The 240,208-nt window shown below is 55.3% G+C and overlaps 14 protein-coding genes and 1 long non-coding RNA gene across 29 annotated transcripts; 8 read left to right on the forward strand and 7 right to left on the reverse strand.

Moving 5' to 3' along the window:
* The first annotated feature begins 911 nt into the window (after positions 1 to 911).
* On the forward strand, positions 912 to 8,251 carry LOC138813468 (interleukin-27 subunit beta-like). 2 transcript variants are annotated; one of them, XM_070001898.1, is made up of 6 exons: positions 912 to 1,189; positions 1,280 to 1,384; positions 2,936 to 3,068; positions 4,621 to 4,799; positions 5,723 to 5,880; positions 7,832 to 8,251. In XM_070001898.1, exons 1-6 carry the CDS (start codon positions 1,156 to 1,158, stop codon positions 7,982 to 7,984), a joined length of 762 nt encoding a protein of 253 aa, XP_069857999.1. In that variant the 5' UTR covers positions 912 to 1,155; the 3' UTR covers positions 7,985 to 8,251. The 2 variants fall into 2 exon arrangements, with proteins under 2 accessions (XP_069857999.1, XP_069858000.1); XM_070001899.1 differs by having other exon boundaries at positions 1,301 to 1,384.
* Positions 8,252 to 12,023: 3,772 nt separating this feature from the next.
* On the forward strand, positions 12,024 to 24,222 carry LOC138813469 (splicing factor YJU2-like). The gene is made up of 8 exons (XM_070001901.1): positions 12,024 to 12,143; positions 14,608 to 14,708; positions 16,369 to 16,513; positions 18,506 to 18,640; positions 20,371 to 20,552; positions 20,852 to 20,972; positions 22,432 to 22,540; positions 23,076 to 24,222. Exons 1-8 carry the CDS (start codon positions 12,120 to 12,122, stop codon positions 23,186 to 23,188), a joined length of 930 nt encoding a protein of 309 aa, XP_069858002.1. The 5' UTR covers positions 12,024 to 12,119; the 3' UTR covers positions 23,189 to 24,222.
* A 5,336-nt stretch (positions 24,223 to 29,558) lies between these two features.
* LOC138813470 (SH2 domain-containing adapter protein D) lies at positions 29,559 to 35,744 on the forward strand. Its single transcript, XM_070001902.1, has 6 exons — positions 29,559 to 30,303; positions 31,383 to 31,488; positions 31,577 to 31,765; positions 32,807 to 32,930; positions 34,232 to 34,351; positions 35,370 to 35,744. The coding sequence occupies exons 1-6, from the start codon at positions 30,025 to 30,027 to the stop codon at positions 35,554 to 35,556; spliced, it is 1,005 nt and encodes a 334-aa protein (XP_069858003.1). The 5' UTR covers positions 29,559 to 30,024; the 3' UTR covers positions 35,557 to 35,744.
* Positions 35,745 to 40,604: 4,860 nt separating this feature from the next.
* LOC138813934 (uncharacterized) lies at positions 40,605 to 46,362 on the forward strand. The gene is made up of 3 exons (XR_011367878.1): positions 40,605 to 40,816; positions 42,106 to 42,239; positions 42,993 to 46,362. It is a non-coding gene; the product is annotated as an uncharacterized lncRNA (long non-coding RNA).
* Positions 46,363 to 61,685: 15,323 nt separating this feature from the next.
* LOC138813471 (fibronectin type III and SPRY domain-containing protein 1) lies at positions 61,686 to 72,136 on the forward strand. 4 transcript variants are annotated; one of them, XM_070001903.1, is made up of 13 exons: positions 61,686 to 61,848; positions 62,761 to 62,856; positions 63,036 to 63,167; positions 63,765 to 63,866; positions 64,985 to 65,007; positions 65,133 to 65,281; positions 65,891 to 66,100; positions 68,148 to 68,246; positions 69,708 to 69,867; positions 70,709 to 70,788; positions 71,276 to 71,527; positions 71,643 to 71,731; positions 71,839 to 72,136. In XM_070001903.1, the coding sequence occupies exons 1-13, from the start codon at positions 61,834 to 61,836 to the stop codon at positions 71,947 to 71,949; spliced, it is 1,518 nt and encodes a 505-aa protein (XP_069858004.1). In that variant the 5' UTR covers positions 61,686 to 61,833; the 3' UTR covers positions 71,950 to 72,136. The 4 variants fall into 4 exon arrangements, with proteins under 4 accessions (XP_069858004.1, XP_069858005.1, XP_069858006.1 ...); XM_070001904.1 differs by having other exon boundaries at positions 65,160 to 65,281; XM_070001905.1 differs by having other exon boundaries at positions 71,276 to 71,436; positions 71,839 to 71,945.
* A 316-nt stretch (positions 72,137 to 72,452) lies between these two features.
* Positions 72,453 to 81,534, reverse strand: LOC138813472 (signal-transducing adaptor protein 2-like). Of its 2 annotated transcripts, XM_070001907.1 has the most exons (13): positions 81,321 to 81,533; positions 78,419 to 78,490; positions 78,142 to 78,268; positions 77,281 to 77,333; positions 76,158 to 76,258; positions 75,572 to 75,709; positions 74,677 to 74,746; positions 74,465 to 74,567; positions 74,271 to 74,336; positions 73,277 to 73,423; positions 73,102 to 73,194; positions 72,945 to 73,019; positions 72,453 to 72,741 (listed from the first exon to the last, which is right to left on the reverse strand). In XM_070001907.1, exons 1-13 carry the CDS (start codon positions 81,420 to 81,422, stop codon positions 72,677 to 72,679), a joined length of 1,212 nt encoding a protein of 403 aa, XP_069858008.1. In that variant the 5' UTR covers positions 81,423 to 81,533; the 3' UTR covers positions 72,453 to 72,676. The 2 variants fall into 2 exon arrangements, with proteins under 2 accessions (XP_069858008.1, XP_069858009.1); XM_070001908.1 differs by lacking the exon at positions 74,271 to 74,336 and having other exon boundaries at positions 81,321 to 81,534.
* A 3,617-nt stretch (positions 81,535 to 85,151) lies between these two features.
* On the forward strand, positions 85,152 to 92,095 carry LOC138813935 (MPN domain-containing protein). The gene is made up of 13 exons (XM_070002529.1): positions 85,152 to 85,689; positions 85,796 to 86,055; positions 86,851 to 87,087; positions 87,711 to 87,843; positions 88,505 to 88,589; positions 88,744 to 88,840; positions 89,325 to 89,397; positions 89,474 to 89,550; positions 90,090 to 90,258; positions 90,339 to 90,409; positions 90,657 to 90,746; positions 91,605 to 91,697; positions 91,952 to 92,095. The coding sequence occupies exons 1-13, from the start codon at positions 85,683 to 85,685 to the stop codon at positions 92,051 to 92,053; spliced, it is 1,494 nt and encodes a 497-aa protein (XP_069858630.1). The 5' UTR covers positions 85,152 to 85,682; the 3' UTR covers positions 92,054 to 92,095.
* A 197-nt stretch (positions 92,096 to 92,292) lies between these two features.
* Positions 92,293 to 120,961, reverse strand: LOC138813936 (endophilin-A2). The gene is made up of 10 exons (XM_070002530.1): positions 120,766 to 120,961; positions 95,950 to 96,018; positions 95,670 to 95,742; positions 95,234 to 95,377; positions 94,804 to 94,937; positions 94,551 to 94,709; positions 94,334 to 94,437; positions 93,621 to 93,742; positions 93,469 to 93,528; positions 92,293 to 93,344 (listed from the first exon to the last, which is right to left on the reverse strand). The coding sequence occupies exons 1-10, from the start codon at positions 120,808 to 120,810 to the stop codon at positions 93,148 to 93,150; spliced, it is 1,107 nt and encodes a 368-aa protein (XP_069858631.1). The 5' UTR covers positions 120,811 to 120,961; the 3' UTR covers positions 92,293 to 93,147.
* Positions 120,962 to 123,450: 2,489 nt separating this feature from the next.
* Positions 123,451 to 155,376, forward strand: LOC138813937 (chromatin assembly factor 1 subunit A-like). 2 transcript variants are annotated; one of them, XM_070002531.1, is made up of 15 exons: positions 123,451 to 123,630; positions 126,519 to 126,569; positions 128,429 to 129,291; positions 140,857 to 140,913; positions 142,768 to 142,970; positions 144,484 to 144,544; positions 144,834 to 144,902; positions 147,096 to 147,328; positions 147,682 to 147,850; positions 147,960 to 148,040; positions 148,329 to 148,421; positions 149,783 to 150,038; positions 150,617 to 151,074; positions 154,554 to 154,647; positions 154,885 to 155,376. In XM_070002531.1, exons 1-15 carry the CDS (start codon positions 123,579 to 123,581, stop codon positions 154,983 to 154,985), a joined length of 2,841 nt encoding a protein of 946 aa, XP_069858632.1. In that variant the 5' UTR covers positions 123,451 to 123,578; the 3' UTR covers positions 154,986 to 155,376. The 2 variants fall into 2 exon arrangements, with proteins under 2 accessions (XP_069858632.1, XP_069858634.1); XM_070002533.1 differs by lacking the exon at positions 123,451 to 123,630 and adding an exon at positions 125,886 to 125,991.
* Positions 155,377 to 157,943: 2,567 nt separating this feature from the next.
* On the reverse strand, positions 157,944 to 167,193 carry LOC138813938 (UBX domain-containing protein 6). Of its 6 annotated transcripts, none has more exons than XM_070002538.1 (12): positions 166,459 to 166,594; positions 165,899 to 165,967; positions 164,666 to 164,829; positions 164,387 to 164,451; positions 163,739 to 163,867; positions 161,569 to 161,666; positions 161,058 to 161,133; positions 160,522 to 160,606; positions 160,199 to 160,418; positions 159,991 to 160,121; positions 159,420 to 159,568; positions 157,944 to 158,459 (listed from the first exon to the last, which is right to left on the reverse strand). In XM_070002538.1, the coding sequence occupies exons 2-12, from the start codon at positions 165,937 to 165,939 to the stop codon at positions 158,331 to 158,333; spliced, it is 1,287 nt and encodes a 428-aa protein (XP_069858639.1). In that variant the 5' UTR covers positions 165,940 to 165,967; positions 166,459 to 166,594; the 3' UTR covers positions 157,944 to 158,330. The 6 variants fall into 6 exon arrangements, with proteins under 6 accessions (XP_069858639.1, XP_069858637.1, XP_069858635.1 ...); XM_070002536.1 differs by having other exon boundaries at positions 166,444 to 166,594; XM_070002534.1 differs by lacking the exons at positions 165,899 to 165,967; positions 166,459 to 166,594 and adding an exon at positions 166,986 to 167,193.
* Positions 167,194 to 174,103: 6,910 nt separating this feature from the next.
* Positions 174,104 to 190,342, forward strand: LOC138813940 (hepatoma-derived growth factor-related protein 2-like). Of its 3 annotated transcripts, none has more exons than XM_070002542.1 (16): positions 174,104 to 174,325; positions 176,097 to 176,173; positions 176,290 to 176,428; positions 183,207 to 183,410; positions 185,843 to 185,959; positions 186,062 to 186,133; positions 186,637 to 186,796; positions 186,869 to 186,944; positions 187,451 to 187,763; positions 188,352 to 188,455; positions 188,614 to 188,687; positions 188,855 to 188,925; positions 189,129 to 189,230; positions 189,347 to 189,542; positions 189,806 to 189,929; positions 190,094 to 190,342. In XM_070002542.1, the coding sequence occupies exons 1-16, from the start codon at positions 174,254 to 174,256 to the stop codon at positions 190,176 to 190,178; spliced, it is 1,986 nt and encodes a 661-aa protein (XP_069858643.1). In that variant the 5' UTR covers positions 174,104 to 174,253; the 3' UTR covers positions 190,179 to 190,342. The 3 variants fall into 3 exon arrangements, with proteins under 3 accessions (XP_069858643.1, XP_069858645.1, XP_069858644.1); XM_070002544.1 differs by having other exon boundaries at positions 190,097 to 190,342; XM_070002543.1 differs by having other exon boundaries at positions 186,640 to 186,796.
* Positions 190,335 to 200,164, reverse strand: LOC138813939 (perilipin-4-like). The gene is made up of 7 exons (XM_070002541.1): positions 200,001 to 200,164; positions 199,774 to 199,903; positions 199,058 to 199,119; positions 192,531 to 196,635; positions 192,238 to 192,425; positions 191,525 to 191,611; positions 190,335 to 191,386 (listed from the first exon to the last, which is right to left on the reverse strand). The coding sequence occupies exons 1-7, from the start codon at positions 200,049 to 200,051 to the stop codon at positions 191,057 to 191,059; spliced, it is 4,953 nt and encodes a 1,650-aa protein (XP_069858642.1). The 5' UTR covers positions 200,052 to 200,164; the 3' UTR covers positions 190,335 to 191,056.
* Positions 200,165 to 202,502: 2,338 nt separating this feature from the next.
* Positions 202,503 to 208,640, reverse strand: LOC138813473 (perilipin-5-like). The gene is made up of 7 exons (XM_070001910.1): positions 208,496 to 208,640; positions 207,164 to 207,347; positions 205,570 to 205,652; positions 205,106 to 205,277; positions 204,537 to 204,757; positions 203,976 to 204,074; positions 202,503 to 203,458 (listed from the first exon to the last, which is right to left on the reverse strand). The coding sequence occupies exons 1-7, from the start codon at positions 208,553 to 208,555 to the stop codon at positions 203,003 to 203,005; spliced, it is 1,275 nt and encodes a 424-aa protein (XP_069858011.1). The 5' UTR covers positions 208,556 to 208,640; the 3' UTR covers positions 202,503 to 203,002.
* Positions 208,641 to 211,557: 2,917 nt separating this feature from the next.
* Positions 211,558 to 214,527, reverse strand: LOC138813941 (leucine-rich alpha-2-glycoprotein-like). The gene is made up of 2 exons (XM_070002545.1): positions 214,423 to 214,527; positions 211,558 to 213,207 (listed from the first exon to the last, which is right to left on the reverse strand). The coding sequence occupies exons 1-2, from the start codon at positions 214,446 to 214,448 to the stop codon at positions 212,181 to 212,183; spliced, it is 1,053 nt and encodes a 350-aa protein (XP_069858646.1). The 5' UTR covers positions 214,449 to 214,527; the 3' UTR covers positions 211,558 to 212,180.
* A 5,332-nt stretch (positions 214,528 to 219,859) lies between these two features.
* LOC138813942 (semaphorin-6B) lies at positions 219,860 to 239,502 on the reverse strand. Of its 2 annotated transcripts, none has more exons than XM_070002547.1 (17): positions 239,335 to 239,502; positions 230,974 to 231,120; positions 230,694 to 230,817; positions 229,664 to 229,724; positions 229,482 to 229,544; positions 228,876 to 228,977; positions 228,490 to 228,580; positions 227,665 to 227,784; positions 226,276 to 226,364; positions 225,010 to 225,227; positions 224,291 to 224,422; positions 223,955 to 224,104; positions 222,785 to 222,967; positions 222,555 to 222,704; positions 222,034 to 222,111; positions 221,878 to 221,936; positions 219,860 to 220,905 (listed from the first exon to the last, which is right to left on the reverse strand). In XM_070002547.1, exons 2-17 carry the CDS (start codon positions 231,089 to 231,091, stop codon positions 219,980 to 219,982), a joined length of 2,664 nt encoding a protein of 887 aa, XP_069858648.1. In that variant the 5' UTR covers positions 231,092 to 231,120; positions 239,335 to 239,502; the 3' UTR covers positions 219,860 to 219,979. The 2 variants fall into 2 exon arrangements, with proteins under 2 accessions (XP_069858648.1, XP_069858647.1); XM_070002546.1 differs by lacking the exon at positions 239,335 to 239,502 and adding an exon at positions 232,160 to 232,541.
* Between the last annotated feature and the right edge of the window lie 706 nt (positions 239,503 to 240,208).

Consider the following 240,208-nt stretch of genomic DNA (forward strand, 5'->3'; position numbering starts at 1 on the left):
ATGCAAGGCAAGCGCTCTACCACTGAGCCACCTTCCCAGCCCATTTCCCTTTCCCTTTTCTTCTCTATTTTCCTCTCAGTGGTTTTCTTTCTCTCTTCTTTTTTTTAGGACACAGGAGGTACTGGGGTTTGAACTCAAGGCCTCTCATTTGCTAGGCGGACTCTACTACTAGAGCCACACCCTCCCATTGGCCACACCCCTCTAACATGCCCATCTAAGCCACACCCCTTCAATTTAGCCACAGCCCTAGCTTTTCTTGTTTTTGTTTTTGTTTTGTCTTTCTTCCCTCCCTCCCTTCCTTCCTCCTTCCCTTCATCTCTTCCTTCCTTTTGTTCTTCTTTCTTTCTTTCTGTACCAGTAATAGGGTTTGAACTCAAGGTCCCTGAACTCTTTTGCTTATGCCACAACTCTACCCCCAGCTTTTTGGTGGTTATTTGGAAATTAGATTAGGCTAGCACTCTACCACTTGATCCACAGTTCTGCTTCTGGCTTTTTGGTGGTTCATTGGAGATAAGAAACTCCCCGTCTTTCCTGCCTGGGCTGGCCTTGGATCATGATCCTCAGATCTCAGCTTCTGGAGTAACTAGGCTTGTAGACATGAGCCACCAGCACTGGACTTTCCATTTCTTAATTAACCTCATTTTTTTTCATGCCCCTAAACCTTGTCCCTGGGGGAGCCCCTGTCCCCAGCCTCTCCTGTCCCCTGGCAAGTCCCTGTAGACCCTGGGGCTCATTGGCTTTTTCCATTTAGGGGAAGTGTGGGAACCCCTCCCCCTGCCCTTGTGGTTTCCCTTCCCATCCAGGGCTCAGCTGGGCTTTCCCCATGGGGTGGAGGATGTGTAGGGGGGAGGCGGTGAGCTGCCACCTAAGCAGCCCAACTTTGTTCTCAGCAAAAGACCTGTGCCCTGCCTCTGTGCCTGTGTCCCTTGGGGTCCATGTGGCTCTTGTCTTGGGGCCTCTAACTCTCTCTCTCCTCTCACTCTCTCCTCCGCTTGCCCTCTGTCCTTGTCCCTTCCCTGGGGGTTTCCCCTGTCACCAATGGCAGCTGAAGCAGCGAAAGGAAAGGCCCCTCCACCACCATCTGTGGAGGGAGGGAGAGGCCCTGAGGTCACTTCTGCCTCACCCCCCAGGACCTTCCTGCAGCCCTGATCCAAGATGGCCGGCCGGGGCTGGGGGATTCTTCTGGCTGGTGAGTCAGACCTGGTTGGGGGGGGAAGGGGCTGAAGGGGGCACTGGGTTTTCCCTGGGGAGGTCCCAAGTCCCCTGCCTCCTACCCCAGCCTTGGGCATCCCCACCCCAGATCCAGAGAGCAGAGCCACCGCAGCCATGACCCCCAGGCTACTCCTGGTGCTCACCCTCTGCGTGTCCCCCAGTGGAGTGAAAGGTGAGTGGGAGCGGTGGGGCAGGGGAAGGAAGGTGGCTGAACAGAGGGATGGGCCTTCTCTAGGTACTAGCCCCTGCCTACCTATCTCTGTCTACCATGTATCTATTAGTGAAACCAAAGTAACCAGCCATGGTACAGATGGGGAAACCAAGGCACAGAGAAGCAGGAGCCTGGGGTGACAGCCAGGAATGGAGAATGGGGTCTCTATATCTACTGGCTGCCCATCGTTGGAGTCAGTCAAAAATGTTCATGAGAGCCAGGCGCCCGGGGCTCATGCATGTCATCCTAGCTACTCAGGAGGCTGAGATCTGAGAATCATGGTTCAAAGCCTGCAGGAAAGTCTGTGAGACTCTTATCTCCACTGAACCACGAGAAAACCAGAAATAGCACTGTGGCTCAAGTGGTAGAGCGCTGGCCTTGAGCTGAAGAGCTCAGGGACAGTGCCAAGGCCCAGAGTTCAAGCCCCACAACCAAAAAAAAAAGTTTATGTGTCTAGGTACCTGTGCTCATGTCTATAATCCCAGCTACTCAGGAGACAGATCTGAGGATCATTATTCAAAGCCAGGCTAGACAGAAAAGTCTGTGAGCCTCTTTTTTTTTTTTTTTTAGCAAGTCCTGGCTTGAACTCTGGGCTTGGGCACTGTCCCTGTGCTCTTCAGCTCAAGGTGAGTGCTCTACCACTTGAGCCACAGCAGCACTTCCCATTTTCTAGTGGTTTATTGGAGATAAGAGTCTCTCGGGCCTGGCGCCCAAGGCTCACACCTGTAATCCTAGCTACTCAGGAGGCTGAGATCTGAGGATCATGGTTCAAATCCAGACCAGGCAGGAAAGTCCATGAGACTCTTATCTCCAATAAACCACTAGAAAACCGGAAGTGGTGCTGTAGCTCAAGTGGTAGAGTGCTCGCTTTGAGCTGAAGAGCTGAGGGACAGCGCCCAGGCCCAGAGTTCAAGCCCCACCACTGACAAAAAAAAAAAAAAGAGTCTCACGGACTTTCCTGCCCAGGCTGGCTTTGAACCGCAATCCTCAGATCTCAGCCTCCTGAGTAGCTAGGATGACAGGCATGAGCCACTGGCGCCAGCTAACTTCTAGCTTTTTCTGTGTATGTGGTACTGAGGAATCGAACCCAAGGGCTTCATGCAGCCTAGGCAAGCACTCTACCACTAAACCATATTCCTGGCCCCTAGAGTCTTTTATCGCCAATTAACCACCAGGAAACCAGAAGTGGTGCTGTGGCTCACAGTGGTAGAGTGCTAGCCTTGAGCTGAAGAGGTAAGGGACAGTGCCCAGGCTCTGAGTTCAAGACCCAGGACAGGCCCCAAAGAAAAAACAAAGCAAAACTCTTGTAACCCCATGGTAACTGCCCTGTTCACCTCTTGGTGTGGATGTAGGGGGGGCAGATCTATCTGGCATGGAAACCTTTATGTAGCTCCTACTCTGCGAGGTACTGGCTGCCAGTGTGGTGGAGGAGGGGGGCGGGGCTGAGCACACAACAGGGCTGTGGCAGTCTCTGGGGTGAATTTGAAGCTCAGGCTCCTGTCTCTTCTGCAGGGACCCCAGAGGCTGTGAGCCAGCTCAGGGTGCAGTGCCGTGCCTCTAGATATCCGGTGGCTGTAGATTGCTCCTGGATTCTATCACCAGCTTCCAATGCCACAGGGCCAATGTCCTTCATTGCCACATACAGGTCAGTGGGGCTGGAAGGGACCCCCGGGTGATGGCCCCCCCATAAGCCCTGGGGACACAGATACCCCAATCCCAGAGCAGCCTGAACAACAGAAAGTTCCTAAGGTGCCATGTGGCTTTTGCGGGCCCCAATGGCTCCGGTGGTTTAGGGCGTGGCCCCAGCGCCAGTGGGCGTGGTGCCGAGGGGCATGGCTCAGGGTGAGAGGTGAGGAGCGTGGTTTCACCTGTGAGGGGTGGGGCTCTGCTGCTGACAGCCTTGGCTTCCGTGGTGAGGGAATGACTTTGGATGGGAGGCAAGCAGCTTCAGGGTTGTGGGCGTGGCTACAGCGGTAAGGGGCGTGGCTATAGTGGTAAGGGCCGTGGTCACAGTGATGGGGTCCCAGTAGGCAGGGCATGACTGATCTGCCCAACCTGTAATCCTAGCTGCTCAGGAGCTATGATCTCAGGATCAAGATTCTAATCCAGCCTAGGGAGACAAATCCAAGAAATTTATCTCTAACCAGCAAACAGCTAAGCAAGCTCCCAAACTGGCAAATACATAAAGAAAGAAAGAAATGGGTGAGGTTGGCTGGGCGCTGGTGGCTCCTGCCTGTTATCCTAGCTACTCAGGAGGCTGAGATCTAAAGAGGGTGGTTCCAAGCCAGCACAGGCAGGAAAATCTGAGAAACTTTCATCTCCAGTTAAGTACCAGAAAACCAAACTGGACGTGGTGCTGTGGCTCCAAGTGGTAGAAAACTAGCCTTGAACAAAAGAGCTCAGGGACAGTGCCCAGGCCCTGAGTTAAAGCCCCAAGACTGGCAAGACAAAAACAAAAACAAAACTAAATGATGAGGTTAGTTTTACTATGTATGATACAAATATCACCCAAATATTTCAAATATTTACTACAATTTAACGTAACTATCTTTCTTCCTTTATTCGACTTGTATATTTAGACTTAAGAATAATCTGAGTATCAAAAACACTTAATTCCTTCCTTTTGGGGCTTGAACTCAGGGCCTGGGCGCTGTCCCTGAGCCTCTTTTGCTCAAGGCGAGTGCTCTACCACTTGAACCTCAGTGCCACTTCTGGTTTTCTGGTAGTTAATTGGAGACGAGTCTCTTCGTGCCCGGGCTGGCTTTGAACCGTGATCCTCAGATCTCAGCTTCCTGAGTAGCTAATATTACCTGGCTTGTGATAAACTAAGGATTTCCCACTCCTTGGCAGGCACTCTGCTGTGAGCCACGCCCACTACAACGTTAGCCACGCCTTTTATGACTTGAGCCCGCCCCCTACTGCTTGGGCCCCGCCTCCATGATTTGAAACACACCCACCACTTGAGCCACGCCCCACGCCTTGAACCACGCCTACTACCGCTTGGGTCACGCCCCCATTTATTGAGACAGGCCTGCCACTGGCTCCGCGTCGTTCAGCCACGCCCCTACCACTAGAACTCCGCCCCCACGGCTAGATCACGCCCCGTACCACGTAGGCCACGCCCTTTGAGACACGCCCCTCGCCGCTCCCTAGGGAGCTGGGAAGGGAGGCCCTGACCGCCGCCCCTCCGCGTCTAGGCTGGGCGTGGCCGCGCCTGGGGACAGCCGGCCCTGCCTACAGCCGGCCCCGGACGCCCCGCGTTGCTCCGTCCTGGACGTGCGGCTCTTCTCCATGGTGCCCCACGTGCTCAACGTCACGGTGCTGCGTCCCGGCGGCGCCGCCTACCGCCTGCTGCCTTTCGTGCCTGAACGCCTCAGTGAGTGACGGGCCTCGCCCCACCTTGTCCCGCCCCCTCCGCCTGGGTCCCGCCCCCTCCGCCTGCGTCCCGCCCCCTCCGCCTGCGTCCCGCCCCCGGGTACCAATGTTCATGGTGACATCACTGGCGAGAGGGGGACGGTCTACTCATCCGTGTGTGAATGGATGCACACAGTGCTCTGTCCACACATTGGAGTATCACACAGCCAGGAGCAGGACGAGGCTGTGTCCACACTACTACATGGAGGGACCCCGAGGCCCCCCCCCGTGCTTAGTGAGAGAAGCAGACACGAAAGGTCCCACAGTGTGAGGCTCCATGGAGAGGAACCATCCAGGGCGGGCAGATCTGGGGACAGGAAGGGAGCTGCTGCCGGCTGGGAAGGGCACAGTAGGTTGGTTGCACTCAACACCGCTGCATCTCTCTGCAGTGGAGAGTTTCACAATATGTGGACTATTCATGTCAGCAGCAGCAGTTGGCTCTTAGACTGTCTTCCCTGCTCTATGCGCCACGCGCTTTCATTTCTTGTCTGCTCCCTGATGGATTATGGAGCAGAAAGGTGTCCATCACCCTTGTGTCCTCCCCTAGAGTAGTAATGGATGCTCAACCTGGACTTGTTTTTGAGTTGATGAATGAATGAACAAATGGAAGAACAGACCAACAGATATACAGGTGGATGGATGGGTTGATGGTAGGTGGATGAATGGATGAATGAATGAGGGATGGATGATGGGTGAATACATGATGGATAGATGAATGAATGAATGGATCTTGGATGAATGATGGATGGTTGGTTGGATAAACGGATGTGTGGATGGATGAATAGACAAATGAGCACAGGAGTGGATGACTGCATGAAGTAATGAATGGATGCTTACATGATGAAATGACCACTGTCCCTGACCCTGCTTCTGCTGTCCCCTCAGTCAAACCAGACCCTCCCACTGGTGTGCGCCTGAGCCAAGTCTCTGGGCAGCGATTGCAGGTGCAATGGCAGCCGCCGCAGTCCTGGCCCTTCCCAGAGGTCTTCTCCCTCAAGTACTGGATCCGCTACAAGCGTCATGGAGCCACCCGTTTCCGCCAGGTGAGGAGGACCAGGGGGCACCTGGGAGGGAGAGCAGTGGGGCCACAGCCCACAGGTGCTGTGGGGCTTTGCACGGAGCTCGGGGATAGTCAGCAGCTCCACTCCAGACTGTTCACAACAGGGGCCACAGTGGGCCTCACTCCATCCTTGCTCTTTGTGCTCAGGGTGAGCACACCTCACTCCCGTCCTTGGTCCTATACACTCAGAGCTGCCTGCAAGACACACAGCAGCCCAAAATCCACAGAAGGACAAATAGCCACACACAAGGTGGAATATTACCCAGCCAGGAACAGGATGAGCTGTGACCCATGCTACAATCTGGAAGGATCTGGAGGCCACTGTGCTCAGTTTGAGAAATAGACACAAAAGACTCCACAGTGTGCAGCTCCATTGATAGGAAATGTCTAGAACAAGCAGATCCAGAGACAGGAAGTGGACTCGTGGGGACCAGGGCAGGGAAGGGGATGGGGTGATGCTCATGAGGACAGACCTGCTTTGGGGGCGATGGATGGTTGTGGAACTAGAGATGTTTGCACATCATCGTGAAATACACTAAATGCCCCTTAACGGTCTGCATTAAAAGGGTTCATTTTATTATGGTACACCATTTTCACCTTCATAGGAAAAAAAATACATTGCTGTAAATTTTAGAAAAGTAAAAACTAAAACGGGGCACTGGTGGCTCACGCCTGTAATCCTAGCTACTCAGGAGGCTGAGATCTGAGGATTGCGGTTTGAAGTCAGATCAGGCAGAAAAGTCTATGTGAGACTCTTATCTCCAATTAACCACCAGAAAACTGGAAGGTGCACTGTGGCTTAAAGCGGTAGAGCTCCAGCCTTGAGCTAAAGAGCGCAGGGACAGTGCCCAGGTCCCGAGTTCAAGCCCCACAACCCACAAAATAAATTTTAAAAATTAATTGTTAACCCTCCCCCCTCTTTTTTCCAGGCCTGGGGCTTGAACTCAGAATCTGAGCACTGTCCCCGAGCTTCTTTTGCTCAAGGCTAGCACTCTACCACTTGAGCCACAGCATCACTTCTAGCTTTTTCTGTGTATGTGGTACTGAGGAATCGAACCCAGGCCAGCACCCTACCACTAGACCACATTCCAGCACTTGTCTTCTGTTTATTTAGGCCTCCTACCTATACAATCTTTCACTACACGATTCCCACCACAGATTTCTTTTTGCCATTTTGGTATCTGAGGCAGGGTTCTGCTGCGTAGGCCTCCGGCCTCTACTTCCTCAGTGCTGGGATTACCGGTGTGTACCCCCACACCTGGAAGATAGTGCACTTTCTTTTCTTTTTGGCAGGACTGGGGTTTAACCACAGGACCTTATATACACTAGGCAAGTACTCAACTACTAAGCCATGCCCCCAGCCCAGCACTAGGAAATTTTGAGCTCACATAATGCTGAGCAGTGTGGCTCATGCCTATAATCCTAACGACTCAGGAGGCTGATATCTGAGGATCCAGACTCAAAGCTGCAGCTAGGACAGCTTTTGTGTGGTGACACAGCACATAGTATTCTGTCCATACATGTGTGTCCTTGCATGCATGTGTGTGTGTGTGTGTGTGTGTGTGTGCATGCTTGTTGTATGTGTGATCTCCTTCTGATAAACCCAAAACAACCCAGTCCACAGGAAGCTTCATCCTAAACATCTTGCATAATTCATAGAGGCCCCACCTCCAAACATCATGGTAGGAATGAGTTTCCACCCTCTTCATTTCTCAGTAGGGAATCACCGTCAATGTATGAACACTTGAGGGACAACCAAGCCAAAGTCCAATCATAAGAGAGTTGTTAGGAAAAGCCATGTGGGCTGGGCATTTGGGAGCAGAGTCTAGGACTGGAGCTTAGGCTTATAAGGTGGATGTCTCAGGGTGGGGCCCAGTGCATGGTGACCCTTCCCACCTCTTCTTTCCTATGACCTGACTGTCTCCTGCTCCCAGGTGGGACCCATCGAAGCCACCACCTTCACACTCAGGGCTGTGAGACCTCACTCCAGGTATTTAATCCAGGTGGCTGCTCAGGACCTCACCGACTACGGAGAGCCCAGTGACTGGAGTCTCCCTGCTGCTTTCTCTGTGGCCCTGGGCAAGTAATGGAGACTTCCCAGAGCTCCTAAACGGAGGGGGCTGATTGATCCTGTCATGCCCCCCCACACTGCTATTTGAGAGTGGGGGGGATCCATCTGGACTGGTTTCCAGTTCTGACCTGATCCTGCTGAGAAGCTGGGAAATCGAGCCAGTGTCTTTGCCTCTCTGAGCCTCAGTTTCCTGGCCTGTGAAATGGGATTGGGTTCTCCCCCACTTGAGCACAGTACAGAGCTTCAAAAACAAGTATTTTCAATTAAAAACTTTCACTAGCAAAGAAGCTTTGTTGGAAACAGCATGCCTGCTGTCTTAGTCCTATTTTTTCATGTGTGTGCCACTATAACAGAGAAACCTAGAATGATTTTTTTTTCTGGAGATAGGAGTCACTATGTAGCTCAAGCTGGCTGGAAACTGAAAGTGAAGCCCAGCCTGGGCTCAAAGTTATTGCGACCCCCATCTTTTATCAGTATGCTGGTGTGGTGGCTCATGCCTATAACCCCAGCTACTCTGAAGACATAGGTAAAAAGATGGCAGTCCAGTAGAGCCTGGGGAAAAGTGTGAAGCCCTATCTGAAAATTATAGAGCTGAGTGCCAGTGGCTCAACACCTATAATCCTAGCTAGTGAGGAGGCTGAGATCTGAGGATCCTGGTTTGAAGCCAGCCCAGACAAGCAAATCCAAGAGACATATCATGAATGAATCACCAAAAAGCTGGAAGGGCAGTTCTGGCTCACATGGTAGAGCACAAACCTTGAATCCAAAAGCTCAGATATAGCACGCAGGACCCAGGACCAGCAATAACAACCACAGTAAAAACCACCAATACACTGAAAGTGGGTGAGATTTGAGGATTTACTGAGATTGCCTGTCTACAGGGCTGAGGGTCACTTGGAGTCAGGAAGTTTAATTACATACAGTAAAGCTACCAGTACAGCCATATTCACTTCAGCTCTATTAGCCATAGCCAAGGCATGGAATCAGCCCAGATGCTCCTTAGTGGATGAATGGAGCAAGAAAATGTGATATAGGGCTGGGAAGGTGGCTCAGTGGCAGAGCGCTTGCCTTGCATGCCTGAGGCCCTGGGTTCAATTCCTCAGCACCACATAAGCAAAAAGAAAAAAGCCGGAAGTGGTGCTGTGGCTCAAGTGGTAGAGTGCTAGCCTTGAGCTGAAGAGCTGAGGGACAGCGCCCAGGCCCAGAGTTCAGGCCCCACGACCGGACCCCCCCCCCCAAAAAAAAGAAAGAAAATGTGATATAGATAATGGAATTTTACTCATCCATTAGAACGACTGATATTACAACATTTGTAAAGGTATGGACTATGTGCTGATAGTTCATGCCTGTAACTCCAGCTACTCAGGAGGCTGAGATCTGAGGAGTGCAGTTTGAAGCCAGCCTGGGCAGGAAAGGCCATGAGACTCTTTTCTCAAATTAACCACTAGAAAACCAGATGTGGTGCTGTGGCTCAAATTGGTAGAGGGCTAGCCTTGAGTGAAAAAGCTCAGGGACAGTGCTGAGGACCTGAGTTCAAGCCCCATGACAGACAAAGAAAAGAAAAGAAAAGAAATGGAAAAACCTGGAATAATAAACTACGTAGAGGAAAGTAATTCAGGCCCAGAAAGACATCGGATGTGTGTTTTCCCTTACATGTGGAAGCTAAATTTAGCTTAGAAACTCTTCACACATTAGGTGGAATGCAAGTGTATACAAATGTATTAACTGAAATACAGTGCATTCAATAGTGTAATTCCTTAGCAAAAATCAAAGTTCAGCAAAATAAAACTCCAGGAAGCAGGTACTCAAAAGGGGTGGAGTGTGGTCAAGGGTAAAGGGATAGAAGAATGAAGAGGAGAAGAGGGGAGATGCAGTTAAGAATCCAATGTCCATTCTACAAAATGAGAAAGAGTGAGGGAAGGGGTAGGGAGGGAGGGATGAGAATGTTGAACAGGTTGATAGGGATCAAGATATATTGTGAACTGCTTTGTTAAATGGCAACTCCTTGTAAAACTACTTAAAAGAAAAGGAAAATATAGATATTAAAAATGCTTAATTACAACATTTTCCTCTCCAACCTTGGTATCCCATTTTCATTTGGGTTGCATCCCTGCCACTCATGGCTGGCTGCTACCTGAATCTAAAATTAAGGAATCCAAAGGCCTGTAAAAAAATATTTCTACATTCTTCTCTGTAACTTCCATAGAATCCAACCTGGCCATTTTGAGGAGTAAAGAGAACAGTACTTGGGCTTGTACTCAGGGCCTCTCATGCTCCTGAGTCTTGCTTACTCACTTAGCACTTGAACCATGCCTCTAGTCCAGCTTTTTGGTGCTTAATTGGAGATAAGAGTATTTTCTTCCCAGGCTGGCTTTGAACCGTGATCCTCAGATCTCAACCTTCTAAGTCATTAGATTACAGGTGTGAACCACTGGCACCCAGCTCTCAACGTTTTCATCATAAATACTCCAGGATGTTAGGGCACTAGTGCCTTCTGTGAGCCAATGTGCCTGTACCCATGTCTGGGGTTCACTAATCAACTTTCTTGGTATATACTTCAATGTGCCCTTGAAATTATTCTTTTTGGGAACAACATAATTTCGTGGTACTGCCAGGCACTCAGGAGGATGAAATCTGAGGATCGCAGTTCAAAGCCAGCCTGGGCAGGAAAGTGTATCTCCAATAAACTATTCAGAAAAGGCCAGAAGTGGTGCTGTGGCTCAACTGAGAGGTGCTAGTCTTGAGCACAAACTGGTTCAGAGACAGTGCCCAGGCCCTGAGTTCAAGCCCCAAGACTGGCCTAAAAAACCAACAAAAAAAGTGGCACCTTATGGGGCCCAGCAGAGCCCCGAGCCTTTTGGATACCTTGTACCTGGAGTATCTCTGGTCACTCACCTGATGACAGGTGAACCCATCCCTATCACAATTTAATATTTTCCTCCCAGCAGGGGAGTCACTTTCTCAATACTATCTCACCAGGGAATATTTCCACTACATGGACTTGGTAGACCAGTAGTCTAGACCTTGCTCTCTGCTGCGTCCCCAGTATAAACGCAGAACAAACTTTATGAAAGAGACAGCCAGGTAGCTCACCTTTGAAAGATCAGGAGAATCGTGGTTTGAAGCCTGCCCCTCAAAACAAACAAACAAACAAACAAACAAACAAACAAAACGAAAAAACCCGAGACTCTATCTTCAATTGTAGTGGGGAGGGGCAGTGAGACCACTCAGTCCGCAGTAAAAATATAAAAGATTTTATTGAGGGAAAAGTGCTGATGTGCCAGGACTACGCCTGGAGTTGGGATCCCAGGAAACAGCCCACATGGGCTTTTAAGCATTTGGGGCTAGGGCCGGGAAAGGGGGAGGCTGGGTGTTGGTGTTAGCCAATGATTGTTACAAGAAATGCACACCTTAAGTTTAAATTTCCCACCGAAGTTTTGCTTGTGGGAAGCAGGGGAATAGAACAAAGGATGGTGATGGTCCTGCTGGGTTAGGGCTCACATTGCTCAGAAAAGAGCCTTCGAGTTACAGAGTGGCAGGGTTATGGAGTTACAGAGTTACAATTACAGTTACTAGCTAAAGTAATGAGTTACCAGGGAAGTCTTATCCACAGCACACTTACATTTATATCTTACAATCATTCATTATCCATTTTACACAATCCAACTCAAATATCATATTCCATCTTTACGTCCTCCACCATGTCACAAATACACAACAAAAAGCAGAAATGGAGCCGTGGCTCAAGTGGTAGAGGGCCAATCAATAATGCCAAAGGAGCATGCAAAGCCCTTAGTTCAAGCACAAAGCAAATAGAGGATGAAAAACACAGAACTCCGCAGTGTCAGAACAAAATTTTAACCAGTGATTCTAGACTTGTAGATACGCAACGCACCCACGAAAAGGAAGGGTCCAAATTCCGACCGCCACGGAACCTTGATTCCGCAGCCTCGTGTTTGCAAGTCGGGTGGGAATACAGTCGGACTCGGTGCCTGGGAGCTGAATATGGACCGGAAGCTGCGTTCGCAGCAGCCAATAGGAGATACAGGCGGAAGTGGTGTATCCGGAAACACGGGTGACGGTCGAAACCGCTTCAAAAAGCTCTAACATAACCAAGTCTCGGGAGCTTGGCAGCCGCGTAGGAGGCGAAGATGTCGGAGCGGAAAGTTTTAAACGTAAGAATCCGGCTGTTTCGCCTTTCTACCCGCAGGGGGATATTAACGGACTCCGGGGAGGGGCCGCAACTCCCTGTGATTTCCATTCGGGGCCGGTTTTTCCTCCCGGGCTTGGTACCCCGGACGCCGCCCAATCACCGCCCTCGGAGGGCGGAGGCGGGCCTTCAGTGAGCCTTCCTTCCTCTGATTGGGTGCACGTCCTGGGGGCGGGGCTAGCCGTCCTCCTTTTCCTCTGGCTTCTGAGATTGGCTCTTCCTGCGGCGTTCATCCAGTCAGCTCCTCAGGTAGCCGAACGTCCAGGAGGAATTACCGAAGCTGTCTTAAAGGTCCCGCCCCTCCGACGTTTCTGACCAATCATCGTTCTCGGGAGGGTTCTGTTTTGCTTTCGAGCTTCGGTTCGGCCAGTGAGGGACCCTGCCAGTACTTGGGAGCGCACCCCACCTCACCGCACCCGGTTGTTTAGAGCCCATTCGGAGCCCCATGGCTCCCCCTCGTCCAGTGTGCCGCAGCAGTTTGCCCCAGAGTCATGTCAACAGAACTAAACCCTGAACAGCTTGAATCTTGAGAGACTCAGTGCCCCCCTCTGTAAAGTGGGTACATTTTGCTTTCCTACCTCCTTGGGGTCGTTGCTAGTGATCCTTGAGACATGGAATATAGTGTGTTCTGCGTATTGGCTGCATCCCACTAAATCTGCTGCAAACACAAATCATTTTATCTTCTGATTCTTCAGTGACTTGGAATTGTGATTTTATTTTTATTTTTTGTTGTTTTTGAGACAGAGTCTCTGTAGCACAGGCTGGTCTGGAATTTCTGATCCTCCTGCCTGGGATGTCAGAAATGCACGACTCCTTGGTGTCATAAATGAATGGACAGATAAGAGATATAGGAGATCTCATGAAGGCAATTTTGTTTTTCTCACAATGGTGCAATAGGATATTCTACCCAGAGCTAGTCGGGTACACTGTGCAGGGCAGTTATCTAGACTTTTATCCCAATCTAAACTGTCTCTTCCCCTTGTCAAGGAATTAGGCCCACAGTCTAAGTATCGTTGATTACCAAGTTTAGAAAGCGGGCCATTCACTAATTCCTTTATTGCAGTTTATTATTTTCCTTAACAAAATATATCTCCCTGACATGGCTAGCTGTAACAAGCAGCACAGATACACTTTAGTTACACTTGAGCTAAATAAAGCAGGTAATTCCAGGAAATATCAATACACAATACCAAATACACTTTATTTGTTCTTTGCCAGTCCTGGGGCTTGAACGCAGAGCTGGGCACTATCCCTGAGCTTCTTTTGCTCAAGGCTAGCACACTTGAGCTACAGCACTACTTCTGGGTTTTTCTGTTTATGAGGTACTGAGGAATTGAACCAAGGGCTTTATGCATGCTAGGCAAGCACTCTACCACTAAGCCGCATTCCCAGCCCCAAAATACACTTTAGTGTGACAGAAAAGAATAGTTTTTCTTACAGGGATTATAGGAGTTCAACACTGCACCTAGCTTGGAGTTAATTTAAGTAACACAAATACACACACACACACATACACACACACACACACACACACACACACACACACACACACACACACACACTCCATCCATGTCCCACCTTGGATATTATGAAGACCTAAGATTGCTCTTCCTTAAAAAGGCCTGCCTTTACTGGATGCCAGTGGCTCATGCCCATAATCCTAGCTGCTCAGGAGGCTGAGATCTAAGGATTGCAGTTCAAAGCCAGCATGGACAGGAATATCCCTGAGACTTATCTCCAATGAACCACCAAAACATCAGAAATGAAGCTATCACTTAAATGGTAGAGTGCTAGCTTTGAGTAAAAAAGCTCAGGGATAGTACCCAGTTCCTTAGTTCAGGCCACACGTGCGCGTGCAACTAGTGACTCATGCCTGTAACCCTAGCTACTCAGGAGGCTGAGATCTGAAGATTACAGTTCAAAGCCAGCCTGGGCAGGAAGGTCTGTGAGACTCTTATCTCTAGTTAATCACCAGAAAATGAAGTAAAGCTGTGGCTGAAGGCAGCCTTGAGCAAAAGGGCTTAGGAACAGCTCCTGCTTTTGTACTTGGTGACCATCTAGGCCCTTGAATTTCAGTATCGTTCTTGTTCCTCAATCAGAAGAACAGTGGATACCAGGCTTCTCTTGGTGAGCCACAAGCCCAGCCCCAGTAGAAGCCTCCATCACTAAGGGTTCTCCACACATCCTGCTACTTTGCTGGAGGAAGATACTAGAAGCTTGGTACTGCCCCAGTGCCCTGTCCTGGCATCACTTTCTGAGTTTTTTCCTTTGGCTAATTGTTGAAGAAAGCCACAGCACTGAGGTGGTATGTAACCTACGTGCTGAGATTCATACTAATATGATTCAAACCCAGGTCCTGCGGGAACCTCTTCCCTCTGCCCCTGGCCTGCTTATCACCTCCACCTTTGACCTTGCCTTCCTCCCTACAGAAATACTACCCACCAGACTTTGACCCTTCAAAGATCCCCAAACTCAAGCTGCCAAAGGACCGGCAGTACGTGGTGCGGCTCATGGCTCCCTTCAACATGAGGTGAGTGGTGGCTGTGTGGCCTGCACCAGTCATGCCAAATGAACCCCGCTGGCCAGCATCTCTGCACAGTTGGCCTGTCTCAAGTCTTGCCTCTGGTGTGGACCGCTGCAAGCCTCACTTTCCTCCTCTTTGAAGAGTAAACTTCCTAAGCCAAGTGCTGATGGCTCACACCTGTCATCCTAGGTACTCAGGAGGCTGAGATCTGAGGATTGTGGTCCGAAGTCACCCCGAGCAGAAAAGTCCCCGTGAGACTCTTATCTCCAATTAGCCACTCAAAACCCAGAAATGGTGATGTGGCTCAAGTGGTAGAGCGCTAACCTTGAGTACAAAGAGGCTTAGCTAAGGACAGCACCCAGGCTCTGAGTTCAAGCTCCACACAACTGACAAAAGAAATGAAAAAAAGATTAAACTTCCCGTGCCTGGGCTTGGGCTTCAAGTAAAGAAGAGAAACAAATGTTGGGCAGCCCACACCCACCCCCCAGGCCAGAATTCCCAGTGACAGCCTAGCTTGTTCCTGCCTCAGGCCTTCTTTTTTTTTTTTTTTTTTTTTTGGTCGGGCCCTGGGGCCTGAACTCTGGGCCTGGGCGCTGTCCCTCAGCTCTTCAGCTCAAGGCTAGCGCTCTACCACTTGAGCCACAGTGCCACTTCCGGCTTTTTTCTTTTTGCTTATGTGGTGCTGAGGAATCGAACCCAGGGCCTCAGGCATGCAAGGCAAGCGCTCTACCACTGAGCCACCTTCCTAGCCCCTGCCTCAGGCCTTCTGTACCTGCTACGTCCTCTTCCTGGAGCACCTCTCTACCTCTTCAGTCCTAGCTCAGCTCTCATCCCCTTGCAGGATACAACCTTAGTCTGGCGGGCCCTTCAGACTAGTTCTGAATCATCCAACTGCTGACCCTTGTGTGCATTTGATAGCTCATACACCTGTTGCTCCTTTGGGTCGGTGAGGAACAGAAGGTTCCAGAAGGTGACCTTTCTTCTGGCACTCCCTCCTTCACTCTGTCGATGTTGGGTATCAGACAAAGGCCCCCCCGCCACATCGGGTTGTGCAGTCTGGTGAGGAGTGGGGGGTGTTACCTTAGGCAGGCACACGAAGTCCGTGGGACAGAGAGCCGCTGCACTGCTGGGGCAGAAGGGGTCAGCTTCTCAGCCAGCATGGTGAGTGAAATGTCAGAACCCGTGTCAGCAGACTGGTCACTGGTCACTGGTCACAGGAAGCTTGCAGTTTGTAACTGGCCTGGGCAGAAATAGTTTGCCAACCTGTTTCCAATTAACTGATAAAAAGCAGGATTGGAGGTGTGGCTTGAGTGGCTTTGGGCCCCAGCTGAGCAAGTGGAATGAGATACACACAGAGTGCCAGGAGAGGAAGAGGGGCTCCCAGACTCTGGGAATGGCAAAGCAAAGGCCCTGGTGCAGGAGCAGGCTGGAGGTGTTTGTAGGAGCAGGAGGCTAGCCCGATGGGGCTAGCAGCCAGGGTGACAGAAGTCAATCTTCCCCGGTGGGATATTGTGGATGGATAGATACCCCATGGTGGCAGGTCTGCTTCTGACTAGTCTGGACATTCAGCTCTGGGGGCGGGGTGGAGACCTGGTGGGTGTCAGAGCCGGTGGGGTGCCCCCGCGTCCTGCCAGTGGGCATGGCTTGAGCTCCTGCCCCATCCCAGGTGCAAGACGTGCGGAGAGTACATCTACAAGGGCAAGAAGTTCAACGCGCGCAAGGAGACCGTGCAGAACGAGGTCTACCTGGGGCTGCCCATCTTCCGCTTCTACATCAAGTGCACGCGCTGCCTGGCTGAGATCACCTTCAAGGTAGACCACCCCGCCCACCCCCCTCCGCTGCTCCCGTCAGATTGCACAGGGAAGGCTTCTGACGCCCCCAGGAGACCCCACTCAGTTGATGGCAGAAAATCGGGGACCATGTTGGTGACATCATTACTTCTACAGGCAGAAAGTTAGTAGAATATACTGCTGTAAGGTAACAGACTTGACAGGCAAATCATTATCGGGTAGAACACTCTACAGTCAGCCGGGCGCTGGTGGCTCATGCCTATAATCCTAGCTACTCAGGAGGCTGATATCTGAGGATTGCAGTTCAAAGCCAGTTGGGACAGGAAAGTTCATGAGACTCTTATGTGCAGTTAATCACAGAAAAAGCCTAAAGTGGTGCTGTGGCTTAACAGCATTAACAGCATTCAGGCGTAGAGTTCAAGGCCCATGCGTTGATACAGTCAGTAAAAGTCATGTTGTTTGTTCAGCAGCACTGGGGTTGGAACCTCACACATGTAGATAAGCACTTACCACTGTGCTATATCTCCAGCCTATGTTTTTCGTATTCATTGTTACCACAATTATGGACAAGACAAAACAGGACAGGGGACCTAAGACGCCATTTTCATACACTTCTGCTCTAGGCTGAGTATATATATATTTTTTTTCTTTTGCCAGTCCTGGGGCTTGAACTCAGGGCCTGGCCACTGTCCCTAAGCTGCTTTTGCTCAAGGCTAGCACTATATCGCTTTAGCCACAGTGCCAAGGGGTGGCTTTTTCTATTTATGGGATACTGAGGAATGGAACCCAGGGCTTCATGCATGCTAGGCAAGAACTTTACCACTAACCACATTCCTACCCACCCCCCCCTTTTTTTTTTGTTAGTCCTGAGGCTTGAACTCTGAGCCTGGGCACTGCCCCTCCCTCAGCTCTTCAGCTCAAGGCAAGTGTTCTACCACTTGAGCTACAGCACCACTTCTGGTTTTCTAGTGGTTTATTGGAGATAGGAGTCTCACTGGTCTTTCCTGCCCGGGTTGGCTTTGGCTTTGAACCACGATCCTCAGATCTCAGCCTCCTTAGGATTACAGGCGTGAGCCACCAGCGCCCGGCATCCATTTCCAGTTTGTTTTTTTTGTTTTTTTTTTTTTTGGGTCCAGTCGTGGGGCCTGAACTCTGGGCCTGGGCACCGTCCCTCAGCTCTTCAGCTCAAGGCTAGCGCTCTACCACTTGAGCTATAGCGCCACTTCTGGCTTTTTTTCTTATGTGGTGCTGGGGAATCGAACCCAGGGCCTCATGCATGGAAGGCAAGCGCTTTACCACTGAGCCATCTTCCCAGCCCGAAATTTTTTTTTTTTTTTTTTTTGGTCCGGTCGTGGGGCCTGTACTCTGGGCCTGGGCGCTGTCCCTCAGCTCTTCAGCTCAAGGCTAGCACTCTACCACTTGAGCCACAGTGCCACTTCGGGCTTTTTTCTTTTTGCATATGTGGTGCTGAGGAATCGAACCCAGGGCCTCAGGCATGCAAGGCAAGTGCTCTACCACTGAGCCACCTTCCCAGCCCTCCAGTTTTTTATTGGAGATGAGTTTCATGGAATTTCCTGTCCAGGCTGGCTTTGAACTGTGATCCTCAGATCTCAGCCTCCTAAGTAGCTAGGATTATAGGTGTGAGCCACTGGTGCCCAGCTTGAGTATATATTCTTTTACCATAAACTTTTTTCCTTTGACCAAAATAGATTTGCCTGCTGGCTGTCATAGCACCTTCCTGTAACACTAGCACATCATAAATAAAAGGGAAGCAACATAGAGGGTGCAGAATGGAGGCTGGACAGTGACCAGGGCTGGCAGAGGGGGCTTAAAGCCCATGCCAGGGAATTGGGTATTTCCATAGAGAAGATAGGAGCTTTACAAAGAACAAGCTGCCAAAGCAATAAGACAAGAAAAGGAAACGAGAGCGGAAGGAATATAAAGTTGCTGCAGTGCCCGGCTGCTGGTGGCTTCCAGGATACAGAGCTGACTTTTGTCCCCTACGTCCCCCAGACAGACCCTGAAAACACAGACTATACCATGGAGCACGGGGCCACAAGGAACTTCCAGGCTGAGAAGCTCCTGGAGGAGGAGGAGAAACGCGTGCAGAAGGAGAGGGAGGACGAGGAGCTGAACAACCCCATGAAGGTGAGCTATGGTGCGAGGTTCTGTGGTTCTTCACTGCGGTGCAGCTCCATCCTTGCCTGGGATCTGGGATCCAGAATCAAGAGTCCCACACAGCATGCGCGAGGCTCTTGTCTCCTGGGCTTGGAATCTCCCATGAGGTTTTGGTGAAGACATTTGCGTGGGGGCCACCTGATCGGAAGGTCTGACCGGGGCAGTGTTGGGCTGCAGAGCCCGGCGGCCCTGCTGGTTTTACACATGACTGTGGGCAGGGGGCCTCGGCAGTCACCCCATGGGCAGTGGCACGCCACTGCGTGAGCCTCTTCCCCACCTGGCATCTGCTGCCCCCCAGGGAGAGCCAGGAGGTCACGTGACTTTTGCGGCCTCCGCTGGGAAGTGGCACCTTGTCCATCTGTTCTATCAGGAGTGAGCTGGCCTGTCCAGGCTATGCCTCGATTGTACAGAAAAGTTGTAGGACGATTTTGTTTTTTTTTGTGGAACTCTGGGTCTAGGCACTTTCCCTGAGCTTTTTCACGCAAGGCTGGCGCTCTACCACTTGAGCCACAGCTCCACTTCTGGCATTTTGGTGAGTCATTGGAGATAGAGTCTCACAGACTTTCTTACCCAGGCTGGCTTTGAACCAGGATCCTCAGATCAGCCTCCTGAGTAGCTAGGATTATGGGAGGGAACTACCAGTGGCCAATTTATGCACAATCTTAAAACCACCCACACAACTGCCACTTTCTAGAGGGCAAAAGACAGCAAGGCCCCACAGAAGCAGGAGGAGCTAAAGCACCACAGCCAGGCCAGGCTGGCTCTACCACCCAGCTCCGAGGCCTGGAGCACCTCAGTTTCCTTTTCTGTTTCTAGGAGGGTTTGAGGCATTTGAGAACCTAATAGCAGATGCTTTTCTTTTTCTTCCTTCCTTTCTTTTTCTCTCTGTGTGTGTGTGTGTGTGTGTGTGTGTGTGTGTGTGTGTGTGTGTGTGTGTGTGTGTGTGTGTGTGTGTGTGTGTGTGTGTGTGTGTGTGTGTGTGTGTGTGTGTGTGTGTGTGTGTGTGTGTGTGTCAGTTGTAGGGCTTGAACAGCCTGGGCACTATCCTTCAGGTGTTTTTTTTTTTTGCTCAAGACTAGCACTCTACCACCTGAGCTTTTTAGCGGTTCATTGGAGATAAGACCGTTGTATCTGGGGGCTGGGAAGGTGGCTCAGTGGTAGAGCGCTTGCCTTGCATGCCTGAGGCCCTGGGTTCGATTCCTCAGCACCACATAAGAAAAATGCTGGAAGTGGCGCTGTGGCTCAAGTGGTAGAGTGCTAGCCTTGAGCTGAAGAGCTGAGGGACAGCGCCCAGGCCCAGAGTTCAGGCCCCACGACCGGACCCCCCCCCCAAAAAAATGACTGTTGTATCTGGGCTGGCTTTGAACCACAACCCTCAGATCTCAGTGCCCAGAGTAGCTGAATGCAGGCGTAGGCCACCAGCGCCCAGCTGCAGGTGCCCGCCTTTACTTGGTGAAATTTCTCATGATTACATTCACTAATGAAGCCAGATTGGAAATCCAGACTTCCTGACTCAACTGGATCCTTTCTACCCATCCTCTACCTGTGGGTTCACAGGTGACCCCACTACACAGCTATGTGGCCTCCAGCGGTTGGTTGCCTGCCCTCCTTGTTCCTTCCACAAGTGGGGCCCAGGTAGGACAGAGGGGGCTGGTATCTGGATCCCTGTGAGCACCAGCTCCCCCGTCTCACGGCCACAGGTGCTAGAGAACCGCACGAGGGACTCGAAGCTGGAGATGGAGGTGCTGGAGAACCTGCAGGAGCTGAAGGACTTGAACCAGCGCCAGGCGCACGTGGACTTCGAGGCCATGCTACGCCAGCACCGCCTGTCCCAGGAGGAGCGGCAGCAGCAGCAGCAGGAGGAGGACGAGCGGGAGACGGCGTGAGTCACTGCGGGGTCCCTCTTCCTGAGACCCCAGTGTCCTAGGGGAGACAGGGAGACGTCCCTGAGCCCTCCGACCCCCACCCCACATGTTTACTCCCCTGGGGAACACAGGATCCCTCGGTGCTAAGCAAGCAATCACCCCATGCTGAGCCACAGCCCAGCCAGCAGAGGTGACGACTTTAAGTCCTCTGTTCCAGGGCAGGGAAGGACAGTAGGGGCCCCATGCTCCTTGACAGAGGTCCCCAGCCTTGGCCCTAGCAGATCAGGTCTCCATGCTCCTCTGTTCTGTCCCCCAGGGCCCTGCTGGAGGAGGCTCGGCGAGGCCGGTTGCTGGAGGACTCAGACTCAGAGGACGAGGCTGTTCCCGCCGCGCCCCGGCCTGCGGTCAGGCCCAGCCCCACTGCCATCCTACACGAGGTGAGCCAGGCCCGGCCCGCAGGGGCTCGTGCAGCGCCACGCCAGGTGGCAGGAGCATGGCGTGTGGTTTCCTGTTTCCCGTTGAAGCTGTGAGAGCAGGGGCCCTTGTGACACCCTAGGACTCCACAGCGTGACAGGGGACCTGGCTTCTGGGGGCTCCTGGAGCATCGTTCCTGCCCTGTGGGTGTCACCAGCCAGATTGTCCAGCTGGGGCACAGGGAAGGGCAGGGGAGCTGGTCCTTGCAGGCTCAACCGGAGCTGGGGCACCTGGCCGAGCTGTGGAGGCCTCGCCCAGTAGGAGAGGAGGGCAGGGAATGTCTTGTCCACCCAGCTCCATAGCAGTCTACTCTCCATCCCGTCAGTGCGCGCAGCCCCAGCCCCAGAGGCTGCCCCAAGGCCTGAGGGTCCAGCCTGTCCCCCTAATTGTCTAGTCTGACCTACAAGGCCACCTGCCCTGGGTGGTGGTCAGTGCACCTCTGGAACTCTGGGAGGAGATGGATGCCTGGGGGGAGCCACATCCCCTGCCCCTCACATCCCCATACCAGCCTGTCATTGGTTAGAGCATAACTACCTGACCATATCCTGCAAAGGAGGCTGGGAAATGTAGTTTTGAATGTTGGCAGTGGTTTCCCAGCCGAGGATCCATCAAGGTTAGCAGACAGCATAGACTTGGGTTGCATTCCCTCAGCCATCAGTCTTCTGATGTCACAGCAAAGCCAGCTGGCCAGCTTGCTCTTGTGCAGATTCTGGGGCTTCAACTCGGCCTCACATTATCACATGGCTTTATTTTATTTTACTTTTTTTTGCCAGTTGTGGGGCTTGAACTCTAGGCCTGGACGCTGTCCCTCAGCTCTTCAACTCAAGCTCTACCACTTGAGCCACAGCGCCACTTCCAGTTTTCTGGTGGTTCATTGGAGATAAGAGTGTCATGGACTTTCCTGCCTGGGCTGGATTTGAACCGCAATCTTCAGATCTCAGCCTCCTGAGTAGCTAGAATTGTAGGCATGAGCCACCAGCGCCTGGCTGCTTTTTTTTTTTTTTTTTTTTTTTTTTTAATTTAAGGCTTGTGGTCTACTATTTCAGCCATGCCTCTTCCTGTTTTGTTTTGTTTTGTTTTGTTTTTTGTTTTTCTGGTGAATTGAAGACAAGAGTCTCTTGGATTTATCTTCCTGGACTAGCTTCAAAACCCAATCCTCAAATCTCAGCCTCCTGAATAGCTAGGATTACAGGTGTGAACCACTGGTGCCTGGCTTGGTTTTTCTTTGCATTTAAGAAACCATTTTGCTGGGCACCAGTGGTTCAATGCCTGTAATTTAGAGCAGGGGAGAGCTGGCCAGCTCATCAGCTGCTTTACCAGGGTCGTTCGTGGGCTGGGGTCAAGGAGGTCAGAACAGTTCTAACCTGGGGCAAGTGCCCTCCCATCATGTGGTATCTCCCCCTCCCCCCACTACACCACTAGGTTCCAAAGACCAAGAGGAAGGCGGATGGCAGGGCACAGCTGGCGGGCCTGGTGGTGGTGAAGAAGATAAAGACACAAGCCGAGGGCCCGGGCCAGGGGAAGGCCCCAGGTAAGTGCCTCAGCACTGCTCACCGCCTTCTTGCTGGACTCAGGGTCCCGGTGTCCCAGGCTGGCTAGCTGCTGTGCTGGCCCTGAGCCCTGACCTGTTTCCCGTGCTGTGAAATGGGGTGTAATGAGGGGCCGTTGACAGTCAGGGCCCATTGCTGAGGATGCTAGGGGATCCCAGCGCTGGGCTTCCATGAGCCATCGGTTACAGGAATCCCAGTGCTGTGCGTGTAAGGACGAGCCCAGAAAGGGGTGGCCACTGGTCCCAGGCCGCACAGCGGCCAGATGGCAAGGCCCAGACTGTGGGACCTCATCGTCTGCCTCATGGTGCTATCTTTGCCCTTGGGGCCATCTCTGCTTTCTTCTGGCAAGTTCCAGGGTGGGGTGGTGGGTCAGGACCCACCCGCCACCGCCGCCCTCCACCCTGGGCTTCGCAAATGGGTAGCACTGGCTGGCCATGGGCTCCAGCCTCCCTCATGGGAGGGGGTGGGCGGCCTTCCATGCCAGGACAGCTGATCGGCCCACCCCTGCCCTCACAGGTGCCCCACAGAGTGGGACGGAAGCAGGCCCTGTGCCCCAGACGCCCGGCGCCTCCTCCCTGAGCCAGCTGGGTGCCTACGGGGACAGTGAGGACAGCGAGGGCAGCAGCTGAGCGCCGCCCACACCGAGGGCCATCTCAGGCCCAGCCTTGGCCACACTGGAAACCCCAGGAGCCGGCGGTCACCACTGGAGGTCCCCACACCAGCCAGCGCCACCAAAGGACATCATCCACGGCCGGCAAGGCCCAGCTCCTGCACGCCAGCAGAGTGCTGTCCCCAGAAATCCTGGCTGCACCCCGCCTCCGAGCCCTGCTGGGCTGTCCTGGAGATGTGCACCCTGACTGCCCTCTGGAGTGCCCCCCTCCCTCTCCCCCACGCCACCTGTGCAACCCATGAGTGGACTCTGCCTGGCAGCCTCCGCCTTCGCTCCTCAGGTGCAGGCCAGCAGAGGCCTTGCTGCAGGACCCTCTTGTTCCAGAGACTTCCTGTGTCCCCCACGTGTACCCCACCCAGGGTCTGGGCTTTGGGACCACAGCATCCTTACGTTCATTGATACCAGAGTTCACCCTTTGCAATGGTCAGTTTTCTGTTACTGTGACAAAATGCCCCCAGGATCAGTTCTTCTAAAGGACAGGAGAGTTGTTTGTTTGTTTGTTTATTTGTCTGTCCTGGGGATTGAACTCAGGGCCTGGGCGTCATCCTTGAGCCTCTTAGTACTCAAGCCTAGCGCTCTACCACTTGAGTGACAGCGCCACTTCTGGCTTTTTCTCAGTAGTTTATAACTGAGTCTAATGGACTTTCATGCCCGAGCTGGCTTCAAACTACGATCCTTAGATCTTGACCTCTTAAGTAGCTAGGATTACTAACCTGAGCCACCAGTGCTTGGCTCATGAAGGTTATTTAGCTCACTCCTGGCACAGATGATTCAAGGCTGTGGCTGCGTATCTGCGTGGCTCTGGCCGGCACCTTTCCAGTGTGTCATGGCAGTGGCGGTGTGGCTGTTAAGTTTAAGAGGGAGGCTCAGCTGGGCGCTGGTGGCTCACGCCTGTAATCCTAGCTACTCAGGAGACTGAGATCTGAGGATCGCGGTTCAAAGCCAGCCCGGGCAGGAGACCGTGAGACTCCTATCTCCAATAAACTACCAGAAAACCGGAAGTGGTGCTGTGGCTCAAGTGGTAGAGCGCTCGCCTTGAGCTGAAGAGCTGAGGGACAGCGCCCAGGCCCAGAGTTCAAGCCCCACGGCCGACAAAAAAAAAAAAAAGAGGGAGGCTCATGGGAGGCTGGATCCCCCGGGGAGGGGCCGGGCCTGCTTTCTTACTACCATCTTGGGGGAACTCTGATCCTTCGAAGGGTGGTGCCCCAGAGCCCAGGTACCTCCCAAAGGGATGCCTCCTTAAGCAACCCACCTTTCCTGGGGGTCACACCCCTGGCTGTGGGGGGCCACTCCTGAGACGTGGACGCAGTACTTCCCTGTGTGCGATCTCACAAAGCCAGGCCGGGGTCTTCAGGACGCACAGGGCGCCATGGTCCTGCCAGCCCCGCTGCTTGGCATGGTGGAGCCTCATGCAAAGGCCCAGCTTGGGGAAGCAGCGTCCAGGCTGGCGTCCAGCTCCTCACCCGAGCGCTGGCAGCTCCAGTGGGCAGAAGTCACACATCCCTGTGGGACTCACAGCCAGGTCTCCCCTCCCCAGGGAGCTTGGGGGGGGGGGCTCCGTGATCATCCCTTGCTTCCTGGGGAGCACCTGAGCTACCAACCCCTGTCCATGGTTCCTCTTCCCTTGTTGAGGTGCCAGGAGCTGAGCGAGGACAATAGGCCCAGTATCTGGGGTCCCCCAGTCCCTGCACTGGGCATGTCACTCCGTCCCGACCACTGTCAGGCCTCTGAAGCCTTCAGCTCCCCTGGGGCTTGTCTAGGTACCCACAAATCCCAGGACGGGGATGGGAGCTCCTGCTGCACCCACCTCTCTGGCTCTCCCCAGTCCCAGGTTCCTGCCCAGCCACTGGGCATGCGCGCGCTCCGCCTGCAGGGCCCTGGGGCTGCTTGACCTAGGGCTCCTGCGGTGTAAGGACCTGGACTCAGATAAGCCTGGGTCCCAGGCGACACCTTTCACCCAGGTGTATGGTTCCTAGGCTATACCTTTCCCCTAGGTGCATACTGAGCCTCTTAAAGAGTGGGGCCTGGGGCTGGGAAGGTGGCTCAGTGGTAGAGCGCTTGCCTTGCTCGCATGAGGCCCTGGGTTCAATTCCTCAGCACCACATAAGCAGAAAAGGCCAGAAGTGGTGCTGTGGCTCAAGTAGTAGAGCGCTAGCCTTGAGCTGAAGAGCTGAGGGACAGTGCCCAGGCCCTGAGTTCAGTCTCCACTACTGACCCCCCAGGGACTGGGCCTTGCCTGGCCATCAGTCTGGGGACACTTGGAAGTAAGACTATGCCTTCTCCATCATACTGGGGCCCTGGAAGTCAAAGCGGTGCCTCCTCCCTAGACTGAAGGAAGCTGGGGTGTATGTCTTCCATCACACTGAGTAATGCAGTGGGCAGAGACTTTGTCCTCTCTTAGTCTGGGGCTCCTAAAGAGTTATGTCTCTCCCTTCAGACTTGAGCTCTTAAAATCATAGCGTGCCTCCTCCATCAGACTGGAGGCTTCACAGGGCAAAGTTTTGCCTCCCCACCAGATTGTGAGACTGTTCACATAGGAGTTGGTGCAAGCTCACACCTGTGCCCTCCAACTGTGAGAGGTAGGCGGGGCTATACCTCCAGATCAGGGGGGGTCTGGTTGTGGGACTTGAACTCTGGGCCTGGGCGCTGTCCCTCAGCTCTTCAGCTCAAGGCTAGCGTTCTACCACTTGAGCCACAGCGCCACCTCCGACTTTTTTCTTTTTGCTTATGTGGTGCTGAGGAATCGAACTCAGGACCTCATGCATGCAAGGCAAGCACTCTACCACTGAGCCACCTTCCCAGCCCCAGGAGTTGTATTTTTATTTATTTTGTTGCCAGTCCCAGGGTGCTGTCCCTGACCTTTGCTCAAGGCTAGCACTCTACCACTGGAGCTCCAGCGCCACTTCTGGCTTTTTCTGTTGATGTGGAACTGAGGAATCAAACCCAGGGCTTCATGCATGCTAGGCAAGCACTCTACCACTAAACCATATTCCCAGCCCTGTATTTGTTTTTGATTTTTTTGTTGGTCATAGTGCTTGAACTCTGGGCCTGGGTGCTGTCCCTCAGCTCTTCAGCTAAAGGCTAGTACTTTACCACTTGAGCCACAGCACCACTTCCAGCTTTTTCTGTTTATGTGGTAATGAGGAATCAAACCTAGGGCCTCATGCATGCAAGGCAAGCACTCTACCACTGAGCCACCTTCCCAGCCCCCTGTATTGGTTTTTAATTGTTGGTTTTGTCAGTACTGGGGTTTGAACTCAAGACTCCGTTGTTGCTCAACTGATGCTATACCACTTGAAGCATGCCTCTAGCTCTGCTCTTGTCTTGAACTCAGGGCCTGGGCAATATCCCTGAGCTCTTTCACTCAAGGCTGGTACTCTACCACTTAGGCCACAGTATTACTTCTGGCCTTTTCTGAGTATTAGAAATGAGAGTCTTGTAGTCTTTCTCTGCCCAGGTTGGCTTTGAACCTCCATCCTCAAATACCCTGAGTAGCTAGGATTTAATTTCATTCTTTTGCTGTGATTTCTTCTTCCTCTTTTTCCTCCTCCTCTTCTTCCTCCTCCTCCTCCTCTTCTTTCTCCTTCTTCCCCAAACTGGGACCCAGGAGCAGGGCACTGGTGGCTCACATCTGAGATCTGAGGATCACGGTTCAAAGCCAGCCCAGGCAGAAAAGTCTGTGAAACTCTTATTTCCACCAGATGTGACACTGTGGCTCAAGAGGTAGAGAGCTAGCCTTGAGCTGAAGAACTGAGAGACAGCACCCAGGCCCAGAGTTCAAGCCCCAGGACCAACACACACACGCGCACACACACACACACACACACACACACACACACACAAGAATGGAGAATGGGACCCAGGGCTTTGCAAATGTTGGGCAGACTGTCCACCTTGAAGCTACACCCCAGCCCCAAATCCCAGCTTTAAAGGGGTGCACTGTAGGGTAATGAATTATACTTGGGAATGCAAGCTTCTCCAGTCAGAGGCAGTAAAACTTCCCATTTACCTGTGTGGGTGGAGCCCTGCCCCTCCCCCACTCAGCTAGACTCCCAGAGGCCCAGGGGGTCCCCACCGCCCAGAATCCCCAAACCATCCCATCTCCGTGCCTTTGTCTCCTCGTTGCTCTGCTCAGTGCCTCTCTCCCTCCCTCCTCTCCTGATCAAAAATCCAAAGTCTTCAGAGGTTCTGTTGTGATTCAAGGTCACAGGGCTTTGACAAGGTGGTCGGACCCCCAGCCCCCCCCCAGCCTCCTCCACGGGCCTGCCGCCCCCTCCCATCCTGCTGCTGCTGCCCCTCTCCCCTCCTGGAGGTGGGGGAAGGGGGGCCAGCCCCAGGAGAAGCCAGCTCAAAGGACCCGGAAAGTCAAACGGCGTTTGATTCCGCCTGGGGGTCCCTAATTGCTATTCCGGCCACGGCATGTAATTAGAAGCCCCTTTCAAATATTTATACCGCAGACGCCTGTATTTATCCGACAGGGCTGGGGTTTGATGAGATCTGTCACCCGCTCCTCCACAGCCCGAACTGTCGTGTGGCTGACAGAAAACAAGACAATTACCCCTGCCGTGCTCCCTGGGGGGCCCGGGGACAGCGCCACTGATCTGAGCGAGGGGCCCAAGGACAATGGGGGAAATGGGGTGAGGAGGGAAGATCCAGTTCAACAGGTCTGAATTAGGGGGACACGGCTGGCTGCACAGAAGAGGGTGAGCCAGGACCCCAGCTGCTCAGGGCCTTTGGCCCTTCCTGGCTCCAGGCCTCAGTTTCCCCTTTTAGAAAACAGAGCAAGTAGCGGACAGAAGATGGATAACTGCTGGTTCCATGTGAAGATTCTAGGGGCGCCCCGAGCCAGTCCTTGGCATGGTTGTCCAGACACCTCCTGCCCCCTCTATGCCTGTTTTCCAGTCCCCACAACAAGGAATTGGGGGCGTAACTCCCTTCCTCAGGGAAGGGAATCCTTCCTCAAGGTCTTAACTATTCCAAGTCCTATTTGTCAGCTCAGGAAACAGGCATCCAAATCCTCCCCCCCTCCCCCCACCCCGTTCTCCTGGGGAGGGGATGACTTCCAGGCAGTGCTGGGGTGGGTGCCCACCCCTCCTCTCCCATCCCCCCTCACAGCTGCCGCCACTGAAAGGCAGCCAGGCCAGGCCCTCCCTTGGGTCCCCCTCGTCGCCCCCACCCCCACCCCACAAAGGGACAGATGCTGTGGCCACCAGACACGGGATGCCACCCTCCCTGCCCGCCCGCCAGCTGCCCCTGCCCTGCCCACCCCAGTCCGGGCGGGGGGGGGGGAGGATACAGAGGAGGGGGGAAAGGGGGACAGGAGGGGGTCAGAGCCCTGGGGGGAGGGGGACAGAGGAGGGGAGGGAGAGGGGGGTCAGAGGTGGGGGGAAGGAGGGTGCAGAGGAAGAGGGGGGACAGGAGGGGGTCAGAGCCCTGGGAGGAGGGGGACCGAGGGGGAGATGAGGCCAGAGCGGGGTGGGGCGGGAGCCGCGCTCCCCGGCTGTGCCGCTGTCAATCCGAGTCCGCGTCCCTGACCTTTCCATCAGTCCCCCCCCGCCCCGCCCCGCACCCCCAATCTCACCGCGCGGGGCAGGGGACGGAGCCCGCGTCCGTCGCCTCCCCGCATCCCGGGTCCGCAGTCATCGCCCCGCGCGGCCTCGGCGCCTCCCCCCCCCCCCGGCCCCCGCCCCGCAAGGTCAGGCGCGCGACCCCGCCCCTCCCCCGCTCCCCCCTCCCCCCCTCGGTCCAGCGGCCTCGGCCCCCCCCCGCGACCCCCGCCGGCTGCGGTGCGGGGGGGACGGCGGAGGAGGCGCGGGGTCCTGACATCGCCTCCCGGGGCTGCCGGGCACCGACGGGGCGCCCCCCCCCCCCCCCGCCAGCCGCCGCCGCGGAGCGGGGACCGGGACCCGGGCGCGGGAGGATTTTCTCTCCCTTTGTGCGGTGCGGTGGCCGGAGCCGGATCCAGGCCGCCGCCGGGGTGAGGCGGGGGGTCCGGGACGCTGGGGGGACGCGGGGGACGCGGGGCTCCCCCGAGCCGCCGTGGGGCGCAACAAAGGAGGCGCCCGCCGGGGTCGCCGGCCCCGCAGCGCAACTTTGCGCGCCGAGCCGCGGGCGACCCCTCGACGGGGTCGGGGTCGGGGGGGCTCTGTACCCCTGTTTTCCTCCGCGCTTCTCAGGATCTCTGAGACGCGGCCGGGGCGCCCCGAGCTTCCCCCGAGCGCCCCGGGGGCGGGAGCGGCGCGCGATCCCGCCGATGCCTCCGGCCCGGGCCGCGGAGCCGGGGAGCCGCGGAGCCGGGGTGCGGCCGCAGCGATGCGGGGCTGAGGCGGGCTTCCCCCTCCTCTCCTGTCTCCCCCCCCTCCCCTTGCCACCTCTCTCTGCCTTATCCACGCTGAGCCCGGCCAAGGGGCGCACCTGATCACCCTCCTTCTCTCCATCCTCCTCCTCCTCTTCCCCCTCCTCCTTCTCTCCATCCTCCTCTTCCTCTCCATCCTCCTCTTTCTCTTCTCCATCCTCTTTTTCCTCCCCATCTTCTCCATCTTCCTCTTCCTCTCCATCCTCCTCTTCCCCCTTCCTCCTCTCCATCCTCCTCTTCTTCCTCTCCATCCTCCTCTTCTCCACCCTCCTCTTTCTCCTCCTCTCATCCAGCTCTTTCTCATTCCCAACTTCCTCTTCCTCCTCCTCTTCCTCCCTCCTCTTCATCCCCCCCCAGTACCCGACCCCAGAGCAGCGCATGTAGCACCCCTCCCCTCCCCCAGCTCTGACAGTAGCCAAGTTTGGGTGACAGCCGCCCAAATGGCCAAATGGCTCCGGGACTACCTGAGCTTTGGGGGGCGGAGACCCCCTCCGCAGCCGCCGGCCCCCGACTACACGGAGAGCGACATCCTGAGGGCCTACCGCGAGCAGAAGGACCTGGACTTCGAGGACCCCTACGAGGACGCGGACAGCCGCGCCGAGCCAGAGCCCGCGCCCCCGGCCGACCCCAAGTACAACTCCCCCAAGCACCGGCTCATCAAGGTGGAGGCGGCCGACCTGGCCCGGGCCAAGGCGCTGCTGGGCAGCCCCGGAGAGGAGGTGCGTGACTGGGGAGACCCCAGGGTGAGGGTACTGGGTGGGGAGCGCCAGGCTCTGCACCCTGAATCCCTGAATCCAGGGAGCCTCGTGTATGAGGGTGGAGGGGGTGTGGTGCCAAGGGGGGAGGGAGCGGGGACACTTCCTGCTCCTGCATCTGCTGGACCTGGCCTGGCCCCTCCTTCGGGCTTCATTCCTCCTCCAGGCTCTTCTCCCTGAGCTGCTCACAGCCTTAACTCTCCCTTAGCCTGCTTTGCTTGTTGTTGTGGCCCCATTTCACAGACATACAAACTGAGGCTCGCAGGTGCCACTGACTGACTCTCCCCCTAGGGCCTTAGCACATGGAGATTTGAACTCACACCTGCCTGCAGCCACTGTGCTGGGTTTGCATTTCGTGGTGTTTTGTTTTGTTTTTTTCTTTTGGCCAGGAAAGGGGCTTGGACTCAAGACTCACCTTTGCTCAGCTTGCTTTGCTTACTTGCCTGATGCTATGCTATGTGAGCTACGCCTCCAGCCAGGCATTTGGCTGTTTTGTTTTTATGCTTGTGCGGGTACCAAAGGCTTGAACTCAGTGCCTGGGTTGCTGTGTCCCTGAGCTTTTTCCATGCAAAGCTGGTGCTCTGCCACTTGAGTCACAGCTCCACATTGGGCTTTTTGCCCAGTTAGTTGGAGATCAAAATCTCACGGACTTTCCTGCCTGGGCTGGCTTCAAACTAAGATCCTCAGGTGGCACAGGGGAACCGTATAGCCAGGGATTGTGCTCACTAGCTGTGTGACCCAGCCCAAGTCCTTTGCCCTCTCTGTCTTGCATTTCTCATCTGCAAAATAGACATGGGTGTACTAAGTATACCTAAATGAGGTTCTGGCAACTTAAAATAGTAACTGTATGAAAGTAGAGCAGGTGGAGTGTGTGTATGCAGGGGGGGATGGCTCCCGCTGTGAACATTTGCACACTCTACGGGATAGATTTCCCCCTCCCTCTCCCTTCCTTTCTCTCCCTCTCTCCCCCTACAGAAAGCCCAGAACTGTTCTGAGATGCTAGGCTCAGCCGCCTTTGACCTCTGTCTTTCTTCTCTCATCAGCTGGAAATGGACCCCGAGTACTCAGACCCTTTCGATGCTCAGCCTCACCCCCCGCCCCCCGATGATGGGTACATGGAGCCCTATGATGCCCAGAGGGCTGTAAGTGGTAAGAGCAGGGCTGGGGGTAGGGGAGGGGACAAGTTCTTGGTGGAAATGGTAGCTGATGGGTGTCCTGCCCTCTCCCCGCCCCCCAGAACAGCCATGCAGGGCAGTACAACTGTATGACACCCCCTATGAAGAACAGGACCCAGAGCTTGGTGAGGAGCCAGCTCCTGGGCAGAAGCCTCAGCAGAGCCGGCTGCCTGGGGAAGATGAGCGGCCAGCCGATGAATATGACCAGCCCTGGGAATGGAAGAAAGACCACATCTCCAGAGCATTTGCAGGTCTGTCTTTTAGTCTTTTAATCTAGGCAGGCCCTAACCTCTACTTCCTCGTTCTGGCCTTGGGGACTGCCCCCCCCTTACCCCGTTTCAGTTATAACCTGAACCCAATGTACATAACACTAGCAGTTTCATTGTTACTCAAGATAGTGCTTGTAAACTGCATGCTAGAAAGTGCTCCCTTATTCTCCTATGCAGGAGCTATTAGAAGGCTAGAGCAGAATGTTTTAGCAGCTGTCAGCCAGGTAGAACTGAGTGAGCTCAGGTGAATCTCAGAACTTGGGTTTAGCTGGTCCAGTGGCTCACACCTGTAATCCTAACTACTCAGGAGGCTGAGATCTGAGGATTCCAGTTCAAAGCCAGTCTGGATACCAAAAAGTCAGAAGTGGATTTGTGCACAAAGGGTAGAGCCAAAAATAAAACCTAAGAGACAATGTCTAGCCCCTGAGTTCAAGCCCCAGTAATGGCACACACATTTTTAAAAAATACGAGAGAGAGAGAGAGAGAGAGAGAGAGAGAGAGAGAGAGAGAGAGAGAGAGAGAGAGAGAGAGAGAGAACAATCTGTTTATTCATTTGTAGAATAAGTAATGATAAAATAGACTTGACAAAAAGGAAAGGAAGAGTTGGAACAGCACAACTTGGCCCCAGAAACTGCAGGACTGGGAGGTAATTGGGGCTCCGTACTTCGTTCTCCCCTGTCTGATGTTTTGAGGGTGTTTCCCAAGTTTGTAATTCCCCAATTTAGGGCAGAACTCCAGAGAGGAATTCAGATCTAGAGGCCCCTAGTGGAGATTCCAATCTGCCCCTCTAGCCACACCCCGGGCTTCTGATTGGTGCACAGTGTTCGGCCCCGCCCCTGTGATTCCAGTGTGACCACACCCTTTCTGGGATGAGCCTTTCACTCAGCCCGTTCTCTTCTGGGTTCTGATTGGCTGTTACAAACGGACACACCTTCCCGTTGCAATTCCACTGGTGGCTCCCAGCCACGCCCCCTCGAGGTAGGCGGGACCTAACGCGATTCTCTCTCAAACGCCCCTCAACAGTGCAGTTTGACAGTCCCGAGTGGGAAAGGACCCCAGGTTCCGCCAAGGAGCTCCGGAGACCCCCGCCCAGAAGCCCCCAGCCTGCCGAGCGCGTGGATCCGGATCTACCCCTGGAGAAACAGCCGTGAGTGGGGTAACTGGGGGTTGTACCGTAGAGCCCCATAGAACCCCTCGGACCATTGTCAGACTCCATTCATCCTGAATTGGATCTTTTTACTTTATTTCTGTTTGGACCAGTTCTGGGACTTGAACTCAGGGCCTAGATGCATTGAGCTTAGCTTTTTTTTTTTTCCTTAAGGCTTGAGCCAGAACACCACTTCTGATTTTTTTCTGGTTATTGGCGATAAGGGGCTCACAGACTTTTCTGCCCAGGTTGGCTTTGGACCATGATGCTCAGATCATAGCCTCCTGAATAGCTGGGATGACAGGCGCTAGTTAAGGCATTTATCTTTTTGATCCTCAGAGTAGGGGGACCGAGGAAAGCTAGCATTCATTCATGCGTTCATTCATCCGTGCGTTCATTACTTCTTCAAGGAATCACCTAGCAATAGCTTGCAGTGTTCCAGACTCCAGCTAGGGGCCAAGCTCAACAAATGAGATCACTCTGATAGCGGGATCCTGGGTCAGATTCCTGCTTTGAGGCTGGTGCTGGTGGCTCACGCCTGTAATCCCAGCTACTCAGGAAGCTGAGATCTGAAAGTCATGGTTCAAAGCCAGCCTGGCAAGAAATTCTATGAGATTTTTTTTTTTTTTTGGTCGGTTGTGGGGCCTGAACTCTGGGTCTGGGCACTGTCCCTCAGTTCTTCAGCTCAAGGCGAGTGCTCTACCACTTGAGCCACAGCGCCACTTCCGGCTTTTTCTGCTTATGTGGTGCTGAGGAATCAAGCACTCTACCACTGAGCTACCTTCCCAGCCCTGTAAGACTCTTATTTCCCATTAAAACCCCAAAAAGCTGGAAGTGGAACTGTGGCTAAAGTGGTAGAACACTAGCCTTGAGCAAAAAAAGCTATGGGACAAAAATAAATCAAAAACTATGGCACAAAAATAAATCAAAGTTTACAGTGTGGAATGGCAGTTGTGCCCAGGGAAAGGCTGGTGAGCCAAGATTACGGTGGTGCTTGGGATGTGATGCAGAAGGAAAAAGCCCTTGTCTAGTGTGTATGGCCCTGAGTTCCATCCCAGAACCTTAGCCAAAAAAATCAAGTAAAGGAGGTCAAGGCCCAGGTGTGTGCTTGCCCTGAGAGCAGCTGCCCTTCCCTGAAGCTCAGAGCCCCCTTAAGCCTGGGGGCAGCCCCACTCATTCTGCCACATCCCAGGGCCTTCTCTGGTGGCTCTTCCTTTCCCTGGGCTTGGGCAGGCCCTGCCTCTCCCGCACCCCTGGCCAGACCCTAGGTGTGCTCCTGAGACTTCTGTCCTCACCCCCAGCTGGTTTCATGGCCCTCTGAGCCGGGCAGAGGCTGAGAACCTTCTGTCCCTCTGCAAGGAAGGCAGCTACCTCGTGCGGCTCAGCGAGACCAGCCCCCAGGACTGTTCCCTGTCCCTCAGGTGAGATCTGGCCTCCCAGCGGACCAGAGGTCCTCCAAAGGACCATAGGAAGGGGGCGTGGCTTCAACAGACATGGGTGGGTCTTCCAGATAAGTGGTGGGGCTTCTTGGCAAATGGGTGGGGACTTGGGGCAGGGGTGGGGCTTCCAAGCGCCTTGGGGATGGGGTTTATAGAGGTGGGGCTTCCATGGTTCCAACTAGGAATGAGCTTTCTCTAGTGGTAGGTATGCAAGAAGACAGTGTAAGCCCCACAGAAGATCCAGGCCCTTGGATGAGAGAGGACCTGGGTGTCCAAGGTCCCTTTTATTTTTCTGAGTGTGGGGGAGGCCTGAACTCAGGGCTTGGACACTGTCCTTTACCTTTATCATTCAAAGCTAGTACTCTACCGCTTGAGCCACAGCCCCACTTCCAACTTTTTGCTGGTTAATTGAAGGTAAGAATCATGTGGATTTTACTGTCCAGGCGATCCTCAGATCTCAGCCTCGTGAGTAGCTGAGATTTACAAGTTTGAGCCACCAGCACCTGTCTTGAAGCCGGAATCCTGGAATCAGCCCTGCAAGCATTTGAGTTTGGAATCTGGCTCAGTCCTTAATAGTCTAGCCTGATGCTGTGGTGCATGGCTGTAATCCCAGCTACTCAGGAGGTGGCTGAGACTGGGAGGAATGTGAGTACCACTCAGGACTACATCTGGAAAAAGAAAATAAGCACAAAGGAGGGAGTGTGCCTGCTTTGAGTTATAAAGCGTCTGCCTCCCAAGTGCAAGGCCCTGAGTTCAAATCCCAATATGGAAAACAGAAAACTTGTATGGCATAGGGCGACAAGGGGATGGAGAGTTCTGGAACTCAGATCTTCCGTGCACAGGGGACAAATTCGCCAGAGTAAGCCTGCCACTGAGGAGGAAGCTAAGGGGCTTCTAGAAGCTTCCAGGGAGGAGGAGCTAGAGAGCGTGTGGGGAGTGTGAGGAGCTCAGGGCTCCTCTAACCTCCCCCCCCCCCCCGCCTTTCCCACCACACCTCCAGGAGCAGCCAGGGGTTCCTGCATCTGAAGTTCACCCGGACACGAGAGAACCAGGTGGTGCTGGGCCAGCACAGCGGTCCGTTCCCCAGCGTGCCAGAGCTGGTCCTGCACTACAGCTCGCGGCCTCTGCCCGTGCAGGGCGCCGAACACCTGGCCCTGCTCTACCCCGTGGTCACACAGAGCCCCTGACCAGGCGGGGGGGGGGGAACCCCAGACCAATTGCAGAGCTGCTCCTCCTGGGGAAGGCATTTTGGGGGTACAGATGGACACACAGATTCCTTCCCCTGAGGGCCCCTAATACATTGCCTGCCCCCCTCTGCTGGGATCCAGGGCCCACACCCCACTGTCTGCCTGCCAATAAATGACTTCTTGTCTTTCTCCCATGTTCTTGCTGAGCTGAGGAGCCAAGGTGACCCCTGACCCTCTGTGGGAGAGGGTGGGCACAATACATCCAACCTGTGTCAGTCCCCTGGGTGGATGGAGACCCAGGCTGGCTTGGAGAGAGATCAAGGCCCTTGAAGGGGTGAAGGGATCCCCACAGCCTTTGTTCAGGGGAACCCTTCTGCGGCTGAGCCTGAGTGTCTCTGTGGGCTAGCCAGAGGCCCGTGTGGAAGCAGATGAAACTCCGTGGCCGTGGAAAGAAGCAGCTGGTAGAAAGACAAGTGGATGGACAGATTGGGGGTGGGGTGTGTGCTCAGGCCAGCCCCGCCCCTCCTGCAGTGATGTCTGATCTGCAGAAAGGACATCTGTCCCCATGGAAACAGGTGTGGAGGAGGGAGCTGGCCCAGCGGGTGTCACTTCAAGGTGATAGGCAGGCAGAGAGTGACAGGAAATGCTGACCTCTCCCATGCACCCCCCACCCCCACCCCTGACGTGGAGCAGGGGAGAGGGGGACACTGGGGGCTGGGGGGGGATATCTTCAAGCAATGGGCACTAGCCAGAGGGGTATGGCTGTTCCTTGGACATGACAGCTCCCTACAGATTTTATTTTATGTTTTTGGTCGGTTGTGGGGCTTGAACTCTGGGGCCTGGCCGCTGTCCCTCAGCTTTTCAGCTCAAGGCTAGCACTCTACCACTTGAGCCACAGTGCTACTTCTGGTTTTCTGGTGGTTCACTGGAGATAAGAGTCTCTCGGGGGGCTGGGAAGGTGGCTCAGTGGTAGAGCGCATGCCTTGCATGCCAGAGGCCCTGGGTTCGATTCCTCAGCACCACATAATCAAAAAGAAAAAGCCGGAAGTGGCGCTGTGGCTCAAGTGGTAGAATGCTAGCCTTGAGCTGAAGAGCTGAGAGACAGCGCCCAGGCTCAGAGTTCAGGCCCCATGACCGGACCCAAAAAAAAAAAAAAAAAAAAAGAGTCTCTCGGACTTTCCTTGCCCGGGTTGGCTTTGAACTGTGATCCTTAAATCTCAGCCTCCTGAGGAGCTAGAATAACATGTGTGAGCCACCGGCGTCTGGCAGGTCCCTATAGATTTAAGAAGGAGTTGTTACAGAGTATGTCCACTGGTCATAGAGGCCAGCTAGGGGCCTAGGAATCTCCCCCCCCTCCCTTGAAAAGACCCCTACAAATGTTCTCAGCACTCTAAAATAGCTGCCAAAGCCTTTCTTGAGTGTCCTGGGGTCTCAGGAAGGGATCATTGTCTTCTCCCCCCACACATTTGAGAGTAGTGACATTCTCCCATAGCTAATGGACATTTGCCAGCTTCAATTCTACTTCTGACTTTAGGGAATGTTCTGCGCCTGGGACTGATGGGGTGGCTGGGCCTGGGGCTGGGTATGAGGCCTAGGAGGGAAGAGAGGCTGAGGCAGAGGTTGCATAGACCATCTAAAGTTTCAGGTCTGTCCTGGGGTGTCTAGCAACTTCTGTGCTGCAGACCAGGCCTCACGCCTCTGGGTGGGGGAGGGGGAGCTCCTGGGGCTGGTAGAAGACATTGGAGAAGGGGGAAGGGGAGGGGATGCAAATCAAGAAGTTGGCTGTGGTGGCACACACCTGTAATCAATGAGGGAATCAGGAGTTCCAGACCAGCCTGGGCTACACCTTAGGGCTGGGAATGTGGCGTAGTAGTAGAGTGCTTGCCTAGCATGCATGAAACCCTGGTTCAATTCCTCGGTACCACATACACAGAAAAAGCCAGAGGTAGTGCTGTGGCTCAACTGGTAGAGTCTAGCCTTGAGCAAAAGAAGTTCAGGGACAGTGCTCAGGCCCTGAGTTCAAAGCCCAGGACTGGCAAAAAAAAAGAAAAAGGAAGTTGGCAGTCATTGAAGAGAGACTGGCATTCCAGTGGCTCCCATCTGTACTCTCAGCTATGCAGGAGGCTGAGATCTGAGGATTGTTTGAAGCTAGCCCTGGTAAAAAAAAGTCCAGGAGAGGGACTGGGAAGGTGGCTCAGTGGTAGACTGCTTGCCTTGCATGCATGAGGCCAGGGAGGCCATGGGGGCCATGGATTCCATTCCTCAGCACCACATAAGCAGAAAAATCCAGAAGTGGCACTGTGCTCAAGTGGTAGAGCACTAGCCTTAAGCAAAAGAAGCTCAGCCACAGTGCCTAGGCCCAGAGTTCAAGCTCTATGACCAGCAAAAAAAAAAGTCCAGGAGATTCTTTTCTTCCAATGAAGCACCAAAAAGAAGCCATAAGTGGCATTGTGACTCAAGTGACAGAGCGCCAGCTGTTTGCAAAAAAAGCTCAAGGACAGTGCCCAGGCCCTGAGTTCAAGCCCCAGTACTGATATATATATATATATATATATATATATATATATATATATATATATAAAGAGGGGGGGTAACAATGCTTGATAGGAAATGTATTCACTAATTCACTCATGTAACTGTAACCCCTCTCTACAGTATCTTTACAATAAAAAATGTACATTAAAAAATCAAAAATATAAAGAAAGAAAGAAATGAGAGGCCAGTCCTCCCTTCCCCACTACTAGGAGCTTCCTGTGTATTTTTGAGAAAAAATGTAGGTTTTTCTGCATGTCTTCTCCCTCTTTGCAGAAGTCTAACACCTGCAGTTCCGGGAGCTGCCACACGGGGCCGCACGCAGACACCCACACCTGCGGTTCGGGGTGCTGTCCTGGTACCTGGGCGGTTGGGCAGAGAGTCCTGGTGGCAGCAAAGGTGGCCCCAGATTCCTGCACCCAGCGCCACCAGGGCCACCACCAGGGCCCCCCATGGCCAGCACCGCCAAGACCCCTAGGGAGATAGAAGATGGTTTGAAGGGGAAAGGCCCTCAGGACCCCTGGCCAGGAAGGGGAAGGGAGCTGGGGGTGGGGGTGGGGAGGGGCTCACCTGAGAAGATGGAGGCCATCACAAGGGAAAAAACAATCTGAGCCTCAGCTGGGCACTGGTGCTCACGCCTGCCATCCGAGGTGCTCAGGAGGCTGAGATCTGAGGGTCACCTTTCAAAACCAGCTGGGGCAGAAAGTCCATGACTTTTTTTTTTTTTTTGCCAGTGCTGGGGCTTGAACTCAGGGCCTGGACACTGTCCCTGAGCTTCTTTGGCTCAAGGTTAGCGCTCTACCACTTGAGTCACAGTGCCATTTCTGGATTTTTTTGGTGGTTAACTGGAGAGAAGAGTCTCACGGCCTTTCCTACCCAGACTGGCTTTGAAGTGTGATCCCCAGATCTCAGCCTCCTGAGTAGCTAGGATGACAGGTGCAAGCCACAGCATCCCCGCTCCCAGGAGCCAGCCAAAGACAACAAAGAGCCCCTGGAGTCTGGAGACACACCACCCCCTCACTGGGGACCCTGTGTCTGTGTGTCTGAACCAGGGAAGATTAACTCCACCAGGAGAGGTCTAGTGACTGCCAGGAAACGTGCAGAAAATCTGTGAGAACTGCTGAGCGTTCGAATCCGGGGCTGTACAGTTAGGAGCCCCAGGCCCAAAGCTGCAGGCGCTGTGACTGATGCGGGGCCCCCTGACTCCCCTCCAAAACCTTCCCCACACGCAGGCTCTGCTGAGGCCTGAGATGCCAGCTGCATGGGCCTGGACCCGTGCCCGCCGCTTCTTTTCCCTGGCAGCTGCCATAGCACAGCCTGGCACCTCACTGCCCACCCCAATAGCTGTGCCCCCACCGCAGCACGTGGCGGGGGGGTGGCAGGCCACACAGCCCAACTGCACCCTAGAAGCGGCCACGTGCTCTGGCCAGCTGGTCAGTGCTGGACAGGGCCTCCGATGGGGGCTGGGCATATGTGCACAGGGTGGCAGGAGTCAGGCATTGGGGGGCGGGGAGGGGAAGGGGCCTGGCCAGTAAGAGGAGGTCAAGGCGGGGTTCAGCGTGGCCCTCCCTCCTCTGGAAGGTATTGTGGCTGGCTTTGAGATCTCTGTCCAGCTTTGAAAATCTACTGTTCACCATTTTGGCTTCTGGAATGTTCTGCCACTGCTCTGATGAGTTGGAAAGACTTCGGGGTACAGCAGTTCTCAGAATCGGAGAATCTCCCTCTCACCACACCCTCCCCTGCCCCAAACTTTATTTTGGGGGGCTGTTCCACCTTCTTTCCATGATGAAGACCCCAAGCAGCCTTGTAGAGACTCATTTGAGATCCCGTGACATTTTCAGTGCCAGATAGACTGTAAAAATGTTTGATAGGATGTAGAAAGACAGGAAGAGGAGCCAAGTGTCAGTGGCTCACTCCTGTCATCCCAGCTACTCAGGGGGCTGAGATCTGAGGATTGCAGTTCAAAGCCAGCCGGGGCAGGAATGTCCAAGAAACTTTTTTTTTTTTTTTTTCCGGTCATGGGACTTGAACTCTGGGCCTGGGCGCTGTCCCTCAGCTCTTTGGCTCAAGGCTAGCGCTCTACCACTTGAGCCACAGCGCCACTTCCAGTTTTCTGAGTGGTTTATTGGAGATAAGAGTCTTCCAGTCTTTCCTGCCCAGGCTGGCTTTGAACCTCAATCCTCAGATCTCAGCCTCCTGAGTAGCTAGGATGACAGGTGTGAGCCACCATCGCCTGGTCGAGAAACTCTTATCTCCAGTAACCGCTCAGAAAACTGGAAGTGGTGCTCTGGCTCAAGTGGTAGAGCGCTAGCCTTGGGCTGAAGAGCTCAGGGACAGCGCCCAGGTCTAGAGTTCAAGACCCAGGGCCAACCAAACCAAACCAAAACAACAAAAGTTAGCATTGCTAACATTCCTGTGGTTTAGCCCACCCCTGCAGCCCAGCCAATAAGAGTGTGACAAGACTGGCTTGCTATATGTTAACCAATCATGTAGTTGCTACACTGGAAATACCCTCAGCCTAACTTCCTAACCTATCCAAACCTTGTGGAATGCAGGGTCGGGGCTCTCAACTCTGACCTGCTGCTTTAGTAAGGGTTGTGAGTCCAGACTTGAGCTTGCAATGAAGGACTCTCGTGTGCTTGCATCAGATTGGACTCCTTGGTGGTCTTTGGGGATCCACGATCTGGGCATAACAGGACCCCCAAACCGGAGAGTCTACTGCTGATCGGTGAGTCTCATTGTCTGCTTTCTTTCGTTTTGTTGCTTTGTTTCTGCGGCCCGATATCTGTACCTGTGCAGGTTGGCCTAAGACCTAAGCGGACACCCTGGCGGGCCGTCCATTCGGGGTCTTGGAAGACGTTCCAGACCCTCCTGGAGGGACGTGGAATCCCCTCACTCCCCTGGAATTTCTGGCGGGACGAAGCGGAGGGGTGCAAGGCCGGCGTTCTACTTTCGGTTCTGCCTCCGGTCGATTAGCTGTTTGTCTCTCTGTTGTCAGTTTTGTTTCTGTGTTTGTCGGTTGCTTTTATTTTTGTCACTGGACAGAGGTAAGGATTCGTGAAGCTCCCCTTTACATATAGGAACTCTTAACTTAGGGTTCTTGACTTTCAATCGCAGAATAAGAATTTCTGGACAAGTCACATGGTAAGAAAACTTGGCAGAGCTTTATTAAGTAAGCGAGCAAGGAAACAGACAAAAAAAAAAAAAAGCAGACAAACAGAAGGACAGGGGCACACGCTAGCAGAGTGTGGGTGATCTCATAGGGACACAGACACGGACACACACACAGACAAGGAGACACCCAGAAAGACACACAGCTCCTTGGGCTGTTGGGTATTTACAGAGTAAAGGCAGGGGGTCTGGCTTTAAGTTATGCAAAGCTAGGTGCTTTGTCTTTGCTTTAACTACACCTGGTGTTCCAGGTAAGGATGCAGCCTACCATAAAACAGATCTTTATCCTTGAAAGGAGGAGACACCCTGCTATCTGCATTTGGGGGCATCCTGTCAGGCAGTTGTGAATGGTTGGGTGGGAAATGCATCCCTTAGGAAAGAATGCATTCAGTTGCCTCTCTTTGAAGCACAGATAGCATTTCTAAGTTTTTAGATACCATATTTCTTAGTTGCCTACCCCAGGCCTCTGTTTCCATAAGTTATCCTGCTTCATTTCCCCCAAAATGACTTTTGTTCCCTTAATCTTAAGGGAAGTACATGAAGGAATATATCCTGTACTTGCTGTTAAAGAGCCTACCACCGGAGTGTTTGAAAGAGGAACAAAGAGGATGCAGGACTTGGTGCGGCACACGGGACTAAGAGTTAAAGGTGTTTATGAAAAGATAGAGCAGATTGTTAGGGAGTGCAAAGCCTGCCAATTGACAGATGCAGGGCAGAGGCGTCAGGAGCCCGGGAGTCCAGGGAGAGGAGACAGGCCAGGAGCTTACTGGGAGGTCGACTTCACTGAGGTTAAACCCAGGAAGTATGGGTATAAGTATTTGTTAGTTTTTATAGATATCTTTTCAGGATGGAGAGAGGCCTTTCCAACTAAGTGCGAGACTGCACAGGTGGTAGCCAGAAAGATATTAGAAGACATCCCGCCCAGGTATGGCTTTCCAGTAAGGATAGGATCAGACAATGGACCTGCTTTCGTCACCAAGGTAAGCCAGGGACTTGCTTCTGTGCTTGGGGCAGATTGAAAACTACAGTGTGCTTACAGGCCCCAGAGTTCTGGACAGGTAGAGAGGATGAATGGAGACTGGCGGTGACTGGGTGGCCCTTCTTCCCTATGCTCTGTAGAGTCCGCAATTCCCCTTTTATTTATTTTATTTTATTTTTGGGTCCGGTCGTGGGGCCTGAACTCTGGGCCTGGGCGCTGTCCCTCAGCTCTTCAGCTCAAGGCGAGCGCTCTACCACTTGAGCCACAGCGCCACTTTCCAGCTTCTTTTCTTTTTGCTTATGTGGTGCTGAGGAATCGAACCCAGGGCCTCATGCATGCAAGGCAAGTGCTCTACCACTGAGCCACCTTCCCAGCCCCCGTATTTCCCCTTTTAAAATAGGCCTTACTCCATATGAAATAATGTTCGGGACACCACCCCCCATACTCCCTGACTTGTCTGAACGGCTCCTCAAGGATGAGGAAGATGATGATTCTAAACTTTCATTTTTTTTTTTTTTACTTACTACCATCTTTATAAAAATTGAATGTATACACAAACACATCAACAATTACAGAAGTGTCTCCATTGAACTCTGATGAGACAACACAAAAGAACTAACAAATAGCTAAGATGTTGCTGAGCTGAAAGCATTTCCAGTAACGTTTTAATTTTAAAAGGTCCGTGTTGTTTACATATGCCAATGCTTTTGCATCTCATTTCAAATGCATGATAAACTTTCATTTTCTTTACCAGCCTTACAAAGGGTTCATGAAGAAGTATGGCCAAAGTTGAGGGAACTGTACGAAACTGGGCCTCCACCAGTACCCCACCAGTATAGACTGGGAGACTGGGTGTTTGTTAAGCACCACCAGCAGGAGAACTTGGAACCCAGGTGGAAAGGACCATTCAAGGTTATTCTGACAACGCCCACCGCTCTCAAAGTAGACGGAGTGGCCACCTGGATCCACCACACCCACACCAAGCAAGCAGACCCATTCCTGGACTTGATCGAACCCAACTAGGACAGTCAACCGGACCAGAGATAACTCCTTAAAACTGACGCAGCGTCGGGAGCAGAAGAACTGAGCTGTGACCATGTTGTCTTTAACCTTGATGTTTCTGAGCAACGTTTTTATCAACGCTTATGCTGATAGTAATCCCCATTACCCCTATACTTGGACTTGGATTGTTAAAAATCCTGAGACAGGGAAGAGATTAACTCTTATATCCACTCATGGACCCCTACCCCAGTTTCCAGACTTATTTTTTGATTTATGCCAATTAGCTGAAGGGTCGTGGGCCCGCACTAGTTGGACCAAACAAGATTCCTACCCGGAGTGCCGGTGGCGAAACTGGTATGTATGCCCTGGAGAGAAAAGAACAGATAATTGTGGAGGCCCCAGTGACTATTATTGTAAGAAATGGGGGTGCGAGACCAGCACATCCACTTGGTGGAGGGGAAAAGGAGGAGACCTTGTTGGTTTTACTAAAAGTAGCTCACAGAATTCTAAGATCAGAATTCAGTTTACTGAACTAGGGGAAAAGGCTGGAGGATGGGAGTTGGGGAAATCCTGGGGACTTAGGCTATATAGGCCCGGGGGTAACCACGAAGGGATACTTTTGACACTCCAGGTCATTAAGTCCTGGGATTGACCACCGGTGGCAGTGGGACCCAACCTTATTTAAAACCTGTGGTTGGGCCTACTCCTAGGACCATCCTAGTGTCTAGACCAATCCCCTCCACGCCGCCATCTATTGACATTCGGACCAGCCAGCCTTGGTCCCCAAACCCAGGCATCTGCCCCTGCTTACTTACCCCGCCAAGAGAACCCACTTGTAAAGTTAATGCAAAAGTCCTTTTTAGTACTGAACCAGACTCAGCCTAAGAAAACGAGGTCTGGCTGGTTATGTGATGATCTCATGCCCCCCTATTATGAAGGAATTGCAGCTCAGGACAATGTTACCATATCAAGTGAGGCGCCATCCTGCAGATGGAAATCGAAGGTAGGACTCACAATAACTAAAATAATAGGGACCCAGAGGTGTGCCGGGGAAGTGAGCAAAGAAATGGCCCCCTTGTGCAACTCCATGCAAAAACAGGTGAACAATAGTTACTTGGTCCCCCCAAATGATGCTTGGTGGTCCTGCTCTAAAGCAGGGCTAACCCCCTGTGTGCACACCACTGTTTTACAACAACTTGAAATGCCCACTCCTCAAAGACCACCGGAGACCACCAGAGACTTGGACACTTGAACTGCAAAACGCAAGGTTTATTCAGAACAAACCAAGGCTCAGGTCTAGTCCCGAGGGACGGGAGGAGACCCCAAGCGGGAGGAGACCCCGAGCGACATTCCAGCAGGGTTTATAAAGGCAAAAACTGCAAGGTGACAAAAAGATACATTATCCAAGTGTTCAAACAGAATTACATGTAAATACAAATCTGATTGTCTAGGGGGGAGGGGTAGTTAGGGTCTGATGGTTTCAGTATAAACAACCTCTTTCCGTAATCTGTGCAGGTTCTGGTCAATTTCAACATAATAATACCTCTCGATACAATGACACTTCTCAAAAACATCTTGGCCAGCAGGGCTTAGAACAAAGGCAAAAAGTTGTCTGAGCAAGATAGAGTTACTCTTGTTTTCTCAAACTCAACCATACTTGTGTGTTGATATGCCTGATTCCCACCATAACTTATTATCCAAATTCCGAGTTTCTTGACCATTGGAAAGATGACTGGAAAAAGTCTCGACCTGGGGACAGTTTCGCCCCCCAGAGAAAAAGAGAGCCCATAACGGCCTCTTATTAGGGGTAAGTTTAGGGGGACTCGGGACAGGTGTAGCCTCACTAGTTAGTCAGAAAAATTCCTATAATGATTTAAGGATGGCCATTGATGAGGACATAAAGAGGATAGCAGAATCCATATGATACCTGCAAAAGTCTCTAACCTCTCGGTCAGAAGTAGTACTTCAGAACTGGAGAGGCTTAGACCTCTTATTTATACAACAAGGAGGACTTTGTGTAGCCCTGAGAGAGGAATGCTGTTTTTATGTAAAACTACTCAGGAATAGTTAAGGATAACATGGCAAAAGTCCGTGAGGGACTAGAAAAGAGGACAAAAAGAATACGAATCCAGACAGGGATGGTTTGAATCCTGGTTTAATTACTCTCCCTGGTTGACAACTTTGCTTTCTGCTTTAATTGGGCCCCTTATGATACTATTGCTTGCTTTAACCATAGGACCCTGCATTATTAACAAGTTGATTGCTTTTGTTAAGGATAGAATAAATGCCGTTCAGTTGATGGTTCTAAGGGCCCAGTATTTGAATTTGGATCCAGAGATGGCAGAATGAGACACATAAGTCAAGATTGACTACAAAATGATCCATTGAAAGGGGGGAATGAAAGAGGAAAAGGAAATGGATTAATTGCTTGTTTTTCTTATGTACTTGCTTGTTGCTCAGTAAAGTTTGCTTCGTTTCCTGTAAACAAGATATGGGTAACACCACTGTATGTGGAGTGCTGATATATATTTACACAGAGTGTTGACAAATATTTTGAATAGGGAAACAACAGGAACTGGTATTCACTGATAAAAACCACGAACTTGGGGCTGGGAAGGTGGCTCAGTGGTAGAGCGCTTGCCTTGCATGCATGAGGCCCTGGGTTTGATTCCTCAGCACCACATAAGCAGAAAACTAAAAAGCCAGAAGTGGTGCTGTGGCTCAAGTGGTAGAGCGCTCACCTTGAGCTGAAGAGCTGAGGGACAGCGCCCAGGCCCAGAGTTCAGGCCCCACGACCGGACCCAAATAAATGAACCACGAACTCGATGACTGGACCGGCCTCTAGAACTGCACCAATTCATATGAAACACATCAGCTTCAAACTGTCCAATCCCCAGCTTGCATCACAGCTTTGTTTTTGAGTGTGCCAATTGGGTGTTAGGGTTATGATTTGATGATTTGGGTGTTAGGGTTATTCCGCGTGTATGATGATTTGCTACCCTTATGACATTTCCTGTAACTTGTTTACTGAGTGTTAAAAAAAGTGTGATGAACCAGTGCTCGGAGCCTCTTAGCATCACCCGTTACCGAGTGCGTGGAGGACCAAACTCAAGCTTGCAATAAACGACTCTATGCTGCTTGCATTGATCATAGTCTCTGGTGGTCTTTTGGGGGTCTCCGGACTCTGGGTACTACATGTTGAGATCAGAAAGGGAAAACGAATCACTTTTTGTAGGTTGGAGTGGACCACCCTGGGGGGGGGGGGTGGCGGGGAATGGGCTGCTGAAGGAACTTTGGACCTCTGGGCTGTGTTCAAAGTAAAAGGAATGGTTTTCATTCCAGGACCACATGGCCATCCCGACCAGATCCCATGTATTTTAGTTTGGCAAGACTTAGTTGGGACCTCCCCCGCCCCTTTTCTGTCTAAAACCTCTCATGCTCCCACAGAGGCAGCTGCCCAAGAAAATTCTTGCAGTCCAGGATCACCCCAGCAGACCGGGGCGAACCGAAACCAAACCCTCTACCCAGTCCTGCAGGGCAGTGCGGAGGAAGAGCTAACTTTTCCCTCCCCCTGATCAGCCAACATTAGCACCAGGAAATGGGGCTCCTTAGCTGCCACCATTGGGGGGGGGAGTGTAGTGGGGAGGGGCAGGAAAACGTAAAAGGTTATATTGAGGGAAAAGTGCTGATGGGCCAGGACCGCACTGGAGTTGGGATCCCTGAGGGCCAGCCCATATGGCCTTTTAAGCATTTGGGGCTAGGGCAGGGAAAAGGGGAGGCTGGGTGTTGGTTTTAGCCAATGATTGTTACAAGAAATGTGCACCTTCCGTTTAAATTTCCCGCCAAGGTTTTGCTGGTAGGAAAAGGGAATAGAAGAAGGGTGGTGATGGTTCAGCTCAGAAAACAGCAGAAGCAGAGTTACAGGGTTACAGAGTTACAGAGTGGCAGGGTTATGGAGTTACAGAGTGACAATTACAGTTACTAGCTAAAGTAATGAGTTACCAGGGAAGTCTTAGCCACAGCACACTTACATTTATATCTCACATCATTCATTATCCATTTTACACAATCCAAGTGAAATATCGTATTCCATCTTTGCGTCCTCCACCACATCAAGAGGACACTTGGGGCTGTTCCTCCTGCCCCTCAGGGCCCCCCCCAGATTCGGCCGTTGTCCTCCCCTTGCGGGCTGCTGGACCTTCTGATTTAACGGGTAACCAACTCCTTCACCACGAGTGACCTGTATCACTGGAGAACCCAAAATGCCCGTGTTAGGTTTTTAAAAAGAGGTAGCCGAGTAAGAACCATAGCACGCACGTGGTATTCAGGTAAGGGGTAGTTTTTTTCATCATTCCGGCTGGCACCAGGCCATGTTGGCCATCCATGCGGCTGGGAGAAACCTGGGAAAGAGAGTGTCTGGCCCGGGCTAGGGGCGGGAAAAGGTGTGGCAACATCCAATTCAAATGTGACCTCAGCAGATGCAGATGTGACCTCTTCCAGGTGTGCCAGCTGCCTAGGTAACGCAGGTACTGGTCAGAGACTTTGCTGCAAGGAGGGTGCAGTCTGCCTGCCACCCTGGAGCCAACTTTACATCTCTGACAAGTCTACAGATCTAATTAGCCTCCTAGATACTGTCTTGTTTACTTATCAGCCTACCCGGGATGACTGCTAATATGACTGCTAATGGCTCCTCCAGGAGCGTGAAGGAATCCTGACTAAAGGACAGGCAAACCACCGCTAACCCTGATGTTATTTATTTATTTAGTCAATCCTGGGACTTGAACTCTTGGCGTGGGTGCTGTCCCTCAGCTCTTCAGCTCAAGGCGAGGGCTCTGCCGCTTGAGCCACAGTGCCACCTCCAGTTTTCTGGTGGTTCCTTGGAGATAAGAGTCTCATGGCCTTTCCTGCCCAGGCTGGCTTTGAACCGCGATCCTCAGATCTCAGACTCCTGACAACACCTTTCCTTTCAGTCGCCCTCCTACCTGGGACTTCAATACTGCTGAAGGTTAAGGAGAGGCTCAGGGTCTATGGCAAGACTCTTAATGGCGGGTCTCCAAGCAGCTGCTCCAAAGCCCACCAATTTGGCCAAGGTCGAGATGAGAGGCCGGCTACCTTCCTGGAAAGGGTCATGGAGGCGTTTCAGGGTACACCCCCATGGATCCCGAAGTGACAGAGGGCAGAAAGGCTGGTGGAGAGAAGAGTTTGCAGGACTGGATGGCAGTAGCAGAAAGAGTAGATACCAATAGAGAAACCCCCAGGGGAAAGTCAGGTGAGAGTCAGGGCTGAAGGAAGAAGGGCCAGGGTGCGAGGCGTGGCTAGGATCCTCCTAGCAGCCACCGCCGGATCAAGCAAGGTAGGGATGCTCACCCCAGGTTACAAACTGAACAAGGTGCATATTGTAAGGAAACAGGACATTGGGCTAAGAACTGCCCTAGGAACCTAAGCGGAAAACCTATGAGTTGGGGCACAACCCCCACCGCGTATTGGTCACGGAGATGGGTGAGTCAGTGACTAGGGAAGATGGGGTTCTGCCTCACCCCCAACCCCCCTCCCCCGCTCCCAAGCCCAGGGTAACCCTCAGAGTGGAGGGGACTCCAATTGACTTTTTGGTGGACACTGGGCCTCAACGTTCAGTCCTGCTTGAACTCCAGGGCAAAGGATCTGGCAAAATCTCTTGGGTACAGGGAGCCACCCGGATGATCTGATACTCGTAGACTCCCCAACTCATTCATGGTCATCCCAGAGTGCCCCCTATTGGGGCGGGGGACCTGCTCACCAAAATAGGAGCTCAAATTCACATCCAACCAGATGGAACTTTGGTTCTGGATCTTCAAGGCCGTCCCACCCAGGTTTTAACTCTTAATCTGGAGGATGAATATCCACTGCATCTACCACCGCTGCCACCAACAGCCAACCTAGACTCTTGGTTACAAACATTTCCTGAGGTCTGGGGAGAGACTTGGGGAAATGGGACTGGCAAAGCACAGACTTGCGGTCTACATAGAATTGAAGTCTGGGGAGGATCCGGTTAGAGTTTGACAGTATCCTACACCACTAGAGACCCAGGTGGGGATTATACCCCATTTCTGGTGCCTACTAGAGCTGGGGATGCTAGGGCCCTGCCAGTCTGCTTGGAATACCCCATTGTTGACAGTTCACAAACCGCAGTCTAATGATGACTGGTCAGTCCAAGATCTAAGAGAAGTAAACAAGTGGGTGATGGACATACATCCCCCAGTCCTGAATCCATACCCTCTTCTCAGTTCCTTGCCACCAGCCTGGCAGTGGTATACTGTCCTAGATTTAAAAGATGCCTTTTTTAGTCTGCCCCTGGCTCCAAAGAGCTGTTTGCCTTTGAATGGACTGACCCTGCAAAGGGCATTCACGGGCAGCTGACCTGGATGAGATTACCTCAGGGATTCAAGAACTCACCCACCATCTTTGACAACGCGCTTCATGAAGACATGGGTGAGTTTCACTCTCCCTCACGACGCTCTTGCAATATGGAGATAACCTTTTGATGGCAGCTGAGAGTTACGAAGCATGCCTACAGGGGACCAAAGACTTACTCCAGACTCTGGGAGACTTGGGGGTACCACCAAGAGGGCTCAGATCTGTAAACCTGAGGTAGACTCTGAGATACTGCTGAGGGCCGGAGGTGGCTAACCGAGGTGAGGAAATCGACTGTGCTCAAAATCCCCAGACCACAGAGCCCTCATCAGGGATGAGAATTCTTGGGGTCAGCTGGCTTCTGCAGACGATGGATCCCCGGGTTTGCTAAGTTGGGCTAAGCCCCTGTATGCAACCACTAAAGAGGGACAGCACTGGCTCTGGACTGACAATACGGAAAAATCCTTCAAACAGATTAAGACAGCCCTGCTATCGGCTCCCAGTCTTAGGCTACCTGATGTGACAAAATCCTTCTATCTGTATGTGATGAGCACAAAAGGCATAGCCAAAAGAGTGCTCACCCAATTCCTGGGCCCCTGGCGGAGACCGGTAGCCTACCTCTCCAAGAAATTAGGTCCTGTGGCTGCTGGGCCGTCTCCCTGTCTGCGGATGATCGTCACCACTGCCCTGCAGTCAAAGATGCTGATATACTTGCTCTGGGACAGGAGCTGTACATCATTGCTGCCGCGGACCGGGTTCTGTCGGGACGACGGAGGATACCTAGGGGAGGAACCTGGAATAGGTGGGGAGATGGCAAACAGACAACTCACACACAAGAGGAGTGGATGCTGAGTGCTGAGTGCGATTTAATGCAGAGGATAGCAAACTTTTATAACAGAAGTCTCCATGAGAAAGGGCAAAAGGTTACACAATCTTGCTGCATGGCTTCTTTCTTGGGTGGTCACCAGCTGGTCGCCTGATAGGCATTTGTCTCCGGCTTATCTCTAAGGAATACAATGGGTTTGGGTTTCGATGTTTGTCACCAATTAACCATTACCTATTTTTATAGAGGCCTTAACTTTCCCATAAGATCTTTCCTGTCTCTTTTTTAATAGTAAACTTTAAGGAGACCTAGCAATTCTCTTAGTAAATAGCAGGAAATTCTCTCTCCTAAATAATTATCTCAGCAATTGCCCATACATTCTTTCTGTTTTAACTGAGCCTATAGCTTCTTGTAAGTCCCTTACAAACAATTCCTTCTGCTGAAGTGACTTTGTGAAACCCCCAATACTTTTATATTTACTTATAACTTGTCTACTAGCCTTCATAAGAGGGGTTTCAGGGTAGCACTTAACTCTGGTGAGTCCGTCATATTTTTTAAGACACTCATCAGATATTGGAGTCGTCAACACTCTTAAGAAAGAGCTTTGAATAAGGGGACATTGACAATGAGCAAGTACAAAAAGCAGCAGAAGCAGTAAAAGATTAACAGGCACTCTTATGAGGGAAGAAAGACAGAAACACATCTTTTCCCAGGGGTTTGCCAGCCTTTTTCCAGGAGTAGGCCTCTTAGAAGCCCTATTCTCCGAGGTAGACTTCGGTGAAGTCCCAAAACTTGGAGATAGGTTTCTGTGAAGCCCCATTCTCTGAGGTAGACTTCGGTGAAGTCCCAAAACTCAGAGATAGGTCTCTGAAGCCCCTATCATGGTCTGATAGATGGTTTCCCATGCTAAGCAGACTCCTCCACTGGAGTCGGCGTGGCACATTGCCATCGAGGGAGTTCTTAAACAACTACCTGACTCCTGGCTTAGCAAGGCCCGATTCACCCACACCAAGGCCTGTTACTAAATCCTCCCAGAGTTACATTTCAGGCGCCGGCTGCATTGAACCCTGCCACCCTGCTGCCTGACCCAGCCTTAGAAGCTCCACTCTATGACTGTGCTGAAATTTTGGCTCACGCACATGGACTCCGAGCCGACTTGAAAGATCGGCCTTTGCTGGACGCTGATCTTTTTTTTTCTTTTGTCGGTCGTGGGACTTGAACTCTGGGCCTTGGGCGCTGTCCCTGCGCTCTTCAGCTCAAGGCAAGCGCTCTACCACTTGAGCCACAGCGCCACTTCTGGCTTTCTGAAGGTTACTGGAGATAAGAGTCTCACGGACTTTCCTGCCCGGGCTGGCTTTGACCTGCGATCCTCAGATCTCAGCCTCCTGAGTAGCTAGGATGACAGGTGTGAGCCACCGGCGCCCGGCTGGACACTGCTCTTATCTGGTACACAGACTGGTAGCAGTTTGGTCAAGGATGGCCAGAGGTATACAGGGGTGGTGGTGGTGATGGAGTCAGAGGTCGTTTGGGCTGAACCACTTCCAGCGGAGAGCTCTGCACAATGAGCAGAATTGGTGGCACTAACCAAAGCGCTGACTCGACTCGGGGAGAGGACAAGAAATTGACTGTTTTTACTGACAGCCATTATACTTTTGCCACGGCCTATGTTCACAGGGCTATCTACAAAGAGAGAGGGCTGCTAATGGCTGACGGAAAGACCATCAAAAATAAGGAAGAGGGGCTAGGAAAATGGTTTAGTGGTAGAGTGCTTGCCTCACATGCATGAGGCCCTCCGTTCGATTCCTCAGCACCACATGAGCAGTAAAAGCAGGAAGTGGGGCTGAGGCTCAAGTGGTAGAGTGCTAGTCTACAGCTGAAGAGCACAGGGACAGTGCCCAGGCCCAGAGTTCAGGTCCCACAACCGACAAAAAAATAAAAAAAAAATAAAAAAAAGGAAGAGATCCTTGCCCTAATAGCAGCCCTGCGGTTGCCAAAGAAATTGGCCATAGTCTCAGTGGTAGAGCACTTGCCTTGCATGCATGAGGCCCTGGGTTCGATTCCACAGCATCACATAAGCAAAAAGAAAAAAGCCGGAAGTGGCGCTGTGGCTTAAGTGGTAGAGCGCTCGCCTTGAGCTGAAGAGCTGAGGGACAGCGCCCAGGCCCAGAGTTCAGGCCCCACGACCAGACCCCCCCAAAAAAACAAAGAAATTGGCCATAGTGCATTGCCCAGGACACCAAAAAAAATCTAAAGATCCTGTGTTACAGGGAAACAATTTTTCAGACAAAACTGCACAAGAGGTAGCCCTCCAAGTAGGCTGAGCTCTGGTGGCTACTTTACCTGACCCTGGGTCTAAGGCACCTTCCTGAGACCCCCAATTATACCCAAGAGGATCTGGAATGGATTACCAATTTACCCATGGCTCATTGCTTACTTGGCTGGTGGTGAGATTCAAACAGCAGCGTGAGTCTACCTGAAAAGCTGTGAGACCAGGTCCTGCTTAAAATGCATGCTTCCACGCATATGGGCATGAGAAAAATGCAGGACCTTTTGAGACATGCTAAGATCAGATTCAAAAATGTAAACTCAAAAATCGAGCAGATGGTCACTAAATGCCAGGCTTGCCAGCTGACTAATGCTACCCGTAATTCATCAAACCCTGGTTCCAGGCTGAGGGGCAACAAGCCTGGAGCATACTGGGAAGTGGACTTCACTGAGGTAAAACCTGGTAAATACGGTTATAAATATCTGCTAGGTTTTGTAGATACTTTTTCAGGATGGGTGGAGGCCTTCCCTGCAAAGCATGAGACAGCACAGATTGTGGCCAGGAAAACTAGTGAGAGGATCAGACAACGGACCCGCATTTGTGTCTAAGGTAACAGGGTTTAATGTCTATTTTGGGGGCTGCTTGGAAGTTACATTGTGCATATAGACCCCAAAGCTCAGGACAGGTAGAAAGGATGAATAGAACTCTAAAAGAGACCCTAATCAAATTGATCATGGAGACTGGCGGAGACTCGGTGTCTCTCCTTCCATATACTCTCTATAGGGCGCATAACTCTCCTTATAAAATAGGATTAACTCCTTTTGAAATTATGTTGGGAATTCCCCCTCCTATTATCCCCAATTTGCAGTCACACCTGTTAACTGAATTTGATGCTTATGAACTTTTGTCACACTCCCTCAGGGCCTTACAGTGGGCCAGGAGATCAGGCCTTAAAGAAAGGTCCTCCATAACACAGGACCTCCCCCTGAACCTCACTGCTTCTGACCAGGAGACTGGGTCTAGGTGAAGCGCCACCTGGAGGGAAACCTGACCCCTTCACGGTGAAAGAAGACTTCAAACCACCATGGCAAGTGTCCCACAACCAAGACAATCCTCTCAAGCTCATGCTCCTGCGGACTGGGCCACAGCGGCCCTGTTTCTTTCTTGCAGCCGTCCCCCCTGTTAAGTAACTCTAGCCCCCCTACTCCCTTAAATTGGACATGGGTAATCAGCAATCCTGGGAGTAGAAGGCAACAAGTTCTCCAGTCCCAAATTGGACCTCTGGTTCAATTCTTGGTTCCCTGACTTGACCTTTGACCTGTGTCAGCTAACAGAGGGTTTACCCATATTCACCACCGGTCTTGGTGACGGTACCCCCAGGTTCATTTTATGTCTGCCCTGAGCTGAAGTGCTCTGCTTCCTGGGGGGGGGGCAAGATTACTACTGAGCCTCCTGGGGATGTGAGACTTTGGCTACAGAGTGGAAGGCTAAGGGAGGAGATCTAATAGAAATCACTAGGGTTTGGCAAAAGATCCAGCTTAAGTTCACAGATAGAGGGAAGAAAGACGAGACCTGGGAATTAGGTAAGACTTGGGCCTCCGACGCTGGAAATGTTACTTAAGAAACACAGGATATCTCCCTACGGGGAATGGAGGCCTTCCCTTTACCCTCCGGCTTCTTAAAAACACAATCTCTGGGATCCAACCTGGTTTTAGCACCAACCTGACAGGCTTGACTGGTACAGGATGCTAAGCTCCCCCTCCTGCCCCCCCAGGGTCACTAAGAAAAACCTAATAAGTGATCCCATCCCCCTTTGGGAGGAGACCTTCTATGGGACCTCTTGGTCAGTGCCTTCCAGGTTATTAACGCTTCCAGGCCGGAACTTACCAAATCTTGCTGGCTTTGCTATGATGTTAAACCCCCTTTCTAGGAGGGAATAGCCATAGTGGGATACTATACCGAGGCTGATAAAATAGAGCAGTGCCGCTGGCAATCAAAAGGAAATGTCAAGCTCACCCTACAGTCAATAGCCGGGCAGGGATTGTGTGTAGGAAAAGTACCTTCCCAATACCACCATTTATGCAACCAGACAGAACAGGCGGTAACTGGAAAATATACTTTACCCCCTGAAGATGGGTGGTGGGCTTGTGCCACTGGACCTGCTCCTTGCATTCATGGAACTATGTTAAATCAGACTCAAGACTATTGTGTCCTGGTACAGTTAGTACCTAGGTTCATTTATCATCCTGAAGAAGAAGTTGAAGAAGTCTATCAGCGCTTAGGCGGACTCCAGATTCAAGCAAAAAGGGAAATGATAACTAACTGCTGTCACCCTAACTGTCCTTCTGGGCTTGAGGTTAGTGGGGGGTGCAGTTCTGGAGTGTCTTCCTTAGTACTCCAAAACAAACATTATAGTGACTTAAGGGCCTCAATTGATCTCGATACAGAAAGACTTGAAAGTTCTATTTCTCACCTCTAAGAGTCACTCACCTCGCTAGCCAAGATGGTATCACAAAACTGGAGGGGCCTCAATTTAGTTTTCCTTCAACCAGGGGGACTCTGTGCAGCCTTAGGAGAAGTATGTTGTTTTGACATTGACCACTCCAGGGGTTGTGAAAGAGTCAATGGCTAAGGTTCGAGAGGGACTTGCAAAGCCAAAGTGTGAAGGAGAGCAACAGGAAGGATGGTTTGAATCTTGTGTTAACAATTCCCCATGGCTGACAACTTTAGCTTCCACCTTGTTAGGACCCCTGCTTGTGTTGCTTATCGTCCTGACCCCTGGACCCTGTGTGCTTCATAGATTAGTTACATTTCTAAAGGAGTGGATCCATACGGTGCAGCTGATGATACTCAGGTCTCAATATCAGCCTGTAGATGAAGTGAACCTAGAACTGGATATCAGGGGACTATGATTGGATCCCCTAGCTACAAGAAAAGGGGGGAATGAGAGGCCACTTTCTGGCATGGAGTCTAAGTTCAAGATGGCCTGACCATCTTTGACCCGCTGTGTTGGTGACAGTTGTGAGTCCAGCTCGAGCTTGCAATAAACGCCTCTCGTGTGCTTGCATCGGAATCGGCTCCTTGGTGGTCTTTGGAGATCTACCATCTGGGCATAACAGGAACCATTGCCCTCAGCCCTGTCCAGGTGGGGCAATCTCCACAGCAGCCTGGCACGCAGAGTGCCCTCTGCCATGGGTGCTCAGGGTGTCCAGGTGCTGAGGGTTCCCCGGGCACCTGCAGGGAAGGTGTGGCCCGTGGCCTGCACTGTTCCCTCTCAGGCTGCACTTGATATCCACAAGATGGCCCTGTCCTTCAGCCACTCCACGCAGAGAACCTCCCAGGACCCAGCCTGGCTCAGCTGGCAAACCAGGGCTGCCGAATGGCCTTGCTGTACCGCCAGGCTGCTGGCTCCTCCTGGGACTGAGAAGGGAGGGTACTTGGTGTCCAGATGCTCTAGGCCTTTTGGCCTCTGGAGAGAATCAGCCCTCCTTCCCAAGACTCAGTGAGTCTGAAGTGGACCCTGAGATGGGGCCCAAGCTGGTCTGATTCCATTTTGAGCTTTGCCTTTGTTTTAGGGATTTTTGACTCAATGAACCTAGTTCCCAGAATGAAAAAACTGTACCTGGTCCCCCTCCCCTGAACAACCTAACCCACCCCTGATTGTTCAGTTAAAGACTGACCCATAAAACAGGTTGTAATTTGGCTCAAACTGGGACACCACAGTGCTTACAGTAAACCCTGGTTTTTGCACATGCTTACGGGTAAACTCAGCCTTTTTGCCCACCAAAAGGTAGATCTCGCCTTACCTGCTAAATTTGTGTGCCATTGTAAACCAAGGTGATAAGCCAGTTTAAACAGCCATTACAGACAAACTGTAACCTCATTGGCCACCTGCGTGTGGTCTGGTATGACTGTGCAATCCTTTGTGTGTGTTACAATCCCATTGGTCACCTGCATGTGACCAGGCTCGACTTCATGGATTTTGCCTTTAAAAACCAAAGAATGGGGACCACTCAGGGTCACAGTATCAGCTCCCCAGCCTGAGCTGTGGCCCTGGCCAGTTAGTATAGGAACTTTTTCAATAAAGTTTCTTCTTTGTTAACAACTGCTGCGGTGGGCTCTGTCACTCTGGACGACTAAGTGGGCTTGCCTGTCTGAGTAGGAGTCTTCCTTATTACAAGCCTGCCTGTGAAATGGACATGGCTCAATCAACACCTACCTTCCCTCCCTCCCTCCTTCCTTCCTTCCTTCCTTCTCTCTCTCTCTCCCTCCCTCCCTCTCCCTCCCTCCTTCCTTCCTTCGTTCCTTCCCTCCCTCACTCCCTCCCTCCTTCCCTCCCTCCCTCCCTCCCTCCTTCCTTCCTTCCTTCTCTCCCTCCCTCCCTCCCTCCCTCCCTCTCTCCCTCCCTCCTTCCTTCCTTTGTTCCTTCCCTCCCTCCCTCCCTCCTTCCCTCCCTCCTTCCCTCCCTCCCTCTCTCCCTCCCTCCTTCCTTCCTTCCTTCCTTCCCTCTCCTCCTTCCTTCCCTCCCTTCCTTCTTTCCTTCCCTCCCTTCCTTTCTTCCTTCCTTCCCTCCCTCCCTCCCTCCCTTCTTCCTTCCTTCCCTCCCTCCCTCCCTCCTTCCTTCCTTCCTTCCTTCCTTCCCTCTCCTCCTTCCTTCCTTCCTTCCTTCCTTTCTTTCTTTCTCTATTTTTGTGCCAGTCCTAGGGCTTGAACTCAGGCCTGGGGCATTGTCCTTAAGCTTTTGAACTCAAGGCTGGAGCTCTACTACTTTAAGCCACAGCTCTACTTCTTGGTGGTCCATTTGGAGATAAGACTCTCATAGACTTTCCTTCCCCAGGCTGGCTTTGAGCCATGATCCTCAAATCTCAGCCTCCTGAGTAGCTAGGATTACAGACGTGAACCATGCCATCCAGCCAGCCACAGACATATTAACAACCCCAAGGTTCCAGGCCAGCTGGTCCACATAGCAAGACAGGGTTGGTGTGTGGCTTAGTAGTTATCACTTTTCTGGCAGGCACAAGACCCTGGTTCTAGTCTGGTGTTGGTGGCTCACGCCAAAGCTAGCCCAGACAGCAAAGTCCATGGGACTCATCTCTAATTAACTACCAGAAAACTGGAAGTGACGCTGTAGCACAAGAGTGCTAGCCTTGAGCAAAAAAGCTGAAGGACAGTGCACAGGCCCTGAGTTCAAGACCCATAACCAACAAAAGAAAACAAGCTAAGGGACAATGTCCAGGCCCTGAGTTCAAGCCCCAAGACCAGCATATATACACTTATAAGAAAAAGAAAGAAGCCGGGTGCTGGTGGCTCACGCCTGTAATCCTAGCTACTCAGGAGGCTGAGATCTGAGGATCTCGGTTCAAAGCCAGCCCGGGCAGGAAAGTCCGTGAGACTCTTTTTTTTTTTTTTAACTGTATTTTTTTCGACTTTTCTTTCTTGCTACTGGGGATCGAACCCAGGACATTGCACTTGGTAGGTAAGCGCTTTGCCACTGAGCTACATCCCAGCCCATATCCGTGAGACTCTTATCTCAATAAACCACTCAAAAACTAGAAGTGGCTCTGTGGCTCAGCAGTAGAACACTGGCCTTGAGCTGAGGAGCGCAGGGACAACGCCCAGGCCCAGAGTTCAAACCCATGACCAACCAAAAAAAAAAAAAAAGAAAGAGGGGCTGGGAAGATGGCTCAGTGGTAGAGCGCTTGCCTTGCATGCATGGGGCCCTGGATTCAATTCCTCAGCACCATATACGCAGAAAAAGCTGGAAGTGGCACTGTGGCTCAAGTGGTAGAGAGCTAGCCTTCAGGCCCCATGACCAACAAAAAGAAAGAAAGAAAGAAAGAAAGAAAGAAAGAAAGAAAGAAAGAAAGAAAGAAAGAAAGAAAGAGAGAGAGAGAGAGAGAGAAAGAGAGAAAGAGAGAAAGAGAGAGAGAGAAAGAAAGAAAAAGAAAGAAAGAAAGAAAGAAAGAAAGAAAGAAAGAAAGAAAGAAAGAAAGAGAAAGGAAGGAAGGAAGGAAGGAAGGAAAAGAATTTAAAGCCAGGCACTGGTGGCTCACACCTATAATCCCAGCTACTCAGGTGGCTGAGATCTGAGATCTGAGGATCACAGTTTGAAGCCAGCCCAGTCAGGAAAGTCCATGAGACTCTTATCTCCAATTAACCATCAGAAAACCAAAAATGGAGCTGTGGCTCAAGTGGTAGAGTGTCAGCCTTGCACGAAAAAGCTCAAGGACAGCGCCCAGGCCCTGCGATAAAGCCCCGGGACTGTCACACACACACACACACACAAATTTTTAAGGCTAGTCTAAAGAGACAGAGGGGGTGAGGCTGATACAGAGGGCCTAGATGGAATTCTATCCTGGGGCACCCTCTGAGGCCCTGAATCCCCCAATCCACAGGTTGTACTGGTGGGAGAAATGGAAAACGGGTTAGCTGTAGCAGCAACAGTAGCACCCAGCCAGAGGACCCCATTCCTGGGGTCTGGGGGCCCAGGCTCCAAGCTGCGGCCCCTCCTCTCCCAGCCCTGTGTACACTTCCTGCCACAGTGTTCCTCCCCCATCCCCCGCGGTTGTGACACTGGAGGGGGAGGGTAGAGGCTGACATCTGTGTTCCAGGTTGTTTGCGGTGTGGTGGGTGGGGGGTGCTCACTTCCTGCCACCCCGTGCCTCAGTTTCCCCAAAGTGGTGTACATCTGAAAAGCAGAGGTGTGTCTGTCAAGCAGAGTCATCCCACAGATCCGACATTGTTCTGGAAGTTTCTTTTTTTTTTTTTTGTTGGCTGTGGGGCTTGAACTCTGGGCCTGGGCGCTGTCCCTCAGCTCTTCAGCTCAAGGCGAGCGCTCTACCACTTGAGCCACAGCGCCACCTCTGGTTTTCTGGTGGTTTATTGGAGATAGGAGTCTCACTGTCTCTCCTGCCCGGGCTGGCTTTGAACCGCGATCCTCAGATCTCAGCCTCCTGAGTAGCTAGGATTACAGGCGTGAACCACCAGCGTCCGGCTCTGTTCTGGAAGTTTCTAAAGGAACATAAGGGGTCTGAGGTGGGGACACAGGGGAGAAGAGGAGGGTGGGAACAGCCCCTCCATTATGAACTTCCCAATGTCATTTTTTCGCTTGTGTATTTGTTGCATCAAGAGATTTTACTCTGGTATTTCAGATGTGCAAATATTTTGCTAATAATCTTTTTCTGTGGCTTTCATGCTTCATTTTTTTTTTCTGTGTGTGTGTGTGGGGGGGGAGCTGGGTGCTGTCCCTGAGCTTCTTTCTTCAAGGCTGGTGCTCTACCACTTGAACCCACACCTCTAGTTCTGGCATTTTGGTAGTCTATTGGAGACAAGAGTCTCACAAATTTTCCTGCCCAGGCTGGGTCCCTTGACCCTCAGATCTCAGCCTCCGAAGTAGCTGGAATGACAGGTATGAGCCACTAGCATTCAGCTGCAGGCTGGTTTTGAATTGACGCTCTCAGATCTTACATTTCTCAATAGCTGGGATTACAGGCATGAGCCACTAGCGGTGGCCACATTTTTCTTTTCTGTACTCCGGGAGCAAGCCTGGGGGTTTTGCACATTATCAAGGGGCCACACTACAATATGAAGATGGATTTCAGGGACAGTTTGGCTCCTCTAGGTGCTAGTCTGTCCTCTCCTGTCTCTTAGGGAGAAGTATAGGGGCCCCACTGAGCGTCCCTGGGGGCTTCAAGATCCCCCCCCCCCAGCCCTGCAAGGCCTTATCTCAGGGCTAGAAGGTCAGAAGCAGGAGGAAGAAGCTGTTAGCAGGCCTAGAGACCTCAGTGTGTCCCAGCCAACCGCACACTGCCTGCTTCCTCACTCAGAGCTGAGAAAGCCCTGAGTCTGTCACACAGCGGTGTCTCTGAGCCCAGGGAGGTCCCCGTGGTGGCGCTGTGTCTCCACAACCTCCCTGCCTCCCCTTTGCCCCCTCTTGCCTGTCTTCATACTTTCCCAAGCTCCGCCCTCCCCTCCCCCTAGCCAGAAAAGCCATTAGGAACCTGTCAGATTGGTAGGGGAAATAGAATGGCCATAGACACCCTATTACCCTGTAGAACCTGAACTGTGAAGAGGTTTCTTTAGGGGAGAGTCTTGGGCTTTGTGGGATGTGCAAGAGTTTGGTTGCATCATAAAAAGGAAAAAAAAAAGGGCTGGAATGTGGTTTAGTGGTAGAGTGCTTTGCCTAGTATGCATGAAGCTCTGGGTTCCATTCCTCAGTACCACATAATAGAAAAAGCCAGAAGTGGTGCTGTGGCTCAAATCGTAGAGTGTTATCCTGGAGTAATAGAAGCTCAGGGACAGTATCCAGGCCTTGAGTTCAACCCTCAGGACTGGAAAAAAAGAAAAAAGAAAAAGAAAAAAAAGGAGAAGTAGGGGACAGTCTGGGGCTTTGTGGATGTGCAGGAGTTTGGTTGTGTCTTAAGAAGAAAAGAGAACTTTGGAGGGTGGATGCCTGCTTTGATGAAGTCTGTGGCTTCTCAGTGAGTCATCAAGGGCCAGACCTTGGGAGTTGGCATCTTGGATCCCCGTTAGAATAGCAAAGGAGCCGGCGCTGATGGCTCACGCCTAGAATCCTAGCTAGTCAGGAGGTTGATCTGAGGATCATGGTTCAAAGCCAGCCCAGGCAGGAAAGTCTATGAGATTCTTATCTCCAATAAACCACCAGAAAACCGGAAGTGGCGCTGTGGCTCAAGGGGTAGGGCGCTCAGCTGAAGAGCTCAGGGACAGCGCCCAGGCCCAGAATTCAGGCCCCACGACCGACCAAAAAATAAAATAGCAAAGGGAAAAGGGTTGTGAGCGAGAAAGCGGGGAGACTGCGGTCTGGGAGGACTAAGGGTGACCTTTCAGGTTATGCAGCAGGGCCGGGAGTCAAACCCATTCCCAGGCTCTGGAATCCAGGAGTTGGACTACAATTCCCAGAATGCTGCGGGAGCGCGCGCCTGCGCAGTGCGGGCAGTGATGGAGCGCTGACCGGGGGCGCGGCGGCGGGCGAAGGCGGTGGCGAGGGCTCAGCGGGGGCCATTGGCTCCCGGGCAGCGGCAAAGGCAGCTTGAGGGGGAACTCCTGAAGCGCGTGGGGCCCGCAGGCCGGGCCGGGGTGACCCAGGCTGCAACCATGGAAGACCAAAGGGTAGGACGGGGTGTGGGCATAGGGTGGGGACCAGGTGATGCCGCAGCCCCCCCCCCGCCATGCTGCGGCGCTCCCCCACCTCAATGCACGGCTCCCCCACCCCCATGCACGGCGCCCTCCCCCGTGCACGGCTCCCCCGTTTGCATGCAGTCACCCTCCCTCTCCTGGGTGCCCCCCCCATCTCTAGGTCCCAGCCCTGACCCCATCCCCCACGCCTACCATCCTAGACTTGAGGACCCCCCCGCCCCTCCCCGCGTAATCTGCTCCATTATACTGACCTTAGCGACCTCTTAGTCCTGGGTTGGGGGGGGGGTCAGGACAGAAGCAGGAATTGCTGGCTGGCCTTCCTTCCTGTCCCTGCAGCCTCCCTTCCCCCTCCCCTCTTACCTGGGCTCTCTGAAGGCTCCTTCTTTTGTCCAGGTTATCTCTTTCTGGTTAATTCCTTTTCTCAGGCTCACCTCAGCTCCTGGGGCCAGGCTCCTTGGCTAGCCTTTAGCCCAGGCTACCCCAGTTCCCCTGTGGGTGTACTGACCACAGGTAGCCCTTTCCCCAGGCTAACCCATTTTCCTTCTGGGAGTTTCTTTGCCCAGGCTAGCCCTTCCAACCAGTTCATGGGCAACCTTCAAGATGTAGGTATTAGGTTGAAGATTTGGTGCTCATGCAGACTTGCTTCTGGTCTGCTCCTCTGTGAAGAGGCTCATCCTGGGCCTCAGTTTCCTCCCATGTAAATTGGGGGTTGCTCACAAGTGGCCACCACCTAAGTGAGTTCTATAGAGAGCCAGAGGGCCCCATAGCTCCTCCCTGAATTCCTGAGGGCAGAGCAGGGGGTCAGGCCACGTGAAGTGTGTGTGTGTGTGTGTGTGTGTGTGTGTGTGTGTGTGTGTGTGTGATACTTGTGGTCTGGTGGGACAGGAGGCTCTTCGGAAGATCATCACAACGCTAGCGATGAAGAATGAAGAAATCCAGAGCTTTATCTACTCACTCAAGCAAATGCTGCTGAATGTAGAGGTAAGGGAGGTACAGGAGGCGGGGAGTGGAGAGGGGAAGGGGAAAGGGCAGGGGGTGTCTGCCATTGGAACTGGCTTCTTATTGCAAAGCCCAGGAAGTGGCCGGGTCTGGCTGATCGCTTGGCCTCAGTTTCTTCAGCTGGACACAGATGTTAACGCATCCCTGCCATTCCAACCCAGGCAAACTCAACCAAGGTACAGGAGGACTTAGAAGCCGAGTTCCAGTCCTTGCTGTCTGTCCTGGAAGAGCTGAAGGAGGGCATGCTCATGAAGATTAAACAGGACCGTGCCAGCCGCACCTATGAGCTTCAGGTGGGGGGGTCAGGTGTCCCCCTCCGCCCGCCTCCAGAGGCAGAGAGCCTAGTGATGGTGGACTCTAACGTCTGCCCCCTAAGTCTCTCACCCGTTCCCTATCTCCATCAAACCCCCTTGGACTCCTCCTTGGACTACGGAGCTCAGGAGAAATCAACCTGGGCACGTGTAGTTTTGGGTTTTCTTGTGTGCCCAAATTAAGGCTTGAACTCAGAGCCCTCTGGATTGGCTTTCTTGGTCACAGCTATCCTCCTATCAACTTGAGCCATGCCTCAGTCTGGCATTTTGCTAGTTAATCAGAGATAGAGTCTCAGGGGGCATGCCTGCCCAGGCTGATTTCAAATCTGGATCTTCCAGAGTGGCTAAGATTACATGCATAAGCCACTGGAGCCTGGCTCTGGGCATGTGTTTTCCAGGGAGGGGCTCCCAGGGGAGGGGGGGTGGGAGGGAAGAGGCTGTGGCCAGGTACTCCAGGCACCAGCCTCCCTTTCCCAGCTGGAGTTCAGAGGGCTGTGGGTCCTGAAGGTGGCGGGCAGATGCCTGGGAGGTGAAGCTGTATGGTGAGCTGTGGATTGATTGGTGCCATGCTCCCCTCAGAACCAACTGGCCGCCTGCACGCGGGCCCTGGAGAGCTCTGAGGAGCTGCTGGAGACGGCCAACCAGACTCTACAGACCATGGACAGCGATGACTTCCCTCAGGTGGGTGTCTCTGGGGCAGGACCCAGGTAGTTTTCAGTGTGTAACCCACTCATGCAACATTAAGCCCAGGTCCTGAATTCAAATCTCAGCACCAGCATGTAAAGGAAAGGAAGAAAGAGAAAGAAAGAAAGAAAGAAAGAAAGAAAGAAAGAAAGAAAGAAAGAAAGAAAGAAAGAAAGAAAGAAAGAAAGAAGAAAGAAAGAAAGAAAGAAAGAAAGAAAGAAAGAAGAGAGAAAGAGAGAGAGAGAGAGAGAGAGAGAAAGCAAGTAAGCTGGACACTGGTAGCTCATGCCTGTAATCCTAGATTACTCAGGAGGCTGAGATCTGAGGATCGTGGTTTGAAGCCAGCCTAATAGGAAAGTGTATGAGATTCTTTTCTCCAATAAACAACTCAGAAAAAAAGCCAGAGGTGGCACTGGAGCTCAAGTGGTAGAGCTCTACCCTTGAGCAAAAAGAAGCTCAGGAACAGTGCCCAGGCCCAAAGTTCAAGTCCTAGAACTGGCAAAAAAAAAAAAAAAAAGATTGGAGCCGAGCACTGGTGGCTCACACCTGTAATCCTAGCTACTCAGAAGGTTGTGATCTAAGGATTGTGGATCCAAGACAACCCAGATAGAGAAGCCTGTGAGACTCTTTTTTTTTTTTTTTTTTTTTTTTTTTTTTTTTTTTTTTGTCGGTCGTGGGGCTTGAACTCTGGGCCTGGGCGCTGTCCCTCAGCTCTTCAGCTCAAGGCAAGCGCTCTACCACTTGAGCTACAGCACCACTTCCGGTTTTCTGGTGGTTTATTGGAGATAGGAGTCTCACGGTCTCTCCTGCCCGGGCTGGCTTTGAACCGCGATCCTCAGATCTCAGCCTCCTGAGTAGCTAGGATTACAGGCGTGAGCCACCAGCGCCCGGCTTCTTTTTTCTTTTTTTTTTGTGCTGGTCCTGGGACTTGAATTCAGAGCCTGGGTGTGCTCAAGGCTAGCACTCTACCGCTTTAGCCACAACACCACTTCCGGCTTTTTTCTTGTTTATTGGAGATAAGAGGCTCATGGATGTGTCTGCCCAGGCTGTCTTCAAACCATGAATTCTATTAGAGATGAGCCGATCTCTGAATTCTGTTCCATCCCTCTTTCTAGGCTGCCAAACAAGTCAAAGATGGGTAAGATGCTGGATCCGGTCCCTGCCCTGTGTCTCCCCATGGTGTAATGGTGGGGGACACCCAGGTTTGGGTGCTGGACCCAGAACATTGGGTCTGGGGAGACACCTGCCCCTCCTCACAATCAGGAGCCTGGAAAACCTCCTTCCCTGCAGGGTGACAATGGCCCCTGCCTTCCGGCTGTCACTGAAAGCCAAGGTCAGCGATAACATGAGTCATCTCATGGTGGACTTTGCACAGGAGCGGCAGATGCTGCAGGCCCTGAAGTTCCTGCCTGGTGAGAGGGGGTCTCATTGGAGGGATTTGGGGGAAAACGGTGTAGACTTCGAAACACCTAGAAAGGTCCTGGCGTGAGGCCAACCAACAGGTACCTGAATCCCAGCAAGGCCCAGAGGGTGGAGTCAATGCAAGCCCCGCCCATATGTAGGTGGAGCACTCGGAAGGCCCGCCTATCTGTGCATGGAGCCTTCCAATGACCTGTCTTGTGCTAGTGGAGCGCTAGGGACTCCCATTTGTGGATGGATGCCTGGAAGCCACGCCCAATGTGGGTGGTGCCAGGGAAGCCACACCCATGCGTGGGTGGGGCCCTGGTTGAGTATTAGGAGGGAGCCCATATGGAACAGACCTAAAGGTGAAGCCTAGAGGAAGTCCCATTCACTAAGCAGTTGGGTTCTGGAAAAACTGTTCCCAGTGTCAGTCCTCTGTGGGCTGAACCCTGAGCCTGCTCTGGCTTCTCTCCTGGCTGGCTGGAAGCCTGAGGGGGCTCCAGCCCCAGGTGGTTTACCCCCAACACAGGCCATCATGCAGTGGACGGGGCTCCCGGGCTCCTGGCACATCCCCTGTGGACACAGAACCCTGATGTCTCCTCTAACTCTGTCCTGCTCAGTACCCAGCGCCCCTGTGATCGACCTGGCCGAGTCTCTGGTGGCAGATAACTGTGTGACCCTGGTGTGGCGCATGCCGGATGAGGACAGCAAGATCGACCACTACGTGCTGGAGTATCGAAGGACCAACTTCGAGGGCCCGCCCCGCCTCAAGGAGGACCAGCCCTGGATGGTCATCGAGGGCATCCGACAGACAGAATACACCTTGACAGGTGAGGGGAGCAGGTGAGGGTAATATGCCAGGACTGGTAAAGGAACATACTTGCACAGATAAGAGAGATACCCAGGTAGGTAAGAGAAGCACACCTGGGCAGCTTAGGTAAGGGGACACACCTGGACAGGTAAGGGCAATACATCTGGACAGATGAAGAAACACCTGGACAGGTAAGACACACACACCTGGGTAGGTAAGAGAGCACACTTGGTCAGCTAAGGGTAATAACACCAGGACTGGTAAAAGAACATACTTGGATGGGTAAGGCACACACACACCCTGGACAGGTGAGGGGGGGCTACCTGGACAGGTAAAGGTAATACACCTGGACAAGTAAGAGACATAGATCTGGGCAGCTAAAGTAAAGGGAGCACACCTGGACAGGTAAAGGAGCACACCTGGACAGAGGGAATATACCTGGGAAGGTAAGGGAGTATCCTTGGGCAGCTTAGGTAAGGACTGCACACCTGAATACCTGGACAGGTAAGTCAGTACACCTAGGCAGATAAAGGAGTATACCTGGGGCAAATCATGTCTAGTCCAGTCTAGTTACTTATCTTCCCCGAATACCTCAGCCTCTGCAGGTGTCCATGGAGCTATTAAATCATCCAGAGACTACTGACCTCCTCCAAAGTCCATATATAGCAGGCTGGCCGTGCATCACATCTGACAGGGAAGGGAACTGAGGAACAGGAAGGGAGGCCACCCTGTCACTCCCCCTTCTCTCTCCAGCAGCCACGGACTGGCGCTCTCATAGGTCTAAGTTATCAGCACCCACACCGTGCGAAGATCCCCAAGCCCATTTAGCCTGCTGGAGCTGGGGATTGGGAGAGTTCCTCAGCACTTACAAGAAACAGAAAAGCCAGGGGACCCACCCAGCTGGAGGGGGGGAGGATCAGAAGGCGGGAAATATCGGGGTTCCCTAATGAGTTTTAAAAAGCTGCCTTGAGCAGGGAAGACCTCGTCTGCAGACGTGACATTCACTCCCTCACCCAGGGGCTGTAATCAGCCGCTAGTTATCTGTAATTAGCATACATGCTTAATCATGAGCATGCTAATTGCTATGGAGAGAAGCCACCAGCCAGCCTGGGAGCCTGAGAAGCTATTGGTGTCTCCTCTGCATGGGAATGAAAACAAACACACCGCCTCTTAAAAATAGGCACCCACAGTGCTCACCTCCAGACCCTTCTGCTTTTTATTTTTATTTTATTGTGACTTTCTGTTGTGGAGTAATTACAGATGTACAGCAAGCTGCAAAATAATAATATGATAATGAGATAGTGCTGGGGGGGGGGACTTTCCCTGCAGCCGGGGCAGCTTAGGTCAGAAGTGTAGTCCAGTGTCAGACTGGGGAGCTGATGGGGTGTGATTCGGGTAGCCTGACACTGGGTTCCATGTGCTGTACCCCCCCCAAAAAAAACTAACAGGCCTCATGCCCCTGGGTTCCATTTCTAGCAATGCATGATGATGATGATGATGATGATGATGATGACGATGATGATGATGATGATAGCAAGTAGGGGCATTGGTGACTCACATCTGTAATCCTAGCTAGTCAGGAGGATCGAGTTTCAAAGCCAGCCCAGGCAGGAAAGTCCATGAGACTCTTATTTCCAATGAACCACCAGAAAACCGGAAGTGGCGCTGTGGCTCAAAGTGGTAGAGGGCTAACTTTGAGCAAAAGAGCTCGGAGACACTGCCCAGGCCCTGAGTTCAAGCCCCACAACCAATAAAATAAAATTTAATAATAATAATAATGAGAGAGGCTTAGAAAACATACCAAGAGATTGTCTGTGAAGGGGGCTCATAGTAACAAAGTTGCAAGGCAGGCTCTGATTGGTCTGGTTGGGTCATGTGCCTATTTCTGAGCCAATCACTGACAAGGGCCATAAAGTCTTTTCATTGGCTGCTCTGGTTTGGAGGTGGGGTCAAGAGTTGGGATACAGAATTGCTTGTAAGGTGTTCCTTATTGTGGCAGCCATGGGATCATGGAGGAGAGTGATAGGTGTTACCAAATACCTCTGATGTCTCTTACATCCATCCAGGTCTCAAGTTTGACATGAAATACATGAACTTTCGGGTGAAGGCCTGTAACAAGGCAGTTGCAGGTGAATTCTCTGAGCCAGTGACCTTGGAGACAGCAGGTGACCAGCTGCCCTCCTCCCCCCATCCCTATCTCTGACTACATACCCCCTCCCTCCCAGTGCTCTGGGGTTGTGTGTCTCAGTCATACTCTAATAACGGGTCTGTGGGCCTTGTTGCCTTGGCCGCTAGGAAGCTCATACCTGAGTCCACAATGGCATTCTTAGCTTGAATGGATACCATTCTATTCCACTTTTCCTTTTTTTTTTTTTTTTTTCCTCATGGACTTGCTCAGGTTTTTCACTCCCAGCTGATGCTCTACCAATTGAGCCATGCCTTCAGTTCTAGATTTTTGCAATAAATGTCGAGTCTCCCAGGTTAACTTTGAGCCATGATTCTTATATCTCAGTCTCCTGAGTAGCTAGGATTATAGGCATAAAATACCAGTGCCCAGCTCAATTAAACAAAAAAGAGAAAGAGAGAGGCTCACTTTTTGCCTGGGCTGAATTTTGTATTGTTTGAGATGGAGTCTGACTAACTTTTTGCCAAAATTGACCTTGAACCATGGATTTCTGTTTCAGCTTCCTGATTAGCTAGGATTACAGGCATGAACCGTGGTGCCTTCTTACCATGCTGTTTTTCTTTTATCTTGGAATATATATATACATACACATGGCCGGGCGCCTGTAATCCTAGCCACTCAGGAAGCTGAGATCAGAGGATCGCTGTTCAAAGCCAGCCCGGGCAGGAGAGACCGTGAGACTCCTATCTCCAATGAACCACCAGAAAACCGGAAGTGGCGCTGTAGCTCAAGTGGTAGAGCGCTAGCCTTGAGCTGAAGAGCTGAGGGACAGCGCCCAGGCCCAGAGTTCAAGCCCTACAACCGACCAAAAAAAAAATTTAAATTTAAATTTATACACACACACACACACACACACACACACACACACACACACACACACACACATATATACATATATATATATATATATATACATATATATACACATATACATATATACACACACATATATATATATATATATATGCCTTCAATATCAGATTCACCAGGTCTCCCATGTTGATTTGCATATCTCACTGGGAAGTTCCTTTGCTCTCTCACTTCCATCCTGCTGTAACTCCACCCCTGTCTTGGAGGTGAAAAATCAGGGAAGAACAATTGTCTTGAAAAAGGCCCTTACTAGGATCAGGGGCATGATTCTAGTGGTAGAACACCTGCCTAGCAAGGCCCAGACCTTGAGTTCAAACCCCAGTATTGAAAAAGAGGGGAAAGAAAGTTCTCATAGACTTTAGAAACAGTTGGGCCGCAACCCCAGACCTCCCTTGGGCTCCATATTACGTTCTTCCTTCCCTATCTTGTACCTCCTGGTGTCTTTCTGCCTGTCTGCTTGTCTCCTGTCTGTCCCTGTGGCGGTCTGTCTTGGTCACTGCCTGCCCGCCCGTGTCTCTGTGTCTCTCTGGGTTTTCCCGTCTCTGTGACTCCCTGGTCTCCCCGGCCCCAGCATTCATGTTCCGCCTGGACGCCTCCACGTCCCACCAGAACCTGCGGGTGGACAACCTCTCTGTGGAATGGGACGCCATGGGCGGGAAGGTGCAGGACATCAAGGCCCGAGAGAAAGATGGCAAGGGGCGGACAGCTTCTCCCGTCAACTCCCCAGCCAGGTACCTGCCCCTCCTCCCCTCCCGCCCTCCCTCCCCCACTCCCCTTCCCAAGGTGGTGGGGAACACACACACACACACACACACACACACACACACACACACACACACACACACACACACACACACACACACACACACACACACACACACACACACACACACACACACACACACACACACACACACACACCGCCCAATGGGATCAGGACCGGGAGGAGAAGCAGAAGGCTAGGGAGCAGCTGTGCTGGAGGAAGCAGGCTGCTTCCTTCTACCATGAATGGGGAGGTGGGGGGGTGGGAGGGGAGGAGGGATTATAAGTAGGGTTTGGCTTATGCCTGTCATCCTAGCATCTCAGGAGGCTGAGTGAGATCTGCGGATCGCAGTTCAAAGCCAGCCTGGGCAGGAAAGTCTGGGAGACTCTTTATTTCCAATGAACCACCAGAAAACTGGAAGTGGAGCTGTGGCTCAAGTGTTAGAGTGCTCGCCTTGAGCAAAAAAGCTCAGGGACAGAGCCTGGGCACTGTTCAAGCTCCACAACTGACCAAAAAAATAAAAAATATAAAAAAATGTTTTCTAGCCAGGCGCCAGTGGCTCACACCTGTCATCCTAGCTACTCAGGAGCCTGAGATCTGAGGATCCTGGTTTGGAGCCAGTCTGGGCAGGAAAGTCTTGTCTTCAATTACTAAAAAGTCAGAAGTGGAGCTGTGACTCAAGTGGTAGAGCACTAGCCTTGAGCCCAGTATTATCAGGGACGAATGGAGCAGGCCGTGCCTGGAATGGTCCAGGGAGGCCTCCTGTGTGGAAAGTGAGGCCTGGACCAAGCTTCTCCCCTTTTCCCCAGAGGTACTCCATCTCCAAAGAGGGCGCCCTCCAGCCGTGGGGGCCGGGACCGCTTCACCGCCGAGTCCTACACAGTGCTGGGTAAGAATGGGATCGGGGTCCGGGCAGGACCCTGGTGGTGGTGGTGTGTGTGTGTGTGGAGCAGGGGACCTGGATGAGATCTGGATTCAGAGATCAACAGGAAGGAGCCTCTGAGTCCAGGGAAGGATCTGGGACAGGAAAACCAGTGGGATATCCAGACTCCAGGTGGACTGTGGGCCCATGGGGAACTGTGGGCAGGAGCCAGAGTATGGGGAGGAGAGGACCACTTTCTGGGGGGAATTAAGGGACATCTGGACATGAATTGGAGGTAGTTCCTATGGCTTGGCTTTGGTAAGTATGTACAGGATGTTTACCAAGCCTGAGGAGTAGCTGGGACCCTGGGAGTAGCTGGCAGGAGTAGCTGGGACCCTGGGAGTAGCTGGCAGGAGTCGCTAGGACCTTGGAAGTAGCTGGGGCTCCTGTAGAAGTCCACAAGGCCCTGGTTTTACCCAGTGTCCCTCTGTCCTCTCCCCCCCACCCACCCCAGGGGACACGATGATCGATGGTGGGGAGCATTACTGGGAGGTGCGCTATGAGCCAGACAGCAAGGCATTTGGTGTGGGCGTGGCCTACCGCAGCCTGGGCCGCTTTGAGCAGCTGGGCAAGACGGCAGCGTCCTGGTGTCTCCACGTCAACAACTGGCTGCAGGTCAGCTTCACCGCCAAGCACGCCAACAAGGTCAAGGTGCTGGATGCCCCCGTGCCCGACTGCCTGGGTGTGCACTGTGACTTCCATCAAGGTGACCCCAAGACTCCAGCCACCTCTGCCCTCCCACCCCGCCCCCATGCCTGAGCCTCAGCCCGGGACATCACCCACCCCGTGACCCCTCCCGCTGCCCCCTCCTCCCCGCCCAGGTCTCCTGTCTTTCTACAACGCCCGCACTAAACAGTTGCTGCACACGTTCAAGGCCAAGTTCACACAGCCGCTGCTGCCCGCCTTCACGGTGAGCCGCCTTCTGGCTGCCCAGGGGGAGTGCAGGACGGAGAAGGGGGTGGGAAGGGTGGGTGGGTGCAGGGCTCCCCTGATCTCCCTCCTCTCCCCCCCTCCCAGGTGTGGTGTGGCAGCTTCCAGGTGACCACCGGTCTGCAGGTCCCCAGCTCCGTGCGCTGTCTACAGAAGCGGGGCAGTGCCACCAGCAGCTCCAACACCAGTCTTACCTAGAGACACAAACCGGTTGGGTGCTTTGGGGGTGAAGGGGGAAGCTGCCAGAGGCATTGGGTGGTTCAACTGGACCAAGCCCTCTCATGTGCTGCTTGGAGCCTTAACTCTGGATAGTGAGGGGTGGGGGTCCCCAACAAGGTGTGGACACCGGGGTGACCCTCTCCCCTCACTTGCAAATAAAGGTCAAACACTGGCCAGGCTGTGGGGTTGGTTCTTTGGTGTGGCCTCAGGACCTTGAGCTTCTCCCCACCCTAATCGCTATGATATGCACATCTCTGTGGGTCAGGCAAGTAGGCTTGTGGAGTTCAGGTAATGGAGGCAACTGTGCACAGACATTGTGGGGCCCCTGTCCCCCCCCCCAGTGTCCCAAGCATGCCAAACACATAAGCCTGCTTTTGTTTTTTTGTTTTTGTCGGTCATGGGTTTTGAACTCTGGGCCTGGGCGCTGTCCCTCACCTCTTCAGCTCAAGGCTAGCTCTCTATCACTTGAGCCACAGCATCACTTCTGGTTTTCTGGTGGTTTATTGCAGATAAGAGTCTCAAGGACTTTACTGCTCAGGCTGGCTTTGAACCACAATCCTCAGATCTCAGCCTCCTGAGTAGCTAGGATGACAGGCGTGAGCCACCAGTGCGCAGCAAGCCTGCTCTGTGTGTATGTGGGGGAGTCTGTTGAGTTTTAATTCTGGGCAATTGAAGGTCAGCCGCTGGTCCCCAGCATCGCGGTGACTCAGTGCTCCAGTGCTCGTCTCTTCTGCAGCTTCTCCTCCAACTCTGCCGTCACATCCCCTAGCCCTGTGTTGGGGTCAGGACCTCAGCTTCAGATGAGCCAGAAATTCCCCAGTCATGACAACCTCTCCCCCCCAATCTATAGAGTCCCGTGCAGACACAAATGGAAACAGGCTGAAAGGCATCATCCCACCCACAACGTGCTCCCTCGTCTTACCTCTCAGAGTAGGGCAAAATTCACCCTGCATCCACCCCCACAGTCCCCTTACTTGTGGCAAGGAAGAGAGCCTGGGCCGAGCTGCCTATCAGCTTCCTGGCAGGGACGCTGTTGATAGCCTTGGGTTCTGGTGGGGTGAGGGGGAGCAGAGGTGGGCTCAGGCCTCAGCCCTCCCAGAGTGCATTGTGGGAGGAAAGCGCTCTAGCTACCTGGCTTGGGGCTGATGGGTGGCTTTGGAGGCTTTACTGGAAGCTTTCCCAGTTTCTTGGGCTTCAGGACGGCTGGCTGGCTACCGGAAATCACTGCATACACAAATATGGGGGTGGTCATGTGAAACCATTGCCTTCCTGCACCCCCACCCCAGTTTCTGCAGCCCTCACCCACCATCCTGATTGACGTAATCCACAGATGGGGTGTCTTCAATGGGGGTGATGTAGTTCTCATCCTCGATTGGGAGTGGGGGCAGTTTGTCCTGGCTGGACGCAGGCACAGGAGGTGGCAGCTTCGGGACACTTGCAGGGGTTACAGAATCTGATGGAGAAAAGGGGGTTCGCTGTCAAGGCCCAGGTGGTCCTGACACCTCTAGTCTGTCTGTCTGCATACCTGGATACAGCATGGCGCTGTGTACATACAAGGATGCAAGTGTGTTTGTATCCTCAGGTAATAGAGACACACGTGGGCCTGCATTTGCATAATTTGAGTTTATGCAAAACCGCTCATGCATATGCTGTTGTGCCACTTTGGCAGCAGAGGTAGTGTGTGTGCACGTATCTATGAATGACTGCACCATGGAGCGATGAGTTTACATATGTTGGCTGCTTCCGAGGGACACACGTGCCACATAGCATGTAGTCCTGATGGGACAACGCTTGTGTCCTCAGGCTCAGACCTGAGGATTGAGGTTCAGAGCCAGCCCAGGAAGATAAATCCAAGAGACTCTTCTCTCCAATGAACCATCAAAAAAGCTGGAAGTGGAGCAGTGGCTCAAGTAGTAGAGCACCAGTCTTGTGCAAGGAAAAAAAACAAAACAAAAAAAACCCCCACAAAGCTCAGGGACCGTGTCCAGTTCAAACTCCAGGACCAGCCCTAAAGTAAATAGGTAAATAAATTCCTTCCGGGTCGTCAGTAAACACCATATCTCCCATGAACCCTTCTCTGCCTTGTCCCCTTCCTCCCCGATCTAGGGGAACCCTAGACTTAGCCAGCCTACCAGATTTCTTCTCCCGCCCCCCCCCCAGTCCCACTCTTCTCCCATCCTCTAGGGTCCTAAATCTGGGGTCACTTCTCTTCCTGAGGTCTGGGTATGTGCTAGCTGAGGGGGTGGGTTCAGGGTCCCTCCCTCTCTGCCCCAGCAGCAGCCTCGGGGTGGGGGCGTCACCTGGGCCCGGGGCGGAGGGCGCCACCCACAAACTCTCGCCGTTCTCTTTATCCGCTTCCACGTAGCCTGGAACAGAGAGGGCGACCTGGAGGAGGCGCGGCGGCCAGAGGCTGTCCCTTTCCTCTGGACGATGGGGACATGAGAAGGGGAAGACTGGGCCCCCCTCGGCTCCCCCCGCCCGAAGGCGCACCCACCTAGCACCTTCTCGTAGTCCTCCTCCAGCAGGAAGGGCACCAGCGCCCTCTTGGTGTGCGACACGAAATAGTTGACCACCGCATCCAGCGAGGCGCAGGGGAACTGGGGTGGGGGGGTGGAGGGGGGATGGGAGACCGCGGTCAGGGAGACGGGGGGAGGGCGCGGACCCCACCACCAGCGCGCATCTCGGGACCCCGGGACCGATGCTCACCGGGTCCTCCACGTCGATCACGTACTTGGCGCCCTCGGGCTTCACCTTGTAGTGCCGGACCACGGGCGCCCTGCGCGGAGAACGCGCTGAGGAACGGGTTCTGCCTGGCTCCGCCCCCGCGAAACCACGCCCCCTCCCCGAGCTGGGCCGGCCCTATTGGAGGATCGCCTCCCACTGACCACGCCTTCCCATGATCCGTCCCTCCCCGGCCCCGCCCTCCGAGTTTGCCTGGGCCCGCCCGATTGGAGGATTACCTCCCAAGTGGCCACGCCCCTAAACAGCCCGCCCCCTCCCTGGCCCCGCCTCCAGGTTTGACTCCACCCTGTGTACTGAGATCTGATTACACCCTTGGAGGGTTCAGGGCGATGCCCAGGCTCTGTCAGCCCTCAGATCGACCCCTGAACGGGACTCCATGACCTCTGCCCCCTGCCCTATCCCGTTCAAAGGCCCATTCTCGCTGGGCTTGACCTTGTTTTTTGTTTTTTGTTTTGGTAGCTCCTCGGGCTTGAACCGGGCCTGGGCGCTGTCCCTGAACGCTTCTGTTTTACTCCCGGTTTTCTAGTGGTTACTGGAGGTAAGTTTCTCGGACTGCCTAGCCCCAGGCTGGCTTTGAACTTCGCTCCTCAGATCTCAGCCTGAGTAGCTAGGATTACGGGCGTGAGCCACCAGCGCCGGGCTTTGATTGACAGGCCTGCCCAGGTCGGCCTGCTCATCTTGACTGGCCGGAGGAGCGCAGTCTAACTCTCAGGCACTGAGCCCCGCGCCGGTGTGCCGCCCCTGCCCCCAAAGCCGGCCCCGCCCCTAGGCGAACTTGATTTCAGGGGTGGCTCCGCCCCAACCTCTGACCCACAACCCTCACCCCCACCGCGGAGGGCTCCGAGTCGCGCATGCGCACCCGTTGAGCATCTGTCTGGTAGTGACAGACACGCCACCTTCTGTGCCATCCCCGCTGGGCCGCAAGAGCAGGTTCCCGCACTCAGGGTAGCGCTCCAGGAGCAGCTGTGCCTCCAGCCGGCTGACCTTCATAAAGCACCTAAAACCAAACCACAGCAACTGGGAACAGCTCCGCCCCCAGGGGGCGCAGGCTCCACTATTTCTAACATGACCCCGGGGGCGCAGGCCCCGCCCTTCCCGGCATAATCCGCGCCAGGCCCCGCCCCCAACATAGCCACGCCTCAGAGCAGAGGCCATAGCCCCGCCCAGACCAAGGCTCCACCCTTCCAACACATGCCTACACCACCAAGGCCCCGCCCCTCCACACATAACCCCGCCCCACATCAAGACCCCGCCCTCTCATCATAGCCCCGCCCCAGAGCTCAGGCCACGCCCTCCCCCATCACCTGCCCCTAGAGTCCTAGCTCTGCTCTGCCCCCTGACCCCCACCCCTAACAGACCTGCACCCCATGCCGACAGACTCAGCTCGCTGCCCACCATCAGCCACACCTGCTCTGCCCATTCCCACCTTGGTCCCCAAGACTTACGAGGGCACCTCACTGGCGCGGCGAGCCTCCTCCTTGGCCAGGACTTCAGCCATCATGTACAGATGTCCAGGCAGCAGGGTCAGGTTGAAGGGGACACGGAGCTGACAGGGGATGGGGGCCCCGGGAAGGCACAGGCGGTGAGGGGACGGCCAGCTATGCCCAGAGCACAGGCAGGCATGGGGGCTCAAACAAACTTATACTTCGGGACAAGGGGCTGGAAAAGTCTCAAGCAGCCCACAAGTGCCAAACAGGGGGAAAACACTTGTAATCTTAGCTACTGGGGAGGCTGAGATCTGAGGATGGAGGTTTGAAGCCAGCCTGGGCAGGAAAAGTACGAGATTCTCACCAAAAAGCCAGAACAGGAGATGTGACTCCAGTAGAGAATGCTAGCCTTGAGTGAAAAAGCCAAGCACGAGGCCCGGAGTTCAAGCAGAAATACCCACACAGAAAAAGGAAAAAGGAAGTCATAGGGAAAAGAAGCAGGAAGGTAGACCACTGGGTTTAAGTCATGGCAAGCTAACTTTAGAATTTGAAGCACTATTGGGAACACAGAAGATGGGCCCTGGGTCTCCAGGTCCAGCCCAGTGTGGGGTGGGGGGAAGAGAGGGCGTGAGGGAGGTCTGGGGTCTGAGAGACAGGAGTAGAAGATGCCCACACTCGAGAGCTGGGAAGGTGGCTTAGTGGTAGAGCGCTTGCCTAGCATGCATGAAGCCATGGGTTCCATTCCTCAGTAGCACATAAATAGGAAAAGCTGGAAGTGGTGCTGTGCCTCATGTGGTAGAGTGCTAGCCTTGAGCAAAAGAAGCTCAGGGACAGTGCCCTGGCCCTGAGTTCAAGCCCCAGGACTGGCAAAAAGAAAGAAAGAGCCAGGTGCCAGTGGCTCACGACTGTCATCCTAGATACTCAGGAGGCTGAGATCTGAGGATCTCAGTTCAAAGCCAGCCCCGGGCAAGAAAGTCCGTGAGACTCTTATCTCCAATTTACCAGAAAACCAGAGGTGGTGCTGTGGCTCATGTGGTAGAGCACTTGCCTTGAGCTGCAGAGCTGAGGGACAGCACCCCGGCTCAGCGTTCAAGCCCCACTACTGACCAAAAGAAAGAAAGAAAAAAATGCCCACACTCACCTCCACTACGGTCAAAATAAAGCCTTTCCACATCTCCCGGGACTCCAGGCTCTCTACCTAGGGAGAAAAAGAGGGAAAAGTAAGAGGCACTAACTCCAAGAGCAGCTTTGAAGATGGTATTTGGGGGGGTGATCTATGACTTACAAATAAGGGGTTGCTTAACACACCCCAGCCCTTTTTGTGTGTGTGTGGGGGGGTTGTGGGGCTTGAACTCAGGGCCTGGTTGCTATCCCTGAGCTCTGTCACTCAAGGCTAGATAGAGCTCTACTACTTTGAGCCACAGCTCTACTTCTGGTTTTCTGTTGTTCGTTGGAGATAAGTCTCACAGACTTTCCTGCCCAGGCTGGCTTTGAACCATGATCCTCAGATCTCAGCCTCCTGAGTAACTAAGATTACAGTCCCGAGCCACCAGCATCCGGCTTTAGTTACTTTTGAGTTTGAGTTTTGGTTTCACCCAGAGTGGCCTGGACCAATATCATATTTAAGCTTACTATTGTAGCTCAGATGACAACCATACACCACCATGCCCAACTGTCCAGCTGAAAGGGTGGGTTACATCCCCTGCACCTCTGATGCTCTAAATTCTTTCATCCCAGTTTCCTTTGGGTAGAAGCTCAATGTATCCCCACAGCCCACATGCCATGCACGACCTGCCTCTTGTCCTCTCTCCTACTCTGCTTTCTTTGCTCCCTCTGGTCCAGCCACACAGGCCTCCGTGCTGTTCCTATAATAATACATCAGGCTCAGACCTGCCCCAGGGCCTTTGCACTGCCTGTGTCTGCTGCAGGCCATCTTAGGGACTACATGTTTGTTTGTTTGTTTGCATGAATGGAAGAGATCTTTCCCATTCACCCCATCCACCTACCTTGAACTTGACCTCTTGGGTCCTGAGGACCAGAGTGAGGTGGATACCAGAATCACGGGAGCTTAGTTGGGGAATGCTGTCTGTGAGCTTCACAAATGTTCTCAGGTCCAGCTTCTCCAGTGGCTATGGCAGAGAACACAAAAACAAGGAGGTGTGACAGCCCCAAGCCTCTTGGAGAATGTAGCTGTTCCTGTGACAGTGGGGCACACTTCCTGTGCATGATCTGTGGGGGTCAAGGGCGGGCAAGGTCCTGCTCCCCATTCTCAGGCTTACCTGGAAGTCTCGATTGCTGTTGTAGAAGCAGATGGTGAGACCCTGGAGGCCTGCCCAGAACTTCTTGTAACCCTAAGAAGTGGAGGGCGAGCAATGAGGAAGTCAACGAGGGAGCTCCAGTAACCTACTTCTGCCCTGATCAGGGCCTTTGCACAGGCTGTTGGTTTCCTAGACCTGGATATGCTTGCCCCACATCTTCACAAAGCTAACTGCTTCGGTTTTCTGGTCAAATATTGTCTTCAGGGAGGTCCCGCTCTATGCATCGTGACTCACATTCTGGGATCTGCTGTTCTCATCAAGAAAGGACAAAAGAAGCCCAGCACTGGTGGCTCACGCCTGTAATCAATCCTAGCTACTCAAGAGGCTGAGATCTGAGGGTCACAGTTCAAAGCCAGCCCGGGCAGGATAGTCCATGAGACTCTTATCTCCAAGTAACCACCAGAAAACTGGAAGTGGCGCTGTGGCTCCAGTGGTAGAGCACTAACCTTGAGCTGAAGAACTGAAGGACAGCGCCCAGGCCCAGAGTTCAAGCCCCGCAACTGATGGGGGGGAGGGGGGAAGGGCAAAAGAGACCCTTGGGCTTGAGTGTAGCTCTAAGTAGAACCCTTGCCTAACACACCCTAGGTCCTGGGTTCCATTCCAGGCCCTGAAACAACAAACCAAAGCAACTGGACCCATTGCAGCCTCACAATTTGTGGAGGAGGAGGCTCTCTAGGATTAAGAACATCTCACTGCTTCATAGTATGCCGTCCATATCCACCCACCCACCTACCCACCCATTCATCCCCTATCTATTCTTTCATCTGTCTGCCTATCCATCCATCAACCCACCATCCATCAGTTCACCTATCCATCCATTCCTCCATCCATCCATCAACCCATCCGTTGACTCATAATCCATCCATCCATCCATACACCCACCCACCCATCCACCCATCATTCATTTACCCACCAACTCATCCATTCATCCACCTATCCATTCATTCATATTTGCCTCTCCATCCATCAATCCACCATCCACCAATTCACCTATCCATCCATTCATCCACTCATCCATCTACCACCCACCCATCCACCATCCATCCAACAACCTACCCATCCATCAACCCACTCATCCATCCATCCATCCATCCACCCAACCATCCACCTATCTGTTCATCCATCAACCCACCCATCCACCCATCTGTCCATCCATCCATCCATCCATCTATCCATCCATCCACCAACCCATCCACCCATCTGTCCATCCATCCACTCATCCAGCCAGCCACCTACCTGTCTACCCACCCATCCATCCTCCCTGGATCCACACATTTATCTGCCTCGCGCTTAGTGAGGATCTACCATGTGCTAGCTACTCAGAATGGAGCAGTGTATAGTCAAACTCCGTGTGGTATTCGGAGGTTCAGCTGGACGTGACCTCAGCCATCTTGAGTTGTGGTAGCTTTTATTACATTAGTCCATTTTTCCTGCACAAATTCTCAGCAAACTATAAAAGAATAAAAACAACTGGCTACTGGTGATTCATACCTGCAATCCTAGCTACTTAGGAAGAGAATCATGGTTCTAAGTTGGCATAGGCAGATAAATCTGAGAGACTCTTATAGCCAATTAACCACCAAAAATCAGAAGTGGGGCTGTGGCTCAAGTGGTAAAGTGCCAGCCTTCAGGGAAAATGTCAAGGGACAGTGTGTGGGCCCAGAGTTTCAGGCCCCAGTACACACATGATTCATGCACATGAGAGAGAGGGAGAGAGAGAGAGAGGCAGAGAGAGGTGGAGAACAAAACAATTGGAGTACTTGGAACTTCACACCTGGCCCATGGGAGTACTGTACCCAACACTTTGACCTTAGCTTAAGACAAACCAGGTGAACTATGAATTTAGGAGAGCCATTTTTATTTATTCATTTTTTTTGTGCCAGTCCTGGGGCTCGTACTCAGGGCCTGGGCATAGTCCCTGAGCTTTTGCACTCAAGGCTGGATAGGGCTCTACTACTTGAGCCACAGCTCCACTTGTGGCTTTTTGGTGGCTCATTGAAGATCAGAATCTCACAGACTTTTCTGCTTGGGCTGGCTTTGAACTGCGATCCTCAGATCTCAGCCTCCTGAGTAGCTAGGGTCACAGGTGTGAGCCATCGGTGCCCAGCTCCCTCTACCCCTTTCACTGGAGGTAAAACTGAGGCCCTAGAGGAGTCAGGGACAGCAAGGAGGCTTCCAGTAGGGGTTTGTACCTGGTTCCCTAAACTCTAGAGGAGTGGGTAGTGGGGAGGTGGAGGGAAGGCCAAGGTCACCTTGAGGAAAACCCCAGGGGCAATGGCAGGGATGCCTGGAGCGAGGAGCAGAGAGGGCTGGCTCAGAGTCTTCATAGGGTGTGTGCGGAGGGAGAGCTGGGGGGCCTCGGGGAAACTGAGGAAGACACAGGTGTGCATGCACACATACAGACATGTCCTGTCCGATATGGCCGGACATCTGCTCTCAATGTCCCTGACTGTCACCTGTCCAGGATTTGACCCCTAAAGCCCCAGTGAGAACAGGCTGGGGAAGAGAGAGGGAAGAAGAGAGGTGTGGGAGTCAGAGGGCTTTTCATTTCCTGGAGGAAGTTCCAGTCTTGTTTGTATCCAAAGGATCAAAAAAGAGACAGATGGAAAGACTGACAGACAGACCCACAGACCGACCGACAGACCGACTGAACGACAGAGACACATAGAGAAAAAGAATCAAGTAGAGAAATACAAGGACAGACAGAGATAGACACAGACAGACACACATACCTAGAACCCTTGACAGCCCCCAGTACCAGCCCAGCCACATTCAGCCACCCCGTGGGGAAACTGAGGCCCCGAAACACAATCCACCTCTGCCCCGGCTCCAGAGCTATGCTGAGCTTCCCATCAACCCTTACCTGATCTCGGGGCCCCTTTTTCTCTAGAAAGCTCTCATAGTAGTGTGAAGGCGCAACTCCTTTGGGCTTGGGGACCCGGGGTGGGCCCAGGGCAGAGGCCATTTGGGGCCCAGGGGGTCCTGGCCCTGCCGCTCCTTCCAGGGGTGTCCCTCCACAGCTGGGCCAGGAAGCTGAGAAACTGGTTCCAGGGGAATTTCCTCTGGCTGTCAGCAATCACCTCCCTCTCCCTGCCCGTACTGGGCGGGGGCTGGGCCGGGGCAGATCCAGGAACCCAGGGCAAGTCCCAGCCTCTCTGGGCTCAAAAGATAGGAGTGTGAGTGAGCATGCGTGGGGTAAGGTGCCATCCAAGGGTCAGGGGAATGGGGGAGGAGAGAGAAGAACGCAGGCACAGGGCAAATGCCCCTTAGACACAACTCCAAGGCTCCTCACAGCCAGCTCCTGTGTTCTCTCTGTGGACAGAATCTCTGGGATTCCGATAGGGACGGCTCTAAGTGTGCTGATCAATTTGGGCCTATTGATCCCATTCTCTTGAGGTGCTGGGGACGGAACTCGGGGCCTTGTGCAGGCTAGGCAAGCACACTACCACTGAGCTAACACCCCAATTCTATATGCGTATAGTTTGTTCACTGCTGTCTAAGCAGTTCACTATCTATCTATCTATCTATCTATCTATCTATCTATCTATCTATCTATCTTATTTGTTTGTTTGTTTATTTGTCGGTTGTGGGGCCTGAACTCTGGGCCTGGGCGCGGTCCCTTAGCTCCTCAGCTCAAGGCTAGCACTCTACCACTTGAGCCACAGCGCCACTTTCGGCTTTTTCTGCTTATGTGGTTCTGAGGAATCGAACCAGGGCCTCATGCATGCAAGGCAAGCGCTCCACCACTGAGCCACCTTCCCAGCCCCAGCAGTTCACTTTTTAAAGTAATCATAAAAGGTGCACTTAAACTGGGCACTGGTGGCTCACACCTGTAAGCCTAGCTATTCAGGAGGCTGAGATCTGAGGACTGTGGTTGGAAGCCAGCCCAGGCAGGAATGTCTGTGAGACTCTTATCTCCGATAAATTACTCAGAAAAAGGCAGAAGTGGCACTGTGGCTCAAGCAAAAGAAGCTTTGGACCAGTGCCCAGGCCCAGAGTTCAAGCCCCAGGACTGGCAATAAGTAAGTAAATAAATAAATGGTACATTTAGTCATTAGTTTATTTTGGTATGTGCTTATCCTGGGGCTTAGATTCAGGACCTAGATACTGTCCCTGAGTTTTTTGTTTTTGTTTTTTCATTCAAAATAGCTCTCTACCACTTGAACCATAGCTCTGCTTCCAACCTTTTCCTGGTTAATTGGAAATCATAGTCTCCTAGATTTTCTTTCCTGGGCTGGCTTTGAACTGTGATGCTTGGATTTCAGCCTCCTGAGTAGCCAAGGTTACAAGCATGAGACACCTGCTTCCTGGAATGGGACCAGGAGACTTGCTCAGCAAATTCTGTGCTACTTAATGATACTCTTGGCTTTTGGACTTCTCTGATTTTTATGTTTTGGTATCAACATAATAACACTAGCTCCATGAACTGAGCTGGGATATGTTCTAACTTCTGATTTCTAGGATAGATTATGCAAATTGGTATTACTTTATTTGTCCCTCTTTTCTTTGAAACGGTTTTTTTTTTTTTGTGAAATTCTACGGGCCTGGATATTTTTTTGTTTTGCATTTAAAAATACTTTTTATTGGGCTGGGATGTAGCTCAGTGGCAAAGCGCTTGCCTAGCAAGTGCAACGTCCTGGGTTCGATCCCCAGTACCAAAAAAGAAAAGACAAAAAAAATACAGTTAAAAAAATACTTTTTATTGTAAAGATACTGTACAGAGGGGTTACAGTTACATGAGTAAGGTAATGAGTACATTTCCTATGGAGCATTGTTACCCCCTCCTTTGTTTTTCCCCTACCATCCCTTCTCTCCCCACTTCCCCAACTTCTCCCTCCCCCCAAGTTGTAAAGTTCCTTTCCAACATAGTGTCTTGTACATCTCATTGCTACAATAGGTCAATCTGTATCCTTGTTTCAGCATTTTGTTATTTCCCTTCCCCTCCCGAAATTAGAAAAATATGTATATATAAGATGCAAGGTGGGGCTGGGAAGGTGGCTCAGTGGTAGAGCGCTTGCCTTGCATGCCTGAGGCCCTGGGTTTGATTCCTCAGCACCACAGAAGCAAAAAGAAAAAAGCTGGAAGTGGCGCTGTGGCTCAAGTGGTAGGGCGCTAGCCTTGAGCTGAAGAGCTGAGGGACAGCGCCCAGGCCCAGAGTTCAGGCCCCACGACCGGACCCAAAAAAAAAAAAAAAAAAAAAGATGCAAGGCACCAGAATCAAACACAGTGAAAACAGGAGTTATGCCATGGGGAAAGAACATACAAAAGAAACAAAAAATTACATAGTACATTTTAAGTACATTAAAAACAATTGCAACAAAGATAAAACCTCTTGTGGGTTTTTTTTTTTTTTTGAGAAATTCTAAAATCACAGATTCAGCTAGGTGCTTGTTGGCACACTCCTGTAATTAATCTTCCTTATTCAGGAGGCTGAGCTCTAAAGATCAAGGTTTCAAGCCAGCCTAAGAAGGAAAGTCCTTGCTGTTGTTGGCAGTGGTTGTGGAGTCTGAACTCTGGGCCTGGGTGCTGTTTCTCAGCAATTCAGCTCAAGGCTAGCGCTTTACCACTTGAGCCACAGGGCCACTTCCGGCTTTTTTTCCCTGTTTATGTGGTGCTGAAGAATCAAACCCAGGGCCTGATGCATACAAGCCAAGCACTCTACCATTGAGCCACCTTCCCAGCCCCTGTGAGACTCTTATCTCCAGTTAACCAGCAAAAAGCCAGAAGTGGATCTGTGGCTCAAGTGATACAGCACCAGCCTTGAGTATAAAAGCTCAGGGACAGCACCCAGGCCCTGAGTTCACATCCAAGTACTGGCATGTATGCATGCATGCACACACACACACAAGTACACACACACAAGAAATTCAGGCTAGTTTGATATTGCTTACTTCGCCTGGAGTTAGAGGAAACCTGGGCCGCAGAGTGGCTCTCTTAAAAGGAGGCCTGGCCTAGAGAATACAACCAGTAATAATAATAATAATAAACATTACATTAATATTTGATAAACACGATAATTTAATCAACATTATTAATAACCTATTAATATATCCATCATTGATGACATTTGATAAGAGTAACTAGCATCGCCTAATGACAACATAATTGTTAATAATAGTCAATGATAAGCATCATAGTTAATAAGCGATAATATCTATCACAGTGTATTAATATTTATTATCATAATATTTGTTATTGTTATCGTTATGATTATTCCAAGAAATCCGGGCCAGGCCCAGTGTCCTTTTCCCTCCCGGCCTGCAAGGCGCGCTCGGAGCGCCTCTCAACTCCACCGCGCTCGGGGAGCCCAGAGTTGGGCCTGGGAGAGAAGGTCCGAAACAGGAACAAAGGACAGACAAAGGGACAAAGGACAGACACAGGGACAAAGGCCGAGGCCGCAAGGTCCGGGCGGGAGCCCAGCTGAGCCCCGCCTCTAAACTCCCGGGCTTCAGCCCCACGGGAGGGGAGAGGGCGCTGCTTTTAACTTAAGAGCTGATTGGTTGCCCGTGAACTAGAGTCGACAATTTTGATTGGATGATTGTAATGATTGACCGCGCCTGTTCCTGGATATGCTCATTGGCTGATTCCGACTTTGAGTGGAACCAGCAGCTTAATCCTGATTGGCTGTCCCGGAATCCCGCAGCGGCTGCTGAGTGGTGGAAGGGGAAAGGTAATGCTCGGTGGGCGGGCTCTCCTTTAGGTCGAGCGGAGACCGTGCCCCGGGGCGCGGGCGAGTTAACCCTTCGGGGACTGACGCGGCGCTTCGGGCGCTTTCCCTCCGGGTCCCCCCCGGGGCTGCTTCTCCACCTGCCGCCTGAGGGTTTCCCCGGGCCTCAGTTTCTCCTCTGTTCCTAACTACGGAGCGCACTGCGTCCTTGTAGAGCTGGAGGCCGTGGTCCTCAGTTTCCCCGCGGGTTCCAGCAGCCCTGACCACCGTCCCCTCCGCACCCCGCAATCGCCAGGATGCAGCCCCACAGGCCGTGCGGCCACTAGGCAGGTCCGGGGCCTCAGTTTCCTCGGCCGGACGATCACCGCTCTCTGGCTTCCGTTTCCCCAAATGATCCGGGAGGATTGATCTTTTTTCCTGACTCTCTCGCGCGCGGCCTCAGTTTCCCCGCCAGTCCGCCGCAGGGGCCCTCCCCCTCCCCTCCGCCCTCCAACCCCGCGGCGGCGGCCCCGGGAGGCGGGGCCGGGTCACGTGCGGGAAGAAAGCGCGGGCGCGGCCATGGCAGGTAGGTGGGCCGGGCTTGGGGCGCGGGGTGTCGGGGCGCGGTGGGGCCGGGCCTCGGGGTGCGGGGCCGCTGCAGCCTGTCGCTGCCCCTCCCCCTCATCCCGCAGCCCCGGAGCCGCTGTCCCCCGCGGGCGGCGCGGGCGAGGAGGCCCCGGATGAGGACGAGGACGAGGCGGAGGCCGAGGACCCCGAGCGGCCGGCGGGGACCGGCGGGGGGCGCGGCGGCGGCGGCGGCGGCGGCGGGGCCGGGCCGGGGGTCTGCGGCGGGCTGGGGGGCGCGCTCACCCGGCGCGCCGTCACGCTGCGGGTGCTGCTCAAAGACGCGCTGCTGGAGCCCGGCGCCGGGGTGCTGTCCATCTACTATCTGGTGAGCGTCCCCAGCCCATCCCTGCTCCTGCACGACGGGGAAACTGAGGCCCAGGACTCCCTGGACGTGCCCGACTGTGGGGGAGGGGAATCGGAGGCAGTAGCCCCCCCCCCCCAGGAGTAGTATAGTGACATCTAGAATCTAGGAGGATTTTGCTGTCCTTGAATTACTGTAGATACTGCTGAGCTATATATCCCTAGTCCTCTTAGTTTTTCTGTTTGTGCGTTTGATTGCCTTTTTTGGGGGGGAGAGGAGGGGTGGTTGTGTCAGAACTGGGGCTTGAACTCAGGGCCTGTCCTTAACTTTTTCACTCAAGGATGGCCTCTACCACTTGAGCCGTCACACCTCCGCTTCCAGCTTTTAGCGGGTTCTTTGGGGATAGGAGTCTCCTGGAATCCCTGCCAGGGGCTGGCTTCAAATGCCCGATCCTCAGATCTCAGCCTCTTGAGTAGCTGGGATGACAGGCGTGAGCCACCAGCTCCTGGCTGCTTTTTTAAGACAGGATCTTGCCAGGTAGCCTATGTGTGGAAGTGACAACCACAAACTACCATGTCTGGACTCTCTAGGACCTGCTGGGAGCCAGGCTGTGTGTGGTTGTCATGGATACAGCAGTGATGGAGATTGACATTTCCCCTTACCTGTAGGCGCTCTCGCAGTTCAAAGGCAGAGGTTGGCCTGGGAGGGTTCACTGTAGTTAGTGGAGAGTGTCTGGCAAACTCCAGGGAGCATGTGTTTAGGAGGACTTCCATGAGGGACTCTGCTGCCCGCATTCAGCCAACCCGTTTGCTGCTACAGGGGAAGAAGTTCCTGGGGGACTTGCAGCCGGATGGAAGGATCGTGTGGCAAGAAACTGGGCAGGTTTTCAATTCCCCCAGTGCCTGGGCTACCCACTGCAAGAAGCTGGTCAACCCAGCCAAGAAGTCCGGCTGCGGCTGGGCCTCCGTCAAATACAAGGGCCAGAAACTGGACAAGTACAAGGCCACCTGGCTCCGACGACATCAGCTTCACATGGCGGTAGCTGCCGTGGATGAGGTAAAGTCCTTCCCAATGCGCTGTTTGGTGAGGAGGGTTCAAGCTGGGTTAAAGGGAGGGCACCATCAGAGCACGGAACAGAAAGAGAGGGAGCTGGTGCCTGAAAGACTCTGGGACAGACTGTGTTGGAGAAACAGTTAGAAAGGCCCTGTGTGGCAGGAGCAGAGGGATCAAGGAACCGAGAGACCGGGGAGAGGTAGGGAGGGGACAGGGTGGGCTGTGCAGGGCCTTGGGGCAGGACTTGGGGCTTTGACCCTGAGCGAAAGGGATTTCACACTCATGGGTTCCTCTGGTGGATATTGTGGGAGAACAGGCTGTGGGATGTGGGTAGGAGCTGGAGACCCCGCTAAAGCTATTGAAGTGGTCTTGCAAAGTGGAATCTGGCCGCTATCAAGTGGTAGAGTGGGCAAGTTCTGGTTTGTTTGTCTTCCACAAATAGATCTGATAGGATTTATCAATGAGCTGCCCTGGTGTGGGCATTCCATGCCTCTATTCACTCTCGACCCCTAGTGGTCAGTCTAGATAACGACAACTACAGCTACAGTCTGCTGATGGGGAGGGAGGTGGGTGAGGGAGGGGGGCAGTCCATTGACAGGGTCACTCTCCCACACACATTCTGCCAGAGCCCCGCCAGCGAAGGGGAGGAGGAGGAGCTGCTGATGGAAGATGAGGATGAGGAGGTGGTGGCGGGGGTCTCAGTGGAGGATAAGAACCGGAGACCTCAGGGGAAGGGCCTCTCGGAGCCTGCACACTCAGGTGAGGGCAAGCAGAAGCAGGAAATCAGGATGGGGGACGAGACTGGGGTGGGGGTGGGGTGTTGATCTTCCCTAGCACCCCACCACCAGATTTCGCTCTGCCTGAGTTCTGAAGCTCTGATGCTGGATTTGGCAACCTTCTCCCTTATTATGGGTTCCTGAATTCACTTGACTGTGTGTGTGTGTGTGTGTGTGTGTACCCAGCCTGGTGCTTGAACTCAGGGCCCTGCAGTCTCACTTGGCTTTACTTCTTTTTCCTTTTTTTGACGCCAAGCTCCTGGGTCTTAGAACGCATGGACTTTGCACTGTCTCTTAAGATTTTTGTCACTCAAGGCTGGTGCTCTACCACTTGAGCCACAGCTCCACTTTTGTCTTTGTGGTTTATTGGAGATAAAAATCTCATGGATTTTCCTTCCCTGGCTGGCTATGAACTGTGATCCTCAGATCTCAGCCTCCTGAGTAGCTAGGATGACAGGCGTGAGCCACCAGTGCCTGGTCTGATTTTAAAAATCTTTATATATTTTTAACAAATCTCACGTGTCTCTGCTACCTTTCTGCCTGATTTTCCAGCCTAGTGCTGTTTGTTTTTTCTTGAGTTGCCCCTTGTTGTATACCCAGACTGGGGTGCAGAGTGGTTGACATTTCTTCTCTCCTGTCTCCAGAGGCCATGCCCCCTGGGAAGCGGGTGGAGAGCAAGCTGCGGGTGCCCGTGCGCTACTGCATGCTGGGCAGTCGTGACTCTGCCAGGTCAGATGCCCCACCCCCCCCCCCCCCCCGGAGGCAGCCCAACCCTCAGCTTACACGGAATCCTTGTTTGGTGTGGGGGAATGCCAGGGCAGGGTGGGCAGGTGAGGGAAAACATGGGCTTCCTGAGACCATGGGACCCTCCTGGCTACTCCAGGAACCCCCACACCCTGGTGGAAGTAACTTCCTTCGCAGCCATCAACAAGTTCCAGCCGTTCAACGTGGCCATTTCCAGCAACGTGCTCTTTCTGCTGGTGTGTGACCAAGCTCCCAACTCATCACTTAGTGAGCAGGGCCAGGGGCTCTGGGCCTGGACCAGCCAGGAGGGGAAGGGGTTCAAAATGTCCACTCGAAGACCAGTGTTGTGTTTGCTGCTCATAAACAGTAGGTGCTCAATAAATGTTTGCTACTGGTAATCAGTGAGTGAAAAATAAATGTTTGTTTCTGTAATTAAGAAGTGGGGGAGGGGGTAGTGGGGCTACTCAGGAAGCTGAGATTTGAGGATCACCATTCAAATCCAGCCCAGGCAGGAAAGTCTGTAACATTCTTACCCCCAATAAACCAGAAGTGGCGCTGTGGCTGAGTGGTAGAGCGCTCGCCTTGAGCAAAAGAGCTCAGGAACAGCTCCCAGGCCCTGAGTTCAAGCCCCAAAACCAACACACAAAAAAAATAAAGGGGTGGGGGGAGGTGGCTGGCTCAAGTTGGGGCAGGAGCCCCAGCCTCTGCCTTTCCTCCCAGGACTTCCACAGTCACCTGACACGGAGTGAGGTTGTGGGCTACCTCGGGGGCCGCTGGGACATCAACAACCAAAGTGAGTATTGGGGACCCGGTGGGTAGGGGGCATGGAGACCGGGGTCACTATTTGGGGCTTCCCTGTCACCCCGCAGTGCTTACCGTGCTGAGAGCCTTCCCGTGCAGGAGCCGGCTTGGGGACCCTGACACTGCGGCCAGCATTGAAGAGGAGGTGAGGGGATCACTGCGGGGGGGGGGGGGGGGGGGAGGAGAGGAGGGGAGAGACACAGCTGTCCCGGCCTCAGGTTTTGTTTTGGTGCTAGGAGCCCTCTACGGAGCTGCACCCTAACCTTGCTGGGGAAGATTGTCTCCCCCACAAACAGACTTTTTCTCCTATCTGCAAACAGCTTTGTCCTTGTGTTAAATCAAGAGAATGTGGGGTACAGCAGGCCGAGTGTAGATTCTGAGCACTCTTCATTTTTGTGTCAGAGCTTGAACTCTGGGCCTGGCTCTGTCCCTGATTGTCTCCACTCAAGGCTAGCGCTGTACCGCTTTGGCCACAGCTCTACTTGCAGCCTTGTGCTGGTTCATTTGAGACAGGAGTCTCATCCTCAGATCTCAGGCTCCTGAGTAGCTGGGATGACAAGGCGTGAGCCACTGGCCTATTATGGTGGGTGTAGTGAAGGTGTGCCCAGGGCCCCAGGCCTGGCACATAGCAGGCCCTGGCCCCTGAGCTCCCTGGCTTAGCCTTGGCTGTGCCTCTGCCTGCAGATCTACCAGAGCCTGTTTCTGCGGGGGCTGTCGCTGGTGGGCTGGTACCACAGCCACCCGCACAGCCCGGCGCTGCCCACACTGCAGGACATCGATGCGCAGATGGAGTACCAGCTGCGGCTGCAGGGCTCCAGCAATGGCTTCCAGCCCTGCCTGGCCCTGCTCTGCTGTGAGACCTGGGGTGGAGGGTGTGGGGTGTGGGGAGCAGCCTAGACCAACTTACCCAGCACACGCTGTCTCTTCCCCCAGCCCCGTACTATCCAGGCAACCCGGGCCCTGAGTCTAACATCTCCCCCTTCTGGGTGATGCCGCCCCCTGAGGTAGGCTGGCCTCTGGGGGAGGCTGGGGGCCAGGGAGGGAGGTTGTGTGGGTGACAGACAAGCCAGGGCTGAGGTGGGGGCACCGTTTGTCACCTGTTTGTCGCTTCTCTGAAACGGGGACATGATGGCCACTCACTGAGCTTTCAGTGAGCGCTTCCTGAGCCGGGTCTTGTTCCATGCCCCCTCCCACTCCGGGGCAGAGGTCAGAGTCAGTGGGGGCCTCTCTGACCATGCGTGTCCCTCCCAGCAAAGGCCCAGTGACTACGGCATCCCCATGGATGTGGAGATGGCTTATGTCCAGGACAGTTTCCTGACCAATGACATCCTGCATGAGATGGTAAGCTCCCTCCCGGCCCGTGCTGCCGTGTGTGTGTGTGTGTGTGTGTGTTGTACATTGGAAAAGTTTGCACTGAAATCCTAGCTCCGTGGGAGCCTGAGATCTGAGGATGGAGGTTTGAAGCCAGCCCAGGCAAATAAATCCGACTCTTTATCTCTAAATAACCAGCCAAGAAGTGGAGTCAAGCATGGCTCACAGGGGAGAGCCCCTGCTGTCAGCAAAAAAGCCAAGTGAAAGCACAAGGCTCTTCTTAATTCAAGCCCTGGTACTCTTTTTTTTAAACGAAAATGCCAAAAGTTGAACGTGGTCCGTCCCAATGGCTCCCATCCCCGCTACTCAGGAAGTGCAGATTAGGAGAGGAGAGGAGGCCAGCCAGGCAAAGTATTAGTGAGATTCCTCAACCTACAAGCAGGGCATGATAGTATATGTCTATCATCCATCCACCCATCCCCACTATGTGGGAAGTGTAAACAGGAACACCAAAGTCCAGGCTTGCTGCAGCAAAAAGAAAAAAAAAAAAAGGAAAAGAAAACCGAGACCCTAACAACAACAAAAAGGGCTGGGGCTGGGGCTCAAGGGGTAGAGCGTCTGCCTTGCAAGTACGAAGCCCTGAGTTCAGAGCCTGTAAAAACCGAAGTGGGAGGTGCTCACCGCCTCTTCCCTGTCACCAGTGCCACTGATGTTAGGAGCCAGGCTCTGGGCTGTCCTGGCTTAGGCAGGCGTGAGTGGCGGTCCAGCCTGGTGCCTGTCCTTCTGTCTGCTGGGTCTGGACTCTCCTTCGTGGTGCCCGGGTTGGGAGGTGGAGGGAGGAAGGCGGGAGGCCCACTGGAGAGAGGCAGGTGCGTGACCTGTCTGCAGATGCTGCTGGTGGAGTTCTACAAGGGCGCCCCGGACCTCGTGAGCTTCCAGGAGCCCTGGAGCCAGGAGCACAGCTACCTGGACAAGCTCAAGGTGAGATGCGCAGAGAAGGCCGGTGCTCTGCTTCAAGGCCCTGAGACCCCTGGGTGGTTGGACATACCACCACTTGGGACGCGGCTGCCTGCTCCCAAGGTGAGCCCAGACTGGGGCTTCTCCAGCCTGTGGGCTTCCTTCCCACCACCTTCTCAGGGCAGCAGGGTGAGGTCCAGCCTGTAAAATGCAATGCAGGCACCCCGGGAGGACCTGGGGACACAGCACCGCCTGAGCAGCCTGCCCTGGGGTTTCAGATCTCCCTGGCCAGCAGGACGCCCAAGGACCAGGGTGTGGGCCACGTGCTGGAGCAGGTCTGCGGTATCCTCAAGCAGGCCGGCTGCCCCTCGTCCCTGTGACTCAGGCTTGGATAATAAAGCGCAAGCAGCTGGCAGCCATGAGCATCGCTTTGGTGTGGGTGGTGTGGGCAGGCCAGCAGCTCCCCACTCCCCTGGCACCCAGTGAATCCCCTGGGGCTTAAATCCTCACCCTCATCTGGCCACAGGCTGAGGTCTCCACCCCCCCACCCCGTGCTCCAAGATGGGGCTGTGTCAGCTCTGTGTGTGTGTGGTAGGGGAGAGGACACGGAGGCTGTAGAAAGACGTTTAATACTTTGTAAAAATGAGGAGTACATGGCTTTGCCTGGACCCGGAGCAAGTTGAACTTCCTGTGGTCAGGGTGCCCCCCAGAGGGGCCGGGCTGGGGGGGACTGCAAACCTGGACCCCGGCCCCCACTCAGCCAGTGCCTTGGTTCAGTGAGGGGAGGAAAAGCTGGGCTGTGGCCCGGCGGCGGGGGGTGGGGGTGCGCACTGGCAGCTGTCTATGGGGGTGATGCAGGGGTCACCACACACAGCGGTGGGGCGGGGCGGCTCAGGCAGGGGACATTCTCTTGGAAGCCTGTGCCTGGTCCCGTGGGAGGGGTGCTCAGCTGGTGGCCGCGGCTTGTGCCAGAGCAACCCCTCGTGTGATCCGCCGAGGCCCGGGCTCAGGCTGGCAGGCGGGTACTGCTGGAGGGGTGAGGACCCCGGCACCCAGCAAGTACCTGGGATGTGTGCAAGATGGGGGTGAGGTGCCCCGAGCCGCCTGGAGTGAGTGGGGGGGGGGCAAGGCCCATCGCCAGCAACGGGCGGGAGGGGATTACAAACTGGGGTGTGGAATGGCCAGGGGGCCACACCCAGTTAGGCTGTGGGCTGGGCCTTGTGAGTCAAGGACAGTGGACCTGGGGAAGGGGCTGGAGGGTCCCCTTGGAGTTGCCGCCCGTGGAGGGGCAAGAGGAACGTTAGTGTTTCTAGAGCACCTTAGTGTTAGCCCCACGTGGAAGGAGCTCCACACACCGCCTGCTGCTGCTGAGCCACGGTGCCCACGTAAACAGGAGCTCACCTGCCCGGAGGTGGGAGCTGAGCCGCCTCGTGGAATGCGATCGCCCGGGTGGGGCCGGTGGGGCTGGGCGGCGTCACTGAGGCAGGGGCACGAGCACCTCCACGTAGCTGAGCGGGAAGAAGCCCGACTGGCCGTGCAGCATGCCCTCGTACCAGTTCTCGTCGATCTGGTTGGTGAGCGTGATGAGGTCGCCCTCACGGAAGCCCAGCTCGCCGTCGTTCTCAGGCTCGAAGTCATACAGGGCCTTGCAGCTCGGCTGGTCCAGGGGCGCTGTGGGATGGGGTGCCAGGTGCTTTGCTCTAAAGTCAGCCCCCCCCCCCGCCCCATGCTATGGCCCTGGCCGCCCCACCCCTTCCTCCAGTGCTCTCTGGAGTCATCACAAGAGGCCACTCACGCATGCTCCTGCTGGGCGTCTGGATGGGCTTCTCGGAAGATCGGAAAGACGATGAAACTCCTGGAGGACAAAGGGGAGTGAGCCTGGCCCAGGACCACAGTGCAGAGGGCGGGTGCCCCCTCCCCATGGCTCCCAGGGGTGGCCCGCATCACCTGTGGTCTTGGGCGCGGCGCAGGGGAGGCCCCCGTTGGACTGCTCAGGCTCCCCTAGGTCAAAGGACTCCCGGGGCCTGGGCTTGTACTCACGCCTGGGGCGCGAGGAGGCGTCCCGCACCCTGTGGGGAGTCGAGTGCTGGGCACTGGCCAAGGCACAGCCACACCCACCCAGTGCCTGCCCGGGACCGGTCTGGGGTGGGGAGGGCCTCCGTAGCATGACGTGAGGCACAGGGCACCCACAGGCCCTGGCTGAACCTCAACGAAGGCTCTGGACCAGTGCCCCAGTGTCGGGCACCTCCAGAGGCTGTCCACTGCCCTGTCCCCCCCCCACCCCCGTGCACCCACAAGCCACCATGCCCTCACAGGGCTGGGCCCGGCCAGCCAGCAGGAAGGAAGGCACAGAGGTGTCCTGGGCCAGCGGCTGGGGTGACCCCAGCTGAGTCACTGACTGAGGGTGACCGCTGGTTTCCTCTGTGGTCTCCATGGGGTGGGGGTGGAGAGGGAGGATGAATCGAGCAGGCCTTGCTACCTTCAGGGATCCCTCAACACGCCCAGAGCTGAGACAGCATTGGATTCACACCAGGGCTGCCTAGGCCGAGTGCAGTGCCTGCTTCCACAGGCAGAGGGCGCAGGCAGCCCGGGAGCCTCTGTGCGTGCATGGTGGGGGGTGGTGGTGGCATCAGGGCTTCAGGAGCAGTGGAGGGGCTTACCGGCGCTTTAGCTTGCTGGCCAGCTCTTCGAGGATCTGCACAGCCTGCCGGTGGTAGTCCAGCTGTGCATCCACCAGTGCTGAGAGCTGGCTCACCTGCTCGATCTGCGGGAGCAGCAAGGCTGAGGCCACCCTGCACAGCCACCCTCTGGAGGTCCAGAGTCCGCCCTCCCCGCCCCCCCCCCCCCCCGCAGTGGCTAGGCTGCTGCCCCACGCACGTCAGTCTCCAGGAGGTTGTGCATGCTGGTCTCTGCCACCTCCTTGGACTCCTCGAACTTCTCCAGAGCCTGGCGCAGCTCCTCGTCTGGGATCTTGCCCTGACGCTTCTTCTTGTAGTCAAAGTCCAGCCGGCGGCCCTCCAGCTTCTTCAGGTGGTGCTGTGGGCAGCGGGGCAAAGTCAGCAAGCGGCCAGGCCCGGTCACCCTGCACTACTGGCCTGGGTGGGGGACAGGGCTGCCGCAGGTGGCACACCTGGATCTCCTTCAGGTCCTTGTCGCACAGGTTCTGCAGCGGGTCGATGAAGTTCTGCTTGACCTCTATGTCCAGGGAGTCCTTCACCTCAGCCAGGCGCTTCATGGACTCTCCTGCGTCCAGCAGGGCATCTCCTGCGGGGAGGGGAGGCTGTCACGGGGGGCTGCCACCCCTGGCAGCGCAGTGCTCCACAGCCCAACACGGAGCAGGTGGGACTAGAAGCCAAGACCCCCCCTGCCTCCCACCTTGCCTTCATGGCACTGGGCTGAGGGATGGCCGGCTGCGCAGCCCCTCTGTCCCCACATGGAAGGTGGTTACTGAGCCCTGTCCTAGGACAGTGCCTGGCAGACAGCAGTGTCCATCTGCACTGGGACACGTGGACCCTGTGGGTCCCCCAGGTCCCCCCGGCCCTGGGATGCCCCGCTCTCACCGAAGTTGGACTCGCCGCCCAGCTCCTTCCCGTGGCGGATCATACACTCGCCCAGCAGCCCCTCTGACTGTGGGTAGCCAGGGTTCTTCACCTGGCCCCGGATCTTGGACACCGTGTTGAGCATCGTCAGCTTGGCCCGGGAGGCTGCGAGGGGAAATGGCGGGTCACACCCACCTCCCAGGGAGGACGGCAGAGGCTCCTTCCTGTCCCTGGTCAAGGTGGGTGGGGGAGTGTTGCCCCAGCGACTGCAGGCCAGCAGAGGAAGTGGTGCTGGCCACACACCGGCACAGCCTCTGGGGCTCTGGTTCAGCCAGGCCTCCAGCCTGCCCATAGTGGGCACGGCAGCTACAGCCCACTCATCCCATTTCAGAAGATTCCTGGGTGACAGGAGGGCAGACCTGGGGGTGGGGGGCAGTCGGGCAGGCTGGCCCCCTACCTGGGTTGGGCTGTAGGTACTCGATGGTTCTGACCAGCACTTCTGTCACCGCCTTGCTGGTGACATCCACCTTCTGTGGAGAGAAGCAGAAGGTGGTGGGGGCTCCGGCCCGACGCCTCTCCCCGTCCCTCGCCCACACTAGACAACATGGGGGAGGGAGGGGCTGTCACTCCTGGAGTCCACTGATGGAACTCCAGCAACCCCCCACACCACTGCGGTCTGTTGGCACATCCACGGATGCCAACTGTGGGCGTGGTGTCTCACAGCTCCGCTGCCTCACCTTCTCCATCTCTTTGAAGTCATCGTCCAGCTTGGTCCCCTCAGCCCCGCCGACCTTCTCGCTGACCAGCTTGAAACAAAAGAGAAAGCTCATTAGCCAACCACATCCGAGTGAAAACCAGCAGTGCGGGTGGGGCCGGGCAGTGCTGTGACACCAAAGCCAGGGACCCACCAAAGGCCCCTGGCGAGGGCCACACAGCCCCGGCGCTACTGAAACACACTGCAGTGGTGGCTCCAGCCTGCTGAGGGACCAACATTAAAAATCCAACTTGCAGCTGGGCACCTGTGGCTCGTGGCTGAGATCTGAGGTTGGCAGTCTCAGGGCAGCCCACAGAGGCATCTCTACCTCTAAGGCACTGTGCTGGGTGTGGTGCGGTGCTGTCATCCAGAAACCATGTGGGGCCAACAAGCAGCCAGTCACTGAATGGCAACCAGGCAGGCGCGAGACAGTGGCTTAAAAATAACCACTGCAGGGGCTGGGAAGGGGCTCAGTGGTAGAGCGCTTGCCTTGCATGCCTGAGGCCCTGAGTTTGATTCCTCAGCACCACATAAGCAGAAAAAGCCGGAAGTGGCGCTATGGCTCAAGGGGTACAGAGCTAACCTTGAGCTGAAGAGCTGAGGGACAGTGCCCAGGCCCAGAGTTCAGGCCCCATGACTGACAAAAAACAAAATAAAAGCCGGGCGCTGGTGGCTCACGCCTGTAATCCTAGCTACTCAGGAGGCTGAGATCTGAGGATCGCGGTTCAAAGCCAGCCCAGGCAGGAAAGACCGTGAGACTCCTATCTCCAATAAACCACCAGAAAACCAGAAGTGGCGCTGTAGCTCAAGTGGCAGAGCGCTCGCCTTGAGCTGAAGAGCTGAGGGACAGCGCCCAGGCCCAGAGTTCAAGCCCCACGACCAACAAAAAAATAAAAAAATAAATAAATAAAACACTGCAAAAAGGATCGGAGGGGTGGCTCAGCAGTAGAGCCCCTGCCTGGTTACTTAAAGGCTAAGTTCAGACCCTGATACTGAAAAGAGGGAAACCAGCGCATTGACACTTAGGCTGGACCGCAGTGCAGAGGCTAGCACAGCCTCCCAGGTGCAGACCCGGGGCACGTCCCTAACCACACGGTTGCAGAGGGCCCTCCACAGGCAGGGACCGTGAGGATGCCCAACAAGGACAGGCACTCAGGGATGGCAATGAATGGGACCCGACCCTCTGGGGACAGAAGGGCCCTGGGAGTGTAGCTGGCACCAGGTGTGGCTGCTCAAGTACCTCCTGCAGGGGACCTGGGGGCTGCCCACCCTTCTTCCTGTGTCTCAATGGTGACCAGTTGTGACTCTTCTAAAATACGCCAGGACTAGAGAAGGGATGACCAGGCCCGCCCATGGGGACGGAAAGGTCAAAAGCACTGAACGGGGCATTTCCAGTGACACCTGCCTAGGCACTGTCTGCCACTGGCTCCACAATGGAGCGGAGACACCCCCAACCAGGAGCGTACAGCTGGGCAGCGCTGCAGTCCTCTATCTCCAGGCTGAGGGGTTCCTAGGCCCCTGATTTCCCCCCATCAAAGGATCTGGCCTCCAGGATGGAGTCTCACCGCCTGCCTGGCCCAGCACTTCCAGATGCATCATCCTGGTCTTGAAGCCAGGAAAGATCTTTCTAGCCATCGGGGTTCATGTGACGTGGTGGTCTGTGCCCCCTGGCCTGGGAGGGTCTTCTGGGCTCCTGGCTCTCAGGCCCTGTCCACTAGGGGTGGCTGTCAGGAAGCTGGCAGTCACGGGGGATACTGAACATCTGGGGTCTGGTCTCACATACGCATGCATGCACGCACGCACGCTTCCGCAGGCTTGAGATCAGAGCAGCAGAAGGCACAGATGGTAACCACACTGGGTCCACTGAGTCTCCTGACTCAACTGCTGTGAGGCGCAGGCTGGGCACTGTGCAGACCCAGAATGCAGGCAGTGCTACACACACAAATGCACAAACATGCACGCACGAGGGGACGGTGAGGGCCTCAGCTCTCAGAGTCATCTCCTTGTCCACGCCCAGCAGAAGTCTGGGCTGGGGACAGGAACAGGAGCCCACACAGGGGAGACCCCGTCTTTCACAGTCTTTCTGTATCAGCTCTGTTCCCAGGGCAGTTTCAGTTCTCTTGGTTGGGTGACAGGATGTCCTGAGAGCCAGGTGACAGGGGGAAATAGGCCAGTAATGTGAGAGCAGTGAAGGCAGGCGGCGGGCCTCGAGGCCACTTCCCCTCCACAGAGCTCCTGGAAGCGAGCCTGCTGATCCCCTGCATGGAGCTGCTGGCCACACACAGGTGGCACTGCGTGATAATGAAGGCTGGGGTGCTGCTCAGCGCCTTATGTGCTGGGCCCTAGATTCCATTCCCAGCACTGCAAACAGAATGAAAAATAACAAAAAGGCCTTGCAAAATGCACACAGTTATAACCCCAGGTACTCACGGAGGTGGAGACTCTATTCAAGGCTCAGCAAAAGCTACATCCCATCTTAGCCAATGAGCTGAGAGTAGAAGTGCGATCCCAGCTACCGGGCAGGCCAGTCCTGGGCCAAAGTTCTACACCTGACCATAAAAATGTGAGCTCTCCGATCATGTAAAATACTTATCAAAATGAACTTTAGGGGCTGGGAAGGTGGCTTAGTAGTAGAGTGCTTGCCTAGCATGCATGAAGCCCTGGGTTCCATTCTTCAGTACCTCATAAATAGAAAAAAGCTGGAAGTGGTGCTGTGGCTCAAGTGGTAGAACACTAGCCTTGAGCAAAAAAAACGCTCAGGGACAATGCCTAGGCCTTGAGTTCAAGCCCAGGACTGGCAGAAACAAACAAAAGAAAAATGAAATAAGTATGTAAGCAAGCCAGGCAGTGGTAGCTCACACCTGTAATCCTAACTACTCAGGAGGCTGAAATCTGAGGATCACAGTTCAAAACCCAGGCAGAGCAGAAAAGTCCTTAAGACTCTAGCAAGGGCTGGGAAGGTGGCTCAGTGGTAGAGCGCTTGTCTTGCATGAATGAGGCCCTGAGTTGGATTCCTCAGAACCACATAAGCAGAAAAAAAAAAAAAAGCCGGAAGTGGTGCTATGGCTCAAGTGGTAGCGTGCTAGCCTTGAGCTGAAGAGCTGAGGGACAGTGCCCAGGCCCAGAGTTCAGGCCCCACGACTGGACCCCTCCCCCCCAAAAAAAGACTCTAGCAAAAAGCCAGACAGGAGGGAGTGGCTCAAGTGGTAGAGTGTCACCCAAGAAAGAAAGCTGAGCTCAAGGCTCTGAGTTCAGACCCAGGTATTGGTAAAAACCAACAATAACAATGAAAGGCAAGGGTATGTTCTTAGTGGCAGAACACCTACTTAGAGTGTGGGGCTTGAGTTCCATGCCACCCCAGTAAAAAGACTTTTTTTTTTTTTTAAAGGAGCAAATCAGACAAAGCAACATTCTTTCAAAGGCTGGCATTACCCAGAGTGCTGGACTTGTAGCCACCACATAAGCATGAGGAAGGAGAGGAGGAGGTGCTGGAGACACAGACCCAGCATGTCCGGAAGATGTGCCAGGCCTGATCAGGGGGCTGTGAGGGGCAAGCCAGGTGGGGTGTGGGACTTCTCTCCAGGCAGGTGCCTTTGGTACTCTGCCAGCCGCCTGTGGCGTCCACTTGGCGGTGTCCCAGGGAGCAATTCCAATCCTGCCTGGTTTGGCTAAAACCAGTGGAAAGCCTGGCTACTTAATCATCTTGGCAGGGAAACCCGATCAATAAGACATGGAAAATAAGTGGGCCAGTCTGCGCGCTTGGTGCCAGGGGCAAGTCAGCATCGACGACGAGGAGTTAAGGGAGAGGCACACAGTGGCCAGGAGGCTGGGGTTTGTGAGGAGGCCAGGGCTTCCCAGGGCTCCTGTGGAACCACATAGGGCAAAGATAAGGACAGCACCACGGTGGGTGAGGGGTCCTCCCTCCATCCTCCAGCCTGACTGCTGTCCACAGATGGCCTGCCTCATGTCCACCACAACCATGGGCTGGTACTAGCCCATCTTCATGACTGACTGTGTCCATGGATACCGTGAGCCTCTGTCTTGGCCTTGAGGTTTCCCCTGGGCAGATGGAGGAAAGAACACAAGGCAGAAGAGTGACACGGAAGAGGTGGCAGGGACCATGGCCCTGGATGCACAGGGAAGACAAGAGCACCACCTCAGGGGGGCCATGCAGGGCCCAGGCATTGACTGTGCTACCCGTCATACCTACTTCACCGTGCCCCATTTACAGAAAGATGGGAGAACTCAAAGGGAGCTCCGAACAGCGGCTGACGCCTCTAGCCCCAGCTCTTGGGAGGTGGGGATTGAGAGGATCACAGTTCAAGTCTAAGCCAGGCAAAAAGACCCCATATCTCAACCAACAAGCCAGAGGTGGCGCTGCACACCTGTGATCCCAGTTCTGTGGGAGGCATGACTAGGAGGATCATGGTCCAGGCATAAACTCAAGCCCTTCCATGAAAAATAACTAAAAACCTAAAAGGCTTGGAGGTGTGGCTAAAACAAAACCACCACAAGCGCCCCCAAAGGCCCTAGAGCTCTAGACTGCAGGTGAACAGCCCCCAGGCGTGAGGACGAGAGCTATGCGCACAGGGGAGCTGGGGCATGCAGTAGCACCATCGCAAGGGAGCAGGCATTAGATGGCTAAGCATGGGCATAATGGAGCTGAGCCGAGGGAGGCCCCCAGACCATCCCTGGCGGGGATGAGGGGGTGGGAAGGGAGGAAGGGAGCGTGGATCCATTCCTCGACTCCTGAGTGCTGCCTCCCTACTTCCTATGACAATCATTGCCCGCTGAACACCAAGCCCCAGCAGCGGTCAGCCCTGCTTGTGCCCCAGCTCCTGACTCAAGGACACCGGGCAGGATATCACAGGTGTCCACTGGCGGCGTGCTGGGCTCTCAGAAGGGAGCTGAGCTCTGCTGAGGAGCCTGCCAGTGCCCCCAGTGCCACCCAGAGGATGTGCAGAGCCAGGCCCTCACGTGGGGCTCCACCAGGACATGCCTGCCTCAGGGGCAGCGCTGGCACTGGGTGGCCTTGAGCTTCCACGTGACGGAACTGCAGAGATTCTGGTTGCTGTAGCCTGGAATGTCTCCTAAATGGAGCAGCACCAGGGTGTGTGTGTGTGTGTGTGTGTGTGTGTGTGTGTGTGTGTGTGTGTGTGTGTGTGTGTGTGTGTGTGTGTGTGTGTGTGTGTGTGTGTGTGTGTGTGTGTGTGTGTGTGTGTGTGTGTGTGTGTGTGTGTGTGTGTGTGTGTGTGTGTGTGTGTGTGTGTGTGGTGTGTGTCTGTGTGTGTGTGTCTGTGTGTGTGTCTGTGTGTGTGTCTGTGTCTGTGTGTGTGTACAAGGCCCTGGAATACCACGGTGGTGGTGGGTCAGGCTGGAAGCAGGGTGATCAGAACAACTGCGCATCACCAGCTCTTTTAAGTATTTGGGGTGCTGATGCCTGGAGATGCTCCTCTTTTGAAATAGGGGAGGTAATGCCCTGCCAAGATGGAACCCCAGGGCAGGAGCCCACATGTCCCTGATGTGCTGGAGCCCACTGGAGTTCCATTGTGGGGGAATGGAGCTCCTTCCTGTGGGGACTCCTGACCAGGCGCTGCTAGTGCTACTTGGTTAGGTCCCGGGCGAGCCCTCCATGGCTTCTGAAGGTGTCTGTGGACCCAAACACTGGTGGTGAGAGTAGGACAGGACACTGCAGGCCCAGGGTGTTCTCTTGGTGGGAGAGGCAGCAGTCCCCTGGGCCTGGGCTGGCGGCCTACTGGCGTGGGTCCTGAGAGCCTAGGTCCCTCACACCCCCTAGACTGAAAGCACACACCAGCTGTGGAAGCCTGGCACCGCTGGGGCTGATCTCCAGCCTGAGGACATCATCTGCCATGCTGCGGCTTCCTGGTGGGTGCCAGATGGCCTGAAGCTCCTCTCCTGGCTGCTTGGGATCAAGGAGCCTGTCAGGCTGTCTTCCTGCTGCCCGGGCCTCGCCCCACCAGCAGCGACATGGAACAATCCCCCCCGGGGCCCAGTGTCTCAACAGCTTCACCCTTGCCCCCTGACCTCAGACGGCCCTCAGCACTGCTTCTTGGTCTCACCAGCCTTGCACCCCTGCCTCACACCCAGCTCTCTCCTGTGCCCATACTGTGCACTGGGTGGCAGGGCGCCCGTGGCTCTGGTTTCTGCCATCACCTGCACAGTGTAGGCACCCCTCAGGGCCCCAAAGCACCTGGCCCACGGGGTGTTACCTGGCAGTTAAGAGCTGATAGCTGGCAGGGACCAGCTCCCCTTCTTGCTGCCCACAGGAGCAAGCACTGGAGTGAGCCGGACAGGTGTGGCAAGGGCCCTTTCCTGATGGCCAGTCCCTGCCGTAACCAAGCTGGGTGCAGGCACTGGCCAATGCTCCTCCCTTGGAGGTGACTCTGCAGTCCCAGAAATAGGGAGGTGAGGCTGCCCACCCGCCTGGCCTGTCCCCTGTGCTGGTGGAGGATAGGGCAGGCTGAGCAACTCAACCCAGAAGGGGCCCTGGGCAGCTGTCCTCCCAAAGCCCAGGACCTGGCCCATGGGCTGTCCTCACACTGTGCTGGGGTGTGGCATCAGCAGGCCCATGGTTCACTGCTCCTGGGGACTTTTGTGGGGAACCTGCTCCCTATCTACATGAGCTTGGCTGAGGTCCAGCTCCAATGCGAGCCATTCCTGGGGTTTCCACTGAAACCACAGGGATTGCCCAGAAGGCAGAAGTACCAAGCCACAGCAACTCTGGCACTCCTGGCCAGCCAGACACTGGCTCTGAGGGTGCCAGGGCTGGTCCGGCAGACCATGCAAGAGACCGCACTCCTTTCCACCTACAGAAAGGGCCCAGCCCAGGAACACCTATGCTCGCCACACAGGGGAGCAGATTTGCAGGCAGGCGCCGGCCCTCCATCCCTGCACCCCAGGGACACAGGGACAATATCCAGAGGGGCTGCTATGGCAGGGCAGGCCTGGAGCTCCAGTCCCCAGCATGTGGGGCCCACGTGGCAGCTCAGGCCAGCAACAGCACAGGCAGAGGCAGGTCTCACCAGATACCCCCAACCTGGGAAGGTGGCTCGGCCCAGGACACGGCCGGCCAGGTAAAGAGGGCAAAGCTCCGGGTCCTGTGAAGAACACAGGCGCCTCAGCAGAGCTGGCCCTGGCCTCACAGAGACACTGAGGAGACACAGCTCTTGGCCTCAAGACCCAGCTGAGCTTGAGGTGCAGTGGCTGCCAGAGAAGCTTCTCCTAGAAACAAGCTGCATCTGGAATGTTCTCCAGAGCAACAATGCCCAGACAGAAATCAGCTGGGTGCACTTAAGTTTTTCAACCTGGGGTTAAGGCAGGAAGGCTGTGGGTCAAATGCTGGTAAAAAATCAATGTCAGACGAAAAGTTCTAAAAGGAGAAACTGAAGCCACAAACAAATGAAGCCATGAATCCCTGGGGGCCCTGCCAGGCATGAGCGCCGTGAGCACCTGCTGGGGACTGCAAGGTACAATGCTGTCCCCGCATGCGCAGGGAGGATGAGGTGTGTCCCAGAACAGATCTTTCATCGATGGCGGGCTGATGCAGAAGGCTCTTCAGGAGAGCCTGGAAATGGGGCCTGGCCATCCCAGGGGACTGCAGAGCTGGGGAAAGTGCCACCCACACCACCTGCATTAAACCCTGGGAGGAGGCAGACGGGCACAGGTGGGGGGGGGGGTCCCACCAAGGGTCAGGTGCTCCCTTCAGGACTAGAAAGCCAGGTGGCAGATCAAGGCCCAGAGCCCCTCGCCAGTGCGAACACAGATAATACCTCTCCAAGCCTAAGACCCTTCTACCTTTGTGTACGTGTCAGTCCTGGGGCTTGAACTCAAGGCTTGGGCGCTATCCCTGAGCTTCCCTGCTTAAGGCTAGCCCTCAACCACTTGAGTCACAGCTCCACTTCCGGGTTTTTGGTGGTTAGTGGGAGATAAGAGACTCACTGCTGGGCTTGTTTCAAACCTTGAGCCTCAGATTTGAGTCGCCTAAGTAGCTAGGGTTATAGGCTTGAGCCACCAGCGCCCAGCTCCTTCTACTTTTAAAGACCTAATTAAAGAGAAACCTGGTCTGAATCTCTCCTGAATGACTAGCCCCTGCCTCCTCGCTGGAGGAGGGACTTGGCCACTGCTGCACCCCACACACAGTCTTTGCCCTGCGGTTCTGAGAGTGTGACCCCCCTGCTGGGGACTTGTGCCCTGCTCACAGAGGCTGTTCCAGCCCCTGCCCATCTCCCACTGCTGTAATTCCATTCTCAAGTCAGCACAGCCTCCAACGCAAGGAAGCGCTCCCTGAGAACCTAGCACCCAGTGATGATGGGATATCTAGGGGAACGCAATGTACCCCAGCTCTGGGCAGCCCAGAGGACAGGACTCCTCCTCCAAGGCCCCTCCTGTGGGCCCGAGAAGCTGGCTCTAGCTGAGGTCATCTATCCATCACAGTGGGCTGTCACAGCCCCAGGACAGTGTGGGGTAAGAGGAGGGTGAGGGGAGGGAAGTACCCTGCAATCAGCACCACCCCGCCCTGCCCCCACTGGGGTCTGCCATCCAGCCCCAGTCCCTGGACATCGGCCCCAGGCAAAGGGTCATGGTGCTCCCACTAATGCTGCCCTTTAACCTAGTGAGTCAGGCCTGAAAGCCTGGCTGGGGGAAACTCAGAAAGGAGACGCCCTGGGCAGAGGAGGGAGCTAGCTGTGGGCTGCTCTGCCCTTCCACTCACCCTGGGGGTGGCCTTCCTTTCCACAAAGCTGCCCCTTGTGCCCTAGGAGGGATGCCTGCGCACACCAACCCAGGAGGCTCCGGGTGGGCAGGGGCTATTCCCTTCTAAGAGAGCCTTAAAGGCCACAGAGAGAAAGGCACCCCAGGACTTCCTTACCACGGCCAATGTGCATTTGAGTAACACCCACATGGAGCCCACCCGAACGGGTGCTTCCAGCCAGCAGGGTGGGCGCCTGGCAGGGCTGGTGGACATAGCTCCACACCCAGTAAGGGCTCGGGCAAAGCATATTGGTTGGAATCATATTTGTTGAGACAGTAAGTGAACAGCTTTGCCCTTGGGCGGGCTATCAGCAACAGGTCAAAACAGCAGTGTAGCCATGAGGCAAGGGCAGGTGGCAGGCAGGTGGCTGGCCTGGTAGCTCTACCACAGGCTATGCTTGGCACTGCCAGTCAGTCTAAGCAGAGTGCAAACTTGGGGGCAGTAGATCACTTGCCTGGTATGCATGAGGAGACCCTGGGTTCCAGCCCCAGCATCACATCAACACACACACACACACACACACACACACACACACACACACACACACACACACAAACACTATACAACCCTACCAACTCTGGCCGCTCTCCGCTAAGCTGAGTGTCAGCTGGGGGAGTCTGTCCTGAGGGTAGAGTGAGGAGGGGCTTTAGCCCTGTCACATGGCTGCTGTGAAGAGGCTTCATGGCGACCCTTCTTTCCTTTTTTGCTCACACAGGGCTTTGGCCTCAAGGTCTTGTACACTTGACTGTCTTGCTTGCTGATTGCGGATGCTCCACCATTTAAGCTTTTTGTTGGTTAACTGGAGGCAGTCTCCTCCACTTTGCTTCCCCAGGCTGGCTTCCTAAGTAGCTTAGTTATAGGCATGAGCCAGCACTGCTTGACCCTTCTGTTTCAGGCTGGCTTGGAACTCTTGATCCTCCTGCCTCCTCTGCCTCCCAAGTACAGGCATTACAGGGGTATACGACCCCACCAGCCCCAGGTCAGGGAGTGAAGCTGCCAGAACTCCCAGAACCAGTGCAACACAGCAAGGCTCATGCCCCAGACACATGTGGTGCTGGCTGGGGGAGCACCTGTGAAGTGGCAACAAGGAATGTGCACCAAGACCAGTGGAGGCTGGCAGAAAAGCCCCCCCCCCCATCCCGGGCATAAGCAGAGGGCAGCTCGGGCCTCCCCAGGAGCCTGGAGAGATGCCAGGACAGGGTGCGTGCCATCCTGGCGACAGCTCCCTCCTCCTCATTCCTTCCTACATCCATTTCCAGCTGTCCTCCAACGCTGCGTCCTGTGTGTCATCCCGGTGTCCTTCCCACACAGGAGGGCGCCTCCCCCCAGGGCTGTTTGTCATCAGTCTGAGCCATCACCACGCACATCTGGAACAGCTCCTGCCCTGGGCTGACAGTCAGGAGCTGGTCAGGTCCAACCTTCCTTCCTGTTCACGCAACAGCTATTTGTTATTTTTCCATGCCAGGTGAAGGAGAGGAAGAAAGGTGAGTATGTGGAACTTGAGTGTACACATGAATGCCAGGAAGAGTGAGTGCAGGAGGGAGGCCCTGCGTGCTTGCAGGAGGAGGGCAGGGCTGGGGACAGAAAGGCAGGAAAAAGGAAACATGGGGCTGCCCTGGAAGCATGGCTGTACGATTTAACCGGAGTGTGGCTGGGGCCTGTAGGCTCAAGGGTAGGAGAGCATTGTGGAGCTTGGAGGTGCCCACCACCCTTTCCACAGTTTGGGCTTTTAACACAATGGCCAGGACCCTGTTGTAGGGCTTCAGAGCCACAGGGTTACCTGAACATTCTAGTTAAACGGCAATGGCTGAGGGAGTGCTGGGTCTGCTGGTCCCTACGGTGGGACTCCAGGGCCCCTGGGGCCAACTTCTGTGGAGCTGAAGAGCTGAGGGAAGTCAGAGGAAGCACCACTCTTGGCAATGTCACCTACGTTGGTGGTCAGCGCTGGGTCCTAACCTTGCTCACTTTGGCACACACACCACTGCTGGGCTGTGTGGAGTGTCCCCGCGAGGCCTGGGCACTGAGGGGTGGCACTGTCAGGGGGTGGTGAAACATAAAGGGATGGCCCTGGGGAGGCCTTTAGGGTGGACCTGCAAGGGGATGGGGGGCCCCAGCCCTTCTCCTTTTTGTTTGCTCTGCCACACACTGCTGCCGTGGTGAGCAGCCACCCCACAGGTCTGCCACCTGTAGCTCTGTCACCCACCATGGCCTAATGGCCTCAGGTCTTCTGTGACAGAAGCGCAAAGCTGACGCACAGCTGGCCCTCACCCTCGGGGAAGCACAGGGCCAGGGCTCCGTGAGGCTCTGGACACAATGCTTTCATCAGGGGTCAGTACGTGGCCTTGCTCTGTGCATAGGGAAGAACCCCTTTTATTTCCTCACAGAGCAAAGGTTCTCTGATACTTTTTCTCTGTGATGCTAGTCACAGCCTTGGTGCCTTAGGAACACTAGATGGTGCGTGAGTCCCAAACAGCAAAATCACCAACCAAACACACAAGAGTATGAGAAGTGTGGCACTAAATAGACTGCGGAAAAGATGCCCTGGGGTGCAGGTAGGCCCTTGGCCTGGCAAGGTCAAGTCTAACCCTAGCCCTGAAAAAGAAAGGTGCCACCGTATAGCTAGCTCAGAGCTGGGGCAAGCGGCCAGCTGCCCTTTCACCCAGGCCCTCGCTGCTGTGAGCTCATGCTGCTGGCACTACAAGTAAATCTCAGAAAGTATTTGCAAGCTGGGCGCTGGTGGTTCATGCCTGCAATCCTAGCTACTCAGGAAGCTGAGACCTAAGGGTTGTGGTTCAAAGCCAGTTTGGGCAGCCTCATAGTTTGTGAGACTTACCTTCTCGTAGGTGGACCTGTGGCTCAAAGTGGCAGAGCACTAATCTTGAGCAAAAAAGCTCAAGGACGGCGCCCAGGCCCTGAGTTCAAGCTCCACGACCAACAACAAAAAAAAGTATTTGCAAATGCTAAGTCCTGGGGAGCCCAGGAGACCTAGGAGGAGAGGATTTTAGGGGACTCAGCCTCTGAGTGAACAAACTGAAAATAGAGGTTCTTGCGGGATTTCACAGGCCAAACTGAGGTCTCAGAGCAGGGAATGGCATGGTTGCCCTCAGTTCCCCCAGATGTGAGGCCACACGGTGCAGACCCTGGCTTCGAACGCCCCCCTACCTTGCTGGCCAGGAGCCCAGGCACAAACAGCACAGGGCAGCTGAAATATCACACCTTACAAGTACCCATACACCTGACACCCCGCAGCTCTGGGGCCAAAGTTTTAGGTCACACAAGTCAGATGAGCTGTATTGTTTCCAGGCTAGGACTCCTAAAGGCCTGCATGGTTACATAAAGGCAGGCAGGCTCTTAACCTGACACAGGCCCCAGGCTCCTCCTCCCGCCCACTGGGGAACGAGGGAAAGCTCTTCTGAGCATCTCCCCCATATCACCCCATATGTGGCTGCAGGAGGAAGGATGCACAGTGGTTGTGCAAGGGCCTGAGAGAAAGCCACAGAGCAGCTAAGTGCACCGGGTCAGAGTGCCACCAACTCAGCCCCTGCAGCCCACCAACAGCACCCAGCCAGAGAAGCAATTCCAAAGAACCAGCCAACCATACAGCCCATTTCAGTGAGGTGCAGACCAGACATAGTACTGCCTCCTTCCTGCTCACAGGGCGGCATGATGCTTGTGGTTCATTTATACTGGGTGGTGGGCACGGACTATGGCTGTCATCCCTTTGGTGCCTCTTGAGGTGGGAAACACCTCATGACACACACTTAGCAAGGAAGGGACATGCCCTTGTGGTATGTGGGCTGAGTGTAACTGGCTCAGTGGAGGGTACTCCCCACACCTGGGGCTCCCAATTCCTCCCAGCACCCTCCAGCTCCACAGCTTCTCCTGGGAACCTACAACGTTCTAGCAGGTGAGCTCCAAAGCTCACAGCCCAGAGTGTGCCAGGATAGAGCTTCCCAGAGGGCCTGGGGAAAACAGCCCTAACACCAGGCAAAAATGACATCAGACCATCATATCAGCCCCACCCAGGGGGGCCCACAGCGACTCCTGTTTCTTCTTGGGGGTGAGACTCAGGGCTGATGGAGTGGCAGGAAGGGGGAAAGCAAGAAGCACTAGACTAACTCAAAGTGTTTTGTTATGATGTCTCCAAATCTTCTTAAAATGACAGCAAGGAAGAGTTTCACCCCCAGGGAAAAGGAAAGATGGGAACCAGGCCAGAGTGGGTCAGGATGGAGAGATTGTACCCAGGGTGTCCCCAAACAGAAAGCACTTGTAAGTAGAAGCCTGGGTGTTAACTGCTATGTGCAGGGTGAGGAGAGGGGCAGGGGGGACATGAGTGGGAAACTGATATGCAGGGTCCTTGTAGGGTCCTCCAGGGAACAAGTTAAGCCCCCCAAAATGACAGAATTGCCCTGCTTAAAGGAAGCAGGACTATTAAGGAATCTATACACACAGAAAAATGAATGCAGGTGGGAAAATATGGGTAAGAATCAATCTTGGGAATGTAAATCAGCGAAGCCACTAATGAAATCAATATGGAAGTTCCCCAAGAAACTAAGCAGAGCCACCACCACATGGTCCTGTTCTGCAGCTCTTGAGTGCACAGCAGAGAAACGTCAGCAACATGCAAGAAGACACTGCACACCATGTTACAGTGGCACTATTCACCACAGTGCACCAACAACCAACAACCAGGTAAAGAAAATGTATTAGCCAAAAAGAAGAATGAAATTACAACTGGAACTGGAGGGTTTGGGGAGGTTTTCTTTTTGACATATTAGAGTTTGAATTCAGGGCCTTGTGCTTGCTTGGGCCAACTCCACCAGCCCAAAGAGGATCATCAAAGTAAGTCAACTTAGCTGGATGCCGCTGGCTCACGCCTGTCATCTTAGCTACTCAGGAGGCTGAGATCTGAGGATCACGTATCAAAATCGGCCCAGGCAACACCACCCAAAAACCAGATGTGGAGCAGTGGTTCAAAGTAGTAGAGTGCTAGCCTTGAGTGAAAAAGCTCAGGGACAGCGCCCAGGCCCTGAGTTCAAGCCCCATGGCTAATAAAAACAAGTAAGATAAACCAAGGTTAGAAAGACGAGCAACCATGTTTCCACTCATATGTGGCATGTAGACCTAAAAAAAAAAATATGGCATGACTGTAAAACAGTACTGGAGTGGGGGGTGGATGGATAGGTGGGGAGGGAGAAAGGAGAGGATAAGAGGAACGTGTGTGAATATTACAGAAGTAAACTACAGCTATAGGTAAGTAAATGTAACATAACCCAGTAAACCTCTTTAGAAGGGTGAGAGGTCAAGAAAGAGCAATAGTGAATTTGATCAAAGCACTTTATATGCTTTGATATCACAGTGAACCCCCTTTGTACAATTAATTACATTAATAAGGAAAAGGCTGGGACTCACAACTATTATATCTTGGGTTTGATCCCCCGTACCATAGAAGACAACACACACACACACACACACACACACACACACACACACACACACACACACACACACACACACACACACACACACACACACACACACACACACACACACACACACACACACACACACACACACACACACACACACACACACACACAAAACAACCAAACCAACAAGGAGAAAACAGGGCTGGACTGTGGCTTACTAGCCAAAGCCATGGAATAATATATAGGAATATCAGTATGGCAACACCCAGCCAGCCAGGCCTGACTCAAGGTCTCACAGGGATCTGGCTGTCACCAAGTTACCTGACCTACAGCTGTCAGCTGAGGGGAAGCAGTCTGCAGGACCCCCTGATATAGGGTTGGAGTTGACATGGGAAAAGACACACAAAACGCACTGCATATACTGCAGAATGTAAGTTACCCTTACCACAATGATTTTGAAGATGCTTTCAGCCAGGAGAAATGGGGGGTCGGGAGGCCGGATTCCTAACAAGACAATGAGCTCTAGTACAGGATACATCTGAGGACTCAACCTCTGTTTATCCTCTGTTTAGGTCCACTGCTCTTACTGCCCCACTGGCTGTGACTGACAGGGAAGAAGACAAGGCTCTCCCTCTTTGTTTTGTGGGGCTGGGAATCCAGAGACTCATGGCTACTGGGCAGGGTTTTCACCCAATGGCCATAATGCAGCCAGACTTTTCTAAACTGTTTTAGTAGGTGAGCTTATCACAAAGGAAAAGAGCTCACCCATGAGACGTATGGAGTCACAGAGCATGCAGCATGTACCCAAAGTGCTGGCAGTGAGTGATGGCACTGGGTGGACTGCTACCTGCAGGCTGGACAGACACCTGTGAGGTGGGAGCCAGGGGAGTGGAGGCATGTGGACACAGGCTGGAAGGTGGGTATAAAGATGTGGTGGGAAGCAGGAGGCCCACAGACAGGACCCGAGATCCCCAAAGAGAACCAGGACAACAGGCAGGAGGCGTCCACAGAAGGAGTCTGACAGGACCCTGGTGTGGATGCCAGGCTCGGGTGAGGCTCAAGAGAGGGAAGTAGAAGCCAGGCCAACTGGACCTGGGGAGCAGGTTCTGGGGAACAGGGAGTAGTCCGGTTTGGAACAAGTAGGCCAGCCTGTACGTGCAAACCTGGTGTGTTTGAGCCCCTTCGAGGAGAAGGAAATACACTTACTGTGTATCCTGGGCCTGCTATGGCCCTGTGTTAAACTTGGACCCTCCGGCCCTGTCAGTGCACTCCTGGTCATAGCCCCCCAAGGGCTCAAGGCACATCCTAAGCTAAAAGGCCGTCTGGTCTTTGACTTTTCTGATCTCCTTTGTAGACCAGTTAGACCTGTTGCAACCAAGTTCTCAAAGGTCTCGTTGGCTACCCAATTCCCTGGACTCCCTGGAGCCCAACTCAGGCAGACCTGATGCCAGCCATCCACAGACCACACTGAGGGGCAGCCCCTCTCACTCTGAGGAAGGTCCCAGAAAGCAGAACTTCTTGTCAGTGTCTCTGTCCCTCCCCTCTCTACCCCCCCTCTTTATGCCCCCCATCCCATGGCTTGAACTCAGGGCCTTGGGTTCTGTCCCTTAACTCTTTTTGTCCAATGTTCTCTACCATTTAAGCCACAGTATAATTTCTGTCTTTTTGGTGGTTAATTGGTAATAAAAGTCTCATGGTAAGACTTTCCTGCCTGGGCTGATTTTGAACTTCAATCCTCAGATCCAGCTTCTTGAGTCACTACCAGCACCTGGTGCACTCATGCTCCCCCACCCCCTCCCTCTCTCCTTTGGTGCCAGTTTTGGGCATGACTTGGGGCCTGGGTACTGTCTCTGAGCTTTTGTGCTCAAGGCTAGTGTTCTACCACTTGAGCCACAGCTTCACTTCCAGTTTTCCTTGTGGTTAACTAGAGAGAAGATTCCATGAACTTTCCTGCTCGGGCTGGCTTTGAACCATGATCCCGAGATCTTAGCCTCCTGAGGATTACAGGCATAAGCCCCCTCCTCCCCCTGTCAGTCCTGGGACTTGACCTCAGGGCCTGCACACTGTCCCTGAGCTTCTTTTGCTCAAGGTTAGCATTCTACAACTGAAAGCCACAACACCACTTCTGGCTTTTTCTATGTGGTACTGAGGAATCCAACCCAGGGCTTCATGAATGCTAGGCAAGCACTCTACCACGAAGCCACATACCCCCCCCCCCCCCCAGTCAGTCATGGGGCTCAAACTCCGGGCTTAGATGCTGTCTTTCAGCTCTTCAGGCTCTACATGAGCCAAAGCACCACTTCTGGTTTTCTGGTGGTTTATTGGAGATAAGTCTCATGGACTTTCCTACCTGGGGTGGCTTGAATCATGATCCTCAGATCTTGGCCTCCTTGGTAGCTAGTATTACAGGTGTGAGCCACCAGCACCCCATGCCTCTCTCTTTTTGTTTTTGTTTTTTTTTTTGGTTCTGGTCATGTGGCCTGCACTCTGGGCCTGGGCACTGTCCCTCGGCTCTTCAGCTCAAGGTTAGCGCTCTACCACTTGAGCCACAGCGCCACTTCCAGCTTTTTTCTTTTTGCTTATGTGGTGCTGAGGAATCGAACCCAGGGCCTCAGGCATGCAAGGCAAGCCCTCTACCACTGAGCCACCTTCCCAGCCCCGCCTCTCTCTTTTTAAGACAAGGTCTTATTATGTAGCCTAGGCTGGCCTGGATCTCCTGCCTCTGCCTCTTGAGTGCTGGGACTACAGATGTGTGTCACCAAACTCAGCCTGCCGATATTCTTCTGACCCAGCACGTTGGATGTAAGCCACCAATGCTTAGAGGGTGAAGGACCCACTTTAAGCAGTGGTCCTCCGATGATGCTGAGGACAAAGGAGGAGGCAGGCAGGGAGGTGGGAAGCAGAGAAGACAGGGTTAGGGAGGTAAGAGGCACGGGAAGAACAGAGTACAGGACACGGGGAAGGGCCCTGAGCAGAGCAGACAGAGCAGACTGGTTTGACTTAGGTGCATTACATGTAGGGCCAGGATGGGATTTAAGGGTGGGACCAGGGTTTAGGAACCCAGGATCCTCTCAATGGGGAGGGGAGGGAGGAAGGAGTGCTGGGACTTCCCTCCAGGTGAGGGGGAGGGGGCATTCTTCTCTTCTTCCCGCTAGGGTCTACTTTCACAAGGTCATTGCTATCTGCCTTTCAGGGAGTAGTGGGATGGGTCAAGGACCAGGCTTAACAGATACAGCACTGAATAGAAATACAGTCCCTGATGATGGACATGAATGTGAAACTTTGAGTGGGATATCCACCATTTGGGGGTCCAGGAAGACAGTGGGGTGGAGGCAGAGGTGACAGGGAAGGGCAAGCCCCTACCCTGCCACTCCCTGCCTGGGTACTTAACACTATATGTAGATGTTCGCACCCAAGGTATTAGCACACAGCATGAACCCCCAGTTCACCCCGTAACCACTGTCCAGGGAGTCCTTTCCCAAGTGACCAGCGGCAGTGCTGCGTCAGGGCCAGGAAGGAAACAGTGCGTCTGTCTTCCTGCCTCCTGCCCGGCGGGTTGGGAAGTTTGCGTGGCCCCTGCAAGGGGCCTAGTCAGCAGGTTTTTCTAGGAGCTGAATGGAAAAGAAGGAAGAAGCCTGTGGGGGCTGGAGACTGCCCAATGGAAAACAGGAGCAGAAAGGCACCCAAAATGCAGTGCCAGGAACGCGCCTGTGGAACCCAGCCCTGCGGAAGACCAGGGACTGGGGGGAGGGAAGGGGGAGGGAAGGGAGAGAGAGACCAGCTGCTGCTGCGGAAGCTTGTGCATTCTTCCCTCCAGCTTTCCAGGGACAGCTCTGAAAAGGGGCCAGCAGAGCACCCCATACTCCATCAGGCACATGAAAAAGTGACTAAGACTGGACTTGGAGCCCTGGGGCTTCTGCCTGCCCTCCAGCCCAGGAAAGGAGAAACACAGGACCGCCTTCCCTTCCTCCCACCCCCCACCTGGCCAAGGTGGGGAAGTTGGCTACAAGCTCTAAATGAAAACAAACAAACACGAAGTTTCCCCAATGTGGCTGGTTTCAGATATTGGCAACATGGAAGAGGAACACAGGCCTGAGGCACAAAGGAGGAAGGACACAACTGTGCTCCCCATTCCTGGGACAAAGGCCACTGGACACACACACAAAGAACAATGGGAGGGCAGGTCTGCGTTGGACAAGCCAGACCTGAAAGTTGTCCTCTGAGGAATGGGGCGGACCAATGTGTATGACACATACACAGATACTTAGGGGTGCTTGGGCCCCAGATGCAATCCATGCTTCGAGGGTGGCTAAGCTGGAGGGGTAGGGACATTGCTGGGTTTGGTAGTCTCAAAACCAAACCAAAACTAGTGCCCCCAGCTTCTCAAGTGGAACAGGGAGGAACTGTGACCCTCACCCTGCAGGCGGTGATGAGGTGGCACTTGGACTGTAATTAAGCATGGCAGGGCCTGGTACTCACACACCCAGATAAGCAGGGCGATTAGCTCCCACGGAGCCCCAACTGGTCTTTAGAAAACACAGGAGTCTGAGTCAGAAGCGAACTTTTGGCTCTGTGCTTATACATGGCCTAATAATGTACAACAGTCACACGTGGCAGAAATTCGAGAAAGGGGCCAGGGGTGGGGCTCTATGTTGGAGCCCTTGCCCACATTGTGCAAGGCCCTAGGCTCCAGCCCTAGTACTGCAAAGGGAAAGAATCAAGGAAAAACAATACTTGCTCCAGGCACAGTCCTGGTTTACAGAGCAGATGGTACTTGAGGGCCTTCTAAGATGCCAGCCATGTCTCCAGGTACTGCTTACTCTGCCTCCTGCCTTTCCCATGAGATGGGGCCAGGGGTCCCCAGCATCTGATCCTCCCCTATTCCTACTATGCTTCTCATAGGAAGAGTGAGCCTTCTTTCCAAACCCAGAACCTGGACAGGGAAACAGCAGGAGAGGAAGGGAGGCATGGCTCGGTGATAGAGAGCTTGCCTAGCATGCAAGAGGCGCTGGGTTCCATCCCCAGCAACCATTAAAAAAAAGAAAAAGAGAGAGGTGGTGGTTGTGAATTTTCCCCCTCACTCAGGTCTGCCAAGTTTTTCCCTTTCAAACCTTCTCCCTCCTTTCAGGCAAAAAAAGAAAAGAAAAAGGTCAGTTCAGCATTCCAGACAGCTGTCAGTGCTAGCCTTAGTTACTCTTTCCAATCTGCATGTGGTCAGGCCACAAGAGCGATCAGGAAACCAGGCAAGTGGCTGGGGCTGGAAGTCACGTCCCCAAACACACGTGTGCAGTGGGACATAAACTGAGTCTGCATCCTGCTAGGGGGTTTTCTTCGTGTATAAATTTCCTTAGATCCCCCAAAATACTCTCACTCCCACCCCTTCTAGATGGGCACATATCTAGAGTGGATTACAAGGGCATGAGCCAGGGAGGCTGTACCACCAGGCTCTGTACTGAGCTGACTTCCCTGGCCAGGAAGAGAAGTAAAAGCTCACATACTTCCGGCCCTCGTTCCACCTGACAGGCTATGCTGGTGATGGCTGTGTGGAGAGGGTGCAGGCCATCTCAGGAGGCTGCAGCTCTCCTCTCACAGCCTCACCTGCTGGGATCCAGCTCCCCTCTCCACCTGGCTTGTTTCTTAATTTAGAAGCAACACTTTGGCAAGTCTTTGGAATATAGAGCCTGTCTTAGAGTGGGAATTCTCAAGCTCAGTGGGCAAAACTGCTGATATCTGGGAAGGAAGATGCTTGAGCTAACTAGTGAACTGAAAGGCAGGACCCCTGGCTCTACCCACTCTGAGCCATCAGCTCCTTCTCTGTAGCCTGTGACAACCCAACAAGGTCTCAGACTCTGCCGGATGAAGGGTGGATGAGGAGTCAAAGTGAGATGACAGGAAAAGAAAGGGCACAAGCTTCTGCCATTTCAAAAATACCAGAACCATAGGACTGGGAAGGTGGCTCAGGGGTAGAGCGCTTGCCTCGCATGCATGAGGCCCTGAGTTTGATTTCTTAGCACCACATAAGCAGAAAAAGCCAGAAGTAGTATTGTGGCTTAAGTGATAGAGTGCTGGCCCTGAGCTGAAGAGCTGAGGGACAGCGTCCAGGCCCAGAGTTCAAGCCCTATAACCAACAACAACAACAAAAAAAAACCAGGCAGGGGTGGTAACTACTCAGGAGGTTGAGATCTGAAGATCATGGTTCAAGACCAGCCCTGGCAAAAAAAAAAAATCCAAGAGATTCCATCTCCAATTAACCAGCTAAAAGCCAGACTGGAGGCATGGCTCAAGTGGTAGAATACCAGCCATGTGTAAGAAAGCCAAGTAAAAAGGGAAGGCAAGCATGCAGGCATGAGCACACAAACACACACACTCCCCCCTCACACTGCCACCACTAAAACCAAAAGACCTGACAGAGCAGACACAGAGATCTGGATGTTGAGTTTTACATAGTATCCACCAAGATATATTAGGCTACCTTTGGGTTGGGCACTGGAAGATTCGGGAGCTACCCTAAAAATAGCCCGCCATGATTCTCTGGCTTCTAGTTTAATTATCCTCATTTCCATCAGACCTTAAAGCAGGGACCCTCCCCCCAGCTCCTCGCTGTGGACAGTTGGAGCCAGGTCATTCTTGGGGTGTGGGTCTGCTCTACTCATGGTGATACTCAGCAGTGTTCCTAGCTTCCTTCTACTGCTTACTAGATGCCAGCAGCACCTGCTGAGTTGTGACCAAACATGTCCTTGGGTGCTGTCAAAAAGCCCTGCAGGGCCGAACTGGCCCTGGGTGAGATCACCGTCCTACAGGAAGAGGGAAAATGCCCCTGCGTAAAGAGGGCAGTGCATTTATTGCAGTTGAGTCTACTGGCTGAGTGGCTGGAGAGGGCTGAGGAGAAAAGCCACATGGACATCCTCAGCCAGATGAACAAGTAGGAGGGTGGGGAGTGCACACAGTCTTGTGGAAGGGAATGGAATTCAGCCTGGGTCATTCTCCACAGCTTGGACATCACAGAGTCCATTGGCAGGACCACTGGCAGTCCTTGCCGGGACAGGCCTCGGAATTCAGAAACAGTAAATGGATCCTTACACAAGTAAGTAAGGCCAAGCTGCCCCATGTACACTTCATAGTTCCAACCACAAGCCCAAAGACAGAAGGCTCTGGTGGCTGGCCCACAAGGCTAAGCAGGTGCCTCTGGCAGAGTGCAAGCAATGTGGACCACCAGTAGGCTCTCACAGCTAGGGGTGGGGAGGGGAAGGTCCTCAGACATCACTCTGAGGTGACTTCATGGTGCAGGAATTCTTCTACGATCACCACAATCATCTGCCCTGTGGGAGAGACCTCATTGGACCAGCAAGTCACATTTCTAAGGACTTCCACGGGCACATGGGCTCCTACCTGCTGGCCAAGGCCTTGCCCACTTAATTCCATCCTGCTGGAGCAATGGGGCAGTGCTGTGTTGAACAGCCTTCAAATTCCTCTGTATTAAATCTCTCTTCCTCTACGGTTTAGCAATCACCTGCCATCTAGAGATGACACCTAATCCTTTCTTCTTAGACAACTATTAGTCATTGCTTTTTTTCCTCCAGGGACAAAAGACACCAGCTGTCTGTCGGTGGACATTCATTTCTCTTCCTTCTCATTGGGCCCCTTCAAACTGTGGGGAGACCCTGCTCACCAGCACGGCCCAAACAATTCCCAATGGGTTGCTCATCCTCTGTGGAGTCCATCTGCCCAAACTCCACATCCAATGCTCTTAATCTGCACTGATGCACAGTCCAGCATGAATCAAGGTACTCAGGGCTTCTTGGCTTTGAAATTGTAAACACAACTGTCATCAGGCACAAGTGGCTTATGCTTGCAATCCCAGCTACTTGGGAAGCAGGCAGCAGAAGGGTTGTTGTTCCATCTCAACATATAAGTTGGACATAGTGGCATATGCAACTGTGGTCCCAGCTACGCAGGATACTTAAATAGAAGGGTAATGGTACAGGATGGCTAATGAGAGATACAGACCTTATCTGAAAAAAACAACTGAAGCAAAAAGGGCTGGGGGTGTGGCTCAAGTGATAGTTTCTGTAAGTATAAGGCCCTGAGTGCAAAAAAACAAAAACAAAAACAAAAAAACCAACTACCTGGGTGGCCAATGTCAGGAGGATCACAGTTCCAGGAGAGCCAGGGCAGAAAAGTTCAAGAAACTAGTTTCTGGAAGCAATGAGTGGAGCTATGAAGGGAAGCCTAATGTAGCAGATCATGGCTCAGGCACATGCCTGGGCAAACAGGGAGACCCTATCTCAAAAGTTACCAGGAAGGGGCTGGGAAGGTGTCTCAGTGGTAGAGCACTTGCCTTGCATGCCTAAGGCCCTGGGTTCGATTTCTCAGCACCACATAAGCAAAAAGAAAAAAGCCAGAAGTGGCGCTGTGACTCAAGTGGTAGAGCGCTAGCCTTGAGCTGAAGAGCTGAAGGACAGTGCCCAGGCCCAGAGTTCAGGCCCCACGACTGGACCCAAAAAAAAAAAAAAAAAAAAGTTACCAGGAAAAAAACAGGGTTAGAGATGTAAGCCAGCCTACTGAACCACATATATATCCAGCATTTTGCAGAGTAAACTGCAGCTTTGCCCAGATTTAAGAGCAGCAGGTCCTGGACTTTACGAAAGTTCTCTAGACCTGTCACAGGTAAAATGCATGTAGTCTTGAATTTAGTATTCAACTTCTGGGAATTTTTCCTACAAAATCATTCTCACCTGGGTGCCAAGATGTTCACTGGCTATTCACTGTGGTGTAGCAGAAGGTTTCAGAAACAATATGAATATCTATCAAAGATATAAAGCAGGAGCTGGTGGTTCATGCCTGTAACCCTGGAGGAAGCTGAGATCTGAGAATCTACGTTTGAAACCAGCCAGGGCAGAAAAGTCTGTAAGACACTTCTCTCCAATTAACCAGCAAAAAGCTAAAATTGGATCAGTGGCTCACAAATTGTAGAGCACCAGTCTTCAGTGAAAAAGCTCAGGGACAGAGCCCAGGCCCTGAGTTCAAGTCCCAGTACACACACGTACACACACACACACACACACACACACACACACACACACACACACACGGATTAAAAAAAAAACAAGATGCAAACTAGCACCTGCCTGACAATCTAGCTATTGAGAAACTGAGGCAGTATAACCCCTTGAGCTTAGGAATTTGTGGCCACCTGTCTCAAAAATCAATCAAACAACCCAAGAAACTAGGAGTTTGCTTTAGTGCAGATGGTCTAGAAGGAAGCCTGGTATGTGCCTGTCAGGAGACTACAATTAAACCCAAGAGTTCGAGGCCAGTCTGGCCAACACTATGAGACCCTGCCTCAAAACAAAACAAAATAAAAAGGGATGGGGGTGGGGGGGAATCAGAGAAGGGAGGCAAATTCTGCCTTTAGGAGTGACATTACAATGATGTCTAAGGACATTTTGAGTGGTAAGACTGAAGGGCACTGCTGCCATGGAGTGGGTGGAGGCCAGGGACACAGCTACACCATCCTGTAGGGCTCAGGACGCCCACTCCAGAGAACAAACCATTTCCCAGCATCAACAAAGCCCCAGCTGGAGAATTCCACCTCCAGTAGGATCTCCAAGATGCATTTTATAAAACATCTAGGATCATCCAAAATACACTCACGTTATGTGCATGGTTTTTTGAAAACGAAATAAGAATGAAAGGGCTTTTTAAGGAACTGGCAACAATCCCAAAAGCCTGAAGGTTGTGGTTGACGGGGAAGTGGCTTCTGACTACCCTTTCAACTTGGTCCTGTGTCCAAAATGAGAGACTTCTGCAAAGAATCACTCCAAATAGAAAACTTCCTTGCCCAAGGCTGTCTAGCTTGGAGCAAAAGCCTGGGGACTTCATTGCTTCTGCATCTAGAATTTGGGGGAGAAGGTGCCTGGCGCCCCTGAGCCACGAGGCTCAGGCCTGTAATCCTGGCAGTTATTCAGGAGGCTGAGACTCGAGGGTTGTGACTCAAAGCCAGCCTGGACAAGAACAATCTGTGAGACCCTTATCTCCAATGAACCACCCAAAGGCCAGAAGTAGAGCTGTGGCTCCATGGTACAGCGCCAGTCTTGGGGGCGCGCGGGGGGTGAGGGGGAAGCTCAGGAATAGAGAGCCCAGGACATGAGTTCAAGCCCCAGGAGCAGTACACACACACACACACACACACACACACACACACACACACACACACACACACACACACACACACACACACACACACACACACACACACACACACATTTTTAAGGGGAGGGCTTTTTTTTTTGTTTTTTTTTGATGGGTGGCACGTTCCGGGTCAGCCTGTCGGGCATCTCTGCTCTTCCGAGGGGCTCAGCCGACCCTTCCCGAGGAGGCTGGAGCTCCCCCAGGGCCCGCCGCACCCACCCCCACCCCCGTCCGTCCGCGGCCCTCCACCCCCCCCACCCGCGGGGACACGCGCCAACGCGGCCACTTTGGTCCCGAGAGTCCCCTCCCGTACTGCGGTGCCCCCCTCTCCCGCTACACACGCACTCCAGGAAGCGGGGACCCCCAACGTCGGCCGGCACACCCCCAAACAAACCCGGCCTGCGCTCACCTGGCTCGCCTTGTAGAACTGTTTCTTCAGCCCCGCCACCGACATGCTGCTGCCCTCCGCAGGCCTGGACCCAGCGAACCGCCCGTCCCGTGCAAACTTACAGGAAGCTGGGCGCTGCTGACCCTCTCTCGCGCCTCAACTGCTTCCCCCCACCCCACCTACCCCCCGAGTCGGCACCGCCTCCGCCACTCGGCGCTCGCCACTTCCACACCCGCCCCGGCGCCGCCTCAGCCACTCGCGCGCTCGCGCGGCCAGGATATTACATGGCAACCACACACTTCCGGTGCCGGCACCCGCCCGCCCGCCAGCGCGCGCGTGCGCGTGCGCGTGTCGGAGGGCGCGCCACAGGCACACGCGTCTGCGCACGCGCGCCCTCTGTCGGCGGCCGAGCGCACGCGCATTCCGTCCGCAGAGGATGGTGGGATCAGGGTAGACCCGCTCCAACCAACGAGTGTGATTTTTTTTTGTCGTATCCTAGAGAGGCCATGGTGGCTGCAGCGCCCCTTGGAGAGCAGGAGGTGAAGCTAAGTCTCAAGGAAGTTGCTTATCTATAATCCATTTCGAAAAGGGATCTAGGAAAGAGGAGGGGAAGCTCAGGTTTAAAATTCTTCTAGGCAGACAGGCTCAAGTGGCTTTCGGCAGTAAACTCTACTCTGGGAGCTGAGATATGAAGATCACGGTTCAAAACCGTCTGGGCAGGAAAGTCCATGAGACTCTTACTCCAGTTAACCATGATTATATTATTATTTTAGAGTTCTCACCTTCAAGTTTCCCTCCAGTTTGTCATCAGGAAACTCAAATTAAATGGTACACTCCCATCTTCCTAACACTTGCCACAAACGCTGCCCGGGCAAGTCCACTGATGCTTTTCTCTGATCTGGTTTCTTATGAGATGTGTAATCTTACTTGCTCTTTTGAACGTTCTTCCCCAATCTTGTCTCCATCTTTTGAGCCCAACAAGGACTCCTCTTAGAATGCTACCTTGTTCAAGAATCTCCCAAGGTCGATACATTTTAACTAATAGTGAACTTTAAATCAATTGTTCTGGATTTTTTAAGTGTTCAGAATGAATGGGGAATAAATAATTAACTGAAGAGTAAATGAATAAAAAATAGGAACAAGAAAATGGCTACAACGGAAATGCTTGAAATGAAACATGAGTGATGAAACTGCAGACAGTTTGGGATGATTTTCTGAAGTAGAAAACTGCTGGATGTTTCCTAATGATTCACTAGAAAGTAGTGGAGTAGTTGGTCAAAGGTTTGGTTCATAATACAAACGCCCCAACCTCACTTTTTTTTTTTTTTTGCCGGTCATGGGGCCTGAACTCTGGGTCTGGGCGTTGTCCCTCAGCTCTTCAGCTCAAGGCTAGCGCTCTACCACTGGAGCCACAGCACCACTTCTGGCTTTTTCTGTTTATGTGGTACTGAGGAATCGAACCCAGGGCCTCATGCTTGCAAGGCATGCACTCTACCGCTGAGCTACCTTCCCAGCCCCCCAACCTACTTTTTAAGATATCAATGTATCTATTATTAATAGTTTGAATTATGAAGTTTTTTCCCCCATTTTTTTTGTGTGTGTACCAGTACTGGGGCTTGAACTCAGAGCCTGGGTGCTGTTCTTGAGTTTGTTATTTTTTTCCTGAAGGCCAGTGTTCTACCACTTGAACTACAGCTCCACTTTGGTTTTTGGTGGTTAACTGGATCTAAGAGTTTCATAGACTTTCCTACCAAAGCTGACTTCCAATCGTGATCCTCAGATCTGAGCCTCCCGAGCTGAGTCACTGGGATTACAGGCATTAGCCACCAGTGCCCGTGATCTACACAACTTCATCAAATTATATTTGTGCATTCACACAAATATTTTTTGAACTTCCTTGGCTCAGTGACTGCCTCAGTAACTGACAGATCCTGGTGATGACTGGTTTTTGTCTTCATGAATGACAAACATAAACTGCCTAGTCATAAGAAAGAAGTGTGCAAATACTTTTTGTCGTTGAAGGTGGAGGAATTTTCTCAATGTCGATTTATCTGAAAATCGGTAGAAATAAAAAACAACAAAAAGCTTCTTGCAGAAGAAATACACATGTCTGAAAGTCTTGAATTTAAAATGTAAGTCTGATTCATTCATTCCCTCTGAATGTATTTAAAGCTCTATCCAGACTAGTGTAGTGGGTCCAGGCAGGGCAATTCACTTCTGCAATCCCAGTTAACCCCCGTGGTAGAGTGCCTACCTAGGAAGAGCTACACTGTCCAATCTCAATACTGCCCAAAGGAATGCATTATTCTGATTGCAATAGTTACATTCAGCCAATATCTAATTAGGAGAAACTCAAAACTTCAAAGTTCTCACCTAAACCAGTTTTGCGTCACTCCTGACGCAAAAAGCATGGCCCTCCTCCCTTTAATCCCACGCGCTCAGCCAATCGCAGTTCCGAACTCTCAGATAAGACATCTTTTACCCCCAATCGGAGGGCTTATTCTCTCAACCAAGGACTAGCCGACGAAAGCCTTTGCTCCCGCCCCCATCCCACCCCCGCCCGCGAAAATATCAATAGAGGAGCCGACGGAGGACTGAGAAGCACAGCTCTCGCGAGGTTGCTTCCGGCGGTACTCTGAACCCGAGACGCGCTGTCACGTGACGCGGCCTCGCCCAATCGGCGCCCGGGCTGCGAGGGTCGCCACGGTTCCCGCCAAATACGAGCGCGGCGGCCGCGGCCACAGCGGCGCGGGCGGGAGGGCGAGCAGCAGCGGCCGCCACAGTGGAGCCCGCGCCTCCGCCGCTTGAGGAGTGCTCGAACCCCCGCCGCAACGATGCTGGAGGAGCCGGAGTGCGGGGCGCCGGGCCCCGGGACAGCGGCCACAGGTCGGTTCCGGCCAGGACTGAAGGGGAAGGGGCGGCGCGGCCTGTGCGGACCCGGGGTGGCGGTTGGGGTTGATCGAGTGTCCGGGCCTGCTGTTCCGTGCCGGGCGTTCCATGCCCGGAGCCAGAGGCTCCGCGCGACCCGCAGGGCCCCCTCCCTGGCGTCATTGTTGTAGCCGCGACCACTTACGCCCAAATGTATGCATATATATGCGTATTTCCTTTTTTTTTTAATTCCTGCACATTTGCGTCCCTTCGTTTTTTCCGGAGCTTTCTGGTGGTTGACGGATTGGTGGGGCCGAGAAGGGAAACTGAGTGTTATTTGTGTCCCCAGAGAATCTTGGACCTTGCAGCAGGAGCGGAAACTGTGAAGCCCGAGGTCTCCTGGTCTCAGGGGTCAGGACAAGGCCAAATGAGAGTTTTGGGGGGAGCTGGGGAATGGCCAGGGAGCTAGGACTCCGTATTCTTGTTCCCGTCTGATACACATGGTGTCTTTCTCCTCTCTGCATCTTGCAGGAGAGGGGAGTCTTTTCTAACACCCCTAGAATGTGAGGTGGCGGACCAAAGAAATCCAGACCGTTCCCCATCTTCGACTCCGCATTGTCCGCCCCTTCCCCGTCCCCTTCCTCCCCCACTTCCCCGAGCTTGGCGCATTTTTTGGTACCTACCTAATCATATGTGTGCTGGTTGAGTGGATGGAAGTGACTTCAAAGCATCCAGGCTTCCTCAGTCTCAGCACTACTGACATTTGCGGTTGGATTTGGCCCTTTCGGGTGCTGAGTTGCATCCCTGACCACCACCCTGTCTCCATGCCAGTAGCAACCCCATCCTCTACAGTTGCAATAGACCAAAATGTCCCCCAGATGTGGCCAAGTGTCCCTGGAGGTGGCTGGGGGATACCTGGCCCTCCCCCTTTGAGAACCAATACTTGAGTTTTACAGATATATAATTAATAGAAATAAATCGGGAAGACGTGCTTTCATGGAGCTGGGATACAAGATGTGGAATTAAAAATTAGAAAAGGCAATCACCACTCACTCTGACCATCCAGTCATAAAAAAGAGGTTTTAGTGTTCCTGTTGGGAAGGGTGTGATCTCAGAATGAAGAACACTTGATAATTCTATTCCTACCAGTGTCATATGCACGTAGCTACATACACATACACACATATGTATATATGTGTGTGTGTATATACATGTATATACACATATATACTTTTTACTTCAAGGAGTTCCTTATTTATATCAGATCTGGAGCTCCACTTAGGGTCTCAGGTCTTATCTGTTTCCCTTGTATGAACACCTAGAACCATGCAAATAAGTTCTTGTTGGTTCTGAAGTTGAGTTTTATTATTTTTTTAAAATTTTATTGTCAAGGTGATGTACAGAGGGGTTACAGTTACATACATAAGGTAGTGAGTACATTTCTTGTCAAACATTGTTACCCCCTCCCTCATTTTTCCCCCACATTTCTCCCTCCCAATCCCTCTGAAGATGTTTTTAAATGGCTAAAGCCTACAGAGTAAATGATGATTTTGCCGGGGGGGGGGGGGAGAATCCTTATTTTTTTATAACTGAAAACTTGGAAATTAAACATCTTTCTTTCATGAAAAGAGTAGAAAGGAAATGTGAACCAAGATTCTTTTCTTACTTTCCAAGCTTGGAGCTGAGGGAGAGGGTAATTTCAGCTACAGACAGCTGAGTTTTATTTTATTTTTTTTAAATGGAAGCTCAAGTCTGATTTTCATGTAGCTTTTAGAAAATATATGCACAGTCCTCTTAAAATAACCAACCTAGATTTTTCTAAAACAGATCGCCTAGCAGGTGTGAGCTTCTAAATTTACTCTAACTAAAAAATATTTATCCAAAGATTCGATTCTATTTATGGTCAGCTCTGCATCAACCTTAGTATTATTAGATGCTTTTCTTGAGATTTTTATATTATGGTGCAAGATGATATTCTCCCTTACTATATCTTGACAGCAAGAACCTTAGAGAACAGCTGATGTTATGTGCTTTTCATGCACTTCTTTAAATAAACAAAATGAATCCTTTTCTGATTTTGTAGATTTGGTGGTAATATATGGGAGGGGATTGAGTTGAAGGAGAGTGTTTTGAGGTGTCTTATTATTTGTGAAAATAGTAATTGGATGTCTTCTCTAAGCTCCACCTTTCCTCATTCCACTTATTGTCCTTGTTACTTACCGTATCACTCATTGGCTTCCTAGTGAATTCCAAAACTTGAGCCTACAGCTCTAAGTACAGTGTGGAGCTACTTGACAAAGAGCTGGCTTTATGGGCCGGGGCACAAGCAACAATAAAAGAAACATTTCAAAGTGAATGCCATAAGGAAAATGAATCAAGGTATGGTTATATTTAGGGGTCAACCTATCAACATTTTTTTTTTTGTCGGTCATGGGGCTTGAACTCTGGGCCTGGGCGCTGTCCCTTAGCTCTTCAGCTCAAGGCAAATGCTCTACCACTTGAGCTACAGCGCCACTTCCGGTTTTCTAGTGGTTTATTGGAGATAGGAGTCTCACGGTCTTTCCTGCCCGGGCTGGCTTTGAACCGCGATTCTCAGATCTCAGCCTCCTGAGTAGCTAGGATTACAGGTGTGAGCCACCGGCGCCCGGCCCTATCAACATTTTTGAGACAAATAGTTCTTTGTGGGGTGGGGTGCTAACCTGTTTACTTCTTCCAACTGGAGATGAGTAGTGTCCCTGGAGCCTCCTGCCATCATGACAACCAAACCAGCAGACATTGCCAGATACTCTTCTTGGGACAGGGAAAGGTGGCAAAATCATTCCTACCTAAGAATCCTGGCAGGTAGTTGGACCTTTATGTAACATTTCTATCTCTTAGTAACTTAACTTTCACATCTTTATTTATAGCCATGGATTGCAAAGACAGACCAACTTTTCCAGTTAAGAAGTTAATACAAGGTAACTTAACTCTCATGTTGTTCCTAACTCATGCCCTTCATTTATTTTCTCCTGTGGGAGTTCTTAGTAGAAGCATTGGGGTTGGGGTGGGGGTGGGGGAGCTTGAAGGGGACAGCCAGAGTGCTTCTGTAGCACTTAAAAAATTTAGCTTTTTTTTTTTTTTTTTGTTGGTCATGGGGCTTGAACTCTGGGCCTGGGCGCTGCTCTCAGCTCTTCAGCTCAAGTCAAGCGCTCTACCACTTGAGCTACAGCGCCACTTCCGGTTTTCTGGTGGTTTATTGGAGATAGGAGTCTCAAGGTCTTTCCTGCCCAGGCTGGCTTTGAACCGCAATTCTCCTGAGTAGCTAGGATTACAGGTGTGAGCCACCAGCGCCCAGCTAGCATTTATTTGTTTTTTTTTTGTTTTGTTTTGTTTTCTTTTCTTTTCTTTTCTTTTTTTTTGCTTATGTGGTGCTGAGGAATCGAACCCAGGGCCTCGAGCTTACAAGGCAAGCGCTCTACCACTAGGCCACCTTCCCAGCCCCAGCTAGCATTTATTTGTGTATACAGTACCTTAGAGCTAGAACCTGACTTTAAATGTGAAATTTGTTTATATGTACCCTATCTAACCTGAAGGTAATTTTGTTCTAAACAAAAATTTTTTTTGGGGGGGGGGGTCCGGTCGTGGGCCTGAACTCTGGGCCTGGGCACTGTCCCTCAGCTCTTCAGCTCAAGGCTAGCACTCTACCACTTGAGCCACAGCGCCACTTCTGGCTTTTTTTTCTTTTTGCTTATGTGGTGCTGAGGAATCGAAACCAGGGCCTCATGCATGCAAGGCAAGTGCTCTATCACTGAGCCACCTTCCCAGCCCCAACAAAAATTTCTTTGTGTTAATACTACAGCTTGAACCCTGCCTGGGTACTACTGTCCCTGATCTTTTTTGCTCAAGGCTGGTTCTCTACCACTTGAGTCAGAGCTCCACTTCTAGCTTTTTGCTGCTTTGATTAGAGATTTGAGGAGTTAGAATTACAGATATGGGCCACCAGTGCCAGGCAAATCTGTATTTGTTGTAGTTTATATATTTGCAGTGCTGGGAATGGAACACAGAGCCTCATACAGGACAGACAACCACAATTGGTTAAGTTTTATTGTTGTTGATGGAGATGGTAGTAGTTTTAATGTATTTAGGGGCACTAGAGGTGAAGCATAGAAAGCACTATACTGCTGAGCACACCCCCAGTCTCCTATGGCTCCATTTCAAAGCTGCAAAACCTTTATCCTCAGCCAGTTACTGGTGGCTCATGCTTGTAATCCTAGCTACTCAGGATCATGGTTCAAAGCAAGCCTGGGCAGGAAAGTCTGTGAGATTGGTTTTTTGTTTGTTTGTTTGTTTGTTTTGCTTTGTTTTTGGTCAGTCGTGGGGCTTGAACTCTGCCTGGGCTTGAACTCGGCCTCGGCGCTGTCTCTCAGCTCTTCAGCTCAAGGCTAGCGCTCTAGTGCTTGAGCCACAGTGCCACTTGTAGCTTTTTCTGTTTATGTGGGTCTGAGGAATTGAACCCAGGGCCTCATGCACACAAAGCAAGCACTCTACCACTGAGTCACCTTCCCAGCACATCTGTGAGACTCCTATCTCCAATTAACCACCTGAAAATGAGAAGTGGCATTGTGGCTCAAGTGGTAGAGTACTAGCCTTGAGCAAAAAGAGCTTAGGAACAGGGCTCAAGCCCTGAGTTCAAGCCCCAGAATGAGTGGGGGAAAATAAAATTCCCCCAAAGCCCAACAAAATGGGTAATATCCAGCATACAGATTACTCAATATTATTACTCAATTATTCTCTCACACTTTCACTGAAAAGTCTTTTTTTTCCCTGTTGGATTCAGCCCGCCTGCCATTCAAACGCCTGAATCTTGTGCCCAAGGAGAAAGCCGAGGATGAGCCTGATGACCTAAGACACCCTCAGAGCATTTCTGTGGATGGCAAGGTCCCCCATCTGGAACGCTCCTTGGTTAACTTGGAGAGCGACTGTCATGTGGTTTCTGACCTAGACTTCAGACCCAAACTGGTCAATGGGAAGGGTCCTTTAGATAACTTCTTAAGAAATAGAATCAAAACCAGCATTGCCCAGAATGTGGTCATCATCGATCTGACAGAGGATTCAAATGACCCGACAGACAATGCCATGGATCACAGTAAACTCCCTCCTGAAGCCTCCTTCCCCAAGGAGGCTGTTAATGGGATCAGAGAAGGCAGAGATGAGCAGAGGCCATCAGAGGTAAACGCGCTTTGTGAGGAGGCAGTGTTTCCTGAAAAGCCCCTTTCAGACAGTCCTTGTAAAATAAAGGAGCCTGCTAGACCAGGAGGCCTAGAGGGAAAAGGCAGCTCCCAGGAAGTCTTACTACAGAGCTCAACCAAGCTGACAGAGGATCTGCCACCGTGCCCTCCGCAGGAGTCAGACGGCTGGAGTGAGGCCAAGGGCATCCTGTTCAAGGGGAAGATGCCCCTGGTGATCTTACAGGACATCTTGGCTTTGAAACCTCCTCCATCCACCTCTCCTCCCACTACCCCCCTGGATAAGAGCAGAATCTCAGAGAGTGATGTGTTGGAATCCTGCCCTGAAGACGACTCTGTCCTCAGTCACTCATCTCTGAGCTCGTCCTCTCCCACCAGCTCTCCCGAGGGCCCGGTCGCTCCTGAGAAACAACATGGCATCAGGACCAGTCCTTCCACACCGTCCACCTGCAGAGTAAGTATCCCACAGAACATCCACTCACACACTGATAGGTCTCGGTACCTTCCTTTCTAACCAGGTCGCTCACATGGTCAGTGCACACAGCAGAGCCACAGAGGGATGACTTTGTAACAACACAGATGTCTTTCTGAGGAAGTTGGAGTGTGGCTCAAATGGTAGAGCTCCTGACTTGAATGAAGAGGCCAAGCAAGAGTGTGAGGCCCTGAGTTCAAGCCCCACTACTGGCACACAAAGAGTAAGATACCAGAAGTCTTTCTGAGATCACATGCCATAAAGTAAGCCAGATGTGGTGTTGCACACCTACAGTTCCAGCAGTTGGGAGGTAAAAGCAGAAGGAGCTCTAGTCAGGAGTCAGCCTGAGTTACACATCAAGACCCCATTTCAAAAGCAAGAACTGAGGGCTGGGAAGGTGGCTCAGTGGTAGAGCACTTGCCTTGCATGCCTGAGGCCCTGGGTTTGATTCCTCAGCACCACATAAGCAAAAAGATAAAAGCCGGAAGTGGCACTGTGGCTCAAGTGGTAGTGCACTAGCCTTGAGCTGAAGAGCTGAGGGACAGTGCCCAGGCCCAGAGTTCAGGCCCCACGACCAGATCCAAAAAAAAAAACAAACAAAAGCAAGAACTGAGGACTGGGAATGTGACTTAGAGGTAGAGTGCTTGCCCAGCATGCATGAAATCCTTGGTTCCATTCCTCAGTACCATATAATAAGAAAAAGCTGGAAGTGATGCTGTGGCTCAAATGGTAGAGTGCTAGCCTTGAGCAAGAGAAGCTCAGGGACAGTACCCAGGCCCAGAGTTCAAGCCCCAGGACTGGCAAAAAACCAACAAGAACTGTAAATGCAGTTGTGTGTAGAGTGATGGGGAGGGCCTTGGTTATTCTACAGGGGGCTGAATATCTTCAGGGAGGGATTCTGTAAACTTCATCGACTCCTAATGAATAGTGATTGCCAACATAGCCCTTTGGGAGAATAAGAACTGCCAGCCTGGCCCCGTCACCCTCACTTCACCCGGTGCCTACCCACATCCCCATATAGATGGGTTAGGGAGTCCGTGGTGAAGCAACAACACAGAAGGGTAAAAGGGACTACTGTGTAATTGGCCTTGTATCGTGGCCACCATCTCATAACCTCCCCTGAGGGACTGGAGCAATAGAATGAGAAACCTGGAGCCATTGTAAAAGACCCAAGGAGGCTGACATTTAAATGATGTGCTTTTGGCTGGGTGTGGTGGTACACATGTGTAATCTCAGCATTCTGGAGCCATCATGGGAGAATTGCCAGCCTGAGTGACACAGCAAGGTCCTGGCCCAAAAAGCCAGATGCTGGAGGCTCATGCTCCTCAGGAGGCAGCGATTGCAGGTCAAGCAAAAGCGTTCAACTCAACAGAAAAGGCTGGGCAAGGTGGAGTGCACCTGTCATCCTACCTACAGCAGGAAGTATAAATAGAACACAGTTCAAGCCAGCCGAGACAAAAAGCCAGATAGATCATATCTCAGAAAATAACTGGAGCACCTTGCCCTTGGATGGCTAATATATGCAAACAAATGAAACCAGAGCAAAAGGAGGCAGAATGGTTGCTTCAAGCAGGAGAGTACCTGCCTAGTAAGCACAAAGCCTTGAATTTTTTTTTTAAAAAACTCTTGTACAACCAAGCAACAATAAAATTGTTTCTGTCGTTCTACCAGGATCCCTTAGCCAAAATACTCGGGGACCAGAAGTGTTTAGGATTTTGGAATATTTGTATGTATACAATGAAATATCTTGAAGATAATCTCAAGCCAAAACACATGTTGGGGAATGGGTGTGGGCATACTAGTACTAGAGCTTGAACTGGGATCCTGGACACCATTCATTAGCTAATTCCCTCCTCCATCTCCCCCCACACACACACACCCCAGTCATGGGGCTTGAACTCTGGGCCTGGGTGCTATCCCTGAGCTCCTCAGCTCAAGGTGAGCACTCTACCACTTGAGCCACAGGTACCACTTCTGCTTTTCAGTGGTTAACCGGAGATAAGCGTCTCACAGACTTTCCTTCCCAGCCTGGCTTTGAACTGTGATCCTCAGATCTCAGCCTCCTGAGTAGCTAGGACTCAGGTATGAGCCACCAGCACCCCACCATTCCTTAGATTTTTTTTGGCTCAAGATTAATGCTCTAGGGGCTGGGAAGGTGGGTCAGTGGTAGAGCGCTTGCCTTGCATGCGTGAGGCCCTGGGTTCAATTCTTCAGCACCACTTAAGCAAAAAGAAAAAAGCCAGAAGTGGCGCTGTGGCTCAAGTGGTAGAGCACTGTCCTTGAGCTGAAGAGCTGAGGGACAGCGCCCAGGCCCAGAGTTCAGGCCCCACGACCTGACTCCCCCCCCCCCCCCCCAAAAAAAAAAAAATTAGTGTTCTAACACTTTGTACAACACCATTTCTGGCTTTTTGATAGTTAATTGGAAGTAAAGAGTTTCACAGAATTTCCTGGCAGAGCTGACTGCAAACCTCCATCCTCAGATCTCAGCTTCTTGAGTAGCTATATACTTGCCAGCCACCAACACCCAGCTAAGCACATATGGAGCCACTAGATGCTTCTAGAGCCCAAGTCCTCATATCTGCTAGGCCAGGGCTCACTAGTCCGCCCCAGTGCCTCCTGTACACTGTGTAAACATCACCTGAAGGTAATTTTATACATGCCCACGCACCTGCTCTTTGGCTGAGATCTGTCACGATCAAATGTGGAATCTTCCACTTGTACAATCATCTTGGTTGCTAGAAATTCTCAGATTTTGGACGATTTTATGTTTTTGATGGTGGGTCAACGAAGCTCAGAGTTTGTTGGTAGCTGACCAGCACAGCGGTGAACATCAACTCTCATTTGGCTTTAGGGTCTCATGGGTGAAACTTGAGCAGTCCAGAATCCTAAAGCATATTGTTTGGTTTTATAGGTTCTGTTTGTTCACCTTTAGTTTGTTTTGTATATTTTGGTTTGCAGTTTGGGGAGTTGATCCCAGGAATTTGTGCATATGAAGGGAGTGTTCTGTCTACCACTTAGCCTTTGCTCTGCCCTTGTTCAGGGGTGGGGGGTACCTGTATGTAAACATCAGACCTTGAGGTGGGTCTTTTAATCTGTACTTTTCCTGATTAATCAGATCATAAACCAACAACCTTGATTGTTTTGTGAATTCTAATCTGTTCAGGACTACTTAGTTTTCTCAGTGATTTCTATCTTTTTACCTCCTGGGCTTATTTATAAACTATCAGTCAAGACTAGAAAATCCTCTTCTCCCCTCCCCTTCTGCTTTGCTCTCTTTTCAGAGGTCTCCCACTTTTTTTCCTCCTTAAGACAGGATCTCACTAAAATAGTCCTGCTTCATCCTTTCTGGTGCTGGGATTACAGATGTGCTGTACCACACGGCGCACTTACGAAGTTTAAATACATCAGACTGGGGTATATAATATATATATATATATATATATATTTTTTTTTTTTTTTTTTTTTTGTCAGTCTTGGAGCCTGAACTCTGGGCCTAGGCACTGTTCCTCAGCTCTTCAGCTCAAGGCTAGCACTTTACCACTTGAGCCACAGCACCACTTCCGGTTTTCTAGTGGTTATTGGAGATAAGAATCTCACAGAGGGGCTGGGAAGGTGGCTCAGTGGTAGAGCGCTTGCCTTGCATGCCTGAGCCCCTGGGTATGATTCCTCAGCACCCCATAAGTAAAAAGAAAAACAAGCTGGAAGTGGTGCTGTGGCTCAAGTGGTAGAGCGCTAGCCTTGAGCTGAAGAGCTGAGGGACAGCGCCCAGGCCCAGAGTTCAGGCCCCACGACCTGGGCTGGCTTTGAACCGTGATCCTCAGATCTCAGCCTCCTGAGTAGCTAGGATTACAGGCGTGAGCCACCGGCGCCCGGCCACCAAATGTTTTAAATTTAGGAAATCTTACATTTAAGGTGGTATGCCTTAATATGAATAAATTCTCAAAGAAGATTTAAGAATGCCCTATAAGGCAATATTATCACAACTCTTTGAGTAACTTACAAATACTGTAGGTGGCTTCAGCACCCCAGAGAGCCTTGGCAGGAAACTACCAGCCACCCAGTAGACCTGGCTGCTAAGGGTGGATGCTCTACCCCCTGATGTTGGGTGTCCCAAAGAATGAGAAGGAAGAAGGAAGTAGTTGCCAGGCTTCTGGATGATGTGGAATCAAGAGCAGGAGAGCCTCTGGTCATGTTCAATCACACACACACCTCTTAAGATGCAGTCATCTTGCAGTATCCTAGATTTTGAAACCACAGGTGTACAAGTCCTTTATATAATATGGTACAGTAGTAGTTCCATGGGGCCCACGTGCGTGCTCCTGAGCATTTAAATCCTTTTTTGAGACACAATATCCAGTGCAGTGTGACTGCTGTGTAAGTCCTTAGATAAGTGGCCTAGGGAATTATGACAGGAAAAAGTTTGTATGGCAGGTGCTGGTGGCTCACGCCTACAATTCTGGCTACTCAGGAGGCACTAAGATCTAAGGATCGCAGTTCAAAGCCAGCTGAGGCTGGAAAGGCTATGACACTCTTTTTTTTTTTTTTGGGTCCGGTCGTGGAGCCTGAACTCTGGGCCTGGGTGCTGTCCCTCAGCTCTTCAGCTCAAGGCTAGCGCTCTACCACTTGAGCCACAGCGCCACTTCCAGCTTGTTTTTCTTTTTACTTAGGTGGTGCTGAGGAATCATACCCAGGGGCTCAGGCATGCAAGGCAAGCGCTCTACCACTGAGCCACCTTCCCAGCCCGGCTATGACACTCTTATCTCTGATTAACCACTGGAAAACCAGAAGTGGCGTTGTGGCTCAAGTGGTAGAGCACACTAGCCTTGAGTAAAAGAGCTCAGGGACAGTGCCCAGGCTCCCAGTTCAAGCCCCATGACCAACAATAACAACAAACAACAAAGTTTGAATAGTACAAACACAGTATTTCTCCCCCCAAATATTTATAACTACCAATGATTAAATTTGAACTTGTGGAACCTGTGGATATGTGTGACCAATGGTATTGAGTGTGTGTGCGTGTGAGCGCGCACTTGTGGGCTTGTGTGTTTGTATGTGTGTACATGAGTGCGCATGCATGCATGCGAAGAATCTCATTGACTTTCCTACCTGAGCTAGCATTGAACCACAATCCTCAGATCTTAACTTCCTGGGTAATTAGGATTACAGGCCTGAATCACCAGTGTCTAGCAATTGTCTTTATTTTATTTTAAAGACAGTCTTTCTATGTAGTTCAGATGGTTGCACGCTTGCAGTCTTCTTCCCTCTGCATCTCAAATGCTGGGATTACATGTGTGCACCACCAGACCTAGCAGTGAAGTTTTTGTTTGTCCACATCATAGTTGGCACCTAACTCTTAATATCTTTCCCAGCCATGGGATCCCCCTTGGGGAATACTTCATTTTTATTCTCTACTTTCCTCCTGTCTGCCTTCTTCCTAGGTAGGGATGTGTTGGACATTGTAGGCTGTGTACATTGGTGAAAGATGTGACACTCACAGGGCTGGTCCTCCTTTGCTTATATCCTCTTTCACTGAGCATCCTTGTGCTTATTGGTGCTCTTGCTTTACTTTTTCTTGTATTACAAGGCAATAGGAGTACTAGGAAGGTGGTTCAGTGGTAGAGCACTTGCCTTGCATGCATGAGGTCCTGGGTTCATTTCCTCAGCACCACATAAGCAGGAAAAAAAAAAAAAAAACGGAAGTGGTGCTATGGCTTAAGTGGTAGGGTGCTAGCCTTGAGCTGAAGAGCTGAGGGACAGCGCCCAGGCCTGGAGTTCAGGCCCCACGACCGGACCCAAAAATACAAGGAAATAGGAGTTTTGTGGTTTGTTTTGTTTTATTAAAAAAAAAAAAAAAAAAAGCATGTCCCATGCCAGATACCTGTACCTCACACCTATAATCCTAGCCTCTCAGGAGGCTGAGATCTGAGGAAATGCAGTTTGAAACCAACCCAGACAGAAAAATCCTTAAGACTCATATCTCTAATCAATCACCAAAAAGCCAGAAGTAGAGCTGTGGCTCAAGTGGTAAGAGTACGAGCCTTGAGCAGAAAAGTTTAGGCCTTGCCTTAGTTTAAGCCCCAAGACTGGCACCCAAAAAAAAGCATTTCTTGCCATCCCTTCCCACAGATCTGAGGGCTTGTTTTAATGAAGTTATTGTTTCCCCCTTATCTATTGGTCCACCTGTTTGTAATCAGCCAACCTTGGGTCACAAATAAAGTGTGTCCTGAATACAAACATGTACAGACATTCCCTTAGGTCATTCCCTACAGTGTTACAATGCTGCATGGGGCCTACATTGTATCAGCATTTACATCAGTAGGATTCTGTACAAAAGTCAAATTGGGTGTCTGTGAGAGGTCACATGTTAGCTAATCTATGCTATGTAAACATGAGGACATTTTGTTTATTTTTTTTCAGAGGGAATACAAAGTATTCACATGTTGAAAATAATTGGTTACGGATGTAGCTCTCTGGCTCAAGTGGTAGAGCGCTAGCCTTGAGCTGAAATGCTGAAGGACAGTGCCCAGGCCCAGAGCTCAAGCCCCAGAGGAAAAAAAATAGTTACATAATAAATTAGTTTAAAAAAAAAAGTCAAGTACTGTATTTAAAGTGACAGTGCAATACAGAAAAGCAGTGGTTTTGATGACTAAACTGGGAGAAGAATCACATACAAGAAGCTAGAAGGATTTCTGTTAGGAGTTTATACAGAAGGCTGGACATCCTGCTTCCTCCAGCGTCATATGATGCTGAGGCAGGAGCATATAAACCCAGATGTGTCAGGCTAGCCTGGACATCGTACTGACACGCACACACACACACATCTCGAGGGAGGAAAAAACATGTAAGTTGTTACTCTACCATTTTTTTCCAGGTATAATTTCAGAATTTGAGCTCTAATTCATACCACTTTTTTTTTGGGGGGGGGGGGCGGACATGGGGCCTGCACTCTGGGCCTGGGCGCTGTCCCTCAGCTCTTCAGCTCAAAGCTAGCGCTCTACCACTTGAGCCACAGCGCCACTTCTGGCTTTTTTTCTTTTTGCTTATGTGGTGCTGAGGAATCAAACCCAGAGCCTCAGGCATGCAAGGCAAGCGAGCCACCTTCCCAGCCCCATCTTGAGGGCATTTTAAATAAGACAGGATGAGCATTGTTTGGGTTTTGCTGTCTTATAGGGACCCTGGAGCAGTGCTCTAAGACACTAAGTAATCCTAGCTGCTTTAGGAGGTTGAACTCTAAGGATCACAGTTCAAAGCCAGTCTGCAAAAAAAAAAGTCTGGGACACTCATATCTCCCATTAACCATCAAAAGGCCTAAAGTGGAGCTTTGACTCAAGTGGTAGAGTGCCAGCCTTGAGTGAAAAAATTAAGGGACTGCACCCAGGCCCTGAATTCAAGCCCTAGGACTGGTACACCCGAAAACAATAAATAACAGGGTGCCAGTGGCTCACATCTATTATCCAACCTAGTCAGGGAGCCTGGGATTTGAGAGTTGCAGATCAAAGCTATCCATGAGACTCTTATCTCCAGTTAACCACTAAAAAGCCAGAAGCGGAGCTGTGGCTCAGTGAAAGAGTGCCAGCCTTTTTTTGTGGGGGGGAGAGTCCAGGTGTGGGGCCTGAACTCTGGGCCTGGGCGCTGTCCCTCAGCCTTTCAGCTCAAGGCTAGCTCTCTACCACTTGAACCACAGCGCCACTTCTGGCTTTTTTCTTTTTGCTGAGGAATCGAACCCAGGGCCTCATGCCTGCATCCCACTGAGCCACCTTCCCAGCCCAGGAGTGCCAACCTTGAGCACAAAAGTTGAAGGTCAGCACCTAAGCCCTGAGTTCAAGTCCAAGGACTGGTATAAATAAATATATCAGCTGATTTTTTTTTAAATGTTCTAAGCATAGTGGTATATATCTAGTCTCACCATCCCTCAGCACTCTAGAGGCTTAGAGCAGAGAAGGATCCTTGAGTCCAGGAGTTTGAGATTAAGACACTAAGTGACACATTTCTTTCTCTTTTTGTTGGTCGTGAGACTTGAACTCTGGGCCTGGGTGCTGTCCCTCAGCTCTTCAGCTCAAGGCTAGCACCCTACCACTTGAGCCACTGCGCCACTTCCGACTTTTTTTCTGCTTATGTGGTGCTGAGGAATCGAACCCAGGGCCTCATGCATGCAAGGCAAGCGCTCTACCACTGAGCCACCTTCCCAGCCCTGCACAACCCCATTTCAAAGATAAAGTAATGAAAGTATTACAACTCCCTTTGGCTCCTTCTGTGTCCCCTGAAAGTACAATCTAATGTTTTCTGCATCTTGGCCTGGGGTATACATTGTATTCTTTTGTTTCTATGCATGTGACATAATTAGATGCAGGTTTCTCCTTCACTCAATGTATCCAGCATTTGGTGTGGGGTTGGGGGATGGGGGTGAAGGACGCTTCTGCTTTAACTGCTCTGCAGCATTCATGTGGCAGGAGGCCCTGCAGCTCGCTTGCTAGTGGGTGTCCTGTTGTCCCCATGCTCCCCCTGACAACATGACAATTGTTGTGCCTGCCTTCTGCAGGCTGACGTGGGCTGTTAGAAGAGCAAGCTCCTCCTGCCTCAAAGAAACATGCATTCATTTCTGCCCCCTCACACTCCAGTAAGGTTGGACCAGTCTCTACTGTTATGTTCTCTCAAGTGAGGCTGCCCTAGCAACCATTCCCCCCTCCCCCCTCCCCTGCGGCTCCCTGCCTAGACTTGGAAATGAGGTACCCTGGGGTTAGAGTCGGAGCCAGCCTGCAGGAATCTCAGTGCCCTGGCACCATGAAGCCCATCTTGCCACCCCACCTGGGGCGGCTGCCTCTTACGTGTGAGCTTCTTCCTGGGCTCCTGGATCTGGCCCTGGGCAGATGGTTGCTGTTTGGCCCTGCTCCAGCTGGCTAAGGTGGATTGCGCATTGGTTTGGGAGCCAGCTCTAAAACTGGGCCCTGTTTCAGACAGATACTATTTCTTAGACAAGGTCACGTGACCATCAGGGAAGTGGTAGCCATGCTGTGATGGGGAAGCCTGGGCGCCTCCTCCGCCTAAAGCTCCAGGGCTCCTGGACCATGGTGAGTCCTGGGTGCAGAGGCAACAGAGACATCATGGAGGGCCTTGCACGGCAGCTGATGCCCAGCAGGTGTGGGCAAACCTGGCCTCTAGGAAATTGCCATCTGGGTCCCGCACAAAGCACAGCAACAGAAAGGGCGTACATATTCTGCCCAGAAGGCCTTCAATGTAGCCATGGCCATTACATCAGGGACTTGGCAGGCACCTTACGGTCCAGGTTCCCCAAACATTTGCCAGCATTTGAGACTGCCTGGGGCTGGCATTGGTGTCACCACGCCCCAGCAGAGATGGAGCAGTGACGATGTGTTCTTGCCAACTCTTGGGGGGGAGCGGGAAGCACAGGGGGCCTTGTTCATGTCTAGGCCTGGCCCCTCCCCTAAAGCTAAGGCTAAGTCCCAAAACTGCTTGGCTTCACGGCTGCCTTTGGGGTGTGGTAATCTGGAAGTTCCATTCGGGCTAAAGACCAGCCCCAAGGGGGCTCGGCACCAGATGAAAACATCTGCAACTTCATCCCCCTCCACAAGACAGGGCCTTTTGCAACTCACGTCCTTCTCAAGTCAGGTCCAGCCCCTCTCTCACAGCCTCTTTCCATCTAAGGGAATGGGGAGCTCTGTTCTTTCAGTTTTCACCTTTTCCCTCATTGTTCTTCACCCAAGCAGTTTGGCTGTCAGGAGTGTAGACTTGCTGGGACGGTAGTTAGGTAACAGTCAATTCCTCTGGGCGTCTTTGCACCTGAGCCCTTCAGGCGACAGGAGCCTGTGGAGCCCCAGGTCCTTGTAGCCTGTGCCTGGTTCAAAGCTAGTCAGCGGAGAACCTGGAGACCCTTATGCCCCAAAACACAGCTTCGCAGCAGCTTTCTGCCCCTGGCAAAGGGGAGCTTTTCTCACTCTCCAAACTCTCAAAAGCAAACAATGGGCTGGGTACAGCTGGCTGGTAAACACTCGCCTAGTCCACAGAAGGCTCTGGGCTCCATCCCCAGTACCACCAAGAAAGGAAAGAAGTGAAGTTGTGGTAGGCAACGTTGACCAGAGACCACAGGGCCCCACCCCAGATACATCTTGTATGACTGACCCTGTGGTACCCCTTATTCCTAGGAACATGGCAAGGTCAGCTGAGGGCCCTGGTTCCTGTCCTAGCACTGTTGCCTCCAGGCAGGCAGGTTGGTCCAGTGCTACAAATCCCACCCTGCCCTGTGACCCTTGGCTTTTAGTCCTGAGCTGACCTGGCTTCTGGAGGGCTTGGCACTGAGCTTCTGTCGTTCTTTATCTGCCTTCCCAGATTCCCTCTTATCTGGGCATATATGTGCACATTTATCAAGTCCCTGGCCCCACTGTGGCATTTGAGTTTGTCTATGGACAAACAAGTTACTGAGAAAGGCTGTAATGTTTCTTGTTTTATAAAGGTGTTCTTTTTGTTTGGGGAATGAATCCAGGGTCTTAGTATGCTAGGCAAGTGCTCATGACTGAGCTGTGTGTGTGTGTGTGTGTGTGTGTGTGTGTGTGTGTGTGTGTGTGTGTGTGTGTGTGTGTGTGTGTGTCTGTCTGTCTGTCTGTCTGTCTGTCTGTCTGTCTGTCTGTCTGTCTGTCTGTCTGTCTGTCTGTCTGTCTGTGGATCCTAGGGCTTGAAGTCAGCCTGGGCACTATCCCCAAGCTTCTTTTGCTCAAGGCTGGTGTTCTACCCCTTGAACCACAGCTCTACTTCTAGCTTTTTTTGTGTGTGGTTTATTGTCTCATAAACTTTCTTGCCTGGGTTGGCTTCAAACCATGATCCTCAGATCTCAGTCTCCTGAGTATCTGGGATAATAGGTATGAACCACTGGTGCCAGAGACATTCTTAGCAAGCTCCTCCCAGACCTTTCCTCTCCCCTAGGACTTATAGCCCGAATCCCTGGGGAGAAAGTGACTGAAACCATCCACAGTTAAAAATAAATGTCTTGGGGGAAGTGGCCCTGTGGCTCAAGCAGTAGAGCACTCGCCTTGAGCTGAAGAGCACAGGGACAGGGCCCAAGCCCAGAGTTCAAGTCCCACGACTGACACACACACACCCCCCCCAAAAAAAAAAAATACTAAAAATAAATGTCTTAGGGCTGGGAAGGTGGCTCAGTGGTAGAGTGCTTGCCTTGCATGCATGAGGCCCTGGGTTCAATTCTTCAGTATCACATAAGCAGAAAAAGCTAGAAGTGGCTCTGTGATAAAGTGCTAGCCTTGAGCTGAAGAGCTGAGAGAGAGTTCAGGCCCTACAACCGGACAAAAATAAATAAATAGATGTCTTAGCTGGGCACAGGTAGCTCATGCCTGTCAACCTAGCTACTCGGGACCAGCAGGAAAAGCTGTGAAACCCTTACCTCCAATAAACCACCAGAAAACCAGAAGTGGCACTGTGGCTCAAGTGGTAGAGTGCTAGCCTTGAGCTGAAGAGCTGAGGGACAGTGCTCAGGCTCATGGTTCAAAGAAATAAAAAAATAAATGTCTTTCATTTCAGATAACCAAGAAATTCGTCAAGGGCTCTACAGAGAAGAACAAGATGAGACTACAAAGAGTAAGGCGTGTTCACACACACACGCACACATGCACACTCCATGTACTTCTCTTTCTGTAGGGAACAGAGTCCCTGGCCCCTCCCTGCCCATCTCCCCTTTGCCACAGCCACAGCCATGTTCTATATAACAGGGCCACGCAGCTTCAGGGTTGCCTCCTCTGCTTTGCCAAGCCCTCAGGTTTAGCTCAGAGCCTTGTCTAAGCTTTTATTATTAGCAATAGTATTGTTACTACTGCCTCAATGCCCTGGCTTCCCTTAATTTGAAATCGCCTCAGAAAGGGCTGGAGTATTCACCTGCCAACTCCCGAGTTGGGTGTCCAGGAGGGGAAAAGACTCAAGATGGCTACAGTGGTGTGATGTTCATCTTTGCAGCTTCCCGCCCTGCAGCTAAGCCCAGTGCCTCATTATCCTTCAGGCCTGTCCCCTCTCCCCCCCTGCCCTAGGGTGTCTTCCATGTCCAGGAATGACTTGCAACATTTTTGGCAAGATAAAGCAATCGACCAGCCCTCTTTCTCAACACAGTGACCAGAGGTCTGTCAGGGCAGATTTATAATGTTATTTTACACATGGGGCCTGTGGTATCACACCAGATGCCCAAACTGAGTAGTCAGTTCATGGGGTGCCGTTCTGAGGGGCACTGCCATGTGAGAAACACATCAGCAGCGCAGGCAGGTGAGCTCACCTGACACTTAGGATTTGGTAACTCCTGGGACCTAGGTTTTGTTTCATGTCCCATCCCTGCCACATCAGGAACTAAGTGATAAAATGAAAATCACCCACCTCAGAGACATCAAAGAAGCCGTTTTAATGAGACGATGCCAGTACAGCCATTTAGGCGGCTCTTTGACTTCACTTTTTCCAGAGCTGAGGAAACGGTTTTAAAGAGAAATTTTGCCATGTGCTGGTGACTCACACCTGTGATCCCAGTTACTCAGGAAGCTAAGATCAAACAATTGTGGTTTGAAGCCAGCTTGAGCAGAAATGACCATGACACTCTTATCTCTAATTAACCGCCAAAAAGCTGTAGCTTTTGTGGTAGAGCATCAGCCTTGAGCAAAAAGCTTAAGGATAGCATCCAGGTTCTGAGTTCAAACCCCCCTAGGGTTGAAATCAGGATCCATTTGAGACCAGCCTGGGTAAAAGTTCACAAGACCCTATCTTAAGCAGTAGCTGAGAACCGTGGTAAACTCCTGTCATCACAGCTAAGTGAAAAACATAAGTAGGATCACAGTCAAGCTTGGTCCAGGCAAAAAATAAGCCCTATCTCCGAGATACACCAGAGCAAAAAGGACTAGAGATGAAGTTCCATGGAGTAATAGCACCTGTCTAAGAAGTATAAAGCCCCCAGTGCATCTGGGCAAGGTGGCACGTGCCTATAATCCATGGTACATTGCATTGGTAGAGATGAAGGGATCACAGGCCAGCCTGGGCAAAACGTGACTCCATCTCAACCAATGGGTGGGTGTAGTAGCACATGCCTAGTAAGACTTCAGCAGTAAAACAGGATTACAGACAGGCCTTGAAAAAAATCTTGAAAAAAAAAATAACAGAAAAAATACAAGGGGCAGAGCCACCTGTCTAGCAAGCTGGAGGCCTTGAGTTTAATCCCAAGCATTACCACCCCAAAACAACAACAAAAACACCCTAAAAATCTGGTACCAAAAGAAATGGGAAGGGTGAAGGATATCTTGCAACGGTGGGGAGCTGGGGGTGCACCCAGGGCTTCACATACTAGCCACAGGTTACACTCCTTTGGACTTTGCCCAAAGTCTTGTAGAGTTTGCTCCCCTCCATCTGTCTGTGTTGGGTCTGCCCCTGGTGCTTGTGCAAGGCCAGTATTGACTTGTGTCATAGGATAAAGAGCAGTTGAAGGAAGAGAAGGAAAAGCTGAAGGAAGAGGCCCGTCGGGCCAAGGAAGAAGCCAAGAAGAAGAAGGAAGAAGAAAAAGAGCTGAAAGAAAAGGAACGGCGTGAGAAACGGGAGAAGGATGAGAAGGAGAAAGCAGAAAAGCAGCGGATCAAGGAAGAGAGGCGCAAAGAGAGACAGGAAGCTCTGGAGTGAGTTCCCCAAGCCAAGCATGGCCACCGTGCCTCCCCAGCTACTGGGCTTGACCCTTACCTCTTTGCTATTGTACTGAGAAGGCAAAACAGTGGCCTCCAGTCCATTTGCCCTCATGGGCTGCTGGGTGGGGTAATGGTGGGTAAGTTGGGGCTAATGTTGCCCCTGTTCCCGTCCCCATGACAAGCTTCTACAGATCCCTTTTTCAGATTTCCTTCAAATGTGGGTATTGTCTGTGCTGGTGGCTCTCTGGCTAGTTGAGACTTGTTTATTTCGCTGTGTTCCAATTCCCATTAAAATTTTGTATTGAAGCCAGGCACTGGTGGCTCACACCTGCAATCCTAGCTATTTAGGCTGAGTTCTGAAGATTATGGTTTGAAGTCTCTCTAGAGCAGGGAAGTCTGTAAGACTTATTTCCAATTAATCACAGAAAAAGCCACCGGTGGTGCTGTGGCTCAAGTGGTAGATTGCTAGCCTCGAATAAAAGGAGTTTAGGAACAGCGCCCAGGCATTGAGTTCAAGCCTTGGGACTGGCACACACACACAAAAAAAGAATTCATATTGAACTAGACACTGCTGGACTCACTCTTATAATCCTATCTACTTAGGAAGTTGGACTCTTGAGAATCTCTGTTCAAGACCAGCCTACTCAGAAAAGTCTACAAGACTCATTATTTAACCACCAAGAAGCCCAGCTGCAGGCAAGGCTCAAGTGGTAGAGAACTAAGTGAGAGTACAAGGCCCTGAGTTGAAGTCCCAATTGTCCCTCCCCTAGAATAATTCATACTGAGAGGGAGTATAGTGATGCACAACTGTAACCCCAGCATTTTAGAAGGCCAGGACTGGAAGGTTGCAGTTCCAGCCCAGCCTGTGCTCTGTAGTGAAACCCTGTCTCACAAAATTTAACTCTAGCTGGGAGGTGGCATGCATGAGGCCCTGGGTTCGATTCCTCAGCACCACATTTACAGAAAAAGCTGCAGTGGGTGTTGGGGCTCGAGTGGTAGAGCACTAACCTTGAGCTGAAGAGCTGAGAGACAGTGCCCAGGCCCAGAGTTCAGGCCCTACAACCAACCAAAATCAAACAAAACACAAAATTTAATTGTAGCTGGGTGCTGGTGGCTCACACCTTTAATCCTACCTACTCAGGAAACTGAGATCTGAGGATCTTGGTTCAAAGCAAGCCCAGACAGGAAAGTCCGTGAGACTCTTATCTCCAGTTGTAAACCACTAGAAAACCGGAAGTGCCGCTGTGGCTCAAGCAGTAGAGTGCTTGCCTTCAGCTGAAGAGCTGAGGGATAGCGCCCAGGCCAAGAGTTTAAGCCCCACGACCAAAAGAAAACAAATTCTGATTTTCATTTTTCCTTGTTTATACTCATTACATACTTTGAAGGTGGACATCAAGCCAACTTCTAGCCACTGGAGACAGAGCACTGCGTCCCAATCAGCACACCCAACACTTCCTACCAGAACCCCAGCCCAAGGGTGGCTCAAACCTCATTTGCTCTCTCATAGGGCTAAGCTTGAGGAGAAGAGGAAAAAAGAGGAGGAGAAACGGTTACGAGAAGAAGAAAAGGTAAATTGGCTCACTCCCCCACACCCGAGAGCCGCTGTCCCGAAAGGGTGCTTTTACCTTCTTTGTCACCCCCTATCCTGCCTTGGGGAACCAGGGGACATCCGCAGCAGCTGCCGAGTGCTGGCCCATCACACCTCCCCGGCTGCCCGTGGGATGGCGCTGGCATCCCACCAGCCTCCCTCTAGCCAGTGGCAATGTGTTGCTCGTCCACACTCCTGGGGTTCTCTTTTGGAGGATTAGACTGTGATCGAAAACTGCTCCTGTCTCCCCATCCTCTGCTCTGTCCCAGCGCATCAAGGCTGAGAAGGCTGAAATCACCAGATTCTTCCAGAAACCAAAGACTCCGCAGGCCCCCAAGGTGCGTAGCTTCCCCCTTTCCCTTCCCCCACACCCGATCTGGAGGTTCAATTATTGGTCTTCTCGTTTGTCCCAAAGAGGAAAAGGGGGTCCTTTTGAATGTGCTGTTTTCAGAGGCCGCCTTGGCAGGCCATGCAGGGGTGAAGGGGTGAGAGCCACCACCTGGCCTTACCTAAGAATGCGATACCACTGGGGCCAGCTCCATCCCAGCGTGGGGCCACCCTCGCAGCCCTCACCTCCCAACTGACACTGCTTCCCTCACCCCTCCAGTGCAAGGGTGGCCATGGGTCCTTTGCTGCTCATAGATATCCGCACAGGCTGCTGTTCACATGCAGGCCACTTGGTGGGTCTGTAGTCACTCTTGTTACAACTTGGACTTCGTGTGCTTGGTTCATTTGATCATTCACATAAACTTGGAAACATTGTGGTTCTTGTGTAAAACTACGTGCTTGGACACAGTTGTCTTTTCACTTGACTGAGCTTTTTCACTCAAGACTGTGGTGCTTGCCAGGCACCAGTGGCTCATGCCTATATTCCTAGCTACTCAGAAGGCTAAGATCTGAGGATCACAGTTCAAAGCCAGCCTGGGCAGGAAAATCTGTGGCATTCTCTATCTCCAGTTAACTACCAGAAAACCAGAAGTGGCACTGTGGTTCAAGTGGTAGAGCACCTAGGTCTAGAGTTCAAGCCCCACAACCACCACTCCCCCACCCCCCGCACCCCAAAAAAAGACTGTGGTACTCTACCACTTTTGAGCCACATCTTTGCTTCTGGCTGTTTGCTTATTAATTAAAGATAAGGGTCTCACAGACTTTCTTGCCTGGGTTGGCTTTGAACCATGATCCTCAGATCTCAGTCTCCTGAGTAGCTAGGATTATAGGTATGAGCCTCTTTGACATTTGTGAGCATGGTTTTGGACTATCGGTGGCCCAAACCCACCTATGCACCCACACATCCTTTCCTTCACCCAGAAGTGACCTTGCTCAGCAGAGGACACCCACATGGGCAGAACTGTTGGCTCCCAGGCCAGGGTGTACACTGTCCCAGGAACCTTCCTACTCAGTTCCTCGTGCCATGGAGCAGCTGGCCTGAGAAACTCAAAAGAAAGGTTTACATTGGCTTCCATCATGGTGGAGCAGAATAGCTCACCTTACAACTAGGGAAAGGGGGGGAGGGGGTGCTGAGGTCTCACCATCCTGTTACACCGCATCCAGTGGCACGTGCTTTCAGGGAGGCTCAGTCTAGACATTAATCCTTTGTGGTGTCCACGGCCAGGGCTTGCACCGTCCTGGGTCTTGCTGAAGGCGAGTACTCTACCACTTGAGCTACAGCACCACTGCCAGCTTTTTCTGCTTATGTGGTGCTAAGGGATCGAACCCAGGGCCTCATGCATGCAAGGCAAGCACTCTACACAAAGCCACCTTCCCAGCCCAGTGTTTTGTTTCTCATGTCACCGTTTTTATTCTTTAACAACAACTGGCTGTGTTCTGTTGTTGTAAATACATTCTCTTAATTTTTTCTATTTTCTTTTTAAAAAAAACAAAACTTAATTTTTGTTTTGACATTTGGCTTGGTATCACCAGAATGTGTGGTACCCGGGGCGTGGCCCTCACCTGTCCACTGTGCTGACCATGTCCCAGGGCCTCTGTCATGAAGACCTCTGCTGGTGCTGGGCTCAGATCCGCTCATTCTGTGGGTGCCTGGCCCCCACCATTTCCCAGGCGTTCTATGGGTATCGCCGCCAATGAGGTCTACTTTTCTCCTGAGCCTGTGTACATCCCAGCAGTGGCCTTTCCTCTTGTCCCCCAGCAGTCTTCCATTGCTTGGTACCACAGCTAATGGGGTCAGAAAGAAGGGTTCAGATCACCCCAACACTGAGGTGAGACTGAGAAATGAGACCTGATGTATAATCATCCTATTTGACCTTGACCACTCTGCTCAGGTCTTTGCTGCACATTCACTCAGCCAGGAGAAATGGAGGAATAATTTATCCATAGCGTCTTCCTGTGCCGTCCAGCCTAGCTCGGGACTCCCGAGCTTCGGCTTTCACTGCTGACTGCTGGGTTGACGAGTGTACGCGCCTGCCCAGTGGAGCCATCGCTATTGACCTCCACGCCTGGCCATGTCTCTGTGCCCTGCCAGGTTCTCCTGGTGCGTCCGGGCCCTTCATGCCCACTCAGCCTTTGTGTTTCAGACCCTGGCTGGCTACTGTGGGAAGTTTGCCCCCTTTGAGATTAAAGAGCACATGATCCTTGCCCCTCGGTGCCGGGCTGCCTTCGACCCGGACCTCTGCGATCGGTTAGACCAGCTCCTCCAGCAGCAGAGCGGAGACTTCTCCTTCCTGAAAGAGCTGAAAGGCCGCCAGCCCCTCAGGTCGGGACCCACTCGAGCCCACAGCCACAACGAGGACTCTGACTCGTTCAGCAGGTTAGAGCCTCTTCCAGAGGAGAGTCAGTCCCAGGGAGCGGAGCTGAGACCCTAACCCTCACCCCACACCTCCCCCATGGCCCAATCCTGGTTCTGCTCTGCTGTTGCCAGACTCTGGCTCATGAATCGTGGGGTTTCCTGCCTCTCCTTGCTGGCCCCGTTCTTCATGCTGCACCCTCACAGCTTGGCTATGTGCCTTATGTAAAAGCCCCCCACCATGCTTTGGGGACAGTGGTGCTTCTGTGTAGGGCACCCCATCCATCCAGCTCTTGCTGCAGCCTGTGGGCAGAGTGGGCAGCAAGGGCAGAGTGGGTGGCGGAGGAGGCACATTCCTGAGCTCAGCTCGCCCTCAGTGATGTCATGATCGTGGAGAGCAGCAAAGTCGATGGTGTGCCTGAGCGAAGCAAGTTTGGCCGAATGAAGCTCCTGCAGTTCTCTGAGAACCACCGGCCAGCGTACTGGGGCACGTGGAATAAGAAGACAGCAGTCATTCGGCCACGGGATCCCTGGGCCCAAGACAAGGTGAGCCCTTGCAGGTCTCTTCCTTTGCCCAGCTTTCCTCACACTCCAGTTCCTTGGACGTGCTGGCTTCACCCTTCCTTTGTAACCCACATTGCACCACTCTTTGCAGAAGCTCCTGGACTATGAGGTGGACAGTGATGATGAGTGGGAGGAGGAGGAGCCCGGGGAGTCCCTGTCCCACAGCGAAGGGGTAAGGATGGGCCACAAGCCCAGGTTCCCACTCTCCTTGTACCCCCAGGCTACACGTGTCTGCTTCTGCCCAACCCTGTGGCCCCATAGGATTCTTGCTGCCCTGTGGCAGTGTCACAGACTGCACCTGCTTCCTTCCTTTCCTTCTGTGCTCTGGCTGGGAACCCAGGGCCTCGCTGGGCAGCTCCTCCGGGGAGCCGCACCCAGCCCAGCACACTCAGATGTGTGTTCATGGTGAAGCCCCCTTTGCCGTTCCCACACATGTTCAGTTACTTCCTTTCCTCTCAAGGATGATGACGATGAAGTGGGCGAAGATGAAGATGAGGATGATGGCTTTTTTGTGCCCCACGGGTACCTGTCTGAAGACGAGGGTGTGACTGAGGTGAGGATGGCAGAGGGCAGAGTACTGACCTGGGAGCGGGTGCTCTGGCCTCTGACCTCTAACCTCCTGACAGTGGTCCTGATCCCCACTGCAGCCCGGGAGAGTGGCAGGATGCACCTAGTAGAAGCTTCTGAGCAAAGAGGTGTATGTGCAGAAAGCGGGGGGTGGGAGGGGAACGCAACATTCTTAGGTGCCATCAACCTGCACTTCAACCTATACACCTCAGTCTTTTTTTTGCTCATGGGGCCTGAACTCTGGGCCTGGGCGCTGCCCCTCAGCTCCAGCTCAAGGCTAGCACTCTACCACTTGAGCCACAGCACCACTTCCAGCTTTTTCTGCTCATGTGGTGCTGAGGAATTGAACCCAAGGCCTCATGCATGCGAGGCAAGCACTACCACTGAACCACCTTCCCAGACCCACAAGACAGTTGCCTCCTTGTTGCTGCACCCAATGACTTTCAAAGCCGTGTCTCTGATACTAGAAAGCAATGGGTGGTGAGACCACTGTGGGACCCAGGGAGTCTTCTGGGGTGATGGGATAGTTTATCTCCAGTGGGAGTTTCACCAACAACAGACATAGCCAATGGTTAACCCCAGCTTGTTAGGAGGCAGAGACAGAAAGACAGAAGTTGGAGGCCAAATCAGGCCCCTCCCTCCCCCCAAAGTTAGTGAGATCCTATCTCAATGAACTCAACAAAGCTGGGTATGGTAGTACATACCTATGATCCTAGCTACTCTGGATGGAGTGGTAGAAGGATCTCCTCACGCCTGGCCCAAGCAAAAATATGAGCTTGTATCTGTGTCTTTTTTGGTGTTGTGTGTTGATCCTGGGGTTTGAACTCAGGGACTGGGCGATGTCCCTGATCTTTTGCTCAAAACTAGTGCTCTATCACTTGCCCCTAATTCTACTTTCCTGAATTCTTACCTGAGAAACAACTAAAACACAAAGGACTGGGGAACTGGTTCAAATGGGCAGAGCATCTGTAGATGCTAATAAGTGCAAGGCCCTGAGTTCAAACCCTAGCACAAAAAAAACAAAATAAAGAAACCTCACATTAGTGGAAGACTGAGGTGTTAGGCTGGGAAGGTGGCTCAGTGGTAGAGTGCTTGCCAGGCCCAGAGGTAAGGCCCCATGAGTGACCAAAAAAAAAAAAAAAAACGTCGTGGGGTCAGATTTAAAGGTCAGAATGTCCTGCTGTGCCCTAGATGGCCCTTGCTTGAAGAGTGGTCCCAAGGTGGCCTTGCTTGGTGGGGTGCATTAGCCAGAGAGGCAGGAAGGGGCTTGAATGGAAATACCTGGTCAGGTGCACACCAGACCGTCTAGAAATGGGGATGCCGGACAAACTTGTCTGCCACCTGCAGGAATGCGCCGACCCGGAGAACCACAAGGTGCGGCAGAAGCTGAAGGCCAAGGAGTGGGACGAGTACCTGGCCAAGGGCAAGCGGTTCCGTGTCCTGCAGCCCGTCAAGGTGGGCTGCGTGTGGGCCGCTGACAGCGCTTGCGCGAGCGCTGAGCTGAAGCTGCTGCAGCAATTCACGGTGTGCCTGCTGGACACCGCGCCCCCCGAGGAAGAGCGGACACCCAAGGTTTCCAAGCGAGAGAAGAGAGACCAGCAGAGTGAGTCAGGCCTCAGGTGTCTGGGGTGGATGGGCAGGCTCACCTGAGCTGACCCGGCCACAGCACTGAGGGTAGGCCCTGCAAATCCCACTCCCGGGCTGGTTTCATATCCTGAGGATGGAACCCAGGGCCTTGGCTGTACTGATAAGCATGGCTACTGCCACTGAGCTGCACCCCAGTCTTAGGAGACAAGGTCTTGCTCTGCAGCCCACCTGGCCTCAGACTTGGATCCTCCCACACGGGGCCTCTGGAGTGTTGGGGTGACCGGCCATGCCACACCCCACTCTTAGTGCGGTCTTGTTCCTGGTGGTTTTCACCACCAACCAGAGTGCTTGCTACAATGAGGGGGTGACACCTCCCTGCCTCACCTCTGAGCTTTTCGAGTGCCCGGCAACTAGTGGCTGAGCAAGAGCCCACGGTGGTGTTGATGGCAGCTGAGGTGCCTGTGGCAGCTCGCCGGTGCTGGCCGGGGCTGCTGGGCACACATGGCCAACCTGGCTGTGTGACCCCACAGCCTCCAGGCTGGGGCATGTTTTCCCAAGTGTCTCAAGTCCTCCCTGTTCCCCCTGTCCCGCCAGTCCTGGCCCAGCTGCTCCCGCTGCTGCACGGCAACGTAAACGGGAGCAAAGTGATCATCCGGGAGTTCCAGGAGCACTGCCGCCGCGGCCTGCTGAGCCCCGGGAGCGCCCCCAGTCCCCCCAGCCCCACCTCCTCCCGCCCTCCGAGCCCCAGCTCCATCGAGGAGGCCGCCACCGTGCCCTCCAAAGCCCGGCTCAAGCGGCTCATCTCCGAGAACTCGGTGTACGAGAAGAGGCCGGACTTCCGGATGTGCTGGTACGTCCACGCACAGGTGCTGAAGAGCTTCGACCAGGAGCACCTGCCCGTGCCCTGTCAGTGGAGCTACGTCACCATGGAGCCCGCGGCGCCCCGGGAGGACAGTGGCAGCGTCCCGGGCCCGCCTGTGACGCTGAAGCGGAAGTCTGCGGGCAGCATGTGCATCACGCAGTTCATGAAGAAGCGCAGGCATGATGGCCAGGTGAGCCGCCAGGGCGCCTCCACACTGAGCGCACACACCCGCCCTAGTCATCTGAGGTGGAGAAGCAGCACCCACGCAGGTCCTGCCCAGTCACGTGCACTTCCACCAGAGTTAGGGCTCGCTCTTGGGGCCCAGCTGCATGGTGACCAGCCCTCCGGTGGCCCTGCGGGGCTGCTCGTGCTTGCTGTCCCTTAGCACAGTCAGTGGCAGGGTCCCCGTCTGTGTAGGAAGCGTGTGCACGGGACACCCGAGCGATCACGGCACAGGAGAGGCGCTCAGAGGACGCACCTCTGCTCACCGTGGCCGGGCTCTGCCGTGTGAACACCACCGCCCTGCCTGGGCCTGGTGTCCTGTGGCTTTCTAGAAGCCTGCAGGGGGGCAAGATGCACATGCCTCTCCCCACAGGAGTGGGGATAGGAGGCTGTGTGCCGTGTTTACTTGGCAACAGTAGAATTAAGTGCTCCGAGACATGGTGAAGAAATAGTTCCACGGAGGTGCCTGGCACCTTGCTGCTGCCCATGGCACATGGGTTAGGCACCATGAGCCTCCCTGCCACCGGATTTGGAGGAAACCTCTCAAGCTTGGTGACATGAGGTGGACCCCAGCACCTCTGGCCTGTGCACACAGTGTCCCCTAGCTTAAGAACCTTGTTAGCCAGATGCCAGGGTCTCACGCCAGTAATCCTAGCTACTTAGGAGACTAAGATCTGAAGATTACGGCTCAAAGCCAGCCCAGGCAGGAAAATCCATGAGACTCTTACCTCCAATGAACCACCAGAAAACCGTTAGTGGTGCTGTGGCTCAAAAGGACCTCCTCATTAGCATTTCCCCAATCTTAGACTGTGTCCAGCCGTTGCCTGGGTAGGGCTAAGCTAGGGGCCACTCAAAGTCATGATTGTGCTTAGCATTCAAGCAGGGTGTCGCCTTTGCACCCTCAGGCTTGCCCTGGGGCAGGCGCCACTTGTTGGGAGTGATCTAGAGGCCCCTTCTCCTCCCAGGGTGCGGTGAGTGCTGGTAGAGACTGTGAGGTGCTTTCCACCTCTTCCAACCTCCAGGGAAGGAAATTCTGCCACTGCTAGAACAAGTCACCAGCTGGCCTGTGAGGAGTCCAGGCTCGGGTGACAGGGACATGAGGGGTCTCAGATGGGCTTCACAGGGCCCTCAGATGGGCACAGTAGCGCGCAGGGCCTAAGTGAAAGCCACGCGGTGCCCGCCCAGCGTGGGCTCATCTTTGCCCTGGGGCTGGCAATGGTAATGGGCATCAGCAGGACCTGGGGCTGCCACCTGCTTTGTAAAAAGACCCAGCACAGGATTCTGTGCAGAGAAACAAAGCCAGACACTGCACGGACAGCACCGCCACATAGTCCTCGGATGTCCCAGGAGACATCTGTGTCCTGTGCCTTCCTAGAGACCCTGGTCTGAGAATGCCACGCACACCGGCGCTGCCCACTGTGTAGCCTCTGTCCTCCGCTAGGCGTCCACAGAGATTGTCTCGTGTGCATGTTTGTGGGCTGAGCTTCTCCATTTCTATGTTTTCCTTTACCTCTCAGTCCAGCTTCCAGCCCTGAGGTGCCTCCAGTGATCCCGTGACACACACAGGACCTCAAGGGCAGAGCACCTGACTAGCCAAGCGCAAGACCCCAAGTTCCAGCCCCAGTACCTTGCAAAAAAAGAAAAGGAAAAGGGCAGGCCAGTATAGTGGCAGGCATCTGTGGTCCCAGCCTTCTAGAGGCAAAAGGATTACAGGAGCGTAGGACTTCTGAAGCCAGCCCTGGTAACAGACCGTATGTCAAAAACAAAGGAAGACAACACTAGACATTAGTCCCATTGCTTTCTTGACCACCGTGTTTCTACTTGGGCAGGGACAGTGGTGATGGGGAAGTGACAGTTACAGCCTGTGACTTCAACACAGGGTGCGTACTGCATAAGCGCGCACCGAACCCGGTGCCCAGTGGAGGCAGGACGGTGATTTTCCTCCATCAGAGGAAAATGTCCACTTCCACCAGCTCTTCCTGCGGACACCACAGCAGCTCTTCTACTGGTCTGCCTTGGCCCCTCCAGAATTAGTGGCTGATGGGCACAATGAGACGCTGTGGGCATTGTCCTGGAGGTGGGTGCCTGGAAAAAGGGGGCACCACCTCTTCCCAAGGCAGGGTTGCCTCTACCCAGAGCCGATGTGGGACCGCCCCCTGAGTGCTGACAGGCCACGGGCGGGAAGCCTGCCTGAGAGGCCGGGAAGCCTGTCATTTGTTGGCTATTGCTGATTTTGTTCTTTGTGTTTGTTGTTTGGTGGCACTGGGACTTTAACTCAAGTCCTTGTGCTTTGCCACTTGAACCATGCCCCCAGTCCTGTTTGTCTTAGTTGTTTTTCAGCTAGGGTCTTAAACGTGTGCCTAGTCTGGCCTGGACTGTGGTCTTCCAGCTCAGGCTTCTGACATAACAGGCATGACAGGAGTCACCAGACCCAGTTTTGATTGGTTGAAATGGCTGAGATGTTTGTTTTTACCCGGGCTAGCTTCAAATCTCACATGATTCCAGTGTCTCAGCCTCCCAACGAGCTAAGATTCCAAGCACTCACCACAAGGATCCCCCTCTTAGGCAAACATTTGTGTGGAAGAATTTTAAAAGTGGTCTGAGACCCAGGTGCCCATGGCTCACACCTATAATCCCTTGCTATTCAGGAGGCTGAGACCTGAGGGTCATGGTTCAAAGCCAGCCTAGGCAAGAAAGTGCATGAGACTCTTATCTCCAATTGACCAGAAAAAGCTGGAAGTGGAGCTCTGGATCGAGTGGTAGAGCACCCGTCTTGAGCACAAAAGTTAGGAACAACCCCCACAGTTCAAGTTCTAGGATGAGCAAAAAAAAAAAAGGTCTGAGAGAAAGCTGCCCTCTAGAGTAAGCCTAGCTCTGTCCTTGGATGGTCCTTGCTATGGACTGGTTGCAGAAGCACCGTGATTTCCCTCCTGCCCTGCCACGGATGCATCCCGTCCTTGCTGGGACAGAGGCCGACAATCAGAACTCTGAGACCTCTGCAGTTGCCCTGTGGCACCCCAGGCACAGCTGGTCTGGCCGGAGATCTGGGCAGCGAGCTGGGCCACTAGGGGCTTGCAAAAAGCAGGTGCTGAGAAGATGTTTCATCAGTTCCTCTTCAAGCAGAAACCCAGAACTGTGTCTTTGGAATTCAAAGATTTCGTCTCCTCCTTACCTAGCCTCCAGTTTTGTCCCAGCAACAAGTCCTCAGGTGGTTTTTGTAGTGAGGTGGACAGTGGTGTAAAGGAGAGTTCTGGAAGATGGAAGTATGGCTCGTTTTTTTAGGGGACTCCCCCCGCCTCCAGGCTTTCCCTGGCCATAGGGCTCACGTATGGAGACTGAACTGTCAAATTGGGCTGAACTGGGTTTTCTGCCCTGTGTGCAAGGAGGGAGAGGAGGCCCCAGCAGGGGTCCACCCTTCCTGTGACGGCCTGTGGTTTCTCTGTGCAGGCAGGAGCTGGGGACATGGATGGGTTCCAGGCAGACACGGAGGAGGAGGAGGAAGAGGACAGCGACTGCATGATAGTGGACATCCCCGATGTTGGTAAGGAGGGCAGAGCCGCAGGTACAGAGGGATCACGAGCTGGGCAGAAGGAATTTCAGGGGCCCAGCCATGGGCACACCCATCAGCTGGTCACCAGAGAGGAGGCAGGGCCGGTGAGTGGGCCCCAGTACCTCCCCCCTCCCACCAGATGCACCCCCAAGAAGGTTCTTCCCCGGGGCGGGGGACCTACCTTGAGGGATACAGCTGCGCAAAGACCCTCCTCTCTGCCTCCCTCAGAAGCCCAACAGCCGTGCAGAGTCACTTCTGGAGCTGAGGGCACCGTGGGGCTGGGCACTGGCGAGAGCCTGCTGCCCGCAAACCCGCTCGGTGCCTCGTGAGGGCCCAGCACCGCTGGGCGCCCCACCGCTGACCGGATACTTGAACTTTCTACTTGGACTCCTGTAAAGAGCACTTTGTCCTGCTTCGCTGGCCTCACCGAGGCCTGGAGAGTTTTTATATAGGATGCTTGATTCCTTTCCTTTAGACACGTGTAAAAATTTCCCAGAAAAGCTGCATATAATCTGTCCTTTAATAAAGCATTATTGCAAGGTGGTGACTCCTCCCGGCCGCCTGCTGCCCCCCACCCTACCCTCAGGCCCTGAGGTACCCGAGAGGGCAGGTGCCGGGGTCAAACGCCTGTAAATGAATTGAAGCAACAGGGATGCTGGGGCCTGGAGGCCAGTGCCTGGACTGATATGGAAGTGTATAAACTTATTCTCTAGCCCTGAACTGTCTTGTGTCAGATGCATCATTTCTTTGGTGAGTTGTCTAGCTGCGGCCCAGTATGGTCTGCTCTGCTGGGAAAGCGTTGCCCCAGGTGTATAGTCCTTAATTCCTCAGCTTCCCCGGCTGCCCTGGCACAGGTGTTTCTGCCGCTCAGTCAAGTGTGTGTTCCTGAGTTCACTCATGCTCCTCCCCCCAACTCTGTGCACATGCCTGGGCACTGCCCTGAGCTTTTTTGCTCAAGGCTGGTACTCTCCCACTTGAGCCACAGCTCCGCTTCCAACTTTTTGCTGGTTCATTGGTGATAAGAGTCTCATGGAACCAGGGTTGGTGACTTACACCTGTAACCCTAGCTATTCAGGAGGCTGAGATCTGAGGATCATGGTTCAAAGCCAGCCAGGGCAGGAAAGTCCATGAGACTCTTATCTCCAGAAAACCGGAAGTGACACTGTGGCTCAAATGTTAGAGCATTAGCCTTAAGCTGACGGTGCTAGCCTTGAGCTAAGGGACAGCGCCCAGGCCCAGAGTTCCAAGCCCCACAACCCATTTTTTTCTTTTTTTTGGGGGGGAGGGTCCGGTTGTGGGGCCTGAACTCTGGGCAAGGGCACTGTACCTCAACTCTTCAGCTCAAGGCTAGCGCTCTACCATTTGAGCCACAGCACCACTTCCGGCTTTTTTTCTTTTTGCTTATGTGGTGCTGAGGAATCGAACCCAGGGCCTCAGGCATGCAAGGCAAGCGCTCTACCACTGAGCCATCTTTCCAGCCCCCAATTTTTTTTTTAAAGCCTATGGACTTAACTGCCTGGGTTGGCTTTGAACCATGTTGCTCATGATCCTCAGATCCTCTTGAGTAGCTAGGGTTCTAGCTGTGCACCACCAGTACCTGGCCCCCATCTCTTTTCCTACAGCCTACCACCCTAGTTCCAGATGGGGTCCAGTTCAAGCCCTCGGCCAAAAATATCAACCAGATGGGGTCCAACCAGGCCCTTCTACTGGGGAATAGGGACACATGCAGTCCTTAGACCATATTACTAGGGCACCTGGCAACTTGGAATCCTGGGAACAGGTAGGCAGGTGGAAGACAGGCCACCCACAGCCAGCCAGGGTGAAGATACCCAGGTACGCTTGTGCAGTTCAGCGCAGTGCTGACAATGCTGCTAGTGGCCACAGAGGGAACTAATAGTGACACATTTTTGCTTATTTCTCACTAGGAAATGAAGGACCTTAAAACTTGAAGTCTTGGGGGCTGGGAAGGTAGCTCGGTGGTAGAATGCTTGCTTTGCATGCATGAGGCCCTGGGTTTGATTCCTCAGCACCACGTAAGCAGAAAAGGCCAGAAGTTCTGTGGCTCAAGTGGTAGAGCGCTCACCTTGAGCTGAGGGACAGCTCCCAGGCCAAACTCAGGCCCCACAACCGACCAAAAAAAGAACTTTTAGTCTGTCAGAGGTGACTGGTCAGAGGACCAGCACCAGCAACCACAGCCCCCTCATGGGCTGGCATGAAGGGTTTGAGCCAGGTGGCTCAGATCCCACCTTGAGTCAGCCTGGAGTGGGAATGGGCTCTATATGGACAGATCAAGTCACTGGTCTCCGGACACACTCTCAGCCCTAGGCGTCTAGCCTCCCGTGTCCACTAGAACAAGCCAGAAATGGTGCAGGTTTATCTCACATTTAGAGGCCCAAGGCCCAACGCCAGCCTCCCTGCTGCAGGGGTGGGGGTTCCAGGGAGATTCCATGCTGGCCAGTCCCATCCCTTGACTCCTGGACCTATCCTCTCTATCCCAGTGCACTTTCTCCCAGTCTGTTTCAGCCTCCTATGAGGATCCTGTGAAAAGGATGGGTCTTGAATAGTTCAGGATGATCCCAGCTCTGGGCCTGTCACTTGATCCCATGTGCCCTAAAGACCCTTCTGACACAGGAGGGACAGTCAGGTCCTGAGAATTTTGGCCATGTGTGAACAAATGGGAACCTCAGGCCACAGGTGTGGCCTGGATGTGGTGTCGCCCACAGTTCAAGAGGTAGAACCTCTAAGGCACAGCCCTAGGGAGATGATAACTAGGTCATTACCCTCAAAAGAGATTCAGGAGTTGGTGGCTCAAGCTGTTATCCGAGCTGCTCAGGAGGCGGAGGCAGCCAGCCTGTCCATAGGAAGCCATCACCAACTAACCAGCAAAATGCCAGACAGGAGCTGTGGCTCAAGTGGTAGAGCACCAGCATGAGCAAGCATGCTGAGAGGGAGTGGGCCCTGGTACTTACACATGCATGCACCCAGATAGTTGTGAAGAACACGCTGTTGCAAAAGAGGTGGCCCTGCCCCTCCACTGGCTTCCTTTCACCTTGTGACCCTGGCCTCTCCCAGGCCCCCCCATCATGCCATCTACCACCAAAACAGCTACACAATCATACTTCAGCCAGCCTTGGCCATCTTGTTACAGCAACATAAAACAGCACTCACTCAGGGCTGGGCATTGTGGGTACAGGTATCTTCTCCATTTCTGGGGCTATGGCCTGGCCAGACATAAGCCCCTGAGAGCAGGGAGCCGTGTCTAGGGCCCCAACAAAACACCAGGAAGCTATAGTTAAATATCCTATTTTATTTAGGTTCATAATTTAGAAATTACACATCTATGTGCTGCCTCGGTCCACAGCTTGTGGCCCTGTCCTCAAGCCTCAGATCTGCTAGACCCAGGGAGAGGCCCACCTGGGAGCACCCTAGGCTCCACAGGACAGGGGCTGGGGAGGCCTTAGATGCAGTGCTGTCCCTAGTGGGCTCCAGTGCATGTCTGTAGCACCCCTGCCTGGGACGAAGTCTCTGGAATGGGCCCCTTACACAGCAACACAGCCAGCCAGCACCCTTGTAAGGCCAGGGGCTCTGGGGCAAGGCGGCAGGGCAGCTCCAGGGAGGGACGGATGGGGAGAGCATGAAACAGAGCCGCAGGCCGAGCCAACCCTGCTTTTATTTCAGGAGAGCTTCTCCATGGCCTCCAGGAGCTCCGGTTTCAGCACCGAGGAGTCCAGATCTGTCCCTGCAGCCCTGATGTCCTCCAGCACAGCAGCATCCCACGCGAAAGTCAGGAGAGCAGAGGGTACCTACAGTGGGACATCAAAGGTCACCTTGTCTCTGTGTGACCTCACAACAGGACAGTCAAGTGGAGTTGGCCACTCCTACAGCAGACTCCTCTGAAGGGGGACCTGGGCTCAGAGACTTGAACCCAGCCAAAGCCACTGGATGCAAACAAAGTCTGAGGTTCCCACATGTCTGCCCACACTGTCCGGCCTGTGGCCTCCCACAAGGTCCCTGTGTCTTAATCTCATTCCAAGACTCAGAAAACCTCCACCCTGCCCAGCGCCTGTGGCTCATGCCTGCAATCGTAGCTACTCAAGTGGCTGAGATCTGAGGATCATGGTTCAAAGCCAGCTCAGAGGGGGAAAAGTCTGTGAGACTCTGATCGCCAATGAACCACCAGAAAACCAGAGGTGGTGCTGTGGCTCAAGTGGTAGAGCACTAGCCTTGAGCTGAAGGGCTGAGGGACAGCGCCCAGGCCCAGAGTTCAAGCCCCATGATGGACAAAAAAAAAAGACCTCCACCCCCCCCCCCTTTAAGAAAGGAGAGCAGCTGAGCCACCAGGAAGTTACAAGTCATTCAGGGTCATGCTAGTCATAAGGTAGACCCTGCTCCTAGGCCCTGTCCCACATCAAGACAGATCCTCCTGAGTCCATGGCAGCAGGGACCCACGGGGAGCCCTAGCCCGGCCTCCCCCTCACCCCCCCCCCGCGGCTTCAGGCCCCGCCTTCCTCCCCCTCACCCCGCCCCCGCGGCTTCAGGCCCCGCCTTCCTCCCCTCACCCCGCCCCCGCGGCTTCAGGCCCCGCCTTCCTCCCCCTCACTCCCCCCTCCCGCGGCTTCAGGCCCCGCCTTCCTCCCCCTCACCCCCCCCTCCCCCCGCTTCAGGCCCCGCCTTCCTCCCCTCCCCCCGTTCAGGCCCCGCCTTCCTCCCCTCCCCCCCTTCAGGCCCCGCCCAGGCGCGGCACCCAGCGGGACCTCACTCACCAGCCCGCACTCGTTGAAGGCCTGGTTCTCTTCCTCCACCAACTTGTGCCCTCCGGATGCCAGCAGCTCAAAAGGCAGCCAGTCGCTCTGCAGGGACTCGCGCACGAACTGGTACAGCGCCGACAGCCGCTCCCGGGCGTAGAAGGTGCCTGGAGACGGGCGAGGGGGCGGGGCCGGAAGGGCGGCGGTCAGACACACACCCCCTGCCTGGGAGAAGGCGGGACGGCCCCCCACCCTCCCCCTGCGGGAGGCAGCCGTCGGGCAGGGCCCCCCACCCTCCCCCTGCGGGAGGCAGCCGTCGGGCAGGGCCCCCCACACCCCCCTCACCCTGCAGGAGGCAGCCGTGGGGCAGGGCCCCCCTCACCCTCACCCTGCAGGAGGCAGCCGTCGGGCAGGGCTCCCCACGCCCCCCCTCCCCCTCACCCTGCAGGAGGCAGCCGTCGGGCAGGCCTCCCCACGCCCCCCCTCCCCCTCACCCTGCAGGAGGCAGCCGTCGGGCAGGGCCCCCCTCACCCTCACCCTGCAGGAGGCAGCCGTCGGGCAGGGCCCCCCACGCCCCCCTCCCCCTCACCCTGCAGGAGGCAGCCGTCGGGCAGGCGCACGCGCAGCAGCGTGTAGGTGTACTTGCGCAGCTCCCGCTGCTCCTCCTTCTCCCGCATGGCCTTGGTCCGCAGCGTGCTCAGCCGCTCCACCGCCTCCGACCTGCGGGCCGCAGCGGCTCAGGCCTCGCCCTCCTCCCCAGGCGGCCCCCCCGACCGAGGCGGCCGCGGCGCCCCCACCTGAGCCTCTGCTCACGCTTGAGCTCCTCGGCCGAGAGGTTGAAGAAGTCGGCGGGGAGGTCGAACTGCGCGGCCCGGGCCGAGGGCCGGAAGACGCGGCGCTGGCGGTCCAGCTGCGCCCGCACCGGCTCGGCGCCCACCAGCCGCTCCTTGTGGCGCTCCAGGCTCTCGGGCTGCGCCAGCGCCGCCTCGCTCAGCACGTAGAACTCCTCGGCGGCCTCTGTGCCAAGGCCACGCGGTGTCAGCGGCGGCCGGGGCCGGGGCCTGGGTCAGCCCCGCCGCCCGCCCGCCCGCCCGCGCCGGCCCCGCCAGGCCCCCCGCACCCTGGTCCGCGACGGGCAGCAGCACCCGCTGGAACCCGATGGCCTCCAGGAACTCGTGCGTTCCCTCCAGGCAGTTGATGCGCTCCTGGGGAGAGGGGGGGCAAGGGTCACACAAAGCCCCACCCCGGCAGGAGCCCCAGACCTGTGCTGAACGGGGAGCACTGTATACAGATATACAGACAGAGCCCACTTGCAGTTCCCACCAGCACCTTTACAGCCTGCGGGCCGCGGCCACCCAGCGCTGGGGTGGAGAAGGGGTCTAAAGCCCCAAACGACTGGCGGCGGAGGGCGCCCAAGGTGGGGAGTAGGGTGAGTGGGCCCAGTGGGGTGGCATCTGTGACCAGGGGGGACCCAAACCCTAGCTTTCCAGAGAAGCCTCGAGTCTGCTAGTTTGAAAAATCCTTAGCAGTGTGCCCCAAAGAATTGGATCTTCAGGGTCCCAATCCCGCAGGGCCCTGCCCTGCCTCTGGCCAAGCCCCCCACTGCATGCTGTTGCAGGAGACCAGGTCAGGGCCAAGGGTCGGGGTAGGGCCCACCTGGAACACCTTGTTCTGTAGCTTGATCTTCCGGTACTTCTCCTCCTCAGGGTGCAGGTGGATGTTGTCTAGGTACCTGAGGGGAGCGTGGCCAGCCGCAAGGAGGAGCCCCCGCAGTCAGGGTGGAGTTTGTGGTCACAGTCACCCCACAGACGCGGCAGAGCCCATGCCTACTGGGCAGGAGCCTGAGGCCACTGGAGGGCCTTGCTCTGGGATACCCGCGAGCCACAGCAGTGGCAGAGTTGACAGCTAGAATGAGGGACCACCAAGCCAGGGGACCACAGCACTGCTGCAGGTCCCAGGGAGTTCACCAGCCCAGGTGATGGGGTGGTGACCAATGGACAGACTCAAGCCCTCCCCAGTTTGCCCAGCCCAACACCAGGAGTGGGCTCCGGCTCTGTCTCCATCCCCCAAAGGAAGCAGCAATGTGGAATCTGGCCCAAGACCCCCAAGACACCCTCATATAGGTGAGGGTGGCCCAGCCCTTCCAAGGCCTGCGTGGTTCACTCACTTGGCAATGGTGTCCACTCCCAGCTTCACCCGGTCACGGTCTCTGTTGAATGTGTGGATCTTCATGATGGAGGCGGCCACGGGGTCTGTGGTGAAGTGCTGGGGGAGAGGAGGGCATGGTGAGGACATGTGCCATGCACAATGCTGTCCACTCCCATGATCCTCTGTAGCCCCAAGCCACCAGCAGTGGCCTAGAGAACTGGAGGTGCTCAGGAGATTAGAGGGGGCAGTAGCCCCACCAGGGCCTGCCCAGCTCTCCTAGAGCTCCTGGAAGGCAGGTACAGGCCTCAATGACTGACATCCTTACATTTCCTCAAGGACACAGGGAATCCTGGGCAGCTGCTGGGGTCACACAGATGGCAGACAGCTCCAAAGCTTCTTGCCTCCTTCAAAGCAGGCAGCAGGGCTGCCAGGGAAAGTGTTGGGACTGGGAGGTGAGCACACTGTGCACAGGACAGTGGCGTTACTGGGACCAATAGGCAGGGGACAGGCACCCCCCCCACACACATCTAAGGAAGAGCCACAATGCCAAAGAGGGACACTGGCACTGCCTCAGCTAAGGGACAAGGGACGAAGGAAGGGCACATGCAGCAGGAAGCCATGTCCACAGGGGAAGAAGGCTGGACAGCACAAGCGGGAGCCATGATGGTTTTCCTTCATTGGAGCTGCATGTGCTCTGGGAGGAAATAAATCAACTCTAAGCTCCAACCATTCAGGTAAGACCACGAAGGAGGATATAAGAACGCACCGGTACCACCACACCGGGTGTATGCAGCATGGAGCCCATAAAGGCCTCCAGTCTATCAGCCAATCCCAGAAACACATTTAAGCGCCTATGGGCCAAGCAATAGAGCCAACATGTAAACTGGGGGGAGACAGCTGCAGCCACACCACAGGCTGCCAAACTTCATTAGCACAGAATCAGTAAGAAAAGCAGCCAGGCACTGCCATCACGCCTACAACACCAGCACTCGGGAGAATGTCCTTCTCCTAAGGGGAGGGAAGCTTGGCTCAGTGGTAGAATACCAGCCATGAACAAGAAAGCCAAGTGAATGGGAGGCCCTGAGTTCAAGTCCCAGCACTTCCAAAAAATAAAAATAATTTAAATGTCCATTAAGTTCATCAACAGCAGATGGGTTAATGAGTTCCAGAATAACTTACAGTGGAGACACAGAGCAGAAGAATGGCTCAAAGACACAAAATGCCCTCTAGCCCTCTGGATTGGCCCTGGAAAGCCCAGACTCCTGCCCCTGGAACTGTGGGAGTGTAGGCATGTTTAGGTCTGCAGCTTATAATCATTTGTTATAATAGCCAGCACAAATTCATATCATGTCTTTAAGTATGAGGCTACCTGCAAATACAGGAGCCACAAGAAGCTGCTCCGGCCAGGTGCCAGGGGCTCACACCTACAAACCTAACTACTTAGGAGGCTGAGATCTGAGGATCATGGTTCCAAGCCAGCCTGGGAAGGAAAGTCTGTGAGACTCATCACCAATAAACCACCAGAAAACCACAAGTGGCGCTGTGGCTCAAGTGGTAGAGCGCTCACCTTGAGCTGAAGAGCTCAGGGACAGCTCTTCAGCCCCAGGCCCAGAGTTCAAAACTCACAACCAACAACAACAACAACAACAGAAAAGAAGCTGCACCAGTGGCTCATGTCTGTAGTCCTGGCACTTGGGAAGCTGAGAAGGGAGAGATCAATGCCAGGAGGGTCAATGCCAGCTTGGGCTGAAAAGTTCTCAAGACCCTATCTCAAAATAACTGGAAAGATGGGGCTGCAGGTCTTTTCAAGTGGAGGTATGGCTCAAGTGGTAGAATGCCAGGCGAGCAAGTTCCAGCCCCAATACTGACAAGGACCAAAAGTACTGAGGGAATTCTTTCCATTCCCTGAAGTTAATGCTGAACATGAGCGAGCGGCAGGCGACTTTCTAGAGGACAGAGAATGGCAAGGGGACAGACAGGAAACACACAGTGGGGCCACACACAGTGTGTCTGAGAAGGGACCCAGAGCTCCCAGCTCCTTGCGGATGCGGGTGGCAGGAGAAGTGGAGGCCAGGCGCTTGGACTCAGGGATGAGGTGACCTCCTTACAGAGGTGGAACACAGCACAGCAGGTAAAAGCCCAGCCAGGCTGTGAGCGGCTCTACGCCCAGGAACCCCAGGGCCACTCACCGACATAATGGCCTCTCTGATGCGGGCGTCCCGCTGGTCCCTCCGCAGGGTGGCCCCCGTGAGCGGACAGGTGAAGTACACGCCGTTCACAGCCAGGTGGCCTGAGCCTTCCTCTTTGGTCTCAGGCATCTGGGGGCAAAAGTGTCTGGATCCGACTATGGCCAGAGATCGCCCTGAGCCACAGAACAGAGAGGTTGCTCCTGGGGCCAGATACCCACACCCCAAAAATGCTCTCTTTACTGGGACACCTAGCGATGACTAAACCTCTCGGGGTTCCTGGTGTGGGAAACATCCCTGCTCAAGGATGAGGGAGGGCAGAAGCCAGAGCAGACTCCTGGGGCGAGAGCTTGGGGTGTTCCTATGTCTGGACAGAGCTTGGGGTACCGCCCCCCTAAAGAGGAGTTGGGATCCGGCACCCACCCAAGGGCTGCAGAATCCCCAGCTCTCTGCACTGTAAGCCCTGGACATGGCTAGGGATCTTGCCTTCTGGGAATCATCGAGACCTGGGGCTCTGCTGCCTGGGACACCTTTGGGCCAAGTTCTCCTGAGGGCTGAGCCCGACCCCCCCCCCCACCCGCAGCTGTACCTTCTCCATGGGGGGGCAGGGGAGGGGGGGCAGGGGAGGCTGCTTCTAGCACTGTTAGTTACCGACTTGGTCCCAGGAGCATCCGGGCTGCTGCTGCTGGTTGCCTCGGCTTGCAGCTCCTTTCTCACTGGGAGGGCAGAGGGAAAGGCAGGGGGGGAAGAGCCAAGACCCCTGCCCAGGGCCCCAAGACCCTCCCCTCCCACACTTCCCCAGCAAGTCCAGTCCTGGACTCCACCAAATGCCTCATCCTTTCCACAAGGGAGTATCCCGCCACCCTGCCCCTAGGGCCCAAGTGTCCTGTGGGTGCTTCCCAAGAGTTATATAATCATGTCCCTGCTTACCCTGATTCCTGATGGAGTCCTGTGACGTAGGACCCCGGGACCTGGGCTGCTTCTGCTCCAGCCGCGCCAGGGCTGCTGCGGCCGCCATCTGCGCCTCATCTGTGGGTCCCTGGCGGGGCTGCCGGAGGGCTGGCTGCTGGGACTTTTCTCTGGGAGCCTTCTCTCTGGGCAGAGATGGGGGGGCGGGGTTTGAGGCTGACACAGCTTCCAATGGAAGAGCATCTGCTATTGGTCCCATCAGACAACCCTGTCCTGGCCTGCATAGGGTTCCGGGCTTCCCAGGGCCCCCACGTGGGGTGACAGGGGAAGCTGCTTCAACTCTGCCCCTTTGGGGGCCTTGGCCAGGTCCTGGCATCTCCAAGTGCCAACAAGACCAGCACATTCCTGTACCAAGGTTTCCTGATGACCCAGGAATGCAGAAAACTTGCTATGGTGACATGACCCTGCTTCCTACCCTTCTTCCAGTGCCTGGCCACGCTGGGGGGGGGGGACTGCAGCTGAGCCTAGGGGGCTCCCAATAACGTTTCCCTCCGTGGCACCTGGCTCGCAATGAGTCCTACCTTACCCTAGGCATCTCCCAGCCCACTAAGATCACTCCCACAGTATGGAGGGAGCTGGCGGTGAGGTTTCCACCAATACACTCTGACTAACCACAAGGCCTTCTTTTGCCCTCAACGACCCCCACTCCCACCCCCAAGTCCAAGTGTTCAAGCCACACACACTCTAGGTCCACAGACCCTCCACAAGATGGTAGCTAGGTTCTCATTAAGAACCCTCATTCCCCTTCCTCACCCCTTCTCTCTGGGTAGAACAGATGATGCATGCATCACCACCTCATGATTCATCTCCCCCTCCCTCCCCTGCATCCCTACCTTCTCCACCTCTGCCCCACCCAGTATGTTTCTGGTAGGCAAAGCAAAAGCCCAAAGTCACTTCACTGTCTGCACTGGGCTCCCACAGCTTTCTACATGCCAAGCAAGTGGGTTCCCAAAGAAGTCCCTAGAATGTTCCGTCTGGGACAGGGTGAGGACAGGGGATCTGGGAAGGGTTCTACAGGGAGAGATGAAGAGGCTGATTCAACAAATGACCCAGTGCCAGCTCAAGCGTCACCTTCTCAGAGACAGTATGATACCCACCTCGTTGGTGGATCAGTCATCTGCACCCTCAGGAGGGCACACCCTAATGCACTGGGCCCCCGGCAGCCCTTGCTGAGACCTGAGGCAGGAGACCTACCTGTCCTGCCCTCTAAGGCTGCAGGCTTGTTCCTGGACCATTCCTCAATTCCTTCTCCTTCCTAGGCTCCTGGTCCAAGGTAACCATCAGCTCCCATGTCCCTCTGTCATATACAAGCCCTGCTGACCCACCTCTTTCCCCAGCCACCCCCTCAAGTGGGGAGGGACCTGGATGAACGTCCCTCCTTCCCAGTCCTGCCAACCTCCCTCCTTAATTTCCCATTACTCCTGCACACCTTGTCCTTGGCTACAGGCTGTCTTGGTCCCCACCATCCTTCTGTCTCTACAAGGACCCTAACCTCCCCAAGCTCTGTTCTGTCATCCATCCACCAGCCTAAGGGCTGTCACAGAACCCTGATGCCACAATCCCCCCTCCTCCATGCCCAGACCTCCCTGTGTCCCATCCCATGCTCCCAGACTTCTCAGGCCTTACAGTGTCTCCCCCGCCCCTCCCCAATCCCTCCATAACAGCAGGCTTTATAGCTCCTCAACCGGCCCTCCAGAACCAGAGCCCAGATCTGTGTTTCCACAGATGCCAAATCTCACTTAAAACTCCAGGACCTCTTGTACTTGTCAGCTTCAAGTCGCTGGTCACCAAGATAGACCCAAACCGTGTGGGCTGCTATAGGGGCGCAGTCCCACGATCGTCCAGGCCTCTCCCTTACCACCCACTTCTAAGGGATCCCACTGACCTCCTACAACTCCAGCCCCCCCCCCAATACCCTCCACCAGCTCCACACCATCCTCCTGGGACTCACTGGAGTCCAACCCTCCGGCCTCGCACCCCCCCCGGCCCCCCACAGCTCTCCCCTCTCCCAGGCTCCACCCCCCCGCCCCGCCCCCGGACTCTCCACACTCCCAAGTTCCGCCCCAGACCCTCCCCAAGGTCTGTCGGGGCCCCCCGTCCCCGCCCCGTCCCCACGGCTCCCCTCCGATCTCCTCCGCACGCCCCGCCCCGCCCCGATTCCCGCCCCCGAGGCCCACTCCGCGGGGTCCCGCCGCCCCGCCCAGGCCGCCGCCCAGGCGCTCCAGCGCTCCGACGCTCTCGCGTGCGACCCGCCCCGGCCGGCCCCGGAGTGCTCACGCACCCCACGGAGTCTGTGAGTTTCTGACCGGGCCCTGCGCTCTTGAACTTGATGTCAGCTTTAATCTCCTGGAAGAACTTCTTCATGGTGGCGGCAGCCCGGCGTCGGGGGGCCGCGGGCGGAGGGGGGGCCCGCGGGGGGAGGGGGCGCGCGGCCCAACCGGGGAGGAGCCGGCCAGGCCTCCAACCGGAAAAAAAAAAAAAAGAAAAGAGCGCCCCACCGGAAGTCCCGCCTTCGCGCGGCCGGGCACGTGACAATCGGCCCGACGCGCCTCTCTAGCACGCCGCAGCTCGCTGGTGAGGAGCGACCGCTCTGCACGTTGGCGACGCGTCTCGATGGTGCTTCCGGACTCCGTTGCCAAGGCGACAAGGGCGCTTGCAGTTTGAAGGCCTGGCCTGGCGTTCTTCGAGGAGCACAGGCGACGGGAGGGTTGGCCACAGGTCTAAAGGACCCGCATGGAGGAAGCCCTGGGCCCGGCCTTTGCCCTGCTCGAGAGCTTTCCCCGGCTCTCCAACGCTTATGTAAAAAAATCCCTGCAGCTCCCCAGGCCATGAGGTGGGAGACGTTCTGGTGTTGCACAAAGCTGGGGACCATTTGGACAGTCAGGATGCAGAGAAAGGCCACAGGGGCAAGTGTACCGAGATGTACAGACATTTGGAGAGAGACTGGCAGATACTGGGGAGCAGGAGATTCCCCATACATACACACCACAGCAGCAACCTGCTCCAACCCTGGAGAAGAATATCCTGGGCTTTCTCTAGGAAATGCAAAGAACCAGTGAGGATGCGAGGAGGGGTGATGGGGGTAGGTCCGGAATCTGACCCTAGGAGGCTTCAACAGTGACCTCACGCCTGGAATCCTAGCTATTCAGGAGGCTGAGATCTGAGGATTGTGGTTCGAAGCCAGCCAGCGCAGAAAAGTCTCTTGAGACTCTTCTCTCCAATTAATCAGAAAATAAAAGACCAAAAGTAAAGGTGTGACTCAAATAGCTTTGAGTGCAAAAACTAAGGGAGAACAACCAGGCCCTGAGTTCAAGTCCTAGTATTGACAAAATAAAAATAAAAATATTGGGCTGGGAAGGTGGCTCAGTGGTAGAGTGCTTGCCTAGTATGAATGAAGCCCTGGGTTTGATTCCTCAGTACCAAAGAAACAGAAAAAGCCAGAAGTAGCAGCTGTGGCTCAAGTGGTAGAGTGCTAGCCTTGAGTACAAGAAGCTCAGGGACTGTGCCCAGGCCCTGGATTGGCAAAAAAAAACATCTCTTGGGCAGGGCTGGGAAGGTGGCTCAGTGGTAGAGTGCTTGCCTTGCATATATAAGGTCCTGAGTTTGATTGCTCAGCACCTCATAAACAGAAAAAGCTGGAAGTGGGGCTGAGGACAGCACCCAGACCCAGAGTTCAAGCACGACCACCACCACCAACAACAAAAAAATCTCATAGCCTTTCCTGCCCAAGCTGGCTTTGAACAGCCATCCTCAGATTACAGCCTCTTGAGTAGCTAGGAAACACCAGTTCCTGGCTTGGTAGTGGGGTTTGAATTCAGGACTTCAACTTGCTAAACAGGCGTTCTACTATCTGACCCATGGATCAAATCCATTTTGCTCTGGATTTTGTTGGTCAGGGAGCTTGAAACAGAGTCTGGGTGCTCCCTGTCGCTGAGCTTTTTTGCTTTTTTGTTTTTGTTGATCTGGGGCTTGGGCTTGAACTCTGGGCCTGAGTGCTGAACTCTTTAGCTCAAGGCAAACACTCTACCACTTGAGCCACAGTACTACTTGTGATTTTCTGGTGGTTAATTTGAGATAAGAGTCTCATGAACTTTCCTGCCCAGGCTGGCTTTGAACTGTGATGTTCAGATCTTAGTCTCTTCAGTAGCTAGGATTACAGGCATGAGCCACAAGCACCTGACTCCCTGAGCTCATTTGCTGAAAGCTAGCCCTCTACCACTTTGGGCCACAGAGCACTTCCAGTTTGCTGGTGGTTCATTGGACATAAGAGTCTCACTCTCAGGCTGGGAAGTTGGCTCAGTGGTAGAGTGCTTGCCTCGCATGCATGAGGCTGTGGGTTCGATTCCTCAGCACCACATAAGCAGAAAAAAAAGCCGGAAGTGGCGCTGTTGCTCAAGTGGTAAAGCACTAGCCTTGAGCTGAAGAGCTGAGGGACCGCGCCCAGATCCAGAGTTCAACCCACACGACTGGATTAAAAAAAAAAAAAAAGAGTCTCACTCTCCTGGGGACTTTTCTGCCATGGCTGACTTCCAACTGTGATTTTCAGATCTCATCCTCCTAAGTAGAATTATATGAAAGAGCCACCAGCTTTCAGCTTGCTCTGGTTATTTATTTATTTATTTTGCCAGTCCTAGGGCTTGAACCCAGGGCCTGGGCACTGTCCTTGAGCTTCTTGTGCTCAAGGCTAGCACTCTACCACTTGAGCCACAGTTGCTACTTCTGGCTTTTTCTGTTTATGTGGTACTGAGGAATTGAACCCAGGGTTTCATGCATGCTAGGCATTGCTCTGGTTATTTTTCTTTTATTTTTTCGGTTGTGGGTCTTGAACTCTGGGCCTGGGCGCTGTCCCTCAGCTCTTCAACTCAAGGCTAGCACTCCACCACTTGAGCCACAATGCCATTTCCAGTTTTCTGGTGGTTAATTGTAGAGTGTCACAGACTTTCCTGCCAGGGCTGGCTTTGAACTGCGATCCTCAGATCTCAGCCTCCTGAGTAGCTAGGATTACAGATATGGACCACCAGTGCCCAGCTGCCCTGGTTATTTTTCTTTTTTTTCTTTTTTTTTTTTTTTCCCAGAGCTGAGGACCAAACTCAGGGCCTTGTACTCACCAGGAAGGCTCTCTTCAGCTGAGCTAAACCCCCAGCCTCTAGCTCTGGTTATTTTTGAGAGAGGGTTTCTGTTTTTTCTAAGATCAACCTGGATCATGATGCTTATTTTTTTGTTTTTGTCTATCCTAGGGCTTGAACTCGGGGCTTGGGCTCTGTCCCTGAGTTTTTTGTTGTTGTTTTTTTTTTAAGCTCAACTCTAGTGCTCTACCACTTGAACTACAGCTCTAGTTCTAGCTTTTTAGTTGCTAATTGGATATCAGAGTCTCATGGATTTTCCCGCTCAGCCTGGCTTCAAACCATAATCCTCAGCTCTTAGCCTCCTGAATAGTTTGGATCACAGGTGTGAGCCACCAGCGCCCAGCTTGATCCTCCTATTTATATTACCTATGTAGTTGGCTGGGGTGGCATGTACACAACATCATAGCTAGCTTTTTCTGTTTTATTTAGATCTCTTGAATATTTTGTCAAGGCTAACTTGGATCTGCATTCCTCCTGATGTCAGTGTCTCCTGTAGCTGGAATGACAGACATAATCGATTACACCCAGCTATTGGTTGAGATCGGAGCTGGGGGCAGGGAGAATCTCATGAACTTTTTCTTTCCCCAGGCTGGTCTGAATAGGTTACAGGAGATTTTACACTTCTGTGTTTCATAGTAAGGTCCAGCCCTTCACCCTGACACATTAAATAAAAGATGATGAATTGAATAAACATGAAGGGCAGAAAAAACAATTTTAGGGGTTGGGAATGTAGCTCAGTGGTAGAGCGCTTGCCTTGCATGCATGAGGCCCTGGGTTTGATTCCTCAGCACCACATAAGCAAAAAGAAAAAAGCCAGAATTGGCGCTTTGGCTCAGCACTAGCCTTGAGCTGAAGAGCTGTGGGACAGCGCCCAGGCCTAGAGTTCAGGCCCCATGACTGAACCCCAAAAAAAATTAAAAAGAAAAAAATTTTAAGCCGGGCGCTGGTGGCTCACGCCTGTAATCCTAGCTACTCAGGAGGCTGAGATCTGAGGATCGAGGTTCAAAGCCAGCCCGGGCAGGAGAGACCGTGAGACTCCTATCTCCAATAAACCACCAGAAAACCGGAAGTGGTGCTGTGGCTCAAGAGGTAGAGCGCTCACCTTGAGCTGAAGAGCTGAGGGACAGCGCCCAGGCCCAGAGTTCAAGCCCCACGACCGACCAAAAAAAAAAAAAAAGAAAAAAATTTTATACTTCATAGGCAGCTGCAAAGAAGAAGTACTTCCACAAAACAAAACAAAAAAACTTTGCTGTGGCTTGTGATGGAACAGAGAACAGAATAAGAGGTTTGAATGATGAATAGTTCCGGTCACAGGTGTGTTCTGAAAGCAGAGGTGGGAAAAGCGGTCACAGGTGGTCTGCCAATACAACGTCTCAGTCATTAACACCTGGCAAATGATCCGGCCTCCCATTTGCTTCCTCTTAACTTCCAAGACAGCTGTAAAGTGACTGTCAGAGACAGTGGCTCAGGGCACAAGATTCAAAGGTATAATAGAGCCTGGGAGGCCAAGTTTTTTCTAGCTTTTAATTAATTCATGGATCCAAGCCAAGGAGTTAGAGCTCCTCAGCAAAAGCAACCTCTAAGCACTTGTTACAGAACTGTGATCCTCTTCATAATCATCTGAGTAGCTAAGGTATCGTGTATGAACCATGGGGTGTAGCCTACCTATAAGGGCTATCTTAGCATCTTGGGAACAGCTACCTTTTCCCTGTGTCCTTATATGGCAGAGCATGCTCTGGTGTCTCTGCTTCTAAGAGAAATATTGCAAGGGGTTCTGCTCTCCACATGATTACCATCACCATCATTTGACCTTAAATCTTTTTGGAGCTTAGGTACTGGTTGCTCATGCTTGTAATCCTAGCTACTTAGCTGGTTGAGATGTAAGGACCACAGTTCAAAGGCAGTCCAGACAGACAAATCACAGAGACTTTATTTCTCTAATTGACTGGAAAGTAGCTAGGCTAAAGCCTGGCTCAAGTAGTAAAGTGGCAGTCTTGAGTATAAAAGTCAAGCAAAAGGCTGGACCTATAAATCCTAACTAGAAGCTGAGATCTGTGGATGGTGGTTTGAAGTCAGCCCAAGCAAGAAAGTCCATGAGACTCTTATCTGCAATTAACCACCAAGAAACAAAGTGGAAGTAGAGCTATGGCTCAAGTGCACAAGAGCTCAAGAGCTTTGAGCTAGCAGCACCCTGATTTCAAACCCCTAGGCTGGCACCAAAAAATACAAAAAAGAACCTTATCCCCAAGTACAATTAAGTGGGGTTTCACTTACATGTTCAACATAAGACTTCAAGGGTGGACATAAAGAATTGCATAGCACCTAGAATGGAATTTCTGGATTATATGGTGAGACTGTGTTTAACTTTTTTTTTTGGAGGGGGGTCCGGTCCTGGGCCTGAACTCTGGGCCTGGGTGCTGTCCCTCAGCTCTTCAGCTCAAGGCTAGTGCTCTACCACTTGAGCCACAGTGCCACTTCTGGCTTTTTTTTTCTGCTTATGTGGTGATGAGGAATCGAACCCAAGGCCTCAGTATGCAAGGCAAGCACTCTACCACTGAGCCACTTTCCCAGCCCTGTGTTTAACTTTTTTGTGGGTGCTGGTGCTGGGATGGAACCCAGGGCCTGATGCAGGCTAGGCCATGCTCTACCACAGAACTGCACACCAGCCTCAGCAAAGTCAAACTAGAAGCTAAACTTCCATGCTCATGCCTGCAGGTCATGAGTACCATTCTCCACTCAGTCATCCAGTTTGCATTTTGTCTCCTGTCTCCCTCACCTTCCTAATACTTTTGTCGCCATATTGTCCAATTCTTTGTTTTGTTTTGTACCATTCCTGGGGCTTGAATTCAAGGCATCAGCCCTGTCCTTTAGCTTTTTGTGCTCATAGCTAGCATTTTAACAACTTGAGCCACAACTCTACTTCTGGCTATTTTAGTGGTTGAGATGAGGCTTACAGACTTTCTTGCTTGGGCTGGCTTCAAACAATGATTCTCAGATTTTAGCTCCCTGAATAGCTAGGAATACAGGTGTGAGCCACTGGGGTCCAGTCATGGGGCCTGAACTCTGGGCCTGGGCGCTGTCCCTCAGCTCTTAGCTCAAGGGCTAGCACTCTACCACTTGAGCCACAGCACCATTTCCGGCTTTTTTCTTTTTGCTTATGTGGTGCTGAGGACTCTAACCCAGGGCCTCAGGCATGCAAGGCAAGCGCTCTACCACTGAGCCACCTTCCCAACCCCAGATTGTCCATTTCTAATGGTGCAATTCTCATGTTTGAAAGTCCTCAGAGGTCCCACAGGAGAGTAAGCTGTCTCTTGGGCCTGGCCTCTGTCCCTGAGCTTTTGTTTTTATTGCTCAAGGCTAGCGCTCTACCACTTTGAGACACAGCACAACTTCCAGTTTTCTGGTGGTTCATTGGAGGTCAGAGTCTCATGGACTTTCCTTCCTGCCAAGGCTGGCTTCAAACCATGGTTCTCAGATCTCAGCCTGCTGAATAGGATTATAGTCCTGGGCCAGCAGCACCTGATCATAATATGCATATTAACAATATAATCAGTATATATAATATGTACCTCATACATAAATGTATATTGGATATTATGACCTAAAGTATTGCAGTATGCTAACTTAGATGTTATGCATATAGACACCTAGGTGTAATGTATGTTAACATGTATGGTCCGCATTTTCCTGTGGCCCCAGACCATAGCGGGTGCTTAATCACATTTTATAACTCCTAGCATAAGCCTGCTCAGCCTGGCATTGGCTCCTCCCTGTTTAAATTGAGCCTCTTTATGTTAGCCAATGGAAGACTGGCTACTAAGTCCCACCTCCTGTAATAGCCAATACCCTACTTCCCTGCATTTAGTCCCGCCTTCAGTTGGTAACCTGCCTCCTCCGATGATTGGGCCTTTGTTCCGGTGATATCCAATGGTCAACCTCCTATTTCCAGCATAGGGAGGCCTCGGTCCCGCCCCTCTGGAGAACCACGCCCCGTCACCCCTTTAGCGCCTTCGTTTCCCTCCACACACCTTTCCCCTTTCACCTCCTGTAGTATCCGCCCCCTTCCATTAGGTCTCTAGGTCACGCCCTTTTGGTCTGCCCGTTATCCAATCCCGTTAGCTAGCTCCGTTCCAACTCCTCTTCTCATTGGTCTGCACGCTCCTCCGTCCCCGCACGTGGTCTTGAGCGACAGCGTTGCCGGCCCGTGAAGATGAGGGGGCGGGACTTCCTGTGACTCCGAGCCCAATAAGTACGCGCCGGCCGGCTGCCTGGGAGGACGCCTCCGCCCCTCTGGCGTCCGTTTCCCGCCCCCGACTTCGTCTCCCGCTGCTGCCGCTGCTACGGCCACGGCCGCCGCCGCCGCCACCGCCGCCGCTGCTACCGCCGCCGCCGTCCGCCGCGGCCTGGGCATCCCGCCGCCAGCATGCCGCACGCCTTCAAGCCCGGGGACTTGGTGTTCGCCAAGATGAAGGGCTACCCGCACTGGCCAGCCCGGGTGAGGCCGCGCGGCGATGGGCCAGCGGGGGGTGCGGCGAGGGCCGGGGCTCGGGGCGGCCGGGGGGCGCGGGCCGCGCGCGCACGCTGAGGGGTCGGCACCCTGAGGGGGCGCGGGCCGGCGGGGGGCCCTCGGCGCCCCCGGGGTGTAGGAAGGCTTCCCGACCGGAGGCATCCGTCGCTGGGGTCCGCAGGGCCGGGGGCTCCGGTTTCTGAGGAAGCCGCGCCCTGGGCGTGGAGTTGGGTCTTGCGGGGCCGGGGGGTGGGGGAGAGGGGTGATTGGAGGGTCCCTGCGCCGAGAAACCAGCGCCCCGGATGGTGGCCAGGGGTCGAGCCCCTCCCCTCCCCCTCCCCCCCCCTCGGTCAGGGGGACCCTGCCGCGTCCTGAGAGGCTTCAAGGTGGGGTTAAGTTTGGGGCGGGGCTATCATGGGTTCGAGGGCAAGGGGGAAGGCTGAGTAAGTTGGGCCAGGTCCGACTGGAGAAGGTCCATGGGCCGCCTGGACTCCTGAGCAGAAGTTGTGAGTGGCATTGGGGCCGTGCCAGCTCCTGGAGGAGAGTTGCAGAAATGGGGAAAAGGGGTGAGGGTCAAGGCCAAGGGGCCGAGGGAGGCCAAAGGTGAAGGAATCAGGACAGCTGATGTTGGGGGATGGAGCCTTTAAGGAAGGGCAGAGACCAAAGAACTTGGGGTTCCACTTTTGGAGGAATTGGGGAATCCTGGGTACACTAGGCCCCAGAGGCCCTTGTCACCCCTAGGTCGTTTCTGGAATGGTAGGATAGAAGCCCCAGCTTCAGACAGTGGAGTAGGGAAACTGACCTCCCAGGGTCAGTGGTGGCCCTCAGCATGGGAGAGGAGAAGCTCCAGAAGCCAGAAAGTCAGGTCCTCAGCCTGGCCGAGTTTAGCATCCTACAGAGACAGGGTGCTAGGTTGCTTAACTGAGGGAACCTAGGAGAGAGAGAGTGACAGAGAAGCTTCCAGCAGCCCTAGTCCTTCACAGTTGGAGAGATGGATGGGGGAGGCATTATTTGGGATGAGAAAACCCACTGTAAGTTGATTTGTCTGCGCCGGTTTTTCTGGAGGAGATGGGAGCAATGAAACTTTATCAGCACTTCCCTCCTTTGCCCAGTTCTCTTCTTTCCAGAGCACTAGCTTTTCCTCCTTGCCCCACCCCCCTCCTCCAGCTAGAAAGCCCGGAATATTTCCAAGCACCTGATTGGAAGTGGAGGGGCTGCTAACCTCCTGTGAGGATATGACTGACAGCTGCTGGAGCCCATGAGCCTGCAGGGAGAGGGTGGGACTTCCTGGATGCTCTCAGGGCCTGTCTCCTGCAGCCCACCCCCCACTCTCTGCATCCTTGGCGCTCACAGCTGCATCTTCTGAGAGACAGCTGCTTGGGCTTTCTGCAGGAGCCGGGGTCCCTGTCAGGTCTTGGGAGTTCATAGAAACTGAGCTTGGCCCCCCTCCCCCTGGTTGCTTTAGGAGTCCATATTTAGCTGTGCTCAGGTGAAGCACCTGTCTTAGGGCAGCTTTCTTCCCTCTTCCCAGGGAGAGGAATCGCTCTGGGTGGGGGACAGGCTTGCAATGGAGGTATACAGGAGAATGCACATTCCTGCTTGGAAGGAGATGTGTCTCCTGGGTTGAAAGCACCTCCGCCCCCAACCATGCTTCTTCCCAAGTAACTTGGTGGCTGTCTTGGTGATTTCCTGGGTCAGAGTGGGCAGGTGGGCCTCCTGGCCTTCACCCTAAGCCTCTCCTAACTGGCCTCCCCTACAGATCGATGATATTGCTGATGGCGCCGTGAAACCTCCACCCAACAAATACCCCATCTTCTTCTTTGGTACACATGAAACGTAAGTGTCCCTAGATGCGTCCTGGTATCCCCTGTCCTCATTCTCTCCCCCCACCAGTCCCCAATACCTCTACGTGGCCAGTTTACCTTTAGCTGGCCCATGGTTCCATTCTCCAGAGCCTTTCTGGGACCGAAGGACTTGTTTCCCTACGACAAATGTAAAGACAAATACGGCAAGCCCAACAAGAGGAAAGGTTTCAATGAAGGACTGTGGGAAATCCAGAACAATCCACACGCCAGTTACAGCGCTCCACCGGTGAGTAACTTGGGGTGGGAAGTGTCCAGCTCCGGGGGAGTCTGCAAAGGACACTTCCTCCTAGTGGGGCTACAGGTGGGCTTTTTCTTGTCCCACGGGAGAAGAGAAGCTTCTGGACCAGGTTCTCTGCTTCAGCCTGGCTCGATCACACTCTGGGAGGGCAGAACAGCATCCCCAGCTTCTACCCAGTCCATGCCAGGGGCTTCCCCCATCGCCACCGCCAAGGGTCCCAGGATGTGTGGTCTGGGGCTGGTTGAGGGGGGCATAGGGTTTCGGAATCTATCCTGGTAAAGACCACTGTTCCCAGGTCAGCAGAAAAAAAAGTGTTCTCTGTGTTCTAAGGCAGGCGTGGGGTGAGCACATGCTTCTAGCATGCTTCTCAAGGCCTGCGCTCCTTGGCCTGTGGTAGGAATTTTCTGTAGGCCACGGATGATGTGATAAATATCCAAATGGCCCTTGGGCAGAGAAAAGGGGCCCCACCCTCGTAAAGGCAAACCGTATTTTTTGTCAGTGACATACTCCTTTGACCTTTTTTGCCTAATATCGGGCCCAGGAGAGTCGGAGGTCGGGTGTAGAGAGAGGATTCCTGGTTGGTGAGAAGAATGACAACAGAGCCGTAGTGATGGGGACAACTCGGGCAAGCTGGTGTCTGGAGGGGCTCTGGGGGAAGGAATTTTAAAAAGTACAATTCAACTCCACAGAAGGCTGTGGAGGACTTAGGGGTACCCTGCTGGTTGTGGGGAGAATGGTGTGGAGATAGTCAAGACCTGCCTGCCTTCCCCTCGTGGTTCCTGGCACTTATGAGTGTCACCCCAGGACCTGTGGATGGTTCTGTGTTCCCATTGCCGAGTATTGCTAGACACATGGCTATGCTAGACACATGGAGGGAAGAATGGTCAGGCCTAGCCCCTGCCTTCCAAGATTACTGTCCAACATGTGGACTTCACTCAACACATCTCTTGACATTCCCATCTTGAGAGTTACAGCTTACTTTTATCACCCCAGATGAGGCCGGGAAACAGGGTCCCTGTTTGAAACCCATCCTGGCTGAGTGGAGCAGAAAGTTTTCAAGGCAGTGAGTTCCATGAGTTTCTCTGTGGCACCCGTTCAAGTTCCTTTTGGTTACGTCCTGAGCTTATTACCTCCTGGTGAATCATCTCCCCATTTAATATTTATTGGACACCCACAGCTTGCTAAGTACGGTGTAGATGCCTGCTCTCAAGGAAAGGGAACTCAAAAATAGTACTCTAGAAACCGAAGGAGCTTCCACTGAACCCCAAAGTTGCAAATTAGCCTCAGGTATCTAACCCGGATGTACTTCTAAATACAACATGGGTGTTAAACGCAGCCTCTTGGGCCAACCCCTCCAATGGTAGAGGGTCAAGACGTTGGGGCCCTGCAGTTCTTATGCACGGTCCCAGAGACCTTGCATTGTTCTGTGTATAGGTGGGCCTTTGGAAGCTTGGATTTATGGGAAACTGAGTTGTTTTCTTCTTTATGCACACTTAGAAAATTCAGTAGGTACATGGGTATTTCCAGTGACAAGGCAATCTTGCCTCTGGCCAGTTTCTATCTACCCTCACAAGATCCCCCACTGTTACAAACGCACATTCTCTCTTTAAGTATCTAATTCTGAGCATTGCGTTATATCTACTTAAATATATAAATATATATGTATATGTCATATATGCTCACACATACTCTATTTACTTTTGGTGGTACTGGGCATTGAACTCAGGACCTTGCAGTTGTTTGGCTGATGCTCTACCATTCGAACCATGTCTTTGGACCTGTTTTTGCTGGTTACTTTTGAGCTAGGTTCTTGTGGGTTTTTCTGACTGGGCTAGCCTTGAACCTTGATCTTCCTGCTCAGCTCAGCTCTCTAAGTATCTAGGAGCCATGTGCCCATGAGCCACTGGTGCCAGTCTCATTTTGGCTTTTTTTTTTTTTTTGGTTGGTCGTGGGGCTTGAACTCTGGGCCTGGGCACTGTCCCTCAGCTCTTCAGCTCAAGGCAAGCGCTCTACCACATGAGCTACAGCGCCACTTCCGGTTTTCTGGTGGTTTATTTGAGATAGGAGTCTCACGGTCTCTCCTGCCCGGGCTGGCTTTGAACCGTGATCCTCAGATCTCAGCCTCCTGAGTAGCTAGGATTACAGGCGTGAGCCACCAGCGCCCGGCTCATTTTGGCTTTGATTATTTGTGTTTTTGTTGTTGTTACTGGTCTGGGAGTTTGAACTTGGGATGTTGAGCTTGCCAGGCAGGCATCTGCCACTTGAGAAATGATTTTTTTTTTCATTATTTTTTCAGATGTTGGTATCTTTTATCCAGGCCAGCGTAGACTGCAGTCTCTTGCAGGATATCACATGTAGCTCTGTGCCTACTTTTTGTTGCTGTTGTTATTTGTTTGGCTTTGCTTTTCTTGGTCATGGAGCTTGAACTCTGGTCCTGGGTGTTGTCTCTGAGCTCTTCAAGAGCTCAAGGCGAGTGCTCTACCACTTGAGTCTCACGGACTTTCCTGCCTGGGCTGGCTTTGAACCATGATCCTCAGATCTCAGCCTCCTGAGTAGCTAGGATTACAGGTGTGAGCCACTGGCGCCTGGCTAAGATGGGGTCTTGCACACTTTGGCTACTCAGCCTCCTGAGTAGCTACCATGTCTAGCTATTTAACTCAGTCTTGCTGTGCAGTCCTGGCTAGCCGGGGACCCATCATGTAGCCCAGCAGACTTGAAACTTGTAGTCCTTCTACCTCGGCCTCCCAAGTGCTGGGTTACAGTTGTGCACCACCATGCTTGGTCTGGCTCAACAGGTCATGAGAGAGTCTGACCTGGAGGTGCTGGGATTTGAACTCAGGGCTTCATACTAGTCCCAAAGTGCAGTGGAGGGCCTATTCTCATGTCCTCATCCTAACAAGAGCTCAAGATGGTGTCCTGGTGTGCCTTCAGATGGCCCAGAGGCCTAGTGTCTGCTTGTATGCCCAGAGGGGCCAGGCTTGTCTCTGAGGTGCCTCAGCCAGACCGGGCTTCCCAGGGTTGGTGTAATTAATGGCAGTGTAACAGTGTTGGGCCTCAGGTAGGGCCCAATTTTTTCTGTAGCTGGGCCCTGGGCACTGGAGGGGGCTGGGATGCACCCTTGGCCTCAAAACACCCTGCCTGGTGTCTGCCTACCCCAGCACAATCTCCACTACCAAAATGTACCTACACATTACCAAATGCACCCTGTGGACACAATTACTCGTGACCTAGAATAACCTATTGGTAACTTCTTGTTACTTACAAGAAGCAAGGGGACCTGTCCAAGGTTTCTTCTTCTTGTTTTTGTTGTTTTAGTATGTGTGTGTGCTGGTCCTGGAGCTTCTGAACTCTTGTGTCTGGGTCCTGTCCCTGAGTTTTTTCACTCAGGGCTGTTGCTATACCACTTGAGCCACAGCTCCATTTCTGGTATTTTACTGGTTAACTAGAGATAAAAGCCTCCTGGGCTTTCCTGCCCAGGCTGGCTTTGAACCGTGGTTTTCAGATCTTAGCCTTGGGAGTAGGATTACAGGCATGAGCCACTCCAACCAGCTGAAAGGTTTCTTTTTTCCTTCATTGCTTTTTATTTCCACCCCCTTTGAGATAGGATCTCACTATGCTGCTTTGGAGCTGGAGGTGGGGGGATTGGGAGGTAGCGTGTGTGGGGGTTGTGCATGTGCACATGCCTGTGTACACTAGTATGTCAGTTCTGGGTCTTGAACTCAGATCCTAGGCACTGTCTCAGAACTTATTTTGCTAAGGCTGGTGCTCTACTTGAACCACAGCTTCCACTTCTGGCTTTTTGGTGATTAATTAGAGATAAGAGTCTCACAGACTTTCCTGGGTGAGCTGGCTTTAAACTGCAGTCCTCAGATCTTAGCCTCCTTAGTAGCTGGGATTACAGACGTGAGCCACCAGCTCCAGGCTCTGCTTTGGATCCCTTAATCATCCTGGCTTAGTGTCCTGAGTGCTGGGATCCCAGGTTTGCTTCACCACACCTGGCTACTGTTTAAGGTTCTTAAGTCTGTGGGCAATAGGGCTGGGACCAGAGCCCAGAGCTCTGAATGCCTAGGCCTGCATTCTCTTGAGTGGTACCAGCTGCTAGCAGGATGGTGAAGGGGCACTTGGGACACTGGACCCAGGTTCGAGTTGTGGCTCTGTAGCCCTTGCAGATCATGTCCCTTGTGTTCATGGTAGCATCCACTGTCCCATTCTGTGGGGGCACGGTGGGATGATGGGCAGGATGCCAGAGCTGTGGAGGCAGAGAGGTTTATCTGGTCAGGAGCTGGGCAGGAGTAGGGAAGGACTGTTCATCAGAAGCTGTGGCTGGCGCCAGGCTTCCAGGCTAGTCCTTACCCTGCCTCGGATTCTGTGCTCTTTCATTCATTCACTTATGCACGTATGTATTTATTTAATAACCTCCTTTCTGGGGCAAGGTCTTGCCATGTGGCCCAGGCTGGCCTGTGACACTCGCCCTTCAGCCTCCCCAGTGCTGGTGTGTATGGCGGCGCCTGGCTGCAGGCTCCTGAGCTGTTACTTAGATTCTTGTCTTTCCCCCTTTCCCCGTGTATGTATCCTCACCTGCAAAAGTGAGCTGTTACACATTGCAGTGACCAGCTTGGTGGCACTTAGGACCAGGACACTGGCCTGTGCTTCCTACAGGGGACCCTTGGCCTAGCCATTTAGTTGCTACGTGTCCCCCACCCACCCCCACCTCATCCCCCACCCCTGCTGTGGCTCCCTGCTGGGGAGGGAAGTCGGAGAAAAAAAATCCTAAATCCTGTCATCTCTCCTGACGTTTTCTCTTTGGGCCTTGACCTACTTAAGTATCATCCTTTTTAATCTTGTCAGAAATTGTACAGGCGAGGCCCTGACGTGGCCTGGGCCACGCAGGGAGAGGATTTCGTTCAGTGCTGCGCCACCAGCTCCCTTCAGCGCCTGCTTCTCATTTCCCTTGTCTGTTAAGAATGAACCTGCTCCGTGTGGAGGCCGCTGTGGTGCCAGCCACTCCCATCAGTGGAAGAGAAGAACTTTAGAAAAGAGGGAGCCAGGGCTGGGAAGGTGGCTCAGTGGTAGAGTGCTTGCCTCGCATGCATGAAGCCCTGGGGCTTCCATTCCTCAGTACCACATACACAGAAGAAGTGGGAAATAGAGCTGTGGTTCAAGTGGTAGAGTGCTAGCCTTGAGCAAAAGAATGCCCAGGCCCTGAGTTCAAACCCTAGGACTGCCATACATAAATAAACAAATAAAGGGAGGGGGGTCAAGCAACCAGCTAAATGAGCAAAGGAAGGTCCATCCAGCTACCTCCCCGCTGCCCAGCCCCTGCACCCGGTGTCCACAGCCCCCTTATTCCTGGACTTTTCTGCTCTCTCCCAACCTGGTTCTCTTCCTTACAGTCCCAGACCCCCCAACTACAGTCATCCAGAGAACAGTGTTCCTTCTTTTTTTTCTTTTTGAGTCCGGTCATGGATGGGGCCTGAACTCAAGGCCTGGGCGCTGTCCCTCAGCTCTTCAGCTCAAGGCTAGCGCTCTACCACTTGAGCCACAGCGCCACTTCCGGCTTTTTTCTTTTTTTGCTTATGTGGTGCTGAGGAATCGAACCCAGGGCTTTGAGCATGCAAGTCGAGCACTCTACCACTGAGCCACCTTCCCAGCCCAGTGTTCCTTCTTTCTTTAAAAAAAAATGGAGGGGACATTTACAACAAGTCACCATTTGAGACTACCCCCTCAACGGCTTTCCATGTATTTGCCATGTTGTCCATAACTACCCTAATTCCAGAACCTTCCGGGCACCCCACAAAGAACTCATGAGCCGTCCCCCTCCATTCCCTCCTGCTCCTGGTGACCTTGAGTCTTATTTTGTGTCTTCAGCCTCTCCCCTCTTCAGCTGTGCTCTCTAGAGCAGGCAGTCCTGCAACTCCCCATCTTTGTGCTGGGTCCTAACCGTGTCTCCCCGATAGACTGTGAGCTCAGCGAGGGCAGGGAGTGTCTGCCCAGCACTCAGCCAGGCGCAGGCCCATGGCAGGCATTCTGTGGTGGTTGGCTGCATGGGTGATGGGCTTACACACTTTCCTCTTGCAAACTTCAGAGTGAATTCAAGAAGGGTCCCAAGAGCGGTCCGTGTCCTTCTGTAGCGTCATCTCCGGGCTGCCTGCTTTTGGGCCACTCCCTTGGAAGGCAGGAGTTCAGCACATCCAGCAGTGGACGCCACGGGCCTGTGTCCTCAAGGCCCAGCTGCTCACAGAACCGTTTTTACGTCATCCAGTCAATCATGATTTTTGTTTGTTTGTTTGTTTGTTGCCAGTCCTGGGGCTTGAACTCAGGGCCTGAGCACTGTCCCTGAGCTTCTTTTGCTCAAGGCTAGCGCTCTACCACCTGAGCCGCAATGCCACTTCCGGCTTTTTCTGTATATGTCATACCGAGGGATTGAACCCAGGACTGGACAAGCACTCTACCACTAACACACCTTTCCAGACTCAACGAATCATGTTTTAAAACAGAGATGTTGCCAGCCCTCTAGCTGAAGTCCAAGTGCAGTCGAGAGAGCTCCGTGCACTTCCAGTACCACTGAGGCACTGGGAATCAGGATTTAACACTGCCTTCCCTAGCCTCCCCATCCTGCCCCTAGCCACAGCGCTCTGGACTTGACCTCCTCATGGGGAGATGGAGCCCGTACACTTGAGATGTAAGGGCTGGCATCTGGGTGACTAGTCGGACAGGGAGAGCCACTCAGGGCCCCTAGTGATGTGTGGACTGTGTCCCCCCTCAGCCAGTGAGCTCCTCCGACAGCGAGGAGGCCCCCGGAGCTGACCCTGCGGGGGGCAGTGACGCGGACGAGGACAACGAGGACCGGGGGGTCATGGCTGTCACGGCCGTGACCGCTGCAGCTGCCAGCGACAGGATGGAGAGCGACTCCGACTCCGACAAGAGCAGTGACCACAGTGGCCTGAAGCGGAAGACAGCGGCACTGAAGGTAGGGGCGAGACAGGACGGCCTGGCACATGTAGGCCAAAGGCTGCCCACTTCTGTCCCTCCTGGGAGGCGGGTCCTCCCGCCCTCCCTGTCAGCCTTCATCCCCCCTCCCATTTCTCCCCTCTCTCCTCCTTTCTCCCCTCCCCTCCCCTCTCTCTTCTCCCCTTCCCCTCCACAGCTTTGCAGTCCTCTTGCCTCGGCTTGCTCTATGCTGGGATTACAGGAATGAATCCTCATGCCTGACTTACTGAGATGATGGAGGTCTTGTGAAGTGTTTCAGGTTCTCAGAAACCACCTCACTCAGCTGGTCTCAGGTTAAAATGAGGACTTTAGTCTTGATATTGAATGGACTTTAATGTCTTATAGCCAGGGACCGCTCATGTCTGTCATCTTAGCTATTCAGGAGGCTGGCAGATATGGGGATATGGCTCAAGTGATAGGCCATCTGCCTAGCAAGCTCAAGACCCCGAGTTCAAATCTCAGTGCTGCAAAAAAAAAAAAAAAAAAAGGTCAGGAGGCTGAGAGTTGAGGATCAAGGTTCAAAGCCAATCCAGGCAGGGAAGTTTTTGAGACTATCTCCAGTAAACTACCAAAAAGAGCCAGAAATGGAGCTATGGCCCAAGTGGTAGAGCACTGTCCTTGAGCAACAAGTTCAGGGACAGCACCCAGGCTCTGATCTCAAGCCCCAGAAGCAGTGGGGAATATGAATGTATTTATGGTGATGATTTAATTTTTATTTTCCTTTTGCTGGTCCTGGGCGCTGTCCCTGATCTGCTTTTGCTCAAGGCTGGCGCTCTACCACTTGAGCCACAGTACCACTTCTGGCTTCTGAGTCTCCTGCCTGGGCTATCTTCAAACTGCGATCCTCACATCTCAGCCTCCTAAGTAGCTAGGATTACAGGCGTGAGCCACTGGCCCCCAGCATGATTTAATTCCTCCACCTTCCCCCCAACCTTCTTATAACATACTTGGCATTTTTGTTATTGTTATTCTTTTTTTTTGGGTCCGGTTGTGGGGCCTGAACTCTGGGCCTGGGCGCTGTCCCTCAGCTCTTCAGCTCAAGGCTAGCGCTCTACCACTTGAGCCACAGCGCCACTTCCGGCTTTTTTCTTTTTGCTTATGTGGTGCTGAGGAATCGAACCCAGGGCCTCGAGCATGCAAGGCAAGCTCTCTACCACTGAGCCACCTTCCCAGCCCTGTTATTGTTATTTTGTGAGGGGTTTTGCCTTGAATTTATTTGTTCATTATTGTGTGTATGTGTGTTTGCATGTATTTGTGCGTGTGTGTGTGCCAATCCTGAGGCTTGAACTCAGAGCCTAGGCACTGTCCCAGCACTTTTTTGCTTAAGGCTGGCATTCTACCACTTGAGCCACTGCTCCACTTCCATATTTTCCTGGTTAATTGGAGATGAGTCTGATTTGTCTGCTTAGGCTGGCTTCCAGTTGGAATCATCAGCTCTGTCTCCTGAGTAGATAGGATTATAGGTCTGAGCATAGTGCTCAGCTAAATCGATAGTTTTTCTTTTCTTTCCTTTTTTTTTTTTTTCTTTTTTTAAGTGGTGGTAGAGCATTTGAATTCAGAACCTCACACTTGAGAGGCAGACCCACATCTCTTGGTGTGTGTGTATGTGTGTGTGTGTACGCCTGCCTGTCCTAAGGCTTCAACTCAGGGCTAGATGCTGCCCCTGAACTTTTGTGCTCAAGGCTGGCATTCTACCACTTGAGCTCCTCCACTTCTGGCTTTTTTTTTTTTGGTAGTTAAATGGAGATAAGCCTCATAGACCTTACTGCCCAGGCTGGCTTTGAACTGTTATCCTCAGATCACAGCCTCCTGAGTAGCTAGGCTTACAGGCATGAGCCACTAGCACCGAGCTCTATGAGACTCATCTCCAGTTAAGCATCAAAAAATTCAGAAGTGGCCAGGTGCTGGTGTCTCACGCCTATAATCCTATCTACTCAGGAGGCTGAGATCTGAGGATCACAGTTCAAAGCCAGCCCCGGGCAGGAAAGTCCATGAAACTTATCTCCAATAAACCAGTAGAAAACCAGAAGTGGCACTGTGGCTCAAGTGGTAGAGCACTCGCCTTGAGCTGAAGAGCTGAGGGACAGTGCCCCAGCCCAGAGTTCAAGCCCCACAACCAACCAAAAAAAAAAAATCTAGAAGTGGAGCTGTGGCTCAAGTGGCAGAATGCCAGCCTTGAGTAAAAAGGCAGCACCCAACCCCAGGAGATACACACACACACACACACACACACACACACACACACACACACACACACACACACACACACACAGAGAGAGAGAGAGAGAGAGAGAGAGAGAGAGAGAGAGAGAGAGAGAGAGAGCTTCTAGACCCTCTCCCACCCTTGGGCTTTTCATCCCTTGCCATGAGCGCTGCTTGCGGGTTACTGATAGTGGCCACGCTTCCTCGCAGATGTCCGTCTCGAAACGAGCTCGCAAAGCCTCCAGTGACCTGGATCCAGCCAGCATCTCACCGTCAGAGGATGAGAACTCAGAGAGCTCGTCTGAGTCAGAGAAGACCAGTGACCAGGTGAGCAGCTGCCTGCTCCTTTGGAGGGCGGGCTGGGGCCTGTGTGAGGGAGAGCCCCACATGGCAGCCCACACCCCCTGCAGCTCCCTTCTCCTCCCACAGGATTTCACCCCTGAGAAGAAGACTGTGGGCCGGCCACCTCGGAGGGGGCCCCCAGGAGGGCGGAAGAAAAAGGTAGGGTGCCCTGTGGTCCCTTTTCTCAGTTTACATGGGGCTTCTCTCTCCCAGCCCCGTGGCTTCCAGCCATGACTGACGCACAGAACATGTGGCCCTCTGTGGTGGGGCCCAGGCAGTTTCTTGAGGAGCAGCAGGTTCTGATTCACTATGCCCAGTGTGGCATTCTGGGGGCTGGCATGCCACAAGCCTGTAGAGCCGTGTGCGTGCGTGTGCATGTGCGTGTGTGTGTGTGTGTGTGTGTGTGAACAAGCTAGGGTGAGTACTGATGCTGGGCTTGGCCGGGGCAAGTGGCGGCTGCTCATTGGCCTGAGGAGGGCATATTTGAACCCACGATGCCAGCTTGGCCCTGACCTCCACGAGCTGCCAGGCCTGTGCCACCTGCCCTCTTGTTGTAAGGAGGGGTTTGGATGGCACTGAAGGCAGTGGGGGATGGGTGGCCGTGGCCTTCGGCCCTGTGACCCTCTTCCTGCTCGGCCCTGACACCCTGCTGTGTGCCCCAGAAGGTGCCCACAGCCTCCGACTCCGACTCCAAAGCAGACTCTGACGGGGTGATGGCGCAGCCAGCGGCGGTGGCCAGGTCAGCATCGTCCTCCTCCTCATCCTCCTCCTCGTCGGACTCCGATGTGTCTGTCAAGAAGCCTCAGCGCGGCCGGAAGCCAGGTAGGCGTGCAGGCCAGGGTGACCTGGGTGGGCGTGCTGAGGCGAGGTGGTGAGCATCCTCCTTTTCCCTAGCGGAGAAGCCGCCCCCCAAGCCCCGTGGGAGGAAGCCCAAGCCTGAGAGGCCACCTTCCAGCTCTAGCAGCGACAGGTAGGAGGCGGGCAGGTGGGGCCGGTGGGCGGGGCCGTCACTGGGGGCGGGGCTTCCGCGGTGGAGGTATTGCTTTGTGAGGGCCTGTGGCTGGGGGCGAGGCCCCTGGGACCAATGGGAGGGGTCGTCTTCAGGGGGTGGGGCTGGTGGGAGGGGCCTGCTGCTGGGGGCGGGGCTGGTGGGAGGGGTCGTCACAGGGTTGGGGGCGGTAGGAGGGCCTACCGCTGGGGGCAAGGCCCCTGGGAGGAGCCGTCATCAGGGAGCATAGCCTGAGGGAGGGCCTGCTGCTGGGGGCGGGGCTGGTGGGAGGGGCCGTCCTCAGGGGCGGGACTTGTGGGAGGGGTCTTCGCTGGGGGCGGGGCGGCGGGAGGGGCCGTCTTCAGGGGCGGGGCTGGTGGGAGGGGTCTTCCCTGGGGCGGGGCGGTGGGAGGGGCCATCTTCGGGGGCGGGGCCGTGGGCGGCGCTGGGACCGTCTCAGGGCTGAGCCCATGGCCGCCTCCCCGCAGCGATAGCGATGAGGTGGACCGCATCAGCGAGTGGAAGCGGCGTGATGAGGAGCGGAGGCGCGAGCTGGAGGCCCGGAGGCGGCGTGAGCAGGAGGAGGAGCTGCGGCGGCTGCGGGAGCAGGAGAAGGAGGAGAAGGAGCGGCGGCGAGAGCGGGCGGAACGCGGGGACGCCGAGTGTGCGGGCAGCGCGGGCAGCAGCGCCGACGAGCTCAGGGATGACGATGAGCCCGGCAAGAAGCGCGGCCGCAAGGGCCGGGGCCGCGGCCCCCCGTCCTCCTCTGACTCGGAGCCCGAGGCCGAGCTGGACCGAGAGGTGGGCGCCCGGGAGGACCTGCGCCGCGGCCGCCCGCCCTCCCCATCCCACACCTTCCTGAGGGACTTCCGGGATACCGAGCACCGACGAGGTGTGGGAACGGGGCGCGGGCATGCAGGCTGCAGAGCCGGCGGCCACACCCTACTCCTGTTGGCTTTAGCTGCTTTTCAGATAAGGTTTCTCCCTTTTCTCCCAGGCAGGCCTGGACTGCAGTCCACCTGCCTTCACCGCCCGCATACCTGCAGTCTCCACCCCCTCACAGGCCCCATTTTCCACTTTAGAAAGGTCCATCTCAAATGCTTCAGGCGTAATGGTGTTTTAAGCAAGGAACTGAACACAGCGAGGGGCAGTGCACAAGGATTCTGGGCAGGGGAGCAGCCTGTGCAAAGGCCCTGGGGCAGGGTGGAGCCTGATTTGTTTGAGGACCAGTGAAGGAGCCTGTGTGGCTGAAACAGAGGTGGGAGGGGCGGGGAGGCAGGGAGGAGAGAGGGTGGGTTGTGCAGTGAAAAGAGGACCGGGCTGTGCCACTGCTGCCCCTCTGCTGGGTGGAGGCCTGGACTCACGACCCCTGTGCTCCTGCCGCTGCAGGGAAGGAAACCTGGGAGGAAGTCCCAGTCCCAGGGCTCGGAGCCCACGAAGAAACCCAGCCAGAAGGAGAAGAGGGGCCGGCCCGAAGACAAGCAGAGAGCCAGGTCAGTACCCCCCCGGCCAGGCCCGCAGCCCCGGAAGCAGGTGGCCGCCCTCCATCCATGCCAGGGCCCAGCTGCGGGGTGGGAGCCCGGTGCCCCGGGCGCTGGTGGCCACATGGGCTAGGTGACCAGGGACCTGTGTGGGGGTCACCTCTCCACAGGCCTGGGAAAGTGGAGCGAACCCGGAAACGGTCCGAAGGGCTCCCACTGGACAGGAAGGTGGAGAAGAAGAAAGGTGAGGAGCCGGGGCGGGCGGGGCACACCAGGCCGGCCAGCGCCTCCCTCTCAGGAGGGCGCCAGTGGCTCCGCAGAGCCCCGGGGCCTGGAGTGTGGGGGGCTGAGCTGCCCGGGGCCTGGGCCTGCAGTCCCCACTTAGGTCCGGTGGTGTCTCTTCTGGCCCAGAACCTTCTGTAGAGGAGAAGCTGCAGAAGCTGCACAGTGAGATCAAGTTCGCGCTGAAGGTCGACAATCCGGTAAGACATCCTCAGCCATGAAGGCTCAGCCACCTCGCGTCCCGGGAGTTCTCTTTACATCAGTGAAGGCCTGGGTGGACCTGTGGGGTCAGGGCCCGGCCTCCCCTGCAGTGTAGGGGACCCCCCCCCCCCACCACCATGCTGGCTCCTGGCTGGCCTCTGGCCATGGTGCAGCCACAACCCTTCTCCTCCCCCCCCCCCAGGACGTGCAGAGGTGTCTGAATGCACTGGACGAGCTGGGGACGCTGCAAGTGACCTCCCAGATCCTGCAAAAGAACACCGACGTGGTGGCCACACTGAAGAAGGTAAGGCAGGAGGCAGATGGGGAGGGGCCCTGCGGGGGTGGAGGCCATGGGGACTGGCAAGGGTCTTGTGGGAGGTCAGCCGGCTCCCTGGGGTGACACGGTGGCCGTGTGGGCAGATTCGCCGGTACAAAGCCAACAAGGACGTCATGGAGAAGGCGGCGGAGGTCTACACACGGCTCAAGTCGCGGGTGCTGGGGCCCAAGATTGAGGCGATCCAGAAAGCCAACAAGACGGGCGCCGAGAGGGAGAAGACGGAGGAGCTGCTGAGCGGGGAGGAGGCCCCCAAGGACAAGGCTGAGGACGAGGCGGCTGGTGAGGACCCGGGCGGCGGAGCCTGCTCCTGTGTCTCTCGGGCTAGAACATTCTAGCGGGGTCACACCCTGCCTCTGTCCAGGTGGCCGCAGTAGCTGCAGAGCAGCCTCGCGGAGCCTGTGGCTCTCGCGTGAGCCTGCGCATGCTGAGGGCCGTTTGGGGGAGGCCATCTGCAAGGCAGAGGCTCAGCGCCCGAGGCCCGCCCCGACCACAGGTCCGCCACGGGGGTCAGGGAGTGACCCCAACTTCTCCATGCCCCCTAGATCTCCCAGCCCCCGTGAACGGCGATGCCACATCACAAAAGAGGGAGAGCGTGGAGGACAAGGAGGAAGACGCGCAGGACTCGGAGGAGGGCGCGAGGCGCGGCTCTGGAGACCTGCGGGGCGGGTGAGTGTGCCCCGGGTGCCCCCCCCCCGCGGCCGCGCCCCCCCTTCCCAGCCCACAGACAGCGCCAGGACCCCGCTTCCCCTCACACCTGCCCTGCTCCCCATGGCCTGGAGCTGGCCGAGCGGTCCTCACCCCCCTTCCATTGTGCCCCCCTGCCCCCCCAGCAGCCTGCGGGAGGGCCCGGACCCGGACAGGCCTGGGGGCGAGCGGCAGGAACGCGAGAGGGTGCGGCTGGACGAGGAGAGCTGAGCTCGGGCTGCGGCTGCTGTCCCCTCCCGACCCCCACCAGAGCAGAGACCTTGGGGGGAACCGCTGTGCTGTTTGTTTGTATCTGTCCCCTCGGGGGGTTTTCTGCCTAATTTCTGTGATTTCTGACCGACATGAAATGACTATAAAGGGTTTTCTAATGAAAAGAGATCCCTTTTATTGGCTCGGTTTGCTAACGGCAGTGGGGAGCGGTGTGCGTCCCCCGTCCCCCAGAGGCCCCTGGGAGCGGGTGGACTGTTGGAGGAGGCCCGGAGCGCAGCGCGGGGCCTGGTGTCTCCATGGCTGTAGCCGGCGGCACTCGTGTCGCTCCTCCGTGCTGCGTGTGGCATGAAGCTGGGGAAGGAAAGGCTGGGGGGGGGCACAGGTCCTGTCATGGCCGTCACCAGCTGCTCCCTCCGTCCCCGCGGCCCCCGCCCCCGCTGGCCCGTTCCGCAGATCCCAGGCCAGGGAGGACGGCCAGGCCCCGGCTTCACCTCGTCCAGCCCTCTGCACGGCCTGGCTCCATCCCACAGGGGTCGGGGTGGTTCGCCTGTTCCCTCAAGCGAGATCCCCTGGGAAGGCATTTCCCACGCAAGCACCTGCTGTGCACTCGCCAGGGGCCGGGTCAGCCTCTGCCCGCAGTGTAGAGGTGGCCACAGGAAGGGGCCCACGGGGGCTGAGGAAGGAAGGGTCCTCACTCGGGAGTGGAGCTCCCAGAAGTCCTGCGGCCAGTCCTAGCCACACAGCCCCTCCCTGGAGCCAGGGCAGGAGGCGCAGACAGAGCCCCATCCCCGGGGCCCCTGCTTGGACGCACAGGACCAGGGCCCTGGGGAAGCAGGCTGGGCTGGGGGTGCACAGGACCGGCCTGGGTGTGCAGATGCCTACAGCTGGTGCGCGCCGGGGCCCGTGGCGAAGGGCCCCACCAGCCAGCCGAGCGGGGGGCTGTGCTGCAGGGCCTCCAGCTGTGCCTCCAGCCCCTGCCACGCGCGGCTCACGCCGTCCCGGCTCTGGGCCAGGCTCTCGGCTGGCAGCTCCACGGCGGAGCCCACGGAGGACACCAGGCTGTAGAGCTCACACAGGCTGTGGCGGGCGAGGCCCAGCTGCCGCTGGGGCTCCGACAGGCCCCGCAGGCCGCAGGCCAGGCCGCTGTAGGCCGAGTGCAGCTGGCGGAGGAGGGTGCAGACCCTGGACAGAGCCTCGGCGCCGGGTGCCTGTGGAACAGACAGCCGGTGAGCAGGGGAGGGCAGGGGAGGGAGGGAGAGGGAGGGAGAGGGGCAGGGGAGGGCAAGGGAGGGAGGGAGAGGGGCAGGGGGAAGGCTGGGAAGGAGAGGTCCACTGTGCCACTGCACCTCTTGGTTCCCTGTGTGGTCCGCTGTGGGGCTAGCTTCCCCATCTCCACACTGCTGCTCTCCTGGAGCCTGCACCTCGGCCTCCATCTGGAAGGGTGGAAGGGGGGTTAGAAGGGGGAGGGGGGCGCCTGGCAGGGACTAGTGCGTCCCAGAGCACGGGGCCTGGAGCTCAGGCTGGGCTGACCCCCGGGGTCTCATGGAAGGGACCAGGGGCGGGCTTAGGAGTGGCGACCAGGCAACTTGATGTCTGTAAGATGATGTCACCATCCAGCATGAACCCAGCCATGACTCCCTAGAGTCCTGGCCGTCAGCATGACTTCTAGGGTTGAGTCCCCAGGGCAGGATCTGTCCTGTCCCCTCTGCCACCCTCTCAGCATATTTCTGCCTTGGGGCCTTGGCCCAGCCAGTCCTCAGGTGCCCCTGGCTGACGTTGAGGGACATGAGTGGGTGTCGCAGTGGGAGGGGCTCCTGAGACGCTGCTCAGCGGCCTGCAGAGACCCTGCCCCAGGATGCACAGGCACTGTGCCCCGGAAGCTGTTTGATTCGCCCTCAGGGTCCTGAGTCCAGCTGTACTGGCATTGCTCCCCAGCTGCCCCCGCCGGCCCGGCTCTGCACCCCTGCCCCTCTGCGGGGACGGGCCTGCCCGGCGTACGGTGTGCGTGTGTTGAATGGCGCGTGGGCAGAGGTGTGGGGAGGGGCAGCGGCGTCCTCACCGTCTGGAAGGCGTCCTGCAGCTGGGCCAGGGCATCCCGGGCCTGGAACTGACTGTGTTGAACGTGGCTCAGGCTGTGCTCGAAAGCCCGCTGGCGGAAGCTGGGGGCCAGATCCCCGAGACACACGAAGTAGCTGGCCTGGTCAGCCGAGAGCACCTTCGGCCCCGGCTCCGAGGCCTCCAGCTGGGCTGGAAGAAAGACAGCCAGCCTCACCCCAGGAAACCCCAGGCCTGCGCTCGGGTTTGGCTCAGAGCCCAGGCGGTGCCGCCCCTGCCCTGCCCGCTCCGCCTCACCTTGCTCCTGGGCGCTCATGGGGTGGAAGAGCTCCCCCAGCCCTCGCAGCTCACGGCAGAGCCCGGCAGGCGCTGTGTCTACCCCGTGTGCATCCGTGAGCTCACTGTGGGCTCCGCCACTCCGCGCAGCACCGACTCCAGCCTGGACAGCGCCCGGGATCACGTCTCCTGCCTCCGTGAGTCGGGTGGATGTGGCGGCTCTGCTGCCAGCCAGCACGGCGCTGCTGGTGTCCAGGCCACCCTGGGCGGTGCCTCTGGCCACATCCATGCCCTGGGTGACCCCACTGCAGATGGTGGCCTTGGCACCCAGAGCCACATTCTGAGTTGTGTGGAGGCCGGATTGAACAGTGCCCTGGGCCACGTTCACAGCCCCCGCCAGCCCCGAGGCCACTGTGTCCTTGGTTCCCATGACGACAGACTTGGTGGTGTCCAGACCCATCTGGACTGTCCCTTTGGCCACGTTCATGGCTCCCGTAAGCCCCGTGGACACTGTATTTTTGCTGCCTGTCAGGACAGCTTTTGAAGTGTCCAGGCCGGTCTGCACTGTCCCCTTGGCCACATTCACAGCCCCTGTGAGCCCGGTGGCCACTGTGTCCTTCGTGCCGGTCAGCACGGTCTTGCCAGTGTCCACACCAGCCTGCATGGCGCTCTTGGCCATGTTCATGGCCCCTGTGAGCCCGGTGGCCACTGTGTCCTTCGAGCCGGTCAGCACGGTGTTGCCAGTATCCACACCAGCCTGTACGGCGCTCTTGGCCACATTCATGGCCCCTGTGAGCCCCGTGGCCACTGTATTTTTAGTACCTGTAAGGACAGCCTTTGAAGTGTCCAGGCCGGTCTGCACCGTCCCTTTGGCCATGTTCAGAGCTCCTGTGAGCCCAGGGGCCACTGTATTCTTGGTGCCGGTCAGCACACTCTTGGTGGTATCCAGGCCGGTCTGGACCGTCCCTTTGGCCACATTGATGGCACCGGTGAGCCCACTGCTCACCGTGTCCTTCGTGCCGGTCAGCACGGTCTTGCCGGTGTCCATGCCAGCCTGCATGGCACTTTTGGCCAAGTTAGTGGCCCCAGTCAGCCCTGTGGCCACTGTGTTTTTGGTGCCCGTGAGGACAGCCTTTGAAGTGTCCAGGCCGGTTTGCACTGTCCCTTTGGCCATGTTCAGAGCTCCTGTGAGCCCAGGGGCCACTGTATTCTTGGTGCCGGTCAGCACGCTCTTTGTGGTGTCCAGGCCAGTCTGGACCGTCCCTTTGGCCACGTTCACAGCCCCCGTGAGCCCTGTGGTTACTGTATCTTTTGTGCCTGTGAGGACAGCTTTCGAAGTGTCCAGGCCACCCTGGACAACGCCCTTGGCCACATTGATGGCGCCAGTGACCCCACTGCTGACCGAGTCTTTCGTTCCAGTGAGCATGGTCTTGCTGGTGTCCACGCCAGCCTGCACAGCCGTCTTGGCCACGTTCATGGCCCCCGTGAGCCCCGTGGACACTGTGTCTTTGGTGCCCATGACCATAGACTTGGTGGTGTCCAGGCCGGTCTGCACTGTCCCCTTGGCCACATTGATGGCACCGGTGACCCCACTGCTGAATGTGTCCTTAGTTCCAGTCAGCACGGTCTTGCTGGTGTCCACCCCAGCCTGCACGGCGCTCTTGGCCACATTTGTGGCCCCTGTGAGCCCAGTGGCCACTGTGTCCTTGGTGCCCATGACCACAGACTTGGTGGTGTCCAGGCCAGTCTGCACTGTCCCCTTGGCCACGTTCACAGCCCCTGTGAGCCCGGTGGCCACTGTGTCCTTCGTTCCGGTCAGCACGGTCTTGCTGGTGTCCACCCCAGCCTGCACGGCACTCTTGGCCACGTCCACAGCCCCTGAAAGCCCGGTGGCCACTGTGTCCTTCGTTCTGGTCAGCACGGTCTTGCTGGTGGCCACACCAGCCTGCACAGCGCTCTTGGCCACGTTTGTGGCCCCTGTGAGCCCGGTGGACACTGTGTCCTTGGTACCCATGACCACAGACTTGGTGGTGTCCAGGCCGGTCTGGACCGTTCCCGTGGCCATGTTCACAGCCCCCGTGAGCCCGGTGGCCACTGTGTCCTTCGTTCCCATCAGCACGGTCTTGCTGGTGTCCACCCCAGCCTGCACGGCGCTCTTGGCCACATTTGTGGCCCCTGTGAGCCCAGTGGCCACTGTGTCCTTGGTGCCCATGACCACAGACTTGGTGGTGTCCAGGCCGGTCTGCACTGTCCCCTTGGCCATGTTTGCAGCCCCCGTGAGCCCGGTGGCCACTGTGTCCTTCGTTCCGGTCAGCACGGTCTTGCTGGTGTCTATGCCAGCCTGCACGGCGCTCTTGGCCACATTTGTGGCCCCTGTGAGCCCAGTGGCCACTGTGTCCTTGGTGCCCATGACCACAGACTTGGTGGTGTCCAGGCCGGTCTGCACTGTCCCCTTGGCCATATTTGCAGCCCCTGTGAGCCCGGTGGCCACTGTATCCTTCGTTCCGGTCAGCACGGTCTTGCTGGTGTCCACCCCAGCCTGCACGGCGCTCTTGGCCACGTTTGTGGCCCCTGTGAGCCCAGTGGCCACTGTGTCCTTGGTGCCCATGACCACAGACTTGGTGGTGTCCAGGCCGGTCTGCACTGTCCCCTTGGCCACATTTGCAGCCCCCGTGAGCCCGGTGGCCACTGTATCCTTCGTTCCGGTCAGCATGGTCTTGCTGGTGTCCACACCAGCCTGCACGGCGCTCTTAGCCATGTTCATGGCCCCCGTGAGCCCGGTGGACACTGTATTTTTTGTGCCTGTGAGGACAGCCTTTGAAGTGTCCAGGCCGGTCTGCACTGTCCCCTTGGCCACATTGATGGCGCCAGTGACCCCACTGCTGACTGTGTCCTTTGTTCCAGTCAGCACGGTCTTGCTGGTGGCCACACCAGCCTGCACAGCACTCTTGGCCACATTTGTGGCCCCTGTGAGCCCAGTGGCCACTGTGTCCTTGGTGCCCATGACCACAGACTTGGTGGTGTCCAGGCCGGTCTGCACTGTCCCCTTGGCCATATTCGCAGCCCCTGTGAGCCCAGTGGCCACTGTGTCCTTCGTTCCGGTCAGCACGGTCTTGCTGGTGTCCACGCCAGCCTGTGCGGCACTCTTGGCCACATTCATGGCGCCCATGAGCCCCGTGGACACTGTGTTTTTGGTGCCTGTGAGGACAGCCTTTGAAGTGTCCAGGCCCACTTGGACTGTCCCTTTAGCCATGTTTGCAGCCCCTGTGAGCCCAGTGGCCACTGTATCCTTCGTGCCGGTCAGCACAGTCTTGCTGGTGTCTACACCAGCCTGCACAGCGCTCTTGGCCACGTTCATGGCCCCTGTGAGCCCTGTGGACACTGTGTTTTTGGTGCCCGTGAGGACAGCCTTTGAAGTGTCCAGGCCGGTCTGCACTGTCCCTTTGGCCATGTTCAGAGCTCCTGTGAGCCCAGGGGCCACTGTATTCTTGGTGCTGGTCAGCACGCTCTTGGTGGTGTCCAGGCCGGTCTGCACTGTGCCTTTGGCCACGTTCATGGCCCCCGTGAGCCCGGTGGCCACTGTATCTTTTGTGCCTGTGAGGACAGCTTTCGAAGTGTCCAGGCCCGTTTGGACTGTCCCTTTGGCCACATCCACAGCCCCCATGAGTCCAGTGGCCACTGTGTCCTTGGTGCCCATGATCACAGACTTGGTGGTGTCCAGGCCGGTCTGCACTGTCCCTTTGGCCACGTTCACAGCCCCCGTGAGCCCGGTGGCCACTGTGTCCTTCGTTCCGGTCAGCACGGTCTTGCTGGTGTCCATGCCAGCCTGCACGGTGCTCTTGGCCACGTTTACGGCTCCCGAGAGTCCGGTGGCCACCGTGTCCTTGGTACCTGTGAGGACCACCTTGGAGGTGTCCAGCCCCCCTTGCACCACCCCTTTGGCCATCCCCACGGCCCCCAGGACCCCTTCAGATGCTGCATCCTTGGTGCTGGCCAGGGCTGACCGTGTGGTGTCCAGGCCGCCCTGGACCACACCCTTGGCCGAGTCCAGCATGCTGGTTATCCCCGAGGAGAGGGCGTCCTTGGTCCGTGTCGTCGTGGAGCCCGCCTGGGCCGCTGCGGTCAGCTGAGGGGGAAGCAGGGCGGTCAGCGGCAAGTGGAGGCCACAGGCCTCTGCCACCCGCCACCCACAGGCCCAGCTCCCGCCAGCACCACTGGGGCCCGACTCCCCCTCAGCTGAGCACTGCATGTCCTCCTTTCACTGTAGGGGACCCTGGCACCCCAAGACGCGGCATTCTTAGTTACCATTACAGCTGGCCCAAATGTCCCTCTTCTGAGCCCTGAGGCTTGAACTCTGGGCCTGGAGCTGTCCCTGAGCTCTTTTGCTCAAGGTGAGCGCTCTACCACTTGAGCCACAGCGCCACTACAGCACCACTTCGTTTTCTGGTGGTTCACTGGAGATAAGAATCCCTCAGATCTCAGCCTCCCGAGTAGCTAGGGTTACAGGAAGTGAGCCACCAGCGCCCAGCCATTCTGTACTCTTGCTCCTGAGGTGTTGAGCCATCTGGGCTTAGTGTTTATTAAAACCAATGTACTCACTAGGCACGAGTTTGTATCGGAGAATCACAGTCCGAAGCCAGCCCAGGCAGGAGTCTGTGAGACTCTTTATCTCCAACGAACCCCCAGAAAACCAGAAGTGGAGCTGTGGTTCAAGTGGTAGAGCGCTAGCCTTGAACACAAACCTAAGTAAGAGTGTGAGGTCCTAGGACTGGTGACGCACGCGCACGTGCGCGTGCGCACACACACACACACACACACACACACACACACTGCATTCAACAGAAAGTCACCACACAAGAGAATGACTCAGCCCCTCAGCCTGGTACTGGGGTTGAGGATCCCTGGAATTCTCTCTCCAAGTTCAAATCCAGCTCTCCTCACTTGCAGGGTGACAGTAAGCAAGCCACATCCCTTCTCTGAGCCTTCACTGGACCTAAACCCAATGACTCCAGCAATGGGGGTGGGGCTTCGATGAGGAATGTATTGTTTGGTGGGCGTGGCTTGGTAGATAGGGATAGATAGGGATGTGGCTCAAAAAATAATAGCCCAGCACCAGTGGCTCAGCCTGCAATCCTAGCCTCTCACAGGCTGATTTCTGAGGATCACAGTTCAAAGCCAGACCGGGCAGGAAAATCCCTGAGACCCTTATCTCCAATGGCGCTGTGGCTCAAGTGGTAGAGCACTAGCCTTGAGCTGAAGAGCTGAGGGACAGCGCCCAGGCCCAGGGTTCAAAGCCCTATAACTGGCCGCTACCCCCAAAATAAATAAAAGCTCAGGGATGGTGCCCAGGCCCAGTTCTAGTCCCATGGGTATCCAAAAAGTTACTTCCATGGCTGGGGGGCTTGGCCACAGTGGTATGGGCTTGGTTCCTTGTGGGCGTGGCTTGGTTGTGGGTGTGGCTTGGTTGTGGGCATGGTTTCTTGTGGGTGTGGCTTGGTTGCGGGTGTGGTTCCTTGTGGGTGTGGCTTGGTTATGGGTCTGGTTCCTTGTGGGTGTGGCTTGGTTGTGGGCATGGTTTCTTGTGGGCGTGGCTTGGTTGTGGGTGTGGCTTGGTTGTGGGCATGGTTTCTTGTGGGTGTGGCTTGGTTGCGGGTGTGGCTTGGTTATGGGTCTGGTTCCTTGTGGGTGTGGCTTGGTTATGGGTCTGGTTCCTTGTGGGTGTGGCTTGGTTGTGGGCGTGGTTTCTTGTGGGCGTGGCTTGGCTGTGGGTGTGGCTTGGTTATGGGCGTGGCTTGGTTGTGGGTGTGGCTTGGCTATGGGTCTGGTTCCTTGTGGGTGTGGCTTGGTTGTGGGCGTGGTTTCTTGTGGGCGTGGCTTGGTTGGTTGGGAGTGGCTCAAGGCAGGGAATGCCTGCTTCCCAAGCTTCCAGGCCCTGAGTTCAAACCCCATCCTACACAAAAGAGCTCCTTGAGGAGAGTGGGGAGCTGGAATGCGGCGGCTGCTCCGTGCCGGCAGAAGAGCAGGGTATGGCCTCTGAGGGGTGCTTTGATTTGAAGCAGGGGAGTCCAACTGGGGTGACCCAGTCGTACTTGGCTCTCTGGGAAGCCTGGCCAGCTAGTGCTCCGGGCAGAGCAGCGCGGAGAGTGGGGTGCAGGCCGCACCCTCAACCCTCCCAGCGCTTTGTCCCCCCGAATGTGGCCCCCAGCTGTCACACCCTCTGCAGGGCCAGGCTCATCTAGAACCACGGTCCTGCCCGTGCCACTGTGTGACTTGGGGCGGGTGTGTCAGCCTCACTGGGTGTCTAGGATGCAATGAGCAATTTCTGTCTTTCTCACAGACTGACTGGGACAGGAGGGGAACATCAGGCCCTTTGGAGCATGGAGCGTGTGCCCATTTCCCAGATGTGCAAGCCGAGGCCCAGAGAGAGAGAGAGAGAGAGAGGAACAGGAGCCACCAAGTCTCCCAGAGGCACAAACAGGCCGCGTCACACTGTGCGTGGGTGCCCACCCTCGTGGCCCACGCCCGGCTCCCGCCGAGCCGCCTCTCACCTCATCCGAAGGCCCCTGCAGCTTCTCCGTTTCCCCGGCCACCTGCTCCGGCTCCGAGGCCGCTGTGAGGACACCGGCGGTTAGGAAAGGCCCCGCTGCCCGGGGCCCGTTGCATCATTGCCTGGAATGTCCCGGCCACCGTGCCAGGGACAGCGGAAGGTGGCACCCGCGGCCGCCAGCCAGGCTCAGCTCCCCCAGGGACCTTCTTCCCTCGGGGCCCTGGGTGCCCACCCGGGCCTGGGGTGACTTGAGGCAGAGCTTGGCTGTGTGTCCCCGAGGTTTGCGGTGGCCAAGGCAGCTGCCTGCAGCTCTGAGCCAGATCGGGGGTCACGGGGGGGGGGGGGGCTCCTCACGGAAGCCACTCCCCTGCCCATCCTGGGCCCGTCCTGTCCCAGCCAGCTCCTGTGTGACCCCAGGAGAGCCGCTGGCCGTCTCTGGACACCAGGCTCCCACACACACACTTCCGAATGAGCTCAAATGTGCTTACGCAAGACAAGGAGTGGGGTGCAGAGACTATGGGGGACCGCCGGGCTCAGCCCTCCACTTTAACCTGGCCTGTCCACCCATCGCTGCCTCAGTTTCCCCCATCGGGCACTGCTGTGACTGATGAGACCACCCAAGCACGCATAAATCTCCCAAAGGGCCAGGCTTGCCTGTGTCCTGCCAGCCCGAGGACCCCCGTTCCCCCCCTGCCCCCCGTGGCTCGGTCCACTCACCCTGGGCCCGAGCTGGCGCGGCCGTGGGGTCGGGGGGCGGCCGGGCCTCCTTCCCGGAGCCACGGGCGTTGGCCACCAGGTTCCGGGCAGCGCCAAAGCCGGGCAGGGACCCGAAAAAGCTGCTCAGGGTCTGCATGGGGGGGACGGGGGGGCGGAAGAGGCCGGGTGAGCAGAACGGGGGCTCACCTGCGGCCTCTGACCCCCATGTTTTCTCCCCCCCTGCTCACCTTGCCCTTCGACTTGGGGCGACCCCGGCTCCCTTCTTCCCCAGCAGACATAGTGGCGATCTCAGGGACTGGAAGGGGTGAGGCAGAGAAAACGTGGGGGACCCCCACAGCTTCCCCTCCGTCCGCTGCGGGCTGCGGCCCGCGTTGGGGTTCCCGTGGGGAAGGCCCGGGGCTGGCAGCTGCTGCTGTGCCCGGCTCGCAGGCCTTATAGGGTCTGGGGCAGCTCAGGCCCCGCCCCTCGGCTGGCGGCCAGGGCTGGGGGGGGCGGTCACGTGACCACCCATCCTGCCCAGTGCAGGCCCCGGCCCAGGACCTTTCCTCTGTTCCCAGGGCCTCTGCCCACGGTGCCGGCCCGGCTGCCCCAGGCCTCGTGACTCATGCACCAGCTGGGCTTAAAGCCTGAGCCCCGGGCACTTCAGCCCTCCGCCTCCACTCCCATCCATGGGATGGGTACAGGTCTCTTCCCGCCCGCCTGCACGCCTCGACCTCATCCTGCCTTTGTGCCTCAGTCTCCCCTGCCAGACCCCTCTGGGTGGCCCCCCTTCTTGCCCCCCCCACCGCCACCCTGCTCTGGCTTCCTTCTGTTCCAGGCACCCCGAGTCTCCTCACCGTGGCTCCTCGAACGCAGCCAAGCTACCCCAGGACCTTTGCACAGCCTCTACTTCCTTGCACACCTCTGCCCCGGATACCCACACAGCTCTCTCCCCATCCTTCACCTCTGTGAGGTCACGTGTTTACCAGGAGCCACTCAACAAACACTAGCTTAGCCCAGTCCAGGCCCACAGAGGGTCTCAGAGGAGCAGGTGTCCTGAGGACCCGGGGAGGGGCATGGCTTTCTCTAGAAGGGACACACAGGCTGGCTGAGACACGGCTCCACGGAGCCCTGGGAGCGGCCTGCCAGACGGCTGGGCTTGGCCCAACCCAGGAAGACTTCCCGGAGGAGGTATGCTGTGTCCACGGCGCAAGGCAATGGTAGACAGGGTTCAGAGGCTGGACGCCAAGTAAGTGAGGGGCAGAGGAGCCCGGGCGGCTCCATGGGGGGTGACAGGCAGGCTGAGCCCGTGGCTCCCAGGACATCTCCTAGGAGCTGTCTCTGTATTTCCTAAACAGGCGGGGAACAGAAGATGGCGGGTCCCCTGGCCAAGGCTAGATAAAGGTGATGGGGGGGGGGGACAGAGCCAGATAAATAGTAAACTTGAGGAGAAATAGCTCCCCTGCCCCTGCCCTCCCACATTCCCCCTCCCTCTGAGGTCCAAGCCCGCCCTCCTGCACCACCTGCTCCATCTCCTCCCTGCCTCCCCCTCCCGCCACTCCCCTGCCCCAGGCCTACCAGGTGCTGCTCCTCCAAATCTGCCTGGGTGCCACCCATCCTGCCCCAGGGCCTTTGCACAGGCTGCTGCTGCCCCAGGGCCACCTTTTCCCCAATCCCACACTTCCTTCCAGGCCTTTCCTCAGAAGCCATTCTGGGTCCACTCCGTTCCCCCCAACCCCCCCATCAACAATTTCCCATTTGCTTTTTTTTCTCACCATCTCAACATTGGTCTCTTACACTTATTTTCCTACAATGTGAGCTACTACAAGGCAGGGGGTGTTGGGTTCGCTGTGAGTTCTGCCTGCCTGGCACACAGCAGGCGCTCAATAAATCCTCAGCTAATGGCAACAAACCTCCACGTGGATTTGGGGGCCTGGGATTCTGTATTTAAACCACCAGCCCTGGTGGGAGGAGCCTGCAGGCCTGTCCATCAAGCTGGACAGGTGAGTATGGGCCGTCCCATTGGAGGAGAGGCTTCCTGGGGGAGGAGTCAATGAGCCTTGGGTGGGAAGGGTGTGGGGGGCCTGCGTAGCTGGGGACAGGGACTCAGGAGGAAGCTGGTCAGAGCACACTTGGGAGCTCTGGAGGTTCTGTAGCAGGAGCAGCTACAGTCAGATCTGAGCTCCTCAGATCTCAGCCTGTTGAGTAGCTGGGATTACAGGCGGCTGCCATGGTGCCCGGCTGGCTTTATTGTTAGATGTGGGAGCTGCTTGGCTGGGTTTCCCAGAACCACACCCTGGACAACGTCCCAGGGCAGCCACAGGCCGCCCTGACGTTATGCCCTGCGGGTGCTGCTTTCCCAACACCCCTGCCCAGCCACCGCCCGGAATGCGGTGAAAGGACCAGGCGTTGGGGTGAAGGGGGAGGCCGGCCGCCACCCTTGCTCGGCCTTTGCCCGTCTCCCCCATCCCCAACCTGTGCCACAGCAGCCGGACCGGCGGCTACGGTTGTGAGGAGGTTGGGAGAGAAGGGCTTGGTTTCGTCCCCTGCCGGTCCGGTCCCCAGCTTTCTCCGTGGATTTGGTTCTTACCGGGTGCCATAGCTCACGCCTGTAATGCCGGCTACTCAAGGAGCCCGAGATCAGGAGGGTCGTCAACACAGAAGCACCTTTGTTCTGAGAACACATGGCAGGGCAGGGGCTCCTCTGTCCAGGATGTCCAGCCCCAAAGGGAAAGACCAGAACACTGTGCGATTCTCAGAGTTTCTGACTTTATTTCCATCTAGCTGGGTATTGTTTTTTAGATAGAAAATGTATTTGCGCCAGTCCTGGGGCTTGAACTCAGGGCCTGGGCGCTGTCCCTGAGCTTTAAAAGGACAACCCAAAGCCTCAAGGCTGGTGCTTTATCATTTGAGTCACAGCTCCACTTCTGGCTTTTTGCTGACGTGGAGAAAGTCTTGCAGACTTTCCTGCCCGGGCTGGCTTTGAACCAGGAGCCTCCCACCTCCGTCTCCTGAGTGAGCTGGGATGGATGAGAGGCGGGAGCCCCGGCGCCCGGCTCAGTTCCCTTTGTAGAGACAGGGTCTGGTGATGGGCTGAGGCTTTGCCTGGCCCCCTTCCTGGGGGGGGGGGTCCTTCCCAGCTGGGGTAACAGGCAAGGCCACCAGGCCCAGCAGTGGCCTGTTGGGGGCAGCGGGGATGGCGCTGTGGGGTGCCCGGCGGCCGCCGAGGATCAGCAGCGCCCGGGCAACGTCAGAAGTCCAGCTCGGGCATGAGGGTGTGTGAACTCCGGAGGCTGGGGGGCTCGGGGTCCCCCGGGGTGCCCCCCGCTGCCCGGGATTGCCCGGCCGCCCAGGCCCTCTGATGGGCCGGCCAGTCCATGTGGGCCCAGCGCGGGTCGGGGTCCCCGATGACCTCGTCCACGCAGGTCACCAGGTCCAGCATGGGCTCCGCGCGCTCCACCAGCAGCGGCGCGAAGGGGCCGAGCAGCCAGGGCAGCGGCCCGGCCCACAGCGCCAGCGCCGGCCCCACCGGCACCTCCGCGGGCCGCGGCTGCCCGTGGGGGCCCCGCGCGTCCTCCAGGGCGGCCCGCAGCGCCGCCACGCCCGCCCGCAGCGCCGCCACGCGGGCCTGGGCGCCGGGGGGCAGCGCCTCGGCCAGCGCCTCCACCGCGCGTGCCAGCTCCGCCGCCAGCCTCTCCAGCTCCACCTGCCGACAGACAGACGCACGGACCGCCGCGGGTTGGGGACCTGCCTTGCCTCGGTTTCCCCTCTGGGCATCCTCGGCTGGGATCACCTGGGTACCTCAGTTTCCCCCCTGAACACCTTCTAAATGGGATTGGGCTACCTGCCTCAGTTTCCCCCCCAGACACTGTGTGTGTGTGTGTGCACACGTGCAAGTGCCAGTTCTGGGATTTGAACTCAGGGCCTGGGCGCTGTCCCTGTGCTCTTCAGCACAAAGCAAGCGCTCTACCACTTGAGCCACAGCGCCGATTCCGGTTTTCCGGTGGTTCATGGGAGATCAGAGTCTCAGGGACTTTCCTGCCCGGGCTGGCTTCGAACCGCGATCCTCAGATCTCAGCCTCCTGAGTAGCTGGGGTGACAGGCGTGAGCCGCTAGCATCTGATCATCAGCACTTGGTTTGAGTCGCGGTCGGCCTGGTCCCGCAGCCCCAGGCTGGCGGGGAGCCCCTCCCCTGCTGGGCCGCGCCCCCCCCAGCCCCTCACCTGGCCGCAGCGGCCGTTCTGCAGGGGGCTCGGGCTGCGGTCCCCCCGGGGCTCCTGGGCCTTGGCGGGCAGGGCTGCCCTGTCCTGCACTCTGTGGATCTGAGGGACAGGGACAGGGGCGTCAGCGTCGGACGAGACAGGCGCCGTCTGCCCCTCCATTAATAAGCTAAAGCGCAGGGCCCTGTGGGCTGCGGGGTGGATGGCCGGGCAGAGCGGGGAGGGAGGGAGGGAGGGAGGGAGGGAGGGAGGGGTGGGGCTTGGCGCTCACAGGCGCCCTCTAGTGGCAGAGGCGAGGAGGACGGGGCGGGGAGCGGGGAAGGTGACTCAAGGGTCAGCACTGGGCTCATCTGAAATGGGGGTGGAGATGTGAGCGAGCGCGAGCAGGTCCTGGAACCTGCGGTCCTCCCGCCTGGGCCTCCTGTGGGCTGGGATTACAGGCAGGCACCACCAGGCCCGCGTCCTCTCCTCCACTGGGAGCTCGGGCAGCCGGGCCCTGCCCCCCCCCCCCGTGGATTGGGCGGGTGCTCGGCCCCCACTTGGTCCAGGTCACAGGCCTCTCACCAGCTCCAGCATCTCCTGCAGCTGGACCAGCATTTCCTGTGCGCAGTGTTTGCTCTGCCTCAGTTTCCCTATAGAGTGCTCGTAGGCCAGATGGCGGATCCTGGATGACAGGGAGGCCAGGCGGACAAGGTAGCCCTGCTGGCGTCTCTGCTCCTCCGTGGAGGCCGCTTCCGCCTCCGCCCCGGCCGCTGCCGGGCCCTGGGCCTCGGCCTCCAGAGCCTCTGGGGAGGAGCACAGCAGGGGTCAGCATGGCCACCCCTCCCCCTCTGTGCTCACCCTCAACACCAGCTACGACTGGGAGCTGCAGCCTGCAGATGAGGGAAACCGAGGCACCGAGCTCAAATCCCACACGGTGCCTTGAGGAGACCCAGGGTTTGGACCCATAGCTATGCTGTGCCATTTAGACAGCCTCGTGTGTGTGTGGGGGGAGAGGGCGGGGGGCAGAGGGGTGTGGAAGTGGCTCCCTGTGGTGCTGTGTGGCCTTCTGCCTGTGGTGAACCTCTCTGGTCCGGCCCCACCCCCACCCCTCACCCATGGCTGCATGGGAAGGTATCGGGGCCCGTCCTCACCACTGGTCGGGGGCAGCAAGTGGTCCACCAGCTCCTCAGACTTGCCCAGCACCACGTCCAGGGCGTGGCTCACCGAGCGCCGCAGCTCCACGCTCCACCGCCGGCCCCGCTGGGCCAGGCCGGTCACCCCGCTGACCCCACTGACCACCGTGTCCCTGGCCGAGGTCAGCACCTGGCGGGAAGTAGAGCCACTGCGGGCGCTGCAGGCCGGCAGCCCTGCCAACCTCAGCTACCGGGGCCGGGCCCTAAAGCCCCTTCCCGCCTCTGTGCCTCAGTTTCCCCTCTATCAAATGATGGGGAGATAGAACCCTCCCCTGTGGGGGGGGGAGTGTGGCTACGTGTGGAGGCGTCTCTGGCTGTTGATGTTTCTCTTTTCCTCTGAGCAGGGGCTTGGCCCCCTCCCCTGCCTAGACTTGGGGGGGTGACCCCTCTGCGGGGGCCCCACCAGCTGGTCATCCCGGTACCGTGTCCGAAGGTTGCTGGAGGAAGGGCAGCTTCTCCTCCAGCTTGTCCAGGCCTCTGCAGGCCAGGTGGTTCACTGTGGCTACTGGGGAGAGAAGGGAAGTTGGGGGTACATGGGGTGATCGGAGGGAGGGAGGGAGTGGGGGGCTAGAGAGGCAACACAGAGAGAGACAGGGCCCCAGCCCGGGCCATGGACAGCAGACCCCAGAGGTGGGCCAGTCTTTGGAGGACCCCCGCCCCCATTCTCCAGCAGCTACAGAGCGGCTGGACACACAGCAGGGAGCCCGGGGGCGCAGGGAGCCCGGGGCCTCCCCTCCATACGCCGTTCCCTGGTGATCCTGACCCCACAGAGCCTGCCCTGTCCCCTGCCTCTGCCCTGCTGCCCAGCTCAGCCTCCATGGTGACCCCCCGAGCCCCACCCAGATCCAATGACCTCAGGGAAGCTCAAGGTCCCAGGAGCCACTGGGAAGGGGCTGGAGGGGTCTCAGGTTGGAATTCTCGAGTGATTTGATTCCTCAGTCAGACAGGAGCCCAAAGTCTTCTTCCCACTCACCCAGCAGGCTAGACCCCTGAGCGACTAGACAGGGCTAAGCTGTGTGGTTCAGGACCAGCATAAGGATGGGGGGGGGGACACAAAGGGACCCAAGGGATGTTGGACCAAAGGAGGGAGGCAGGCTGGGAAGGTGGCTCAGTGGTAGCGTGCTTGCCTAGCATGCAGAAGCCCTGGGTTCCATTCCTCAGCACCACATACACAGAAATGGCTGGAAGTGGCTCAAGTGGTAGAGTGCTAGCCTTGAGCCAAAGAAGCTCAGGGACAGTGCCCAGGCCCTGAGTTCAAGCCCCAGGACTGGAAAAAAGAAAAGGTGGGTGGGGGGAGGCTGAGGGGAGAGGACCAGAGAAGAGAGGCCACAATTCAGCAGGTGATGGCGTAAGGCCAGCTGAGCAGATTTAAAGAGGTGCATGACAAGGAAAGAGATGGAGGTGTCGAGGGTGGGGTGGGGTGGGGTGTCTACAGGAGGGCACACAGGAAGTACATTTTTTGGGGGGGTCTGGTCATGGGGCCTGAACTCTGGGCCTGGGCGCTGTCCCTCAGCTCTTCAGCTCAAGGCTAGCGCTCTACCACTTGAGCCACAGCGCCACTTCCTGCTTTTTCCTTTTTGCTTATGTGGTGCTGAGTGAGGAATTGAACCCAGGGTCTCAGGCATGCAAGGCAAGCGCTCTACCACTGAGCCACCTTCCCAGCCCCAGGAAGTACATTAAAGAGAGTTGTATCCTGTAATCCCAGCTACTCCGGAGGCAAAGATCAAGAGGATCAAGGAGCAAGGCCAGCCCAGACAAAAAGCTCCCCATCTCCACCAACAAGCGGGGTGTATGGTAGGCTATAGTTATCATCCCAGCTGTTATGAGGAGATGTAGGTGGGAGAAACTCTGTTCTTTCCCAGGCCAAGCCCTGGGCAAAACAAAAACAGGAGACTTTGTCCCCAAAATAATGAAGGCAAAAAGGGCTGGGGCACGTGGCTCAGGAGGATGGGCTGAGGTCATTCTGGGCAGCAAGGGGGGCGGGTGGTGACCCAGGAACACAAGCTGGGGACTCACGCTGGGGCTGCAGGTGGTCAAGCAGCGGCTGGGCATGGTCTAGTGCTCTGGTGGTGAGACCGCACACGCAGTGCTCAGCCAGGCGGCAGGCAGAGCCCAGCACCCGGTGCCGGTCCTTGGTGGAGCAGTAGGCATCAGAGACGGCCCTGACCAGGGGCAGGGCTGCCACACGCTGTACCACGTTCTGTGGGAGGGAGTGGGTATCAGAGAGGCACCCGGGGGAGGCAGGGGGTGGCTTGGAGGCCCCCAAGCCTGCTGGTCCTCTCTCCCAGCCAGATGTGTGGGGAGGAATGGAGGAGTTAGGGAGATGCACACAGAAGGATTGGGGGGGGCCATACTGGCTGTCAGTCCTGTGCACAAGGTTAAAAGTTTTTGACATGAAAGCTGGATGCCGGTGGCTCATGCCTAGCTACTCAGGAGGCTGAGATCTGAGGATCATGGTTCGAAGCCAGCCTGGGTAGCAAAGGCCGTGTTGAGACCCTCAGCTCCAATTAAACAAAACAAAAATTGGAAGTGGAGCTGTGGCTCAAACTGGTAGAGCGCTGTCCTTGAGCAAGAGCTCAGGGACAACATCCAGGCCCTTGAGTTCAAACCCCACAACCAACAGAAAAAAAAAAAAAAGGGTCTAGGAAGACGGCTCAGTGGTAGAGCGCTTGCCTTGCATGCATGAGGCCCTGGGTTCAATTCCTCAGCACCACATAAGCAAAAAGAAAAAAAGCCAGAAGCGGCGCTGTGGCTCCAGTGGTAGAGCACTAGCCTTGAACTGAAGAGCTGAGGGACAGCGCCCAGGCCCAGAGTTCAGGCCCCACAACTGGACCCCCCCCAAAAAATAAGTTCAGATATAAAATCAGGCACCTGTAGCTCACACCTGTAATGCTAGTCAGGAGGCTGAGATCTGAGAATCAGGGTTCAAAGCCAGCCTGGGCAGGAAAGTCTCTGAGACTCTTATCTCCAATGAACCACCAAAAAACAAAAACAAAAACAAAAACAAAACAAAGCAAACAAACAAACAAAAAAGCCCAAAGTGGCTCTGTGGCTCAGCACTGGCCTTGAATGAGAAAGCTCAGAGACAGCACTCAGACTCTGAGTTCAAGCCCCAGACAGACAGACACACACACACACACACACACACACACACACACACCACACTCTGTGGCGTGATTGCTTGGGGATGGGACATCAGAATCGATTGATCTAGAATGCAGCTTCTAGACACCGTGGCCGGGGGTGGACTCTGCTTGGGCTGTCCGTCCCAGCCCTGGGACATGGCAGAATCACAGGTGGACACGGGGCCGGCCTGGCTGGAAGCTGTGCCATGGGGAGGTCACTCACCTGCTGCTCCTGCTCGGAGCTGGGTCTGGGGTCCTGCGTGGCCGCCGCGTGGTCAGACATGGTAGACACGCAGGGTGAGCCTGCGGGGAGGAGACCCTAGCGAGCCGCCCTTCCACCGCCTCTGAGACCCCCAAGGGGGGGACTTCAGCACCTGGGGGGGACTTCAGCGCCTGGGGGGGGGCTTCAGCGCCTGGGGGGGACTTCAGCGCCTGGGGGGGACTTCAGCGTCTGGGGGGGGCTTCAGCGCCTGGGGGGACTTCAGCGCCTGGGGGGGGACCTCAGCGTCTGGGGGGGACTTCAGCGCCTGGGGGGGGACTTCAGCATCTGGGGGGGCTTCAGCGCCTGGGGGGGGGCTTCAGCGCCTGGGGGGGACTTCAGCGCCTGGGGGGGGCTTCAGCGCCTGGGGGGGACTTCAGCGTCTGGGGGGGACCTCAGCGCCTGGGGGGGACTTCAGTGCCAGGAGGGGGACTTCAGCGCCTGGGGGGGGCTTCAGCGTCTGGGGGGGGCTTCAGCGCCTGGGGGGGGGACTTCAGCGCCTGGGGGGGGCTTCAGCGTCTGGGGGGGGCTTCAGCGCCTGGGGGGGACTTCAGTGCCAGGAGGGGGACTTCAGCGCCTGGGGGGGCTTCAGCGCCTGGGGGGGACTTCAGCGCCTGGGGGGGCTTCAGCGCCTGGGGGGCTCTCTGACCCGGTTGAGGGGTGACCCCTGTCTCCCCTTGCCCTGCTGTGTGAGTCTGGGGACACGCCTTCGCCCCTCTGCGCTGTGTCCCCTGGTGGCTGGGGACGGGCGTCCACGCGTGGGAAGCTGCAGACCCCACTTGGATAGGCAGGGAAACTGAGGCACGCGGCCAGCCCAACCGCTGGGCCCAAGGTCACCCGGCCCGGCGGGGCGGGGGGACGGGGCCGCCGCCCTCGGAGCCCTGGGCTCGGCCCCGCCGCGTCCGGAACCCCGGCCAACTGGGACAAGGGTCCCGGCCACCTGCTCGGGCCCAGCGCGCCCCGCGCGGGACCCGCGCCCAGCCAACCCGCTGCGGGGCCCGGCGCCCCCCGCCCCGCACTCACCGGCGGCCCCCGCGCGCCTGCGCCCCGCGGACCCCACACCCGGCCGCCGCGTCTCCGCCCCCCGCGCTGGCGGGCAGACCCGCCTTATAAAGCATCGGGTGGGGGAGAGGGCGGGAACCTTTTCGAGGACTGACCAATGAGAGGAAGGCTCCGGAGGGGGTGTGTTCCCGGGGGCGGAGCTTTAGGGTCCTGCCCGGCTGGGTCCTGGCTCCGCGGTTTCCATAGCAACTCCGAGACGCTCGATGCCCCAGGACTGAGCTCCTTGATGTGAATGACTCCCCAGGCAGCCCCCCCCCCCCCCGCCACCCCCCAACGCCTGGCCGAACGACCCTGGGCAAGTCACTTTCCACACACACACACACACACCTTTTTTTTTTCTTTTGTGCCTGTCCTGGGGCTTGAACTCAGGGCCTGGCACTGACCCTGAGCTTCTTTGGCTCAAGGCTTGCGCTCTACCACTTGCACCACAGTGCCATTTCTGGCTTTTTCTGTGTATGTGGTACTGAGGAATCGAACCCAGGGCTTCATGCATGCTAGGCAAGCACTCTACCACTGAGCCACCTTCCCAGCCCTGTATTTATTGTTTGTTTTTTTTTTTGTCAGTTGTGGGGCTTGAACTCTGGGCCTGGGCGCCGTCCCTCAGCTCTTCAGCTCAGGGCAGGCGGGGGCTCTACCACTTTAAGCTACAGCTCCATTTCCAATTTTCTGGTGATTCCTTGGAGATAAGAGTCTCATGGACTTTCCTGCCAGGGCTGGCTTTGAACTGTGATCCTCTGATCTCAGCCTCCTGAGTAGCTGGGATGACAGGCCTGAGCCACCAATGCCTGGCTTCTTTCATCCTGTAAATCTGCTATTGAAAGCCAGGAGCCAGCTCAGCCCTTTCTCTCATTTTTACAAATGAGCCAAATAGAGTTCAAATGCTTAAACCAGACAGATTCAGGAGATTCCCGCCTTTAATCCTAGCTACCCAGAAGGCTGAGATCTGCAGGAACTGGGTTCAAGGCCATCCCAAGCAGAAAATTTCTAGGGGTCCCCCCCAACTCCAAAATAACCAGCGAAAAGCTGGACTTGAGGTGAACAAGCCATGAACAAGGAAGCCCAATGAGCACCAGGCTTTGAGTTCAAATCCCAGTACCCCTATCCCTCCACAAAACCTGAAATCAGTTGTCCTGGCTTTGTAACTATCCAATACGAATCCAGCCTGATCGTCTCCAGACCACAGGCTTTCGACCTGGATATAACAGGATCCTTTTTCTTAGGGGGCTGAACCTAGGCAACCCCAAACAGCTCAGAGTTCCCCGAAACCTCACTCCAGCCTCCCATGCCCAACTCTGCATGGACAAGGGTTCCCAGATCTGAGCTGTGAGGACTCAACCCCCCCAGTTCCACCCAGGCCTTCAGCTCCCTCCAGCCCCTGGGGTGTACCCTGAGCAGGCACCCTGGGCCAGAGCAGCCCAATGTGACACAGCGAAGACCTGCCTGTGCGATCTGGGACACAAGGGCTGGCAGGAGTCCACAGGGAAAATGACACCCGGCAATGAGCAGGGTTTTATTTCCAGCTCAGCCCCGGGATCGTGGGGGGAGAGGGAGGGAGGAAGGAGGGAGGGAGGGAAGGAGCCAATGACAACCCACCCTAAGGACAAGCCATCTACTTGGGAACATTGAAGGCTTTTGGGTCTCAATTCCTCATCCCTCTTCTGATGCCTGCCTTTCTTCTTTCCGTGTGTGTGTGTGTGTGTGTGTGTGTGTGTGTGTGTGTGTGTGTGTGTGTGTGTGTGTGTGTGTGTGTGCTGGTCCCAGGGCTTGAACTAACTCAGGCTGGTACTGTACCCCTTGAGCCACAGCTCCACTTCCAGCTTTTTGCTGGTTCTTTGGTGATAAGCTTTGAACCTTGGTCCTCCATTTTCGGCCTCCTGAGGAGCTACGATGATAGGTATGAGCTGCTGGCACTGGACCATGCCTACTTTCCAGATGAAGCCACATCTGGACACAGACCAGTTAGATTTTGTTCCATAGTTATTTATTAACCATCTGGGGCAGAATCTGGTGAGAGGAATCAGGGTTCCAGGCTTAGCCCTCCCGGAGTCCCCAGGACATGAAGGTAGATTAAAAAACAAACATGCCAGGCGCTGGTGGCTCACGCCTGTCATCCTAGCTACTCAGGAGGCTGAGATCTGAGGTTCACAGTTCAAAGCCAGCCCGGGCAACAAAGTTTGTGAGACTCCATCTCTTAAAAAAAACACCAGAAAACCAGAAGTGGCGCTGTGGCTCAAGTGGTAGAGCGCTCGCCTTGAGCTGAAGAGCCAAGGGACAGCACCCAGGCCCAGAGTTCAAGCCCCAGGACTGACAGAAAACAAACAAACAAAAACACCTCCCTGGGGTGGCCAGGACTCAGCCAGCGGGAGGGACGAAGGATCTGGGGGGGCAACCAGGGGACAAAAGATGGAAAATGGCAGGCAGGAAAAGAAGCCCTAGCCAGAGGATCAACACACAGGGGACTGGGCAGCCGGGGGCAGGTTTGGGGAGTTTGGCTGACAGGGGATCCCAGGAGCAGTGGGAGACTGGAATGAGGCCCTTGAAGGAAGCGAAGTGGGGGTTTGAGGTGCTACATGGGGTTCTCCCACGCCTACCCCAGCTCCAGGCCTCCCTGGGAGCTGGCCACCTCCAGGAGCGGCTTTCCCTTCAAGGCCTGCGGCTGGGCACACCGTGTGTCCTCTCTGGAGAACATCTTGTGTTGATTGTCCAGCAGCCAAAGGTAGAAGTCCTGCAGGTTGGGGCCGCAGAGCCAGGGGTTGTGGGAGAAGTCGAAGCCGTCTTCCATGTCCCGGGCTGCCGGCCTCCCTAGGGGCGCGCAGAGCCCTCTGGGAAGGCTGCTCAGCGAGTTATTGGACAGATCTAACATGTCCAGCCCTTGCAGGCCTCGGAAGAGGCCCGCCTCCAGGGAGGCCAGCCGGTTTTCCTGGAGGAAAAGGGACCGCAGGCGGGGCTGGGGCCACAGCAGGTCCTCCGCCAGGGCGCGCAACCGGTTCCTCTCCAGGTGCAGGCGCTCCAAAGCCAGCGGCCCCCGCAGGAGGCCGGGCGGCAAGGTCTCCAGCTGGTTGTCCCCAAGGTCAAGCGTGCGCAGGGCGGACAGATTGGCCAGCAGCCCGGGCGGCAGAGCCCGGAGGCCGTTCCCGGACAGATCCAGGAAGCTGAGTGCCTTCAGGCCCTGCAGCCAGGAGGCCCGTAGGCCCCGCAACTGATTCTCCTTCAACACCAGGGTGTGGAGGGCAGAGGCCTGGTGGAAGAGCCCCCCGGGGAGGCTGCGCAGGGCGTTGCGGGTGAGATCCAGGACCCGCAGCCCAAGCACGGGCTGCAGGAGGTCCGCCTCCAACGCCTCCAGTTGGTTGCTAGAGAGATGCAACTCCTGCAGGCCTCGAACCCCCTGCAGGGCGGCGGCCGGCAGCAAGGTGAGGTTGGAGAACTCCACAGCCAGGTGGAAGGTGTCAGCGGGGAGATGGCTGGGGAATCTGGCCGGGGAGAAGCAGGAGATGGCGCTGCCATTGGCAGATGACACGATGAGGCACTCTTTGGGGCTGTGGAGGGTGCCCTGTGCCCAGGCCACAGACAGTGCAAGGAGAAACAGGATTCGGGAGGGATGCCAGCCCTCAGGGCTGCAGGCAAGAGAGATGCTTAATGAGCTTATTCAGTAGGGGCACACACACACACACACACACACACACATGCAAGCCCTACTCCCTTCACCTCCTACTTTTTCTTTCTTTTTTGTTTGGTGTCAGTCTCGGGGCTTGAACCCAGAGCCTAGGCGCTGTCCCTGAGCTTTTTTGCTCAAGGCTGCTTGCTCTACCAGTTGAGCCACAGCTGCTCCGGTTCTGGGTGGTTAATTGAAGATAGAAGTCTCCTTGGGGCAGGGGGGAAGGGGAAGGCTGGCAAGGTGGCTCAGTGGCAGAGTGCTTGCCTAGCAGGCACGAAGCCCTGGGTTTGATTCCTCGGTTCCACGTACACAGAGAACCTGGAAGTGGTGCTGTGGCTCACACCTGTAATCCTAGCTACTCAGTAGGCTGAGATCTGAGGATTGAGATTCCAAGCCAGCCCAGGCAGGAAACTCTGTGAGGCATTTTTTTTTTTTTTTTGTCGGTCGTGGGGCCTGAACTCTGGGCCTGGGCGCTGTCCCTCAGCTCTTCAGCTCAAGGCTAGCACTCTACCACTTGAGCCACAGCACCACTTCCAGCTTTTTCTGCTTAGGTGATGCTGAGGAATCGAACCCAGGGCCTCATGCATGACAGGCAAGCACTTTACCACTGAGCCACCTTCCCAGCCCTCTCCGTGAGACTCTTATCTCCAATAAACTACTCCAAAAAACCAGAAGTGATGCTGTGGCTCTAGTGGTAGAGCGCTAGCCATAAGCAGAAAAGCTCAGGGACAGCGCCCAGGCCCTGAGTTTAATCCCCAGTACAGCTGAGAGAGGGAGGAAGGAAGGAAGGAAAAAAGGAACGCAAGGAGGGAGGGAGGGAGGGAAGGAGAGGGGGAAGGGAGCTCTGGCTTTGGGCGGCAGCAGGCAGGGCAGGTTTGGGGGAAGGGGAGAGGGGTGGAATCTGGGTTTTCCCATGTCTCCCATGAAACCCCAGGTCACTAGGACCACGGAGTCCCTGGGAGGAATCCTCTCCCACGCTCCTCTTGGGTGTGAAGGTGTGCGCGTGCATGCGTGGCCGTGGCCGGCACTGGCCGGGGCTGCCCAGCCTTGCCTGCTGGCCTCTATCTGTCCCTGATCTTTCTGGAGGGAGGGCATGGAATGTCCCTGTGGCTCTGTGAGGCCCGCCCTTCCCTCCGATGGACAGGGTGTCGGGGGAGGGGGGCTGGGAACCTACCTCTGCTCTGGGCTGTAGGACAACATGCTGCGTCTTCTCCGGCCTCCCCGAGCTGCTGGGGCTGGGGGGGCCTGGGACTGGCAGCCTTATACCTGCCCGGACTGGGGGGAGGGAGGGTCAACGAGGAAGTCCCCACCCCATTGCTGAGCGACAGCCGGGGTTGCAACACTGTTTCCTGGCAAAGCTTTCTGCCCTCTCCTTCTTGGGTCTCTAAGCCCAGTTTGTTATCTTTTATTATTTTTGTGTTTTTTTTTTTTTTGGGGGGGGGGGCACCTGAATGTCTCCTGGGCTGAGTCTTCACTTTCCCTATCCCAGAAGTCAAAGGTCAAAGGAGCAGGGCAGGAGGGGAGGGGGGCAGAAGTGTAACTTACTGGAACAATCCGGAAGCTCATTAAAAAAAGTTTTGTGTTTGTAATCCTCTCAGTGTTTTAGTGCAGGAATAGGTGACGGACTGGGCTTTCAGTACAATGATGGGCTTTATTTGAATAACATTTTAAAAAAAGAAAGAAAAAAGGTCTGGGGCACTGGTGGCTCCCGCCTGTCATCCTAGCTACTCAGGAGGCTGAGATCCGAAGACTGTGGTTCAAAGCCAGCTCCGGCAGGGGTGTCCCTGAGACTCTTATCTCCGATAAAACCACTAGAAAACCAGAAGTGGCGCTGTGGCTGAAGGGCACACGGGCAGCGCCCAGGCCCTGAGTTCAAGATCCACAACTGACAAAAACCAAATATAGCTATTTTCGGGAGAAGAGCAGTGCTGAGGTTTGAACTCGGGATCTCATGCTTGCTAGATAGGTGCTCTATCACTTGAACCACATTCCCAGTCCCCCCCTCCTTTTTTTTTTTTTGCTTTAGTAGTTTTCTGGTAGTACCTCCTGTTTTGCCTAGAACAACATTGGACAGAAATCTTCTAGCTCTCCACCTCCTGATTATCTCAGATTATAGGTAGGAACAACAATGCTGAACTAGAAATATATATATATATTTTTGCCAGTCCTGGGGTTTGAACTCAGGGCCTGGGCACTGTCCCTGACCTTCTTTTGCTCAAGCCTAGCACTCTACTACTTGAGCCACAGCACCACTTAAGGCTTTTTCTTTGTATATGGTACTAAGGAATCGAACCTAGGGCTTAATGCATGCTAGGCAAACACTCTACCACTAACCTCATTCCCAGCCCCTAGAAACAGCATTTTTAAAAACATTTCTAAACTGGGCATCAGTGGTTCACACCTATCATCCTAGTTTACTGAGGAGACTTAGATTTAGAGAGTCTCAGTTCAAAACCAACCCAAGCAGAAACATCCATGAGATTTTAGCTATCATTATTAAAAAACAAAAACAAAAACAAAAAACAGGTGAAGATGTTGCTCAAGTGGTAGAGCACCAGCCTTGACAACCAAGTGAACAGGACTAAATTCGAGCTCTGTCCTGTCAAAAGAAAAAAGAAAAGGGGCTGGGAAGGTGGCTCAGTGATAGAGCGCTTGCCGTGCATGCATGAGGCCCTGGGTTCAATTCTTCAGCACCACATAAGCAAAAAGAAAAAAGCCGGAAGTGGCACTGTGGCTCAAGTGGTAGAGCGCTCGCCTTGAGTTGAAGAGCTGAGGGACAGCACCCAGGCCCAGAGTTCAGGCCCCATGACCGGACCCAAAAAAAAAAGAAAGAAAGAAAAAAAAAAAAGAAAAAACCCAGCAGGGTGCCAGTGGTTTACACTTGTAATCCTAGCTACTCAAGAGGCTGAGATCTGAGGCTCACAGTTCAAAGCCAACCCAGGCAGGAAAGGCCATGAAACTCTTATCTCCAATGCACCACCAGAAAACTGGAAGTGGAGCTGTGGCTCAAGTAGTAGAGCGCTAGCCTTGAGCTGAAGAGCTCAGGGACAGCACCCAGGCCCAGATTTCAAGCCCCATGACTGACAAAAACAAGCAAACAAACAAAAAACACAAGTGCTTTCTAAATATTTAGGAACATAGAGAATAAAGTGGGGCAGTGCTATGTCTCTTTGCAACTACTCATTTCTGGTAACATCTTTCAACTTTTTTTTTTTCTTGCCAGTCCTGGGGCTTGAACTCAGGGCCTGGGCGCTGTCCCTGAGCTTCTTTTACTCAAGGCTAGCACTCTACCATTTGAGCCACAGCGCCACTTCCAGCTTTTTCTGTGTATGTGGTACTGAGGAATCGAACCCAGGGCTTTGTTCAGGCCAGCACTCTCCCACTAAGCCACATTCCCAGCCCCTTTTTTTTTTTTTTGGGTAGTGGGGCTTGAACTCAGGGCCTGGGTGCTGTCCCTCAGCTCTTCAGCTCAAGGCTAGCGCTCTACCACTTGAGCCACAGCACTACTTCCAATGTTTTTCTGGTAGTTAATTAGAGATAAGAGTCTTATGGACTTTCCTGCCCAGGCTGGTTTTGAACTGAGATCCTCAGATCTCAGCCTCCTGAGTAACTAGGATGACAGGTCTGAGCCAAGGGCACCCAGCTCCCTAAGGTTCTTTGCTCAAGGTTTGCCCTCTACCACTGGAGCCACAGCTCCACTTCAACATTTCTAATGCTTCTATGTGCCAGATCTAACATACTCCAGAAGAGAAAGCAAGAACCCAAAAAACAAAACCAAAAAACCTCTTGTCTTCAACGGGCTACATCACTATTGTTTCCCTAGAACAATGGCTCAGGAAGAAACAATCATGAATCCAAGCTCTGCGATGATTTCCATTCTGTTGCTCTGGGAACTTAAGCTAATAGCTCAGACTCAGTTTCCCCATGAATGCAGCTGGATTTGGTCTCCCAGGCCCTCTTTTGCTGTTTTATTTTGTTGTTGTTGATGATTTCTTCCTTTTTATATGCTTTTGTTGTTGTTGTTGTTGATCGTGGGGCCTGAACTCTGGGCCTGGACACTATCCCTCAGCTCTTCAGCTCAAGGCTAGCACTCTACCACTTGAGCCACAGCGCCACTTCCAGCTTTTTCTGTGTATGTGGTGCTGAGGAATCGAACTCAGGGCCTCATGCATGCCAGGCAAGCGCTCTACCACTGAGCCACCTTCCCAGCCCCGCTTTTATATGGAGTTTGAACTTAGGGCTTGTGTGCTGTCCTTGAGCTTTTCTGCTCAGTGCTAGCACTCTACTACTGAGCCACAGCTCCACTTCTGGCTTTTTGCTGGTTAACTGGAGATAAGAATCTCACAGATTTATCTGCCCCAGCTGGCTTTGAACCAGGATCTTCACACTGTGATCCTCTGGTTGTCAGAACACAGCCACAGGCCAGCTCCCAGAGGGCCAAGTAACTAACACTGGGTGGACGGAAGGGCTGGGAAATGGAGCCACAACACCTAAACCATCTCTCTAGTGAAATCTGACCGCATGCTGGGCTTACAGCTCCACAGCTTCCTGTCCGTTCTACTTGCTCAAGGCCTGGAGCAGGAAGAACAGAGTTGTTGTAAAGGAGAGACAGGTTGGGGAAAGAGACGGTTCTGCAGTTGCATGGATTCATTTTCTTATATATAATTTACTAAAATAAATAAAAAGTCCCTCTGCTTATTTGTAAGGCCCTGTTTCTCCTCACACCCATCTCTTCGAAGTTAGCCCCAGGCCTCAGGGCCTTTGCACAGGCTGCTGTCCCCTACTTCTCCGTCCCACCATCCCCAAACCTCTCACCAGGTACCCTTGTATCTTTTTTCCTTACACAATCTGTGTATGTGCTGGTCTTGGGGTTTGAACTCAGGGCCTAGGTACTATCCCTGAGCTGTTTTTAGGCTCCAGGCTAGCACCCTACCATTTGATCCACAGCTTCACCACGTCCACTATAGGTTGAGAAGAAGGTTCCATGGACTTTTCTGCATAAGATGGTCTGGAACCTCAATCCTCCCACTTTGTTCCCCAAGGTGCTAGGATGACCAGTGTGAGCCACTGCAGCCTGGCTTGTCCTTTGTTTTGTTTGCTATTGCAATGAGGCTCACGGGTAGGGTAGCGCAAGTTGGCCTTGTATCCTCCTGCTTCAGCCTCCCAGGTGCTGGAGCTGCAGGGTGAACACCCGCACAGCTGGCCGTCAAATCAATTTTAATTGACTGTAAAGCTCTAGGTTCCCCTAGACCAGGTTGTGAACCCTGTAAGGGGGGTGGGGAGGGCCTCCTCTGTCCCTGTGGTGCCACACAGGTGTATACCAGCATCATTCCCAGCTCCTTCCCGCCCGCCCACAAGTGACACCCAACTCCCTAGATTTTTTCTCTTTTGGTCATGGGCTTGAACTCTGGGCCTGGGCGCTGTCCCTCAGCTCTTCAGCTCAAGGCTAGCGCTCTACTACTTGAGCCACAGCACCACACTCGTTTTTTTTCTTTTTTTGGTCGGTCGTGGGGCTTGAACTCTGGGCCTGGGCGCTGTCCCTCAGCTCTTCAGCTCAAAGCGAGCGCTCTACCACTTGAGCCACAGCACCACTTCCGGTTTTCTGGTGGTTTATTGGAGATAGGAGTCTCATGGTCTCTCCTGCCGGGGCTGGCTTTGAACCGCGATCCTCAGACCTCAGCCTCCTGAGACTAGGATGACAGGAGTGAACTACTGGTATATCCAGGGTTGGGGGTGGGGGGGCCCTCACCCCCCAGGCAACAGAGCAGAGGCGGAGTCTGGGGGGCCGGTGGTTGTAAACAGAGTTTTATTGAGGGGAGGGGCTGGGGAGGGGCGGAGAGGATCCAGGGCTGGGCGGCCACGTGGCATGCTCGGCTGGCTGGCTGGCCCCAGCCGTGGGGGAGGTCACAAAGGGAGCGGGCGGTGGGGGGCCGGTCTGCCACCCGGGGGGCCTGCGATCACAGGGGGTGGGGGCCGCCAAGTCTCCGCAGCACCCCTCAGGGCCCCCCCAGCTCCACCAGCCCTTCCGACAGCGGCTGCCCAGGGTGACACCCGGCAGGCCCCCCCCTCCACGTCTCCCTGAACCCTGACCCGCCCCCCTCCGCTCCTCTAGGGGAGGGGGGGAGGAACTCAAACTCCAATCCGGCACCCCAGAAGCCCCAGGCTTTCTGGAAGCCCCAATATCGGCTCAGCCAATGCTGGGGAGCCCCCCTCCCCCCAGCTCGGGTCCCACGCTCGGCACACTTGGGCCACCAGGCGGCCTCGCACGCACGCACGCCTCCCGCGGCCCCTTGCACACGACACAGCATGCACACGCACACGCACGCACACGCGCACACACACACGCACACGCAGGGCCCGGGGGAGCCTGGCGGGCGGGCCGGGGGCGCGGGTCTGCAGCGGTGCCCCGCGGCCGCCCCCCACGCCGAGGCCCCCCCCGCGCCCCCGGCCACCAACCCCGAGAACGGAGTTGTGCAATTAGTTACAAAAACAAAAATGCAAAAGAAGCCGCCGCGTCCGCGCGGGGGGCGGGGCGGCCTCCGTCCGGGGCCCGCCGCCCGCCCCCCCCCCGGCCCCCCGGCGGGCACGGCGGGGGGGGGGGGCGGCTTGTGCTTGCGCGTGGCCGGGGTGGGGGGCACCCCCCACGCGGGGGGCCGGGCCGCCGGGCGCCCCCTCCGGCTCCCGGGTTGGCACCGCAGAGGCACGGGGGTTGGGGTGCGGGGCGCCCCGCCTTAGGGCACGGGGGGCGCAGTCCGGTCCCCCGCCCCATAGGGGAGGAGGTGGGCCAGGTCCGTGCTGGGCCGCGCGTGCGGGCGGCGGTGGCGGTCCCCGGGCCGGCCCTCGCCGCTGTTGAACGTGTGCGTGCGGCGCAGGGCGGCGGCCGGGGGCCCCGGCGGCCCGGGTCTCCGCAGGCTGCCGGTGGGCGGGGGGCTCCAGGGCCGCGCCAGGCCGTCGCCGGCCGAGGCTGGGTCCAAGGGCCCGGTGGGCGCCGACACCACCCGCCGGCGGTCCGGGCTGGGGTGCGGCGTGAGCGGGAAGTCGCCCCCGTGGGACGCGCGCCCCGATCGGGGGCCGCCCAGGCGGCCGTCGGGGCCCGGCTCGGCGCACGCGGGGGGCTGCTCGGGGGCCCGGGCCGGAGCCAGCAGCAGCAGCGAGGACGAGGCGGAGGCGGGCAGCAGGGGGTGGGCCAGGTCCCAGGCGCGGGGCCCCAGCGCGTGCGCGTGCGGGTGCGGGGTGGGCAGGCGCTTCTGCGGCAGCGGCGTCTGCTCGGGCGTGGGCAGCAGCCCCGTGTCCAGGTCGTGCGGGCCCCCCTGCAGCAGCGTGGCCTTGGCCCAGCCGTTCTGCATGAGGGGCGCCAGCAGGGCCTCGGGGGGCACCCCCGGCCCGCCGCCGGCCCCGCCGCGGCCCCCGCCGCCCGCCGCCCGCCGCTCGCCCAGGCGGCTCACGCTCAGCACCGCCTCGCCGCCGCCGTGCGCCAGGATGGCCTCCTTGTCCTTGCGCCGCGCCAGCTCGCGCCGCTCGCGCAGCCCCACGAACCAGCCCACGCTGAAGCCCGACACCACGGCGCCCACCACGAACGCCGCCACCGACGACGTCACCAGCAGGTTCACCGACACCAGCCCCGCGCGCTCCTCCGACAGGCTGGCGCGCAGCAGTCCTGCGGGAGGGCGGGGAGGTGACGGCCGAGGCCGGCTCTGGTCCCCGCCCCGCCCGGCCCGCCCTGGGAACGAGCCACGCCCCCTACGGCGTAAACCACGCCCCCACCGCTAGTGCGTGGCTCCCCTCAGTCATGCCTCGCCGCGCCAGCCACACCCCTACAGCCTGAGCCCCGCCCACACGGCTCCTGCCACGCCCCCTGCCGCTGGAGTCACACTCCCATCCTTGAATGTGACCTGTTGAGCCCCGCCCCGCGCAAGCCCCGCCCCTATAGCCTGAGTCCCGCCCACACGATTCCAGTCACGCCCCCTGTCGTTGGAGTCTCAACCCCATCACTTGAATGTGGCCTACTCAGTGGAGCCACGCCCCCTACGCTCGAGCCACGCCCCTGGCACTTGCGTCACACCCTGAGCCACGCCCCCTAGATCTTGAGTGTGACCTCTATCATCTGAGCCACGCCCCCTATCGCTGGATCTAAACCCAGAGTTCTTGGGACTCTCATCACTTCTTAGATAGGGTCCTGGCACCTTTGCCTGAGGATTAAGATCCGTTTCTCCTGCTGCCTCCTGGGAACGGCAGGTTGGAATCGCTGCACCTGGCTTATTAGTTGTGTTGTGGGTCTCCAGAAAGGCTGGCCTCGGCTGGCTCTGACCCAAGATCTCCCCAGCCTCTACCTCCTAAATACTGGATTACAGAGGTAAGCCACCACGCCTGGCCCTAACTCTTTTGAATTCTGTGCCGAGAGTGGAACTCCAGGGCCTCGCACATCTGAAGCAAGAGCCCTACCATTTGAGCCCACTCCTAACGTGACTGTCTATTCAAGCGCCTCTTGTCCCTCTGGGAGTCTGCTCAGTGCCCCTGCATTTTGGAATCTGCCTCTTCCTTCCTGCACAAGTGGGACCCATGGAAGCTTAACCTGCAGCACGGCGGGGATGGGGGTCCCAGTCTAGCACCACCCCCCTCCAGTACTCACCTGTGCAATCCCCTAAACCTGATGTGCTGGCCCCGGACACGTCCTGCTCAAAGGTGGCTCTAAGAGGGACAGAGGGACAGTTAGCAGAGGCCCTCACCCAGCGGAGTGGAGACCCTCGGGGGTCAGGGGTCAGATGCCAACCCCCTTCTTCTGTACCTGGTTCCTGGACTGAGGAAAATGCAAGAGCCGTCCGGGGCCCATCCACAGTAGGGGTCCTGGCTGCCGATACAGTTCCTAAAGGAGCAATCCATAGTCACCTCAAGGTCCCACTGTGCTCTGGGCCTTGCTGAGCTCACCCAGGAAGTTAACTGCAGACCAAGTTGCAGAGCCTAGGCAAGCTGGCCTAGGATGTGGGTCCTGATCTTTTTTGTTTGGGGGGGAGGCTCGGTGCTCACACCAAGCCCAGCGGTGCTCCCTCCACAGCCACCACCCGGATAGAGCTACAAACAGCCTCCATCCCATCCCTACCTCGTTCTCACGCCCAGAGTTCCACCTCCCTCAGAATCAAAGTCCATCCTGCACTACCTGTGTTTCCCTCTCTGCCCCTAGCTCAGCCACATGGGCCTTCATGCTGCTCATGCTGCCCCAGGGCCTTTGCACGGGTTATTCCCTCCCCTTCTCTGTCACCTCCCTTCCTCCCCACCCAGGGCTGGCGGAGGGTGGGTGCGAGCACTCACTTCATGCACCCTGAGTACTGCTGACAGCGGGCCACAGGCACGCGCACCACGCAGCGAGGGAAGGCCGCCAGCAGGCCGCCCGAGGCCGCGTCCAGCTCCAGGCTCAGCAGGCGCTGCCCCGTCTCTCCACTGCTGCCGGGTCGTCCGCACCTGGGCACCCCAGACGAGGAGGAGTGAGCCCCGGGCTCTCCGCCTGCAGGCTCACCCTCCCCAGCCATGCCTGGCCTCACCTGTCCGGCCGGTAGGTCTCAAACTCCTCCAACAAGACACTGGGTCCCGCGGTCCCCGAGTGGCTGGCGTTGGGCCGGACGAGGAACTTGAGGACAGTGCCTACCTCAGAGCCCAGGAAGACCACCGTCTGGTTGCCCCAGGGCCCGGCGCCCACGTCCACGGCCACCCGGGTGAGCGGATGCCTGCGGGCGGAGAGAGGGGCGGGAGGGGGTGTCAGGCTGAGGCCTCCTGGACACCAAGAGTCCACCCCCCCTGCATGGTTACGCGAGTGCACGTGGACAAACGGGGCCCCCAGAGAGGTGAGGTGAGCTGAGCTGCAAGTGACCCCCGGTAGGAAGTTCACACTCGCCACCACACAGCCTGCGCAGGGCCCCGCCCGGTCCCCTAGCCTGGACTAGGCCCACTGCTGGCATCTGCTCCTGCTCCGCCAGGCCACGCCCCATTCTGACGAGGCCCCACCCACATCCCAGCCAGGCCCGCCCGCGCCCTGCCCCTTGCCCCTGCCCCTAACTAAGCCCCACCCACCAGCGCTGCCGGCCTCAGGGCCCGTGGGGGTGTGACCTGAGAAGTCTCCGCCCACCACAAGGTCCAGCCCTCCCTTAGGCAAGGCTCCTCCCCTTTCCCGATCTCTTGCTTGCTTGCTTGCTTTCGTTCGTTCTTTCTCTAGTTTGTCAGTTGTGGGTCTTGAACTCAGGGCCTGGGCACGGTACCTGAGCCTCTTTGCGCTCAAGGTGAGCGCTCTACCACTGGAGCCACCGCTCCACTTCCGGTTTTTCAGTGGTTAATTGGAGATAAGAGGGGGCTTTTTCTGCCTGGGCTGGCTTGGAACTTCGATCCTCAGATGTTTCCTGATCAGCTAGGATGTTCACAGCCCCTGCCTCACCCTTACTCAGACACCCCCTGGCCAGGGCTCAGAGCCACTGTCCACCTCAGGCCCCGCCTCCACAGGCCCCGCCCACAGCCTGGACCGGCTCAGGCTCCGCCCCCACGCGCTGATGGCACTACACTGTGAAATACGGGGGCGTGGCTTAGCGAGGCCACGCCTACCACCCAGGACAGGTCTGCCCACACTTCCACAAGGCTCCCTCCCGTTAGGGCCCCCGTCCCTCCCAAGGCCCACCCCTTAGCCCGGCCCCGCCCCCAGCGAGGCCCCGCCCACCAGCGCTGACCGCATCAGAGTGCGCACGATCCAGGGGGCGTGGCCCAGCGAAGGCACCGCCTCGTCCATCAGCGGGTGCGTCTTGACGAAGTTGAGGATGTCGTCGGGCAGCGCGCTGGACGCGTTGTACTGCGAGCCGGGCGCCGCGCAGCAGCCGGGCCTGGGGGGGCATGAGGCCGGGGACCCACAAATGAGCCGTGGCCCCCGGGGACGCTCCGCTGGCCGCAGGTCGGGGGGGTGACCCCTCTGTCCCCCCGTGTTTGTGACGGGCTCGGCTGCTCTGGGCAGGGGCTGGCCGCCCCCGGCCCCCCGGGCCCCCGGCCCCCGGCCCGCGCCGCGCCCTCACCTCGGCCTGGGCACCTGCTCTTCTGGCACCGGCGTCCAGATGGACTCTGGGGACTTCTGCTCGCGGAAGCGGCCTTCAAACACCGCGGCCACCTGGGTCATGTCGAAGGCACAGACCGCGGAGCCCGGGATGCTGCGGGGGGTCAGAGGTGAGCTGGGGGGGGCAGCACCATGGTCCCTGACCTCAGGGCTGCCTGCCAGGTGTTCCCTTCCCTGCACCAAAGATAGCCCCTTGTTCCTCCTCTCACCTGCCCAGGGCCCTGTCAGCTTCCTCCCACACCACCCCATGTCCAGGCACCATATTTGAATGTCCAGCCTCCCATGGCTACTTGGCTCACAAACCCACTTATCAGGGGATGTTATGAAAACACAAACCTGACTTGGTCCCTCTCCTGCCCCTTGCTCCCCAGCTGCTCCTCCACCCACTGCCACCACATTCCCCCACTCCTGCCACACCAGCTACCTCACACAGACTTAAAACACCCAACTCAGCCTCAGGGCCTTTGCACATGCTACCTATCCTCCCAACTTGGAATGATCTTCTGTCTTCTTCCATCTCATATCACAGTCTGGTCCCATGTCTCTTCTCTTCCCCCCACCCCCTACTCCTTTTCTGGAAGGTCCCTTTTCCTGAGGATGAAGTCCCACCTGCCTGTCTACTTCTGACCAAAGGAACTCAGAGTTTCTGCCCCCTTGTGGCTCCTGTGGCCACTGGCTGACCTGTTGCTGGGAGTGGAGAAGACAGCGAGGATGACAGGCCGGCCCCCCAGGCTGACCACCCCCGTCACAGCCTGCAGCACGTTGAAGTAGAAGTGGGAGTCCCCTGGCACGGAGCAGTTGAGCCGCGCCTTCAGGAATGACGTCCACTGCTTCTCGAGCACACGCGGGGAGCCCCCCACATCGTTCTTGCACACTCGGGCCACGCGGGACACCACCACCTGGCCAAGATGGGGGTCAGAGGGCAACGTGAGTGTCACAGACCACACTGCCCACCACCTAGGCTGGGCTGACCTTCCCAAAGCCCCACAAAGGACAGCCACATCCTCATTGCACATATGGGAAAACCAAGGCACCACAAAGGGAGATGAGCAGGGCAAGGTTCCAGGAGTGGTAAGTGCACAAGTCTGCATTCATGGCTGAGGGGCTGAGGGACAGGTAGGGTGGGGGTGATGGAGGGCAGTGTGGGGAAGACAGCATGCGGGGTGCAGGGAGGGAGGACCTGAGGAGGGAGGATGACAAGGAAACAAGGAGAGAGGAGAGGTGGATGGATGGATGGATGGATGGATGGGTAGAGGGTTGAATGGCTGGGTGGACAGCTTGATGGATGGATGGATTGAAGGTTTTAGGTGGGTAGATGATTGGATGGATGGGTAGATGGATGATGGATGGGTAGATGGATGGGTAGAGAGTTGGATGGCTGGGTGGACAGATTGATGGATGGCTGGGTAGATGGTTGGATGGGTGGGTGGGTGGACAGATGTATGGACCGATGAAATAGATGACTGGATGGCTGGATGAGTAGAGGGACAGATAGATGGGTGGATGGATGGGTAGATGATAGATGGATGGATGGATGGATGGATGGATGGATGGATGGATGGTTGTAGGGTGGATGGCTGGATAGACAGATGGGTGGACAGATGACCAGATGGACAGATAAGATGAAGGGATGGCTGATGGATGGCTGAATGGATGGCTGGATGGATGGACATATGGATGGATGGGTAGATGGGATATGAGTGGACTGGTTAGCATGCTGGTGGGTTTCAGGTTGCTGGATGGATGGCAGATGGAGGTGGATGGACATGGGATGATGGGGTGTGACGGTTGGGTGGATGGAGCTGCGGGTGTCAGAACGGAAGTGGGTGCGGGGGTTATGGGAAGATGGGCAGACAGTGGATGAGGAAGAGCTGGGTGGTGGCCAGGGTCTGGCTGTAGGGCACTGGGGCTAGGCACCCTCTGGTCTGCCGGGGAGCAGAGCCTCACCTTCTCCAGGTAGTTAAACTCCATGGCGATTTCCCGGAAGAAGAAGTAGACGTGGCTGCCCCACTCCACCGCATGGACAAAGTAGGGCTCTGTGGGAGAGGAGGGCAGAGCCGGCCCCGGCATCACCAGGGGGCTGGGTGGGTTTTATGATCAAAGGGGGATCTAGGCTGGCTTCTCTGCAATATGAACAGGTTTGCTAATTTGCCAGCGCCAGTGGCTCACGCCTGTCATCCTAGCTACTCAGGAGGCTGAGCTCTGAGGATCGCAGTTGGAAGCCAGCCCAGGCAGGAAGGTCTATGAGACTCTTATCTCCAATTAACTACTCAGGAAAAGCCAGAAGTGGTGCTGTGGCTCAAGTAGCAGAGCGAGTGTTAGCCTTGAGCAGAGGCTCAGAGACAGCACTTGGACCTGAGTTTAAGCCCCAGGACTGGCAAAAAATAAATAAATAAAATTGCTCTTTCTTCCTTCTTTCTTTCTTCCTTCCTTTCTTTCTTAAGAGTCTCGTGGGCTTTCTTCCCCGGGCTGGCTTTGAACCACGATCCTCAGATCTCAGCCTCCTGAGTAGCTAGGATTATAGGCATGAGCCATCCAGTGCCCAGCATTTGTTGTTATTTTTGTTTTTTCTTTTTGTCTTTTGTTTTGTTTTGTTCATGGGGCTTGATCTCAGGGCTTAGGTACTTTCCCTGAGCTCTTTTGCTCAAGGCTAGCACTCTACCACTTTGAGCTACAGCACCACTTCTGGTTTTCTGTTGGTTCACTGGAGATAAGAATCTCAGGGGCTGGGAGGGTGGCTCAGTGGTAGAGCACTAGCTTTGAGCTGAAGAGCTAAGGGACAGCACCCAGGCCCAGAGTTCAGGCCCCACGACTGCACCCCCCCCAAAAAAAAAAAAATCTCAGATTTTCCTGCCCAGGCTGAACCGAGATCCTCAGATCTTAGCCTTCTTGAGTAGGTAGGATTATAGGCGTGAGCCACAGGCAGCGAGATTTCTTTTTGTCTTGTTTGTTCATTTATCTGTCTTTGGGAACATAAGAATGGGATACAGAAATGAAGGGACAAAGGGTACACTAATGCAATAGTGGTACTCACTGGATGCTGTGTTGAAAATGAACTATACAACTTGTGGTTGGAGATGGGAGGAAAAATTGGGAGAGAGAAAGGGAACAGGGGACACTGTCCAAAAAGAAACATACTCTTTACCTGACATATAACTGTAACCCCTCTGTACATCACCTTCATAATAACAATAACAGTAATTTTTAAAAAGGCCAATCATTGCAAAGATGAGGTAAGAGTCCTCTCTGTGGCACCTCTGGGGCTCTTACTCTGGTAGGGGGATTGGATGGATGTCTAGGTTCTAGGTATAGGCTCGTAGCCTTTCCAGGCCTCACCTTTGAACCACTTGGAGTCGTGTTTTACAGTGCGCAGGGTGGGCCGGTCCCCAAGGCTGCGGTAGATGACAGCATCGATGGCTAGGAAGTCGGTCACCGTGGCTGAGAAAAGCATTCCATCTGGATCCCAGCGAGGGGGAGGGGGAGAGGAGGCAGTGGAGAGGCCCAGAGCAGTCAGTGTGGGTAAAAAAAGAGCCTGCGGTAGCCAGGCGCCCGTGGCTCTCGCCTGTCATCCTAGCTACTCAGGAGGCTGAGATCTGAGGATCGGGGTTCAAAGCCAGCCCGGGCAGGAAAGTCTGTGAGGCTCTTATCTCTAACAAAAACCACTAGAAAACCAGAAGTGGTGCTGTGGCTCAAGCAGTAGAGTGCTGGCTTTGAGCTGAAGAGTACAGGGACAGCTCCCAAGCCCGGAGTTCAAGGCCCACGACCAACCAAAAAAGAAGAGAGCCTGCCGTGACCCAACCCCTACCCAGGGGTGCGTCTGTCTCCAGGCTGAGCCAGGCACCATCCCAACACCGATCTAGACCGATTCCTGCTTCAAGATGAGTATCAAACCCAGCTCTGCCTTGATATGCTGAGCCTAGATGAGGTCCCCAAACAGGCTCTAGTACAAGCCCAGCTGAGCCTGGATCCCAGGGTGAATTACGGACCCCAGACTTTGTCAAGGCACCCCACCCACGCCCCACCTCTTACCCACACCCTGACATCTGGTTGCATTCCTGGCCTGGGCCGTCCCACAGCCAGTGGACTGGTCACCCAGCTGTCTGTGCTAGGCCTGCCTGGGCCTGGCTGACCCTGTGGTGTGGGGGTCCAGGGTTCACTCACCTGAGAAGAGGGCAACATTGGCGTGCTTGGGGTCATATGGGCACCGGGCCATACCGCTGATGTTGTCCCCCAGAGGCTGCAGTGTGTCCATCTGCAGGAGGACCAGGCCTGAGTGGCCACTCCCCTGGCCATGTCTGGAACCTCCCAGCTTCCCACTCCAGGAGTAGTCCTGCTTCAGCCCAGATTACTGTGTGACCTTGTCCAGTCCCTTGACCTCTCTGGTCTGTAGTCAATCCTGGTCAGTCCTATGACTAGCCGCTCAGGGGTCCCTTGAGCCCTACAGGGCCTCCTTTGGACAGCACTGGCTCCTGTGGAGCCTGGGGCAGGGGTAGATCCAGGAAGGCATCCTGGAGGAGGTGGCTATGGGCACGCACGGGCAGACTCACACTGTAATTGGCACACACGGGATTGAAGGCGTTGGAGCCGCACACGAATAGCGTGGACTCATCCCGGAGCAGCAGCACCTTCACAAAGTTCCTGCACTCGCCCTGGGGTGGGGAGGGGACAGAGGGAAGCCGGTGTGGGCGTGGCTCTGTGGAGGTGGGCGCGGCTGTGGCAGAGGGAGGAGCCCGGATGGACTTAGGGCTTCCGAAGGGAGCAAAGCAGCGGTAGGGGTGGGGGATGTGGACCAGGTCTGCACTGGGGGGGGGGGGGGGGGAGGGAATGGGGAGGCTGGGCGTAGCTTGGGCCAGCGGTGGTGGTGGAATGCTGAATGCAATTGGGGGCGTGGTCAGGGCAGGCTGGGATTAGCTGGGGCGTGGTCCTGGCGTGTTGGATGTGGCTGGGGGCGTGGCCACGTGTTGGGTGCCCTTAGGGGCGTGGCCATGCAGGCGGGGCGGGGCCTGTGCGCGGTGGGCGGGGCCTTGCGCTCTGGGTGGGGCGGGGCAGCCGCGGCGGGGGCGGGGCCGCGGCGGGGCGCTCTTCGGGGCGTGGCCTGTGTGCTGTGGGCGTGGCCGCGGCGGGTGGGTGTGGCTGAGGCAGGGCCCACTCACCTCCTGCTTGCCCTTCATTCTGCACACGTCGATGTCGTTAGGGTTGGAACGCCACGTCAGCTTCTGTAGGCAAAGGAGCTCCTGAGCCGGGTGGGGGGCCAGTGCCTGGTGGCACGGCTGGGTCCACCAGGGCGCCCCCCACTTCCTCCTCTGGAGCTCCAGGCCCCGCGCCCCGTCCTCACCCGCTGGTACCGCAGCTCCGTGGAAGTGGGGGGCTCCAGCTCCACCCGGTACAGGTTGTCTCTGCGGGAGGGGCGTCGTGAGTGGGGTGGGGCTCCCCACACCCGCGCCCCATCCACCCGGGGGGTCTAAGACCCTGCCAGGAGCAGCCCCAACAAAGCCCCCCCCAGGGCCCGGTCCCCACGTGGTCCAGGCCTGTCACACCACGGCCCCCCCCCCCCCCTTCATCCCTGCAGGCGGCGCCTTCTCCACCCTCCCCACCCACCCCCTGGTCACCCCCTCTCCGCCGCCGCCCCTGGCGCCACCCCCTTCGGCCAGGGTGCAGAGCTGGGGCTCTCCCTACCCCCCCACGCCTCCTGAGCCCAATCCACAACCCTGCTACTCCTCCAAACCCATCTCTAGCCCGCAGACTCGGGGGTCCAGCTGGCTGCCCCAGGTCCCCCCAGACCTGCACCTCCCCTGCTGAGGGCATGTCTCTGTTCATGCCCAGGATCAGATCCCACAACCCGGGAGGAACCCCAACCCCCCACTGTTCTTTCTCCTCCTCAGTACAACCCATGGGCCAGTGCTGCAGACGCTGCCCCTCAAAAGCACCCAGAACCTTCCAGCTTCTCACTGCAGCAGACACCAGTGGCCAGCCAAGGGCACCCTCCCTCCTCTGCCCACTGCCCTCCACTACTCCCACCCCACTCAGGGTCAAAGCCAGACCCTCCTCCCTTCCCCCCACAGGCCAGGCTCCCTCCTGCCCCAGGGCCTTTGCCCGGCGGTGCCCTCCGGCTAGAACACTTAGAACGTTTCTGTGACTGAAAAAAAATCATTTAGGTCTCAAGCCAATGTCACCTCCTCAGAGAAGCCCTCCGATTGCCTTTGAGAGTTCCCCACTGATTCCATGGCCCAGTGGCCCCTCCTCCAAGGACACCCCTCTGTGGCGCTCAGTAGCACCCAGCGCCCCCCATGGTCCCACCACACGGCATGCATGCAGCACCCTGAATCCATGCTCCGTGCTCATGGGCACCCCCAGTCCCCCCATACCTGTCCCCAATAAACAGCGTCCTGTTCACACGCAGCACCCGCTGGATGTTGAGGTCGTCGGCGCCCTCGGTGGGGGTCAGGCGCCCTGGCCCGCTGCCCACGAACACGGGGTAGTGGCTCAGATCTGGGAGGGAGGGGAGGAGGGAGGGGGTGAAGGAGAGGCGAGATGGGGGAGGGGAGCTGAGGTCAGGCCATTTCTAGGGGAGGTGTGAGGCCAGCATGGCTGAAGCCAGGTTCCCCCCTCCTCGCCCTCACCCCCCCCTCAACAGCCACAACTCACAATCCCGGGGGGCCACGCTGAGGGGCGGAGGTTCCTCCGGGAAGAGGCCCTGGGCGACCCCCAGCAGCAGCAGCAGCAGCAGGGCCAGGCGGGGAGGGGGCGCTCGCGGGGTCCGCATGGCGAGGGCCAGGGGGGCTGGCGTGACACCTGGGGGGAAGGGGGAGGAGAGGGGAGGGAGGGAAGGGGAGGGGAAGAGAGGGAGGAGGGGAGGGGAAGAGAGGGAGGAGAGGGGAGGGAGGGAAGGGGAGGGGAAGAGAGGGAGGAGGGGAGGGGAAGAGAGGGAGGAGAGGGGAGGGAGGGAAGGGGAGGGGAAGAGAGGGAGGAGGGGAGGGGAAGAGAGGGAGGAGAGGGGAGGGAGGGAAGGGGAAGGTAAGAGAGGGAGGGAAGGGGAGGGAAGGGAGCGTGAGCCCGTGCCTGCAGCCCCGCGCGCGGCCCGCAGGGGGAGCGCCACGGCCTGGCCAGCATTTCCCACGCGGGTAGGAATTGGAAAAAACAACCAAACTGGTGGCAAAAATTAGCTAATTAATCACTAAAACCCGACCCCACCGCCACCAAACGATGCAATGCACGGCACAGCTTCAGGACGAGGCGCGGGAGGGCCCCGGAGAGCAGGAGGTGATGACAGACAGACAGAAAGGACAAGGACGGAGCCGACCCCACGCGCAGCCCGCCGCCCCTCGGCCTCCACGCGGCGTCTGGACGCTCCTGACCGGCCCAAGGGTGCCCGCTGGCGCTGAGGACCTAGGTTCAACCCCCCCTCCCCCGGCCCCCAATACTGGAAACTAAAATGACAGCCAGGCTGGGGGCAGCGCATGCCTGGAATCCTGGCTATGCGGGAGGCCGAGGGCCGGAGGATCGTGGTTCGAAGCCCAGCCCAGGCAGAAAAGTCAGAGACTCTTTATCTCTCGATGAACCAGTCAAAAGCTCGACGGCAGGCCTGGCTCCAAGGGCACAGCACCAGCCTTGAACCTCTAGCCAGCTAGAGGTCCTGAGTTCACACCTGGGCTCTGGCAGCTAACAACAACAACAACAAATAATAATAATAATAATAATAATAATAATAATGGAGAAAGGCTCCTGGGAATTTTGTAGACCACCACACGGGAGCTAACGGAAACGGTAGGGACGATCTCACTGCCTTCTCAGGTCCTGCTCCCGGCCCCCTCTGGGTCCCCAGCTTGGGTACCTCTGAGACGGGCGCCCCACTACCTCCGCGGGCGCCTGCTTCTTCCTTCTCCCATCGCGTGGCTGGGCCTGTGGCGCCCAGCCTTCCCAGCCCGGAGGGCCTTGGCCAGGCCCCCTCCCGATCAGAAAGGAGGGGGTTCCGTCCTGGGCCTGGGGGGACCCACGTCAGAATCACAGCAGCCTCCTTGCTCTGGGAAGTCTCCAGCAGACCCGGGACCTCAGTTTCCCCATCTGAGCGGCAGGGAGGGCTTGGCCTGGCCTTGTGGCTTCAGGGTGGGGGAACAGAGCCCCCCCTCCTTCCCAGGGTGAGCCGATCTCCTACAGTCAGGACCCAAAACAGGAAGACCCCGTGTGGCCCGCCTGGCTTTCCTCTCCGTGACCCCCCGGCTTCCGGGATTTGTGAGTCAGCACGGCCGGAATCCACGTGTCCTGAGCTTTCCTTACGTGGCTTCCTTCCCCGGCCCCTCGGGGGCCCCAGACTCTGCACTCTGCTTGGCACACGGGGAGGCTGACCTCTGACCCTGCCTGCAGCCTACCCTGGAGGGGGGGCTGTATGTCTGTGTGCCTTCCTCCCCACCCCCCAGAACACCTGCCACCCCAGTGCTTGGCCAGCTCCGGCATCTTCTTTCCACAAACAGACGTCCTGCAGAACAGACCATCTGAACGGCGTGGGAGAGCGCGGCCCGGCAGCAGCTCATAAGTTCACTTTGTTGTGTGGCTGTCCCTACCCGCTGCTTCCAGAACCTTCCTTCCACCTCCGACGCTGACAGGCTGCCTCCGTTCACAGTGTGAACCCCCATCCCCTCTCTGCCCCTGGCCCCACCTCCTCCCATCTGCCACCTCCGGCCTGTCGCCGGGGCTGGGGCATCCAGGGTGTCTGTCCTCCATGGTGGAGCAGGTGATGAGTCCCTTCCTTTTCATGACTGCATAGTATTCCAGCCTATAGAGACCACATGCTGTGTTTCTATTCTCTGTACAATGCTTGCCCGAGGGCTGACTGCTGTGAATGGATGGCTGGCGTGCAAGGCCAAGCCCCAGCTTTCAGTCCGTGTGTGTGTGTGTGTGTGTGTGTGTGTGTGTGTGTGTGTGTGTGTGTGTGTGTGTGTGTGTGTGTGTGTGTGTGTGTGTGTGTGTGTGTGTGTGTGTGTGTGTGTGTGTGTGTGTGTGTGTGTGTGTGTGTGTGTGTGTGTCTGCAGCCATGGATCCTCCTGCTTCAGCCTCCCTAGTGCTCATCTCAAACTAAAACTACACTAGGGGCTTTGCTCCAGAACCGAGCTGTGAGTTCAAATCCCAACTCTGCTACTTCTTTTTTTTTGGGGGGTCCAGTCATGGGGCCTGAACTCTGGGCCAGGGCGCTGTCCCTCAGCTCTTCAGCTCAAGGCTAGCGCTCTACCACTTGAGCCACAGCACCACTTCCAGCTTTTTTTTCTTTTTGCATATGTGGTGCTGAGGAATCGAACCCAGGGCCTCATGCATGCAAGGCAAGCGCTCTACCACTGAGCCACTTAACTCTGCTACTTCTGTGCTGTGTGACTCAGGACAGATCTTGCTCCCTCTCTGGTTTCCCCGCTCTGTAAATGGGGAAGGAGACCCTGCTCACAGGCCCGTGGTGGTGGTGGTACCAGTACAGTGCCTGGCATACAGCCGGTACCCAAGAAATGCTCATTCGTACAGCTGTCTGTTCGCATCTGAAGCAAGAGGGAGGAGCAGAGTGGGCTCGGGGAAGCCGGAAGCCCACTTTGCCGGTGGAGAAACTGAGGCTTGGGTTTGGGAGCTGTGTTCCCTGCAGAGGACGCAGCTGCTAAATGGGAAGCCTAGGGCTGGGGGACCCCAGAGGAAGGGAATATTCCGTACCCGAGGGCTGGCCGGGCCTTCCTTCTGGTCTTGTTTCCCACAGGTCCTGATGAGGGCCGGCCCACCCCGCCAGCCAGCACAGGGATCTTTCCAGAAGTCAGCTCCCACCTGCCCCTCCCGGGAGACCCCACAGGATCAGCCCCTCTGGGGCCAGGTGGGAAGCTTCCCAAGCACCCCCGAGCTGACCTCCGAACCCTGGGGAGGGCACAATCCTCCCCCCTTCCCCCCCTCCGCCCCCAGCACCTCAAGAGGGTCTGGCCAACAGGGAGCGCTCAGTATACACTTCCACAGAAGAACACAACAAGCACTTACGCAGCCCTTGCTGTATACCACGCATTGTTAAATTAACTCCTGTATCTGAACATGCAAGAGGCAAAGGGCTGTGCACAGTAGGGAAACTGAGGCACTTCCCCACAGCCCAGAAACCACGGGCCGCCATGTGCCATGGGGGAGGGGGGAGGGATGGTCTGGGCCATGCCACTGAGGGTCCATCCACGGAGCTAGCCTCAGTTTACCCTCCCAACCTGGGGTAACCAAAGGCTTTATGAGACCACGTGCCTGGGGACCCGTGTGTGCACCCCTGGCGGCTGGGGACAGAGAAGCCCCTAGCCGGGCGTGGTGGCATACACCTGTAATTCCAGCTATGTGGGGGTGGGAGAGTGGGAGCAGAGTGGTTCAAGGCCGGCCTGGGCAAAAAGTTAGCAAAACCCCATCTCAACAAACAAGGCCAAGCCGGGCGCCGGTGGCTCACGCCTGTCATCCTAGCTACTCAGGAGGCTGAGATCTGAAGACCTAGGTTCGAAGCCAGCCCAGGCAGGAAAAAGTCTCTGAGCCTCTCATCTCGAATGAACCACCAAAAAGCCAGAAATGGCGCTGTGGCGCAAGTGGCAAAGTTTATCCTTGAGCAAAAGAAGCTCAGGGATGATAGTATCCAGGCCGTGAGTTCAAGCCCCAGGACAGCCCAGAAAGAAAGAGAGAAGAAGAGAGAGAGGAAGGAAGAAAGGAAAAGGAACCAAGTTTCACCTGCTGATGTTCAAGACCCCCTCCCAGCCAGATATGGCCGCAGCCCTGGCTCTCCCCGGCGGCCAGGCCCCGGCCCGCCAGGCCTGCCCGGCTGTGCGCTCTGCCCTTCTTGGCCTTGGTACAGCCAGGATGCCAAGTGTCACCACCTCCCTCCTCGAAGGCCCGGGTGGGAGCCGCCTCCTCCAGGAAGCCTTCTTTGACTGCCTCCATCTCCCCTCGGCCACCCCCACAACCCCCGGGCCCACCCCCGCCGCACGCTGACCCTGCGGTGTCCAGACCCGGGACCCACGGACACACCTGCATCCACTCATGTGATGAGCACTAGCCGAGATCCAGGCCCGGGGTCCCAGCCCCACCCTCCTGGAGGCCCCAAGGCTCACCGCCCTTGCTGTGCGTCCCGGGGCCCACCTCGCACCCTCCCTGGCCCAGCTGGGCGTCCCCTCGATCCTTCAGTTCCACGCAAGGCCTGGTGTCCCCTGTGGGGATTGAGTGACCGCGGCCAGCCAGGTCCGGTTACAGCTCCACTTACAGCCGCTGCCAGCTGCCTTTGCAGGCAGTCGGGTTGTCTAGGAACTTGGCGAGGGGGGAGGGGGTTCTCGGGGTGCCAAGGAGAAGCCCCGGGCCCCACCCATGACATCTCCACAAGCCTGAGGGGGTCTGCCGGGCCATTGCATCCATCCTAACTCTTTTTCCCCGGGGCCTCAGTTTCCCTACTCTCAGCCACACACACATGCACGGTCACATATCCAGCGGACAGCTGTGCAGCCCGGGCTCAGGCCTGGCCCTCTCTGGGCTGACCTCCTCCTCCCAGGAGCACAGTCAGGGCTGTGGGCTCTGGGCTGACCTCCTCCTCCCAGGAGCACAGTCAGGGCTGTGGGCTCTGGGCTGACCTCCTCCTCCCAGGAGCACAGTCAGGGCTGTGGGCTCTGGGGGGCGCGGGGGCTTCCCAGTCATTGCAGTGGTGGGTCCCCCAGCTTTCAGGAATGTGGGCACACAGTAGGTACTCAACAAATACCCACTGAATGATGCCCCGAGAACAGTCTTGTTTATAAAATGTGTGCATGAGCCGGGCGCTGGTGACACACACCTGTCATCCGAGCTATTCAGGAGGCTGAGATCTGAGGATCGGGGTTTGAAGCCAGCCCGGGCAGGGCAGGAAAGTCCATGAGACTCTGATCTCCGATAAACCACCAGAAAACTGGAAGTGGCGCTGTGGCTCAAGTGGTAGAGCGCTCGCCTTGAGCTGAAGAGCTGAGGGACAGCGCCCAGGCCCAGAGTTCAAGCCCCACGACTGGCAAAATAACTAACTAACTAAATACATCCTCCTCTGTTCTTCCCTGTGTCTGGAGCACAGTACTTAAAGAGCACCTGCTGTATACTCACAGCACCTACTATGTGTTCCCAACAGAAAGAGAGAGGGAGAGGGAGGAGAGACAGATGGGGGAGCTGTGTGGGACTCCGCAGGGAAGGGAAAGCAGCTCAGGCTGGGCAGGTGGCTCACTGGCAGCAAGGGGCCAGGCTGGTATTTGAACCAGACCATGTGGTGGAATCCAAAAACCACACTCTCTCCTCCTCTGCCCAGCCCTCAACATCATAGCCTACCAGGTCCCCAGCTCCCACCCACCGCCATCTCGGCCTCCTTGCAGCCGCCAGAGGGCGCCCCTGAGCACCGAGTCCGGTCCCTCCCTCCTCTGCCCACTGCCCTCCACGGCTCCCACGTCCCCGCAGGGTCAGAGCCCAAGTCCCCGCCGCAGCCCCTGGCGCCCTGCCCTGGGCCCACCTGGCCCCTCTTGGCCTCCTCCTCCTCCTCCCTCTTCTCTGGCTACCCAGGCCTCCTTGCTGCTCCTCCAGCTCACCAGGCAGCGTCCTGCCCGCGGGGCCTTCGCACAGGCTGCTGCTGCCCTGGGGTCTGGGTGCTGGTTCTTTCTCCCAGCACTGATGTCTGCTTCCTCCTCAGCCCGCCTCCCACTCCCGGACACCCCCACCTTCCAGCCAGGAAAGCCAGTCACAGCTTCCCCCCCCCTTTTTTTCCTTCCTATGTCTGAAGCAGGATTCACACTTGGGACCCGCGGTCCCTTTGGCTCACTGGCTAACCTGAGCCATCCCTCCAACCCCTCCACCAGCCACTCCTCACACTGGACTTGCCTCCTTTAATTCAAAGGTTAGTGACTTTGTTCCCATCTGGTTGTGAATCTGACCAGGGCAGAATCGAATGAATCCGCCTCAACCATTGACATCAGATGGGGACACTGAGGCACGGAGGGACGGGCTGCGTGAGTTAGACCCACAAGCTGGGGCAGCTCTCAGGCCCCACACTCTAGAGGAGCGGCCCCAGGCCCTCTGACACGACCTGTCTCCTGGCCAACTCCTATACATCCGTCCTTTCCCTAGCTGTAATGCCCCCTCTTCCATGCCTCTTCTCCCATCCGTGAGTCAGGGTCCAGCTTTCCCTACCACCCCCGGGGGTAATCCCAGATCTGAAACATCCCTAGTTCTTTTACTGCTCTGGAACCTTCTAGGGGGATAACGCTTGATGCTCCCTGGAGGCTTCCTCTTGGGGAGTCCCATAGCCCTCTTCCAGGCAAGCCCTACCCTGCTTCCTTCCTCCCCCCGCCCCCCCATTCTCTAGCATCAGGGAACGGGGCCACACCCCAGGGTCAGCTCAGGACACCCTCCTTCCCAGAAGAGCAGCGGTGACCAGCGCGCGCTCTGTCCCGGGGGACTGGCTCACCTGTCCCTCTGGCTGACGTCAGGGTCACCTTTTCCAAGGGCAGCGTTTGATTGTTATCTTCCAGGTCCCGGAGCCCAGCAACTCCTCGGGCTCCTGAGCCCCACGCTGCCCTTCCTCCAGCTCCCTCCACTGCCCCTTCCCTGCCCGCGGCCAGAGGGGGGGTAGGACGGAGGCCCCGCACTGGTGGGGGCCAGCTGGGCCGGCAGAGGCAGGCGAAGGGGTGAGGACACAGATCCCATTACGCCCTGGAGCACCCCCCCACACACACACAGAGAGGGCCAGGCACCTGCCCCAGGTCACACAGCTCCGATGGCCATCGAGTCAGGGAGGGCTGGGGGAGCCTGCGGGGCAGGGATGGGGGGCGGGCGGTGCTCCTAGACCCGACCCCCGCGCCCTGTCCCACAGCTGCGTCTGGAGAGGCCTGGTTCACCCCCCCCTCCAGCCCCCCGGCTTTCTCTGTGGGCTCCCAGGCCTCAGTTTCCCCCTCCTGCTCTGGCAGCTGGGCTGGCTCCTGGTGGACGCTGGGATTGATGTATTTATGTATCCGTCTGGTCCCCCCCCAACCCCGGACCGCACCCCGGACCCCCGCACGGCCTCGTCCTGAAGTTCCTCAGGGAGGAGCGGACCCCACGGTGGGGAGGGACGGGGGGGGGACGGGGGCGGCCCCGGCGGACCCCACCTTCACGCTTCCCGGAGGCCATTTGGCGAAGCCTGGGGGGAGCCCAGACAAACCCGGGGCGGCGGGGCGCAGGCCCGGCCCGGACTCCAGGCCCAATCCACGGCCCCCTCCCCCTCCTGCGGCCCAGACACCCCCAAACCGCCGCCCGCTCCCCGCGCCCCCGAACCGCGGCCCGGGGTGCGCAGGGGCCCAGGGCCGGCCGGGGGCCGGGGAGGCGACCCCGGGGTCCCCAGCCCGGCCCGGGGCGCCCCCCCCCGCGGCCCTCCGCAGCCCCCGTCCCGTCCCGGCGGGGGGGGGCGCCACGTGACCCCCGCCCCGAGACCAATCCGCGCGGCGCGGGGGCCCCGGCGCCCCCCCCCGGGCCGGCGCGCGGGGAGGCTCCCTTTGTCCCCTTTGTCGGCTCCGGGGGCCCCCCCGGGCCGGGGACCCCCCGCCGCCCCTCCGCTGCGGTGGGAGGAGGGGTGCGCTCGGCGGGCCCCCCCCATCGCGGCCTCCCCGCGGCGGCCCGGCCCAGAGCTGGCGGCGGCGGGGGGGCGCGGGGACCCCCGCACCTTCCCGGGGCGCCCCGCCCGGACCCCCTCGGCCGAGCCCCCCCACCCCGGGCCCGGCGCCCCGTGCGGCCCCGCGCCGAGGCGCACCCCAAAACCCGCGGGACCCCGGCGGGGGGGGTGTCCCGCGCGGAGGCCCCCCGCGCCCCGCGCCCCATCCGGGTCTCCGGCCCCCGCCCCCCCCGGCGGCGCGCGGCGGCCCCCGAAAAAACCCCGGCGCCTCCCCGGGCCGCAGTGCGCCGCGGGCGGGGGGGGTCCGGCCGGGCTCCGCGCCCCGCGCCCCGCGCCCCCCGGCCCGGCTCCCCGCCCCGGCCCCGGCCCCCCGGCCCCCGCGCGCTCACCTCGGGGCCGCGCGGAGGAGGCGGGGGCCGCGCGCACCTGTCCGGTCCCCAGCGCCAGGCGGGCGGCTCAGCCCGGCATCCCGGGGCCGGCGGGGCTCAGCCCGGGCCCCCGCGCGGGCGTCGGCTCCGGGGTCGCAGCGCCGAGGCCGGGCCCGGGCCGCGTCGCCGCCGCATCTCCGCCGCCGCCGCGCGCGGCCGCCGCTGCTCCGCTCGCTCCGCGCCGCCCGGGCCCCGCCGCCCCCGCCGCGCCCGCCGGGCGTCCGCAAGACCCGGCGCGGAGCGAGCGGAGCCGGAGCGGAGCCGGAGCGGAGCCGGAGCGGAGCCGGAGCCGGAGCGGAGCCGGAGCGGAGCCGGAGCCGGAGCGGAGCCGGAGCGGAGCCGGAGCCGGAGCGGAGCCGGAGCCGGAGCGGAGCCGGAGCGGAGCCGGAGCCGGAGCGGAGCCGGAGCGGAGCCGGAGCCGGAGCCGGAGCGGAGCCGGAGCCGGAGCCGGAGCGGAGCCGGAGCCGGAGCGGAGCCGGAGCGGAGCCGGAGCGGAGGCGGAGCCGGAGCGGAGCCGGAGCCGGAGCGGAGCCGGAGCCGGAGCGGAGCCGGAGCGGAGCCGGAGCCGGAGCCGGAGCCGGAGCGGAGCCGGAGCGGAGCCGGAGCCGGAGCCGGAGCCGGAGCCGGAGCGGAGCCGGAGCCGGAGCCGGAGCCGGAGCGGAGCCGGAGCGGAGCCGGAGCCGGAGCCGGAGCCGGAGCGGAGCCGGAGCGGAGCCGGAGCCGGAGCGGAGCCGGAGCCGGAGCGGAGCCGGAGCGCGCGGGGGGGGGGGGGGCGGGGAGCGCGGGGCGGGGCCTCCCCGCGAAGGGGGGTCCCCGCGCCCCGCCCCGGGGTCAC

Source organism: Dipodomys merriami, unplaced genomic scaffold, assembly GCF_024711535.1.
Source record: "Dipodomys merriami isolate MVZ:Mamm:240054 unplaced genomic scaffold, mDipMer1.0.p SCAF_6, whole genome shotgun sequence".
In the NCBI taxonomy this organism is placed as follows: domain Eukaryota; kingdom Metazoa; phylum Chordata; class Mammalia; order Rodentia; family Heteromyidae; genus Dipodomys; species Dipodomys merriami.

Bases quoted from the DNA above. Each gene is read 5' to 3' on its own strand.
- LOC138813940 (XM_070002542.1), top strand. From the start codon at position 174,254: ATGCCGCACGCCTTCAAGCCCGGGGACTTGGTGTTCGCCAAGATGAAG. The intron at 176,429-183,206 runs GTGAGTAACTTG...GTCCCCCCTCAG, and splicing joins CCAGTTACAGCGCTCCACCG to CCAGTGAGCTCCTCCGACAG. The intron at 183,411-185,842 runs GTAGGGGCGAGA...GCTTCCTCGCAG, and splicing joins GGAAGACAGCGGCACTGAAG to ATGTCCGTCTCGAAACGAGC.
- LOC138813938 (XM_070002534.1), bottom strand. From the start codon at position 167,068: ATGAAGAAGTTCTTCCAGGAGATTAAAGCTGACATCAAGTTCAAGAGC. The intron at 164,830-166,985 runs GTGCGTGAGCAC...ATCTCTGCCCAG, and splicing joins AAACTCACAGACTCCGTGGG to AGAGAAGGCTCCCAGAGAAA. The intron at 164,452-164,665 runs GTAAGCAGGGAC...CTGCCCTCCCAG, and splicing joins GGACTCCATCAGGAATCAGG to TGAGAAAGGAGCTGCAAGCC.
- LOC138813942 (XM_070002547.1), bottom strand. From the start codon at position 231,091: ATGCGGACCCCGCGAGCGCCCCCTCCCCGCCTGGCCCTGCTGCTGCTG. The intron at 226,365-227,664 runs GTGAGGCCTGGA...CCTCTCCCACAG, and splicing joins CGACTCCAAGTGGTTCAAAG to AGCCCTACTTTGTCCATGCG. The intron at 222,705-222,784 runs GTGAGGCCAGGC...TGGGGTGCCCAG, and splicing joins GAGACCTACCGGCCGGACAG to GTGCGGACGACCCGGCAGCA.
- LOC138813937 (XM_070002531.1), top strand. From the start codon at position 123,579: ATGCTGGAGGAGCCGGAGTGCGGGGCGCCGGGCCCCGGGACAGCGGCC. The intron at 150,039-150,616 runs GTGAGTCAGGCC...CTGTCCCGCCAG, and splicing joins AGAGAAGAGAGACCAGCAGA to TCCTGGCCCAGCTGCTCCCG. The intron at 151,075-154,553 runs GTGAGCCGCCAG...TTCTCTGTGCAG, and splicing joins AGCGCAGGCATGATGGCCAG to GCAGGAGCTGGGGACATGGA.
- LOC138813472 (XM_070001907.1), bottom strand. From the start codon at position 81,422: ATGGCCTCTGCCCTGGGCCCACCCCGGGTCCCCAAGCCCAAAGGAGTT. The intron at 75,710-76,157 runs GTAAGTCTTGGG...GTTTGGTTTTAG, and splicing joins CGCGCCAGTGAGGTGCCCTC to GTGCTTTATGAAGGTCAGCC. The intron at 74,568-74,676 runs GTGAGCATCGGT...CCCCCACCCCAG, and splicing joins TGATCGACGTGGAGGACCCG to TTCCCCTGCGCCTCGCTGGA.
- LOC138813939 (XM_070002541.1), bottom strand. From the start codon at position 200,051: ATGTCTGCTGGGGAAGAAGGGAGCCGGGGTCGCCCCAAGTCGAAGGGC. The intron at 192,426-192,530 runs GTGAGGCGGAGC...TCTTTCTTCCAG, and splicing joins CATGAGCGCCCAGGAGCAAG to CCCAGCTGGAGGCCTCGGAG. The intron at 191,612-192,237 runs GTGAGGACGCCG...CCACCCTTCCAG, and splicing joins TGCAGGACGCCTTCCAGACG to ATGGAGGCCGAGGTGCAGGC.
- LOC138813473 (XM_070001910.1), bottom strand. From the start codon at position 208,555: ATGTCTGACCACGCGGCGGCCACGCAGGACCCCAGACCCAGCTCCGAG. The intron at 204,758-205,105 runs GTGAGGACGGGC...GCTCCTCCCCAG, and splicing joins CTTGCTGCCCCCGACCAGTG to AGGCTCTGGAGGCCGAGGCC. The intron at 204,075-204,536 runs GTGAGAGGCCTG...CCTGTCCCTCAG, and splicing joins TGCAGGAGATGCTGGAGCTG to ATCCACAGAGTGCAGGACAG.
- LOC138813936 (XM_070002530.1), bottom strand. From the start codon at position 120,810: ATGTCGGTGGCGGGGCTGAAGAAACAGTTCTACAAGGCGAGCCAG. The intron at 94,438-94,550 runs GTGCGTGGGGCA...CTGCTCCCGCAG, and splicing joins ACAACCTCCTGGAGACTGAC to ATCGAGCAGGTGAGCCAGCT. The intron at 93,529-93,620 runs GTGATGCGGGCC...TTTGTCCTCCAG, and splicing joins CGCCGCGCCCAAGACCACAG to GAGTTTCATCGTCTTTCCGA.
- LOC138813468 (XM_070001898.1), top strand. From the start codon at position 1,156: ATGGCCGGCCGGGGCTGGGGGATTCTTCTGGCTG. The intron at 1,190-1,279 runs GTGAGTCAGACC...CTCCTACCCCAG, and splicing joins CTGGGGGATTCTTCTGGCTG to CCTTGGGCATCCCCACCCCA. The intron at 3,069-4,620 runs GTCAGTGGGGCT...CTCCGCGTCTAG, and splicing joins TCCTTCATTGCCACATACAG to GCTGGGCGTGGCCGCGCCTG.
- LOC138813935 (XM_070002529.1), top strand. The intron at 87,088-87,710 runs GTAAAGTCCTTC...ACATTCTGCCAG, and splicing joins CGGTAGCTGCCGTGGATGAG to AGCCCCGCCAGCGAAGGGGA. The intron at 90,259-90,338 runs GTGAGACCTGGG...CTCTTCCCCCAG, and splicing joins CTGCCTGGCCCTGCTCTGCT to CCCCGTACTATCCAGGCAAC.
- LOC138813469 (XM_070001901.1), top strand. From the start codon at position 12,120: ATGTCGGAGCGGAAAGTTTTAAAC. The intron at 12,144-14,607 runs GTAAGAATCCGG...TCCTCCCTACAG, and splicing joins CGGAGCGGAAAGTTTTAAAC to AAATACTACCCACCAGACTT. The intron at 22,541-23,075 runs GTAAGTGCCTCA...CTGCCCTCACAG, and splicing joins GGGCCAGGGGAAGGCCCCAG to GTGCCCCACAGAGTGGGACG.
- LOC138813471 (XM_070001903.1), top strand. The intron at 63,867-64,984 runs GTGGGTGTCTCT...CCCTCTTTCTAG, and splicing joins ACAGCGATGACTTCCCTCAG to GCTGCCAAACAAGTCAAAGA. The intron at 69,868-70,708 runs GTACCTGCCCCT...CCTTTTCCCCAG, and splicing joins CCCGTCAACTCCCCAGCCAG to AGGTACTCCATCTCCAAAGA.
- LOC138813470 (XM_070001902.1), top strand. From the start codon at position 30,025: ATGGCCAAATGGCTCCGGGACTACCTGAGCTTTGGGGGGCGGAGACCC. The intron at 31,489-31,576 runs GTAAGAGCAGGG...CCCGCCCCCCAG, and splicing joins TGCCCAGAGGGCTGTAAGTG to AACAGCCATGCAGGGCAGTA. The intron at 34,352-35,369 runs GTGAGATCTGGC...CCACACCTCCAG, and splicing joins GACTGTTCCCTGTCCCTCAG to GAGCAGCCAGGGGTTCCTGC.
- LOC138813941 (XM_070002545.1), bottom strand. From the start codon at position 214,448: ATGTTGTCCTACAGCCCAGAGCAGAG. The intron at 213,208-214,422 runs GTAGGTTCCCAG...TCTTGCCTGCAG, and splicing joins TCCTACAGCCCAGAGCAGAG to CCCTGAGGGCTGGCATCCCT.